General features: G+C 40.7%; 8 protein-coding genes and 1 non-coding gene across 14 annotated transcripts; 6 read left to right on the forward strand and 3 right to left on the reverse strand.

The window, feature by feature from the left end:
- Positions 1-28309: 28309 nt before the first annotated feature.
- trnaa-ugc lies at positions 28310-28381 on the forward strand. The gene has a single exon. It is a non-coding gene; the product is annotated as a tRNA-Ala (tRNA).
- Positions 28382-29109: 728 nt separating this feature from the next.
- On the reverse strand, positions 29110-147518 carry tarbp1 (TAR (HIV-1) RNA binding protein 1). Its single transcript, XM_007898385.2, has 30 exons — positions 146450-147518; positions 142468-142565; positions 141880-141943; positions 140798-140946; positions 139882-139934; positions 139664-139761; positions 136082-136217; positions 134801-134897; positions 133967-134056; positions 129902-130040; positions 129532-129628; positions 128458-128636; positions 118887-118981; positions 117417-117578; positions 113856-114049; positions 107148-107406; positions 106335-106517; positions 102219-102418; positions 101762-101833; positions 98880-99000; positions 96694-96804; positions 92300-92449; positions 90377-90463; positions 89042-89244; positions 86644-86725; positions 84873-85047; positions 63205-63405; positions 58009-58133; positions 45693-45829; positions 29110-29773 (listed from the first exon to the last, which is right to left on the reverse strand). Exons 1-30 carry the CDS (start codon positions 147516-147518, stop codon positions 29608-29610), a joined length of 4992 nt encoding a protein of 1663 aa, XP_007896576.2. The 3' UTR covers positions 29110-29607.
- Positions 147519-149023: 1505 nt separating this feature from the next.
- Positions 149024-164269, forward strand: LOC103181728. Its single transcript, XM_007898386.1, has 10 exons — positions 149024-149216; positions 155624-155705; positions 156509-156622; positions 157678-158456; positions 158629-158708; positions 159945-160052; positions 160770-160990; positions 161245-161313; positions 162245-162340; positions 163053-164269. Exons 1-10 carry the CDS (start codon positions 149045-149047, stop codon positions 163195-163197), a joined length of 1866 nt encoding a protein of 621 aa, XP_007896577.1. The 5' UTR covers positions 149024-149044; the 3' UTR covers positions 163198-164269.
- A 4641-nt stretch (positions 164270-168910) lies between these two features.
- Positions 168911-180091, forward strand: cunh1orf198 (chromosome unknown C1orf198 homolog). Its single transcript, XM_007898387.2, has 4 exons — positions 168911-169309; positions 175973-176023; positions 177870-178493; positions 179760-180091. The coding sequence occupies exons 1-4, from the start codon at positions 168992-168994 to the stop codon at positions 179814-179816; spliced, it is 1050 nt and encodes a 349-aa protein (XP_007896578.1). The 5' UTR covers positions 168911-168991; the 3' UTR covers positions 179817-180091.
- Positions 180092-183765: 3674 nt separating this feature from the next.
- ttc13 (tetratricopeptide repeat domain 13) lies at positions 183766-212857 on the reverse strand. Of its 3 annotated transcripts, none has more exons than XM_007898391.2 (23): positions 212671-212857; positions 211261-211355; positions 209273-209348; positions 207070-207140; positions 205953-206018; positions 204680-204772; positions 204419-204535; positions 203816-203926; positions 202729-202811; positions 201084-201225; positions 200197-200371; positions 199679-199835; positions 199287-199417; positions 198001-198133; positions 197575-197667; positions 196441-196524; positions 194059-194143; positions 192247-192353; positions 190547-190682; positions 188285-188364; positions 187723-187801; positions 186619-186698; positions 183766-184752 (listed from the first exon to the last, which is right to left on the reverse strand). In XM_007898391.2, the coding sequence occupies exons 1-23, from the start codon at positions 212849-212851 to the stop codon at positions 184638-184640; spliced, it is 2490 nt and encodes an 829-aa protein (XP_007896582.1). In that variant the 5' UTR covers positions 212852-212857; the 3' UTR covers positions 183766-184637. The 3 variants fall into 3 exon arrangements, with proteins under 3 accessions (XP_007896582.1, XP_007896581.1, XP_042189688.1); XM_007898390.2 differs by having other exon boundaries at positions 192247-192356; XM_042333754.1 differs by lacking the exon at positions 186619-186698 and having other exon boundaries at positions 192247-192356.
- A 288-nt stretch (positions 212858-213145) lies between these two features.
- Positions 213146-218567, forward strand: arv1 (ARV1 homolog, fatty acid homeostasis modulator). Its single transcript, XM_007898388.2, has 5 exons — positions 213146-213275; positions 215125-215244; positions 215733-215886; positions 216871-217095; positions 218249-218567. The coding sequence occupies exons 1-5, from the start codon at positions 213183-213185 to the stop codon at positions 218353-218355; spliced, it is 699 nt and encodes a 232-aa protein (XP_007896579.1). The 5' UTR covers positions 213146-213182; the 3' UTR covers positions 218356-218567.
- A 2721-nt stretch (positions 218568-221288) lies between these two features.
- On the forward strand, positions 221289-226381 carry LOC103181785 (synaptojanin 2 binding protein). Its single transcript, XM_042333116.1, has 3 exons — positions 221289-221374; positions 224663-224799; positions 226211-226381. Exons 1-3 carry the CDS (start codon positions 221320-221322, stop codon positions 226379-226381), a joined length of 363 nt encoding a protein of 120 aa, XP_042189050.1. The 5' UTR covers positions 221289-221319.
- Positions 226382-232858: 6477 nt separating this feature from the next.
- LOC103181732 (deubiquitinase DESI2) lies at positions 232859-259157 on the forward strand. 2 transcript variants are annotated; one of them, XM_007898393.2, is made up of 6 exons: positions 232859-233032; positions 243335-243474; positions 254086-254158; positions 255310-255403; positions 256602-256743; positions 258444-259157. In XM_007898393.2, exons 2-6 carry the CDS (start codon positions 243472-243474, stop codon positions 258678-258680), a joined length of 549 nt encoding a protein of 182 aa, XP_007896584.1. In that variant the 5' UTR covers positions 232859-233032; positions 243335-243471; the 3' UTR covers positions 258681-259157. The 2 variants fall into 2 exon arrangements, with proteins under 2 accessions (XP_007896584.1, XP_007896583.1); XM_007898392.2 differs by lacking the exon at positions 243335-243474.
- An 11179-nt stretch (positions 259158-270336) lies between these two features.
- Positions 270337-287228, reverse strand: tspan33b (tetraspanin 33b). Of its 3 annotated transcripts, XM_007898395.2 has the most exons (9): positions 287209-287228; positions 286892-287030; positions 277443-277500; positions 276963-277090; positions 275570-275644; positions 274323-274418; positions 272859-272987; positions 272033-272194; positions 270337-270891 (listed from the first exon to the last, which is right to left on the reverse strand). In XM_007898395.2, the coding sequence occupies exons 2-9, from the start codon at positions 286985-286987 to the stop codon at positions 270826-270828; spliced, it is 810 nt and encodes a 269-aa protein (XP_007896586.1). In that variant the 5' UTR covers positions 286988-287030; positions 287209-287228; the 3' UTR covers positions 270337-270825. The 3 variants fall into 3 exon arrangements, with proteins under 3 accessions (XP_007896586.1, XP_007896585.1, XP_042189689.1); XM_007898394.2 differs by lacking the exon at positions 287209-287228 and having other exon boundaries at positions 286892-287170; XM_042333755.1 differs by lacking the exons at positions 277443-277500; positions 286892-287030; positions 287209-287228 and adding an exon at positions 277297-277307.
- Between the last annotated feature and the right edge of the window lie 1130 nt (positions 287229-288358).

Genomic DNA, 288358 nt, shown 5'->3' on the forward strand with positions numbered 1-288358 from the left:
GGGTAAAGGAAATAATAATACTTCACAATTTTATAATTAAAAAAGTACACATGATTGCAACCCCTAAACCACACTGGATCCACAATAGACCCTTCTTTCAAGAATTCCATCAGCAACGTTTGCACCCAATTAATACAAAGTTTTCAATCCTGTGTAATTCAAGTTTACAACAGCAAAGCAATAACTTCAATACTGTAGTAATAGGTAGTTGTCTCGTCACTAATGAAACACTGCAGTAAATGAAGTGCTGAATGTTGTAAACTGTTACATTGCAGCCTCACTGAAAACGTCCAGATGATTACTATAAGATTGGCATATGAAATAATACAAGTGATGGTGAATAGGTACAAGGTAGCACACATGACAGAATGATCCTCCATCGACTGTGATGTAGAGTACAAGGGAAATCCCAGCCCTAATCTCAGAGTGCAAGTAAGGTTGAACAGTGACTGACTCATTTACCACTGTTGGCCATAAATTATTCTATACAAAATATTATTTTCAACTGTTAAGGACGTAGAGCTGGTTGCAGAAATATTATTTTCCCTTTCCATTCATTTTACAAGGACAGAAGACAGCTGAGTGCTACAATATTCATAAAGATGTTTAGAGACAGAAATCTACATGCCATTAGGATTTGATCTTGTTCAAAGGTAAAGCTTTCAATTTTTGAGAAGGTCTAATATTTAATATATTTTAACCATTCAGTTTAGGCCATTACACTTGAACACAGTTATTTTCTTTTTAGCAAACAGCTTGGTGTTGCATTGATACAAACCACCCTTATCAGCTTAAATGCAGCACATACTTTTGAGCACTAGGCAAAAAGTATCCAGGCATCTTCACAGTGCAAAGCTGTTGTCTGTCAGCATTTTTCTGAAAAGGATATTAAGCAGATGGTGTAACTTCCTAATGGAGTCCTGTTGGAAACAACAGGGCCACAGGGTAGAGTGGCTATGAACTAGCTGGTCTCAGCATGTTTCTGAGCTAAAAGCCTGTTCAGGTGGAGTATTAAAGGAAATCAAGCATATGAATTATCCTTATTGGGATGGTTATGTACAGAGAGCATCAACAGGCACGTTTAGCACACAAGGTATCTAGAGGCAGAGGATAGAGAATAAATCATGTTTGGGTGTGTGCTGCAAGGTATTCCCACTTGCATTTTACCATCGGAAATTGTATCTTCTATTCCTGTTACTATCTGCCACAGAGATTTTCCAGTCTGCTGCTATATTGTGTGACAGGGGAGGAGAAACCTGCACAAGGACCTGCGTTGTTGGACTTCAACAGGAATGAAAAGAGATGGGGAGAAGGAAGGATGAATCATGGTATAGTGGTTAGGAGACAAGTTTGGCATTTAAAAACATTGCTGATTTCATGAGGAAGGGGAGACCGAGGGAGGTAAGGCGTTTCGATCTCCAGGTTCTGGGAAAGAACATTTTGGAGTAGAAGAATGATGAGGCTTCATTTCAGCATATGCAAGGAGAGAAAGGGGGTCTAAGGATGATGTATTTGAAGCTTTCAAGGACAAGAGAGCAAATTCACAGGAGCAACGCCATGCTAATATGGACAAATAAAGAGAAGGTCAAGGCCATTAAGCTAGACCAGGAGAATTTTGAAGTCAGTTGACCATAAATTAGGGTTTGAATGTGAAGTCATACCTTGCTTTATAGAGTAAAGCAGTCCTGTACATCAGCTACATTTATATAGAAGAAAGCTCATGCAGAAGAAAGCTCAGCTAAATAAATACCAAACTCTGTCTAAAGAGATGCTCTTCCATCCCTTGTCTCATATAAACATTGTAAGTTCTATTTAGCGTAAAAATGTATTTGTTCTACTCATTTACTATTGGTAATCTCAAAAATCCATTGCCATCAGGACTACTGATAGACAGGAGAACAAAACAGATTTCTGCATTGTAATTGTTTGAAGACATTGTAAAGATGTTTACTCCTAATGTGATATCATTCATTTTTTGTCTCCAGTGACCCTTTAATAAGATTACTTGTATCAAAACAACTTTGTCAGAACAAGGACAGTGTAACATTTAAGGATGTACTATTCTCCTCACTTTTACATCTCTCCCATAAAACTGTCGAAATATCAGCCATTCATTTAACACTGTTTTTAATTGCTTTTTCCCAATTTTCCTCTATACATTATGTATCCTGACAACTTTGAGACCTTATTGCAATATCATGCCTCTTATGTGGGCATCAACCATTCCCAGCTCAGATGCAGCATTGTTAGGAACAAGGTAAAGATCCCTCTACTCTGACCCAACCTCAGAAGAGTAAGCACCACAGTACGTCATTGCTGTGATATCTCTCATGTCTCACATCAATCATCCTGTAAGCTCTCTGCATGCAATTGCCAATGTACCACAACAGCATCTTGCACATATATAGTGCCTTTCACAAAGGAAGCATCTCAAAGTGCTTCACAGAGACAGAGTGGGAACCCGAGTTAGGTAGAAAACATGGGTGGGGAAGAGTAGGAGCTTGTTATTTGAAGGCACAATCAAAGAGATTGTGTTTTTAGAAGGGTTATGAAATTAGAGAGGGAGGGTGTGTGGTGGAGGGATATTGGGAGAGTTCCACACAGTGGGTCTAATTAGCTGAAAACTACGTCATCAGCGGTGGGCTGGAAGAAGCGGGAGGTATACAGCAGGCTTAAGAGGATGGAGTGGAAGCAGGAGAAGGCAGGAGAGAGGGGCTGGTGCGTATTACAGAGGCAAGAATTGGAGGGATTTGAAGATCAAAATGAAGATCTTGAGGTTGATCCTTTGCGAGTTAGGGAGCCAGTTGGCTTTAGCAAACATGGTGGTTAGATATAGAGTAGGGCGGGAAACAATATGGGCTTCTGAATTCTGCATGAGCTGGAGCTGAAATAAATAGTGTTTGTATGAGCTTATGCTAATATACATCTGTGGGGAGCTGATCGCATTGCATAATAATAATCCTTGCTTTTTATATAATAATAATAATCCTTGTATTTAATATAGCGCCTCATCACGTCTTCTAGACGCTCAAAGCGCTTCACAGAATATACTGAAAAGTGTATATTTTGTGGGCAAAAAGCAGCAGCCAATTGCGCACACCAGTGTCACACAAACAGTCATAGATTGAGTGACCAAATCATTATTTATAATTTTTCTGAAGAGATTATTACCCCCCAGAAAAACGATCCGCCAATCAACTAATAAGCAGGTTCCTACTTACTGCTAGGTGAATAGAGGCGTTTGGAGTAAGGAAACTTGCCTAACTTTTCGCCCTGCTGGGAAATTGAATTGTGAGGTGAATGCTCCAACCATTAAGCTACAGTACTCCATATATAGCTCCTTTCACATTGGGAGCATGCCTCAAAACGCTTCACAGGATAAATTGTAGAGTGTAGTGACTGGGTAACTTGCGGGTGATGACGTCACATGTACTGCAACATCATTCCGTTTGTACATTTGATGACTTCATCGGTTGCTGCTTGTGAATGCAGCTCTGGAAACCCAAGCAGATCTTAGCCAACGGCAATTTAAAGGTAGCGGTAATCAAATCAAGTGCCTCGGCATTTCTGCCACTCCCTGGTTTCCACCACCTCCTTAATATTCTTGTTGCCCTGTTAGAAGACGTGTGGGCCAGATAGTGTTACCACATAACGCACAAATTGACATCACAATATAAGCAATATCATCATGTATATTACATGATAATGTCACTGCCTCCACTGTCACCATCTGGTGTGAATGACCATGGCTCAAATCACACCAGGAGGTGGGTGCTCCCTCCATCATTACTCAGTAGGCTGCCATGTGTGCTTCACAAATATACCGCCCACAGCTGCAAGCAGGCGATATGCACTGGGCGTGATTGCTTCCATGTGGATCAAACATCACTCTGTGACGTCCATCGTTGGCTTCACAATTTATTCCATGATTTATAATTAATAAATAAAAATGTAATTAACTGCCTCTGACAATTAGCAAGCAACAACCACTGATTCCCAAAGAAGGCTTTCTCTCCAAGATACACAGCTGGGAACTGTTAAAGCCAGCACTGCAGGGACTATCACTAAACCCACATCGACTTCCAGCGGGAATTAAACTCAGTTATAATTGTGACATCTAGGAAGCACTACACATCTCTCTTTGTGTTGCACACTGGGAGACTTTCACACTCTCCGCTCTCTTTCAATGTGCAGTAAGTGCGAAAGAGGTTTTACAGGAAAAGAAAATGAATAACATACCCACAACAATGACACTTATATAATGTCCGTCGTTAGGCTAGCAAGGGACGCACGGCAGGCCCGAGCTTGCTGAGCGAACAAAAAATATACGTGTGAAGCAAAGTAGATAAAGAGCGCTGTAATAATTGTCAATAAAAAACTAAATTTATAATAATATTCCTTCCATTGGATCTTTGCCTATCCAGGGGTTGAGACTGCCTTGGTTTATGTTGCTCACTCACAGAAACAGGAATTCTTAAAAGCTCGAGCTTTTGCATCTGTTCTTTCAAGCTCTGTGGTGAATGTACCAGAGCCTCTCTGTAGTTGTACCCTACTGTTACACAGTAACATCTTGTTAAAAGCAACATCTAGCCTTTTATTGATTTATTTGAGAGCAGCTGCAATGCCTTCCAATACAGAGTGGATGCTAATAGAGGCTGCTTGTGCTTGGGACTGGTCAGGCTTCAGGAAGAAAGGACCCCTTCTTCTCCTGCCTACAGGGGAGAATACCATGGTGGCACTCCAGTTTCTCTTTGCTTGTCATCTTGTTGGTGCGCTGAACCTTTGCTGATTTCATAAAGGAATCTACAAATTCACATCCACCTGGGAACAGCCCCCAAATCACTGGCTGCTGGTGGAATATATCAGAAGGGCAATACGAAATCAAGCAACAACATGCATTTATATAGTGCCCTCCAAGTGGGGTAGCCTGATGTCGAGCCAGGGGGAGAGTGGAGGTGACTTTAAGCATGGTTAAAGAGGAAGGTCTTCAGGCGTGATATGAAAAAGCGGAAGGAGGGGACAAGGAGGAGGGATTGAGGGAGAGAGTTCCAGTTTCGGGGCTCAGTGGCTGAAAGTACGGTCGCTGATGGAGAAGGGGATGAGGGACAAGCAGGAGGCTGGAGATAGCCAAGCGGAGGCAACGGGTGGTGGAGTGGGGAGTAAGCAGGTCGGATTAGGCAGGAAAGTGCCAGGGCATGAAGGTGCCAATCCTACTGTCTTCCTACCGATCACATCAGGAGAGCTCATATAGGAGTAAAAAATGCAATGGTTCATAGAAGTAACATTCCTCGAAACTCCACTTAGTCTGCACTTGTAAGACTCTGTTGTCTTAAAGTGTAAGATCACGCAGAATCTTAAAAATTTCTAAATTCAACCTTAATGGTGGAAGCTGGTTTCTTTTTATGAACTGCAGAAAAACGGCTTCTAAATTAAGAGTGAATTTAAGAATTTTCCTCAAACCTAAATAATATTGATGCATTTTTAAAAATGCAATGGTCAAAATGCTCTTAAAGGCTAAGACTAGGTGGAAATCAATGTGGTCATGTCAAATCTGTTGTGAACGAATGGAATTTGATAATTATTGACTGGTTTTCCCCATTTCAATTCAAAGTTATTCAGCCACTACCTTGTCACTCTTACCAATAGCTGGACTTTTTATTCACCCCAGAAGTTATGCCTGAGTGCTGTTTCATAGCATATGAGTTGACTTAATGTAATCAGTTTGTTTCTGATGAAAATAACCATTCTCCGTCATTGGGAGCACAGAAATCCTTGAAACCAACCATGGTGCTGAAACCATCGGCTGGGTGTTCACACCCGAGATTAGGCAATCATTTTGACCGTAATTCTGTGGTTACATAACAGATTTGCTTTACTTGCATCTTCAGTCAGTTATGAACTATTGCACTGTTCACCACAAAGACTGTATAGGTATTCATAAATGTTATATATTCGCAAGCATTTACTGGTATTGAGCATTTGCTCAGATTCCTGGGGGATGGGGGAGGGTGGAAGGTCTTGAGACAGATCTTGAAGGAGGTGAGGGAAGGAGCAAGTCGGAGGGACTCAGGGATGCTTTTCCAAAGGATGGGGGCAGGTACACTGAAAACCTGACTGCCATTGGTGGGGTGGGTGGGATGGGAGATGTGAAGCAGGCTGGTTGAGCCTTAGGTGCCTGCTAGATGTTTAGGATCTATTAGATTGGAAAGAAGAAACATGCATTTCCATAGTGCCTTATCACCAGGGCTCATTGTTCTGTGTAAGGAGCGAAGTCAGGTCAAAGGGTAATCCAAAACACTGATTGTCCAGTGCCTTGGGACATCCTCCCGATGTGAAAGGCATTATACAAATATATTTGTGTTATTGTAATAGATAGACACAATGCTTCACCTTAGAAGTCAACTGAAGCCAACAACATGAGGGGAAGAGAGAATTTGATGAGCTTCTGGTGAGAAGGGAAGCCGACTGTGCGAAGGCGCGAACAGAGGAATGAGGGGGGTAAGCAGGTGGGGAGATGCCAGAGCATCAGTGATTTGGAAGTGTGTGGATCTTGAAATCAATCTGTTCTGCAATGGAGAGCCAGTGGAGCCTGCTAAGAGTTGGGGGATGATAGTGTGGAGTTTGGTACAGATAAGGCCGTTGGAGTTTTTAATTAATTGGATTTTGAATTAATTGGATTTCCAGGAGCTGGGGAGACTGGCGAGGAGAGCATTGGAAACTTGAGGCGGGAGGTGGGGAATGCATTGGATAAGGATTTCAGCTGTATGGGATGTGAGGTATTGTTGGAGGCGGACAATGTGGGCAAGACTCACTTATTGGATTTGGGGATGTTTATTTTGGTTTATAAACATCTGAAGGGTCTCCATTTGAAAATTAAACACAGCTCCATGGGTTTGAGCAGGTTTGCAATTGGTTTCCCTCTTTTTTATCCGAACCTCATTACGAACATCTTCAACAGCTCCACATTAACTTCACGGACCTTTGCATTCTAACTGAAGTCTCTCCAGATTCTCTGACACTCATCCAGAGCTTGTTCATGTTCAGTCCACTTAGGAACCATTGTGCATTGTTGTTGAACAGAATTGTAGCTGTGCGTGTTATTACAAGAGACAAAAAAATATCGCTGTGATATTGGTGGTGACATCATTTGGTCAAATGACTACCTAACAGTGGTTTCATTCATTGTGTAGAGGATTAGAAGCAGAGAGTGCTGAATTATTGGTGTTCGGTGCACTTACCGCAGTTTGTAAACAGACAATGCTCAAAGAAAAAAACGCAGGTCACTCATGGGTGACCTGTCTCTGGGATCAGGGAGGTTATAGCTAATAGCCAGTGATGCCAGCACAGGTTTTTAATTTGAGTGAATGTAATCTGGTTCACATTGAGCACATCCCTACAATTTCAACAGTCCATTCCTCATCCTACTGACCCAAAATGCTCTCAATTATTTGACCGTTGTTTCTCTTCGATTGAGACTGTGCTGTATTTTCTTATTTATTGTGATTTATTGCAACCAGCGCTCGCTCTGTTTGTGACATTAAGGCTGTAAATTCTTTCACCAGAAGCTGTGGAGTTATTATGTCAGAGTATTTAATGAGAATATAAGAAAAGATTGGAGGAGAAAAGGCCGATCTACCCTTCAAGCTATTCCCTCCATGGACCATGTGCAGCTTGCTCTGTAGCATGGACTACTCCTATTTTATCTCCTGATGAAAGGATCCATAACCAACATACAATCACTGGAATATCACTGTTCATAAATTATCAAGGACATGTTGAATATCAGCGCCTCCACACCTCAGGCGCTGACATTATCATCATCCATGTTGCAAACTCCACCTGGCTAAGCCAGTCCGGAAACTTGGCGTCTTGTTTGACCCTCAACTATCCTTTCTATCCCGCATCTGCGCCATGAACGCTCTGCCTTCCCCCACCTCTACAACATTGCCTGGCTCCACTATCGTCTCATACCACAGGCTGCCGAAAACCTCATACATGCTTTCATTATATAGAGGCTTGACTGTGTAAACTTATTGCTTGTCGGCCTCCACAGCTCCTCCCTCCATAGGCTGTAGATCATCCAGAACTCTGCAGCTCATGTCCTCTCCCGCACCAGGCTCCTCGACCCTATCACTCCCATCCTCCCCCGACTACACTGGCTTCCCATCACACAGAGGATACAGTTCAAGATCCTGGTCCTCACCTTCAGAGCCTTCCATGGCCTTGCTCCCCCCTATCTCTGCAACCTTTTAACCCCCTACCAACCTGCCTGCTCCCTCTGGTTAGCGGGCTCTGGCTTCCTTCATGTCCCCTGCCTCGCCCCCCCCACCATTGGCGGGCGGGCCATCTGCCACTCTGCCCCCACCCTCTGGAACTCCATCCCGCAGTCCCTCCGCCTCGCCCCCTCCCTTGCCTCCTTCAAGATGCATCTCATGACCCTCCTCTTTGACCGTGCTTTCAATCTCCCTGCTTCCCCCCCGCCCTCCACACCCTCCGACCCCGACCCCCAGCACGAGTCCAAAACTCTGTCTGTCCAGCGCATTGGGACGTCCTCCTGACATGAAAGGCGCTATACAAATGTAATTTTGTTGTTGTTGTTGCTCAGGGATGTGCTGCATTGTTGGAGGTGCCGTCGTTTGGATTAGACTTTAAATCAAAGTGCCATCTACCTGTTCAGGTGGACATTAAAAATCCTATGGCACTATCCAAAAAGAGTCCTGGTCGGCTCGGTGTCCTGCCACAATCCCCCAAATAAAATTGGTGATTAATTTTGTGGCTGTTTGTGGGATGTTGCTGTGTACAAATTGGCTGCTGTGTTTGCACACAAAACACACAGTCACTACATTTTACAGATTATCCTGTGAAGCTCTTTGAGAATTCTTCCCAATGTGAAAGGATTATTATAAGCCTTATTTCTGTGGGTGTAGATTGATACTTTTGATTTCTGTAATTTAAACTGCAATCGGTGGTTCTCACATGGAGGAGGGAGAGGATTTGAGGATCTGATATCACTACTGATAAATATCGTACGGTTCAAAATTATAATCAAAAGCAGTCAATAGTCATCACTAGCCTTGTATTGAACTCCTTGTATTTAAACGTTGGATAAGTTTCCTTACTCCACACACCTCTGTTTACCTAGCAGTAAATAGGAACCTGGTTGTTAGTTGATTGGTGGATCGCTTTTCTGGGGATAAAAATTCCTTCAAAAAAAATATTAATTTGGTCACTCAGTCCACGACTGTTTGTGGGTCACTGCTGTGTGCAATTGGCTGCCGCGTTTCACCCACAAAATATACAGTCAATTCACTTTATAGTATATTCTGTGAAGTACTTTGCTAGGTCTGGAAGATGTGAGAAGGCGCTATATCAAATGCAAGGATTATTATTAATATTATTTAAATGGAAAGAAAATAATTTGTACGAAAATGAAAAGGATCTAGGGGTCCTGATTGAAAATAAATTGAAGCAGTGAGTAAGGCAAACCAGATGCTGGGCTGTATTAAAAGGGCAATTTTGAGCCAAAATAGTGGGGTAATCCTGCCACTTTACAAATCACTGGTGCGACTGCACTTGGGATACTGTGTGCAGTTCTGACTATTAAAAGGATATTGCAGTGATTCAGAGGATACAGAGGAGGGCAACCAAAATGATTGAGGGGATGGAGGGACCGTACTATGAGGAGCAATTAGATAAACTGGACATGTCATGTTCACATTGGAGAAGAGAAGGTTAAGGAGTGATATAATTATGGTCTTTAAGATTCTGAAGGGACTCGATCATGTAGACTATGATAAGCTGTTTTATCTTGTACTGAACAGTAGAACGAGAGGACACGGCCTGCGATGGAAGCGGGGCAAATTCAGAACAAATCTTAGTGAGCAAGTAGTAAATGTATGGAACAACCTCCCTAGGGAGATGGTGGAAGCAGAAAGTGTTGCTTGTTTCAAGAACAAATTGGAAAGATTTCTGCGAGAAAATAATATTTTGGGATACAGTATATAGTTTGCGACATGACATATCAAGCAACTGTCAGGATGGTGGAAGGCAAACTAGATGGACCTTGGTCTTCTTTCACCTAGAAAATTCTTAATGTTCTTTTGTTGTAACAGAGGGATCCCTTTCTCGTATAGCTGAAGCATTGATTCACCATCATTTTCTTTAGGTTTTTGCAGTCTTATCAGTTATGGTTTCTCTCCAATTTTCTGGTGTCCCTTGGAATATTTATTTTCTCAGATCATTCTGCACCTACCTTATTACCTCCAATACTGTTCTCAATCCAATATAAACAGTTTCCTTTCAGAGTGTATTTCACACATCCACTATTCCGTGGAGGATAAAAACAATGGCAAGTTTTGGTCCAGCTTGAAGTTTTCATTTTAAACCTCCAAAGCTTCCTCCTTGAATTGAATCAATCTACTTTGTCTATATCAGCCATGCCTCCCAGTAATATGAGGCTACTGATAAAGTACCTTATGGTAACCAACAGTCTAACTTGTGGAGTGAAAGTTGTACCACAATAAACATGAACCTATTAACCCCTGCTAAAAGTGTATGCATATGGATATTGAGTGATGAGAGGATCAGGCTCACCTGACGTCCATAGATATTTGGTAATTATGACAATAAAGGGATGTGGGGAAATGTAGGAAAAGGGATTAAAACAACTGTCATAATATAATAAAATGATAGGACAGGCTGAATGGGCTGACTGACCAACTCCTGTCCACATGCTTTTCCTTAAGGATTCTGTGACCTTAACAGTTCTCAACCACCTATTAAAGATGCCGTGACACTGTTAGAAAAGGGAGTATCTTCTGGTGAACTGGCTAAAATCGTCCAGATAAAATTGGTCATTCATTTCATGACTGTTTCTGGGTCACTGCTGCACGCAAATTGGCTGCCAGGTTTGTCTACAAATATAAACTTTGGAGCAATTCCCTGTGAAGTGCTTTGAGACGTATCAACATTAAAAATCCTATATGAAATGCAAGAATGATTATTATGAGATTGTAAGCATAGATTTTGAAAAAGCCCTTCAAACAAAAGAAATGCCACACAAAAAATATAACACCATCATGTTAAAATATCACAAACAAGACACAATGAAGGTGAATGTCATTAGTCATTCTGAAAAGACAAGTTACAATAGTCGGTCATTGGGAATGACTGAGAGGGCAGAACAACCTGCTCTTCTCTTACCAGTCCATTTGCTCTGCCAACGTCAAAAGTATGTAAGCATGACCCTCCCTTCAATTTACTCCCCTGTAGGAAATTGCCTGAGCTGTGCTCAAACTCTCCACCCCTTCCTCACTGAGGCTGAGATCAGGAACCCATGTCCTAGTGGCACTTGATGCCAAAGATTGTCAGTCCAATATCCTACCCCAGCACATTACGGATGGTGAAAGCATGAGTGATACTGCACGCATTAATGACATTTGAAAAAGCATATATACAGATACGTAGTGTGTGTTTGAATCTGTGTGTGTGTGTGGGGGGGGGGGGGGGGTGGGGGGGTGGAGGGAAAGGGCGGGGAGGGAAAGAGAGAACGAGATCTAGAATGGCTGTCAGACATATCACCATGTCTTCATTAGTTGCTCTGATTGTTATGTTGAGGCTTGTTTTGTTGCACTGTCAGCTCCAAGCCCTTGCTTGCGTGAAGCTATTTGGGGAAAAGAGCACTTGGGACAAAACCAAGCAAAATCAATTAAGATTCAGAATTTCAGCTCTGGAAATAAATTAACATGCAACAGTCAAACAAGCCGAAGGATCTGCTTTCTAGCTACAGCCAGTGTTCAAGGAGAACATTAAAGCGTGGCAGTATTCATATAACAACGCTTGCAAAATCTCCCTTTATCATTCACAATATTGCTAGTGTGTATCATTGAGTCTGATTTGCGATAGTCACAAACCCAATTCAGCAACAGCAAGTTACTCAACTGACTGGTAGCCCGAGTTCAGGGGTTGGGGGTGAACAGAGATTGGGGAAGATCGTTGGTGGGGAAAAAGGTCTTCAGGAAGGTTTTGAAAGTGGGGAGTGAGGGGCAAATTCACTGTGTTAATTGCAACTTTCATTTTGCAATTTCTGGTTAGTAAGATTTGCGGCTGGTGAATTGTGAATCTCAAGTTGGCAAGTCCGAAAAAGCAGCCAAGCAAGTAAAATGTCCAGCCCACCTGCCAGCGTTTCCATGATTGTTCAGATACATTTTACAAACTAATCCATAAAAACTCTGATTAATTTGTTGTGCAAATATCTCAAATGGGACCCTATTGTTGTTGTTGACCCTATTCTCAGGGTTATTCTGCCTCTCCAAGTAAATGAAATAACAAACAGGCCCCTTTAAAAGCAGTGAACTCTTACAACAAGGATTAAACTAAACTATACAACACAATAAATATCTTCTTTCACTTCCTTCAGCCCCACATTTACATACAGTATGGGGTGTGATACAATAAAACAAAATTACATTTGTACAGCGCCTTTCACATCGAGAAGATATCCCAAGGCACTGGACAGTCAGTGTTTCGGACCCGAGCTGGGAGTTGGGATTGGGGAGGTGGGGGGGTGGCGCAGGGTGATCAAAAGCACGGTCAAAGAGGAGGGTCTTCAAAGGAGTCAAAGGAGGGGGCGAGGTGGAGGGACTGCGTGATAGAGTTCCAGAGGATGAGGGCAGAGTGGCAGATGGCTTGCTTCCCAATGGGAGGGCGGGCGAGGAGGGGGACGTGAAGCAGGCCGGAGCCCGCTGAGCAGAGGGAGCGAACAGGATGGTAGGGGGTTAGGAGGCCACAGAGGTAGGGGGCCATGGAGAGCTTTGAAGGTGAGGACCAGGATCTTGAACTGTATCCTCTGTGGGATGGGAAGTCACTGAAGTCGGGCGAGGATAGGGGTGATGGGGACACGGAGCCTGGTGCGTGAGAGGACACGGGCTGCAGAGTTCTGGATGATCTGCAGCGGATGGAGGGAGGAGTTGGGGAAGCTGACAAGCAGGGAGTTTGCCATAGTTAAGCCTCAATGTTATGAATGTATGAGGGTTTCGGCGGCCTGTGGTGTGAGACAGTGGTGGAAGTGGAGGAAGGCAGAGCGGGCCATGGCGCAGATGTGGGGTAGAAAGGATAGTTGAGACCCAAGGTTCCGGACTAGCAAGGTGGAGTGTGCATCCATGGATGGGGATGCTGTCAGCACCTGAGATTTGGAGGCACTGACAGAAGCCAATCAGGAGTCCTCAGTCTTGTTGATGTTCAATTGAAGAAAGTTAGCTCTCATCCAGGACTTGATATCTGACAGACATTCTGTCAGGACAGCAGTGGTCCTGAAGTCGAGAGTGGCGGCAGAGAGGTACAGTTGGGTGTCATCCACATATATGTGGAAGTTGATCCCATGTTGATGGATGATGTCACCTTGATCAAAGCTGTTTCTGTGCTGTGGGCAGCACGAAAATCCGATTGGAGGAGTTGGTGAAGGGAGTGGCGGGAGAAGAAGGAGCAAAGTTGGGAAGCAACAACTCGTTCCAGGACCTTGGAGAGGAAAGGGAGTTTGGAGATGGGGCTGTAGTTTGATAGCAGGGATGGGTCAAGGGAGAGTTTTTTAAGGCTAGGATTGATGACGGCCATTTTTAAAGTGGTCGGAACGGGGCCAGTGGACAAGGAGAGGTTTATGATGCTTGTGAGTAGGGGGCCAAGGAGATGGAGCTGAGAGGTAAGGAGAGGGGAAGGGATGGGTTTGAGGGAGCAGGTGATCAGTTTTATGTGGATTATAGTGATGGTAAGAAAGGAATGGGAGACAGGTTCAAAGGTGTGGAGGGAGGGATGGGTAGGGGCCAGAGTGTGAGAGGGAAATGGGGAGGGGTAGTAGTTGGAAGGGCAGAGGCAGCTGAGTGGATTCCCTCAAATTTGGTTTCGAGGAAGTCCAGCATTGCCTTGCAGTTGGTGCTGGAGGAGAGGCTGGGTGGAGGAGCCAGTTAGTAATGGAGATGAGGAGCCTGGGGTTGTCCTTGGCCTCCAAGATTGTCTTAGAGTAGAAGGACGATTTAGCAGAGGTGAGGGGCAGAGTTGTAAGTTTTGATAAGGTCCAACCAGATCTGCTGATGGACTGTTAAGTTAGATTTAAGCCAGGTGAGTTTGGCAGCACGCAGCTGTGGCTTGAGAGCACGGAGATGGCTGGAGTAGCTGGGTGATTTCCCTGAGTAGGAGGTGGTTCGGGAAGTGAGGAGAGCAAGGGCATCAAGAGGGGTGGAGAAGGAGTTTTGGAGGAGAGTGACCAAGGAGGATAGGTCATCGTGGGAGGAAGCCCAGAATGGGAGGAGTTCTGATACTGCAGTTTAGTAAAATGGGCAGTGTTTCTCAGATAATAATGTTAGAATTACAAAAACAATTATTTACTAGTCAGGTACCTGAAGTTGCTTCCTTCATGTTTTCAATCGTCGTGTGTAACACGTGTCTGCACCATATTTATAGCCCAAGGCTCTGCAGATTGTACCTCGGTCTCCCTGTGACGTGCCTGCACTTTCATTTGACAAGCTGTGTTAGAAGGTTAATGTAACAAGGATGATTGGCTGTCTTAACCTTGGCCAGGAGACTACCACTACCCAGCAGGGCCAATGTCTCCTAAATGAGAAGCTAACTCAGGCCACTGTTTGCTAATATAGGTGAAGGTTGACAGGGTGGAGAAATTAAACACTCTTCCTTCCTTGTTCAGTAACAGCTTCACGTTTCCAGCTCAGCTACAGTATGGATCAGCTGCAGCTCACGGCTCCATCTGTACGGCTCTGACAAGGCTGAACCCAATCATTAGGAAAATAGCTCCTGCTGTGTCTTTGTGACACTTTGATTTCCCACATCTTCTTTCCATAGGCTAACCTGTTTGAGAGTCCAATTAAAGCCACAGTATAGAAAGCTTTGTGTTGTTGTTTGCTATTTACTAGAAAATTGATTCCAACTATCTGAAAACTCTTAACAATACTAATACTTAATAATACATAAATAAATGATCATTGGATTTGATTTTGTGCCTTTTTAACGAGGAGGATGTCTCAAAGTTCTTCACAGGATTTATTGTAAAATGTAGTGAATGTGCAGGCGAACGTGACAGTCAATTTGTGCACAGCAATGTCTCACAAGTGAATGGTCAATTTTATATTGGGAGATTGTTAGCCAGGACACTGGGAGAAACTCCCTTATTCTTTTCAGATAGTGCCATGGGATCTTTAACATCCTCTCGAACAGGCAGATAGGACCTCAGTTTAACCTTCATCCAAAGAATGGCACCTTTGACAATGCAGGGCACCATTCCTCCAGCATTTTATGGGAATGTCAACCTAGACTGCGAGTTGCAAGTCCCAATGTGGGACTTACACCCACAAATTCTGAATCAGAGGCAAGAATGCTTCCAACTGAGCCAGGCTGCTATACTTACATTTAATATAGTATCATTATTTGGAGATGTCTTGAAGCACTTCACACAATGTGGTATAATTTATGTTATTTCTCTGAGGGATTCCATGATAATGATGAAACCCCTTAAGAAATACCAAAAATTAGAGCACAATGAGTTGTTTTCAAATGTAACCAGCTTCAATGGTCTAGTGGGTAAAGATACTGCCTGCGCCGTGCTGTGCCATGCAAACTGGATGGTTACAGGTTTGTATCCGGTTCTGTGCTGAGTTGGTTGATCTCAGCTGGAACTGCATTTGAGCTGCTACAATTGGCTGCTGAATACCTGGGTCAGGGAGATGAAAATCACCCATGGTTCCAGAGATCCTTGTTGGAAGGGAAAGTGCACATGAGTGCAGATATCAGAATTGGTAGTTGAATAACCTGCCAAGGCTTACACGTGAATAATGGTCATTTAGACAAGAGTGATTGTTGCTCTTGAATCTGTACCTCAGTGGAAGGTAAACATAAGGAGTCCAAAACCTCAACAGAAGAGGATGGAAAAACTGGTAGAGGGAGGGGAAATAGTATTTTAAGTGCTATGTAACAAAAAAACAAGTAGCTCAACACATTCAATCTCTGGTAGGATTCAAACACTAAAGTGAGTCAAAATGCTACCTGTTTCCATTTTTAGCATTCAATAAGTCTTTGAAAATACTGTTCCTAAAACTAATGTGTAATCTTACTTTGCAGTGCTCCTGGACAGATTATGAAACATAACATCTAAATATAGATTTTTGTGAATTTAAATTTTCCCAATAAATATCTTTAGCCAGGCCTTCAGGTGCTCTACTCCCTGATGGTATCTCCAACTGTGAGCTTAATTAATTTGTGCTGAAGGCTTCTGTCACAGCAGGTTTAAGCGTCTCTAACGTGGTTGGGGCTGCAATATTCAGCATTATCACCGATTACTTGCTGTTCAGAAGGGATTTGACTGAAGGTTTTTGCAGATTGATGTAATGAGCAAAATGAAAGGCACTGCAACAACCTTTATGCATTTATCCTCATCTCTGTGAATCTATCACATGTCATCGCACACTGTTTTTTAACGATAGATGCATCATATTTACCTTGTAAACTGGATTTTTTTTACTCCCTCCAGTTTCCTCCCCTCCCTCCTGACCATGCTGTCTCATTGTTGAATAATAGTTTCAAGGTAGAAAGGCAACCTCCAGGACCCAGCCCAAATCGTCAATGAGGCTATTCCACTATAGAAAGAAACGAGTTGAGTCTGGACCTGTTCTCTCCCAGGGACCACACACACATTTTCCAACAGCAATGACTAAATGCTTATCACTGGCAGCAATCCAGATAGATTCCCCCTCTTCCTTCCTCCTTCAGACAAGAGTACCCACTCCAATGCAGTGCTGAGGATACACTGTTTGGGACTCCACATTGTGAGAGTTGCTGTCTTTCAGATGAGATATTAAATTGTCTGCCTGTTCAGGTAGACAGTAATAATCCCATAGCACTGTTTGAAAAGAGTGGGAGTTTCTCCCAGTGTGTTGGCCAAGAAACCCCCAAATAAAATTAGTCACTCACTCACTCTAAATTAGTCCCACAATGTTTGTGAGACATTGCTGTATGCAAATTGGCTGCCTAGTTAAGCTATTAATATGCATATACTGCACTTCACAGTAAAATCCTTTGAATTGCTTTGAGACATCTCGATGATGTGATAAGGTACTGTATCAAATGCGAGGATTATTATTGTTATCAAATGCAGGATTATTTATTATTACATTATTACAACTAAAGCACTTCCTTTGCTGACTGGCCTAAGATTGATTCATTGTACACTGACGATGGAGCCCAGGATTTTAAATGCTAATCTAGTGATAAATATAAAAAAAACAGTAAATGATTTAACAATAAAGTTTCTGGGGAAATATGAGATCAACAATGACTGTACGACTTACCATGCTCAGGGATTTGTTTCAAATATAACTAAAAATAATATGAAATGATAATCACACGCTTCTGTTTACCTAGCAGTAAGTAGGAACTTGGTTGTTAGTCAATTGGCAGATCACTTTCTGGGGATAATAATTTGTTTAAAAAAAAAATGTTTGGTTGCTCAATCCACTACTATTTGTGAGATACTGCTGTATGCAATTGGCTGCCGCGTTTCACCCACAAAATACACAGTCATTACACTTTTCAATATATTCTGTGAAGCGCTTTGACATGTCTCGATGAGGTGATAAGGCGCTATATCAAATGCAAGGATTATTATTAAAATTATTTCATCTGAAGTGATCTTTAATTTATCTGAAAGTGGCGAGGCCAGATTAAAAGGTTTTGTTGCTTTCAGATCTGTGGGAATCATTGAAATAAAGGAAATTCCAACTGGACATTAATGGAAATCTTGGAATGGTGGAACCAACACTTGATGAGAAAGGCTGCATGTCTGAACTATGACAGGAAGACAGTGGCAATGCTCTCACACATTTCATGCTGAGCTATGTTGCCCACCAGGAAGCTCACAGGGAGTTCCTGACACCTACCATTCACCTGGTAAGGCTCAAACTCTTGCTTGGTGGATGTCAAATGACCAACCACTGGCTGTCCTTCTTCTGGGGGAGGTAAGTGGGTCTCCTTGTATCTGAATTGGCTGAACCGAGGACAGCACAGCTCATCGGTAGTACTTGGAAGGACAGACCAGTCACTGAAGGCAGGGATTCTTCCCACGCAGCTTCCGTTAACCCTGCAAGCCAAATGTTAGGTGGTCTTAGCTGAACAAGCAGAGGGAAAGCTTGCCAGACAGTTCTCTCAAAGGCAAACTATAGAATTTTAGCTGGTTAGACCAGCAGTACCCCAACATACACTGTGGGGTGCCCAAGCCTTAGCTATTGCCGAGCTGCACCTAATACTTTCCGAAATTAGGTAAGCAGGATGATTCCCTCCAGGGAGAGAGTACCCATTCCATTCCAATAAATATCTCTGGGATTTCCACGTATAGGTGGCATGGTCTAGTTTCTGAGAATTAAACTGAGAGTGACAAATCCATGAACATGACAAATCAATGATTGGGAATACAGCAGACAGCATTATGGCAAAATAGAAAAGTACAATGGACTTCAATTCAAATGTCATTTTAAAGTCGTCATGAAGTGGCATCTCGAACACTTTGCTGCTGCTTTGAACCTGTGGCGCAGCAACAACCTATATTTATATAGCGCCAGGAAAGAAGGCAAAGAGTTTACATTGCTGGACACCTCAAAGGAGAGAGCGAGAAAAGAACAAGATAAGTCAAGAAGCAGTGAAGTGATCCAAGGACTGGGAGGAAAGGAAGACTGGATGGGGACACTGTGAAGATCTGCACACAAATGAATCAGAAAATACCACATGGTGAGTGTGAATTTCAACACTTGAAAGAAAGCAGAAAAACATGTAGAATGGGAGGAAGCAGACAGTCATATTCAGAAGAGTAATGCCGATAGTGGTATTGATAGAATAAAGTGTACGCCCTCTGTGATCTAGTCTCTTATTCTGTGTATATTTTCAATGCAGAGAGAAAGCTTGAGGAGAGATGTGAGAGAAAGATGCTCATCCGTTGCAAGTCGTTTAACCTGCCCAGGATTTCAAGATCAGTGCACGTTTAACCAAGAGATCATTTTATGGCTATTGAACTGCTGTGTACCTAATCTGTACATTAAATTAATAATAATAATCCTTGCATTTGATATAGAGCTGTTCACGTCTTCCAGACGTCTCAAAGTGCTTCACGGAATATGCTGTAAAGTGAATTGACCGTATATTTGTGGGTGAAAGGCAGCAGCCAATTGCGCACAGCAGTGTTCCAATACAGTATTATGAAATTAAAACAAAATTCTTAAAACTAGTAGAATATAATTAACTATTTTCCTAACATGTACTTGGACAGACGGTTGCATTTACACTTGCTCTGTGAAATCCATCACAGTCACTACTGGTTAGAATGAACTGTTCTTGTTCTTTCCAATTTTTAGACCCACTTTCAAAGTATGCTTCAGATCACGTCTGAAGACCTTCCTCTTCACTCAGGCTTACGGTCATCTTCCCTAGCTCAGGGTCAGGCTCCACTACTGTTAAGCACTCCAAGACACTACCCTGCATCAAGGGCGCTATATAAATGCAAGTTGTTGTTGTAAAAAGAAAACATTGTTAAAAGCCTTTGAAGATTGAATCTAACCCTCATAATTTTTCAGTTCAATTATAACTTTTGCTCACAAAATGTAACTGACCCTTAACCAGCTCGGGGTGTTGCATTCATTTCATTCTTAAAAGCAGCTTAGGAGTTAATATTCCATGAGAAAATGATACTGTAGTAGGTAAATCACTGTTGCAACTCAGTGTATTGTGGTTAGGAGGAATCCTGGGGAATGTTGTTTTCTTTCCTTTTCTCTAGTCACCTCAACATTGTAGGTGACTGGTAAGAGGTACAACAGCAACAACAACTTGCATTTATATAGTGCCCTTCATGTAGGATAATGTCTTGGAGTGCTTCACAGTGGTGGAGTTGGACGCTACACTAGGAGGAAGGGGAGGGGAGGTGACCATAGATGCGGTCGAAGAGGTAGGTTTTAAGGTGGGATTTAACGATTGATGGAGGGGAGAGGCAGAGGGATGGAATGGAGGCCGTGTGGGGGGAGGGGGGGGTCGATGGGGGATGTACAACTGGCCTGCGATAGCTGAGAGGAGTGAGCACTTCACAGTTACAGCAAGGAACGCCAGTGTAGTGCATTCTCAGTCTTTGTTTTTCTCTGATAAACATTTTGAATCCAGTCTGCTCACGTTTTCTGTGAATTTCTGGAACTCAGAAATTGGGTGGGACGCACATGGCAGGAGCCAATGATCTGCCATTTTACACTTTGGAGCATTAATGCTCTGCACCATCATATAACCCAGAAATATTTGACACAGATACATACAATATTTCAATCGAGATCTAATTATGTTTTATAAATTGAAGTTGTGATGGTGTGCCGGGATGTATGTCAGCACTTGAATACCAGGTCCATCCCATTTAGTAATAGAGAGCATTTCTTAGGACTGTTTGCCTACATGATGTAAATACTGCAAGTAGAAGCCGAGCAGCTTAGAGCCTGACAGTTTCTTTAACATCTCTAACATCATAAAACCTAATTTACAGTCAGTGCCTTTTCCACAAGCTGCTATTGAATAAGGAAGTATTTCCCCTAGTAACATTTAATATCCTAACCAACAACCAAGAATAATTGCCCATTTACCTCACGCCTTATTGTGGGTCTTCCCTGACACAAAATTTCTCCCATGCTTGCCTAAAAATCAGTCACTATACTTGATTTTACTTTGAAATGTTTGGATGTAAAAGGAATTCTAAAAATGCAGGTTCTTCTTTCTTTAATTATTCAGAGACTAACAGTCTTTGCAAGTCATCCCATTTGCATATATACCATATGGTCGCATCTGCTGTGTTGCTTCACCTTAGTCAGAATAATGTCCAAAATGTGTCATTTTAAACAAAAAGCAAACCGTAAATGTTTCCCACAGCTACAAGCTATGGTGGTTTCTTTTCTCCACACCCCACCTCCCCCCCCCCCCCCACCATCACCCTGATAGGTAATAATAATAATAATTAATAAGGCTTGCATTTGATATAGAGTCTTATCACGTCGTTGAGGCGTCTCAAAGAACTTCACAAGATACTCTGTAAAGTGGGGTTTTTTGACTGTGTATTTTGTGGGCGAAAACATGACAACCAGTTTGCACACAGCAGTGTCCCACAAACAGCTGTGGAGTGAGTGACCAATTTTTATTTGGGGGATTGTTGGCCAGGATACTGGGAGAAACTCCCTTCTCTTTTCGAATTGTACCATGGGATCTTTAACATTCACCTGAACAGGCAGACAGGACCTTGGTTTAAGGTCTCATGCGAAGGATGGCACCTTCAACAATGCGACACCCCCCACCACTGCATTGGAGTGTCAGTTTAGACTATGTGATTCCAAATTCTGACTTGGGGCTTGAACCTGCAACGATCTGACTCATTGGCAAGAGTGCTACCACTGAGCAAACTGACACCTAATAGATATGTACTTCTTCCAGACAGATAAAACGTTAACCTACAGATACACAGTCACTATACCTTATAGTAAATTCCTGTGAAATGTTTTGAGACGTTTCAACAGTACGAAAAGACGTTGTATCAAATGCAATGATTATTATTCCCATTAGATTTGTAAGGTGTTATTGTTTTTGAGAGCATGAATGGGGAAATTTCCATATATATTTATTCTATTTATTTATGTAGCATTTTGGAGTGCCCAAAATATGGCGAATTCTTAAATACAACCTTAAGTTTGGAGTCTGATTTCTGTAAATTCCATAAAGAAGTTAGAAGTACAGTTCTATGCTGTGAATTTCTATGATTCTCGAATATCAACTTCAGATTTAAGGTAAGTTAAATCTGTAAGTTTCTGTGATAAGAAGTAATCCATGATACTGCTCCATTCATGCCCCGAGATTTGGCAAATCCCAGACTGGGAATAAGCAAAGATTTTATTTTCTGGACTGTAGCTTCCATTAATAAGTCAAAATCAGACATTCAGGTTGTGGGTATATTAGGATAGCCAGATTCAACATTAGCTACTTACATTTCCTCAGATATCCTTCATAGATCCATCAAGCAATAATATAATTAGGCTTGCCTTTGCTTCACAAATACATTTTTTTTCTCTTCTCCTCACTCCGCTCATTACTGTAGATTGATAGCCCGTGGGACATTGTTCAAACTGAAAAAGTGATCAACATAGTCCAGGTACCATTAACAGGCTACTAAGCACAGGGCTCCTTTCGTAAAATATCATGGTACTTTTTCATCAGACAAGACAGAAGCAAGCCGTGAAACCATTAAGTAACCGATTATAATCAGTTGATCCTGTGGATTAAAGATAGATCATGTGTTTGGACTTCCTCCCCATTTAACAAATACAACCATTTTATTGAATGGGATAAAACCATGTTCTTTTCTCTCCATTAATGACTTGTGTCATTACAGCAACAAACACAATTCAATAGCATCTGCACACCAGATGGGGAGGGAGAGGCACTTCGCTGCTCCATTCCCCCGCCCCCACACACACACATACACAGTGCTACTTTGTTTAACCTGGATTCAACAACAAACAANTTTTTTTGTTCTGAAGATCTTTTCCAAAAAGTCTGTTTTGCATTACATTCTGAGGCAAAACAGTGTTACACAGCAGAAGGCCCATGTGCCAATGTAGCTGGTTTGATTGTTTTATCTACAATTCTTGTGATGCATGGGTGGTTTTTTTCCTGCAATTTCTCTCCTCCAATTTTCTCCGCTCCTGAACCAGTGACTTTTTTCGCTTCCTTCCAGGGTACTGCATCACGGGCAGCATTAGCCCTCCGGTCCCTCGCCCAAGTGGCAATCATTCATGTGAGAACCATGATGGTGAGTGTTGTCAGGCTATTTGATCGTATGGATCACAGATGAGACTATTGCTGTTCTAATTCAACAGTCACAGAGGCATGTCTTCCAGCAGTCTCTGCATGGCCATCAGTAGCAGCAACTCTAGTTGATTTCTCCTTCCCTAATGTTGGAACTTTGAAACTATTGTTGTTGTTTGACAGAGGTATAAGTGCTACTAACTGATCCTTAATACTAAAGATTATGAGTCTAGAGCTTCTAGATATTGCATTTTAGTAATTCTTTGACCAGGCCTTTCACTTGCAGTGAACAATCCATCATTAGGTTGGGATTATTATCATGTTATTAGAGTGTCAAAATAAACTTGACTCTGGATTCACTAGTGAGTGTGTTTCTAAGTATTATAAAGAGTAAGAGGATAATACAAGGGAAGACTAAAGATACCAACAATAAGGACGCAAAAATATATTTCAACTGCAGTACAAAGTTAATAATAATGTTTGCATTTGATATGGCACCTTTCAAATTGGAAGGACATCTCAAAGTGCTTCACAGGATATACTCTAAAGTGTAGTGACTGTGTAATTAGTAGGCAAACACAATATGGTAAACACTTTGGGGACATTGAAAATAGCAAATGTTTTGAATTCTTCATTTTTTTTCAAATTTTACATCAATAAAACTGGCTTGGGAATCTAGAACAGGATGTCTATGATTCTAGTGAAAATTAACAGACTTCAAAGCAACTGGAGCTGGTGAGATAGACCATGTAATCAAAGTAAACTAGAGCGGCAATGAGAACATAGACTAATATTGGTTTGAGTTTAGGGAACATATTTTATGTAATCCCAGTATTCAACAAAAAAGTGAGACATGAATCAAAATTTATAGACCAGTTGATCGAACATCAATAGTGGCCAAAATAGCCAAGAGGATTATGTGGGATGGCATCAATGCTAATCTAAAGAGCAGATAAATCATCAGAAGTAGTCAGGGTGGTATTGGAAGAAATAGCTCATGCCTGACAAATCCACTGGAATGCTTCAGGGAAATAACTAAATTAGAAGGCAAGGGCTCTCCAGTATTTACTTGGCTTTTCAATAGGTGTTTGATGTTCTTTAGTTGTGGCTTTCAAAGGAGATTGAGGCTCATGGATTCAATAAATTAATTAGCTGGATAGGAAATTGTCTTGTCAAATGAAGGCAGGGAACGGAGATAAATATACAGAGCTCGGACCAGAGGGCATAACTAGTGGAGTGCCACCAGGGGTCTGTTCTGTGTCCCCTGCAGTTTATACTGCTGAAAATTGGTGTGATATTCATGAATATTATAAATAAAAGATACTGGTTGTACCAACCTAGACGGCCATGTGATAATTGTAAGAATATTGATAGCATTCAAAGGAAACTAAACAAATTGAGTATAGGGCTAAACATTATTTCAGTGAATATCCTCCTTGGGAGAGGGGATGTAAGCAGGGCTTTTTTTGAGGCTCAGATGGCTCTAAGGTCAGTGGCAATAGAATATTGAAATTGAGTAAATGTTCTTTGGCAGTCTTGGTAGTCCAATTCCTGAGCCAGGGAGGTCTACAGTATGCCAAGGTTTTGCCATGACACAGAAGCCAACAGAATTGTCAGTAGAATTCAGAGAAGCAGACCAGTCACTTGGAATCTTCCCACTCGGCTCCTGTTAATTCAGCAAGTCAAAGCCTTAACGGGTAGGCTTGTCCTAGACTTACTAGTTAATGTTTGCAATAGTTTTAGCTTTTACCATGCCTAACTCCGATACACCCTGGGTTCCCGAAGCCTTGGCAATTGCCGAACCTCAAAATACTCTCTGGAATCAAGTGATCATGGTGGTTCCTCCAGGGAGATAATATACACTGCATTCCAGATAAACAGAAATTTCCATGCCTATGTGTAACTCTCAAATAAGAGCTAAGTGAGAAGGATCCCTACCCCCTGCTCACTTTGCCTCTCTAAGTCCTGCAGAGGTGCTAGGCTGGCTAGTCTACCATCAACAGTGCTTTGTTTGTTTCAGATACTCTTTTAAGATTTTAAATGAAATTGAGAAAGTAAATCTAGAAAAGTAGTTTCAGATAGACCAAGATAGTAGAACAAGAGGACACAGGTTTAGAATTGCAAAGCGCAATTTCAGGACAGACACCAGAGGGTAATTCATAACTGCAATTGGTTACCAGGTAGGCTCATCGAGGCCTCAATACCCAATTTAAAAAACAACTTGATGCTAACGATGGGAGGATGGTCATTTTGGAAGGATGAGATCAAATCAGCAAAAGGGCCTTCTTCATCTGAACACCTCATGAACTATTGTTTGCAGCTTTAGGAATCCTCCCTTCAGAATTGCACTGATCTGTTGGAGAGGGTTCAGAGAAGAGTGACCAGGATAATTCCAGTAATTAGAGCTCTACATTCATAGGGCTCAATTTGCAATCATTGGAGGAAAGCTTAAGATAAGACATGTTTTAAAATGCTGAAAGGCTTGCATACATTTGAAACAGAATGCAGTTATTTAATTGTGACTACGATTGCAGACCTTGAAGCAGAGGATAAAATTAACAAGCCTCAAGGAAGGCGTGCGATTCGAAGAATTTTAATGCTACGCTGATTAACAAATTTGACAAATAGCTGCATAAATATCCAGTTACAGACACAATTGAAGATTGTAAAAATGCATTCAGATGAGAAATGATCAAATCCTCCATGAAATGTGAAGGTTTCCAAGTAGCTGAGACAATAGAAATACACCAAGGAAAACAATCAGTGATGGAAAGTTAGATATTCAGGATTTTCATTTGGGGAAATGTGGGGAGAACTCTTTCCTCAATAGAGTATATGGATTGTGTAAAGCTCCATATTTAGTGGTTAATACATATGTGGAAGAATAGTTTCTTCGTCCTATGCTTTGTGATCTTATCCACACACAACATTTTCAGCAGTAAACAAGTTCCACTAATAGTATTTGGAAGTCAGAAAATCTAAGCCTGGAAAGATTTGGGGGATATGGAAAGGTTACTAATGCAAAGGTTAAGAGAAGATCAACATAGCTGAGTCAACAACTTGCATTTATATGGAGTCCTGTAGCTTAGTGGTTAGAGCATTCGCCTCACAAGCGAGAGACCTGGCTTTGATTCCTGGCAGGATGAAATGATGGGCATGTTTGCTTACTCCACATGCCTCTGTTTACCTAGCAGTAAGTAAGAACTCGATTGTTAGTCGATTGGCAGATGGCTTTTCCGGGGGTAATAATTCCTTTAAAAAAAAGTTGGTCACTCAATCCACGACTGTTTGTGGGACACTGCTGTGTGCAATTGACTGCCGCGTTTCACCCACAAAATATACAGTCAATTCACTTTACAGTATATTCTTTTAAGCGGTTTGAGATGTCTCAAAGACATTGCAAGGATTATTATTATATAGCGCCCTTCACGCTGGACGGATGAAGAATAATGACTATCCTCCTTGGCGTGGGAGGTAAGCAGGGACTCCTTGGAGCTCGACTGGCTCTAAGGTGACACGGTTGACAATTGAATGATGGAATTGAGTCAATCCTCTGGGCTTTCTCCTGAGTAGTCTGGCTCCCGAGCCAGGGCACTGCTTATGAAAGACCAGCCAGCCTTGACTCTTGCCAACCTGAGTCTCATATTCTCCAGAATTAGGTAAGCAGGGTGCATCCTCCGGGGAGACAGTGCATTAATCTATTCCAGAAACAAGGACATTTTCATTTGCAGGTGCATGGAACTCTGTCTGGTTTGGATCCTCTTAGGCACAATGATGGGTTTTCGCATGTATCAGACACCTGGCGGATCAAAAAAATGTAATACCCAAACAACTTTAAAATGACTTTGGTGCCACAAAGCACTCTATAACGAATCAAACTGCAGGTGGAAAAAAAATTAATTACAAAAATAGAATGCTGAAAATCCACATCAGCTCTATCAGCATTAAGAGCAAGTTTCCTTACTCCACACGCCTCTGCTTACCTAGCTGTAAGCAGGAACCCAGTTGTTAGTCGATTGGTGGATCACTTTTCCGGGGATAATAATTCCTTCAACAACAAATAATAATTGTTCACTCAATCCATGACTGCTTTTGGGACAATGCTGTGCACAATTGACTGCTGCAATTATTATTATACATATATTTATTTTCAGCATTAGAGAGGAAAATAAGTTAATGTTTTGGGCTTAGCACTTCAACAGAATTTATTTTCATAAAACAGTAAAAGTACTCTCTATAACAACTCTCATAAACAAGTGGTGAAAATGTGAGGTTGGTGATGCCTGGTATTTTCATATTGGATTGATGACATGGGTGTTATACATACCCCACTTTAAACATGTGTGGTAGTAATGTCATTTTGAAAGATCTGCATTCTTTTAGTGAACAACTCATGGAACACACTCTCTCAGTGCAGTGCCAGCTTTCATTCCTTTTTCCTTTCTATAGTTGGATACAAATCAACTTCCTTGTAAAATGTAAGAATATCTATAATAAGAGCAAACTATAATACTTGTCCAGGTGCAAAAAACAGAAATATTCCATTCTCTAGCAATCAAGGTATTTGACTTTTCACAAAGAGTACTGTTTTAAACCTACCACATCATTACTGCCTGTATTTTCAAAGCAGCCTTTAATTGGGAACTCTTATTCATAACAGAAACTAAAACACCTCAAGTGTTAAAAAAATAAGAGGAACATGCCTATGCTCAAATGGAAGTTACATTTTAGATAAAATGCACTATAAGGTCATCATAGGATAATCATTTAAACACATTCAAAATCAGGGCATTAACCTTTGGCTGTTCTGTTGAGATCTGTATTGTGCATTCAAATAGATTTTCATTCGGATTATTTTGATAGAAATTCAATAAAAATATACAATCACTCAATATAATGCTTTGAAAGGTTTTGCAGTATTCAATACAGTGTTACATATTTGTCTGCATAAAGTCACTACACTTGATGAAAACAATTGTGTGAAGTACTTTAAGATGTTTCACCATGATAAGGGCTGGGTCAAATGTAGTTTTATTATTCCATCACAAATCTGGTGTGTAATATATAGACTGTGAGAGCATACTTACCATGTATACTGCTCAGGATTGCTTTCATCCTCGGAACCCTGATTTTATCATTTCTAAAACTATCAGTTTGATAGAAAGGGAGAAACCATGACTATATATAAAAAATACTACCATTCACTAACATTAAGATTACCTACAGCATAAATTGAAAAATTCCAAAGACTTCAAGGATTTGTTAATCTAGTTATCCAGCATTTAAAACAAAATGTGTTAAGAGGAATTAGTAACAAGAATCCATCAACAAGGACACACATTATTCATGTGAATGGCCTGTCTTCAGCCAGAAGAGATACTCCAGTGGTGTACTCAATGTGCCTATCAGTAGGTGTGCCTCCAATCGGTATCCTCTAATGTGGAGTTCTGTAGCTCAGTGGTTAGAGCACTCGCCTTGCAAGCGAGAGACCTGGGTTCGATTCCCGGCAGGGCAAAATGTTGGGCAAGTTTCCTTACTCCATATGCCTCTGCTTATTTAGCAGTAAGTAGGAACCCAGTTGTTAGTCGATTGGAGGATCGTTTTTCCGGGTATAATAATCCCTCAAAAAAAAAAAATCGGTCATTCAATCCATGACTGTTTGTGGGACACTGCTGTGCACAATTGGATGCCACGTTTCACCCATAAATATACAGTCAATTGACTTTACAGTGTATTCTGTGAAGCGCTTTGAGATGTCTAGAAGACACAAAAAGTACTATGTCAAATGCAAGGATTATTATTATCCACCCTTGTCAAGGATGCCAAGAACTGTGTTGTTTGAAAGCTGAGCTTTTATTTGTCCCTGATCCTCACTCAAAAGAACAAGCTGTATTGACTGGCCCAACACATACCTATAAATTTGAGGATCACTCTGTGTATGTTGTGTGTGGGGCTAAAGTACCATAGAGATTATCTACAGGATTTTTGTACCCTCTGATTACAGCCTCAGAAATGCACCTCTTACCACACCCACTACAAGGTCTTCATTTACCACTGGTTCTCCTTGCAGATGCTCTCTGTGAGACTGCCAATTTGCGAGTAGTTTTGTTGAGTCTCGAATTCAGGAGAGTTGAGACTGGCCACAGATAGTCACTGAGAGGACTTATAGATGGTAGAACGTTTGTCCCATACATCCAGACTAAATTAAATCCCAGGACCCAAGAACAGGAAATAATGCTGGAAAGCAATTAAAATGCAATTCTTTATTGATAACTCTGTGAGAATACAGGCGTCATCCAATATTTTTATTATACATCAGACATCGCACATGTGTGACTAGAGAATCACATACTGAATCCAATGATACAAAGTATGCTTTGTTTGGTATAAATTTCAGCTCTGAAATTTTCAAGAAAATGTATAAAAAGCTATAATTAAAACATTTACCAAGATTTCTATCTAAATATTGTGGAATACACTTGTGGAATACGTCTGTATTCTTTTCTTGTATGTATTTGAAGCACAATGTCACCATACTTTTAGCACAATAATCTGAAATTGCATACTATACCCAAAACAGCTCAAGGTTAATCCAAGCACCAAACCTTATCACCAACAACAGCACTGTAGACTTTGTCAGTGGATACTTGTTTCTAGCAGCACAGTGCTATTGATTTCCAGGTGGCAAACACCTCTTAAAAAGAGATGAACTTTTAATTTTCACTCCGGTTCAGTACTGATTCATGGTCCTGAACTGTTTGTCATCATCTGCTGTCTTGTGTACTCCCACACAAGCAAAGCTCCACTCACGTGAACGTTGAGTGATCGGATAACACCATACTGAGGGATTTCCACACAAACATCAAGGTGCTGGATTAAATTGGCTGGAATTCCTTCTCGTTCATTCCTAGGTGGAAAAAAATATGAAAAAATAAAGAATTTGAGAAGAGAGTGACCTCATAAGACGTTTCATACCAATATTCATTGCAGAAAAGTCAGCAACAGATAAACAGATCCATTGTTTTAATATCTGCACAAGAACATCTACAGCAATACGAAATTCTGTACTTTAATTTTATTCCAGGAAATAAAATGAATAACACTTGATTGTTATGAAATCCTATACAATGCATAAATGTTATCTTATTGCTACATTCACAAATGCAGGTGTCATTTAACACTTTCTATCACATCCAGCAGATTTTCTGCATCTACCCAGTTTAAATGGGTTGTATTCCCGAAAATAAAATCCTTTACTCACAGATGGCAGCATTTTCATACTAGTTTTAAGATCCATTTTTGATGAAATGAATAAAGTGCATAAGCAAAGAAAATGTGTTGCTATAGAGATAAGAAGTACTGACAGATAAGCACAATGAAATAACAGTGCTACAGTTCCAGGTGCTGAATTTTTTAAGAGACGTGCAAATCAATGAACCGCATAGGGTAATTGTCATAATAGGAGGCAGGATCACTAAAGTGCCTGCCTGAGGGTCTCCTGAATTCTCTGAATGGAAGCATCCACTGACAAACACAAAGAGTATGTCCTGACTACCATGAGAGAGAATCAAAAGAAACAATGGCGTCTAATCAGTGGTTATAAACTTGGAACTTAAAAAAAATCATAATGCACTGATGAGGAATTACCTGGATAGGACAATAGCATGTACTCCATAGAATACAAACATGTGCATACCTTTCCAGATTTGCTTTATTTTGTGAGCGCAGAGAGCTAAAGCAGATATAGTATTCCTGCAGGGAGAGTGGCCAAGTTATAGTGGTGTTGGAAAGCAACAACCAGGATAACNAAAAACATTATGTAAAGGATGTCCCCATTACATGCAGGACAAGAAAGTATCATTTTAAAGGAGTTGGCTTTGTGATTTCTCCCCTTTGAGGACCTGTTATTGGTATGAATAACATACCAGCTTCTGTGAAGCGCTCGTGGAGTCCTGTAGCTCAGTGGTTAGAGCACTCGCTTTGCAAGTGAGAGACCGGAGTTCAATTCCAGGCAGAGGGCGAAACCTTGGGCAAGTTTCCTTACTCCACACAGAGCCTAATAATAATCCCTCCAAAACCAAAAACAATAATAAATTGGTCATTTACAATCTACGACTGTTTGTGCGACATTGCTGTGCGCAATTGGCTGCCGCGTTCGCCCTCAAAATATATACGGTCAATTCACTTTACAGTCTATTCTGTGAAGCGCTTTGAGACGTCGAGAAGACGTGAAAAGCGCTATATCAAATGCAAGGATTATTATTATCATCATACTTGCATTTTATATAGCACTTTATCATATCGTCAGTATGTTTCAAAGCACATCATAAGTTTGTACTGTAAAGTGCAGTGATTCCATATTTGTAGGCAAATGTGGCAGCCAATTTGCACAAAACAATGTCCCACAAACAAGAGAATGACCAATTTTATTGTTTTCTTAAATACAATTGGTTGCAACATTGATTTACAAATACACTTTACAGTAAATCTTGTGAAGCAGTTTGAGAAGTTCCATCGGCGTGATAAGGCGCTAGAGTCAGACATTTTTATGCAGTCAAAACAAACTTGTTGATAGTAATTTTTATTAAAAAATACAGGAGGTTATAATCTGAGATTGTAAATATTAGCTCCTTTAGGGAAATACCTCTCATCAGTAGTTGCTGAAAGTGTACAATTTTGTAATCAATTTTTCTCATGGAATGAGATTCCGACTGTGACAGAATCTCAGATCTAAAGCTGGTTTGCAATTAAAGATTTTTTTTAAACAAGTATTTATTAAAAAAAACATTTTATAGTAAGAATTTTCCTTCCTTTTATTGATTTAATGTATATTATAATCTAATAATTTAGAAGAGTATAAGGGAAAGTTATTATTCAGAGAAGCCAAGGTTTTTGATCCCTGGTCACTGCTGAGTTAGATGATCTCTGCTGGGGTAGCTGCAGAGATATTACTATTGGTCTCAGCTTCCACAAGTTAGACAGGCAAGGGAACAATTGGCCTGCGGTACACTAATGATTAATTTTTGTTGACCCCTGTTGGCAGAAAGTATGAGCGTGTGAACATTAAATGAGGTCAGAATTGGACTTGGGCTCAGCTGTGCTGCCTCGCACTGTGAGATAGCCTATTGAAAAATCACTGCCCAGGCTCAATCATGAAAAATTGTTGCTCAGCTTATGTATCTAATCCACAGCCATCCTCATAATAATCCTTGCATTTGATATAGCGCCTTATCACATCTTTGAGACATCTCAAAGTGCTTCACAGAATATGCTGTAATGTGTAGCGACTGTATTTTGTAGGCGAAACGCGGCAGACAATTGCGCACAGCATCATAGTATCTACAATAGAAATTTACTTTTATATAGCACCTTTCACACCTGGAAGAAGTCCCAAGGCACTAAACAATGCTGGCTTGGCATCCAAGCTTGTGGTGGAAGTCAAGAGGGGTGGATAGGGACCCCAGTATTTACTTACCAAAAAAATTCAAAATGTGAGCGCCAGCCAGCATTTTTATGGTGCGAACATGAATAATGAACACAAAAGCGATGACTGGTAATTTCGCTTCATTATAGTACTGGCTGGGATTTTATATGTATGGCTAAAGACAGGATTGGGCTTCCCAAGATACCTTATCATGGACAAATGGCCTGTCAGCACTTGCTGTCTCTGTTCATACACAAAAAATGGCCACTTGGGCAAGGTATTGCAGATCTGAACATAAAAGGTAAGAGGTACCATATTAAGGTGCTGTTATTCATCGAAACCCATATAGATTTATTATGGTCAAGTTCGTCAAAGACAATCATGATCAGACATAATTCTCAATGCTCATCTACGTGCCAAATGACTTGCTGCTGGTCTTAAATCCAACGTCCCTGAGTTCTGCAACCCATCTTGGAAAGAAAATCATGATCACCATGGTCACACATGACAGTGAAGCTTATAATGCTAATTTGTTTAGCATATTTTAAGACACTAGCTGTTTGTCAGTGATCTTTGCATCTTGAAGAATAAAAAGTGACTCATTGAAGGTTTAGTTACACCAGCCTTCTGAAGAGATTTTTCATTTGAAGCGACAAAGGTGGTTGCCACCATAATTCTGAGACTGAATCATGCCCCCTCTGTGAGAGCGAAGCATTCAAGTTTCAAAGTCCTGAAATGGTGATGAAACTATGCTCAAACTAATTTGGAAGCAAGAGCTGTACCTCTGAAAGGAAGAGTATAGCACAGTTAACAAGATTTCTCTTAAATGATGTGGAACTCTAGATTTCCCAAATGCAAAATATCTTCCAGGATTATAACAGCAAGAGGTTGGTCAGGAAGGAAGATAGAACCCTTAGGGACACGTTGGAGTTCACAATGAGGACACAAGGAATACAGTGAGCATATACAATGACTACTACTTGGAGGATACTTCACAATATGTAGTCCATTATCGAGTGGGCTCTGGGATTTCAGCATTTGGCAGAGAATATAGATAGGCTCAAGGGGGTAAAAAAAAATCCCACAGGACAGATCAACTAGACTGAAAGAAGTATTGTGAAGCACTGACTATCATTTTGCAGAAATCAATGAACACAAGGAGACAGTTTAGAAACAAGTAAATGCGGTTCCTTGTTTAAAAAGATGACACAGAGCTACCACAGGCAAAAATAGACCTATCAGCCCGACTTCAACTATTGGAAAACTACTGGTATTGATAATCAGAAGCACACAGGGTGGATGTTGTGCAACCAACCTCAGAGACGTTTTAAGGTGACATTCAAGGGGTATTATATTTTAAATGGGATTGAGAAAGTAAACAGAACAATACTTTTACCAAGGCAGCTAAACAAGAGGGACAGGATCAATGTTGTGAAGGGCAATTTCAAGCAGAAAAAAAAAAGAATTTCTTTACTCAGAGACCAATTAAAGACTGAAACAGGTTACAAGCAAGGATGTTTGAGGCAGAATGCTGAACTCATTTAAGAAACTGCTTGATGCTGCAATGAGAGGGTACAATCCATATTATTATGGAAGGATATTGTAAACAGACATTGTAAAAAGCCATTTTGACGTGTATAAAACAGTCATTTAGAATTAATAATGTAACCATTCTTGAATTTGATATTGCGTCTTTCACGTCAGGAAGATGCCTCAAAGCACTTCATAGGATTTACTTGTGAAGAGCAGCGGCTGTATTTCTAGGCAAATTCGGCAATATTCCATAAACAGCCATGAAGTGAATGTTTACACTTTTAATTTAACTATTGAAGTACTTTTCTAGAATATAGCAACATTATATAGTACAACATACAACAGGTGAAGAACTGAAATGTAATATCGGAATTAATTCAGGAAGGGTTAGTGCTCAGTGATGTCCCCCTACCCCTTTCATTTTGTATCTATGGCCCATTCATTTGTATCTAAGGGTGAACAAGAACAATAGTGTGGTGTGAGTGAACACATTGTACTGAGGAAATTGGTATGATGGTTTTAAAATGCAACATAGTTAGCCCTTTCCAGGTATAACAGTTTTTATTTTTAAGTAATTGATTTACATTTTTCCTGACCATTTCAACCTTGAATTTGTATGGGAAAGGGAATAGAATGTCTATAAGACTTAAAACACAAGTGCTAGAGCTGCGCTAGTGGCACCACAAATAATAGTCACACACTTCATTGATGAAAATATTAGGTCAGGCCATGTCTTTGATCCGCTATGGGTAGAGAGTGCAAATCTTTGAATCCTCAACACAACATGAATCCCCTCTGCCTTGTCACAGAAAATTTATGTCCAAGTCAATCCCAATTATCCCTCAACAGCGAGTCTGACAGATCTATGTATTATACATGGATGAAGCCAAGCCATATAATGTTTTTAAACTGTACCGATTGATGTGGTAGCAGCAGCATTTTAATAGGGAGCTATGGTTGTATCTCTGCATTGAAGTACATATACAGAGTCTCACCAAGCAGTCTTTAAAGAGTCAAGTTTCCACCAAGTGAAAATGAGCTCATTGACAGTCAGCAAAAGTTGAAAACACCTACTGAGCCACCAAAAGTTTATATTTTATTTAAAAACAAATCATTTAAACACAGGATATGTTTTGTAGTAGTAAAGCAAAATAAAGCAAAACCACATATTAGTTGGTGCCCTCTCTCACTCTGATAATCTGCACCAGCACCTTAAGTTCACTTTTCTGGAAAACCGAATGCACCATCAATGAGTTCAAGATGAAAAATGAACATCAGTTTCATAATTATATTGCATCATGAAATCAAAAGCATTAATTTGTGTAATATTTATGTGTTAGCATGGCTTAGTTGATAGTACTTCTTCTACCAGTCCTGTAGCTCAGTGGTTAGAGTAATCGCCTTGCAAGCAAGAAACCTGGGTTCAATTCCAGGCAGGGCGGAACCTCAGGCAAGTTTCCTTACTCCACACGCCTTATAATAATCCCTCCAAAAAAAACAATTGGTCATTTTCAATCCACGACTGTTTGTGGGACACTGCTGTGCGCAATTGACTGCCGTGTACAAATATACAACATATTAAAGCATATTCTGTGAAGCGCTTTGAGATGTCTAGAAAACGTGAAAAGCGCTATATCAAATGTAAGGATTATTATTATTATTTTTGCTTTTGAGTCAGAAAGTTGTGGGTTCAAGACCCACTTCTCAATTTTGAACTCACAAGAGTGGCCAGAGGACTAACTGTACCAAAACCTGATAATACATCAACAAAAGAATTTTGCTCACATTGTCCGCTCAGACCAAAGCTGAGTTTCATGGATTAGCCAGGAGGGATCAAGAGTTCAATCATACAATTATGTTTATGTTACATCTGTATAATGGGTAATGCTATTGCTATTATTTGTGATTTTTGTATGATAGACTCACATGTCAAGGTTTGAGTGGAGTAGAAACTCCAAGTTAGCTCCAGAATTTGGGGAAAAGCAGACCGATACAAAGCCATTCAGAGTTAGCATTCTCACTTCTACAACACTGCATGCCTCCACTACTACCTCTCCCTGCAGGCTGCCGACACCCCGCTCACACCTTCATTACATTCAGGCTGGACAATTCAAACACTGGATTCCCCAGCTCCTCCCTGCAAAAGCTGCAGACCATATAGAATTCTGTAGCTCTTGCCCTCTTCTGCACTAGGCTCTGTGAGCCTATCACCTCCATCTTTGCATTAATCCTCTCCAGTACTTGAAAGAATAGCAATTACTCAATCCAGGTAAAATTAGCTCAGAACATTGATCTTGGTCTGTGTGCCTAATGGCATTTCCTTATGGAATCCTCAGAAAATCAAATTACTCCATTCATTTCTAAAGTCCTCATTGGGTGAAAAACTATATATATGGAGCAAAGGAAGGGAAACGATTAAACAAACCTAATCAAAACCTCTCTACCACATACTAGCCTGAAATAATTTTTCCCTAACATAAAAAAAAAGAAATATATGAACCCATACCTAGTGACATGGAACGATTAAGATAACATTTTTAAAATGTGATCTTTCATTCAATTCTATGAATTGGTACAGAACTAGAGACATTATTATCTCGGAATTAGAGTAAGAGGGTGGGGTTTCCCAAGGGAAGCCTAATTCACAAACTACCAGCCACTGTGAAAACACATTATAAACCACAGCACCCTCATGACTTTCCCCCATTGATGATTTGAGCTATTCATTAGTATGTAGAGAATAATGAACAAATAGAAATATTATGAATGAAATTTCAAGACAAAGAAATAAAATCATGAGTTAGATTAGAGATGAAAATGTAACATTAAGATATCAAAGATTTCGATACTACAAAGATTGTACAGCATTGAAACGGGTCACTTGACCCAAACAGTCTGTATCAGTATTTACACTCCACACAAGTCTTCACCCATTCTTTTCTCCTTGCCATACTTCCCCTTCCCCTCTCATGTGAAGAGCTAGATTCCTCTTGAACATATTTACATTATCTGATTCAACCACCATTTCAGGCAGCAAGTTTCACAATCTCACTACCCTCTCTGTTAAGTAGTTTCTTAAATTGGCTTTTTGATTCCCTCGTCACCATCTTATGTTTGTGTCCCTTAATTCCGGACTCGCCAACCAGTCGAAACAGCCGATTTATGTTAATCTTATCAAACCCTTTTATAATTTTAAACACCTGTTTCATATTTCAGAAATCTCATACTATCAGTAGGTTCAGCTGCAGTTTTACACCAGACTTGTATTTAATGTATCAAGGCAACTTGTAGTTCAACATGCTTTCAATTTCTCCATATTTAATTTCAGCACCAAATGTGATGAATCATAAGAATGCTGTATTAATTGACTGCTCACACTCATTTTCTGTTGTCTGACAAGAAGTTATTCGCTCAAAATTCCACTTCAATAAACATTTCCCTATTGCACGAATGCATAGTTTGAAGCATATACCATATGTTTCTCTCCCATCAGATGGTAGAAATATATTAAGTATTCACTTATTTATAACCGGATTAATCTGCTATCCACAATTGTTCATCTTCATGACTTTCAGCAAAATCCTTTGTAGGAGTCAAACCAACATTTAGAACCATAGAAATTTATGGCACCAAAAAGGCCATTCCACCCATCATGCCTGTGCTGGCTCATTTAAGATAAATCGTTTTAGTTCCATTTATCTGTCCTTTTCTCATACCCCTATAGCTTACTCCTTTTTAAGTATTTATCTAGTCCCCTTTTGAAGGCTAAAATGTATTATGTCTCAACCACCTTTGTGAATGAAAGGCACCTAACCTCTTTTTTCATGGAATCATAGAAACTTATCGTACATTCGGCACATTGTGCCTGCATTGGCATTGTTCCATGTGAAAATCCCCAAACTAGTCCTATTGAGTATTAGAAAAGGCTTTCCCTATGAATTTTGTGTTCTTAAGAGCTCGGATGGGTCTGAATTTAGTCTGCTCAACTGAAAAGTATTTGTTAAGAGTGTTTGGCACCATTGTTTTCCATTTTTGCTCCCAAACTTAGTAATAATAATAATAATCCTTGCATTTGATATAGCGCTTTTCACGTCTTCTAGACGTCCCAAAGCTCTTCACAGAATATACTGTAAAATGAATTTGACTGTATATTTATGGGTGAACGCGGCAGCCAATTGTGCATAGCAATGTCCCACATACAGTCATGGATTGAAAATGACCAATTTATTATCGTATTTTTTTGGAGGGATTATTATGAGGCGTGTGGAGTAAGGAAACTTGCCCAAGGTTTTGCCCTGCCTGGAATTGAACTCAGGTCTCTCGCTTGCAAAGCGAGTGCTCTAACCACTGAGCTACAAGACTCCATATTAAAACTTGGAGGGTATCTAGCAATGATTGTGATGAGTGGCTGGATAGATTTGGGTTATATTCCTTAGATCTGAGGAAGTTAAGGGCTAAACTGATTGAAGTGTCAATTCCTTTCATTTAAAATAATGAAGGGAATTTCTCTACCAGAGGGAAGCGTCCGTTATCTAGCTCATCAATTCTCTTCATTATATTAAATGAAAGGAATTGATGAGCTGGATAACAGACAACTCTTCCCTCTGGTAGAGAAATCACAAACAATGGGATGCAATATTTTAGCTAGGACAGTTAGACCTTAAAATATTTCTTCACACAAGTGTTGTGAAAATATAGAACACACTGTCATCAAATGACTTTACAGGCAGAATCAATTGTGATGTTTCAATATATAGATGAATATCTGGGAAATACGTATATTAAGAGGTTTGGAGAAGAGGCAGGGAATTTGTCTTAAAAAGATCTGCCATGGTTTAATAAACTGAATTGATTAAGCATCAGTGATCTAAAGACTCTAGAGGATGTCAATTATGAGAGCGAGATGTGCAGTGTTTATAACTATATTCTGAATTGCAGATATTGCCACTACCATTAAATCATTTCAAAATTAATATTTTCTAAAAATGTATATTCAACATGAAGTCCATTGAGTTCGATTTTGGGACCTTTTTGTTTGCACCATTATACAGCTGCTGGTCAGTGCAATCGACACTGTGAAGGATTAACTGATTGCGGTGCAATCAATGCAGGTTTTTCTAGTAATAACCAACAGAAGATTACTGGGAATTATGGCCAGTGTGCATTATATGAAACAGCTCTATAAACTGTTGTTGAAGAGTGAATGCAGATAGAAAGAAGATATTGGTAAAAAAAAAACAACTTTGTAATGCAGACATATCTGAGACAGTCCCAGGAAACCTTCCTTTAAAAAACTTTCTCAACATTTAAGAAGGATGTTTTGCTAACTTTCAACAATTTCAACTTGTGAAAAATACTTATTTTAAAAATGATCTTGTTTGTTTCTCCCATACACACTTACAGCCACACATTATCTTACTGAACAATCAAAATATATTTTTCTAGAACACTAAGTATACATCAGCAAGGAGAATGAACTACTAAACTACTTGAAACCAACAGAAACACAGAGAGCCAGGGATTGTAGCATATTACACAAGGTTCAGCAATACACACTTTCATGCTTGTAGAGTAGCCTGGCATAGCAACTTTTGTGGGCAAGATAAATTTACTCACCATTTGCACTAAACAGGTGTAACCATGGTCTCCAATCCAAAACATTTTCCATTTAGCATTATTTCAGCCTATCCAAAGAACCCGTTTGTCATTACATTGATTTATGTGGGAAAGGGAAAAAAAACTATAATGCCGCTAGAAGAGCACCGGAGTGGCGGCAGATCTGTGAGAGACTAGGCTGGGCGGCATCGCCAAGTACTTTTCCATGAAGCTCAATGTCCAAGTGTGGGGCAGCGGGCCTGCAAGAGACTAGGCCGGGCAGCACTGCCAAGTAATCATTATACAGGCAAGGATTATTATTTTAAGAATTAATTATAAATGCCTAGGTTTAATTTATAAATGCAAGGAATATTTCTAGTCATTGTCGAGTTTATTTAAGGTGTTCAAATATTGGAACAGGTTTAGTTCTGCCAACTGTCTCCTCCGTATCATCCTACAAAATGTCCGCTCCCTCTCCAACAAAGCCCTCACAGTCCACAACCTCATCGTTGATGGAAATATCGACATCCTCGCCCTCATAGAAACTTGGTTCACTCCAGGCGACACCTTCAGCCTGACTGAGACCACACCACCCGGCCATACTGTCCACCATACCCTACACCTAACCGCCGTGGTGGTGGTAGTATGGCTCTCATCTCCAGGTCCTCACTTAGCTTATCTCCTTACTGCTCCGGAACCTTCCTTCAAACACCTTACCCTCTACCATCCCTTCAGGGGAAGGAGAGGGCGCTTTTTAAAAAAAATGTGCACTGCTTATGGAGGGAAAACAAATACAACTCCTAGCATTTACCACTGAACTAATGTTCCACTGTAAGATTTCAACTACTTTTTGTTAGCTACATTTTATGAAAGAAGTGGTGATTAGCATGTTGCCGTTTTCTCTAACATTACCTAGGCTCTAATTTAGTAATCACAAATCTTTTAATAGCTTCAGTATTAACTTCATTCGCTTCCTCCACAAAGGGAATGAGAAGGTGATGGGTTTTATTTCTGGCTTCCTCAAAGAACTGATCAACAAGAAGAAATGGCATCACAGTGCCAAACAGAAGGCATTTCTGGGGTTATTTCCTTTAACAGAGACGACTCCACCAGTTTACATTGCATGTGCACAGATATCATGATGCAATGCTGATATCCATTATGATAAGAAAAAATCCTTGCATTCGATATACAACAATAACAACAAAATTACATTTATAGAGCGCCTTTCACGTCGGGAGGACGTCCCAAAGTGCTGAACAGTCAGATGTCGGGGCCCGAGCATGGGGCAGGGGTGGTGTAGGAGTGAGGGAAGGCAGAGAGGTGGGAGGGAGACCAAAGGCACGGTTGAAGAGAACGGTTTTTGAGACCGGTGTTGAAGGATGCAAGGGAGGAAGCGAGGCGAAGGGACCGTGGGATGGAGTTCCAGAGTGTGGGGGCAGAGAGGCTGAAAGTCCGGCCATCGATGGTAGATATGGGAGACATGGAGCAAGCCAGAGCCTGATGAACGGAGGGAGCGGGCATCTTTTAATGTCTTGACAAAGTCTCAAAGTGACATCTCAATTATATGGTAAGGCACTGTATCAAATGCAAGGATTATTATTATTATTACAGGATATAGTGAAAGGGTGTAGTGACTAATTTTGTAGGCAAACGTGAAAATGAAGCGACAGGAGATTGAAATGAAAGTATCTTACACGGTCATGTCATAATAATTAATACGATTAAGGTTAAGATTAAGGTAATTATCACTTGAAAGCATATATTTTGTGAGAGATTTCATTGCAGAATGCCTCGTGTCTTAATTATTGTGGGGCCATTAGTCGAGCAGGATGGATAAACTGAATGTTGTACTGCTCTTTGTACTATTGCAGAATATTGATGAAAATAGTATAAGTTCACAGGTTGTTTATCGCACGGCCAGACAAGTTGCAGCAAATGTTACCTAAACGTTGAACCACAATTAACTCAATTAAACCTGTGAAATGAATTAGCTAGGCAATTATAACAAAAACTTATTTTTAAAAAAGGCTAACCTTTTGAGTATTGAAACACTTAGGTTTGAAACATACAATATTTTTAAAGCAGCATTTGTAAAATAAAATACATTTGGTGTAAATTTGAAAAATAAATGTCACAGTCGTTTGAAAACTATCCAGATACACATATTCTTAAAATAACCATTTTGAACCTTGCTTTATTTTCGTTTGAAAATATTACTGAAGAACTCAGAGGATAAAGAGATTGTGTATCCACAGAGAAGCCTTTTATCAAAGGTTGTTACCTCTCAAGATGGTTAATTTGCTTATAGCAAAGATTGTCGAGTAAATGAAGCAACATCTCATTTCCCAAATCACACTATTGCCATCAAAAACTATAATTCTAAACCCAGTACTGACAAATTGCTCCAAATGAAGGCATGCTTTCAACACTGTGATAGTTGATAAACCATAGACTACTCAAGAACACCCATTATGCATACAAGCTAATTGCACTACTACAACAAAATACACACACTACACATCTAAGTGAACATTTTCTTGTTGAGATAGATTGTTATCTCAGCAAAGCCGTATTAAAAGCAAACTCTTCGAGGCAGTAATGTTTACTTTTCCATGAAGCTCAATGTCCAAGTCTGAAATCTTAATGCATGGTCCCACCTATAATCTTACCCATTAGTTTATATAGAGGCATTGATGTTTGAGACATCTGTTTAAATACAGTTTCTCAATGACAATCCCTAATGCAACTCATGCATTTATACATCTTAAAATTTAGTCCAGACATGTATCCTGCTAGCACAGTTAATGCAACATTTGTTCAAAACTCCATCATTTACAGTGAGTTTAGAGATGGCACACGCCCAAACGAGCCTATGAACTAATGTACATTGAGATTTATCAATTATTGTTCCATTGTATTTATCCCTTTCCCACAAAATACAGTCACTCCACTTTACAGTATATCCTGTGAAGACATTTTGATGACGTACTAAGGCGCTATATCAAATACAAGGATGAACATTATTATTCCCCTCCACCAGGCAGAATCATTGCCTTGAGTGTAAATTCTTTCATGGCTGTGATGGCAAGGGGAAAGAAAAACTATCATTATCATTGTATATATGGTGTTGAATGGGCCACTCTGAGATCCAGAAATCTCTCTTCATACAAGACAAACAAAATATCTAATAAAAAAACCCTTACATTTGATATAACGCTTTTCACGTCTTCTAGACTTCTCAAAGCGCCTCACAGAATATACTATAAAGTGAATTGACTGTATATTTGTGGGTGGAACGCGGCAGCCAATCGCCCACAGCGGTGTCCCACAAACAATCGTAGATTGAAGTGACCAATTTATTATTGGGTTTTTTTCTTGAGGGATTATTATCAGGTGTGTGGAGTAAGGAAACTTGCCCAAGGTTTCACCCTACTGGGAATTGAACCTATGTATCTCGCTTGCGAGGCGAGTGCTCTGACCACTGAGCTACAGGATTCCTGTGAATCTTGTAGCTCAGGCTACAGGGTCCTATACATCAGACAAATCAACAGAAATCCAGCAATATAATCTATCTGTGGTATAAATGATTTCTATTTTAAGAGTACACAAAGCCAGTTTAATCGTTTTCTAACAGTATCGAGTCGCAAAAAGTGAGGGCATCACACATGTCCTGGTGTGTTACCCTACTCAACAACAAATGGACTTGACTACATAATAGATGAGTGCTGAAGTTGGGAGTTAACTGCATTTTGCCGGATTATTACTCTTTGCCTCATTTGGTGAGATTGGATCAATTTATTTGTTTGTGATAACCCACAATGGATTTGGGAATCAAGATTGTTTCCTCAAGATAGTTTTCCAGGTAAAATCTGCACAAGTTGTTGACTCACAACACTGCAAATCAATAGCACTGTGCATCAGTTACTTTAGATAGTAGGAAATTCAAAAGGCATTTCTGTGTAGCAATTCCCTGAAAAAGATCAATTTCTCTACTCCCCAATTTTTCAGGAAGCAATTGCCACTGTTGTCGGAATAGATTTAGTTTGCAGCGTTTGAAAGTCCATGCATGCTGGTGACACTTGCAACTCAAAGACAAAGTTTCAGCTTATCTGATCCAGGAGCTGGTTAGAATCTGAAATGATGCAAATAAAAACAATTTAAAAAATTGATAATTCCACAATGTATAGAATAGCAGGACCTTTACAGGAATTTGTGATGTGCCAGCCACCTTAATATGGCATTGGCAGGGCTTAGAGCGGCAGACACACTGGGAGAAGGGAATTTTCCCACTCAGCTCCCGTTAACTCTGCAAGCCAAAGCAGGTCCAAGCTGGACAAACAACGAGAAACTTGCCAGTGTTTCAATAGTAAGCTATGCAGTTTTAGCTGGTTAAATTCCATCAGTACTTCAACACACACTCTGGAGTCCTCAACCCTTGGCTCTTGCCAATCTGCACCTAATACTCTTTGGGATTTGGTAAGCAGGGTCCGTCCCTCTGGTGAGAGTGTATTTCATTCCAGATATGGGAATTTCCATATGTAATAATAATCCTTGCATTTAGTATAGTGTCATATCACATTTTCAAGCTGTCACAAAGCACTTCACAGGATGTCCTGCAAAGTGGATTGACTGTATTTTGTGGACGACAGGTATGTAGGTGGCATGCATGAAACTCAATTTGGTTTGCACATACTTAAGCATAATAATAATCCTTGCGTCTCAAAGCGCTTCACAGAATATGCTGTAAAGTGAATTGACTGTATATTTGTGGATGAAACACGGCAGCCAATTGCGCACAGCAGTGTCCCACAAACATTGGACACCCGACTGACCAAAAACAACTAGAATAGTAGGCAGCTGGTTGGTTGTGAGTTACAAGACTGTAAATCAAGAGTTTCTTAAAATTTCATTAACAATCTTAAATTTTATATCAATTATGTATCAACATACAAGATTTCTTTTTAAGGAGTTTTGTATTTTTCTGCATGATGCATGGCAGATGCATGCAGTGACACAAATGAAAGTCAATTAACCTCAGCATTATGATGTGGATATCAAAATATTATGAAGTACTTTGGGAAGAAGACCACGAGCAACAATACTTGAAATGTATAATTATACAACACAGAGGTGAACAGTTAATACTGTGCTAAAAATGCAATGGTATGTTTCATAAGACTAAAATATTTTCAAACATACTGCTCATTTAAATAAGTGATTAGAGGTGCATTTTCAAGGTTAACTTCAAGGGTAAGATGATTCAACTTTAAGTACAAGTTACCAGCAAAAACCTCCTGCATCAGCATAGGATATTGTCCTGTACCAGCAACATTTAATCCAATTACCTGGAAGATGAATAATCAAAGTCTCTCTTCTCACACCAGCATACTTCTAAATATAGCTTTTCAAACAAAATACCATCAACCTATGTTTATCTTTGCACTAATAATTTCCCTCATGCAATCAACATTTCACTCTATGAATTATAGCATAAATGTAGTTTTGAGGTTCGATCCAATAAAAAAAAATTTGCTGGAATATAGAATAGGACTAAAAAGGTCCTTCAAGCCACAGCACAAAATCAATCATAATATCTCCTATTGAAAGCATTTCAGTAAAAACAATGTTATGCCTGTTAATGGGGTTAATGGCTCGCTTGAAAAAAAATCACAAGTGGGTGAAAGCTACAAATAAATTTGCACTGAAAGCTGAAGATTATCTTTTTAAAAACAACTTAATCCTTTGCTCCACTCATTTTACTGCATGCAATTACTTCATGACCCCCTACAAATTGAAGGCCATTTTCTATGCTGGGAGAGAAATAGTCTCAGAGAATTACAAAACCTTTACTGTCGAGAAGTATGGATCTTTTGTTAAGTAGGTAGGTGGAGGGAGGGAGATGCATAATGAGCAAACAGATTGAACATTCCATTTGTTTTTACCGGCTAGGTTTACTTGCTGGATCCAATGGAAAAATAGAAATGCCATTTAGTTGAAATAAACACAAAGATTATGATCGATGAGGTGTACTGTGCTCAGCTTTTACACATTTCATACTGCTTTACCTGAAAAAAACTGTTTTGCATCAAGATGTGTAAAAAAATCTTGCAACCCAAGCAGGTTTTTTTTGCTATAAAATCACAAGGATGTGAAAAGGGGTCACGTTCAGTAACTTCTCTGTTAAATTCAGCTGGTTATCGGTTCAAAAACATAGCTCTTGAAGCATGCTTGAGGGACCTGATGCCAAGATTATTTTTAGCAAGCAACTCACCCTAGCAACAGCAGTGTTTTTTCTGGGAACCTGTATTGTGTAAGATCCTGGCTGTTGGCTGTCTGTTCCACTCCAATAATTGTGTACCCTTCGGTTTTCTTTTGTTGCAAATATTCAACCAACTGCGCAGGTTTCACCTGCAAATGAAGAAATTAAATGCAATGAGAACACAAACAACACAAGTACAGTAGTTACAATGCAGTATAATTTGCTTTCTCCCTCACCCCCCACTGTGAAAGCAACATTCTCCATTTTATGTTAATTCTCCCATTTCCTCAAACTATGTTGTCTGTTCTTCCGGGGTCTCCCAATGCTGCTCTTAAGCCAGCTCTTGTAAAGTGCATAGAGTATTTCAAACTCTTAGCAAGAGAGATTAGGATGAAGAATTTGATCAATTTGATCTCGTCCTTCCAGAATACCAGCCTACTGTCCTCCCATCATAGAATCAAGCTAATTTTTTAAATTAGTCCAACATTCTGACACCAAACACCTTTCCGAGTAACCTATTCCAGTCTGCAAAGGTGACATTGTAATTTGAAATATGCACTACTGGGAATGCATGTTGCTTGAGATTTTGTTTTTAAAAAAAACTGCTGATGAAAATAGAGCTTACCTGTTTGCTATACAATTAGTGAGGCCAAGCAAAATGACTGAACATCCACTGGAAGTCTGACAAGGAACTGGCAGGTTTGAACTTTATAAATCATCTCAAGATGAGTAATTAAAGACTATAGGGGAGTGGACTTTAAAACATTTACTGATAAAAATCAATCAGAATTACATTGATTTTTTCTCTCCTATTCATCACCATAAGGTCTTATGTCTTTGCCACCTTCATTTGTAATCCTAGAATACTGCACTATGTACTATGGTTCTGTTAGAGTAGGAATTCTTAGAGTACACTATTTGCGTTTATAAGGTTACATTCTGTATTTAGAAAGCAACCGACCGGCTGATCATTAAAGACTGATTTACAAATTGCATTTTGGTACCTTTTTTATGAGTTCTACTATAAAACTGATTTATGTTGGCTGAAAACATTAAGATAAACAAAAGCAAAATTATAATAACCATCCTTGCCTTTGATATAGCACCTATTCACGTCATTGAGACTTCTCAAAGCTGTCAAAGCATTTCATTGTTAAGTGCAGTGACTATGAATTTGTAGGCGAAATCTACAGCCAATTTGCATACAACAATGTCCTACAAACATGAAGGGATTGTTGGCCAGGGGCCCAGGAGAAAGTCCCATGGGAAAAAAATCATATGGCAAAGAAATCTAAACTCAAAGTTTTTCAGTTGTGCTGTACATTTAAATTCACTTGGAATAGGGTGTATTTCACCCCATTTGCTGGCTTAGTTTATGTTTTCCAGAGTATTTTGCTGAAATTAAATTCAAGGTGTCAATCCAGCATAGTTCAAATCACTCTTGCCTTAGACAGAAGATTGTAGATTCAAGCCCCATGCCAGAACATTGAACTCACAGTCTCGGCTGACACTCCAACACAATGCTGGGGGGAAAGTGCTGCATTATGGAGGTGCGATCTTTCAATGACATGCTAAATCAAGGATTCAGTCACGACAGCTTACAATACATCTTGTGAAGTGCTTTGAGTTGTTTCTATGACATAAGGTATTATTTCAGATGCAAGTATTAACTTATTTAGAATTTATCTTTCCCTCTCTCTTCTTCAGGTACAAAACAAGGCAAAAGAACATGTCCCTGATTGAATGTGCCTCCTCACAAGAACACAAACTGCTTGCTGAAAACAAACCAAGTTCATTGTGTTGTATGTTCTTTGGAGTTTTCATGAAAATTCACTTCTAAAGCAATAAGTCCTCTTTTTCTTCCAGATGTTGAGAACACATTTACATTTTATTTCCAGGATTCATGTTTTTTTGTTTTTATAAGTTTGGTATCAGGAAGTTTGCCACTCAGCATTTTCCTGTACAATGTCAAACAATTGGATCAAAACATCTTATTTGTTCAAACCTTATAAAGTTTTACATAAAGTGATTTCTGAAGTTAAAATAAATCCAGAAAAGTGTATAATGACAAAGAAGGAAGAGAGGAAGAGGGAGAAAGAGGAAAGAAACTGAATATGTCTTCTGCCTTCCAATGGTACACAATATTCCTCTTGTAAGACTAAATTTTTTGTTGAACATCTGAATTTTGCAATGTGGTCTTAGATGTCAGAATACATGTTTAACCTGTCCAGATAATGAGTATATTTCACCATCTACTTTTCTTCTTTGGCAACGAATCAAAGGCTACATTTGCATTGCCATCTTGGGCCTGTGGTGTAAATACAAAGGTGGCAAAATAGGAATGCTCCATCTTCCATCAAATTTTTGGGGATATACAGGTCAATTTTAAACATGAAAAGCTGAAAGGGGACTAAGAACATGAGTTAATCTTCTCCCTTCATAAAAGTAATTTAGCAATAAATTGAGCTCTTTAAGATGGTGACACAAAAATCATAGAATTATACAACACAGAAGGAGGCCTCTCGACCCATCGTGTCTGTGCTGGCTCTCTGAAAAGAGCTATCCAAATCAATCCCACTGCCCCTCGCTCTCGCCCCATAGACCTGCAAACTGCCCTCCCCAAATAATTATCTACTTCTCTCTAAAAAGTTATCGAATTGGCATCCACCATCATTTCAGGCAATGCATTCCAGATCCAAACAACTCGTTATGTGGAAAAAATTCTCACCTCCCCTCTGTTTCTTTTAACAACTATTTTAAATTGGTGTCCTCGGGTTACTGACCCACGTGCCAGTGGAAATAGTTTCTCCTTGTTCACCTTATCGAATCCCCTCATAATTTTGAACACCTCTATTAAATCTCCCCTTAACCTTCTCTGCTACAAGGAGAATAATCCCAGCTTCTCTAGCCTCCTCTGATAACTCAAGTCCCTCATTCCTGGTACCATCCTGGGAAATCTTCTTTGCACCCTGCCCAACGCCTTGACATCCTTCCTAAAGTGTGGTGCCCAGAATTGAACACAGTACTCTAGCTGAGGCCTAACCTTGTTTTATAACGGTACATCGTAACTCCCTGACTTTTGTATTCTATGCCCCTATTTATAAAGCCTGGTATCCAGTATGCTTTTTTCTAACAGCTTTATCTACCTGTCCTGCCACCTTCAAATATTCACTTATGTCTCTCTGTTCCTTCACCCCCTTTAAGATTGTACCATCATCTTATATTGCCTCTCCTCAGTCTTCCTCCCAAAATGCAGCACTTCACATTTTTCCACATTAAACTTCATCTGCCACATCTGACCAGTCGGTCTATGTCCCCTTGCAGTCTGCTCCTATCCTCCTCACAATTTACTACTTTTCCTAGCTTAGTATCATCTGCAAACTTTGAAATTGTACTCCCTATACTCAAGTCCAGGTCATTTACAGAGATCAAAAAGAGTAGTGGTCCCAATACCGACCCCTGGGAGACACCACTGCACACTTCCCTCCAGTCAGAAAAACAACCATTCACCACCACTCTCTGCTTTCTATCTCCCAGCCGGTTCTGTATCCATGCTGCCACTGTCCCTTTAAACACTGTGGGCTTCTATTTTGCTTACAAGTCTCTTATGTGGCACTTTATCAAATGCCTTTTGAAAATCCATATAAACTACATAAACTGCTCTACCTTCATCCACCATCTTCGTTGCTCCATCAAAAAACTCTATTAGGTTTGTTAGACTCAATTTCCCTTCAACAAATCCATGTCGGCTGTCCTTTATTAACCCATATTTTTCTAAGTGAAAATTTATTTTGTCCTGGATTATAGTCTCTAGAAGTTCTCCCCACTACTGATGTTAGGTTGACTGGCCTATAGTTCCCAGGTTTTTCCTTCTGCACCTTTTTGTACAGGGGAGTAACATTTGCAACCCTCCAGTCCTCCGGCACCATCCCGGCATCCAAGGAGGATTGAAAGATTGTGGCCAGAGCCTCCGCTACTTCCATCCTTACTTCCCTCAGTAACCTCATCAACCGGACCGGGTGACTTATCTACCTTGTGCACCGTCAACCTTTTTAGTACCTCCTCTCTATTTATTCTTATCCTATCCAATTTCTCTACCCTCTCCTCCGATACTGTGGCATTGGCTGCATCTGTCTTCACAAAAGAAGAGGATGCAAAATACTCATTCAGTACATTAACTATGCCCTCTGCCTCCACAAGAAGATTTCCTTGTTGGCCCAAATTGGCCCCAGCCTACCTTTGACTAACCTTTTTTTCTTTGTATGCTTATAAAATACCTTAGCGTTTCCTTTTGTGAAGGGATTTTTACATAGTACCATTAATTTTTTAGAAGATGATTAAGTTTGTCATTATTCCCTTTTTACATTTGGTATTTATATATTTCCATGGAACAGATTATTACATTAATGGGGCTAATAGATAGAAGCCTAATTATTTCCATATGCAACTTTTATTGTTTAGGCGCTAAATGGGACAATGGCACTTCACTGGAGAACCAATCCATAAAACCCAACTCTATTTGCATAGTGTACATGTAGGACTGGCAAACCAAAAAACATTATTGTATTTGCAAAAAAAGTACTATTTTGATTTCTGAATCTCTAAAATGCTTGTTTGCTTTTGTTGTAAAATGGTGTACAGGGTTATCCTCCTTCCAGAGTATAAGTAAAGTCTAAAAGATTCCAAAGATATGAAGCTACATAGAGTACTTAGGACGATTCTGTCCATACATTATCTTAGTTCACACAAATGGATACAAGAAACAAACCCAAACAGACACAAGGAAAACATATTAAAACCAGGGAAAATTTGATCAGGAAAAAATAGTTCAATGTCGTGAAATAATTTTCCTTTTTTTAATATCGCAATCATTACTCACATTGTAATTTCATTTGAAAACATGTTTCCAGAGAATATTCAAAGAATATACATTCTAAATCTATATTGTAGAGCAATCGCCTAATGAACACAAGTCGCCCTTACTGCACAGGAACATATCCACAAAGGAATACAGTGCACCATTAAACACATCTTTTTATCTTTATCTAATATTCATTGTAAGGAATGAACAGAATACATTATTTAGGCTTGAGGGATGCGATTTAAAATGTTTCTATTGTGTTCGGGGCAATGATCATAACTCACTTGTGACTGTTGTGAGTTAATAGATCAGTTAACTCTCATCATATAAATCATATCTGATGGATATTCTTCTATTGACACAATGCCAACAGACTCATTGGGTATTTTAAATAAACTAGCTAATGGGTTTATGCAGAGGAAGCTAATGCAATTACTGTCGCTCTCAACAGCAACTGAGTTTCAAACAAATTACATTTCTAGAAAATAGTGTTACTCATTTAAGCCTGAATCTGTATTAACATTCATAATAACCTACAGGCTATTTGTGGATACATTATACAAATATTCTAATATTAATGATTAATTTACAATTATATTAGAGTAACAATTCACATTCTTGGACATCTCAGCTTTAAAACCATAGAAATTTACAACATAGGAAGAGACACTTCAGCATATCATGCCTGCGCTGACTCTGAAAGATCCATCCATTTAATACCATTCCTCACACCCTGTCATATTTGTTTCATTTCAGATATTGACCTAATTTCCTTTTAAAAGCTAATATGAATTGACATGGATTCTGTCTCCATAATAGTTTAGGGTAGGCCATTCCATATCTATGTAAAAAAAATTCTCTCATTACATAGAAAACAGGAACAGGAGAGGGTCCTTGCTGTATCAGTTTAGATTTTTTAATCCAATGCATTGCCCTTTCACCCTTTATAAGCCTACTGCATAAATTTCTGTCCATTTCTCTTTTAAACAAACATATTGATTCCACATCTACAGCATTCTTGAGCAGAACAATCCAGATCTTCAAAAAGCTGAAGGTGAAGAAATGCTTTCTGACTTCAGTTCTAACCAGTTGGGCTCTGATTTTAATGATATGCCCTGTACAATGTATCCCTCTACCAAGGGGAAGAGTTAGCCATTATCTAACCATGTAAATTTCTTTCATTATTTTAAATACATCAATCAAACCATTCCTCATCATTCCTCTACCTTTTTGGCTCCAAGGATTGCTACCCCAGTCTGTCGAGCCTTTATTTGATCCCTTTCACAAAGCTGCTTTCTACTGGTGAACACTTTCCTATTCACCCCACAGAAAAAAGGTAAACATAGATTTACTCTACTCAATCCATTGACCCATCAGCAGAAAGCAAACCTACTTTACATGATGGGTACTATATTATCCATCCATACATTTCCAAGTAATACTAGTACTGGAACTGCAAAATAGCAACCATCCCCTATGACTGCCTGTGTACTCTCATTCATCTGGCAGAGGTTACCAAAAAGACAAAGATAAGTTTTCTGACACAAAAGGTACATGTGATCAGTGTTTAGAGATGGTTAACAGACAAAAGCTTTATTCAAATACATTTGGCTGCAATTTTGAGATCCATTACAAGGAAGCATAGTTACAAAATTGAGGAAAAACTATTCAAACAAGATCTTCATCTGTTTGATAGCTTATGTAGCTCCAAGCACTGTTCATGTGTGCTTTTTAGTCAATAATAATTGCCAAATAATTTTGAGCACATGGTCAGTCATAAGGGGTAGTTACTATTGTGCTATATAAAGAATAATACTTTGAATTTAATCTTAAATAACTACATTTTGCCCAGGTGAAGATTTTTTGTCCCTTTAAACCTTAGAGAAACACAACATGTTTTGCCTGCTATGACATGGATAAAACATCAGTTAACTTTTGTATTTTTGCAGTCTCTCATACAGTGGTGGCAGATCTTGAACTTTAGATTTAATTTACTAAATTCATGGGCCCTCAAGTCAAATGAAAAACTAAGGAACAATGAAGTACAAGTTCAGAGGAGTGATAGTAGTCTCACAATTAGCTCTTTAATAACATTACAGAACTAACATTGAGGAACTTCAACTGAATGCAACAGCCCCTGACTAATGCAATAAGAAACAGGAAGTTTAAATGAATTTTTCCACTTCACACTGTCCTACTACTGGAAGCAATATTACTTTCCTTCAGGCAGGATTAAAAGAAGCATGTTTGATACATGAACAAGGGGACATAGAATTTATACTCCATGTTGAATGTAACGACCTGCAGTGATTTTCCAATTTAGAATAAGGAAAGTGAATGGACCGTTTAAATTTAATTACTTTATAAAGAGTGTGGTGAATATCTGAGATAGACAATCAAGGCAGGCAGATTGTACCAACCAATTTCAAGAGGGAATTAGGTAGTTATTTTGGTGGCAAAAACAATTGAGAGCTATGAGACAGAGTCGAGTGGGATTATTTATTTAATTTAGGACTGGCCAGATGGTGCTTTCTGGTCCTGTTCATTCCAAAGCAACTCTGGGCTGGATCAGATTAAATATAAAAATGTAGTTGCTGAATCAGTTGCTGAACATTGCTAATTAGGGTAAGTTTGTACCAAGCAGTGAATATTTTGGAGTCCAATTCCTGAGCTAGGCGAACCGCAGTACTCCAGGGCACTGCTGATGGCAGATTCAGCCAACTTGGTTCATCGGTAGGAATTGGGAGGAGCAGACTGGACACTGGAGGCAGGGATTTTTCCCTCAGCTCCTGGGTAAAGGCAGTGGGAAGCTTGCCAGGTGGTGCTTTCAATGGCTTTCAAAATTTATTAAAAATTTTGCTGGTTAAACTGCTGGAGTCCCCAACACACACTGTGGGATCCCCAAGCCTTTTTTTGTTGGAAAACTGCGCCTAATACTCTCTGGAATTAGATAATCAGGTTGAGTCCCTCTGGGGAAAAATGCCCGTTCCATTCAAGACATGGAAATTTCCAAGTGCAACTGGAACTCTGTTTGGATACTTGGAAGCCTGGTGATGGGTTTCTGCATGTGCCACATCCGGCTGATCAAAGTAAAAATAGAGCACTACATAATGACTTACGTTACAGACTAGGGTGAAATCATTCAATGGATTGATTCAAATTTCCCAAAGGATGTTGACATCAAAACTTTAACTGGCATTGAGAGTGGAAGCTTCATCCACTTGTAAATTATTGATTGAAATCAGTTGGTAATAGAGAAAGTTGATGATAAAAACTATCTTTATATTTTTAATTGATAAATGAAATTGTGGTCTAGATATGATCCACATTTATGTCTCAATACTGTATAATGTTCCTTGCCCTTCCCTATCTCCAACAAACACATTTAGAAAAGGTTTCAGGATGATAACCAATGCTAACAGCAAAACACAGCCAATGATTGTTATCATCCATTCCGCAGAACTGGTCTAATTTCAAATTTTAGAATTGGAAAAAAAACATAAACCAGACTTATCATCTGAAGTCTTTAGCAGCTGCAGATCAATGAACACACCCACAACATCAAAATGAACCATTAGCCCACTCACACTAATAAACATGGCCAAGCAGCTGTTCAGCATTCATGTCAGTTCAACACCTGATTAAACTGTCAAAGCTGGAATCTTAGAAAATTAGCCAAATTTGAAACTGAACCAATAACATGTACTCTATAATCATATAACAAGTTAGGGTACCTGGTTTATTTGCAATCCCGTATCATTACATGTATAAAAAATGAGTTTACCTCCACTTTAATTATGAGTGGATCAAGTGATTCTCATGTTGATCAAGGAATCTGGCAAAGTATGATTTATAACGTACAGTATTCAATGCATTACTATCTCTGTGAGTTCTGTTAGGCTTAATGAAATGTATGAAGATTTTAAAAAATAGAGCTGTGCAAACTTAATGTACCATGTAAAATGGGTTTAAGGAGGGATTACCTGTGGAACTGCAGAGCTGACTCTCAGTGTGTGATGTTTCATGTGCCATTACCACAGAAGGAATACTATGTATACCTCAGAGAGCTATCTTGAAAGAGCCTCCAGAGTCTAAGGATGTGCTGCGAAGAACTGAATTCAGTACAAAATCTGAGCTTAAAGATCACAGATAAAGTAAGGTGTACAAGCAGCATCTCCATGCCTAGAAACATAAATACTCACTATAAGCATCTAAATATCGCAGTGAATTTCTATAGCACATGACTAAGAACTTTGCACTTCAATTCTATAATCTCTCAATCAAGATGAAGGACTGAATTTTATTTCAGCTAGTTTGGGTTAATATTTTGATTAGTTTTTATATAATTATAGCCTATTCCTTACCATGTAAAAAGTGGATTATTTTAAGGCAGGGTTATCCAATACATCAGCCACTAGCCAAATGTGACTAATTAAGAATCTGGATGTGGCTAAATTGTATTTTTGATTAATAAATAAAAAATGGGAAATAGACACATACAGTCATTGGCCACATGATCTTAATACTCATATTCGCAAAATATAAAAAAATTGTGTATTTTGACCTTTTTTTGTTTGTTGGTAAAATGGTGAGATGAAAAAAAGTGAGTATTTTTGGATTGTTAAGTGTGCTTTACTTCCATGGTTACTGCTTATTGGTTATCTGCTAAAATTATGTGTAGCACAGCTGGATCCGGCGCATCCAGCGAAAGAAAAATAAAGAAGACCCGTCCCTGCTCTCCATCCAGAATGTGGTTGGATGCTGCTTCCCCTTTGCCATGACGTGCCCTGTTGGAGCTGCTTATTATTAGCTGAGCTTGCTTTCTTTTACAGGCCTGGAGCAGTTATTCCAATGGAATAACTCCCCTCTCCATACAATTTTGCTGCTGAAATCTGGCATTTTCACCCTAGGTACACGTGAAAAGAAAAACATCAATTTGATGAAAGAGAAGGCTGCAAAGTTTTGAACTGAATGGTGGTAGATATTTGTTAAAGCAGATGCTTCTTAGGTAAATATACCTGTGAAGTACATTTACCTGTATTGTGTGAGTATATGTAAAGTGTTTTCTCCTAAAATTTGTGCATGTGGTTAAATAGGTGTCGCAGTAGCCATACCTGTGGCTAGTCAACGATTTCCATTGGACAACACTGCTTTAAGGTAGCAGAATTTATACAACATAGTCTGCAGCCATGCGTCTTGTGGGTGAGTTTATGTTTCATATTAAAATCTTTTTTGAACTTATTTTACTGATAACTACCCATTTTTGATGAATGTCAATCAGTAAAAAACTATTTTCTCCTGAATTTAATTTAAAGAAAATGAATTAAGCAAGTTTTTTCAGGGTCTGTGATGGTGCATTTACATCAGCTTCTGACTGCATTGTGAATCCAGTTGTGCACATGCACCTACGTAGGTGTGTGCAATAGGTCTTCGGTGTCTATTTTAACCTTGCACGAAGGATCCAGTTAGAGCTAGAAAGAGGCAGAAACTCAGACACAAAAGAAACCTAGACAGAGAAAGGCTGGCACAATATGGTACAACAATCACAGACCTCCTGATGGAATTTTTTTAGATACACTGTAGCAAATTTGTATCCATCATGATTGGTATGCAGAGGTAAGCGGGTGGTACTCCAGCTCCTGCACCTCCAAATGGTGCAACTATCACTCAACAGCAAGGGATGTATACGCAAGCTGTGGGCAGGTTGACAGTGGCAATGCTATCACATATTTCATGCTGAGCTGCTCTGTATTGGGAAAGGCATTTATATAATTACTAAAGAAATCTTAATTACTAAAAATCTTAATGCCATTTACATATCAGTTCTTGTTACAGATAGTAAAAGAAATGGCAGCCAATAGATTTTTTCATTTATTTCAACATTTCTCTTTTATTTTAAGTGGAAGGAGTTATATAAGTAAGTGCAAGGGTTATTGTTATATTTCTATATGTAAACTGTCTGCTTGTTCAGGTGGACGTTAAAGATCCCATGGCACTATTCTGGCCAACAATCCTCCAAATGAAATTGGTCATTCACCCATGTTGGTTTATTTGCTTTGTGCAAGCTGGCTGTTGCTATCGCCTACAAAACACACAGTGCTTTGGGATGACTTCCTGACACGAAAAGTGCTTTGCCAAATGCAATAATTATTATTATTATTGTTGTCATGTTTGCCAACTTCCTGGTCCAGACCTAGCAGGTATCCTGCCAGATTTCATCAGTAAATGTAGTATTTCAATTGCCACAAGGTCACTGAAAATGATAAATAATAAATTGCTAAATATCTATTTTATAGGGGTGTGCATTTATAAATAAAAATGTTAAAAATGAAACATAATCAAACATTTTCTGATTTACACACTTAAAACAGATTGCTGACCACAATCATAAATTGCTCCAACAATTCATTTTATGTTCACGTATTTTTCATTCTGAATTAAAAATAAAATTCAAGTAAAGTGGTATAAGACAGCAGTATATTAATGTATTTCAGATAGAATTGCGATTGCTGAGAATTATAATCATAATTTTTTAATAAGGTTTTAATGCCCAGGTTTTACAATTCATCTAAAAAGAGACCGTGTGCTGTTCTTTTTTTGAAAAGCTACAACAGTAAACAGAAAATTAGACATTTGGAAGGCTATTAGTTTTGTTACATTTTTACTGCAATTAGTTCAATCACTCGACTGCTAGAACCACTATTATCTGTTTATTTGTGGACTGCAGCAATTTTGCAGATTACTTTCTCTGTCCATCGTTCAAATGCATTTTCTGTTCTTTAAAAAGTAGTCATCGCAAGCAAAAACTCTAATAGAGATATATTCCCACATCTGTCAGATGATATAGCTTATTGTATTGGTCTCTGTTTTACTATGTACGTTTTTAAGAAACCAAGAATAGAATCAAAACCAATTATGGCTACACAAAAATACGGCCTGAAAGGTCAGAATTGCACACAGGGAAATTATGTAATTAAAACACTAGTCATAATACAATTGAAAGGATTAAGCCAGTTCTTAAAACATCTCCTGAGGAGTACTGCAGAGAATACAGAATGTAAATTAGCATCACTGATTATTGTCATTACCATTCACCATTAGCCCCCCACCATTGCAAGGCCCAGCTCCAGATCCAGAGCAATGTGACCCATTCCTTTCAGATCACACTTTGCTTGTCCACTAAAGAGCCTCTATGGAGTAAGCTTAAGACAGCTCCAAGTTGGGGCTGTCTTAACCGATGAGAGAAGGATTTAAAGGACATCTTTAAATGTTAGATGACAGCTTCATTAGAGCCCATGAATCACCTCACAGGTAATTCCACCTTGAACAGGTAAGCAATACTGTGAGTAATAGTGCTTCCAGTTTAAGCTAGTTTATATGGCTGAAGCTAGGTGATTAAATCCACCTGCTAACTCTTTGCATTTTGATTTGGGGTCCAAACAGACAAGAAAAGAACTAAGTACCTACCTCAATGACTGGCATCCACTGTTCTGCAGACACACTAAGAGCCTGAAACTGTTTATCATTCACACAGTGCATGTTGTTCACAACTAATACGGATGCGCCAAATATTTCACTTGTCCGACATAAACCTGGAAATAAACAATAAGTAATTATTGTCTTGTTATAAAATATCAATGACTGAAATTAATGAGCATCGTTAGCATGGGGGAAAATCTATCAATTATGAGAGTTACTGAACAGTTGCCCAAAAATAGAAAAAAAAGCATTGGTAGTTTCACTCAAAACAAATAGTATGTTTTAAGAAATTAAGTGTGAAACTTACATCAAGTTGTGTATATCAATTCTGGAGTATTTAAATTTCAAAGTGGTTTTGCAAATTTTCATAACCAATTGCATTCCTACTAAGTCTGAAATATTTCTATGACAAAGGTGGCATGAGATATTGAAGCACCAATATATGACAATGCCGAATGAAAAACATTTCAATCACCTACTCCATTGAGTTCCTGATCACATCCATGCTGCATAGTCCAAAGAAACTGAAAGGTAGTGGACTGGAAAGAAAGTTACGACCACTCTTACTCACCTTCTAGTGACCATCGCAAGGATATCAGTGACAGAGCCCTGGTAATAATAATAAAAAAGGTCTTGTCTTTTGCATTTCATTTCAGGCAGATGTCTCAAAGTGCTTTAGAGGATATATTGCAAAGTGAAGCAACTGTATTTTGCAGGCGACCATGACAGGTAATTTGCACACAGCAATGTCCCACCAATTTTTTTGTGTGCCTGACTGCATTAAGCATGCAGCCTGGGAAATAATCCTGAAAACAAATTCTTCTTTCTCAATGTTCAATAAAAAAAATTATGTTCCATAGAAACAGATAGTAGAGATAAAATGACACAATGCATGTTGCAGTAAATCAAAGCAAAAAATGCCGGAAGAGCAAAAGTCGATCGGCATCTGAAATAGAAAAAACAGATCAACGCTTCAGATATGATCCTTCATCAGATACCTAGTTCTGCTGAAAGTTCAGACCGAAAACTCTCACCTTTCTTTTCAGATACCGATTGAAAATATCAAAACAATTTGGGTTTTCATTTGAGATTTTTTGATACGGTAATTGTGTTTTAGAATTGCTAGTTTCACACAACTTTATTAATAAATAATTACTGATAAAGATGGAAGACAGCTGGTGGAGGACGTGGAGAATGCAAACTTGTACAATTCATGATGCTCTAGTGGTTGGCTTAGAGTTGAGGGAATTTCAGTATTAATCCAACTCATGCAGTAGAAACTTGGAAATGCTAAAACTACTTTTAGTGCCTAAAAAAAATGTTCCATTCACTAACTGGCAAATGCTAAGCACAAAAACTGTCAATTCTTTAACTCCAAATGGAATTATTGTCCCAGATGTGTTTCAACTGACCCTCTGGAATTCCCCTCAGAAACCAAATTCACAAAATCAAACCTGAGATCTGTATCCAAACTTACTTTGAGAAGTTCAGCTGCAGCACATCCAACATTTGTTATTTACAAATTCTTTTGCAAATCCCGCAAATTATTTTGACTGCATTTTCAGTCATCTTTCATCAACAACAATATTACATTTGTAAACCGCCTTTCACATCGGGAAGACGTCCCAAGGCGCTGAACATTAAAGATAAGATAGCATACTGTGTGTATCTGAAGACCCCCGCCCCCCCCCAGTTGAAGAAAAAGATCTATGAATACCGACTGTTGGAAATATAACCATTCATAAAGTAAATCTGGAAGCAATCTCCTTTAATTTTGATCCTTGTTGCTGGAACCCGCTCCAGTTTCATGAAAGAGGATTTGCTGGATAATTGTCTTGACAGTATCTGGTTGCAGTACTCAAATTAAGCTAATTATTAGGAATGTGCACGTTGGGTTATGAGTAGCAATACTTTATTAAAGGTGCCAAAAGAAATCTAAAGCGCAGAATTCTATACTGGCTTTTCTTGGCTTGGAAAGGGAACCTCAAACATTCAATTATCTTGGCTGATACAGAAAGGTCTGCCAGCCATCATCTCAAGCATATTATTTATTTATGACAACATGATCAAGAATATCATAACTGGGAGGTTCAGAATGAAGATTAGGAGGAACTTTTTTTTGACACAGGGAGTGGTGGGAGTCTGGCCACAGACAGTTGATGGGGTGGCAACCGTGTACACATTCAAAAAGAGACTGGACACATGGTTGAGGGAAAATAAAGTTGGGAGGATACGTGAAAGGACGAGAATATGAAACTGGGGATAAGAATCTAGGATGGGCATCTGTGTGGAGTAAAAGTCAACCGGCTGGACTAGATGGGTTGAATAGCCCGTTTCTGACCTGTACCATCTATGAATCTCAAAAATATGTCCTTAGAACTCTCTGACGACAAGACTTCTGTTCTTTTTTTTTTGAAGGAAAATATAACAGATAATTTGCATACAACAGTATCCCACAGTCATGAAGAGATTAACTAATTTTATCTGGGGAATTATTGGCCAGAGCAACAGGTGAAATTCCTTTCCCTTCTTAAATATTGCCATAGAATCTTTAATGCCCAACTGAACAGGCAGATGGGACTTAATTTTAATGTCTCATCAAAGGATGACATCTCCAACGATGGGGTACTCACCTCGCACTATATTAGAGTGTCAGACAAGACTGTGTATCCAAAGTCCTTTAGTTGCCATTTACTGCACCTTCCTATTGCTAGAATATCCTTATTATAAAATAGCAATCAGAATTGTAAGTAGTACTCTAAATAGGAGTCAGATCAGTGCCCTATATAAATTCAGTTTCATTTCTGTGGCTTGTGCTCTATCCCTTCAATTTTATATCCCAAGGTCTCTCTACTGCCACCTCTTATTGTTCTGATGGTTTCAGGATCCATGGTAAAAGCAAAGCTATCTTTTGTAGACTCATACCACTTAGTTTATACTCCAGTTTCACTAATTCAGCCAGTCACTGGTCTGTAATTCCTGGGTAATCTTTGTGCTCCTTAGAAAGAGTTACTTACAAAAAAGGGTTAATAGTCTGCTGTAAGTTTAAAGTGGGATATAAGAAAAACTGTTCTCTCGGTGTAGTGAAGCACTATGTTAACATGTAATTGGGAGAGGGAATTAAAACTAAATATTCTGAGCTTTTCTATGTATACTTATTCTCTCCTGCTTGACAAGAATGCTCACAGTGCCTAAGCAAGTGTTTGTGAACACCTTTGCAATACAATATCACTGCTCTGAGCATCTTCCCGAAACATCTCCCTGGGGAATTCTTCCTGGCAATATCAGAGATATTTTATGTAGAAACCCATATAATAACTTGAGGTATTTATACTTGCTACTGGTATCTCCTGCATAATTCCCATCAAGTAGGGTATTGAACTAAAAATACATCTCTACTTGGAAATGAAAATTCATTGGAAAGATTTCCATTATTAGGTTTGGGATCTTTATTTTTAAACATAAACAAGCAAGCACTTTTGCACACAATCCGAAAGCAATCCTGACTCAAATTAGTGAGGCAGGCAGTAGTTATATATTTTGCCATTATAAATTCAGAACCTGGAGTTCATAAATGTCACAAGCAATAAAAAGATGAAGGCCTTTTACCCTCATTTGAACTCATCCCTGCAATTGTTCAATTCTAACCTTTTTCCATTCCTTCAATGAGTCTAGTGTCTTGGCCTTAACCAGCAAGGGAGGAATTCCATGTTCATTCATTTAGAATAAACAGAACTCACTAAGAATGTGAATTTCACTTGTTCCAAATAGACTACATTTGATGTGTTTATAGTTGCCAATTAGAGCTGAATTGCCCAAGAATCTGCTTGGCTGCTTCAGCTCTCATTTGAGTATAAACAAGGTAAAAACTCACTTGCAATATTGGTCAACACTCTGTCTATATTCATTTAAATAATTTCCCTCAGCACCAAAATATTTTAACTGCAACCAATGTCATATTGACCTTTATTTAATAGGCTAACTTACGTCAGATTAATGCTGTTGTCACTGCAAGTGTTATGTACCGTATTTCATTGAACCCTAATGCTTGAAAAAAAAGTGGATATCATAGTTTCTCTCAAGTAGTCATAATGAACCTTGATGAATCATTTGCAAGTTATGTATTTAATAAAGCTGTGTGCTGGCAGGAAACAATACAAGCACCAGTTGTTTGTACAAGTCTTCAATTCAGCCACCAGTACTGACCAATGAAAAGAAACTGGCACCTACCCAGTTATGAACCAAAGATTGTAAGGTTAAACAATAAATAAGACTACAAAAACCAAAGGAATCTTAAGGAAATATACACTAAACTTTGTAAAAGCTTGAAGGTTGTGCAAAAAGACAATACTGAAACATAGATTAACCAAGGATAAAACTGAATTGTTATTCCTGAGTGCAGCAGTCAAAATAATTAGTACCAGTGAAGGGAGAAAAATAAGTGAAGTCTGATACAAGGAGACCTTATATATAGTGGGAGATGGAGCGGAGGAAATCATGGTTTATAATCTGTAATGCCAACCTCATCATCCCAGTGATTCATTATCCCTCATTATCACAGTGATTCTTCTCCCCTTCCCCTCAAATTTGGAAGACAATCTAGTCAATTGATGAGGTTGAATGAATGAAAACGAACATCATTTGTTTGTACTCTGGAGATTAGCCAAAATCTCAGTAAAAACACTTTTTTTAAAAATATCTACAGGTCAACAGGGAGGAAGAGAAAACATTTAAAACCAGACACATCACAACAGTAAGATTACTAATCACTCTTTTCACATTGATGTCTCAAAACATTCAACACTGCTGGCTGGGCAACTGAGCTGTGGGTGAGAGCCAAAAGGTGGGGAGGGAAAAAGATCACTGAAAGCACAGTCAAAGGGGTACCCAAGTCCAGATAAAAGGCAAAATCAGCAGACAGAGCATTCTGATGTGGTTTTACCTAGAAATCACATTTGGTAATTGTTTCATGATACCAATGAAAGCACACTGAGATGTAGTTAAGCTAAAGCGTGATGAAGGATAGGCTATTAATATTCAATCTGAGCAGGATCTATCAGTACAAATGGTGCCTCTTGAACAATTAAGAAATGGACTAACAAAGATTCAAGTGCAGAATCCACCAATTACCAGTATAAACATTATGTTGCTATCTTAAAAAATGTGGCTTTGCTGTCTCCTTACCTCCCAGATTAGTTGGTTTATCAATAAGTGAAGCCACTACAATCAGGCTACTACTGCTATTGGAGGATTTTCCAAGTTTTGTGGCTCTTTCCTGGTAGATCAGTTCCAGATCTTGGTCTGGTATGCTGTTCTTCCATGGTATTATCTTCTTTTGTACATCTGTCCACTCAGCATCTAGATCTGCTTCAGACAGACTATAACCTGTAAACCACAATGAAGTCAGATATATGCAGACAAATACAGTCCACCACAAGATTAGATGTCCAAAACTAGGCAAAGAGCTTACCTGTTTATTTGTTCTCAGGATCAGTTATTAAGTGCAGAAAATCTAGTATATATTTATTTTTGATTTAACGCTACATAAACATTTTTTTCTTGAACCAATTGCTGGCAGTTGATGGCAACAAATAATTGAAGAACTGCCAGAGATAGCAGTATTTATTTGGTACAGTAATTATGGTGGTCCAAATATTGCAACTTTCCCAGTTAAACTGTATGAAATCCATAGTACGTGAATAAAAAGCAAATGAGAAAGAAAATGTACATTTGAAATCACAAGATTACTTAAGTTTCTTTAACTAATGATTGCACTTTGGATATTAATGGAATTCTTCACACTATCAGATTGAATAACTTTTTTGACTAGACACCTTGAGTAGATTATTATTATTCTCTTTCAAGCAAAGATCTTTAAAAAAAACATAGCATTTGGAAGATGGAATGACATTATTGGTTTCCCTTTTTTTTGTACTTTTTAAAAAAAACTACCAAGTAATCCTTAAGTTAAGTCCAATTAATTTTAATCGATTGATGATGCTGAGACTCACATTAAAATTAGCTAGAATTATTTCCAGCCATGACAGATTTAACAAGGGGCCATTGATGGTGAGATTTTTTACTTAAAATGAGATCAATGGATTATGGATAGCCAGGAGAGATTGAGGCTTTAATCAAAATCTTCAGGTGGCAACATTACCTACAGTAGCAGCCATCAAATCTCTTGGTAATATTTCCTGATCTGAAATCCTTTTGCATATTTTTTAAAAAAACATTCATTGGAGTAGGTTGGGAAGTTTGATTGAGTTTGGTTAGTCGCTAATTGCACTGAAAGATGTCCCGCTGGAACCGAACAGCTAAGACACTCTGTAATTATTGAGCAATCATGTCCTCACTTGAGGATTAATGTTTGTGATGCAATCATTAAGTTTGAGTGACAATCTGCAGTTCTTTATTAGAAATCAAGTCCCTATTTATACTAGGATAGAAATGCTAATTTTATAAACCACACATAGCTTCAACTACAACGGGTCAGACATGCAATTTGAAAGAGATGAGGAGAATGTGATATCTTCATTTACTCTATAAATTGAAAAGCTGCTTTATTTAATAGATGAGAAAGGCAGTTTAATTATTTTGGTACGGTCTTACTGGAATGGCTAACTAGGAGACTAGTAGTTGCATATAGAGCACTACATTCAATTCACTTTACAGTATACTCTGAAGCGCTTTGAGACGTCTCGAAGATGGGATATGGCTCTATATCAAAATGCAAGGATTATTATTACACACAGGACTGTATTGAAACCGTTTAACTCAGAGTAGATGAAGGTGGTCAATGTTAACAAACTTTATAATTAGGCTTGTTTGGATTCAATAAAAAAAATCAAACATCGATAGTCACTGTTATTAGTGATGTTCCGCAAACGGAACAAATACATTTTCATTGATACAAGTTCTAATATTTATATCATTGGAATTGAGAGAAAAATGAATTGAAATATAGCTGGTGCATTAGAAACGGCATGTAATAGGGTCAAAGATCAACAAAGAAGACTGTCCTAAAAACAGTAGTGACAAACAGGTGTCTGAAACACTTGCTTTTTTGAGGCATCTGCAGAGACCCAGGTGCCTGCGACAAGTGTTGATTTCTCAGTTTTATATCCTCCAATTGTGAAAACAGTTGTCGAAATAAATCTGTAAAAGTGTTTGAAAATGATCGACCAAATTCAGGAAAAAAAAGATTTCCACCAATCCTTTTTATAATACAGATGGAGTTAGTGGGGATGGATTTATTCCATCTCCCACACAAGTTACAGTGAAACAGTAAAGCTTTGCTTTTCAAATCATGTAACTTGAATTAAAGTTCTATTGAATCCCCAAAGTGCAAATGTCCTGTCCAAGCTGGATTATTTTGGGAATGAGGGGCAACTGGCTAGAGAAGTACAACCACCAATCTTTCTTTTCACTTCCCCTCCCCCAAACCAGATACTTGAGAATAGTGTAAATAGTAGGCTCCAAATTAGGAGAGGGGAAAGGAAGGAGTACATATAGAGGAAAACTGCCATACAGAATATCTGTGTATTCTCACCATTACCGTGGATATTAAGGGTGCAGTTTAGAGTTCAGGCCCTTGACCAACTGTAAAATTGCCATTTCTTTTCAACCTCAACCATGCTCAATTAAATCAACAGGATACTGTACAAACCTAATCTCCCAAGACTTACTATTATGCTCCAGTGACTCAACACTCCTAAGAACAGACTCAGCTGGAATTCTGCATTAATGTGTTTCAACTATTCACTTATGGTATCTGTGCTATTACATTTGGGAATTTAAGAGTTTATTTAGGTCATTCAGTAAACATAATAATCTTGTGTAGTTCACAACGGAAGGTGAAGATGAAAACTTACTCTAAGGATTCTTGCTACCTATCTGTTGCTTTTACAAAATCTATTTTTAGCTCAATGGTTTTTTTTTAATTAAACTTCAGTTGAAAGCCCCAGTTAAGGTTTTGAATCTTTCTAACAATTGCAGCCTACTTTATGGAAAAAAATTAAATTTTTCCTTAAAAATATGATCCTTAAATGATTTAGTGAAAGTAACAGTTTTGATGGAATTACAGAACATGGTACAGAATAGATTGGCAACAACAAAGTTCTTGAGGTAGAGGAAGGTTGAACTGAGATGGTATTTCCCTGGAAAATACCTAATTTATTCTACGCAATAATAATCCTTACATTTGATATAACGATTTTCAAATCAGAAGGATGTCTCAAAGCACGCCAGAGGATTTACTGTAAAGTGCATTAACTATTTTGTAGGTGTAGGATTTAATGAGGTTTCATTTTCCTCCATCAACACAACACTCCCAGCTGAGAACAGACAAGTATCCCAATACATAAGACCAAGTGTATTTAAGTCACAATATACAGTCTTTTAAAACACTCATATTGGGCATAATAATTTCAGTGGAATGCAAACCTGATTGATTGACTGATTACACGTGATGCAATTTTCAGTATTTGTAAAAGAAAACCTTTAAAATATCTCTCCATTTAGATGTAAAGGATCATAAAGATATTCAACTGTCAAGTCACTCTCAAGATAATATAAAATAATTCTTGCATTTGATACAGTACCTTATCACATTGTTGAGACGTCTCAAAGCCCTTCACAGGATTTTACTCCAAAGTGTAGTGACTGTATATTTTGTCAGTGAACACAGTAGCTGATTTGCGCACAGCAATATTCCACAAATAGCCATAAAATTAATGACCAATTTTAAGCGCTCCAAGATGCTACCCCACGTGATGGGTTCTATACAAATACAAGTTGTTGTTGAGGGATGCCCCTTGCTTATGTAATCTTAGAGAATGCAACAACAAAATAATATTTGTACTCTAATACAGTCGAGTATTAGGCTAAAGTTGAGCCTAGAGTGTGCATTGCAGTACTGCTGGAATTTAAGCAGTTAAAACTGTTCAGCTTGCTATCGAGTCCTGTAGCTTAGTGGTTAGAGCTCTCACCTTGCAAGCAAGAGGACCTAGGTTTGATTTCCGGCAAGACGAAATACTGGGCAAGTTTCCTTACTCCACACGCCTTTGTTTATCTAGCAGTAAGTAGGAACCCGGCTGTTAGTCGAATGGCGGAACGCTTTTCCGGGTATAATAACTCCTCCCAAAAAATAATAATCAATAAATTTTTAAAAATCCATGATTTTTGTGTGACACTGCTGTGCGTAAATGGCTGTACGATTTACCCACAAAACAGTCAATTCACTTTACAGTATATTCTGTGAAGTGCTTTGAGACGTCTCGAAGACTTGATAAGGTACGACAACAAAATTACATTTGTATAGCACCTTTCATATCGGGAGGAAGTCCCAAGGCGCTGGACAATCAGTGTTTCGAACCTGGGGGTTGGGATCGGGGAGGTAGAGGGCAGGGGTAGGGAAGGAGAGTGACTGAAGGCACGGTCAAAGAGGAGGGTCTTGAAGGAGGTAAAGGAAGAGGCAAGGCGGATGAACTGCGGGATGGAGTTCCAGAGGGTGGGGGCAGAATGGCTGAAGGCCCGTCCATCAGTGGTGGGGTGGGCGAGGCAGGGGACGTGAAGGAGGTGGGAACCCGCTGACCGGAGAGAGCGGGCAGGTTGGTAGAGGGTTAAAAGGTTACCTGCCCGTACCCTCCGTTCCTCTGGCTCCGGTCTGCTCCACATCCCCTGCCTCAACCGCCCTACCATCAGTGGCCGGGCCTTCAGCCTCTCAGCCCCTAGGCTCTGGAACTCTATGCCCCAGTGCCTTCGCCGCCTCCTCCCTTTCTTCCTTCAAGGCCGGTCTCAAGACCTTTCCCTTTGACCGTGCCTTCAGCTCCCCTCTCGACTCTCTACCCCCTCCTCGCTCCCTCCCTTCCCTCCCCTCACCCTGACCATTTCCCCCCGATGCTCGGGTCCTGACCCAACTGTCCAGCACCTTGGGACGTCCTCCTGACGTGAAAGGTGCTCTATAAATGGAATCTTGTTGTTGTTGTTATAGTGGTAGGGAGGAACAAGGCCATGGGAGGCTCTGAAGGTGAGGACCAGGATCTTGAATTGTATCCTCTGTGTGATGGGAAGCCAGTGGAGTCGGGGGAGGATGGGAGTGATAGGGTCGCGGAGTCTGGTGCAGGAGAGGACACGGGCTGCAGAGTTCCGGATGATCTGCAGCCTATGGAAGGAGGAGTTGGGGAGGCCGACAAGCAGGGAGTTTGCGTAGTCAAGCCTGGATGTTATGAATGCATGTGTGAGGGTCCCGGCGGCCTGCGGTGTGAGACAGTGGTGGAGCCGGGCGATGTTGCAGAGTCGGGGAAGGCAGAGCGGGTCATGGCACGGATGTGGGGTAGAAAAGATAGTTGAGGGTCAAACAAGAAACGAAGGTTCCGGACTGGCTTAGTAAAGTGGAGGGTGCAACATGGACGGTGATGCTGTCAGCGCCTGAGGTGAGGAGGCACTGACAGGAGCCAATCAGGAGAGCCTCGGTCTTGTTGACATTCAACTGTAGAAAGTTAGTTCTCATCCAGGACTTGATGTCTGACAGACATTCTGTCAGGACAGAATGGTCCTGGAGTTGAGGGTAGAGGCAGAGAGATAGAGTTGTGTGTCATCCACATATATGTGGAAATTGACCCCATGTCTGCGGATGATGTCACCAAGAGAGTGCATATAGATATTGAAAAGGTGAGAGCCAAGGACAGAGCCCTGAAGAACTCAGCACAAGACAGTGCGGGGGCTAGAGCAGAAGCCGTTTGTGGAGATGAAGTAGAGACGCTATATCAAGTGAAGGATTATTATTATTATTAATAAAACATTGTCAGCAAGATTCCTACTGTTTGTCCAGCTAGGATCACCCTACCCATTAGGACTTTGGCTTGCAGGGTTAATATAAACTGAGTGGGAAGAATCCATGCCTTACCAAGTCCTGCTGATGAGCCAAACTGGCAAGTCTCTTACCAACAGTGTCCCGGAGTACTGCAGACCGACTTGGATCAGAAAATGAAACAGTCAATACACTTGACTGACTCCACTACAGAGGCTTGACTTGATTCTGACATTTTGTTGCCAAACATGTCACCTTGAACACAGCTCAGCTCCAATGGGACCCCACTAACTTCCTCTCCAAGGAGGACGGTCACTAGTTGGTCATTTGCTCTGAAGATGAAATTTGTATGTGTGTGTGTGTGTCTGTGTGTGTGCGTTCGGGGGGGCGGGTTAAGAAGAGAGGAAGTAAGATCTGGAGGTGGAAAATGAGAATTCGAAGAAGGAACTTTGCAGCTTATACTGTGACTGCAGTTTAAAAAACAGATTACAAGCTAGATCTAAGTTGTGAATTTCACTAAATCCCTCAACTCTTTAAACATAAAACAAACTTCCACGTTTATAGTACCTTATACATCAAAATATCTCAAGATCCTTTAAAGTAATCATAATTTAGGGCAGTTAATTTTTAGTAGGCATAATGATAGGGTAAAATCATTCTTTTGCACAATTCCTTCCAAATCATGTCAGTTGCCCTGCCAAAATAACCTGCTCCACAGGGTTATTAAACGCCAATCCATTTTTCTATTTTACAGCTGGTCTGTTTTTGCAAAATCTGAGTTACTCTGCTACTCACATCACATCATTTCCTACATTCCTGAGGATTATTAAAGCAGGTCTTGGATCTCCATTTAGCGTTTTGAATGTTGCAGCTTTGTGATTATATCTATGGAAATGAAAATGGCATACATACGCCTGGTGGTTGATTAGTGAATCAGGAAAAGCAAAATCACAATTTATGAAGTCCTCTAAAGCATTCAATTCTGAAAAAGCGATGTTGAGTATGTAAGCACAGAGATTAAGCTCAACCTCCAAGTTACACAAAGAAGTTTAAGATAAAGCTGAGATATGTATTTAAATTTTAAATAGTGACAATCATTTCATAAGGAAAGAGCGGAGAATGTATTTAAGATGAACAATTTTCAGACATTTAAATCACAAGAGACACTTCAGAATCTTTCACATTCAAGACTTGCGATCACAAGTGAAGCAGACCAGCAAGAAATTGGCTTTGATATTAAAGCTTCACTGTCAGTTGTCATATAATTATTTTTTGTTCTCTGAATTCTATGTGGAACTCAGAAATACTGTATGTATATATTTTCCAACCATTTAACACAAAGATTCTCTAAGTATTTGTGTTAAATGGTTGGATAGCTGTTGTCCACTTCTAGTTTGATGCCATTGGTCCCTGCATTTTACTGACAAGACCTAGAAGTGAAGACGAGAGGTTCAGGGAGCAAGCCCCAAAAAGTCAGCTGCTAAAATAAGATATAGTGCTACAAAAGTTTTTTCCACATAAAGAGATGGGCTTCCTTAGTTCCTACCTAACAATATCCCCTTTATAATACCCATTCTGGAATGTGGAAATGCAAAGCATTCCTTGTTGAGGCATTTCTCCAGACCTCAGTAAACAGATGGTGCCGAATAGCTGGCTGCCTCTGGAGTGGTGTTTTTTCTTTCACCAAGTGCTCCAGCACAAATAGCAAATGCAACACTGGGCTGGACCTTGTCTAATTCATAGTCAGGCAGACTATCCATTGTATATTGCTAGTTGCCTCTGCAATTGAATATAGTGATATAAAAGTGGTATAAAGTATTCAGATAATAATAGTAGGTGGTAAACTAAAAGCTAACTGGAATTCAAATGCCTGTCAACACTACACAACGATATATTTTACTTTTGATACAATAGTTAAAGATGAATGAATCTAAAGATTAAAAAAAAGACAAATGGTGGACTTTACCAACCTGTCCGCTTGGTGGGCACTGACCTGCTCCACCCTCAGAGGTCGGGCCTGCAGCCTTTTTGCCCCCCTCCGCAGAACTCTAACCCGGAGCCCCTCCGCCTCACATTCTCCCTTGCCTCCTTCAAGGCCTGTCTCAAGATCTTCCTCTTCGACCATGCCTTTGATCATTTTCCCGATCCATCCCCCTTGCCCTCCACCCCCAGCTCAAATGCAACCGTTGACTGTCCAATGCCTTGGATGTCTTTCCAACTTAAAGGATTCTATGTAAATGCAATTTGTTGTTGAATCTGAAAGAACTGCAGCAAATACTGGACATAAAGAGCAAATTATTCTGCACATAAAAGCAGAGTTAAGGTTTCCAGAGACTCTCTAAAGAGAATTTGCACAATTATAATCCTTTATAAGATTAACAATTTAAGGCATGATGAAGAAAGCAAGGGTAGAATAGCAGCAGAAATAAATCAAGAATTTAAATCTACAAGTTAAATGAAATAGTATGAAAAGTTCTCATGGGATAGGAAGGAATTAGAAATCTACATTTGGTTGAAACGCCAACAGGAAATGAGAACTCTGGAGCCAATCTGAACCTAAACCAATAATTGCACTGTGCAAAACCACTAAACAGAATTGCTTGGAGGCCGATAACAATGCTATTCTTAACTAGCCACAGTGGTGTTCTGTAACTAGCTACTAAAAAATACACTGACCCAAAGTGATCCTCCTGATTAAAGTGATGATTTGTTTAAGTGCAAAGAGAGTTTCAGTCAACAAGCCTTTGCTTATATTGACTTGATCATGTCATGTTGCAGCTCACAAAAAAAAATGAGAATCCTGGAGCCTGTTGCTTCCCACATCAACTCTCCCTCCCTTCGCACTCGAACTGCTCCATCCGTAGTCTCCTACTCTGTTCTAATAAAGCCTAGCGCAAGCTCAAGGAACAACAACAACAATAATAACTTGGATTTATATACCGCCCTCCACGCCAGATGGCATCTCAGAGTGCTTTACAGTAACGGATCCTGGGGCCGAGCCAGGGGGAGGGGGAAGAAGGTGACCAAAGGCTCGGTCGAAAACAAAGGTCTTCAGCAGAGACCTGAAAATGGGAAGGGAGGGAGCGAGACAAAGGGAGTGAGGAAGGCAGTTCCAGAGCCTCGGGGCATAGAGGCTGAAGGCACGGTCTCCGAGGGTGGAGCGGAGGACTTGGGAGACGAGAAGGAGGCCAGACCGGGAGGAACAAAGGCAATGGCTACTGTTTTGAGGAGAGACGTCAGAGAGGTAGAGGGATGCAGAGGAGTGCAGGGACTTGAATACAAGCGTGAGGATCTTGAAATCAATCCTCTCTGGGTTTTACAGTCAGTGCAGTCTGGCAAGGACTGGGGTGATCGGGGAGCAAAGTTTTGTGCGGGTGAGAATGCGGACGGCAGAGTTTTGAATGATCTGAATTTTATGGATGGTAGTGGATGGGAGACCGGAGGGTGTTGGAGTAGTCCAGCCGAGAGGTGACAAAGGCATGGACCAGGATTTCAGCGGCTTTTGGGGAGAGGTATTGACGGATAGTCCTTAAAATCTCTCCCTCCCAACATCTTAACACTACCTCATCTACCTGCTAGGGACCTTACAGCACCCTGGCTTCAATATTGAGTTCAACCACTTCAGACCATAAGAACAGCTCCCATCTTCTCATTACAGCTTACCTTCCCCTTCTTCGGTGACCATTAGCACATCATCTGGGTCCGAGACATACGTTTTCTCTCTCTGGTCTGCTTCTGCTGCCCTCCCTTTGTTTTGCATCATTATCACCTCTTTAACCCATCACCCCTGTCCTCCACGCCATTTTCTCCTTTGTCTTTCTTGCCCCACCTGTCCTCTCCGGTAGTCCTTAAAATCACTCCCTCCCAACATCTCCCAGTTCTAACGAAGGGTCATGAACCGAAAATGTTGATCCACTTTCCTTTCTGCATAGATGCTGCCTGACCTGCTGAGTGTTCCCGTACAATATGTACCATTACTATACCATAAAGTTGTTACTGCAAGCATTATCGTGCGTTTTGCTTATTTCTAGTCATCGATACATGCTTTAAAAAAAAGTTCAAACCAATTGTCCAATTTCTTTTGAAAATAAAGTGAAAATAATAGTATCAATGTCATTGACTTTCCTACATAACAATAATTGCAACACTTAAACATAACTCATTGTGAAAAGTATATTGAGGTGTGATACTGATAAAGCAGTATGAAATGTAAGTATTATTTTTCCACACATAAATCTGACACAATAACTAAGCTGTGTCAGTCTGTCTCAGTTGGTAGCATAGTGACTGTAAACACGGCTATTGTTGGAGGGATCGAGGAACATGCAGCAAGATTTTTCCAAATTGTAGTGTACAGTGGAATACGGTTAAGCTGGACACATCGGGTATGGCCATTTTGTTTGGCTTAAGGGGTGTCCGAGGTTACCCGAAATACCAATCCCGTCAAGCAGACTATTCAAAAAGAGAAAGGAGTTTTGCCAGGTGTCGTGGCTAATAATCCCCTTAGGTAAAATTGGTCATTCACTTCATGGCTGTTACTGGGACATAGCTGTACGCAAATTGGCTACCTCTTCCATCTACAACGTGAAAGACACTCTATAAATGTAATTTTGTTGTTTTTGTTACAAATACACAGTCATTATACTTTAGAGTAAAATCCTGTGAAGCACTTTATGATGTGTCAATGACGTGTTAAGGCGCCATATCAAAATGTAAGAATCAGTATGATCAGAGACATCTCTACTGGTTAAATGGTGGATTTTTGATAAGGTTCAAGATATTATTGAAACAATATAAAGGGTAACCAAACCACCATCAGTGAGTAGCCTCAACCTGGTGAGTAAGAGCAGAGAAAACAAAATTGCTTATAATTTGATAGAACACAAGGTGAGTAAATAGGAAAAGAAAATGTCATACTACTGCAGTTAGAGTGCTCTCCTCAGGCTGGCATATTAGTGAGCTGAATACAGGGAGCTTTACTTTGCATTTAACTCAGGACTGNTTTTTTTCTAATCGGGGACTTAAAACTATTATCTATTAATATAACTATTAATGAACAGAACAGTCACCTTCATCAGCACAAAAATCTACTGAAAAATTAGAATTTGATTTTACACACATGCTATATCACTTAGAACAACATAAGTCATCAATACATATAATACTAATTAATGGATATTTACAACCTCACTCATTTCAGCAGAGGGAAAGGGAAGGAAAGCAGGAAAGGAAATGGGGGCATCTCAAATTTAAGATTAAGATAAAATTAGGGTACACATCTATTTTGTTTTGGAATGCACTGAGCTAAACAAAAATCAGCTACTGATATGTCCATCAATAGCTTGGGTGCTACAATCATAAAGTTGGATATGTAGTACAATTTAGTATGTTCTATAAATAGGAGGATTCAAATTCTGGTTCATATATGTATCTGAGTGCCACCTTTTTAATGGCTTATCAAACAACTATAGTCAGACAACCCTATTTCATGAAGCCATTTAGATGTCAAGTAAGCTTAATGAGCAAATTGAGCTATTATATATATATATATATATATACGCCAAATAAATATTGGGCAGTAATATCGGCAATTGCCGGTCTTCGTAATTTTGAAACATCTATGTCAAAAAAAAATGGCATCAGGTATTCCAAGATTTCAGCAATCATTGAAAATATTATATGCACAACATCAGCACATTTTTCAAATAGTGTAATTTCCATGTGCGATAGGTAAGCTAATGTACAAATGGGTGGGTGGAGTGAGGTAAAAAAAACTAGCTTGCTGTGCCTTTAAAACTTCAGTAGCTTGCATGTATATGGTCTTCTTCTGAAGCACATAACCTAAGAAATTCCATGTTGGTCTAGATTTACTCTAATTTATGTTATATTTCATTCACACATTTTGGTAAATTTTTAAGTAGTCTTAATTTCTGTAAGCTCTTTGCAGAAAGCCAGCTTTAAAGTAAAGACTGAAGTGAACAATTTCACAAATTCTGGACACTCTGAAATGTTACGTAAAAAAGAGTGAACTTAGGCCTAAGTGGAATTCCTTCCTAATAATGCCTTATTCCAATAATGTACTTCAGAATTCTTGTAAGAAAATAGGAGCAGAAGAAAAGGTCAATACAATGAGAAAGTAAAAACACTCTTAGAAATAGGAGTTGTTAAATACTTAAAGTCAAAATGAATTGAGAGTAGACAGGGAAAGACTGAACTACTTTCAGATTTAAAACTTGCTGCAGGTAATCTAAGATTCTCGTGCTTCAGTTTAACCACAAATGATTTATGCTAAAAAAACAGATGCGGGAATTGCAGTAATGGAATTTACAGGCCAGCTTGGAAGAATACAGCACCAAGCACTTCTTGGGCTTGGCTGTCAAATGAAAACAAGAATGCTTCATAAAGCACCAATCTAGTCAATACACCTGCCTTTCAGACAATGTCAAGAGAACCATTCCTCCTTTAAAGATCTGAGCTCCTGGGGATGCAGCAGAGAGGCTTCCTCCGACCCATCTGCAAAGTCTAGGATCAAGCAGTGAGGTTGGGTGGGTGGGGGAAGATAAGAAAATTAAGTTGGTGTACCTTTAAGACTTCAGTGGCTTGCACGTATATGGTCTTCCTCTGAAGTACATAAGCTAAGTGGCAAACACGGGAGGCGGCTACAGGGAGGGAGGGTCTTTGGTCTACACTGACCCATTTGCCAAGCGAGGTCTCCTTGGACCTGAATTGGCTCCAAGGTGACAGGCCTGGCAATGGAATGTTGGAATCGAGCCAGATCTCGGTGGCTGTCTCGGTAGACCGGTTCCGAGCCAGGCGGGTCCACAGTATTCCAGGGCACTGCTGATGACAGCACAGCTGGCCTGGCTCAACGGCAGGACTTGGAAGGGTAGACCAGTCATTAGGGGCCGGGAGTCATCCCGTTAAACCTGCAAGCCAAAGCCCGAACCTGTAGGTTGGTCCTAGATAGACAATCAGCGGGAAAGCTTGCCAGACAGCAATATCAATGGCAAGCTATGCGGTTTTAGCTGGTTAGACTCCAGCAGTACCCCAGCGCACACTCTGGGGTCCCCAAGCCTTGACTCTTGTCTACCTGCGCCTAATACTTTCCAGAATTAAATAAGCAGGATACATCCCTCCAGGTAGAGAGTGTGCATTCCATTTCAACAATCTATCTTTGGGATTTCCATGTGTAGGTGCATGAAAATCTCAGCTTGTTTGGAAATCTAATTCAATTCAAATCCCACCTAAAGACTCTTTTTTTTTTTTTGATCGTGCTTACAGTCATCTCCCCCCTCCCTCTCTCCTGGTTCATCATCAGACTCCGCCACTGCAAAGCACTCCAGGACTCTACCCCGTATGAAGGACGCCATATAAATGCATGTTTTTGTTGAATATTTTCTAAGCATGGTGATGGGCTTCCGCAATGTGATCTGAACCAATCCAGAACTGGGCATCTTGTTTGACTCTCAACTGTCCTTTCTACCCCACATCCGTACCATGACCTACTCTGCCTTCCCCCACCTCCGCAACATTGCCTGGCTCTGCCATTGCCTCTCCCCTCAGGCTGCTGAAATCATTACCCAGACATTTATTACATCCAGGCTCGACTACCCCAACTCCCTGCTTATCAGCCTTCCCAACTCTTCCCTCCACAAGCTGAGGTTACCCAGAACTCTGCAGCTCGTGTGTTCTCCTGCACCAGGCTCGGTGAAACTATTACCTCACCCTGGTCCGGCTCCCCCAGAAGATAGAGTTCAACCTCCTCGTCCTCGCCTTCAAGGCTCTCCATGGCCTTGCTCCATACAACAACAACAACTTGCATTTATATAGCAGCGTGTCAGAGCGCTTAGGTACAAGGCCTTACCTCTGTGACCTGCTAATCCTGTCTGTTCTCTGCTCAGTAGGCTCTGGCTTGCTCCATGTCCCCCTTCATCCTCTCTGCCCCCACCCTTTGGAAGTCCATCCCATAGTCTCTTCACCTTGCTCCTTCCCAGGTACGACTCAAAACCCTCCTTTTCGACCGTGCCTTCGGCCACCCTCCTACCCGTATCATCCCTGCCCTCCATCCCACCCTGATCTAACCCCCAGCTCGGGTCCAAATCCCTGACTGTCCAGCATCTCGGGACTTCCTCCCAATGTGAAAGGCGCTAAACAAATGCAATTTGTTGTTGTGTCAGACATCTAGCTGACCAAAAAAAAATCAAGAGAACAAATTGCATATTGGCCCATCACCTAGACATACCAGTAGAACAAAATTCAACATTTTCCTTGTGGTTCAGGCCCAAAGTAAAGAATATAGCAGGATACATTCTACACATCAACAAGCCAAATATTGTTAAGTATAGAAATTGAATAATGTTTGTTAGCAGAAGGCCTCTGTTTTTTTCCGCTGTACAAGCAATATAATTTTATGGATGAACTTCAGATGTAATCTTTGGAATGCTGTAGTCAAATGCCAAATAATAAAGTGGATTGTCTTCCAGAGCATGAATCTCACCAGCTCTGCTTGCAGAAATAAGAGTAAGCAGTGAAACCATCTTAAAGTAAAAAAATTAGTCACAAAATTGCAGGTAGAAATTAGACAATTATAAGATTATGAAAAACAATATTTAATCCCAAGCAAGCCCTGAAATGGTTTACTTTTCCAAACACCTTTTCAACCAAATTAATCACGAGCGATGGATGATAATTTGCAACATGAAGCCTCAGTGACCCCAGCAAATTGCTACAGTACTGCGAAAATATTCCCTCAAGAAAGCTAGGCTATACTGGTCAACCACTATTTTCTTCAATATTAGCTCTCCAGCGAAGTTTGCTCCCGTAGTTGGTAGAGAGTAAAGAACAATGACTTTAAGTGGGGTAGGCTGTATGTCTATTTTTCACAATATCAAAAGTATCTGTGTGACTGAATTTTTATCAAAGCCTTTTACTTTACCTGGGTTTAAATCTTTTTATATTCACAAGAGATTTGGATAAAGATCTTCCATCTCATTCAATTATACTCTATTCTCTATTCTGCACAACCTGGAGTATTTAACAATACCTAAAAGTCAATCACTAGGTACAATTGAAATATTAAAGTTGCTTACGTGTTTATTACAAGTTGGACTCCATGACCATTCAGTAGTCTCAACATTTTTGTATTGAATTTGCTGAATAGGTTAAATGTTTTTGTGCTGCATTTTCTGTGAAGCGCTTTGGGACATCTGGAAGACGTGTTAAGGTGCTATAACAAATGCAAGGATTATTATTATTTTAAAACATACCACTGCTATTAATCTCACCCTCTACTAATTCTAAAACTTTTTTGTATACTCTTTCACTACCTCAAAGGACCTTTAAAATAGGTAGCTGGGATGTTCCAACATTTCAATATGACAGAGAAGTTACTTTGCTTTAATTATGCGTGGCAGTTTATTTAACTTCAAAAAATCCCACCCTCTAAAGGGAGACAAGTTCATTAATGTTTAATTATGTTTATGGCAGGAAGCAAACCCCTCAGATTTGCCGATTATGATTCCAGCAGCGACAGTGTGTAGCAGATTTTGGTTGTCAGTGCATGATGCCTCAAAGTGCACCACATTAGTTATGCCCCGAGTGCACAATCAGCTCCCCTGCCAATAGGGAAAGCATCTGTTACAAAAACAGATGAAGAGACATATACACTGGAGATTTCTCCCAAAATAATATCTGCTTGACAAAATTCTGACTTCCCAAACTTGCCCAAATGAAGACAAAAGCTCCACTTGTAAAAGTCTCAATGTGGACCTTGTACTTAGTACAATCAGATAAATAAATGAGATTTTCCAGAAAAGATAAGACTTGTCCAGTTAAAAGATGTGGCCTCTACATAACTATAATACATGAAGAGAGACACACTGAACAAAACTGAAGCAAATAAGACTTGAACCCTTGTGTAAAATCAGTGACATGGAAACAGTTGAGTTTTCACTGAGAAATTAGCTGGACCCATCAATCAAAATTCTAGAAGCACAGCAAGTAGTCTTTTGCTCTGAATATTTGAGACAGACCATTTCTGTACAGTGATTATGGCTGTTGTTAATAGAGGGAAGATTCACTCCTGTAGTTAAAAATATCAACCTCCATGACATTCACTCTTGCTACTAAAGATGTTATGCCCCGTGATATTCTGTATCCAAGCAAACTGTTCAATACAGCCAGAATCTCAGAGCATACATGCATGATGTTTAGAAGCAGAGCTCAATGATCAGTTTGTTTGTATGTTGTTGTTTGTACATATACCTTATTATACAGCTGTTGCCTATTCTCACTAATTTTTCCTTCAAATACAGCAGAGCTAGTCACCGTGCTGAAAATGTGACCTTCTTATAATAATAATAATAATAATCCTTGCATTTGATATAGCGCTTTTCACGTCGGGAGGACATCCCAAAGCGCTTCACAGAACACACTGTAAAGTGAATTGACTGTATATTTGTGGGCGAACGCGGCAGCCAATTGCGCACAGCAATGTCCCACAAGCAGTCGTAGATTGAAAATGGCCAATTTAATTATTGTTTTGGTTTTGGAGGGATTATTATTAGGCTCTGTGTGGAGTAAGGAAACTTGCCCAAGGTTTCGCCCTCTGCCTGGAATTGAACTCAGGTCTCTCACTTGCAAAGCGAGTGCTCTAACCACTGAGCTACAGGACTCCACAGGACTTCTTTACGTGCCATGAGCAAGACAGATGCTTGTACTGTCAGATATTTATACTCAAAGACAAGCATCATTTATATGAGGAACTGAGGAATCAGTCACCACAATAAAACCAACACAAAGCCTGCGAACACAATCTTCTCAGAATTTTTGTTGAATGTTTCATGTTTGATCTCGACATTCTAGGATAACAGTGCAAGGAGGTTTTGTTGGATTGGAATGGTCTCAAAGACTTTTGCATCTGATATTAAACCCATGATCAGTAAATTCTACTGACCTTCATTCCTGCTGCATCATAGAAGCAGTGTTTGAGTTGTACAAATCAAAGCAGTCTAGGGCAAGCTGTCAGGTCTGCTGACCCACCAACATAGGAATACAGTAGGGGAAATTTAGTTTTTTTGGTCAGCTGGTGTCTGACACATACTTTAGACAATGCAAATCAGACAGAGTTCCAGAAATGTATACCACCTACAGATGGAAATTTCCCTGTGGTCTGAAATGGAAAGTGCACTCTCTCCCCAGAGCGACAACAAAAACTAATTGCATTTATATAGCACCTTTCACGTCAGGAGGTCGACCAAGGTGCCTGATTGCCAAGGGTTCGCATCTAAGTTGAGGGTTGGATTTGAGAGGAGTGGGAAGATGACCGAAGGCATGGTCAAGAGGAAGGGCTTGAGACGGAACTTGAAAGAGTTGAGGGAATTCCAGGATGGAGCTCGAGAGAGTGGAGGCAGACCAGCAGGGGGGAGCAAGTGGAGCCCGGGTAGGATGGGGGTGATGGGCTCACCCCCATCCTAGCCTGGTGCGGGAGAGGATACGGAAGCAGACTTCTGAGTGGTCTGCAGCTTGTGGAATGAAGAGTTGGGAAGTTCGGCGAGCAGCAAGTTTGTGTAGTCAAGCCTGAACATGATGAAAGCATGGACAAGGATCACGGTAGCCAAAGAGGAGAGGTATTGGCGGAGGCGACAATGTTGCCGAAGTGGGGAAAAGCTGAATGGGTCAAGGTACAGATGTGAGGTTTAAAGGACAGTTGAAGTCGAACAAGACACCAAGGTTCTACACTGGCAAGGTGAGGTGAAGTGTGCATCTATGTAGATTGATGCTGTCAGCACCTGACACACATTGCTTACCTAATTCTAGAGAATATTAGGCACAGGTTGACAAGAGCCAAGGCGTTGAAACCCCACAATGTACTGCTGAAATGTAACCAGCTGAAACTACATAGCTTGTCACTGTTTGGCAAGCTTTCCCGCTGCTTGTCTAGTTAGGACCACCCTACCCATTAGTTTTGGCTTGCAGGGTTAACAAGAGCTGAGTGGGAAAAATCCCTGCTTGCAAAATGGGAAATTTAGGACCAATATGCCAAATGTGCTTTATTGGTAAAGGGCGGGAAGGGGTGTGTGGATACAGTTGATATTTCCCACTCACAAAGGAATTTATTGTAAAAGAGTGAGGTAAGAAAGAAAGAAGAAGAAATCTTATCATGTTTATGTACCATATCCACTTTTTCCCATATGCCTCAGAAATAAATCTTTCTGGGTGCGAACATTTGGAGATTAACCTGGTTGATTTCCCCAGTTTAATACCTGGGGGAAATCAACACAATTATAAAGCCTAAGATTCTATTTTGTGTTTTCATTACAATTCCTGTCCTCAAATGGGATCAGGTTTGCATGCCTACAGACTACATGTTGGCTGCAGCATTTAATGTCTCAATCGCAACACAGAGACTGGTTCAAAAACTCAGCTGTTCGATACTCTTTGGTTTTAGACTGAAGGGAAAAAAACATTAATTTGCACTAGTAGTAGTATCGACCCATTTTATACTGTTTTATTCCCCAGCAGATTTGATCACAAATCTGGTAGTGTCACTAGGACAAACTTCAAGCAGTCCAAATCTTGATCATTTATTCTGACAATTTTGTTATTTTAAATATAAATTATAATCACACAATACAAAATTACTCACAAGGAATTTATTACATTTGTATAGCGCCTTTAACGTTGGGAGGATGTCCCAAGGTGCTGAACAGTCAGGGATTAGGACCCGAGCAGAGGGGTGTTGGGATCAGGAAGGTTGTAGGGCAGAGAGGGTAGGAAGGTGGCCAAATGCACAATCGAAGAGGAGGGTCTTGAGTCTTGCCTTGAAGGAGGTAAGGGAGGGAGCGAGGGAATGTGGGATGGAGTTCCAGAGGGTGGGAGCAGAGAGGCTGAAGACCTGATTGCCGATGGTGGGTCGCGCCGTGCGGGAGACATAGAGCAGGCCGGAGCCTGCTGAGCGGAGGTCGAGAGGGCAAGGCCATGGAGGGCCTTGAAGGTGAGGACGAGGATTTTGAACTTGATCCTCTGAGGGATGGGGAGCCAGTGGAGCTGAGCGAGGGTGAGTGTGATGGGGTCACGGAGCCTGGTGCAGTAGAGGACAGAAGCTGCAGAATTCTGGATGAACTGCAGCGTGTGAAGGGAAGAGTTGGGAAGGCTGACAAGCAGGGCATTGGCATAGTCGAGCCTAGATGTAATGAAGGCATGTATGAGGGTTTCATGGCCTGAGGAATGAGGCAGTGGCAGAATTGGGAAATGTTGTGGAGATGGTGGAAGGCAAAGCGGGTCATGGCACTAATGTGGGGGAGAAAGGACAGTTAAGGGTCGAACAAGACACCCAGGTTCCTAACTGGCTTGGTGAGATAGAACGTGCATCCATGGATGCTGATGATGCCAGTGTCTGGAGTGCAGAGGCTCTGGCCCAAGCCAATCAGGAGGGCCTCGGTCTTGCTGACATTCAGCTGTAGAAAGTTGCCTCTCATCCAGGACTTGATGGCTGACAGTGTGAGAGATAGGATCTGAACCATTCAAGGACAGAACCTTGAAGGATGAGGTGAGAGGCAAGGTGGTGGAGGAGGATAGAGTGGTCCAGTGTCAAAGGCAGCAGAGGAGTCAAGGAGACAAAGAGAGCCCTAGTCACAGATGGACAGAATGTCATTTGTCACCTTGACCAGGGCTGTTTCTGTGCTGTGGGCGGCACGGAAACCCGATTGGAGGGGTTCGTAAAGGGAGTGGCAGGAGAGGAAGGAGTGACACTGGGAAGAACTCTTTTAAGGACCTTGGAAAGGGAGATTGGAGATAGGGCATTTGTTAGTGAGCAGGGATGTGTCCAGGGAAAGTTTTTTTTTTAGGATAGGGGTGATGACAGCTGTTTTTAGGGGGGTGGGAAAGGTACCAGTTGACAGGGAGAGGTTGATGAGATCTGAGAGTAAAGGGGCGAAGAATTTCTAGAAGAATTAGAAAGTTCTAGATTTTAGAACCAGACAATTTTGAGTTGAAGAGCATCTAAACAAAATAAAATGCACAGTTCTATATTCCATTAGTTGGCTTGCGCTTACGACTCGTACATATTGAACTGCATTAACAAATAGCAACATTCCATGAACCAAAGCTACGGTCAGAGAGCAGCTAGTTCCCGAACACCCAATTAAATAGCAGTACTCTTTTCAACGTGGAATTGGATGTTATTTCATGCATTAAATTAGCATTTTAGCATTTGTATCTGACTACAAATACTACATTATCAACTATTCTGAACACACACCAAACAGGAGGGCTATAAATAAAACACTGTTGCAACCTTTAAAGCAAAAGTAAATAAACTGGGATTCAGAGCAACCCTGTCAAAAAGCAGTGCAAATACAATTAAAAAAATTAGACCCAGACTTGAAAATGTCTGGAAATTTAAGGACAAGACAGGAAGCAAACACACACGCATGCAACAGCTTGTTTTTAATTTTGTTGCTTTAAAAAGTTTTTTTAAACTGTAAACATTTCAAAGCATATTGAATCTAAAGAGAATGACATGTCTGGCTCAGCTGTTTGCTTCTCTGTTACAACATCCACTCAATAAAAACTCACTGCTAAGAGGTAATTAGAATGGAATTTATTGAGTGATTTTATGTGCGAGAAACAATTTTTAAATTTTCTCTCCTCCCTCTCCTACCTGCATTTGACATTTCTTCCTTAGAATGTAGTGCATGAGTTCAACAGGCACTGGTTACTCTTTGATATTTCACCCAAGTGACGTTTTTTATTTGCAAGCAGTAACAATAAATATTGGCAAGGCAATGGACAGCACAAAATAATCAGGACAAAAGTGGCTTAATGTTCTTTATATTTCAGAAATGCAATAGATCCCCATTGTAATGTATTGTTTTAGACCATGAAATCCCTACCTGTATTATAGGCAATTTGACTGCACATTCGAACAGTTGGCTAGCGCTTCCTGTCCATCATAACAAAACTGCACTATATTAGCATTGTGCTTCTTTGAATCAACATCTTAAAACAAAGTTAAAAGATAAAGGGTAGAAAAAGTGTTTTGGGGGGCAAATTTGAGATAGCTCATGCACTATGGCCACTTTGTAATTCATTGAAGCTTTTCTTGAGTCAAGAAATATATGGTGTGTTGCATAAATAAATGCTGTGTTGAATAAAAAAATAGAATGCCAATGAATGAAGATTTATAATGAGCAAAACACTCATTGAACTCTTTCTTCCTGTAAAGTTTCTAAACTTAACCTATGGCATATCCTCCCTCTAGCTTCAATAGTTCAGAAAATTTGTCATGTATACTCGCTTTGCAAGTGAGAGACCTGAGTTCAATTCCAGGCAGAGGGCGAAACCTTGGGCAAGTTTCCTTACTCCACACAGAGCCTAATAATAATCCCTCCAAAACAAAACAATAATAAATTGTTCATTTTTAATCTACGACTGTTTGTGGGACATTGCTGTGCGCAATTGGCTGCCGCGTTCGCCCACGAATGTACAGTCAATTCACTTTACAGTGTGTTCTGTGAAGCGCTTTGGGACGTCCTCCCGACGTGAAAAGCGCTATATCAAATGCAAGGATTATTATTATTATTATTATATACATTCAGTTACCCTACAAATTGCCCCTTCTTATGTTATCTTGGAGGTTAGCTCACTAACTTTTCTCATATGCTTTTAACAGTTCAGCCCTGAAGCATTTGAAAATTGAACATACTCTGTAACCATTACAGTACGCAACAATTATTTCATTAGCCAACCACAAAAGTGACTTTCTAGTGATAAACACTGTAAAACAAATTGAGAAAAAGACAAACCAAGACCATAAAAATGTATTTTTGCACTGCTAGAGAAACACGATCAAATTGTGGGAAGTTCAAGATAACGGAACCGCAGCAGTTGTGGGATACAGAACAGTCTCCATTACCACTTTCACTTAGTACCTCAGACATGCAGAAATGGCCTATTCTCTCAACTACAGGTGGTACATGGCCCTTAAGAGTAGGACACAGAGAATTTCAAACCGACAAATTTCAGAGTGTCTTTTTACCTTTGTCTCGTTGAACCCAGTCAGTAGATTTCAATTCCGAAAGCTTGTTTCTAGAGTTAAACAAGTTAACTACAGAAGTGGAGGAGGAGAGGTCCATGACTCTTTTAAACTTCCAAACAGGAATCCATTCATCTTCTATCACATCTGACAGGCTAGGAAAGGTGTAAAAAAATGTCTGGAATAGAAAGAGGACAACCATTAGCACTGATGAAAGAGTCAGATTTTTATTTGAAAATAAATCTTTAAATTAAATAGGACACCAAAATAAAACTGCTGGTGTTGGAAATAACCAAAGCTGTTAATGTTTAAAACTTCCCCTTTAATATTTTTGGTTACATTCCAGTTCAATATTGATTGCCAATTACTGATGTGGACCAGACCGTCTCAGCTAGCAGCCAAAAGCATTTAATTATGTTGAATATTTATTGCTTGGCTTTTATAGCTTTTTGATTTTCTACTAAGTAGGGATGGCTTTCCTATTTAAAAATATAATTTGCATTGTAACTTTTTATGCTCATATGTCTGCATAGCATTGAACATTTGGTTTTTACACTGGGCATTGGGCTTTTACCGATAGATTAGAATATTCAAGACGTTTTTGTTAAATTTAGTAAACATTTCATTTTTCATTTTTGCAAGTGCATTAGCATGCATTTCATTACCCTCTTCTTTCAAAGAGGACCTGAAAAGAACAATGAACTTTCCCAACAGGTAGAACACTACATTCAGAATCCACTGGACTCAGCAAGCTCCATCACAAACCAATATCCTTATCCATAACTGCACTTCCTCTGCCTGCATGCTCATTTCATCCCTATAATTTTTGTGGGACATTGCTGCGCAAAATTAGCTGCCACATTTGGTACTGGCATTGTAATTGAATCCCGCAAGCAGAAGATAGCGGATAAGCAAACAATTTGAGTCATAGTTGATATCCCTGGCCACTGTGAATAACAACAATAATAATCCTTGCATTTGATATAGTGACTTATGTTGAAATGTTTCAAACCGCTTCACAAGGATATAAAGTGAATTGACTGTATATTTTGTTGGCAAAGCGTAGGAACAGCAATGACCCACAAATAATGGAGTCAGTGATCAATTTTATTTGGGGAATGGTTGGCCAGGACACTGGGAGAAATTCCCTTTTCTTTTCTAATAGTGCCATGGGATCTTTAACGTTCACCTGTACAGGCAGACGGGACCTCGGTTTAACATCTCATCCAAAGGACAGCACCTCTGACAATGCAGCACCCCCACCCCCAGCACTGCATTGGAGTGTCAGCTTAGACTATGTGATTCCAAGTTCCGACGTGGGGCTTGAACATACTGACTCAGAGGCGAGAGTACTACCGCTGCACCAGGTTGACATACAAAAAGGCCAGCAAGCACAGTGAGGCTGCTCAGCACAGCGTTGTCGCACTAAGATAGTTGGGAGTCTACACACGACCCAAGGAAATTTTTGTTCCTGTAAAAAAAAATGTTAAGGTTTCAGGCCCAGTCCGGATAGCTTCAAATTCAAGATACCCAGAGTCCAGTAAGCTGGGGGTTACTGTACATCTAATGCAAGGATTATGACTAAGTTGAACGAAAAAAATGTGCACTTCTGTTTACAAATTACTGTAACGTATGATTACATTGTAATGAAGATACAACAGTTTCTCAGGCCAAGTTAGATATCCTCAAAACTGCATTTCCATTATGACACATCATACTGGTAAGTTACTTTTTGTATAAAACATTCAGAATATCTTTAGCACCTTTTTTATACCTCTAAACTGTAGTCTTCCAGTGGCTGAAATGTTTCAAAAAAGAAGTGCTCTTGAATTCTCTGCCAGTTCTTTCCAGCATTTCTAAACACAAGGGAAATTCAGGTTTTAGTTTTTAAAATAACAGAAAGCAATTATATAATACCCTTCACGCTGAGTAACAGATAGGAGAGCTTTACGGAAACATTGCAAGGCACCAAGCAGGGAGAGGAAGGATGTGACCTTGGACATAGTCAAAGTAGTCGGGTTTTAGATTTTTTTTTGAAGATAGATAGATAAGCAGAGACAGAGCTAAGGTAGACAGGTAAAAAGAGAGGGGAGGGCGGGAGGGGCATAGTTCCAAAGGGTAGGAATATAGTGGCTGAAAACTGTCGTCAATAGTGTAGAGGAGGCAGGGAACTTGTAATAGACTTGAATTGGAAGAGCAGAGGGGGCAAGCATAAGAGTTAGGCTGGAGAAGATCAGAGTACGGAGGTGTGAGGACATATAGATGAGGACAAGGATCTTGAAGTGAATCGCCTGGGAGATAGGTAAACCTGACAAGGATGGAGATGATGGACAAGCCAGTCAAGATGCGGGCAGCAGACATGTGGATAAAGAAGCTTGTGGATGGTAAAGCTGTGGAGGCCAGGAAGGAGAACATTTGAGAAGTCAAGTCTGGAGGTGACGGAGGCATGAACGAGAATTTCGGCAGCATTCAAGGCGACATTGGGATGGAGATGGCAATTTGACGCAGGCGCAGAAAAGTGGTGGTCAGGATATAGACGTGAGGGAGGAAGTAGAGTTGAGGATCAAACTAAATAACTAAATTGCACACTGGTTAATCAATTGAAAAGATAGCTTAGGATGATTGAGAAAGTTGAAGCCAGAAGCAAGGAGAATTGCCCACCTCCGTCCGTAACTCACAACCAAACCAGCTGAAACCCTTGTCCATGCCTTTGTCACTTCCCGGCTGGACTATTCCAATGTCCTCCTCGCTGGTCTCCCCAGCTCCACCATACTCAAAAATCAACTAATTCAAACCTCCACCGCCTGCACAAAACTCCGTACTCCCATCACACCATTCCTTGCCAGGCTCCACAGGCTCCCAATCACCAAATGGATCAACTTCAAGATTCTCTTACTTATTTTCAAATCACTTCATGCCTCGCACCTCCCTATCTATACAAATTGCTTACTCCCAACTCCACCACCCGTTACCTCCACTCGGCTGGCTCCGGCCTCCTATTTGTCCCTTGTCCCCTCCACCATCAGACGGCATTAGCCATTAAGTCCCGAAACACTGGAACTCTCTTCCTCAACCCCTTCGCCTTTTCCCCTCCCTCCCCACTTTCAAATCCCGCCTAAAGTCGATGTTAGACTCCGCCATTGTCAAGCGCTCTGGGACGTTACCCCACGTGAAGGGTGCTATATAAATGGAAGTTGTTGTTGACATTGACAGGTGCCAAGAAGGATTGCTTGAATCTTGGTCATGCTAAACTGAAGAAAGTTTAAGCTCATCTGGAACTTAATGTCTGACAGGCAGATGGTCAAAACATCAGTGCAATCAAAATCAAGGGGAGAAGTAGAGGTAGATTTAGGTTTCACCTGAGTACACTTAGAAACTAACTCCATTCACTTGAAAATAATCAACCAAATGAAAAGTGCAAATATTACAGATGTAATAATTATGACTTTTTAAAAAAACAAATAAGAAATGCAGTTTAATTTTGTTAATTAATTAGTATAAAACCTTGAGTGGCCACTCATAACTAAGGCTTTACATTAATGGATTTTGATATTCTCCTAGCTATCAGACAGTACTGGCTGCCAACTGAAGTGCTTGCAACAGCTAACCTTCAGGGAGGGATCCTTTTCCTTCGCATTTCTGTGCATCCTAAAAAAAACTCCCGATAACTGCTCAATTATATCATCCGATCTTCTGCTCTCCCAATGGTAAACTGTACTACAACACTGCTCTCACATCAATAATTAGAGAAAGCTATTGGAAGCCCAAACTTTCCCATCCTCTCCAGCATCTTTACCACTAAGAAATAGACTAGTTTCATACCCAGGGTCGTTTCCCATTGTTTGAATAGTAAAAATAACTCATTTGGAAACCAAGAGGAAAAGGGTAAGTGGGCAACATAAATGCCTTGGAAGTGGAACCTAATATCCCCCACCCCTTCAAAAAAAACATTTGTGTAATATTAAGGAAGAGATCAGATGGGAAAAGGGGCCTTCTTCATTCAAACTGATTTTTTGTTCTTTAGTGCTGGTCATTAACTGTGACTCACTGCCCCCCAACCCACTTCAAATTATTCTTACACAAAGTGTAATTATGAATGGTCCCTTAAAGTCTTTACATAGGTAATACAATTTTAGAAAAATAAAAGAATAGTGTATGGAATTCATGCTGACCCTGTGCTTTGCTTATGACCGGCTTGCTCCAGACTGGATTCAACTATTGGTTCCAAAAATTGCAAATCGTCACCCTCCATCTTCGCCAGTTGACAAGCCTCCCAGACTTTTTGTAATGCAAGCAAGGCATACAGTCGCACACTGAAATTGTGATTTAGACACCATGGCAGTATTACACTCAGTGCTTTCTTCAAATAATGGTTCTAATTAATGAAACAAAATATTGGCAAACAATGTATTAAACAATCTTACCATGAAATAAGAATACATCATGACTATCAGCCTTTAATGTGCAATATGAACACTATATTGGACATGCTGCTGGATAACTCACTTGAAACACTTGTTGCCCAGATCTTCTTTGGCAGTCTACAACCATCAGGGTGAAAACATTCGCAAGGACGATCATGTATTCGCTCAGCTGATCCACTTAAGATTACCAGATACACCAATAAGGCTCATTGTGCAAATTTGTCAACTAACATTGCACAGAATGGAATGACTTGGTGTCATTGCTTTTCCGAGTTGATTTAGAAAAATTTTCATATATTTGGATACCAAAAAATAGAACCCTTTCCTTCAGCAAGCATAATTATTTGCATTTCATACAAGTTTAAATTACAATTCACATTTATATACATTTCATATTGAGAGATCTCTAAGCGCACGCTTCACACAGCTGACTGGGAGCCCGAGGTGAGGGGGAGGGGTAGAGCGAGAAAGGTGGCCAACTGTGTTGTCAAAATATAGGGTTTAAGATGGGTTTTAAAGGCAGGGAAGAAGACAAGGTGGAGGAGCCCCTGGATGGAGTTCCAGAGAGTGAGGGCAGAAAAAGCTAAAAGCTCACCCACCAATTATGGGCTGATCAGGCAGGAGACATGAAGCTGGTTGACATTTGCTGAGTGGAAGGGAGCAGCCAGGCTGTAGTTTGCAGGAAATCGCAAACCATAGGGTAGCATGAGGCCATGAGGTCATTTGAAAGTGAGGTTATAGATCTTGAATTTGATCCAGCAGGCGATAGAGAGCCAGTGGAGTTGAGTAAGAATAGATATGATAAGCTTGCGGGGCCTGGTGTGGGACCAGACATGGACTGTAAAGTTATGGATGATCTGCAGATTGTACAAAGAGGAGCTCCGGAGTCCAGTGAGCAGGGCATTGGAATAATTGAGTCTGGGATGCGTAGACGATGGTCTCAGCGGCCTGGGGAGAGAAGTAGTGGGGGACACAGGCAAGGGAGGTAAGGGACAGCCAAAAGGGTGCGAGGCCAGATGTAGGATGTCTATAAATAGCCATTACTTATATTTAACCTGAAAGGTTTTCTGCACATATATTTACCTTCTCCTCAACATTCTTAAGGATCACATCAATGTGAACTAATATTGCCAAGAAGGTGCAAATACTGCTTTTAGTATTTTCTTGTTTCTGTAGATAAATGAACAAGAGAAAGCATAAGACAACTTAACAATTGAGCTATAAGTCCACATTTTTCAATCCAATCTATACAAGAAATATTTCAGACCAAACTGAAGAAAATGGTTATTTTAAGACTCTAAAGGTAATGTGTTTTCGTAAATTGCTCTGAAGTATAAGTTGCAACAGACCGTTTATTTCAAATTCTACAGACAAATTTGTACCTTTAGAAGTCATAATACATTGCAATTACAGCCTTTAATTTAAACAGGAAGTAATGCTAATTCTTTTGCTATGGTGAAATAGTCACGCAAATTATGCTAGGATTCAATTACCAACAAAGGATTTTTATTTCGAGCCATAATTACAACTCTGGAGATTCCTTTTCACATTCCACTTGGAAGACAACTCTCCACATAATGGTTGCGTTCTAATTAAAAATAATAATGAAACTGTCCTTCCCTTCATGTAATCACCAATTTACCGTTACTCATCTTATTCTGCAATTTCATTTTTTCACTGCATGATACTCCAGCGTTTAGTTTTGCTAAAATGCAACAGCCACAATAATAATTAATATTAATGAGGGCTAAAGGATCGTGTACATTTTAGGCTGACGTTTGGGAAGAAGCTTAGGTGTGTGGATCAAGGCAAAGGAAAGATAATGAAGACTGAAATGTTAGGATAGTTAGGACAATGAATACACATTGCTCAATTATTATCTATTTTAAAACTATAAATCTGCAGAATTATTAAAGGATCCAACTTTCCTCCTTGGCTAAAGTTAAGGTAATTTTTTTACCTCCAGTCGTGGCTGAAAAGAACTATCTTCCTCACTTCAAAAACAAATCAATCCTGACTTAATAGGTTACTTCTTTGCTAGTTTGACTGACACAGCCATTAAGGAAATTACCTAGGAAACCAGTGAACACTGCACATGGAGCATTCTTTAACAGGTGAGGAATGATATTAATGAAAAGGCTTTAAAGTGAACGTACACATATCTAATTGTCTGACCAAAGCAGAGCCAAATAGGATGTTGTATTCCAAGCTACTTGACATCAAGCAAATCTTAAACTAGCTCCCAAAATAGGATTTGGCAGACTGCCACAGAGAGTTAATTCAATTCCGACATTCCGTGGCTAAGGACAATCTCGAAGCAAGCTCAGTTCCAAGGAGATCCCACTTACCTCCCCCCACCCCACACTCCAAGGAGGATAGTCACTAGTTGTTCATTGACCAGTGCAAATTTGAGCAATAGATTGTAGGTACAAACAACAACCGGCAAGCCTTCCTGGTGAGCAGTATAGCTTAGCATGAAATGCTCATTGATAACAATGTCATCTCTTGCAGCACTGGGCCAGATTCAAGCCTAAGTTCCAACTACAGTTGAGCCCAACCTAATGGGTAATTGAATAATGAGGACACTTTGCTCTTCAAGACATTTTTCCAGTCTAGCTTCTCATTTGAAACTGATGGTGACTCAAATTGCAAACTCACTAATGAGGGCATCATTAATAAGGGAAAAATAGGCCAGTCTATTGACTCTGTAAGAATTCACTGTACCCAAGCCTCAGATTATCCTGAGGGTCGAATTGTATGTATTATATTTGGTTTTGAGACCATATGTATAAAATGACCCTAATATGAGGTAATGCAGCTAATGTTTGCTAAAGAGAGGGGGAAATGCAGCCCAATAGACACAACCTTCTATTTTAATTAGTAAATTCAAACAGAATTGTGATACCCTTCCTTTTCAGCTAGTATTAGACTTCTGGAATAGTTGATGCCTGGGGAAAAGGGCAAAACAAAAAGAGGAATACAGATATAATCAGCACTTTTACTTACAAAACGAAAGCATCTCCAGAACGAATCCAGAAATTCAGGCCACTTATGGAGTATCAAAATGATGAACCATTCGATTAGGTACTTTACAGATGCCTGATTATCACTGAAGCCAGAAAGATAAACAGTTTCAAGGATTTTTCTTACAAAATTCTGTGGGAGAGATGAATGCAATTTTAGTGCAAGTAATTTGGAAATATGTCAATTAAATGGAACAAACTATTCTACTACCACTATCATCCACAGACATTGGGTCAATTTGCACATATATGCAGAATGACATCCAAATCTATTTTTTCTCCTCTGGCCGAGACTCCAGGACCATTGATGTTCTGTCTGCCTGGATAAGTGATGGCTTACTGCAGCTGAACACGAACAAGACAGAAGCCATCATACTTGGTTCCAATCAACGTCTTGTCACCTCCAACTTCCTTAACCTTCCCAGCCTTTCTCTCAGACTCACTGTGTGCAATCTATTTTTTTCTGATCCCCAGTTGTCCTTTCACGCACATTTAGTCCCCGACTATTTTTCCTGACTGGAGGACTGTTTTCTTCCACATTTGCCACATTGCCCGTCTCTAACGATATCTCACACCCAACGCTGTTCATCCATACTTTTATCACCTCTCGCCTATATTACTCAAATGCATTCTTCACCAGTCCCTGCAGCTCCACCATTCACAAAATCCATCTGATTCAAAAGGACACCACTAATATCCTCACCTGAACCAATCTGCTCCTCCATCACCCGTCCTCGCCAGGCTCCAATGGCTCCCAGTCACAGAACGGATTAATTCCATGACCCTCACACTTACTTACAAATTACATCATGCCCTAGCACGTTCCTCACGCTCCAACTTGCTTATGCCCCTCTCCTCGACTACAACAACATTACATTTGTATAGCGCCTTTCACGTCGGGAGGACATCCCAAGGCACTGAACAATCAGTGTTTTGGACCCGAGCTGGGGGTCAGGATCGGGGAGGTTGGGGGCTGTGGGGGAAAGGAGGATGATCGAAGGCATGGTCAAAGAGGAGGGTCTTGAGATGGGTCTTGAAGGAGGCAAGGGAGGGGGCAAGACAGAGAGACTGTGGGATAGAGTTCCAGAGGGTGGGGGGCAGAGCGGCTGAAAGCCTGCCCGCCAATGGTGGGGCGGGTAAGGCAGGGGACGTGAAGCAGGTCGGAGCTCTCCGAGTGAAGGGAGCGGGCAGGTTGGTTGGGGGTTAGGAGATGGCAGAGGTAGGGCGGAGCAAAGCCATGGAGGGCTTTGAAGGTGAGGATCAGGATCTTAAACTGTATCCTTTTTGTGATGGGAAGCCAGTGGAGTCGGGCGAGGATGGCGGTAATAGGGTCACGGAGTCTGATGCGGAGAGGACACAGGCTGCAGAGTTCTGGATGATCTGCAGTCTATGGAGGAAGGAATTGGGGAGGCCAACAAGCAGGGAGTCATGAATGCGTGTATGCCCCCTTTGCTCCGCTGACTCGGGCCTTCTGCGCATCCCCTGACCCCTCCACTCCACTGTTGGCAGCTGTACTTTACAAACGTCTGGAACTCACTGGCTCAATCACTCTGCCCTGCCTCTTCTTTGCCTGTCTTCAGATCTTCATCCATACCTATAGTAAACCTATCCTTTCTGCCCGCTCGGTATCAAAACCCACCATTGTTCAGTGCTCCAAGACACTATCCTGCGAGAAGGTTTTGCAAGTTATTGTTTCTGAATAATGGTTATTCAAAGAAACATTTCACCACTAATACATCTTTTAAAAAATCTGTTGTTTGTTTAAACAACTGATCACATTGAGTGAAGGTGTTTACTCAGCCCTAAAGTATGAGGGAACTGAATTAACACAAGACAAATTGCTGAAGCACCGATTTTAATGACTACGGACAGAGTTGACCTGTTAGTAACTATATTGACCACTTAGGACCTTACAGAAAATGGTACTTTAAGCAAAAAACACACACAAAATGAGAGAGAGAAAAAAAAAAGCATAGAGAACAAAAAAAGCATGAGTCCTGTAGCTCAGTGGTTAGATCATTCGCCTTGCAAGAGAGACAACTGGGTTAGATTCCCGGTAGGTCGAAACCTTGGGCAAGTTTCCTTACTCCATATGCCTGATAATAATCCCTCAAGAAACAAAACCAATAATAAATTGGTCACTTCAATCCACGATTGTTTGTTGGACACTGCTGTGCGCAATTGGCTGCCGCGTTTCGCCCACAAATATACAGTCAATTCACTTTACAGTATATTTTGTGAAGTACTTTGAGCCGTCTAGAAGACGTGAAAAGTTCTATATCAAATGCAAGGATTATTCATTTTAACAAAGAGTTGGCACAATGTGTTATTACAGTGAAGGTATAACAGTCAGAAGAATTATCTTCAGTTAACACTTGAAGCCAATTTGTATTTTGCAGGATGTCCAATTATCCACATGGTTTGTTTATCCACAATGGGGTCCCAATTAATGTGAATAATTTGCTCTCTACTGTATCGCTAGAGTCTAGTTTGCAATATTCATAAAAAGGGTGGGAAGTTCCTTCACAACTTCCTTTCTATTGTCTAATGTGTTATACGATATTGGTAAATCATTGAATTATGGGCAGATTCTGCATTATACATTGGGCTTCAGTATGTCTAGCACTAGAGGTGTACAATCTCAAATGTTAAGGATCTAGAGCTACATTTCTTCACCAGGGTAGAACTTGACACTTCTTTGCAGTCATTCCAAAATGAAGGGTTCTTCCAAAATCTATAACTCAGCCTCGGTCAACTTGATTAGCCTGTCAACCTTTGACTGTCTTTCAAAATCCCATTTCAGTGGAAGACAACATAAACACTCCCTATAGGCATCAATCACTAGGATGTATCCACAACTACATTTGCAGACCTTTGAAACTAAATGCTGATGCTGAATTGATAATGAGTAAGGAATTGATGAGAGCAATGAAAGCCTTAGCTTGCTCACTTAGCATAAAAACAAAACACATTCCAAAACCAATGGTACTGACCACTTTGCTTACTTTATTCACTATTACCCAACTTAAACATTAATTTAACAGGGTACTTCCCCCTCCCTATCCTAATATATTTGAAGCTGACAAAGGATTTATTCATTATTTATACACAAGGCAGGGCAACCTATTTCCAAATGTACCATCCAGAAAATTAAGAATTGTACTGACATATGGGTCAAGTTAAACTAGAACACGCCTATCAACTGAAATCATGTTGGATTGCAATGACTTTTCAGCTCAAAGCCAAGTAAGATGCTCAAAGCTGGACGTGATGAAAATGGCTGCCAGCTGGATACTTGAAATCAAATTACAGAAAGGTAAAATACTTTCCAACCTCTAAAAATATGAAAAACACTGCCAAGACTTAATGTTCCCATCAGTTCATCTATTACACAGTGGATTGGAAAGTCAATGTCAAAATGTGTTGTTTTATGGATTTTTTTTTATTTGTTATAGAAAACTAACCACCAGGTGTAGCCCAATTCAACAACTATCTTACATTGTGAAGTAAACTTAGGGTAAAATGATGGATTCCATTATGTAATTATGGCTATTATGAATACCACTGTTTAATTCAATTTTTTAAAAATCCCTGCATTTGCCTCAACAGCACAATTTGTATCTGTATAGCACCTTCATGAAGAGTAACATCTCATAGCTCTTTACAGAGGCAGTGCCCAAGCAGGCAAAAGGTGACCATAAGCACGGTCGAAGAGGTAGGCTTTTAAGCAGGCTTTTTGAAAACAGATAGGCACGATGGTTGAGGGAAGGAGTTCCTGCGGGTAATAGAAGCTGAAAACTCAGCAGGTATAGCGGCTGAAGGTGGTAGGGCTCACGGGGCTGGGAGCACACTGTAGACCTAGCGTGCTGAGTGAATCCAGGTGTAGGTACGGATCTGGGTGGTGGAATATTGGATGGAGGCAATAGGACAAAAATTTAAAAAGAAAATATGAAAGGATATGGGATATGGGCCGAGAAGTTGGGGGGAAATGAACAGCTTTCAGAGAACTGTCTCAGACAAGATGGGCCAAATGGACTCCTTATATACTGTAAAATTCTAATGAATGAATCAAAAGTTAAGGTAATATTCACACTCTAAAAGTAACGTTTCAGTGAAGCACTCACTGTGCATTATAATTCTCTCTTGTATTTTAAATAAATATTAAGCAACAATCAATGGCATTACCTCTCAAAATCAAAACTTAACGGTTGCAGTCAAGAATTCCCTTCAATTGTTTAAGAGGTGAAAGAGAAATCCTGAGAAAATTTCCAGATCAAATTTTGATATCATTAAGTAATCTTAAAATTAACAAATACTCTAAATGGCTTCTTGATTACAAAATACACAGATCTCAATATCAAATGTAGATCATTTTACCTGATCCAGATGATGAAGGAGCACAAGTAAAGTCTGCCATATTCTGGTCTTCACTCGATGATACATTGAGTTCACATAATAACGGCCTTTCTTATTCCTCAGCTCATTATCCTGCAAAGTAAGTGAAATGGCCAATAGCGACAAATGTCGACAATGTAGAGAGCAGGAATTACAAAAAGGCATTAGCATATTGAACAACGTATCATTTTGTTCAAATTTTACTAAGTGATGGAAGAACTAACACCATCCACTCCCCAAATCAGATCATTTTGAAAAACAAGCTATTGTGATATATATCATTTTGAAAAATGAGGTTAAAAAGGATTTGCACTTCAGTCAATTTTTAAAAATATATAATTTTAGATGCCCAATTATTTTTCTAACTTTTCCCTCCATTGACATATGCCTCTACTGGTCACTAGCCTGTTCATGCAGGTTAGTGACCAGGTGGTTCCATGGGTGCTGGTTGGCACCTGACAACATGCCCAAATGGCATTGTTCAGGTATGAGCCTTGGCATCTATCATCTCTCCTCAGTCAATTGCCACAAATGCACACTACCAGAAGTTGCTGTACAGGGTCCAAGAAATTTTGTCTGGCTGGTTTCCCTAACCCTGGAAAGGCCTGGACCAAGCCCCAACTAAGACAAGCAAACTCAGGATGGATCGGATTTGAATCAGCAAGTTCCCAATCCACAAGCTGAAGTTCTATCCACAAAACTATGAGAGCTCAAAAAAAAATCTTGCTCCAAACATTTTTGGAAAATGTTTGGCTCAGCCGGCTCCACATCCCCTGACCCACTCACCCCACCATTGGTGGGAGAGCCTTCAGCCACTCTGTCCCCAACCTCTGGAATTCCATCCTCCAGTCACTCCGCCTCGCCCCCTTCTTAGCCTCCTTTAAGTCCCGCCTCAAGACTCTCCTTTTCGACCATGCCATCGGTCACCCCCTTTCCCCTCCCCTCCCTTCTCCCCCCCTGACCCTAGCTCGGGTCTGAAATGCTGTACTCTGTCCAGCGCCTTGGGAAGTCCTCCCGACGTGAAAGGCGCTATACAAATGTAATCTTGTTGCTGTTGTTTTCCAGTGCATCAGGTCTGAAAATACATGTATTACATGAAAAATGCAGAAACATAAAACAAGAACTTTGTATTATGCCAGTGACAGTCTCTATTAAAAGTATTATTTCAATTTTAATTGATACTTTTGATCATTTAAAACAAAAATGCCATTCAATTATCACTGTGCGGAATTTTAACTACGGTGGAATCTTATTCTAACCCTATATTCAAACAGCACAGAAGGAGGCTATTCGCCCCATCGTGTCTGTGCTGACTCTTTGAAAGAATTGTCCAAATTAATCCCACTTCCCCGCTCCCTCTCCCATAGCCCTGCAAATTTGTCTTCCCAAAACATCTATCCATTTCTTGCTTGAAAGTTGTTATCAAATCTGCTTCCACCACCCTTTCAGGCAATGCATTGCAGATCCGAACAACTATGTTTGGAATCTATAAAAAATATACAACANTTTTTTTTAAATAATAATTTGGGCACTCGATTCAGGACTGTCTGTGGGACACTGCTGTGCACAATTGGCTGCTGCATTTCGCCCACAATATATACAATCAATCCACTTTATAATATATTCTGTGAAGCTATTTGAGACGTCTCAACGATGTGATAAGGCGCGATATTAAATCAAGGATTATTATTAACCACAACCCATCTTATAACAATTGCCACTTTCACTGCACGTACGTACAACCAGCCCGCTCAGTTTCTGCAGGCCAGCCATTTCCTGCAATAAAAAGAAATCCAACATCTGGGTGATCAGGAGGTCATTGCTGACATCACTGCTTATGTGCTGGCATGTGCAGGGCATAAGAAATGACATTAGCATTGACCTAAAGACTCATATATCAGCTACTTTTAGGGCAGGAACGAGCCAGCACGGGGGAACCCATTCGGTTGGCTACACACATGCTCAGTGAATAGGGCTGACATGCCATCCTTGTTACAAACAAATGAGCATTATCATGTACAGTATTGTCACAGGACTGCACTGTATAATAACATAAGCTAAAATATACTGATCAAAAATACCAGAATTCTTCTCACTTGTTCAGGAAAGAGCGTATGAATATATATGTAAAAAAAAAATTGTGAGCAGAAAACAGGACAGGCGCTTACCCTTTCAAGTAGTTTGTTAACAAGCTTCTCAATGAAATTCTTATGCAAAGAATCTGATCCATCCAAATGGCATAAGAAGCTAATGGCCCATATTCGCACAAATTGATCATCTTTGTTTTCACTGTAAAATGGTAAATTGGCAAAAGAATCATCTATGTTATAAATTAACTTGTATGTAGATAATTGTCTAATCAAATACTAGGCTTTAAAGTATGTAATTTTGCCAAAATAATCTGGGGTGTTTTTTGACATTATTCTCCAATTTAGTAGATATTAAGAGAAGAGGGTAAAGGAATACTGCACATGACGGTGTGGGGGTGGGAGGAGAAGTAATTGGCAGACACAAGGTGGAGATGTTAGGATAGGTAAGACAAAACCAGGAAAGCACAGAACGGTGAAGGTGGAACCGAGAGGAAAGGCGCTGAAGGAGGATAGAATGGTCAACAGTGACGAAAGTAACAGAGAGGTCAAGAAGAACAAGGAGGCAGAAAGCGCCCTGGTTACAGATAGAGAGAATGTCACTGTTGACATTCACCAGTACAGTCTCGGTACTGTGGAAATCGGATTGGAGGGCTTTGTGCAGGGAGCGTCTTCAGAACAGTTAATAAGAACAGTTAGAAAGAGGAGTAAAAGTTAAAAGATGGTTTATGAATGATTGTTAAAAATTAAAACAAATAAAAATGATCACCTTTAAATGATCTTTGCAAAATTAATGTAATCTTAACCATTATTATACAGCTTTCAGGCATTGGGCAATCTCAGTTGGAAGGTCAATGGAGCATGACTTTTAAATGTTTCACACCTCCATCCTCAAAAAATCATCCAATCGGAATTCTGTGCTGCCCACAGCACGGAAACACTCCTGGTCAAAGTCACTAACAACGTTCTGAACACCTGCGACAAGGGCCGTCTCTGCCTCCTTGTCCTCCTCTCCCACCATCTCCACTTTATCGCCACAAACGGCTTCTTCTCCAGCCCCCACTCCGTCATGTGTGGCGTCCCTCAGGGCTTTATCCTTGGCCCTCTCCTTTTCAATATCTATATGTTCCCCCTTGGTGGCATCATCCACCGACTTCCACATGTATGCGGATGACACCAACTCTACCTCTCTACCTCCACCCTCGATTCCAGGACCACTGCTGTCCTCACTGCCTGTCAGACAACAAGTTCTGGATGAGAGCTAACTTCCTGCAGTTGAATGTCAATAAGACTGAGGCCCTCCTGCTTGGCTCCTGTCAGTGCCTCCATACCTCAGGCATTGACAAAATCTCCCTCCATGGATGCACTCTACATCTCATGGAGCCAATACGGAACCTCAGTATCCTGTTCGATCCTCAACAGTCTTTCATACCTCACATCCGTGGCATGACCCGCTTTGACTCTCCCCACCTCCGCAACATCGCCCGGCTCCACCACTGTCTCACACGGCAGGCTGCCAAAACCCTCATACACACATTCACAACATCCAGGCTTGACTATGCAAACTCCCTGCTTGTCGGCCTCCCTGACTCATCTCTCTAGGTTGCAGATCATCCAGAACTCTGCAATCCGTGTCCTCTCACGCACCAGGCTCCACGACCCTATCACCCCCACCCTCTCCCGACTCTACTGGTTTCCCATCACACAGAGGATACAGTTCAAAATCCTGACCCTCACTTTCAAAGTCCTCCATGGCCTTGTTCTCCCCTACCTCTGCAACCTCCTAACCCCCTACGAACCTGCCTGCTCCATCCGCTCAGCGTGTCTGGCCTGCTTCACGTTCCCCCATCTTGCCCACACCACCATTGGTGGGTGGACCTTTAGCCACTCTGCCCCCAGCATTTGGAACTCCATACCGCAGTCCCTCCGCCTTACCTCCTTTCAAGATCTGTCTCAAGATCCTCCTATTCAACCGTGCCTCAGTCACCCTTCTTCCCCCCTTGCCCCCCACCCTTCCCGATCCCGACCTCCAGCTCAGGTCCGAAACACTGATTGCCCAGGGCCTTGGGACATTCTCCCGATGTGAAAGGCGGTATACAAATGTAAATTTGTTGTTACACATTATATTTTACAATATTATAGAAAATCATTACATTTGTCATGTACAATGCCTACCACATTCAACTGAAATCTATTTTTACATACTAAAGTCTTAAATGCATGCAAAGGTGCAAAGGGTTTAATTAAGCTTTAATAGGTATGTTGGTTTTAAAAAAAACTAGCATTGAGGCATAACGTGAGGCCATTACGAAATGAGCATTCATTCATGGTGTGTTCTCCTCGAACCTAAAACGTAATGAATGTGACCAATGAGCAAGCAATTGCTCGAGTGCGTAAGATGAAAGTTATCTTGTCTGTTTCTAATGAAACCCCTGCATGTATACAATTTTATTCTTTGACAAGATTAAAATAAGATCTACTTATCCTATCTACTCCTACTCTTCAGTTCAACATGTCTTTCAGTATATTATACAAACTGGCACAATTTCAGCAAATCTATAGTCAAGATACATTCAAGCCCATTAAAACCCAAGTCTATAAGCAGCAGACACGAAGGGATAAAACTAAGTTCTTTGAATGCAATGAAAATATCCACGAATAAACTGTGTAGGTGGATAAACATTAAAAAATTGCCTTATGTTTAAATAACAATACCTAAGCACACATGATGCGGTTTCAAATACGTTTAAAGTTATGTTACTATTCTGCACTGAGAAAACAGTGAAATAAAAAGTTAGAATCGTACAAAATAGCATTACTTTCACCTGCCATTTTATGCAGTTAAGACATTCGCATAGATAACCCATCATATCAGGATCTTGTATGTCTGTGCCCTGGCATACTGTGTCATTTCAATATCAGTGAACTCTCACCGATTTAGAAATAGTTATATGCTTTTTTACCTTTCAGTAGTTACATTTGCTGCACAGTCGTCTCCTTGTAGTTCTATGAAGATATGTACATCTTGAATTAATCTGGTCAAAAAAAAATACAAAATGTTGCTCTTCAAACCCTTTGAAAAAACCATTACAGGAATAATGCACATTAAAATCATAACCACCTTGCAATATGATGCAGCCAATTAACAGAAAAAAAATCAAATAGATCTATGAAATGGATAACTAAAGCAGTGATATCCAACATCATCTCTTCACACTTCAAATTTTACAAAGTACATACTAATACCTACTGGATTACCTTTGATCAGCTGTATTTCTGTTTCAATGGTTTACTTCATGATCAAGTGAATATTTTGGTTATTGAAAGATAATAATTTGAGGATGAAATATGCTAATCTGAAGATTAGTTTTTTTTAAATAATTTGGACTAAATTGTTTCACAGAGCTTCCTTATTCTTACCTTTGATCTTTCCTAAACACAGGTCCAAACAGGCAAGCCTCAACAAAAAGGTCGATATGGTTTTGAGCAATTGCGAAAGAATCCTGCAGGCAAGTGTTACTAGCAGAAACAGCTGGCAACCACGTTTGGCAGCAGTGAGCGATCAACACATTGAAGACTCCAATTTTGGTTTGTGAAATTTCAAACAATTGATTCAGAATCTGGGAAAAGAAAGGTTTGAGTGAATGAGAACTGTTAATGAAAATGGAGTGGTTTACCTTAGTTTTGTGATATTTTTTCCTTCTCATTTACTCCACTGGGTCATACACATTCAATAGCTAAGAGGAGTATGGACCCTCCCCATTCATATGGCAAGCTGTTTTATCTCAGAAGACATTAGAGTTAAGCTGATCTAGTTCTTATCTGACCTGCAAAACTGAGTAGTGATTCGGAGGAACTGCATGTCTCCCTTGCCCAGACACTTGACTGTCCACTAGAAACTGCAGGGCAATGGCCTGAAAAAGGCTTTTACCATTTCCTCCTTCCTGGAAAGCATTTGGAGTTCACTTGTGGTTTGGCTGATATCAGGAAGGTGTTGGGAAAATTGAAAAGGTCGAAAGGTTTGGCCCACAGTGATGTTGCTCTTAGAGGGGCCTTTCGGGTGGTGATAAAAAGCAGTTCAGAGAGTAGTCACCTCCGAGAATATGACAGTTATAATTGGGAATTGGAACAAAGGAGAACCGCAGTTCCCATTACTCTGATTTGGAGGTCAGCTTAAACTAGATCAGGATATTTCCCACAACAAAGTAACTCATCTACTATATGAATGACATTGATTAAAGAACAGGCTTTGTGATGGTAAGTGGCTTTGCCTTTTCCCAAATATTCTTGAGTTCTTATATTCCACATAGGAAAAATGCAGTGCTTACTTGATGATCATCAATTGGATTTCAGTCGCAACGATCATAAACATGTAGAACATATAAGTACTCTCATATCCATGTCAAGCCACTTAAAAAAGTTCTTGCCTACCCTTTTCAAAATCCCATTGAAGGGATTATAGGAGAAACTGAACAGGTATAGCTCCAATGAGCACACAGTTTAAAAAATTGCCAATTCTATATTTAAGGATTGTGATTGTTTACCAAAACAGTTATCATAATGAAGTAATTATAATATTATCTCCGCCAGCCTGTGGCTTCAAGGCAAACTGCAGATCACATAAAACAACTTCCCCCCACTTCATTCGATTTCCAGACCATCAATTTTAAAAGCACAGTAAATAGCTGATTAGCCACACTAATTGTGACCATGCCTTTTGAGGATCAGCAGACAGAATAATTGAACATCACATAAAATAACATCTCTCTCTTTCTCTCTGGGTCTCCCTAATTTTCTATATTTCCTTCTCATTATAGCTATGTCTAACCCTAAACTGGAGAAGTATAAATACCTATCTTCACTGCTGGCAAAAAAAAGTCTGGTTAAAAGAGATGATAGGGGATTACCAGTATGAACGGGATGTACCTGGAGTCAGGGCGTCCCTAAAAACTTCTAATAACTTCACACATATTCAAACAGTTTTTTTTTGCCAGTACCTTGCAGGTGTGCATTCAATGCCTGTACTGGAGTCCTAGGCTGATAAATCGACATGCGTATAATTGATTACCCGAAGCACGACTTTAATCGGTGAGATCAGGGGGGGGACAGACTTATGCATCTGTTCCAGGTCTTTCTGACATCGAGGGTATTGATTGGAAGTTCATCAGTATCAATTGTTGATTCTTATAGATACCTTGCCGTTGTGGTCAACACCAACTTTTGCCTGAACACTGTCCTGAAGAACTGTGTAGAGAAGGGGTGAAGGGCGTCCTGGTTATGCTCTTCTCTCTTAGGAAAGCATTCTAATACTGCAATGGAATACTAGCCTGGATAATCAGCTCAGACTCAAGTTAGGGTTTGAATCCACAACATCCTTACCCAGAGGTGAGAGCATTATCTTTTAACCTAGATGCAAGAGATGATAGCCCAGTCACCTCAATAAAGACCAATAGCTATAAGGAAAAGAAAATCTTACTTCTTTTCAGTGAGTTCAGAAAAAACAGGAAATTATATTCAATACATAAAGGAAAATAATATTAATGCTGAATCATATGAACATTAAGGATTGAATGATCATTTGTTTAAAAATAGTAGACATATAATGAAAATAAAATTACCATCTGATGAAGACATTAAAGCAGACTTCCTGTAGGAAGAGATATAAATCTAGGAGTGTGTGCATGAATAATTCACCATCAGTCGTTAGGAGAGAATTAGGTCATGCCCAACGCTAATTTGTACAGAAATTGATAAACATTCAAATATTCTCCAGTAATAACAGATGGTTATAATCTAGTTTTATGAACCTAAAAAGATAAGGTCTATCATACTAAAACAATAACTCAGATCACATTTTTGTGGTTATTTAAATCAAATGGCATCATTCCAACATATAATTTTAATCCTCTAGCAAAGATGACAGTTTTTCTTGAGATCAAATATATGCTGGGAGAGTAAGATCCCATAATTTAGTTACTGAACAGATGAATACACACAGTCCAACATAGCAGCAGAACTTCAATGACTGACATGCAATAAAAACGATGTGGTCCTCATCTCTTCTAATTATAATACGGCGAGTAATGCAAATGCACAGAGCTTTCCTATCTAAATCAAATTATTCTGGTAACCTGATTTCCAAAATGTAATTGCACATTCCCATGCAAGGAACCTGACTTAAAATGCAATAGGATAACTTATTACCCATAAACATTACGACTTTGAGAAGGGATGGGGTTTTCCTGCTATGTTCCACCTTATTTTCTCCCGTTATTCATACACTATAAACTAGTAAAATTAAGAAAATGGTAGTAAATCTGCTATACCAATGTATTTGTGAGGTTAAATTGAGATTAATGTGGTCCAGGGATTGTTCTCACTCCAGTTTTCACTGCATATTAAGTGTCTGGCTGCAAAAAACTATAGTATGCTTTCAGGAGGATCATAAAAGCATCTCCTCATAGTAACCTGCTCATCATCAGAAACTCATTAAAATGTGAAGCTAAATACGTGTTCCTCTACATGTATCAATAAGTATCATGGAACTTTTGGCTACCTACCATAAAGTAAGTTTTTCCTAAATCGCTGAATCTTCCTAAATTAATCTTTGCATACAAATCTTAATTCTCTTAAGGATTTGGTGCCATAATGCTCACATGGTCCTTCTTTAATTCCATTGTAAGCATGGTTTAATTCTTGTAGCCTCATTTCTTCTGAAAGAAGGCATTAGTGGAGTGGTCAAGATGTTACAAGAAAGATGCACAATATATAAGCAACTCCAAGTGTAGCAAGGTAAATAACAAATAAAATCACTCCTTTTTATGTGAAACTTGAAATACATGTAAACAGTGAGGAATGTTGTTTGAATTAATTTTACATTCTTCCTCATTCATCCAATCTTTATAATCATCCAGAATGATCCCACAGCATTGTAGGAAACAAAATGTGGGAATCTCCATTACTTAATTCTCAGGTCAGCTTGGAGCACTTCACAGCAACAATAGGTTTTGTGTTTGGTTACTAAATGAAGAGAGCAATTCTTTATAATACCATATAACAACAACAAAATTATATTTGTTTAGCGCCTTTCACATCGGGAGGACTTCATCTTGCAGGGTCAAGAGAAATATTTGCCTAGTGATCACAAATATAGCCATAGTACAACAACAACTTGTCCTTTATGTGGGGTAGTGTAAAGAATATACTTTCTTAGTCCACTCTTCCTAGCAGATCACATCCAACTCAGTAAAACATACCTGTATGAGTAGCAAAGCAGAAAGTGACATTGGCACAACCTTTGACCCTAAAATTGGTCAGAACGCAGAAACCTAGCGAGCAGGTTCTGCACATGCACTGTTCATTTTTTTTTCTATAGTCGGTATTCCTCAAATACAAGATAGTTTTGAAACAGCACAGGTAGATGATATGAAAATTCTGCACAATTAGAGCAGCATTATCAGGGGAACTAGTAGTAAATGACAATTTATACATAAGAAAACACTCACTAAATAGCAGCAGAAGTATAACATATCCTACCTCCTTTAGTTTTATTCCAATGTTGCATTCTGCTGACACTCCAAGAAGTTGATGGTGAAAGGCAATTTTTATAAAGGCATTTAGAGTAGGCCAGAAATATAACTGGTTGCTGTTCAGATCCAAAACCGCTTTCCATGCAAGATCCAAAGATTCTACACACAAAGGCTCTCTTGACCCAAGCACCTAAAAAATACAACCAGCTTTAACAAATCTAAACACATGTTAAAAGATGGTCCCCCACCACCTTGGATAGAAAACCAAGATACAAAATTGTTAAAGTACAAATATTTCTCACGTATAATGTTTAATAGACTGAACATTCACAGATCTCAAGCGGAAAAGCCACATAAGGTTACTTGTGTGCAGTTTTGCCATAATAACATTACTTTATTATGTGGAGTCCTGTAGCTCAATGGTTAGAGCACTCGCTTTGCAAGTGAGAGACCTGAGTTCAATTCCAGGCGAAACCTTGGGCAAGTTTCCTTACTCCACACGCCCAATAATAATCCCTCCAAAACAAAACAATAATAAAATTGGTCATTTTCAATCTACGACTGTTTGTGGGACACTGCTGTGCGCAATTGACTGCCGCGTTCGCCCACAAATATACAGTCAATTCACTTTACAGTATATTCTGTGAAGCGCTTTGAGACGTCTAGAAAACGTGAAAAGCGCTATATCAAATGCAAAGATTATTATTATTATCATTATATTTAAATTTGTAAAACAATTAGTGCAAATGTTTCTGCTAAGAGCGATAAAAAGAAAATCAGATTCTGTTCATCAAATATTATCAATTTAAATCTTGTTCACCTTAGGAATAAGAATCCTCATGCACTGCAGAATGGGAAGTACTTGATCAGATGGAACAATGCTAAGAGCTTCTGTACAGGCTTGGAGTGTGAGTGCAGGATTTTCTACAACGGGTAATGAGAGGTCTAGATTCTTGTCTGATGATGTAATAAACTGATCACATTTGTTAAAAGCAAAATGGATACAAATCCATTGATTGCAGACAAATTGTGCAGCTATCTTCCCCCAGCCTTGAATTGAAGACCCAGTCTCCAAAAATCTGAAAAATAAGACGTAAAATTATGAGGAGAATCATACCAAGTCACAATTTCACACCAATGTAAAATTATCAAGTATAGTGAAATTCAGAGTGTAATTTCTAGCTTTTTGAGCCCAACACCAATTTAGACAAGTGGTATGAATCACTTTGAAGAGGTCGAGTAACACCATTGGGGACTCAACTGGTTATAGTCTTTAACGCTTGGACAGTTTAATAGGCCAAGCTGAGAACAATATAGAACTAACAGCATCAATTATTCTGCCAGTATAAATGAGACATTAACAAAACAGACATCTCAATGTTATAGATGCAATATCAAACCCAAAGATTATTAGTGTAAACAAAATTACCACCAAAAGACCTTACTTGGCTACATTCACTCAGCCAAGAAATCAGGGCTGTTGGTCAACAGCATCCATTGAGCAGCTGGGTATGAGTCTTTGGATCATATAATGGTCGGAAATGGAATAAAATGAAACTTCAGATGCCATCATCTAGACCGGCTAAATTAAATTGCAACGAGCCAGTAAGATTTAAGATTTGAACTAATATGAAAATAGTGCTCCTCAAATTAGATTTACTATATTGGGTCAGTCCTAAACACGTTTTCTTTTTCCCCATCCCCAACCACACACTCATATTTACACCATTTTGTTCTTGTATTTAACCAATTAATAACACATTTTTATAAAGGTTTATCAGAATACCTATGGTAAAGGAGGCAAAATGAATTACGGTTTTGTCATGAAGTATCACATCCGTTTTCATAGACTAATGAAGCATCGAAAAGGAGGTGCAACGCAGGCAACTTCTTAACATTGATTTATTATACGGTTTGCAGCTGAATTTTGCTGAATATTCTGGCTTATATCCCTGTTTTTAAACTTTTTGAAAAAGTAATATAGAATATATCACTGTCACAACATAGATGGTTAAAGTGATGGCCCAATGCCATAGTAACAGCCTGACATTAGCACAGCTAGTCACGCTTTCTCTTCAGCAGGGACGGATGTGTAGTATGGTGGAATATAGCGAGATTGGGAAAATTATTGTGAGAAATTAGACAAAATTGTAAATGGAAATACTAAAGATTTCCATTTGGCTACACAGCGTCATTCATAGCTCCCATTCTGTAAAAAAAATATTTTTATGTAACCAGTTTTTCTGAGGGCATTAATTCTAAATCTGGATTGATCCAAAGCATAAAGTTACAATGGTATCCCAGGTCACAAATTCCCTGAAATTGCATTGCCTGAAATTGTATATATTATTATATATATATATATACACACATAATATAAAATATAAAGAGGACAGGTGTTTGAGAATATTTCTATATTGTCTTAATTCATATTAAGCTTCAAAATATAAACCTTTTACTAAAGTACATGAATAGAGAATTTAATCTCACAAAGAAAATGCATATACACTCTAAATTGTTTTCAACGATTTTCCTAATCTTATGCAAGTTTCCAAGCTTGTGTATTTGAGTAATCCTAGATGCAATGACATTTCAATTTAAAAGAAAAATGAAAACACCATCATACCAGCTAGGCTGGGTCTACGACTTCTGAGTTACCAGTCCTTTGTATCAAGCTTGGAAGAAGCCTACCAAATATTTATCCAGTCATCACATTTGCTGACAACTCAGGATACTAAAACATCCAGTTTGCAGATTGACAAAGCTTTAAAAAAAAGTAGAAGATGAATGTGTAGCAGATGGAGTAACACTTTAAAGTTCATTTGAAAGCTACAAGCTTCAATGATAAGAGCAGTCATTGTGTGATTACATTAATTGCAAACATGTTTGTGGTTTACAAATAAATCATGGTTTGTTATTTAACACAGTAATTAATTGAGGAGTGTGCTCACTGGTGAATTGACAACTTGGTCTTTTTATTTCTGTTAAGACAAAATTACCACTGTTGGCACAAATAGCGTTCACATAAAATTTAGATATTATTATAAACACAATTATTTTGTTCCAGGAAGATTTGATTAAAAAAACACTGTTTATTTCATATTAATGCATGGCTTTAGTGTAATCCAAAATTTTGATTAGCTGGCGAGTGGTCAATTCAACTAAAAACATCTGGTTTACAGAACAAATTGTAAGAAAGTCAACATAACAGCACAGAAAAAAAATTATTACATTTTAATCTACTTGTCAAGACATTGGGCAGGCAACCTGCTCTCAAGTCTCCCATTCTTCAGCTTGCTGCTGGCAGCAGGAGCAGGTCCCGGGTCGCCTCGCCCACCAAATGTCTCCAACTCCCTACAGGTACGTAAGTGTGTGTCTGGCATGCACTCAGTGCTATACCTCCCTTATGTCAAACAGCGCATTAGTTCTGCCAAAAGTCAATAGTTGGAAGATAAAATCCAAATTTCTTAAGTTAGCAGAGAGATACAGTAAATAACTATGGCACTAATTAAGCGGTAGGATTACTTTGCATAGGAGGCTTACTTATAATGTTATGTTGATTTTTGAAAAAGCAATACTCTTATCATGGTTTGTTTTCCTACTTTGCTTTTTTCATAACCACAGCCAGAAGAAATGCCATTCTGCACTGCATCCTATGGAGATGCCAACTTACACGTTGTCAAGTTTGGTGCCAGTTCAGTTAAAAGACACTAAATGCCAGTCTCCATGCATGTGGGAAAATTAAATTGCAATTAACCTTAAATGTAATATTTAATAATATTATTTAAAAAGTAAGGTAGATGGAGGGTAATTCACACTAAAAATAGTTTCCCCTCAATTTAACCTCTCCTATCACTGCAACTTTAATTTCACAATAGTAATCTATGTTGATCCAGGTGCTTACGTTAAAATTTTACAACAAATTACATTTGTATAGCTTCAGGAGGATGTCCCAAAGAGCTGGACAGTCAGGGTTTGGATCTGAGTTGGGGTTGTAATCAGGAGGGCAGGGAGGGTAGGGATAGGAGGATGACCAAAAGCATGGTCGAAGGAGGCAAGGGAGGAAGTGAGGCAAAGGGACTGTATGATGGAGTTCCAATGGGTGGGGGCAGAAATGCTGAAGGCCACAACAACAACAACAAGATTCCATTCATAGAGCGCCTTTCACGTCAGGAGGACGTCCCAAGGCGCTGTACAGTTGGGTCAGGACCCGAGCAGGGGGGAAACGGTCAGGGTGAGGGGAGGGAAGGGAAGGGAGGGAGCGAGGAGGGGGTAGAGAGTCGAGAGGGGAGCTGAAGGCTCGGTCAAAGAGAAAAGCAGAAAGGCTTCCAGAAAAATATTAAATGAAAACAGAAAAGGTTGGAAACGCACAGGTCAATTTATATCCAAACGAGAAAGATAAGGTAGTTATTTCATCAGAACTGGAACTACAGAAATCATTTTCACGGATGGAGTAAAAGCAGGACTAAACCAAGAAAACAAAGTTATGAGTGAATAAAAAATGTATAAAGAAATAGCTTTTTTCTGGTTGGCCAGATATCTGACACACTCAAAAACCCTCACTGCTTAAGAGTTTCTAAACCAAACTAATGAGCGTTCCACATACGTATTATTCCATTTATCTGGTAACAGAATGCACATTTTCTTTCCATCTCCCTCTCATGCATTTTATATAGCCAATTTCAAAGAATTTAAGTGCAGGTTTACAAGAGCCAAAGCTTGCGGACCCTAGAGAAGTGCAGTGGGATACTGCTTGAGTATTATCAACTAAATCGTGCAGCCTACTATTGTAGAGCACCGAGAAGCCTTTAATACTTGCCCACCCAAGATCACTTCTTTTTGGTCTGTTGGGTGTCCAATACAAACCATCAGTATGCTTTAGAGTATCTAAACCAAAGTTCCATCCATGCCACCTACGCGAGTTTGCCTACAGAAGCAGACCTGCGTTTGCCAGTAACCCACAATGAGAAACAACCAAAGTTTTGCAACATTGTCAAATGAAACCTTGGTCCCCAACATTGGGTTAACCTAAACTGTAACTCAATGTGGGCTTGAAGCTGCAATTCTGGAATTCAGATGAAAGTGCTATCAACTAATTAATAGAACAATAATAAATGTTACATTTGATATCACACCTTATCACATTGTCAAAATGCCTTACAGTGCTTCGTAGGATTTTACTGTAAAGTACAGTGAGCGTGTATTCGTAGGCAAAATGACAAATGCATTCATGGCACAATAACGTTGAATGAGTCACATACGAGCCTAAGCAGTACAATTATATTTCCTGATTGCTGCAACAAAAAAATAGCCACAAGCAAAGTGGCCCAATATTCCAAAACATCTCTTGATCAGTTAATTGTTGATGATTATCACAAAAATAAACTTCCAATGTCTTTGAACACGAGTGACACAAGGGGTGTCATCTCACCTTTTACAAAGAACATTGCAAATGCAGGGGTAGGAAGAGAGGTGCCAGACTATCAGCCCCTCCCCATTGGTGTTGCAGCTGCCACTGTAATAAAGTACAGTATTTCTGATCTCTGCAAATCAGATTCCAATCTGATCTTGCCATTAACAGTCCTTTAACACCTTTCACAAACTATTAATGAATCAATAACAGTCTCTTTATGTTTGTCACCAGTGATTTTTTTTTACTTCTTTCTTATGTCTTCAGTTGAGATCAATTACCACTTGGCAATCTCTACAATGAACTTTCCTCTGGGGGGGATAATGTATTTGTAGGTGAATAGATCCGCAAGTTTGAATGACAAAGTTTTCTTGTTCGTTTTAGTTTAAAATAAATCTTTGTAACATTTTCCAAATGTGTATAATTTTTTTTCAGTGTACAGGTCTTTTTAAAAAAAACTTGAGACTGAGTCGGATCTCATAGTGCCTCCACTCTTCATGCCATAAAGATGTAATAAAGCACTATATCAAATACAAGGATTATTATTATTATTATAAGCAGGCAATCTGACTCAGTGAAAGTATCCAAGAGTGTGGATCTCAACATCGCAATCATGTCAAGGCATCACACTGAACACCTTTATATACGTGATGCACAATTTCCTGGCAATAAATTATTTTTGTTTGGCAACTACTGATTTTTTTTTTATTTCTCCGATACTTAAGGTATGTGATGAGCTATTTTCTGACAACAAAGAATTTATCAGAAACCTTTTTTTTAAAAAAAACTGGATGCACTTTATATCCCTCTTGTTCCCCCTTTTTATCTCTTGTTGCATTACCACTTATAATGCAACAAGATTTTAATAAGTTTTATGAGTTCATATTATAAATCCCATTAGGCTAAAGTTTTAGCGCTAACATGAAAACAATTGTAAGGGACTCAAATAAATTCATGCACAAGTGTTGTTTCAAAATAGAATCAAGTTTAGTTACTTTATATGCATTTTTAGTAAAATATATCTGAGATATAAACAAACAAGAGCTCAAATATATGAAATGTGTGTGAAGCACATGCAGTAACACATAAAACCATTCCAGTACGTGAGGGGGGTGATACAGAAATGTAGCCCTAGTATTGGGAATTCTGGAAACCAAGCTCCCAGTACCATATGTCCTTCCCCAGCAGTGTCCTACAACCCACTCCATGCTTGACCTTCGTACCCCACCCCTCCCATAACTCAACATTCTCCTCCACCCTGAATACAATGAACTATACCGACAAACCCACACATCCAAAATAGGTATACTATACTTACCAAATATATCCCTCCAAAAAAACCAAAAAACAATAATAAAAAAAAAATTGGTCATTTTCAATCTACGACTGTTTGTGGGACATTGCTGTGCGCAATTGGCTGCCGCGTTCGCCCACAAATATACAGTCAATTCACTTTACAGTGTGTTCTGCGAAGCACTTTGGGACGTCCTCCCGACGTGAAAAGCGCTATATCAAATGCAAGGATTATTATTATTATTATTACCAAAACATTCTATTCTATATGGTGACCTGCTCCATGAACCAATGTGATCTATCAATTTACTGGAGTGAAAATCTGATTGCTGAGATATTCTGAGCAGAGCTTTTATATTCAGCAGTTCACCTCGGAGACTGCAACTTATATCCAACCGAGCGAGAGCTTGGAAATGTGTTGCTTTTATATTATACTTTGCCTCCAGAGAAGAGCTCAACTTAAAAGCAGCAGAAAACAATTAACATTTATAGAGCAACCTTTCACGTTGGGTGGACATCTCAAAGCGTAATGTAAATGCAGCATGAAAGACCGATACTGCTTTTACCTTGCGGTTCTGGAAATCTTGAAATCCGGCATAAAACACAAGTCTTTACTTTTACACAGCCTCCAGATCTCCAAAGACTGCCTGTAATAAATTCCTCTACCCAGACATCTTGATCTGATAAGTTAGCATTCTCATATTATAAATCCCATTTGGTTACAGCTTCAATATTTGTCTATTATCGCAACAATTTTTAATATCAAACACTTTTTAATGTTCAGCAATATTGGCAATTGACAATTAAGTTGTTCCCATTACTCACCCAGTGTCTTGCTCACTCCAGAGAGGTTTTTCGAGAGTTTGGTTGAAGGGAGCAGTTGAAATAAATCTGACTAGTGTCTTGACAGCATCAAGTGAATTGAGTTGCAGCTCTGGATACAGAGATGTGGTCTCACAAACCCAAGCTACAGAGGCCATAGCAACCGCCTTCTGGATCTGTCTGACTAGCTTCAGGTCCTGCAACATATAAAACAAATATGAAATCCTACTTCTTCTATAGCTATTCCATTTTTACTATTTACCTTCTAGTGTGTTTCATGCAAGATAAATTCAGACAAATCTTTTTTGTAGTGTAGAACATTGTCCAGAATAAATATATTCTGAACCATCGACTATAATGCTAGTCAAACAGTTGCTTGTCTGCAAGTGGGCAAATCAGGGAGGGGTGAGGTTGGAAAGAAAAACAAACAAAAGGGAATATTATCCCAGACAGGAATTGACTTTAAAGCTGTATTAGCTGAGAGTTGATAACCTGGTCCACCCTCTAGATCAGGGAGCTAGCTGTACATTGTACAGAAGAACAACCAGAATGGGAAACATTTTAAAAACTAAAGATTCACAAAGAATGTACAGCACGAAAATAGGTCACTCAGCCCAAACAAACCCTTACTTAAACAAAAACGGAAGTCGCTGGGAACGCTCAGCAGGTCAGACAGCATCTATGGAGAAAGGAAAGTGAGTCAACGTTTTGGGTCCACGACCCTTCGTCAGAACTCTTACTTAAATTTTCTTTATTAGTTTCCTTTGTGAAAAGCGCTGATGTCATTCAGACATGAATGGGAAGGTGACTCAAGGGAGGCAGAGCTCTGTCTTATACTGACCTGAACTCCCTCCAGGGACAGAGTGTGCATTGCATTCCAGACACAGGGACATTTCCATGATTAGGTTACATGCATACGTTGGACTCTCAGTTTGGTTAGGATACTCTTCAGCATGATGATGGATTTCTGCATGCGTCAGGCACCCAGCTGACCAAAAATAACTCATGAACAATTCGTATTTGGTCTAAACAATGCTCTACAGTCCAGGTGCGAATTACTGCTATTGAACACAACTTATATCATGATGTGTCAAAACAACAACAAAATTACATTTATAGAGCTCCTTTCACGTCGGGAGGATGTCCCAAAGCGCTGAAAAACACCCATTGAGTTTGATAAATCTTAAAACCTCACACAAAGCCCTTGTTCATGTGAAACTAAATCAATTCCCTTTTTCAAACTCAAATCTTCAACTGCCCGCCAAATCCATGATATTATCACTTTTAGGATCAGTTTGAACCCATGTTTACACATACATTCAGCAATTTGGCTAGTTTAGAGAGCCAAACCTCCTCCACCTTTCCTTCATCAGCCAGTCTCAAATCCAATGTTGAGGTTCCATTATTTAAAACTGCCTACACACTACAGGATCAGCAACTTTCACCATTTTGCTCATTGTTAGATAAAGCACTTCATTATACAGATGTTATTTATTTTGGGAGGTTGAATTAGAAAAGTGTTTTGCAGCACAATCCTATCCTTATCCACTAAGCACAATGTCATAGTCCTATATTATAAAGGTACCAATGGAGAAATCCAAAGACCAGTATAGCTGAGAATCATAGCTAAATGGGGGCACTGAAGGGGTGTGGGTTGCATGCAGTCAAAAGATAATAAAATACAGGTAAAAGTACATAAAAACTGCAGCTACTCAAAAATGCAGCGGCACATGATGTAAGTCTTGCTTTCAAAAAGCATTTAATATTTATAGATTAAATATCCAAAACATTATTTATTCTAGAGATTGGAACACAGATATGACAAGTTTATTTTTATACTCTTTAGAATACAATGGGGACTTCAAATTATAAAATGGGTGGATTGCCATTCTGACACTACCTCTCAAATATGTTCAAAATGTAGATACAAAATCTTAAACGCTGCAAAGCAAGTAAACATTTTCTATGCTAGTTTTAATGCAATAGTAACAATAATGTATATATTAATAATAATAATCCTTGCATTTGATATAGCGCTTTTCACCTTCTGGAAGTCTCAAATATACTGTAAAGTGAACTGGCTGTATATTTGTGGGCGAAATGCAGCAGCCAATTGCGCACAGCAGTGTCCCACAAACAGTCGTGGATTGAAGTGACCAATTTATTACTTTTTTTTGTTTTGGAGGGATTATTATCAGGTTTGTGGAGTAAGGAAACTTGCCCAAGGTTTCACCCTGCCGGGAATCGAACCTAAGTCTCTCGCTTGCAAAGCGAGTGCTCTAACCACTGAACTACAGGACTCCACATTATTGATATAATTTAAATACAGATTTTATACACATGATTGCGCTCTACATTTTGAAGCTAATTATGAGCAGACATTCAGCAGACAACTTGATTCTGCTTCTCTTTCCAAATCATATTTAGAAGTGCATTTCATAAGTCTTTCATTGCCACCATTTGCAGTAAAGAAATCCAATAGTCACAGAACCTAAAACTATAAACATTGATGGATTTCTGCATGTGTCAGACTCCTGCAAATTAAATTTTCAGCATATTACAAAACATTGCTATGGTCCTAAAGGATTCAAACACGATTCTCATTCAAACACCTTCCGTTTCAGTGCGTTCTATTCTGCTCTTTAAACACTGCACTAACAATGTAAACAAAAGAACTGTACGGAATTCTTGTACCATGTTAATGTTTTCCCCTCCCTCAGTAACTTATGAATCCAGTGATTCATAAAGGAAATGGCAGAAGGCATTTCAGTATATCTACAGATGCAGAGCCTGATAATGGTTAATGATGCTGGGTTAATCACAATCGCCTATGGAATCCTGCACATTCATCTACACTTACTTACATACATAGGGTGAAGTTGGAATAATAAGTTATAATTTTAATAACCTTTAGGAGGTTTTCCATTTGGATTTACTTTTTTTAAACAACAACAGCAAAATTACATTTAAAATTAAGGAAATCACAAAGCTTTCAGATGCCATATGTTTAGAGGGAGATAAAATTTAACTTCAAACAACAGCTGATATTTTTAAATTCACACAAGACCTAGCTTTGACGTGGTTAATTGCTTTGGTTAACCTTTCCACCTTAATTCCTTTCCACATAATTATTTTTTTTAATTTGCCTCCCCCATTTTGGTGAAAAATACATCAACATTTCTAGAGAATACCTTGAATGATCACAAGCTCACCCAACAGAACACAAAGAATAAAAATCAGTATTATCCAATGAGTTCCTTTAAATGTGTAGGGCAGCCAATTATACCGTCTCCAAGAATTTCATTTATGAACCTCGAAAACAGTTCACTAAGTTCAGTATGTCGTTGGCAAATGAACAAAAGCATATTTTTCTGTTACAAGGCATCACAGTTCAGTAACAGCCAACTGGTACTTTAGTAATATATCTTTGGGTGAGTTCAAATAGGTAACTATTTCACGATGTTACAATTATTATACCAGACCATAAGCAAGACAGCTTTTGCTCTCTATGAGTTCTTGTTCTATAGAGAATATAACAATACATCAAAGAGAAGGAAAGGGCACCTGATCATCACTGGCAGCTTGCAAATGCTGAAGAGAAGCTTGTGTCAGGGAAGAAATGTAACTCCAGATACAGGAGCCTTTCTTCCAGTCGATTGTTGAGAGGATCTTCACCATCATACTCATCACTGCAAGGTACAAGTGGCATCTGTCTAAATCTGAAACCTGAGCAATAAAACAAGGCAGGATTTAGAAAACCAAATACAAAAAATTGCATGTTCCACAAAAACGTTAACAACCAGTATTTAAAAATGAATAGAAATTAATTACTGTCGATGGCAAAATAAATGTTTTGGGTGTATCATAATAATAATCCTTGCATTTGATATAGCACCTTATCACTTCTCCAAGATGTCTCAAAGCGCTTCACAGAATATACTGTAAAGTGAAATGACTGTGGGCGAAACGCAGTAGCCAATTGCGCACAGCTTTGTCTCACAAACAATTGTGGATTGAGTGAACAGATTATTATTATTTTTTGAAGGGATTAATCCCCCTGGAAAAGTGATCTGCCAATCAACTAACAACCTGGTTTCTATTTACTGCTAGGTAAACAGAGGCATGTGGAGTACGGAAAATTGCCCAACGTTTCGCCTTGCCCGGGAATCGAACCCAGTTCCTCTCGTTTGCGAGGCAAGTGCTCTAACCACTAAGCTACAGAACTCCACAAAAGGGATGTAGTCAGTTAAATGGAAGATAAAAGTGGGGAAGGAGGATAGGGTGGGGTAGTAGAGGTGAATAAAACAGCTTGTTCTGAGTCCCGGTGCAGACTTGATGGGCCAACTGGCTTCCTTCTGCACTGTACATTCCAATGATCCTATGAAAGCACTGCTGTTTCTCCAATGAGGAATAGCAAATCTTGCATGGGCAAATCTTGGCACCACCTAGTGGCTGGCGACAAGAAGCATTGGCCATGTCAAGGTGTCGGCCATTCTGGAAGACAGGCCAGGTAAATAAATAAGGGGAATTTAAAAAAAATCTAAATAACCCACCCACCCACATATAAAACAATGAAGTGAAACACAAATAACCCCAATAATATGATCCTTCTTTACTTTACCAACTATTTCAAGCCTTTCATCCTTTGCGAAAGGTGATGTACAAGTGCAAATTGTGGTACCCATTTAGTTTTCCCAAACTGTCTTAATGTCTGATAACAAAAGGCAGTATTTTGCCTTTTGCCTCAATGTCTACTTTGTTGATGAAAACTCTTTAGATTAGGGGCATTCCATTATCCACTCATTTTACTCCGCCCAACCAAATCAACTGATAACACGCACAATGTTTCTTATGCAAGAAGCCTCACAAAGACAATAGCAATAAATTTTTATTACAATAAACACAAATCTTGAAAAGGATTCATTTACCAAATTTTATTTATTTACCAAACATTTACATTTGTATAACCAGAAATCCACAAGACCATAAGAGGAATTGAGCGGAAATAATGGAAGTTGAATTAGTCATACTTACAGATTGTAATTCACTTGTTAACCTCCTAAATGTGTATTCCAAGACTTGCTCCACAGAAGACATTACGGATTTCTGTAATACATTCAGTACTCTGTCTATGGAAAGATAACACATCAATTCAGTGAATTAATCTAGTTCCAACAATGCTTTGTTGTAATCCTCCATTGGAGTCAGTGGTTAGAGCGCTCGCCTCGCAAGCAAGAGACCTGGGTTCTGTTCCCGGCATGGTGAAAAGTTGGGCAAGTTTGCTTACTCCACTTGTCTCTGTTTACCTAGCAGTAAGTAGGAACCTGGTTGTTAGTCAATTAGCGGATTGCTTTTCTGATGGTAAGAATACCTTAAAAAAAAATCGATTACTTCAATCAACGACTGTTTATTTTGCCCACAAAATATACAGTCAATTCACTTTCCAGTATATTCTGTAAAGCTCTTTGAGACGTTTCATAAGGGACTATATCACGTGGAGTCCTGTAGCTGTGGTTAGAGCACTCACTTTGCAAGCGGGAGACCTGGGTTTGATTCCCGGCAGGATGAAACCTTGGGCAAGTTTCCTTACTCCACAAGCCTGATAATAATCCCTCAAAAAATAATAAATTGGTCATTTCAATCCATGACTGTTTGTGGGATATTGCTGTGCGCATTTAGCTGCCGAATTTCGCCCACTTTACAGTCTATTCTGTGAAGCGCTATATCAAATGCAAATGCAAGGGTTATTATTATTATATCAAACGCAAGGATTATTATTATTATTGACCCTCCAGCAATAAAATGATCTTTAAGAAAAAGTATATAAATTAGCACTGATAATCGGACAATTTTAACTAAATTGTTAAACGCTTACTGTGCCCTGTATTTAAAGCAGTGTCAACCTGATCTTCCAAAACGCTGGACAATGACCAATTAATGTCAGACCAAGAATGCACTCTCTTCCAAAGACAGATAGTTGAACTATTGTTAAAGAAGTAATATTTTTAAATTACGTTAGAAGTTCACGCATCCAGCACCTAGAATCCACCATGATTGGCTTACAAAAATGTAAACAGCTGCTGCTTTAGCTCCACACCTCCAACTGGTGGAACCATCCTTCAATGAGAAGGGACATGGGCCCGCAAGGTAGTGGCAGTGCTCTCACGCATTTCATACTGAGCTGTGTTACCCACTAGGAAGCTCCTGCTACCTTACCATCCACCTAGTGATGGCTTAAACCAGTTGTTGATGTTAAAATGACCAACTAGGTGACTATCATCATGGGGGGCAGGAGGGTTAGAGATAAGCAGGGTCTCCTAAGACCTGAACATGCTTCAGGGTGACATGTGTGACAATGGAATGTCAGTATCGAGCCAACCCTCTGTGCTTGTCTTGGTATCCAGTTCCTGAACCATACAGGTCTACGGTATTCCAGCGCACTGCTGATGACAGCACGGCCAGGATGGCTCATTGGTAGGACTTGGAAGGGCAGACCCGTTACTGAGGGCAGGGAGTCATCCCTCTCACCTCCTGTTAACCCTGCAAGCCAAAGCCCAAACAAGTAGTGTGGTCCTAGCTGGATAAGCAGCGGGAAAGTTTGAGTCAATGCTCGAAATGACAAGCTATGGAGTTTTAGCTTGTTGGACTCCAGCATTATCCCATGCCTTGGCTCTTGACAACCTGCGCCTAATACTTTCCAGATTTAGGTATGCAGGATGCATCCTTCCAGGGAGAGAGTACACATTCCATTACAACAATCAAGAAGCAATCCATTGGACCACCTAACTTTCTTAATGGGTTTAAATATATAGGAATTTCTTAATGGTTTTAAATATATTCTGCACTCCCAGCTCTTTAAAATCATTACAAATGTACTTGGATTTGGCACTGGTTAGTGGAACTGCTTGCTTCCTCTCTTCAGTCCTCATCAAGTGCAATTGGAAGTGGGAAGACTACCAACGATTGAGGAGCCCACAGGGATTTATTGTTACAGACCAGGTAGAGATGTCCAGCAAAGATAAACTTATTTTTCTCTAGCACATGTTGATAGACCGATTATAAATTTATAATGATCCAAGATTTAGTTTTGTTTTTTATTGATTCAACAAATGCTCTTGGCAGCAAACGCTCTCTGCAGAAAAAGGCCAGACCTTCATGGGGTCGAAGGGTGATAAAAAGATTCCCCGATTGCTGAAATATAATTTCTCTTTAAAATTACTTCTCCTCAGTTAATAATTTTTTAAAAACTTGTTAAAGTAAATACAACGGTCTCATTCAGGATTTGCACTTGCCTCCAATCAGCTCAGTCTTCATGTTCCACCCAAATATTAGGGCAGTCAGCATTAGTGCACAGCAATCGATATTGTTAATGAATACCACGCCCCTGTGGTACTCATCAATAGTATATCTCTGATGCTATGCTTAACAAGCAAGATGTTTATTCTAACCGTTGAAGGGAATGGAAGAATTTTCAGTGTCCTTTAATAAAAAGGTCCTTTCCTATTTTGTGAACAGTTATGCGCAACCTTTTGGACTGAAGCAAATCAATTTCACAGAATTTGCTTACGTGTTGAACTGNTTTTTTTTAACAACCCAGGTTACAATTTCTAGGAACTCCACTTTACTCACTGCTTTTGTTTGCTGAGCAAAGGTAGCTTTGGACCGGAACAAATCAATTTCCCAAAGCCTGAAAAAGATCTGATTATGTTTTAAACTGGAAAAACTCAGTAGGACATTTTTACCAATTTCTTGGAATTGTGTTCCCTGACATCTGCTTGTGTGTAAACGATAGTGGGAGTTGTTCTTTTACTCTTAATGCGGGTGAATCAGAGAATCTTGCAACACAGGAGGCTATTCAGCCCATTGTGCCTGTGCCAACTCTCTGAAAGAGCTACCAACTCGTCTCACTCCCCCGCTCTTACTCCACAGCCCTGAAATGTTTTCCTTTTCAAGAACAACAAAATTACATTTGCAAAGTACCTTTCACACCGGGAGAACATCCCAAGGCACCGAACAATCGGGGATCAGGACCCAAGCGTGCGGGGGCAGGGTTGGGATGAGGGAGAGGCAGGCGGGCAGCTGAAGGCATGGTTGAAAAGCAGGTTCTTGAGTCGTGCCTTGAAGGAGGCAAGGGAGACAGCAAGGCGCAGGGATTGTGGGATAAAGTTCCAAAGGGTGGGGGCAGAGAGGCTGAAGGGCGGGTCGGGTGGGAGACATGGAGCAGGCCGGAGCCTGCAGAACGGAGGGAGTGAACAGATTGATAGGGGGTCAGCAGGTCAAAGTGGTGGGGGGGGGCAAGGCCATGGAGAGCCTTGAACATGAGGACGAGGAGTTTGAATTCTATCCTCTGAGGGATGGGGAGCCAGTGGAGTCGGGCGAGGGTGGGGTGACGAGGTTATGGAACCTGGTGTGGGAGAGGACACCAGCTGCAGAGTTCTAGATGATCTTGTTCTGGCACAGTTAGGAAGGCCGACAAGCAGAGAATCTGGCATAGTCGAGCCTGGATGTAATGAAGGCATGTATGTGGGTTTCGGCGGCCTGATGGGTGAGGCAGTGGCGGAGTCAGGCAATGTTGTGGAGGTGGGGGAAGGCAGAGCATGTCATGGGATGGATATCGACCAGAAAAGGACAGTTGAGGGTGGAACAAGACGCCCAGGTTCCTGACTGGCTTGGTGAGGTGGACTGTGCATCTGTGGATGCTGTTGCTGCCAGTGCTTGAGGTGTTGAGGCACTGGCACGAGCCCATCAGGAAGACCTACTCACCTACTCAAGGTGAGATTGTTCACAAGTTACAAACAGGGTTCACCAATACTGTGAAACATAGATATCTATCACCATCATTTGGCATTAATGACTGATTACTCTGTAGGACAGGTGAAACTGCTTTAAAAAGGCTTGTATAGTCATACCATTCTTTGCTAAGAAAAAACAGCTTCCAGTTTCATTACCAAGGTGTTTGCTACAGTTAGGAATACACAATTATGGATCACTATGGTGATCAAAATAGTTGCAAACTTGAACCTGGATGTTTTTTTAAATGGCATAATTTTCAGGAAAATGTGCTTAGCAAATCTTCTCAGCGGTTTACTACTACAAGGCGCAAAGATGTAAAATGTGACTGAAGCGTGTCATTGTGTTATCTGGGCACAACAAATAAAATACATGGCTTATTTGGCACTTCTTTCTCCCCCAAGCAAAGGCTTGCCAGGCAGTTTTTCATATGCATTTTCCAGAAATACTGTGCTTTTATACGTCATAATTAAATGACTGGTTGCTGCCATTCCCCGACTTGCATTCTGTTAAAAATAATCCTTACATTTGGCACAGAATCTTTCACAACAGGAGGATGTTTCAAAGTGGATGTTTCACCTACTGTAAAGTGGAACTTGTATGTGAAACATGGCTGATTTGCATATAGCAAAATCCCACAAACAGACATTAAGTGAGTGACTTTTTTTGTAGGTTGGGGGTGGGGCGGGGGGGGGTGAATGACACAATCAGAAACTCCCTTCTCTTTTCAAATAATAGTGCCATGGGACCTTTTATGTCCACTCGAACAGGCAAACGGGACTTTGGTTTCCTACCACATCTGAAAGATGGCACCTCCAACAATGCCACACAGCCAGCATTGCATTGGAGTGTTAGCCTAAATTGTATGTTCATGAACAAACAGCAGTGGCTTTCACCCTGAATCAAGGAGAATCAATATTGTAATGATTATAGATTATACTGATCGTTGCAATTTAAATAAAGATTAATAGTGTGTTTTAAAATCAATACACAAAACAATCTAAAATCTGGGCTGAAAAAGGACCACAACAACACTAAGATGGTCATTTTAGTCACATCAGTCTGTCAAATCCACATAATAAGCAAGCAAGATTGCAGCATTTTGCGGCAATATCTGGATTTCTGCATATTAAGTTGTTATACAAGTTCTGCATAGGTAAAGTTAGTCCACCTCAATTTACTGCTTCGTTAGCCTCATCTTTATAGCCTCAATTCTCAGTCCAACTCTTATTCATTCTTTACACATTACATTCGCAGATTCCTAATCTTTCTCAGTGACAGCTCATCAATGTTGAGCTACCTGCTTAATGGGAAGTACAAACAATTCCTCTGAAGGTCACACAATTGTGTAATAGCAAATGTACTTTCTCGACTATAATTTTGGAAAGTCCTAACCATAATCGTGAAGTTTAGGTAGGAGTATGGATGATTAATAATGAAAAATGCCTGAAATTTATATTGATTTATTGACCTTTTTGAGCAAGCAGTCATATCAGTATCCTAATTTATTGCATATATAGAATATTCATGCTAAAGAATGTTACTCGAGTTAAATTAAAACATGGCATGCACCGCCATAATTATATGGCACACAAGCTTCCTAAACAGATCAATAGTTCTACATTCAGAAATGAAAATCAGCATAATTAAAACTCCTTCCAATACCTCCCATGTATGCTGGGACACATTAAATGAATAAGGACAATCACATTTCAATGGACTCAAAAATAGCACAACAGCTGCATCCTCTATAAATTTTGTAATTCAAATAGTCTAAGGAATATTTCCTGTATTTTGTAACCTTCTAAAACTTTGGAATTCTTTGAAAAACATTCTTGATATATCGTATATAGCTGTTACCATTTAGAGTAGGAAGCACCAAATGAATCTGTTTGCAAATTAGTCTCCAACAACTCGAATATAGAAACTAACAATTAGTCTCCTTAAAATAAAAAGCATAACTTTTTATTCTCCCCTAGTTCATTAACACGTTGACCTCTCCTGAAATCTCAATGTAAAAGTGAGTAATTCACTGACAAAATTGTGTCTTGCATCAACAGTAACAATGTAATATATATATATATATAACAATGTTAAATAAAGCAATATGGTGTTCTGTCATCCCAATTATTCCACATTGTCTTATGCTCACACATTTATGGAGAATTAACATGAAAAAATTCAACTTATTTGTAAATTATTTATACTGAATACTAAAATAACATGAGAATCAGTACACTTCACAGAATGTCCTGTGAAGCGCCTTAAGATATCCTCCTGACTTGAAAGGCACTATACAAATGTAAAACGACTTTTTATTATTTGACTTCTCTGCTGTTGTTACTGTTGACCACTCAATCCCCCTTCACCACCTTTCCTCCCTGACACATCTTCATGGCTCTGCACTTTCCTTGTTCTCTTACATGTCCCAGCAGCTTCACTATATCTCTTTTAATGGCTTCTTCTCCTACCCCATATAATCTTGTGCATCATTCCACAGGGCTCTATTCTGGAACTTCTCATTTTTCCTCTGCTCTGCAAAACCCAGCTACTTCATGTACCCGCCCACTCCACGCCCACCAACTTTCAAACATTCTGCGCTCACTCTCCTCCAGCCCAGATTCCCTCCACCTTGTCCCCTCCCTCCCCACCTTCAATCTCACCTAGACCCATCTCTTCAACTGCACTTTTGGTTGTTTGTTCTCCCAGCTTCCAGCAGCAACCAAATAACCCAGAAGTCGGCCTTTTTTTTTGCACATAAGCAGGCCAGCTATGATTTAAAGAGGGCTGCAATTGCATTATATAACAAGCCACTGTAAGACAAACGCACGATATACATACGTTAAAAAAACAAGTGTTTTATGAGAATATAGTATCAGCAATCTTATCCTTTATACATGTCTGCATCTGCATAGCTAATATACAGCGACAAAGGCTGAAAGTATTGGTCCACCGATAAATATAGTGGAAACTAGAATTTAACAACACAGATTTATTAGTAACTTTATATCTATCGCTATCTATCTCTAGGAAGCAGAGAAAGCTGCTCAAGTGAGATATCAGATTTCCAAGAACAGCACAAAAGGAGGTAGATGGTACGCGTACAATTATAGTCCGGAACCATCAATATCCTCTATAACAAAAGCCCCTCTTCTGTTGATCATTGAAACTGGCGAACAATGAAGTTCCCAAATCAATGGGTTTTTTAGTGTCTGTGTGGCAATTTAGTCATTCTCAGGTTATGGTACAATAGGAACAGATGTATTTATTACTACTAATAAATTATTACCCTCGGAAAGGCGATCCTTTTCATGGTAATAATCCTTTCAAAAAAGATAATAATAATAATTTGTTCACCCACTCAATGGACAACTATTTGCGGGACAGTGCTGTACGGAATTGACTGCCGCGTTTCGCCCGCAAAATACAGTCGATTCACTTTACAGTGTATCCTGTGAAGCACTTTGAGATGTCTCAAAGATGTGATAAGGCGCTATATCAAATGCAAGGATTATTATTACTATTGACAGTCACCTAAGAACTACTGTTGTTGGTTATTAAAATACCTGTCCCTTGCACATGNAAAAACACAAAAATTGTTACAGACTCTTTACAATACAAAAATCGTTTGCACATAAAATCAAGGCACCACTGCAAACTAAGGTTAATTACTCAAAATAGATAACATTTTAAAAAACTTTAATGAGTCTAAAAGGAGTCTAAGCAATTAGTGAAACTTACATTTTTAGGAGCTTGCTAAATTGAGGAGTGACTCAGTTGATTGGGAAAAAAAAATCTTTTTTAAAAAAGACTTATCTTCTGGTTCCAGTGTTTAATACATCAGTTGCAGTTTTTTTTAAACAAACGCAAGTTATTTCCCAAATTGCACAGAGGAACACATCTCAGAAATACCAATTTGCTGTGGGACAATCAACATCAATTCATGAAAAGAAAGGGAGGAAGGGGTCATGTTTAATTATTCTCCAGAAAGTGTCTGAGGATATTACGAACACAGTGGACAGCGGAAATTGGATTTTATAGTGGGATTCCAGAAATCTTTTTAACAATGTTCCATTACATAGTTTTTACCAACGTTCCAATTCAAAAATTAACATTGAGGAATAGAACATAAAATATCATTCTCAATAAATAATTGTCTTAACAACATGAAACAGAAATCTCTTTCCAGACTAGAAAGAGGTTGCATGCATGTAATTATATTGGTGTATTGAGGTACATCCACCTCTTAAGTATAACATCATCATGACTTTTTTTGAGAATTTCTGTTACTGAAATAACAGCCGTTAAGGCCAGGAGTTGCACTTGAAAATCAGGCCGTTTTGCTCTGCCAGTTACTGTAATTCTGCTTCTGTTAATTGTCCAGCAAAAAATATTCAAATGTCTTATAATCACAATACTTGTATGATGTCCTTGTTGTGAAACATAACCTGATTCACTCAATCTCCCATTTTTCAATAATGAGCTGGATCTCCTGTACATGGAGATAACGCAGGATGTGACTCAAGAGTTAGGTCTTCCCAGTCCAGAGTATATTAGTTGATTCCAGAGACAAACTAGTAGTATAAAAATTGTATTAGGTGCCTGACCCAAACGATAACAGATATGACTCAATGTAAATAAACCAAAAATAAGTTTGGTTGGAACAAGGAACCAAAAAGAGAGAACATCAATGGTTCCACCGCAAACTGATCATCAATGAAATCTAAATTATGATCAGTCCACTAAAGTTTAAAAAAAAGCAAAGAACAAAATCTTGCACTTATATAGCATCATTCAAATAAAGTGCAGTTTAGTTTAACATAAAGCCTCAAAGTGCTTGATAAATATAGTGGACACCACCAACAACAAATTACACTTGTACAGCGCCCTTCACATCGGAAAGACGTCCCAGGGCGCTGGACAGTCGGGGGTTTTTGGACCTGAGCTCGGAGTTGGGTTCAGGATGGGTGGAGGGCAGGGGTGGGAGGGTGGCTGAAGGCACAGTCTAAGAGGAAGATCTTTAGGCTGATATGGGGTTAGGTCAGAAAGGTAAGGGGAGCCAGGCCGTGGAGTGCTTTGAAGGTGAGAACGAGGGGTTTGTAGGAAGGAAACTAAGAAATTTAAAACTGTTAACCAAAGCATGTTAGATAGTTACTGAGTTTCATTAACAGAGTATTACTTAGACCATATGAAGTTCTGGTGAGTTAAACTTGGACAAAATATTATTCCTGTTGTGAAGGTACATCAGCAAGCAACAAAGATAATTCTAGATATTACAAATTTGATTCATGAGCAGGAGAGGAGAAATACAGTCAGCAGAACATGTTGAAAATATTAACTGGGAAGCCCAATGAAGCAAATTATATAAATGGGTTCAGATATTCTTCTGGACAGAAAAACAATTGAAAAATATAGTGAACAGGGTGCCTTGTGGGACAGACACAACAAAAGGTTTGCTTGTCCAATGTTTTTTTCCGTTCCTAAAATGTCTTAGGTTCTGAAATGTTCAGTAAAACTATAGCTGATGATTTCTTTTAAAATTCTACACTGGTAACCCTTACAGTAATTTATCCTCTGGATGCTTCATTATCATTACTATATAAAGCAGCACTTACCAGAGCATTCAAAAAAATTAATAAAACCACACGATTAAGAACAATATACAATTGGATGCTTGACAAAGGACAAATAAACATAAAACCATGAGAGAATGATTTCAAAAGTGTCAATTAACCTTGGTCTTTGGGTTATGGTTATGAACTACCCCAACTCATTTGAAGCCTGTGGACTGTAGCAATATTAATACTTAACTGACCTTCGGTTTTATCCATTAGACATTTTGAGGAACACGTCTCCAACAACTTTAATAGCAACTGTAAGCTCTTGTCTGCTTTTACTACAGGTAAGTAGGCGTGTGTATTCAGCTTCCGTAAGGAATCCAGAAGGGGATACAAAAATTGGCCCAAGAGGTTCTCATCTCCACTGCTAGAATCACTATTGAAAAAATATAGAAACATAAGTCAATAAAAGCATCTACAGAATTCTATAAAACATTTACAACAACAGTTGTTACGGTACGGTGTCCATTTGATCCATCCAATCTGTTTTACACAGAGCAAACATGTTATAATGCAGTTGGCTAGGTCCTACTTCCAGGTCATCAGGTCACGGTTGGCTGATGTCTAACGGCACGTTGTGTGCAGGAAGTCTGCTGACATCACTTCCATTGTGGCAGTGGTGTTATTGGCTCTTCCCATCATTTTGCGAATGGATAACAAATAACATTAGCAACAATCAGACAACCTTTTTTTTAAGCATAATAAGCTAGATGTAAAAGAGTAGACCCACACACAAAGATTTCAAGGCAAAAAAAACAAAATGTTTTAATGCTCAATTTAGTGAATTCAACCTCTCATTTACTTTTGTTAATCGTTCGGCATATCAAACTTCACTTTAAATGTACATTTTAAATTTACAAAACCATAGAGCGCCACACCTCCTCGTTTTACTCCTTTTGTTTGTATAATTGTTCAGTTGATAATCAAACCCACACCATGCCCCTCATTTTATCCCCCAAATAACATGACATTTAATCCCATAAATACCATAGTAAACTACCGCACCACTCTGGTATAACACAGTGTGATCCAAAAATTTAGATAAAAAATGGGTCAGTTGAAGAAAAAGGCCTTCAATCCTACTTCTGGGTCATCACATCTTTGTTGACATGATGCCACTTCCTGCACATACTGCCATGTGTGCAATCTGCCGGAAGTGATGTCAGCGCAACTTGGTAGGTGTCCNTTTTTTTTAGTGCCAGAAGCCTGGTGTACCACATTAAGTAAACTAAGGCTTGTTCTAACAAGGTCATAGGAATTAACATCAATACCCTTCAGTGTTGTATTTTTCTTCCACATCAGCAACAAGAACAGTCATCTGCGCTACAAGCTGGGCCTCAAACCAATCTGGCATGTAATTGCTTTCTCCTAATTAACAAAAAAAAGTAATAGTATTCATTGTAATATCTGAAGTAAGAGTTTGGATACTTCTAAGCATGATGATGCATTTCAGCAGGTGTCGAATGTTGGTTGACCAAAAGAAAAACAAAGAAAAATTTGCAAATATTTTGCACTTAAGTTGCTTAATTGTAGTATCCCCATTAGGTGGTCAGTATGGTCTGAATTTTGCAATGTAAGATTAAGAAAGTATTAAAGCCAAGAAAATTAAGTTCTTAAACACAATGGAAAACAACGATTTACCTTCAGTCAGTGAAACCTTCATGTACCTCTCCACCAGATTCTGAACGTACGCACTTAATGCACGTTTGTCTAGACTTACAGGAGCTGAATCTTTATCACGTCTAAAATTTCTGTCATTCCTGTGTAGCCATTCACAGAGCTGAAAAAATCAAATGCATACACAGATCACACTAATCATATAAACAAGTACAATATTCACAATCCCACCAACTGCAGATTCAGTGCCCCACCAAACATTATTTTCTTTACCTGAATCAGAAATTAATAATCTGATTAATAATCTCTTGCCATTAATAAACAATACCATGACTAAGACTTTGATCCCTTCATCAATAAAATAGTACATGTACAAAAAAACATTTTCAGATTCCCAAATTGGTATTTACAAAAGTATTCCCTCACATGAGACACATCAATCTGCCTCAGTTTTAACTTTAGAAAGAGCGAGGAGAATTCTATCAGTTGGCCTTTCGTGATTACCAATTAATGATTTCCACATCCACAACCCCCTGTATTTCTTAGGGTTAGCCAGGTGTCTAGAAAATGTGGAAATCCACCAGAATGCTGAAGCATATCCAAACCAAACTGAGTTCCACATATGTATGCCACCCACACATGGAAATTTCCCTGCACCTGGAACGACGCACCCTCTTTACCTAATTCCAGAGAGTATTTGGCGCAGGTTATCGAAAGCAGAGGCTTGGGGACCCCAGTGTCTGCAGGACAGACAACTGTAGTTTAACCAGCCAAAATCACATTGCTTGCCATTGAGAGCACTGTTTGGCAAGCTTCCCGTTGGTTGACTAGCTAGGACCACCTTACCCATTAGGGTGTTGAGGGTTAAGGGGAAACTGAATAGAAAGGATTGCTGCTTCCAGTGACCAGTCTGCCCCTCCAAGTCCTGCTGATGAGCCAGGCTGGCTGATTTGCTAACAACAGTGCCCTGAAATACTGCAGACTGTCCGAGCTCACAAACTGGATGACAAAGAACCCCACAAGGGGTTAACATTCCGTTGCTATTCCCTTGCCAAGCAAATCAAATTGGAATCAGCTCAGCTCCAAGGAGCTCCCCGCGCCCTAAGGAAGGTATTCACTACTTGATCATTTGACAAGCCCAGGTTTGCACCCTCACTCGGTGAATAGCGGGGACCAGGAACTCCCAGTAAGTTTCCTGATGAGCAGCACAGCTCAGCATAAAATGCACGATGGCAGTGTCACATCCTACTGCCGAGTTTGGAACAAATCTCTCTCCACTGAGTAATGATTCCACCAGAGTGCAACAGCTATTTACCTCTCTGTGCATACCAATCAGGAATACCAAGATCTAAGTGCAGGAATATGTGTTCATACAACAACTCATACTTATATAGTGCCCTCCATGCAGGGTAGCGTCTCAGAGCATTTAAAATTTGGTGGAGCAAGGTTTTCGGGCGGGTCTTGAAAAAGGGGAGAGTGGGCAAGGCGGAGGGATTGAGATGAGAGCGTTCAAGTTTCGGGTGTAGTGGCTGAAAACACAACCTCTTATGGTGGGGCGAACGGTGCGAGGGACGAGCGGGAGATCGGTGCCAGTCGAGCGGAGGCGTCAGGTGGTGGATTGGGGAGTGAGGAGGTCAGAGAGGTACGGAGGTGCCAGAGAGTGAAGGGATTTTAACACGAGTGTGAGGATCTTGAAGTCGATCTGTTCGATGATTGGGGGCCAGTGGAGCCTGGCCACAACTGGTGATATGGATATGGAGTTTGGTCTGGGTAAGTATGCGGGCAGCAGAGTTCTGAAAGGGCTGGATCGATTCAATAGTGGGGCTAGGGAGAGGAGTGCATTTGAGTAATCCAGGCGGGAGGTGACAAATGTATGCATGAGGGTTTCGGCTGGATTTGGGAGTAGGTATGGTCAGTGGTGGGCAATGTGATGAAGGTAGTCCTGGTCAGGAACAGGATGTGGGGGGAGGAAGGACAGCTGAGGGACGAAGAGGACGCCTAGATTGCACATTGGTTCGGTGAGTGTGAGGGAGAGCCCAGGGAGGTTGAGGAGGTCAGATCTACAGAAGAAGACATTGACGGGAGCCAAGGAGTATGGCTTCCATCGTGTCCACATTCAGCTGCAGGAAGTTTGCACTCATACAGGCGCTGATGTCTGTCAGACAAGCTGATAGAACATTAGCGGACCTGGAGTTGGTACTGGAAGAGGCAAAGTACATTTGTGTGTCATCAGCATACATGTGGAAGTTTACCCTGTGACTCTGGATGACCCCAAACTCCAGTTAACACCTTCCAGTAGTTCTCATCTCAAACTACAGAGTCCTCCTTAGATATTCAATGGACATCTGCCTTCAACATGGTGGGAAGACATTTATACAACTGCTTGTGATGTGCCAGTCACCTTGCCATTCTAGAGGTACAAGTCCAATGCCGCGTACAAAGACTTACTCGGCACCAAATGCAGGTCGTTATGCAAGAGACTTTGGCAAGTAGATAGAAGCTGGATCTGCATCCAAGGTGCTCAGTGACAGGTCATCATTCCCTCACTCCATTTAAGTGCTTACTCGTTTTGCCACTAATCTACTCTACTGCTCGATTCTGGTCTTCATTACAACAAAATTACATTTGTAAAGTGCCTTTCATGTCAGGAGGACATCCCAAGACACAGAACAGTCAGGGATCAGGACCTGAGGTGGGGAGCAGGGTTAGGATGAGGGAGGGCAGAGGGGATAGGAGGGCGGCTGAAGCCACAGTCAAAAAGGAGTGGGGGGTAAAGAGGCTGAAAGCCCAGCCACCAATGATAGGGTGGGTCGGGCGACAGACCTGGAGCAGGCCTGAACCTGCTAAGTGGAGGGAGTGGACAGGTTGATAGAGGGTCAGCAGGTCAGAGATGTAGGAGGGGGCAAGGCCATGGAGGGCCTTGAAAGTGAGGACGAGGATTTTGAATTCTATCATCTGAGGGATGAGGAGCCAGTGGAGTCGGGCGAGGGTGGGGGTGATGGGTTCACAGAGTCTGATGCGGGAGAGGTCACAAGCTGCAGAGTTCTGGATGATCTGCAGCTTGTGGAGGGAAGAGTTGGGGAGGCCAACAAAGAGGGAGTTTCCATAGAGCTGAGGATCAAACAAGACGCCCAGTTTCCTGACTGACTTGGTGAGGTGGAGCGTGCAATCGTGGATGCTGATGCTGCCAGTGCCTGAGGTGCTGAGGCTCTGGGTCGAGCCAATCAGGAGGGCTTCAGTCTTGCTGACATTCAGCTGTAGAAAGTTGGCTCTTATCCAGCACTTGATGTCAGACAGACAGCCTGTCAGGACGTCAGTTATCCTGGAATCGAGGGTGGAGGCAGAGAGATAGAGTTGGGTGTCATCCGTGTACATGTGGACGTTGACCCCATGTCTGCGGTACTATTCATTTCTGCTGTTGGTGCAGTTCAGTAAAATAACAGACTAGTAGTGTCACCAGCAGGTAACTAGTGGTACTGCTTCATAAAGTACAGGTAGAAGAAGTAGAGAGAACACACGGGAGTCCTGGGGGACAAATTCCACAATATGGCCAGTTCCTGATCTTAGCCTGGCCATTTACAGAAACTCTTTTCTCACACGTTTAGAGTTTGCACTTAAATAATTGGCATTTGACACCATATATACTTGATGGCTTTGCTTTCTTTGTAATCTGAAAATTGCATTTTCAAAATATGTACAATTAATATTGCACAAACAAAAATAACTAATCAATGTTATAAACTACAGGGCAATGCTGTTATAATTGTCTTGGGTGAATAAAATTAGACCCGCATTGTAATTTGCAGGAAAAAGGCTACTTCCAGATTGTCAAGATTATTGCGGACGTCACTTCTTTCGCAGACTAGCTTGCTCCCTGTGCAGTCAACATTTCTTGCACTAGAAACACCTGCGAAAGCCATCCTTAAAGCTCCAATTTGCTTAGAACATGCAGCCAACTTCACCCTTGCTTTAAGTAAGCCAGAGGTCTAAGGAGCACAGTGTCACCCTGAATGTGAAAAGCAGCATCTTATTAATACATTTTATTGGTTTCTACTTTTAAATACACATTTGACTTTTTATTTCTCCCACCTCATTCCACAGTTTTGTACCCCTGGACAAAGACTCCTCTGCACGAACAAACGTCAGGAAGTTGGAAATCTCAGACAGCGACACCTTTTCCTATTGTAGAAGAATTTTTTTTTATTAACCAACACATAATATGGTTTACTTCAATACACTTTGGTTTGGTTGTTCAAAACAAACGTTGAATATACAATATTTGTTGCCAGAAAATAAATTTCAATCCTGTTTAGCTTGGCATTGGAAGCAATACATAATCCTAACTGCCTCAAAAGAAAGCCTTTTGAGTGGCCTCAGATTCTCCAGAACAATATTTACATAGCAGCCCTCACACAAGGTAGAGTCCCAGAGCACTTGAATTACAGTAGCAGCAGAATTACCTTTGTTTCCCCACAACCGGATTGCTGCTGTTCCCAATAAGCAGTTTTTACTTTGAAGTACTTTGCAGAAGAAAAGTAGCTGCATTACTTGACTTGCTTCACTTCAATCATAATACAATAATCCTGCATTTCATATAGCGCCTATAACTTTGTTGAGATGTCTCAAAGCACTTCACAGGATTTTATCGTGAAGTGACTGTGTATTTGTAGGAGAACACAGCAGCCAATTTGCCCCAAAACAGCCAAGAAACAAAAAAAACAATTTTACATGGAGCATTGATGGGCTAGGATACTAGAAGAAATTCCCTTCATGCCTTCTGCCTTCTAAAGGGCAACTTTAACAGTTTTGGTAAGGAACTGATTGTAAAGAAAAGGCGTCTTATCTTTTCAAATAAAGTCAGATTGGAACAGAGGAGATATATTGGCAAGTATAAGTATAACGTAAGATTAACAATTCCCATACCACATCTGTCAGGTTCATAGTTGTTTGCAGAAGGTAACACTGAGCTGCACCACGTAACAGCACTTGATGTGTGATCATCGTGCAACGTAGTACTTCTCTGTAACATATCAGATGTAAATAAAATAAAAACAAGCAATTGTTAATACATCCATTACAATTACAGGTTTTTAGACAAGTACTGTTCTTCATGCAAGTGGAAAAATGGTCCGCTAACGGTTTCATAAATGTGTTAAACTGAATTAGAATAGATCCTATCATTAGGTTACATTAAGCCAAACTACACAAGTATCACATAAAAGAGCTTTTTTTTTTGCAGTGAAACTCTCCCTTCGTGTAACATGCTACTTACATCTCAACGTTGTCAATCTTGCCATTGCCAATCTCATTCTAACAGTACTATGACAATTCTTAGGTTAATTTAGATTAGTCTCAAAAATATTTTGTATAATGCATTCAATAATCGGCTCGCTTTCTGTACGGAATATATTTACACAGGACAAAAAGTTTAATAGATTACTTTTCCACAATGCCGATACTCTTAAATTAATTATATCATCAATCAAAAAAATCTACCAGTAGGCATTCTCAGCACAAAGGTGGAGAGAATAAATTGAAACAATGTCATTCCAGAATAAAATCCTTGTTTAGTTGAAACACTGTCATTTACAGACAACAAGAGTAATTTCAAGGAAGTAACCTAATCACTGAATGGAGGTGTCAATTATACATTGCTCAAGCTTTTATCCTATATAATCTCTGTACATCAAAAAAATGTGTTAAGATCGACAGTTGCTATTCAACCTTTACTTGCAATCACATGATTACCCAGTGTCTTCTTTGTACGATACATACAGCAGCTTTATCTCTATAAAATGAGCCACTATTATAGCAGTCATCCAACTCCAATTTTATTGCTAAATATAAAAAAAAACAATTATGTGACACAATAAAACACACAAGACTCCGGGAATTTTTACATTATAAATAAAAATGGCTTGGTGTGCATTTAATAGTAGAATACACTCAAGGTTTAGAAAACTGGCTAAAATAATCAAAGATGTATAATCTTACAGGATTTTACAAGCTTATCATTTGTTATTCTTCATATAATCTAAATATTAGAGAATGAATTTTCTGGCAAACTGAAAATTCACGGTAAAATCAAAGTTCTATTACATCCTCTGTGTTATAATCACGTAAAGCTAATTTAATCAAAATAGGATTGGAAATATCCCAAGCAGAATAAAATAAGTAGCCACAATTTCCTGTGGTTATCTTTACCGGAGAGCATGCAGGCCTTCTACTCCCCAAGCTTTGCATGATGGGATTTGCGCTAGAGCTCGAGAGATGAAAAGGATGGGAATAGCACACCAGTACTTGCTACCCATGCTCTTAATCAACTGCAATAGAAAGTCACCTAATCAAAAAGAAACAAGCCAATAGTTTAGTGTCTTTCCAGACTACCCTGTTCACAATATTATATTATCTTCAACTCACTGCACCTTCCTTCCATGGCATTTAGATTATCTTAAACATCAGAATCTATTATAAAAAGAAATATTAGGTAGTTCAAGTGCAATATTTTTGTAATATTATACATATATATTCAAATCCTTGCATATGATTTACAACAACAAAATGACATTTATAGAGCGCTTTTCACACCGGAAGGACGTCCCAAGGCGCTGGACAGTCAGGGGTCAGGGCCCAAGCATGGGGGAGGGGTGGGGTTGGGGTGAGGGAAGGCAGAGAGATGGGAGGGCGATCGAAGGCACAATCGAAGAGGAGGGTCTTGAGACCGGCCTTGAAGGAGGCAAGAGAGGAAGCGAGGGGAAGGGATTATGGGATGGAGTTCCAATGTGTGGAGGCAGAGTGGCTGAAAGCCCGGCCACCGCTGGTAGGGCGGGAGACATGGAGAAGGCGGAGCCCGTTGAACGGACGGAGCGGGCAGGTTGGTAGGGAGTCAGCAGGTCAGAGAGGTAGGAGAGGGCAAGGCCATGGATGGCTTTGAAAGTGAGGACAAGGATCTTGAATTTGGGTGAGGCGAGGGTGGGAGTGATGGGGTCACGGAGCCTGGGGCGGGAGAGTACATGAGCTGCAGTTTTGGATGATCTGCAGCTTGTGAAGGGAAGAGTTGGGAAGGCCGATGAGGAGGGAATTTCCATAATCGAGCGAATTATGTGATGAATGCGTGGGTGAGGGTTTCGGCAGCCTGAGGGGTGAGGCAGTGGCAGAGTCTGGCAATGTTGTGTAGGTGATGGTAGGCAGTACCAGTCATAATGCAGACGTGGGGGAGAAAGAACAGATCAGGGTCAAACAAGACACCCAGGTTCCTGAATGACTTAATGAGGTTGAATGAGGCTGATGCTGCCAGTGTCCGAGGTGCGGAGGCGCTAGCGCGAGCCAATCAGGAGGGCCTCGGTCTTGGTGATGTTCAGCTGGCGAAAGTTATCCTTTGTCCAGGACTTGATGTCGGAAAGGCCAGGACGCCAGTAATCCGGTAGTTGAAGATGGAGGCAGAGAGATAGAGTTGGGTGTCATCCGCATATATGTGGAAATTTACCCCATGTCTGCGGATGATGTCACCAAGGGGGGAGCATGTAGAGGGTGAGGTCAGAGCCCTGAGGAACACAGCATGAGACAGTGCAGTGGAGGAGAAGCCGTTTGCAGAGACGACGTGGAGGCCGTGTGAAAGGTAGGACCTGAACCAATCAAGGACAGAACCTTGAAGGTTGAGGTGGGAGGAGAGGCGGTGGAGGTGGATTGAGTGGTCCACAGTATCAAAGGCGTCGGAGAGGTCGAGGAGGATGAGGAGGCAGAGGGAGCCTTGGTCGCACATGACCAAGATGTCATTTGTGACCTTGACCAGAGGTCTGTGGGCAGCACGGAAATCCAATTGGAGGGGCTCATGGAGGGAGTGGGAGGAGAGGAAAGAGCGAACCTGGGAGGCAACGGCTCTCTTGGACAGAAAGGAGAGGTGGGCCAGTAGCTGGATAGCTGTGATGGGTCAAGGGAAGGTTTCTTCAAGGTGAGGGTGATAGTGGCTGTTTTGAGGGGGGTAGGAACAGTGCCAGATGACAGGGAAGAGTTGATGATGTCAGCGAGTAGTGGGGCAAGGAGATAGAGCTGGGATTTAAGGAAAGGGGTGGGGTCCAGAGAACAGGTGGTGGGCTTCATGGAGGATATGGTGGTGATGATAGAGGAGCAGCTGACAGGTTCAAAGTTGTGGAAGGAGGGAATGGGTAGTGGTCAGAGTGTGGGGGTGTGGTGGTGAGGGGGTGGAAGCTGGGAGGGCAGTGGCAGCTGAGCATATTCCCTTGATTTTGGACTTGAGGAAGTCCAGCATTTCCTCGCGTGATATAGCTCCGTATCATGTTGAGACTTCTCAAAGTACTTCACAAGAAATACTGTAAAGTGGTGTGACCACTTTACATACATACATACATACCACATACATACATATTTTGTATGCAGCAGCAATCTGCACACTGCAATATCCCACAAACAGCTATGGAGTGAGTCACCAATAATTTTATAATCTTTTGGCACAAATCATAGTATAAAAAGCTTTTTTTGGGTGGGAGGGGAGTAAGGGGAAAGGAGCAGAAAAATTAATCTTGGCTGAAAAACTTTTAAACCTTTTGTAAATATTGTAGTGGACTTGTATGGACGCTATCACATATGACCCCACTTCACTTGGTCCCTCTAGAAAATCCTAATAACAGCAGAAGTGCAGCTGATAATAATGCTGACTATTTACAGGCAAATGACAACTCCCTCACAGTGGAGTAATCTTAAGATTTTAAGATTATTATTATTGATGAAATCCTGAGAATTATGCTTTGTGTCCTAAAATATTATGTGAATTTTTCAGTCATTCTACAAATATAATGAAAAATAATTTGGAAGAATCTTTGTAATTAATGAGCAATATCTATATGCTAGAAAGGTTAACAGGCTAGGTTAGAAAAAGCAGAAACTGAGGGATATTCAACATGAAACTTGATCTTATATTGAGTAAAGTAGGATGGAGACAGCTGAGATTCAGAGGGATAAATATTTTTCTTACGCTTGATTTTCCTAAAATCTTAACAGGCAAATGATAACTCCCTCACAGTGGAGCAATTTTAAAATTTGTGAGGAAGTTATCATTTGCCTGTACATAGTCAGCATTATTATCAGCTGCATTTCTGCTGTTATTAGGATTTTCTGGAGCGATGAAGTGAAGTAGGGTCATATGTGACAGAGGCCACACAAGTTCACTACAATATTTACCAAAAGGCACAGAATTATTTCAAAGAGATAATGCTTGTTTCATTCATTTCTTTTAGAGTTTTTGTATAACAGATGTCAGTTAAAAAAGGTTAGTTAGCTTAGTTAAAATGTTCTTAATTAAAGCCACAAGTTCTGTTATTAATTGGACACTGCTATGCACAATTGGCTGCCCACAAAACACAGTCAACCCACTTTACAATTTTTTCTGTGACGAACTTTGAGACGTCTCAACGACCTGATAAGGCACTATATCAAATGCAAGGATTATTATTACAGTATTATTATTTCAGATTTTAAGGTACATGATTAACCCTTAAGCTATATTAAAAAAAACAAGCTACTTTCTGCAGTAGATCAATAGTTGCTGCTGGAAGCTGAAGGCTTAATTAATTAATTAATTAAAGTAGCTGATTTATTTTCTCCTGCAGACCTGGCTCCTTAATGAATTTCCTGAATCAAACCAATATAACACTGAGCTGAGCTGTCAAGATCTCATAAAGTTGCAGAATAGTAGGCCTAATAGCCTAATCCTATTCCCATCTAGGATGCTCCGTTAAAGGACACATTTTATAAGCAACAGGAACCTACCTTTGGATTGTTCAGGCACACTTTCTACAAAAGTAATCAAAAGCACTTGCAACTTCACACCCAGAAGGGGACAGCTGCCTACGGTTTGCTCTGGAGATCTGAGAAGCAGAAATACACATTGTACATCAGAACTACATATTGTACATCAAAGCACAAAGATAGGGTCATATCAGGAAACACAAATAACAAGATGACAAATTAAATAACAAAACTATTACCTGCTATAGAGAGTACTTTCTGAAAGAGCATCCATCAGTGGGCCACAGATAAACTTAAAAATAAGAAATGATTAGTAAATTAGTATGAATTCAGTTAGCAATAAAGAAACATTTAACTGAAAAGAACAGGGCACTTAAAGGAAAATAAAATTTACATACTAATATGAACTATAACTTCAATAACTTTTTAATGCAGGACAAAGAGCTGGCTTCAAATTCAATGGATTGTCCTCGTTCTCAATAGGGAGAATCTGAAGCATGTTACTGCCTTAAAGAGAAGTGTCATTACATCAGTTTGGTTCCCTTCATGTGCAGTTCAATGCATGCACCCCAACAGTTCTTTGTCCAAAATGAGCATAATACCTGAAGGAATGCAAACTGTGTAAGGCACATCTTTCTGGAACAAACCCTTGTGCCCATTAATTATTTTTAAATTAAATTAGATGGTTGAAAAAGAAGCAGGTTAAAGGATGTGGGTAGCAAACAGAAAAATGGGAGTAGATTAGGTGACTCGGAGAAAATTACTAATGCAGAATTGATGGGTCGATTGACCTGTTAACATGCTGTAACATTCTACATTTCTACAAGAGAGGAACAGAGAGGTTGATTTATAAGATCTTGGTATGTGACAGCTGATTCCATGTGAATAATTAAGTCCTTGTAAAATATTAGATACGAAAAATACTAAATGGATTTTAAGAGAACGTTTCATCAAACTGAGATGACAACTTCAGCGTGAGAAAATTGCATTAGATTTGTGCAGAATCAGCTCATACCAAAATAGCTTTTAATCACAATTCAATAATATTTAGCAATTCCCTGAGAACAAAACATGTTCTTAGGGAATTGCTAAATACTATTGAATATGCATGAAAGGATTTTTGCTTATCAGCTGTACCAAGCTTTAAAAGCTTACCTCAGACAACATCCGAGTGATGAAAGGGTATTTTGTGACATTAACATCCAGAAAATGGAACAGACCTTCTTTTATTATTGTCTTGTTTTCACTGGCAAACATTCGCTTGTAAGCACAAAGGACCCAAGATGTGTGGAAAAGGGATATGCCTAAATATAACAGAAACAGGTCAGTCCAATGTACATTAATGGCTTTCCCACTTTTCTGTCAAACATCTTAATATCTCCCTGAATAGGCAGGTAGGATCTTGATTAATGTCTCATTTGAAAGATTGTATCCCAATAATGAACTGCTCCCCCAGTGCTGCACTGAAATAAATGTCAGACTAGACCACTGTGAGGCTTGAAGCCACAGATGAGTGTTCCCAACTGAGCCAAGCTCATAAAAGAGATTACCTTAAATAATTGAGAAAAGTAGGGAAAAACCTGGTAAGAATAGGATAACCGATTGATTCACTGACCACTTCACTAGCTGAAATACTGACATACTGAAATAAGCTTATTACATTTAAGCTTTACAAAGATCACTTTCTTCTATTGCTCTGCAAGACCACACAAAAGGTTCTGGTATAATCAAATCTACTATTTTAAAATCAAACACAAAATAGAAAAGTAAACATTTATTTCAGTAACAAATAACCACTGAGTGGTAACATGTTTGTCATCAGGGTTACTATGCTTTTAAAAAAATGGGATATGAAATTTTACACATAACCATCTCAAAATAATAATAACTCTTGCATTTGACATATTGCCTTTCACGGTGGGAAGTCGCCTCAAAGTACTTCACAAGATTTAATGTAAAATGTAGCGACTGTGTATTTTGTACGAGAATGCAGCAGCCAATTTACGCACAGCAATGTGCCACAAACAGCCATGGTGTGAGAAACCAATTTTATTTGAGGGACTGTTGGCCAGGACACCAGGAGACACTCCTTTCTCTTTTCAAATAGTGCCATGGGATCATTAATATCCACCAGAACAGGGAGTTGGGATGGGCCTGTAGTTTAACATCTTATCTGAGAGAAGGCAACTCCAACAATGCAGTGGAAAAGAGAAGTGAAATAAATTAATCATAATCACCTTTGGAAACTGTGGCATCTAGAAGACTACATAATCTTGGCAAAACAGGTCTTATAACATGAACCTAAAACATAGAATAAAATAATATTAATCCTGTATTCTTCTTGTAGATCAAGCCCTTATTCAACAAAACCTCAATCAGAAATCTACTCTGTGTAGGTAGAGATGGAGGACTGTGGACTTGGTCTACAGCTTTTTTTTAAAAAAGTCTCCATCAAGCCCAATCGGTCCCTAAAAGTTGAGTATCAATTCAAACAGAGTAACATTTTCCTGCATATGATGAAAAAAAGACAAAATTGTCATTGGGGCAATCCAGGATTACATTCCACTGGAGAACCAACATGGACAAATACTCCTTCCTGGGTGTGATTAAACTTCTGAAAGGTGGTTCAGTATAGGAAGGAGGAGGAAAGGCTAACAAAAGCTGGTCTCAAAAAGACATTTATTTATTGAGGTTTGTAAGATGCTAAATGGAAAAGTGAGGCTGAATTCTGGAGATGTTATTAAAGATTTAGTCGCTGTTGCGAGCAAAAGATAATCACATTACCAATTCCCAAGAATACATACGCTCGGAATTATGTTACTTACCTGATTTTCTTCCAATGTCTCCATTATTAAAATATAATTTTCCCACAGCTGTACAAGCAATTTATTTTTTTCAGCCAACCACCAGAAGAGACATGGATCTAAAACAAGAAAGTTAAAATTAGGTACAAGTAAATAACATTTGTATTTTGATTTCCTCCGTTTGATGTAGCACCATATATATATCACTTTGTTGAAATACATCAAAAGAGCTTCACAAATTTTGCCACAAAGTCTAAACAATTTTTTAGGGAAACTCAGCTGCCAAATGATGCCGAACAATGCCCCACAAATAGCCATTAAGTGAAAGACTAATTTTATCCGGGAGATTGTCGGTCCGGGAGAAACTCGGTTCTCTTTTCAAATAGCCCCATGGGATCTTCCAACATCCACCTGAACAGGTAGCCAGAAAAAAAAGGCAGACGGGACCTTGGTTTCACATCCCATTTGCAGGATGGCACCTCTGACATTGCAGTGCTCCCCTGGCACTGCATTAGAATGTTAGCCAATCATGAAATCAAAATCCCAACAGTTTTGAACCCACAATCTTTTACTCAAGGGCGAGAATGCTACAAATTGAGCAAGGCTGGCACGGTTAGGATTAAAGGGCTTTTTTTATTTGTAATTCTGTTATTGTTGGTAAACAATTTGTCAGAAGAAATTCAAATTCAGTGGTTAGAGCACTCGCTTTGCAAGCGAGACACCTGAGTTCAATTCCAGGCAGAGGGCGAAACCTTGGGCAAGTTTCCTTACTCCACACAGAGCCTAATAATCCCTCCAAAAAAAAACAATAATAAATTGGTCATTTTCAATTCACGACTGTTTGTGGGACATTGCTGTGCGCAATTGGCTGCCACGTTCGCCCACAAATATACAGTCAATTCACTTTACAGTATATTCTGTGAAGCGCTTTGGGACGTCTAGAAGACATGAGAAGCGCTATATCAAATGCAAGGATTATTATTATTATTACTAAATCATGTGACTCCCACATGGCCTAGTTTGGTTGTGTTGCCCTCTATGGTCAAAAAGCAGCAATTTCTATCTGGATTCACACATGAAAATGAACGTGTGTGTGAGTTCGTGGAAACACCTTTGAAACCAAACTTCAAAAGAATGTGCAACTCTCTTTAGTCCTCTACTGATAAAAAAAATCTATTTTTGCTATAGTTATCAGAACTTCTAGAAAGTGCAATGCTATGTTTCACTATCTGGTTTGGTGTAGCAGTTTCAAAACTGGGAACATTCTACTTTGTTTAAATTTTATTTAGAGGGGAATGTGGACTCGCTGACACTCTAGTGCAGTGCTGTGGGTCCATTGCGTCATTGGAGATGCCATCCAACTCTTCCCTCCACAATATACAAATGATTCAGAACTCTGCAGCTCGTGTCCTCTCCCGCACTAAGCTTTGTGAGCCATCATCCACTGCCTTGCCTGGCTTCACTTAGTTCCCATCCCCCAGAAGATCGAGTTCAAGATCCGTGTTCTCACTTTTAAAGCCCTCCACGTACTTGATCCTCTCTACCTCTGCAACTATTAACAGATTACCAACCTGTCTGTTCCCTCTGCTTTGTAGGCACTGGCCTCTCCACGTCCCCAGCCCTGCCTGCTCCACTATCAGCAATTGGGTCTTCAGCCTTTCTGCCCCCACCTTCTGGAACTCATCCCAGAGACCCCCCACTCCCTTGCCTCCTTCAAGGCTCATCTCAAGACCTTCCTTTACAACCATCATCATCCCACTTCCACCCCCCTTGCCCTCTACCCCTCCCTAATCCCAAACCACAGCTCAGATGCATCACTTTATTATCCAGTACCATGGGACATTCTCCTGAAACGAAAGCCGCTTTATTATTGCAATTCGTTGTTTTTGGTTTACAAAATCAATGCAGAGCCCAGTACAATAATAATAATAATAATAATCCTTGCATTTGATATAGCGCTTTTCACGTCGGGAGGACGTCCCAAAGCGCTTCACAGAACACACTGTAAAGTGAATTGACTGTATATTTGTGGGCGAACGCGGCAGCCAATTGCGCACAACAATGTCCCACAAACAGTCGTAGATTGAAAAATGACCAATTTAATTATTGTTTTTGGTTTTTTTTTGGGGGGATTATTATTAGGCTCTGTGTGGAGTAAGGAAACTTGCCCAAGGTTTCGCCCTCTGCCTGGAATTGAACCCAGGTCTCTCACTTGCAAAGCGAGTGCTCTAACCACTGAGCTACAGGACTCCACTGAGCTACAAATACAAAGGCAAAGGCAGAACAATTTTAATAAACAAAGCCTCCAAAGTTCAATTTAGAAACAGCACAACACTCAGAGAGTATAGTAAAAACATACGGCTAACTTATACCTTATCACATAGTATCTAGAAAATGTAATGCACACACTCTTCCTGGAGGGACAAACCGTTTTATTCTGGAGTAATAGATGCAAGTTGGCCCGGGATCCCAGAGAGCATGCTAGAGTACTGCTGGCGTTCAAACAACTAAAAATGGATAGCTTGAGAGCACTATCCACAAGCTTCATCTGCTTATCTTAGTAAGACCACCATAAGCTTTAGGACTTTTGTTTGCAGTCAACAGGATTTGAGTGGTAAGAATATCTGATCTCAGTGACTGAACTGCACCTTCAAATCCTGCAGATACACCAGTCTATCATCAGCAGTGCCCTGGAATACTGCCAACCCCTGGCTGGCTCAGCAACCAGACTACCGAGACTACATGAGGGGTAACTTAATTTGGACATTCTGTTCCCTAGCATGTCAACTTGGAACAGGCTCAGCTCCATGAAGCCCCCACATCCATTTCCAAGAAGTATACTCGCTAGTTGGTCATTTGAGTCTCATGGACAGAGTGCACATATGAAAAATATGAAGACTGTCATTATATATTAAGTGTAATAATGCAGAATATTTGTACAAATACATCTGGTGGAAATGAACTAGTATGTTTTATAAATGGAAGTTATTAAGTTACTGCACTGTTTGTTTTCCATTTGGCTAATAATTGATTATTAGTTTTTAAGAATTGAAATTAACCAGGACATTTTTCACTGGACTGAATGAAAATGTATTTGTAATATTTGAGGACATGTTTGTTTATTCAATTGTAATAAAAACAAACAGGTCGTACAAGCGATTGTGTATTTTGCACTAGATCTGTTTTCTTCTCCAGATCCTGCTGATGGCACATCAACCAACCTGGTTTATCAGCAGACCAGTCACTGGGAGCAGGGATTATTCACACTTGTTAATCTTGCAAACCAAACTTCTATTGGTCGTAGTGGAATAAGCAGCGGGAAGCTTCCCACATAGTGTACTCAATAATAATAATACTTGCATTTGATATAGCGCTTTTCATGTCGGGAGGATGTCCCAAAGCACTTCACAGAACACACTGTAAAGTGAATTGACTGTATTTTTGTGGGCGAACGCGGCAGCCAATTGCGCACAGCAATGTCCCACAGACAGTCGTAGATTGAAAATGACCAATTTATTATTGTTTTTGGTTTTGGAGGGATTATTATTAGGCTCTGTGTGGAGTAAGGAAACTTGCCCAAGGTTTCGCCCTCTGCCTGGAATTGAACTCAGGTCTCTCACTTGCAAAGCGAGTGCTCTAACCACTGAGCTACAAGACTCCAATTGCAAACTATGGAGTATTATTTGGTTAAACTCCAATTGTACCCCAATGCAAACCCCAAGCCTCAGCTCTCACCTAATACTCCTTAGAATTAGGTAAGCGGGGTGGGTGCATCCCTCCAGGGAGAGCGCATATTCCATTCTAGACACATGAATGTGTAAGTGATATGCACTGTATGTATATATATATATATATACACACACACACATATGTATCCTGTATAAACTGTTCAATGATGTGTGATTTGGACACTGGGTTGCCACGCGGGACAGTCACTCAGCTGAGCAAAGAAAACCTAAGCCCCCACCCGCCCCCAAAAAAAAAAACTGCTACGAAAACGTACCAGATCCGCTCTCGTTCTCGGGGCAAACGTTACCCCTCAGCGTGCGGGAAACATCCACGGCTCTTTTCAGGAGGTACACTGCTCTCTTGCGCGACACGTTGTCGCGGTGCACGAGCCCCCGCTGCAGCACTCGCCAGAACTCGGGGCAGCGCCGCAGGTCCGGGGCCTCCCGCCCGTCCCGGTGGGGGGGGAACAAGTGGTCTGAGAGCGAGCTCAGCAGCAGCAGCCGCCGACACCCGGCGCCGGGGCCCCCCGTCGGCCCCTCACAGCTCTTCACCTCGTCCCAGAGCCTCTCCAGCGGGACCCCCGTGGCCAGCAGAGCCGGGATGACTCTGGCCGCTGCCCTCGAGGCCAGGCCCTCGTCTCCCGCTCTCACGGCGGTCAGGACGGCCGACAGCACCCGGTCTCTCAGCTCGAGCCCCTCCGGCAGGCGGGGCAGCAGGGGCGCCACGCTGGCCAGCACCTCCACGGCGACGTGGACGTCCGAGTAGACGGGGGCCCGCGGCCCGGCCCCGCTCTCGCCGGCCGCCCCCGCGCTGCGCTCCTCGCTGTGAGCTCGCACATCCCCCAGGGCGAGGCGGGCGATGTCCCCCGTCAGGCTCGGGGCGGCCTCTCGGCAGCAGCCGCTCAGCAGAGCGCACAGCGAGTGGACGAGCCGACCCCGGCCCCGCTCCTCGGGCCCCCCGCGCTCCGAGTCCCGTAAGGCGTCGCCGCTTCCCCCGGAGCCGGACACTCGCAGCCTCTGCAGCAAAGGCAAACACCGACCGCTCGCCACCTCGCGCAACGCGCCCGTTATGCCCTCCTCCTCCTCCTCCTCCTCCGCCGCCGCCGCCCCGGAGGCCGTGCTCTTCTCCCTGCCCGAGGCAGGGCACCAGGGTTCGCCGCCCCGGGCCTGCTCGACCCGACGCTCCACCTCCGCCCGTAGCCCGTCCACGCAGAGCCGCAGAGTCTCCACCCGGTCGGCCTCGGGCAGCTCCCCGCTCTCGGGGTCCCAGCACAGCTCCCGCAGCAAGAGCCAGGGCGGCCCGGGAGCGGAGCGCAGCAACAGCTCGGCCACCAGCGGCTTCATCCTCTCTCACCCACCGGACTGAGACCGTCACCCGGCCCGCGAGCCCCAGCAACACACCGTCACCCGGCCCGCGAGCCCCAGCAACACACCGTCACCCGGCCCGCGAGCCCCAGCAACACACCGCCACCCGGCCCGCGAGCCCCAGCAACAAACCGTCACCCGGCCCGCGAGCCCCAGCAACAAACCGCCACCCGGCCCGCGAGCCCCAGCAACAAACCGCCACCCGGCCCGCGAGCCCCAGCAACACACCGCCACCCGGCCCGCGAGCCCCAGCAACAAACCGCCACCCGGCCCGCGAGCCCCAGCAACACCCACGTGCGACCGCTTCCGGGGAGCCACGCTCTCAAACTTCCCGCAGTAAACAATGACGCGGTCCGCCCCGCCCACCGGGCAGAGAGCGGAGCCGAGAGGGTGAGGTCATGTACACCACTGCACCGCGGACAGTGGCATCGGCCGTGGCACTGCCTCTGATGGAAGAGTGTGCGCAGACTCGGTGTCACACAAGAAGGTTTCCGGCACTGTGGGCGGGTCCGGGGATCCCATATGTTGCTCGGGTCGCGCTCGGGGTCTTACCAGAGATGGCAAAGTTCCACCAAACACGAGCCCAATGTTAATGCATCGCCTCTTATGGGTAGCAGAGTGACCAATTTTGGTCAGTGTTTTTTTTTAAACTAAAAATTCCGCCAAAGCCGTTTTTGTCACACACAGCACAGGACAACAACAAAAAAACCCTACTAATTGAGCGTGAACCCACCCAGTGCGGCAACATTGACTGCAGGCTGTGAAACCATTACATTTGTATTCAAGGAGGCAGTTAAAAAAAAACAAAGCTCATGCAATGGATTTATTTGACTGTAAATTATTTATCGGCCAATTATGTATTCCACGATTGTGTACAACAAAGCCGATGTTAGAAACGACACCTGTTCGAGCTCCACCGGGATTTCCAACTGGTAGTTTAGTAGGTTTGGCGATGGCTCGTTTCTCGTGTTTTATTAATAATAATAATAATCCTTGCATTTGATATAGCGCTTTTCACGTCGGGAGGACGTCCCAAAGCGCTTCACAGAATATACCATAAAGTGAATTGCCTGTAGATTTGTGGGCGAAACAGGGCAGCCAATTGTGCACAGCAGTGTCCCACAAACAGTCATGGATTGAAATGACCAATTTATTATTGTTTTGGTTTTTTGGAGGGATTATTATTATTATTACAAGTCTTACTCCATTGACAAGTGTATTGAGTTGATTAATTTATTTATCAATGTATTTATTAAGTTTAAATACATTAAGACGTCTAGAAGACGTGAAAAGCGCTATATCAAAATGCAAGGATCACTATTATTATTATTATTCAGTTGAGTTCGGGACTCGCTCCTCTCCTGACTCACGTCGGGTGTGTAAACAGCCCGTGCGTGCGTCGTGACGTAATGAGAAGGCGGGAGACGTAACGTCGCCGGACAGTGCCGCGCGCGCACTCGCTCGCTCGCTCGAGCCCCGCGGGTCGGTTATATCGGTTACAGAAGATGGCGACCGTCGGGGAAGGGCTTTCTCTGAGCCAGAGCGTCCCCGAGTCGGGGCCGTTAACCGGCCGGCCCGAAGCCGAGGTCAACAAGCGGAGAGGCCGCGGGAGACCGACGCTGTCCCCCGACACAAGGAAGAAGCGGCGGCTGGAGCACACCCGGCACACCAACAAAAGTAAAGTTTACTTGGGCCAAGCGTACGAGCGCTGGGACCAGCTCCGGCTCCTGCTGAGCCTGAGCCACGCCGAGCTCGCCAACCTCCTGATGAACCTTTACCAGAGCTGCTCGTGCGGCGCGGCCGCTCTGAGCCCGGAGCCTGGGCCCACTCTGCCGAGCGGCGGACGCCGTGAGCCGCGGGGAGAGAGCGGAACACGCGCGGCGGCCCCGACCACCTCCACTGGCAGCGGCGCGCGCCGCCCCCCAGCAGTAAGCGGCCCTCAGCCCTGCTCACAGGTTCACCTCGTGCTGAACGCTCTCAAGGGCGCGGGAACTGTCGCACCCTCTAGTTGGTACAGTACATCTCGCACGAATTACTGCACTGGCACATTTAAGTGCTTTGGAACAAAACTAACAGTGATTAATTTGGGTTTAGTTTTGATAACTCGACTTTTCTTTTTTACCTGGACAGAGTGCACACCAGCGTATGCGTGTCTGTGTGTGTGTGTGTGTTTTGATTGAATCGATATTGCATTTCTTATTGATAATCAAAAGTAGAGTCGACTCCCGTGGAGCACAGTGGGATTTTGAAACAAAGCTGAAAATGCACAGACGCTCAATCTGCATCTGATGGAGAAAAATAGTTCAACAACAACAACAAAATTACATTTGTAAAGCGCCTTTCACTTCAGGAGGACGTCCCAAGGCGCTGAACAGTCGGGGATCAGGACCCGACCGTGGTGGGGGGGGAGGCCAGGGTTGGGATGAGGGAGGGCAGAGAGGTAGAAGGGCGGCTGAATGCACGGTTGAAAAAGAGGGTCTTGAGTCATGTCTTGAAGGAGGCATGGGAGGGAGCAAGGCAAAGGGATTGTGGGATGGAGTTCCAAAGAGTGGGGGCAGAAAGGCAAGAGGTAGGAGGGGGCAAGGCTGTGGAGGGCCTTGAAAGTGAGGATGTGACCCTATCTCCCCCATTTTCCCCTGACTCCATTGGCTCCCTATCCTTCAAAGGATCCAGTTCAAGATCCTGGTCCTCGCCTACAAAGCCCTCCATGGCCTCACCCCACCCTACCTCTGCGACCTCCTAACCCCCTACCAACCCGCCCGCTCAGCCGGCTCTGGCCTGCTACACGTCCCCCAACCCACCTAACCCACCATTGGCAGGAGAGCCTTCAGCCACTCTGCCCCCAACCTCGGGAATTCCAATCCCCAATCACTCCACCTCGCCCCCTCCTTAGCCTCCTTCAAGTCCCGCCTCAAGACCCTCCTTTTCAACCATGCTATCGGCCACCCCCCTTCCCCTCCCCTCCCTTCTCTCCCGCTTCCCCTGACCCCAGCTCGGGTCTGAAATGCTGTACACTGTCCAGTGCCTTGGGACGTCCTCCCAACGTGAAAGGCACTATACAAATGTGATCTTGTTGTTGAATTCTATCCTTTGAGGGATGGGGAGCCGGGTGAGGGTGATGGGGTCACGGAGCCTGGTGTGGGAGAGATTTTGAAACAAAGCTGAAAATGCACGGACGTGTAACTTTATTTATTTATGTAACTCAATGTAACTGTTTCAGGCACAACCCTTCATCGGAAACCAACAAATGAGCTAATGGATGTTTTTTGAGATCAGAGGAATAAATGTTTTCTCACTGTTTTGAAGAATCTTTATGGTTTATGATTCTAGTGGTAGTATACCTCCCTCTCCGATTGCTATATAGTCCTTGGATAAACTGATCAGCTGTTTGTTCACTTCCGACAGTTCCTTTATTGAAAACATTATTTAATACAGAATTGATAAGAATGAGCTCATTTTCGTATCTGCTTTGTAGTTGAACCTGAAAACAAGGCATTTTCTACTATTCTCCTCACTGGCTTTCTGAGCTTTGGATCACCTTGCCATGACCGCACTTATTTCCCCCCACCCTTTCAAATGATCTGAGCCTAAAGGCGTAGAGAAGGTTTCAAGCAGAACTTGGATGGATGGGTGGGGGGGGGGTGGTAGTATAGCTGTGTAGTTCCTGGTATCTTTGTGAGGTTATCCTAGGAAACGGGTAGGAAGAGAGATCTTTCAGCACCCTGGTTCAAGTGTTTGCTCAATAGTCCTACTGGAATAAGAAGGAATTTGCTTGAGCTGCTGTCCTGTTTTATTGTTTTTTAAATATATCTTTGTTTTGAAAATGGCAGTATGTTTGGTGGATATTGGCATGCATAGTCCATTGCAATTACAGAATTTGGTGACATTTTGAATGATTGACATATTTACTGCAGGTTTACCAAATGATAATTTGCAACTGAATATAAAAATATCCTTTTATATAACCTTTATGTAAATTTGTTGTACATGTTTTGGTGAGAGATTAAACTGAGATCTCACCTACTTACTCAGGTGGTGTTAAAGTTCACAGGCATTATTCAAAAGAAATGATTTTCCTGTGTCCTGGCCAACCTCATCCTTCAGATTGTTTTTGCACTCAAGTCATTACACTTAAGCAATTATGCTGTAAAAGCTTTGAGACATTTTGATGCTAAATGTGCCATATGAAATGATTTGATATTATTAGAAAATAATTCCATTATTCGAAATCATAGAATCATACAGCACAGAAAGAGGCCATTCAGCCCATCGAGTCTGCGCCAGCTCCTAAAAGAGCAGTCCCACTGGCCCGCTTTCTCTCCATAGCCCTGCAATCCTGTCCTCCCCAAATATCCATCTACTTCTCTCTTAAAAGTTGTTATTGAATTAAATGTCTTAATTCAACTATTCAACTAGTATTCAACTAAATACTGCAAGTTCCCTTTGCCTTGCTCATAGGTGTTAAGTTTCTTGGTAGAGATGACTCATAATAGAAATATACAGACTTCTCATAATTGATATTTGCAGTTGGTTTATATTTTTTTATATTCAGCTGCAAATTATCCTTTGGTGTTTAATACAGGAGTTTAATATCATATTGTATGGAAATCTGATGCAGTAGTATATTTTCCTATGTGCTTCATTTTGACACCATATAAACCTATATATTTATAGTGTAATGTATAATTGTTAATACCCCCCTTTTGGTTTATTATAGCCATAAAGGTTCTTCGGAAACTAGAATATCTTCCCAAGCCAACTTGACTGCCAAATGGACTCCATGTACGTCTTCTCCCTTTCTATATACAGTATTACTGTGTTATTATGTGATTAAACATATTGCTTGCCATCAAGACTGTTGTTTGAAATTACATTTTAGTTGTAATTTTAACGTATCAGAAGGTTCAGTTGGTTTTAAACTGAATGTGGTGATGTGACATTTGGATTGAGCGTATTTGCACTTGGAAACAATTATTTAAGCCTTTTCAAAAAAACAATTTACAGCATTGTAAAACCCTCATATTTGCTAAGAATGTTGCTCATTATTCATCTGCATTTATTTGTAAAGGTACAGTTAGGAACTGATGGTCATGTGATGAAATTTCAACTCTTTAAAGGTGAATTGTTTAGAAAACATTTGAGATTAGAAACTATATAGACAAAGAAAGAATACCAGGAATGTTATTCCGTTAATAACTTAACCATGCTTGCAGCAAATGTTTGGAGTTTTTCTCTATATATACAGTATTAAAGCTTCATTGCCACATCTTCAACTTTGTTTTCTGCTGTTGCCAGCAGTTTGAATCTGTATAGAACCAAAGTTCGTCTCATTCCACAGTGTTGTTTCTGTTCCATAATGATTTAACAGGTCTTCTTAATTGTCTTAGCATTGGGATAATAATAATAATAATCCTTGCATTTGATATAGCGCTTTTTCACGTCTTCTCGACTCTAGACAACATGTCAACATCGTAGGGGTAGGCCGATGTCTTAAAGAATTGGGTATTTGAAAATGTTAATTGTATGTCTGGCACATTGGATTCATCTCAACCATAGTTCTTAAGACTGAATTCACCACCAAATCCAGTGATACTGTAGTTATCCTTTCAAATAAACGAGTATTTCTTATCAGGGAATTTACTGTCCAGACAAATAGAAAAAAAAATCCTTCTACCAGCTGGGACCTCCAGTCACTTAAGACTTAACACTGCTCATTGCTTAGCAGAAAGTAGAAGACTGTGGAAGAAGACTAATGCCTTGATTTTGGAGGTTGATCGGATGTGATCTAAGGAACGCATGATGTGAAGTAGTTGTCTTAGATCACAGAAATTCAAGATTTTTCTCTTGATGCCCTAAAAACTACAAGATGGACGAGTCAATACTGGGTCGAAGGCTTAACACTTTATTGAAGGAAACTTTCAAGATGGGAGTGCTACTAAAGATAATTCAGTGCACTGTGCTCATTGCTTCATGGAATAAGAATGGGATATTCAGCCCACTGAGCCTCTTCTTCAATATTTTTAGATAATAGGCAGATTTTTAAATTCCATTTCTCACAGATTTGGCATAATTGAAGCTTGTTATCTAGTTCATACAGAAGTTTCTTTGTGCTGAAATGTCTATAACGTGATTTTTATCCCATATTACCAGAAGGGGATTTGGTTGGAGAACACCCAATGGGCTTTTTTGTTCATGTGAGGCACATGAAAAAGTAAAACAAATAACAGTCAATCCTGCCTGGTATCTACAGTAGAACCCTATTATATTGTGCTTCATTGTAACATGGGTTTCACTTATAACTAACTCAGCTGCTCTGTGGACCAGCAGCCAACTTCTCACACCCGACTTCTGAGTCATCAGGTTACCACCAATGTTTTCTGTGGCCATGTGATTGGCGATGACATAATGTGGAAACACTAACTATCAATCTGTCAACTCTGCTATAATGCTGGTTGGGATGTTATGGACGCCAACTACTGTGTGTAATGGGACCCCACCTTGTTTTGAGGAAGTTTAATGCTAAGCATTTAAACCTTGCTTTTTTAAGACTAATTAACTTAATCTGAAGATTGTTACCTACCAGCGTTTAATTCTGAATGTAGAAATAATTAACCACATTTTTTTGGCAGGAACCTTGACCTGAGTTTTGTCTTGGGTAAATCTGGTGCTTTTATTTACCATTGTCTGTTCAGAGAAGTATCAGTTTAGTGTGCATGTGCTAATTTCACTTTCTTTGGTGGACTTTGATATGTCTAATAATTCAGAAATTGATGCAGAGTATCAAATTACCTATTTTTATAATGTAAATATGGTATTTGTATCCAACTTCACTTTATTTTGCTCTTCCATTCTCTTAGATCTGCTGCTGCTTGGAGCTATTTTATTTCCCCTCTTCTAAAGGTCTGAATTCATGCTGGTATATAGTTTCACTGGTGATAAGTTGCAGTACCTCACCAAAGTGATGAATTCAGATCAATTGGTCAATCACCTCAGGGCAGTTTGTGGAATAATAATAATCCATGCATTTGATATACAGCTTTTCACATCTTCTAGACATCTCAAAGCGCTTCACAGAATAGTGAATTGACTTTATTTGTGGGCGAAACGCTACAGCCAATTGTGCACAGCAGTGTCGCACAAACAGTTGTGGATTGAAGTGACCAATTTTATTATTGTCAAAGTCTAGTGGAAACAGAATCAGAATCTTCCTGATGTAAATGGCTGACACATTTCCCTACAAATACAGTTGCTACACTTGACAGTAATTATCAGGGAAGTGCTTTGAGATGTTTCTCCATCATAAAGTACTGCAAAAATGCCTGTGCTTTATTTAATTCTCTAGGATTGTAATTCCTGCAAAACTTCACTGTCTATAACAGCTTACATTTATATAGTGCACTTCATGTGGGTAATGTCTGGGAGCACTTAACAGTAGTGTGGTATGATACCGAGCTGGGAGGGGAGGTGACCGAATGAACGGTCAAAGAGGAAAGTCGTCAGGTGTGATTTGAAGATTGGCAAAGAGAGGGCAATACAGAGGGATTGAAGCAAGGAGTTACAGAGATTTGAGGCAATGTGGCTGAAACCACGGTCTCTAATTATAGAGTGGAAGGGATGAGGCTCTGCCCAGCATTTTTATGACTGGAATAGGCTAATGCATGATAAACTGGGGATCAAATCTGGGACCTTGTCTGTATAGTTCAGTTCCAACGTCTAGGGCTTTTATGAACTAACTGGAATAGCTGCAGCTGTTTTTTAATTTGTTCTTTCATGTCTATGTTTCATACTGTAATCTCTTTGCTACCTCTGCTGGACAAACAGTCCATTTTACAATGGAGCCTTATTCAGAGATGAGGACAGCATGTGATGATGCAAATGTAATCACCTTCTTAACTGGATAATGTTTTATTTGTATGTGAAATCAAACTGCAAATTACAAAATACTCAGTTTTGTAACAAAATATCTAGTGCACACCTGTGACTTATTTATACAGTTATGGTACTACACATTACTTGTTCAAAATCTGTTATCTCAAGGAAGATGCTATTCTATATAAGTAACTGCATTATTATTTCATTTACAGTTATGTCTGCACTTATGAGTGCTTCATCCAAACATCAGACAACTGCCAATGCCTCATTAATGCAGAAAACCGAAACGCACTTGTAAGTGTGTCAACCTTAATAAACCTTATAATAGAAATCTTTTATTGGCAATAATATGTTCGATTAATTGTATCTGGAAGAAAAAGCAGATCTGTACTGCATTATTTTGTAATACAAATAACTGAATTTATTGTTGGTGATTCAGGGCCTCAGTGATTTTAGCTAAGTCTTCAGAGCAATTGTGTATTGTATTCTACATATATCCCTAGGTTACACTGATTTTCATGCAATCTATGGTAGGAATGTTTTAAGTGTTTAGTCTCATGTAATTGTATCCTGGCAGCCCATATTTAGTGCCTGTCATGGTCCATTGAGCTTCTTCAGAAAAGTTGTTTACCTGGGCTACCTGAATAAGACCTAATTCATTTGAATAATTTATTGCATATAACATTAATAATCCTTGCATTTGATATAGCGCCTTATCACGTTGTTGAGACATCTCAAAAGGCTTCACAGGATATACTGTAAAGTGAATTGACTATATTTTGTGGGTGAAATAATAATAATAACATTGATGATTTTAACTCCATATTTTCCTTTTCAGTACTAATCAATTATTTACTGTATTCTTTACGGCGCTTCTACTAATTTCTGGATGTTGATTTTTTTTAGAAAAACAACTTAATTGAACTGAAGTCTTCTGCAGACCTTTGGGAATTGAGTTGTCTGATTATAGATTCTTGACAAATTCTACTTAGAAAAGGTTTAAATATTTGGCAAAAAAGGATATTCGCATTTATTTCCAGAAAATTCTAAGTTATTTGGATTGGAGTGTTAACCTATTGCTGTGTTACATTTTATAGATCTAAAACCAACGAATCCTTAAAAGCAACAGAAGATTGTGAAAGTGAAGCATCTTCATCCCAAGCATCTTCTGTGGCTGAAGACGATGATGACTTTGAAGATGAAACTTTGAGGTATAATTTTCTATTGCTAACTTCATTTTTGAAGCTGGTAGATTGGAGCTAAACATTTTACAAATATTTTGTAAATGTACACAGCAACATGCTTAGTTTTGAATTAGGAATTCTACTTTTCACTTTGCTGATTTATTTTCTTTCAGAGCCTTTTCACTTTTCCATTCTACTTGATTTGTTTCCAGTCTTGTTTCCTTTAATATTGTATTATTTTAACTTTTCCTTAATGCATCATTTTATCCATTCTTAAGAATTTACATTTTGCTTACTATTTTCATAGTTTTATTTTGTTTTTCTGTACTATTTAATTCTGTCTCTGCATTATTTCAATTGGTGCTGTTCAGTTCTTTCCTCCCCCACCCCCCTTTTTATCACAGCTCATTTTAAGTGTAATCAAAAGAACCAGGCAACCTGCTCTCCAGTCCTAGAATTATGGTGCAGGAAGACACCAAGCTTAAAATGGTACTAGCTCTTTAGTTGGACTAACTACTCTGATCCAAATTTCTTGCTATCTTTCCCCCCTCCCCCCTGTATTTTCATACTCTGATTTCTCTTGAAATATTTATGTAATTCCCTTCAAAGTATTATATGATCTCAGCCTCCGTAGCTACTTATAGAGAAGCATTCTATATTCTCATAATCCACTGAGTGAAAGTTTCTTCGAACCTCTCCCATAACTTTTCCAGTGACAATTGTTCCCTCTTATTACCAATTTTCCGACCAATGGGAATAATCCTATATTGTTTCTCTCAAAATCTTCCAGAAGTTTGAAGACTTCCGTTTGATCCTTTCTAATCTTCTGCATTCCAGTGAAAACAGACCCAGTTTTCTACTAATGCTACTCTGGAGAGTGATGTCAAGTGATGATACTCTCTTTCAATTAATGTTTTGCTTTCCAGCTAGGGAACCATCTACTCAGTCCTTGTCACCAATAGCATACCCAAGTCCAAATCAAGAATTTGTGTGCAAAAGCATTACAGACAACTCAATTGTACTTAAAAATGACTTATTGGGAATTATATCATAACTTGTTAAATGTAATACTTTTTTGGCAGTAATATCACAGCAGAAGATGACGTTTTCTGTGCAGATCTCAGTGACACTGTGACAACAGAGAGCATTGAAGAAGAAAGCATCAGCTTTGAGGATAACACAATGCCAGGAATGGATATACTTGAAAGGAAAAAATGCATTGCAGATATTGACATTATAATGGATCTTTTGAAAATGATCCACGGAAATGACTGCAAGTCAAAAGGATGCACCAAAAAACTTACCTACCATTGTCGTATGATTGGAACTGCCCTTGTGGCTCACTGGACTTGTTCAAATCGCCACATAGGAGGCAAATTTTGTACAGCACCATGCTTCAAGGGTTGCATTTCCAGCAATCTGCAATTGGCTGCTTCAGTTTTGATATCCGGTAACAACTATCGTAAGACAGCTCTCCTATTCAAGTTCATGAGGCTGGGCTGCATCTCATCTAGTAATTTTTATAAGATTCAGCGTCTCTACGGAGCTCCAGCAGTAGTTCAACACTGGAAAACCATGCAGGAAAAACTATTCAAAAAGTGTGATGGAGAAAACGTTGTCCTATGTGGTGATGGCACGAATGACACTGCAGGCCGTTCTGCTCAATATTGTACATACACATTTAGACATCACACAAGAAAACACATTCTAAATGTGGATGTTGTGGATGTAAGTGAAGTTGGTGGCAAAAGTACCAACATGGAGAAACTAGGATTTCAACGTTCACTCGACTATCTAAGAACAAAATTGAATGTAATTGAAGTAACTACAGACAGCAATCCACAAATTGCCACATTAATGAGTAAGTGTACACTGTGCTTTTTAATCTTCTGTAACTGGTCAAATCTAGACTGCAAGTATGTATTGTTTGAACTTTGTTCCTGAATGATCATAATTGTACAAAGGGCATTCATGGAAATGCATCCTTTCCAGTGATGATTTTTGCCTATATTGTGTTTATATGTTCTCTACAGAAAAGGAAAAATATTCAGGTATCTTCCACTCACATGACATCTGGCTTGGTGGTAAGCACATTCAGAAAAAGGTGATAAAGGTACATATCTTTTGCTTTGATTTTCATTACACATTGCCTTTTCTAAATGTCTAGTCTTTTTTAAAATAATCAAAGTTACATTAGTTTTCATGTGCATTGCTTTTTCAACCACATTTTTGGATGTGAAAAGCTCATCTCAATTAGTAATTTTGAGTATATTGATACCATGTTAAATAAATAATAATCCTTTCATTTGATACACTGATTTTTCACATCTGGAGGACGTATCAAAGCATTATATAAGGATTTATATTTAAAGTGGAGTGATTATGTACAGCAACTGTGACAGCCAATTTGTGCACAGCAGTGCCCCACGAAAAATTGAATACCCACCCAATTTTTTTATCCCTGAGGGATCGTTAACCAGGAAACGGGAAGGAACTCACTTCGGTTTTCAAATTGTGCCATGGGACCTTTAACAGAATCGACCTCAGTTTAATGTCTCATTTAAAAGATGCCACTTCATAGAAAGCATACCTCCAGCAATGTATTGGAGTTCAAAATCCCGACAGGGGCTTGAACCCACAACCTTCTGAGTGAGGCGAGAATGCTACAAAGAAGGCTGTAGATGCTCAGTCCTTGAACATCTTCAAGGCTGAGACTGATAGATTTTTTAAAAATACAGGGATTAGGGGATATGAGGATAGGGCAGGTAATTAGAGTTAGGTCTGAAGATCAGCCATGATCTTATCGAATGGCGGGGCAGCTCGAGGGCCGAATGGCCTACTCCCTAATTCTTATGTTCTTATGTAAAATTCTGGAACACTCTCCCTCAATCCCTCCGGCTTGCCCCCTCCCCTCTTTCAAGTCCTGCTTGAAAACTTTCGTGTTCGACCATGCTTACGGCCACCTCCCCCCAGCTCGGAGTCAGGCTCCGCCACTGTTAAGCACTCTGAGATGCTACCTGCGTGGAGGGTGCTTTATACGTGCAAGTTGTTGTTGTAGCCAATTGTGCACAGCAGTGTCCCACAAACAATCGTGAAACGAGTGACCAAATTATTACAATGATAGTGGGTATAAATAGACCAGTAGTTTTCCTTCCTTTATTTTGACTTTTGGGTAAATTAATGTCTGAATCACGGTGAGGAATGGAAAATATAATACAAGTTCGTTAATCATTCTCTGAATCAAATGCTCATAGATCAGATAATAGCACTAGTCAGATGAAGAACAAATTGCATTGTTTCAAGTTCATCTGCAACCTTTGATATTGATGTTCCATTTTGTTTTCCTCAGGCAGCACAGAAGAAAGGCAATGATGTTCTAATGATGTGGGCTGAACCAATGCGGAATCATTTCTGGTATTGTGCAAAGAGTTGCAATGGCAATGAAGTCTTATTAGCGGTAATAATAATTACATGATATGAAAGGTGTTATATATAAATGCAATTTGTTGTTGTTTGTGGTGGTGGTGGTAACTATTTTTTAAATAGTCTTTCATTTAACTTGTATATCAATGGATGTAGACATTTCAAGAGTTTTCCAATTGATTTACAGCATATTACTTTATACAAGTGCTTGTTTTTTTGGTCATCTGTGTGTGCTGAAAATCCATCACAATATTTAAGAGTATCCAAACCAAACAGAGTTTCCATGTGGAATATAATAGAATACAGTGCACACACTCTCAGGAAACGCCCAGTAATTTCCATGTGAGATCTAATACATTGGTGAAACAAGCTTGATGGGCTGAATGGCCTTTCCTGTTTCAAATATTTCTACGTTAGGCTTTAAACCACCTTATAAAGAGATCCTAATGTGGAGTTGCACATGCTGTTAAGAATCTACTTTTTTGGCATTAAAATTTTTGATTTTCATAAAATTACACATCATAGCTATTAATTCAATTAAAATTAAATGTGCACTGCCATATTATGAATCTTCACAGTGTAAAAGCAATTGTCAGTTGTATTTGCAACATTTGAAAAAGTCACCAAACAGCTCATTTTTGGTGGCTTAGAACTACAAATGATTTTACATATGCACATAACCAATTTTGTCATATATAAAATTGATTGTGTTATTACTGAATGTGATGTTTTGCTCTTCTTTGCATCCAAGGAGAGGTGGGCCAGTCTTTTGCATCATGTTGTAAACGAGCATGAATGGGTTGTCCCCAACAGTGCAGGAGAGACAACGTGTAACCATGAACCAATACAAGAGGAAGAGCACAACCAGGCCAAGTCATGGATACAACACAGTAGTCCTCCACTTAAGATCCTACGTCAGATTATTTTGGACAGAAATTTCCTTCGAAACATTAGTCGATTTAAATATTTTAGGTAAGTTTTTAAAATCCTTTTGGTGTTTAGCCTTACTAATGGTAAGACTTAAGCTGGTGACTCCATAAAAGCTACAAAACTGAGATGTGTTATATATTGCTCCTATAAAATTATGCGGCTCACAGAATCACCCGCACCAAAGTGGAGGAATGTATAATGTACCCTCAGAAATCAAATGGACATCTTTTTAAAGGGGAAATTTTAAAGCTAAAACAATGACTTCAATCATGCAGGAAAATGTTTTACTGTTTCAGACATAACAATCATATGGAGTCCTTTCACAATTACTTACAGATGTATGCTTCAGGAAGACATAGCTATGAGTAAGTACAATATAAATGGGTATTTAAAAAACAAACTTTTTGGTATTCTGTTGGAGAGATGATAACTAAGAGGAAACTCAATGCATGCATGAGGAAGAAGAGTAGAATAATTATTATTCCTTTTACTTAATATCAATCACATGGAAAAAATGTCTTTATAAATTCCTTGTCCATACCAGATAAGCTAACACATTAATTGTTTTCCTCATTATTGCCAGCTCCGAATTAACTGTACTGCTGTCTCTATAGGTAGCAATTTTTTCTGTCCTAGAAAATCTTACCAATATTATATAATCTTAGAATATCTGAGACTTTGAGCACTGTATTGTCATGACCCGCAGAAGCTGTCTTCCCACCACCATATGCCTTCAATTCAGTTTGCTTTGGATTCTCAGCACAGACCAGTTAAGGAACTTGGAAGCAATTTTTCAGAACTGCCTGTGCCTTCAGAACTGTGCTGGTGGATATTGGAGGATCAGAGTTAGATTGCTGCACACCTGAAACATTTGAGCCTGGATCTGCACAGTGCTGTATTGGCTTATTAGACTCTGACTCACTTACTCTACCAAATTAAGGCTTGTGCAAGGGCACAACAGCACCTGGTTGTGCTCAAAGATCTTAAAAGTTGAGACTAAATTTATTTTGTACTCTGCTCAGCATCCCATTTGATTTCATTGAGGCTAATCTGACAACATCCCTTCAAAGCCCTCTCTCCTGTAGCTTTGTTGTCTGCACTCACTTCCTCAACAGTAGTTGGTGTTGAGATAAAGAACGCTTCCTGACTCAATATATAGAGGACGACTCCCACCCCCCCATTGAGAATCTGTGTTAGTTCAAGTGTCACTAAAACATCCTGATGCCACAAGGTTCTTCAGAAATAAACATTTTGCTCACTGTATTTATAACCTTTATGCATTTTTGTTTATAACAGTTACTTGAGTTACAAATTAAGGAATTATATAGCAGCTATTGACTACAACCATCATTTGCACCGTCCACAAGCAAAGAACATGGATGGCACACCAATGTAAGTATTAATGTTTAGTGTTACAGTACTGATTTACTATAGCTCATAACATAAATCTATTTTTTGAACCAGACAAATGGTAAAGGTGGGTTTAGCCCTTGATGGTCCTTTTTTAATTCTGTTGTGTAATTTGTCATTTGAACCAAATCAAACAACTGCTATTACTATTTAATTGAGAAAAATGGTTTGTGTTTTTCTATAAAGATCTGTGATAGGGCAAAGGTTTGCTGTGTGTAGGGTTTTGAGGTGGGCGGGATAGAGAGAGAAAGAGGAGACACTGAACACTTGATTGTCCGGATGAACAAGGAACTGGTGAACAAAACAAGGAACTGTGGGTTTTATTTAAATGTATAGCCTTTGGGCTGCCATAGTTTATTATTTGTTTTTGGAATTATGTTCAGCATGCAAATAAAATGCTTGTTGACTTTAATCTGGTGACGAAACTGGCTTTATTTGGCCCAAGGACTGTACTTTAACGAGACCTCCTATGCAAAGTGAGTAAGCATGTTCCACTCTACTGGTGCAGTGAAAGGCCAAGCTTTTTATCAGTTTGGATGATTATTTTAATAAGTGTATAAACTCTACTGCTCATTGTGAAATATGAATATCTGCCAGACAAATCTGTCATCAAATATCTCATCAAAATAATTTGTTTGTTTAAAGAATGATATTGGAGTAGAAATAAAAGCAGTTGATGTATCTTCTTCACCAGGTTTCGTGCCAGGTACAGCAAGAGAACTAAGAGTTGGCATACTGAAGCTGTCAAAGAAGACAAGAAATATGACTATGTCCCAAATCTCATGGAAAACATATTATTTAATAAACTGCAAAGTGAAAGATACATGTCACAGATCTGAAGTGCAGGGAACAGCAATGTTCACGACATGGGGGTTGAATCTCAATCATGGGAGTGTATATATATATATTATATATAAATTAGTCATTAGGTACTTATTTCCCCATCAACTGAAGATGGTGCAATACTACTTCAGTAAGGCAACCCAAAGGCTATATATTTAAATATTTTTTAAAAAACATTGCACAATTATGTACCTTTGAATGGTTGGTCCTTGCAACACTAAATTTATCCTGATTCAAATACAGTGATAGGCATGGACCTGAGTCTTGGGGATTACACAGCTGTTCAGCGCTGCTGCATGTATCGAAAATGAGGAAGAAACAGGAGCGCTCATTACTTTTGTGTGTTTTTCTTAACAAATGTTGGCAGCGAATTGCTGTATTAGTCATTGTGCGGCTAGCAACTAAAGTTTAGGAGGAAACCCATAACCTGTATTTATAAGTGCCTTTCAAGTAAACCAATGTCTCAAAAGCTTTTGACAAATGTAGCATTTGTTGCACACCTGGTAGGGGAATGACAGATTTAAGGATCTTGGTCAAAGAGATATATTAGGCCATTTTTGAAGGCAAGGAGAGAGGTAATTGGGCAGAATAGTTTTGAAACAGAACTGCAAATGATAAGGTGGCCGAAGGCTGAGCCACTTAAGGAGCATTGGGAGTGAAGAGCTGGAATGCTGGGCTAGAGATTGAGTAGAATGAGGCAAGAACATGGAGGAATTTGATGACTGACAATGGTCTTGAACTTAATCCTTTCAGATAGTGGGAATTAACTGAGCCTGGTAAGTATGAGGCCTCCCAATGTGAAAGTCGCTATTCAAATGTAATTTTGTATTTTTTTGTGTTTTGAATGAGAGTATTAGTTACGCAGAGCTTTCGGTAGGAGAGCATTCATCGCAAAATATTTGGTCAGAATTTCTGGATAGTGGAGGGCAGAGAAGCTAATAAGGAAAGCTAATGAGAACATCTAGTCTTGCGGTGACAATGTTGTGCATGAAGATTCTGGCAGCAGCGAGTGTGAGGTAAGGGCATAAGGTGAGATAAAGCCACACGACTGATAATAATCCCTCAAGAGAAAAAATAATAATAATTTGGACATATGGTTTTCATGCCCTTCCCAGGTAGGCAGACAACCATTCTTAATGTAAAGCAAAGATACTGCGCCTTCAAAATTTTTGTTTTTTGAGATTAATTCTTCCAATAGGCTAAGCCAAATTACATGGCAGCTGCCTAGTCAATTCCACAATTCAGTATGCTGCTCTGTGTCTGTCAGTACTAAATCTACATTGTTTGCCTCTGGATAGTGGTCTGCTTCAGTACTGAAACTTCAGTGGAGCTTTTGGGTTTGGTACCTAATGGGAGAGAGGGGGGCTAGAACAATACTAGCACATAATAGTTATTAATATTTGCATTCGAAAACAATATTAGTGTATGCACCAGTGGTTGTTTAATCAATAGCAGCTGTTCATAACTGTGGTTTCTTTGTCAAGTATTTTTGCATAGTACCATTGTTTGACTGGAATTCATTGGCAACGAACTGAGCGATGGTTTTCAATGCAATAAAATACCACACGCCCCATGTTTATGTCAGAATGTAGCTTACTCTCAACTTCCAATAGATGTGAGCCTGAGTTTGGGGAAATTCCTTGTTTTTAAATCAACTTAAACCAATGTATTGCCAAGGTAGCAAAGATATTTTAGTTCAACCATCTGAAATCTTTTTAAGAAGTTAGGGGGAGTATTTTGAATAGGAATAATAATGCTTATAGCGTCATATCACGTTGTTGGGATTCTCAAAGCATTTCACATGAAATACTGCATTTGCGCATGAACCCCGCAACCAATTTGCACATGAACCCCGGGTCCTGTAGCTCAGTGGTTAGAGCACTCGCAAGCGAGAGACCTGGGTTCGATTCCAGGCAAAGGGTGAAACCTTGGGAAAGTTTCCTTACTCCACAAACCGGATAATAATCCCTCAAGAAAAACAATAATAAATTGGTCATTTTCAATCCATGACTGTTTGTGGGATACTGCTGTGCGCAATTGGCTGCCGCGTTTCGTCCATAAATATACAGTCAATTCACTTTAAAGCATATTCTGTGAAGCGCTTTGAGACGTTTGTAAGACGTGAAAAGTGCTATATCAAATGCAAGGATTATTATGTGGAGTCCTGTAGTTCAGTGGTTAGAGCACTCGCTTTACAAGCGAGAGACCTGAGTTCAATTCCAGGCAGAGGGCGAAACCTTGGGCAAGTTTCCTTACTCCACACAGAGCCTAATAATAATCACTCCAAAAAAAACAAAAAAAATAATTTAAAAAAATTGGTCATTTTCAATCTACGACTGTTTGTGGGACATTGCTGTGCGCAATTGGCTGCCGCATTCGCCCACAAATATACAGTCGATTCACTTTACAGTATGTTCTGTGAAGCGCTTTGGGACGTCCTCCCGACGTGAAAAGCGCTATTTCAAATGCAAGGATTATTATTATGTGTGGAGTAAGGAAACTTGCCAAGGTTTCGCCCTCTGCCTGGAATCGAACCCAGGTCTCTCGCTTGCAAGGCGAGTGCTCTAACCACTGAGCTACAGGACTATTATTATTATCCCCGCAACCAATTTGTGCATGAACCCCGCAGCCAATTTGCGCACAGCACCACAAACATCCACAAAGTGAATGACCAATTTTATTTGGGGGATTTGTTGGCCAGGGTGACAGGAGAAATTCCCTTTTTTCAAATAATACTATGAGATCTTTAATGTTCACCTGAACATGAACAGGCAGATGGGATCTCGGTTTAACATCTCATCTGAGGATGTTCTACTCTAAATCTTTCCATTTGCTTTAATTTGCTGGGACCAGAATTGTGAAATTGGGCATGGAAATTTGTGAATTGGCTAACCTAAAAGAAATTTGGTTAGCTTTCTATGCTGCACAAATTAAAGTGAAACATCTGATCTTATTGCAATAGATTTGTGATGAACCCAATTTTTTATGTTAGTGAGAATATGAAACAAAAACTCACTGAAGGTTGCAAAGAGTGTCTAATAAGAGTTCAATATTTCAGCATGAATCGCCCAAGTATAAAGATGGGAATAAAATTTCAGTTAGCTGAAATTCTTCTCATCCAATTTAATGATGATAATCAAATTATAATGGAAGGCAGTTACAAGTGGAGTAAATAAAATGAGTAGCCTGTTCATATGTTGGAGAAATAAAAATATATTGATTAACATTGAAACTCAAACTATTGTTTTTTCTATGTTACACGTGCAACATTAACAAATCATTTATTCGCTAGTTGTGAACATTCCAGGAAATGTCTGGAATAACAATGATCAACAAGTGTTGTAGACCCATATAACAACAAAATTACATTTGTGTAGCACCTTCCACACAGGGAGGATATCCCAAGGCGCTGTACAATCTGTTTCGGACCTGACATAGGGGTTGGGATCAGGGAGGCTGGAGAGCAGGGGGAAGGGAAGGAGGATGATTGAAGGCACACTCAAAGAGGAGGGGCTTGAGACAGGTTTTGAAGGAGGCAAGGGAGGGGGTGAGGCAAAGGGTCTGCGGGATGGATTTCCAGAGGGTGGGGGCAAAATGGCTGAAAACCGGCCCGTCAATGGTGGGGTGATGGGTGGGGGACATGAAGCAGGCCAGAGCTCGCTGAGCTGGGGAAGCGGGTAGGTTGGTAGAGGTTAGGAGGTCACAGAGGTAGGGGGGAGCAAGGCCATGGAGGGCTTTGAAGGTGAGGTTCGGGATCTTGAACTATCCTCTGTGTGATGGGAAGCCAGTGGAGTCGGGTGGGGGTGATAGCGTCATGGAGCCTGGTTCGGGAGGACACGGGTTGCAGAGTTCTGGATGATTTGCAGCCTATGGAGGGAGGAGTTGGGGTGGCTGACAAGTAAGGAGTTTGCATAGTCAAGCCTGGATGTTATGAATAATAATAATCCTTTCATTTGATACAGCGCTTTTCACGTCTTCTAGACGTCTCAAAGCGCTTCATAGAATATGCTGTGAAGTGAATTGACTGTATATGTGGGTGAAACACGGCAGTCAATTGCGCACAGCAGTGTCCCACAGACAGTCGTGGATTGAGTGACCAAATATTGTTTTTTTCTTGAGGGATTATTATCAGGCGTGTGGAGTAAGGAAACTTGCCCAAAGTTTCACCTTGCCGGGAATCGAACCCAGGTCTCTCGCTTGCAAGGCGAGTGCTCTAACCACTGAGCTACAGGACTCCACTGTGTGTGTGTATGTGAGGGTTTCGGTGGCCAGCAGTGTGAGACAGTGGCAGAGCCTCGCGATATTGCGGAGGTGGGGGAAGGCAGAGTAGGTCATGGCAGAGATGTGAGGTGTAAAGGATAGTTGAGGGTCAAACAAAACGCCAAGGTTCTGGACTGGCTTAGTTAGGTGCAGTGTGCATCCGTGGATGATGATGCTGTCAGCGCCTGAGATGTGGAGGCACTGAATGTCTTGTTGACATTCAATACATAATGTACTTATACTTGTTTTATTCTTCCGAGTGGCAATAGTTAAAATGGGTTGCTAACTAAATGAAAATAAATTGTCATCCATTACATTTGCTGGTCAAATCTCAAAGTGCTTTTAAAAATATGACCAAACTTTGATTGAAGTCAATTGTAAAAAGCAAAAAACACTTATTTTGTGTTTTGCGATCCATTGACCTTTTTTGCATTTGATTATAAAATGTCAATAGATGTCCCTTGTACAACATTCTGTGCTGTAAACGTTCTACACTTATTCCTTGCTTCATCCTTATTCACGGGGCTTTCACCATTTGTGATCTGTGAGTGCTTTCCAGCCATGTTACTAGCCATGTAGTTAAACTCTGGCATGGAGCAGTAAGTACCACAGTGAACACTCTGGGATCTCCAAGTCTGGGCTTATGTTAAACTACATCCAATACTCTGGAACAAAGTACATCCCTCCGTGGAGAGAGAATGTGCATTTTTATCCCAGACAGGGAAATGCAATGCTTAATAATAATAATAATGGAGTCCGTGGAGTCCTGTAGCTCAGTGGTTAGAGCACTTGCTTTGCAAGCGAGAGACCTGAGTTCAATTCCAGGCAGAGGGTGAAACCTTGGGCAAGTTTCCTTACTCCACACAGAGCCTAATAATAATCCCTCCAAAAACAATAATAAATTGGTCATTTGCAATCCACGACTGTTTGTGGGACATTGCTGTGCGCAATTGGCTGCCGCGTTCGCCCACAAATATACAGTCAATTCACTTTACAGTGTGTTCTGTGAAGCGCTTTGGGACATCCTCCCGACATGAAAAGCGCTATATCAAATGCAAGGATTATTATTATTATTATTATAAGCCTTGCATTTGACCTGGTGCCCTCCCACATCTTCCAGGCTTCACAGAATACCCCCTAAAGTGAATGCACTGTATATTTTGTGGGCGGATGTGAAGGCAGGCAGACAGATGTGGGACTGTGGTGGAGCTGCCCTGGAGCACGGTGATGGGTTTCAGCACGTGTCAGACAGACGACCCCCCCCCCCCTCCCTCCCGGTCGGGTGAGAGCGTGGACCCCCCGGGGAGCCATTGCGGGGCCTCTCGTCTCGCAAGTGACTGGCAGTCGCGCGTGCGCGCGCGTGCGTGAAGTGAGCGCGCTTGAGAGCGTGGGCGCGCCTGGTTGGTTTGGTGACGTACGCGGGGCGGTCCGGCTCGCGCGGTGACGGTTGAGGGGTTGGGCTCGAGCTCGCTCGGAGGAGGGCGAGCGAGCGAGCGGCGGTTATTTTCTCGGCGGCGGCGGGGGAGGGGGATGATGATGGCGTCCGTCGTGCTGGCGGGCCGCGAGTCGGTCGCGAACGGGCTGGAGCAGAAGAAATTCGAGTACTTCTCGTCCATCAGCCCCATGGCGAGGAAGATCATGCTGGAGAGGCAGAAAATCAAGGAGCGGTACGGGCCACAGTGGGAGAGGCTGGAGCCCAAAGAGCAGGAGGAGATCATCGACAACTGGCTGGTGGACCCGCAGATCCGCACCAGATACGCCCTCCACCGGATCCAGCGCGAGGACACCGTCTGCTTCCCGACGCTGCAGCTCCAGACAGGCCAGAAGGTCGTGCATTTCGGGGATGAGGTGAGCGAGTTGTCAGCGGCGTGTCTGCCTTCCGCGAGCCAAGCACAGCACTGCGATACCAAGCGCGAGAAAGAGAGAGAGAGGAAAAAAAAGAGGCGTCTGCCGGGGTTCGTGTGCCCCGCGCCTCAAGTCAGTCACCAGATGGACGACTTGTGGTCAACACGAGCTGCCCCCGCCCTGCCCTGCTCTCCCTGCCCTGCCCCGCCCCAGACCTGCCCTGCCCCCCCCTGCCCTGCTCTCCCTGCCCTGCCCCAGCCCTGCTCTCCCCTCCCTGCCCTGCCCCAGCCCTGCTCTCCCTGCCCTGCCCCAGCCCGGCCCTGCCCCAGCCCTGCTCTCCCTGCCCTGCCCCGCCCTGCCTCCCCTCCCTGCCCCCCCAGCCCTGCTCTCCCCTCCCTGCCCTGCCCCAGCCCTGCTCTCCCCTCCCTGCCCTGCCCCAGCCCTGCTCTCCCCTCCCTGCCCTGCCCTGCCCCAGCCCTGCTCTCCCCTCCCTGCCCTGCCCTGCCCCAGCCCTGCCTCTCCCCTCCCTGCCCCTGCCCTGCCCCAGCCCTGCTCTCCCCTCCCTGCCCTGCCCAGCCCTGCTCTCCCCTCCCTGCCCTGCCCTGCCCCAGCCCTGCTCTCCCCTCCCTGCCCTGCCCCAGCCCTGCTCTCCCTCCCTGCCCTGCCCTGCCCCAGCCCTGCTCTCCCCTCCCTGCCCTGCCCCAGCCCTGCTCTCCCCTCCCTGCCCCAGCCCTGCTCTCCCCTCCCTGCCCTGCCCCAGCCCTGCTCTCCCCTCCCTGCCCTGCCCCAGCCCTGCTCTCCCCTCCCTGCCCTGCCCTGCCCAGCCCTGCTCTCCCCTCCCTGCCCTGCCCCAGCCCTGCTCTCCCCTCCCTGCCCTGCCCCAGCCCTGCTCTCCCCTCCCTGCCCTGCCCCAGCCCTGCTCTCCCCTCCCTGCCCTGCCCCAGCCCTGCTCTCCCCTCCCTGCCCCTGCCCTGCCCTGCTCTCCCCTCCCTGCCCTGCCCCAGCCCTGCTCTCCCCTCCCTGCCCTGCCCCAGCCCTGCTCTCCCCTCCCTCCCTGCCCCAGCCCTGCTCTCCCTCCTGCCCTGCCCTGCCCCAGCCCTGCTCTCCCCTCCCTGCCCTGCCCTGCCCCAGCCCTGCTCTCCCCTCCCTGCCCTGCCCCAGCCCTGCTCTCCCCTCCCCAGTATGTCAGGAATGTGTCCTCTCTGAGCTATAGCTAAACAACATTTTTTTGATGGGGGGAGGTGGGGTGGGAAATGCTCCACAGACTCGCCTCTCCCAGTTAAGCGAGCATAGGGTTTCCCAATTTTCCTACAGTTGTTTGGGGGAAAGCTCAATCTCGCTTTAGACGTCCTCTTTGTGTTCGCTCACTCTTTTTATACCATAAAAGAAAACGACAGATGAATCGGCGACCGGCCTTGGGGCGCGTCGATACTTTTGAATGTTTGGGTGGGGTGGATGAGGCAAGAGTTTCTTACAGCACCGGTTTTCCTCCCGGTGATGCGAGCAATTGGTTAACTCGGGTTTGAAATTTTGAAATATTGTGTGGATTTTCAGCTCGTCTCTTTGTTCTTCTTCGGGCTTCACGTTTTTTTTGATCTTGTTGCATTCATTCGGGTTTTCGTGAAGAGGCAAATCAATCCTGTTCCGAATTTTTTTTGAAAAAAAAGTGTTCAGGTTTCACATGGGGTCGTGGAGCTCATGGTTCACTCTTTTGTTCTGTGTCTGTCTGTCTGGTGGGGAGGTACTGGGCTGTCCAGAGTTAAAGGCTTTCCAATGAGATATTAAACTGAAGCCCCAGACTCCTGCAGGTGCACTAGAAAGATTGTGTGATATTTGAGGAGGCAGTTTCTTTCAATCTGCTGGCAAACAATTCTCCACATTAATTGGTAGTTCACCTTATAACTAATTGTAGGTCTTGATGACGCAGATGGCTGTGCCAGTTGTCAAAAGTAAAGGTACTAAAGTTTGAAGGAATTAACTTGTGAGATGCTTTGAGACATTATGACATAAGAGATTTATAAAAGGGCACATTTTTTTCTATATGCAAATGTTTGCTATTGTTAGGGACTGTATGTGCATGGCATGATTTATAGGCAATGGGTGGTAATGACTACATGTATTGTAGGAAACCTTGGGCAAATTTCCTTACTCCATATGCCTGATAATAATCCCTCAACAAAAAAAAGAATTTGGTCACTTCAATCCATAACTGTTTGTTGGACACTGCTGTGCACAATTGGCTGCTGCATTTTGCCCATAAAATATACAGTCAATTCACTTTACAGTATATTCTGTGAAGCACTTTAAGAAGACGTGAAAAGCACTATATCAAATGCAAGGATTATTATTATGATGTACAGACAGCCTTTACTATTGGGTGCATGCACACAAAATGATGTATGAAAAAGTGGTGTGTTAGCTTATACATGATATGTTGTGTACACAAGGAATATTTACCAGGTTAAAGTGCATTGGTGTATATGGTATGTGTGTAGATGTGCAGTGTTTTTACAAGGTTATAGAGGAAATAAGCTGTTCACATGACATCCATTAGAGCAAAATGCCAGCAGTTAAATGGTCGTCATTTGAATCAAATTAGGTTAACTTAGTTATTATTTATGCTGGCAGTTATGTGTTAAGTATCTGCAGTTCTCCTATTGGAAAATGTTTTGCTTCTCTGATAATTAAGGAAAGGACTGATGGGAATATGTTTTTAATATAGACATAAATATAGGTCTGCAGTTCATTACATTTCATAGAGATAAACCATATAAGCTTGGAATGATTATAACCTTATATCACTTTGTTTAATTAATCTCATAAACTGTTTTATGTCTTTCATGTGAGCCCAAGGATTAGGTACACTCTTGAGATCTTTCCAAGCCATTGATTATTTTATGTATCCTGTTTTGACTTATTATGGGTGATTTTTTTCTTAGTTTTGATTAGCTTTTCTGAAGTGAGAGGTTGCCCTTCTAGCCCATATATCTGTATGCTTTGTGTCCTTGACTTACACAAGAGGAAAATGTGACATCATTACTCAACATTTATTGATTGGAAAAAAGGTCACAAGATATTGCATTTAATCACAAAACAGTCACTCCATTTTATAATATATCCTGTGAAACACTTTGGGACATCCTCCTGATGCGAAATGTGCTAAACCAAATGCAAGGATTATTATATTCTATAACCAAATAATCATTGAAAGTCCCAGTTTTAGATTAAAAAGGTGTGGAAAATGGTGTTGGAAAATTGTTGGTGCTGCTGTTCTTGATTTTCCACAGTAGCTTGTGTGTGTGGGGGGGTGTGGGGGTGGGGTTGGAAGAGAGTGAAGTTGACAGAATTAGTTTATTTGAATTCCTCTTTGGTGCTGGACTGATCCCTTGGGGCATCAGTGCATACCTGGGGCCAACATTTAGGTTTCTCATTTTCCATGCATAAATGAGTAGTTGTCCAGGAATTCTGACCACAGCCTTTGGTTTTAATGTTTCAAGAGTCTATAACTCATCTTAATCCTGAGATGAGATTACATCTTTGAATCTATTTCACATATCTGTTATTTTGGGAGAAGATTTCTACAGACTGATTTTGATGCTGTTAGATACTTATTGACCACTAGGCTCTTTTTAACCCATCTTCGCCAATAATTAATTATCTGTGTTTTGGGTGAAAGTCACTTGTCAAAAGCAGATTTTTTACCCAAATGTCCTTTTTTTGTGACTAGAACTACACACATGCATTTCCGGAAGCAAAATTGCAGCTAGGCAAATTTCAGGATGGAGCCATTGAAGGAATATTCTAAAATAGATTTTAGTTTTCACCAAATGTACGTTTTTTTAATTAAATTTACTCCCTGATTTTTTTCTTCACTTTTTGACAAAATGTGCTGATAAGATGCCTTAAAAATACCCAGAAGGGGGTATTTTATGATTTTTTAAAAAATGATTTGATAGATACTACATCATTGGGTTGATGAACTATTTTTAAAAAAACAAGTTAACAGTTCATGTTACTATTGCCTGTGAACTTAAATCACTCAGATAAAGCATTCAGTTTTATTATACAACCATGTGAATTAAGACAACCTGCCATGAAGAATGACATAATGAAGAACAAAGAAAGGGACTTAAATCTATGCCGAGATATGGTGTTAGGTAACAATAAAATAGATCTACACTGGGGATGAAAAATTGCACTGTTTGGTATACTTTCTGCTTTATGGATTGGACTGTGTAACCATGAGTGGTTTCATAGGATTTAACAACAACAACATTACATTTGTATAGTGCCTTTCAGGTCGGGAGGATGTCCCAAGGCGCTGAAATAACCATGAGCCATTCATCTTTTAAATAGAAGTAGAGCTAACAAAAATGTACTGTATTCTGAGGTCCCAGGGGCCATATTTCTTTGTGCCCCCATTATAATAAGGTCTATTTTCTTATACATCTGAAACGCCACATTATAAAAGAGTAGCCTTGTAAGTAACAATATTTTTTTCTCTCGTTTAAATATGCAGAGATCCTCATTTCTTTACACGTGTGAAAGTTGAATAAATGGTTGTAATCAATTGGAACTTTTTTCAGAGTTGATGAGGGTACCTAGTACCCTGGTGGAGTTGTTAATTGGTCGTGAGCAGAAATCAATGTCTGTGCCAGTTGGCACCATGCCCTACATGGCTGTCTATGCTGATGGTCCAAGCTAGGACAAGCTGGCTAAAGCAGTTTGTCAATCTGGCTCCAGCCTTCTGCATGTCCCTTGTGGCAATGCTTTCAGCCACTATACCCCGAAACTTTGGATATATCCTCTATCCCTCTGCCTTGCCACTTTCTTCGTCATCTTTAGGTTACGCTTGAAGACCTTCCTATTTGACCGTGCCTATGGTCATCTCCCCCACCCGGCTCGCGGTCGTGCTCTGCGACACTACCCTGCGTGAGGGGCGCTATATAAATGAAAGTTGTTGTTGAATGTGGAGGATCGAAAACAAGTTGATCAATTTGCTCACAGGCTATATTTGGCCAGGTTTGTGGTTACTCTGGGCAGTTGCAAAAGGGAATTGAATTGATTTTTAATGGCTTGAGGTTTTCAGATGTGAGATGGAAAGCAATGCTATTTGAAAATGATACTGGACAGATGAAGTGTAATGGTCTTTCCGATTCTACATATTCCAATTTTTCTTGTCCACTACATGGAGGCTGATATCTTGGAAAAAGATTGTATGCCAGAACAGCTGCAGGACTACAATTGTAATTACAGGAAAACAGCTGCAGCTCAGTAGGAGTTACAGTAGTTCTTTTTTTAGTGTGGGGAGAGCATTTAGTGCAAAAATGCCACAAAGTAACATTTTATAAAGCAAATACTGTACCTGGATTGTTCCCAGTATTGTAATTTTGTTGATTTTGTCTGCAGATTTGTTTTGTTGTCTGAAATTAGTAAAATATTCATCATTCACTCATCTGTAATGCATATTTTATATTGGAGTGAGGGAAGAGGGAGATTTGAAGCTGCTCTATTCATTGCTACAGAATAATAATATTCCTTGCATTTGATATCAAAGCACTTCATACTGTAGTGTAGTGATTGAGTATTTTGTGAGTGAAACAGGGCAGCCAGGTTTCACACAGCAATAACCAACAAACCACCATGGAGTGAGTAACAATTTTATTTGGGAGATTTGTTGGCCAGGACACCGGGAGAAATTCCCTTCTCTTTTGAAGTGTCATGGGATCTTTAATGTCCACCTGAACCTCGGTTTAACATCTTACCTGAAAGATGAATTTCTCCTTTTAAAAATCAGTCTCCACAAAGAAAAGCACTGAGAGCCAGGATGATAAATACAATAGCTGGCAAAATTCACACCAGAATTAATTTCAATTATTAGAAGGATTGGCAAATGCAGATATTTCCTCAACTATTGTCATGGGATACAAGCTGATGAGTGCACTGATTCGAGACAATAAACCACTTCAGGCTGATTAGTTTTAACTAAATTGATGAAATTGAAACTAATACAACAAGATTTCGTTTATAGAGCGCCTTTCACATCAGGAGGACGTCCCAAGGCGCTGGACAGTTGGGTCAGATAATATGTGATGGAAGAGAATCTTAAATAATGATGGTCATGTAATGGTATAAACATGTGTAAAGAAATGTGAATCTACCTATTTAAATAAGAGAGAAAAAAAGTAGTTCCTTACAATTCTACTTATATAATATGGTGTTTTGGATCCCCAAAAAAGAGACAGCGTGTTATAACGGACACACAAAGAAGAATGCCCCTTGGTTCCTCCTCCTCTTTGTCGGGTTACCGCTGATGTTGCTGCCAGCTGGTCAGCTGTGACAACTTTTGGGAGTGTTTCTAGCACTGTGCAATGCACATAAAGCCATCTTGTCAAAGCCAGAAGCACTCATATTGTTGGTGAACTCATAGTCTATTGAAACACTTAATGATGGTTGCCATGTATGAGGTAGGATTTTTTTTTAAAAAGTCTTAATGCAATAGAATAAAAAGGTTAATTGAAAAATACAAAGCAAAAATGAGAAATGGGGGGAAAAAATACAAGGTTGTCTGCTAACATCTGGTTTGCACCTGTAAACTTGATAATGGATGTTATCATACCTCTCTTATGTTAAGAGGACTAAGTCTACTTCTGTTTTCTACTTTAGGATATTACATGGCAGGATGAACATTCGGCTCCATTCTCGTGGGAAACAAAGGTAAACTGTTCTTAGCATTTTCATATTCGCTTCTGGTCATCTGCTCTAAATGTTTCCATGTTTTGTAACTTCAAAGTTGTTCTGTCTTGAAGGTCCAAAATAATTGCTATCAAATTATAATTGTGTATGTTGACCTAACGTGTCCTTACTGCATGAAAATGTGCAATGTTGCCTTTTTCTTAACCAATTTGGAATAGTAGTATGAGAAAAGTAATACTTTGAAGGGCTTTGAGATGTCCTGCTTGTGAATGTAAATTGTATTGTATAATAAAGTACAATGTAAATGCTTGAGCTGTGCCTAGGGAAAGGGGGATTTTTAAATTAAACGGTGAAGAGAAATGCAAAAAAACTTAAATAAAGAGATCCAACTTAAAGCTCTGACAAAATCAAGAGTTTTGAGTTGGATGAACACTGTAGCAGTTGTACAACAAAGTCTGCTGCTCTTCACTTAGTTAAATTTTCCCTTCCGCTGCTACCCAATCACCTGCAACATACCCCAAGGCTCCATCCTTGGCCCCCTTCTTTTCCTTATTTACATGCTCCCTCTCGGCGATGTCATCCGCAGACTCTGGGTCAACTTCCACATGTATGCAGATGACACCCAAAGCTATTTCTCTCCCTCCAGCTTTGATTCTGTGTCTGCTGATGTTCTGTCAGCTTGCTTGACAGGCGTCAAGGCCTGGATGAGCACAAACTCCCTGTAGTTAAATGTTGACAAGGCAGAAGCCATATTCCTTGGCTCCCGTTAACGTCTTCTCTCCTGAAGCTCTGAACTCCTGGATCTCCCTGGCCTATTCCTCAGACTTGCCAAGTCTTTGCATAACCTAGGTGTTGGGTTCAATCCTAGCTGTCTTTCCTCCTCCACATACGTGACCAGGAACTCTTCCCTCCAGCTCCATCATATTGCCCACCTCCAACCATACCACAAACCCAACACAGTAAAAACCCTCATCCACACTTTAATCACCTCCCGCCTCAATTATTCCAATGCTCTTCCCACTATCCACAAAATCCAATTCATTCAAAACTCTGCTACCTGTATACTTGCATACACTAAACTCTGTACTCCCATCATACCAGTCCTTGCCAGACTCTACTGGCTCCATAATCACAGAATTGATCAACTTCAAGATACTTGCACTCAGCTACAAATCCCTTCGTGCCCTGACATCTCCCTACCTCTCTGACTTGTTTATTCCCTACTACATTACCCGCTGCCTCCACTGGGCTGGTTCCAGCGTTCTGCTTGTCCCTCATCCCCCTCCACCATCGGTGGCTGTGCTTTCAGCCACCACGCCCCAAACTCTCTCCCTCGATCCTTTTGCCTTGCCACCTCCATCCCCATTTGCAGATCATGCCTGAAGACTTGCCCTTTCAACCATGCCTGAGGTCATCTCCCCATTGACTTGGCATTAGGCTCCACCACTATTAAGCACTCAGATGCTAACCTGCATGAAAGGTGCTATATAAATTTAAAAAGTTACGTGGCTGTTAAGCCAACCCTGAAGAGGCGCATAACAGCACCTTTCATGTAGAATGAACATCTTGAAACTCTTGGACAAATTTCGTGCTCTTGGAGCACGAAAGTAGCTTTTGGTGATTCACTCCATTATGTTTTTATTTGTCATCACGTTTGAGATTCTTGTTGATACTGATAGAATTGCAATGAAGGGAGATTTGTTACTTTCAATTAAGCTTATTTTTGTAGTTTGAATGAAACATTATAGTTAATACAATGCAGTTTAAAACCCAGGAAACAGTTAATATAGTTAACTTCCTTGCTGTATTGTACTTCAAAACATCTAATGTGAATGTTATATAAATGTCTCATTCATTTTTTTTAAAGAGTCAGATGGAATTTAGCCTCATGTCTGCTACTACTTCAGAACAAGGAATTTTTCCTCCTCAGAATGAACACCGGCAGCCAGGAAAAATATCCCAAGGAGGCCATCCCCTCAAAACATCTCAGGGAAATCACTCAGTAAAAACATCCCAGGGAATCCAACCAGTCAAAATATCACAAAATGGCAAAGCACCAAGTGTAGACACCCTTGTGCCAGTCAAAAAAGAAGAGGAGTCGTCTTTCTGGAAATTGAGTACAGAGAGATCCAGGCTGGAGGGTGATCAATCTGAATTCCAGTCCTTGACTCCGAGTCAAATCAAATCAATGGAGAAAGGAGAAAAATCTATTCCCTCTTACTTAAGACAAGATTCTGCATCAAAGGACAAGGATGAAAATAAATGTGAAAAACCTAAGACTAAGAAGCAGGAGAGAATAATCAACACCAGCGTCTCATCTGTGTTCATTGACTGGGAGAGATCTCGACCCCACCAGTCTTCTGTTAGCGTACCTGATGAGATTTTCATTCCTGACCAGTCTGAGAAATCTCCAGAGAAACAAACTTATGCAAAAGAATCTGAAGATGAGAGGGATGACTCATGTGCATCTGACACACCATTTTTCTCCCAGGTAAATGATTCTTCATCTTCAAAGTTTACCATATATTCAGACTACTGTGAGCTAAACAGTCATACTAAAATACTTGATTTGTGTAAAGCAACCATTTGATTTTTTTGATTGTTACGTTTCATTATTGAACATAATCCTCATTCTTTGATAGCACCTTTCACATCTGGAGGATGTTTTAAAATGCTTCACTGAAACTTAGTGTCTGTATTTTTGTAGGCTAACACTGCAGTCAATTTGTACACAGCAATGTCCCACAAACAACCATAAAATGAATGATCAGATTTTATTTGGATGATTATTATCCAGGATACTGGAAGAAACTCCTTTCTCTTTTTTTAATAGTAACACAATTACGAGTCCTGTAGCTCAGTAGTTGGAGTACTCGCCTCACAAGCAAGAGACCTGGGTTTGATTCCCAGTAGTGGAAAACCTTCCTTACTCCACACGCCTCTTTACCTAGCAGTAAGTAGGAATTTGGTTGTTAGTCGATTGGTGGATTGCTTTTCTGGGGGTAATAATTCCTTTTTTTTAAAAAAATTAATCACTGCATCCACAACTGTTTGTGGGACACTGCTGTGCGCAATTGGCTGCCACGTTTTGCCCACAAAATATAGTCACTTTACAGTATATTCTGTGAAATACTTTGAGACGTCTCGAAGACATGATGAGGCGCTATATCAAATACAAGGATTATTATTATAGCACTTTTCACGTCTTCAAGACGTCTCAAAGCACTTCACAGAATATGCTGTAAAGTGAATTGACCGTGTATTTGTGGGTGAAACGCGGCAGCCGATTGCGCACAGCAATGTCCCATAAACAATCGTGGATTGAAAATGACCAATTTATTATTGTTTTGTTTTGGAGGGATTATTATTAGGCGTGTGGAGTAAGAAAACTTTGCCCAAGTTTTCGCCCTGAACTGCCTGGAATTGAACTCAGGTCTCGCGCTTGCGAGGCGAGTGCTCTAACCACTAAACTACAGGATTCCAACCCTAACCCAAATTGTAATCTAAAAGGATTAAATGGAGAAACTGTAAATTATTTGAAATTAAATGAAAATAAGCAAAAGATATTAAGATAAAGGAAATAATTTGAGTTTCCAAATATTAGCCAATAATTCATTTACTTGATTCCATTGAAGATGTATTTTACAAGTGCTGAGTTGTGGTGATGGTAGCAATGCCGTAGCAAGACTGGTTGTGTACACCTGTGCATCACATTTCGTGTATTGCTTATTCATATCCCTTTCTTTTCTACTTGCAGATTAATACAAGCAACAACATCTTAAAGACAGGCTTTGATTTTTTGGACAATTGGTAATACCTTCAGCTTCCATCACAATTGCTTTCAAACCAAAAGAAAATTGCAAATGCCCTTTTGGCCTATGAGACTATCTAACACTTCTGTTACCAGTTCTGATGGTGAAAATACTGGTCAGTTGCAAGCCCTGTAGTTTTTCAACCAAACAAAGAAAAAGTTTACAATTTGTGGACCTTCATTGCACTTTGCCATGTTACAAAACGCTTTGATGGGTTACGTATGTCTTTTCCATTTTTTTTTCTTCAAAAGAATTATAACTCGGTGTGTGTATATATATATATATATACACACACACACATTTAAGTTTATAGATTTGGTGCTCCACATTTTTCTGAATTAGTACTTTAGGGACAACTTCTTAAAGCTCTGTCAGTCAAGCAGACTTATTGATGATATCCATGAAAAAGGGATAACGTGGAACGGGTTAAATCAGTTTTCCACCTTTTGAAGGTGTTAACTCAATAGATATGCTTACATGAGACTCCGTGAGTTCACCCAAGTGACCACCTTTCTAAACCTACAGTGAATGTTCACATGTTTGTTGAATACAGTGTACATCGCCTGAGTTTCTTCTGTTTCTCTTATATCCACATTCATTCACTTTCTAGGAGGGGGTTCACTGAACAATAATCAGAAGTGGAAACCAAAATGATTTTCTTCCACTCCCTCCCTTTCCAAACCTAAAGTGATTAAAATAAATGTATTCTTTCAGCCTTCAAGGAAGATCCCTCAAAATACTGATTTCAAAGCAAATCCACCAGAAGACACTGGGTCAAGTGTTTATGTTCAATGTATTCCTCCACAGAGTTAATTAATCTATCAGATGGTAAAGCCAATATTTGCATGATAATTTAAATGCAGAAGGCATGCTGATATATAGTAATATGTTTACTGTACCAGACTAAAAACTAGAAATAATTATCTTCAGTGAACTGGGTGATGAGCTGTGTTAAAACATGGCTCGCATGCTAATTAAAAATAGAAAACTACCCCGCCTGCCTTTTTTTGTAATTTTTGTAGAAAATGTCCCAAGAATTTCATAATTAATCTTTTGGGTAGAGTACTTGTAACAAATTGTGGTACATTATTTAGATGCATAGTAGTGAAAGCTCTGCATACATTAATTTATTATTAAATAGTTTGATGAACTGGTAGAATTTTTCAGCAAAATTTACTATGGAGCACTCTTGCTTTGAAATAATGAGAATTAAAATGAATAGAACTTTAGGGTTTAAGTAAAAAATAGCTCACTAATGTATAGTGCTACATAGCAGAGATAAATGGGAATTGAGCAGAGCAAATTTTGAACCTCCCAAGATGAGATCGAGCAAAGGTATCAGGCTGCTGGGGGAGGAGAGAACGGGAGTTGCGCACATCTCCTGACAAGGTCATTGGTGTCAACCCAGACAATTAAAAAAGGGAGAGAAAGCATAACCCATACTACCCCCAATTAATTCCATCTTCCTATTAAATGAGTTATTCTCTCTGATGCTGATGTTACAAAGATTATTGTTTAGAATAATCTCAAGAGTGCAGAGGGAAAAAAAGTTGTAAAATGCAGCGGATACTATTTGCCTGAAACACCTATGAGCAATGTGGGGGAGATGTTCATTCTTGTTTAATTAATCTGTGAATAGAACAGATTATTGGTAACTCATGTTGACCTGGATAAATCAACACAATTTTTTAAACATTTGCCTAAATGATTTTTGTATTGCATCTACTGTTAAAGCCTTGTTGATTTGCAAACCAAAGGATGCAAATTTCAATTATATGCAGTCGGTGTTACATAAGGATGAACTTAGGAATCTCAAGGCTAACTTCATCTGTTGTACAACACTTTCATCTTAACTATATGTTCCTTGTTATACAACCAATAACCTCAATTATAATAGTTAACTAGTGATTAACAATATAATTTAAGCAGCCGTTCCACGTCTATGTTCCGTGCAACTAGTGAAGTAGGTGGAGCAGTTACTTACTTTGTTCCAATGCCCCTGAAAAGTGTTACAAACTGTAAATTGGATGTCCGGCATGTATAGTATTAAATCTGATTCTTCCACAGCATTATTTTTAGTATGTTGGTGGGTAAAATGGGCATGCAAAATCCTATTTTACATATTTTGTGTAATCATTACAGCTAACATATTTATACTGTTAGGTTAGATGAAATGCAATATGTATTTTAAAGCAATGTTGTTGCAAATAAATAAGAATTTTAAAATAAAATAGCTGAACCATTAATATCATTGGTTTGTAGTGTATTATACCCAACTAGGCATTCAGCATTCTGTTTTTCAATGAATTCTAACTTATTTTTTCAGTAATCCTCCAGTATTTCACCTGAGTAGCCATTCTTTATGAGACCAAATAAAACTTTCAGGATATTCAACTCTGGAAGGTATCAAAAGAGTATTATGCTGCTTTTGCCTGGTGCACCCTTTTCAGAAAAGATCACTGTTCAGGATTTGAACCACTAGGGAGTGGGCCAAGAGTTTGATAGCCTCAGTTGGGGGGAGGGGCGGGGGGGGATTAAATTGGGTTCAATCAGATGAGGTTCTTTAATTTCTTCAGCAACATCTAGTGTCGGTGCACATGTGGCAGCTGGGTTAGTCTTACCTGTGACACCCTCAAGTGGCCTCTGACTTTCACTGCCAGCTTGAATATGAACCACTTGGGTAGGATACTAGAGGGCAATCATTGTGGTGCTGCAGAATGGCTATCTGAAGAATCTTAAATTTTATATAATTGAACTTACACAACCACATGGCCTGCAACCATCTTACATTGATGATGAGCTTTATTTTATACAGTTCAACTAATTATTACTAGCTCTTGGAGATATGTAGAGACATAAGATCAATTCAGCTTGATTGACTCTTTAATAAGACAAAATTGATTCCCTTACAAAATAAATTTTGAGCATGAATTTAAGTAAACAAATCAGGCACAAACATGTTATTGAAAATGCTAATGTGTAAGTAAAGCACATTTGTAATTACATTTCTGTGAAATGCAGTTTAAGAAAATATAGTGCAAATTTAAAACTGAATCACAGTGGTAATCTGAAAAGTACCATATACAAACGTTAGGTCAACAAAAGACTAAATGACAGCAGCTAGCTGCACCCGCTGAAAATGTTTAGTCTGAATTAGAGGAAATGTTCCCCTTCATCTAAATGCAAAAGACTCGAGATGAGAAAGCCAACACGAGACAAGGAAAAAAAATGGGCAGGCAACCAAAACAATCTTAAACTTCAGAACACTTTTCATTTTAAAACTATATTTGGTAAGTGTATGCTCTACCAGCGAACTGCTACTCCCAATGGAGACTTATAATTCACATACCCTCGTTTCTAGGCCCTTGTCCTGTGTACACTTCTAAAATATTCGGTGGTATTCAGACCTATGCCCCATGGCATTCACCAATAATGTCCAAATTTAGAATATGTTTGGCACTGATTTCCGCTTTCCAACATACTACAATAGAACAGAGCCTAAAACAAAGTTTAGAGCAGCAATGTTTGATAAATGGAGAAAAGATTTGATTCAGTTTCCAAGCAAATGGGCAAAGAGCTTTGGACTCCAAATAAATCTTGCAAATGTTTGCAGGGATGACAATGGATCCACATGGTTAGAGGCCCTTTGTCTGCTGTTGCTTCTCCTCGGGCTTTACTGCCTCTCTCCACTACTAAGGTCTACTCACCAAAGAACTACTTTACTGTAAATAGGGCCTCAAAGATTTGTTTGGAAAAACAAAGAATAAAAGCAATCTGAGGCACAAGTCAAGCATTTATATTTTGAATGGCACCTGCGCACTTGTTATAATTTTGGTCGTCTGCTGAAAATGGTCCAAATTAGCAATAAAATACATTTTAAAAAGTCATGCAAAATGTATTAGGTGGTAAAAGAACTGCAGGTACTTTACACGGTCTCTTATGACTATACTCATTAGAATGATGGTGGGGAAGGTAAGCAGGCACCAAGGTGATGTACTTGGCAATGGAACATCAAAATTGACTCTTATCTATGTCGGAGTTACTGAGGTCTGATTCCTGGTGGGGGCCGCAGCACTCCAGGGCAATCCTGAACATGGAGCTGCCAGCATTGCTAATTGGCAGAACTTGGAAGGGCAGACCAGTCAGTGGAAGTGGATTATTCCTGCAAGCCAATGCCCTGGATGTGCAGTTGGAACCTTGCCAGACAGTGCTCTCATTTTAAAGCTATGCAATTTTAGCTGGTTAAACCGAGCAGTACCCAAACATATCCTCTGGGGTCCCGAAGCCAACCTGCATCTATTGATCTCTGGTATTATGTAAACAAGCGCTATCCCTGTGTGGCGAGAGTACACATTCCATACACAGAAATTACCATTTATGGGCGGCATACATATGTAAAATTCTGGTTTGGATGGGTTTTATCGTGTCAAGACATCCAGCCTCTATCTAGGGGCAAAGTGCACTGTATTTATCAATTCTGTTGTAGGAGTCCCAGAAACTTAAATTTGCATAGGTGGAGAAAATCTTATCCAAAATAAAATAAACGTGTGCCTTTTTGGTCATTAATACCATTACTTGCATATCATATGCAGTCAGGTATTATAATTCTTTTAATTACAGTACTTATCAATATCCTGAAGAATAATTAAGACCTATTCCTTATAAATATAATGCAAAACCAGGTCAAAAGGCTAAAAGTTTTTTCCTCCCAAGTATTAAATTAAGCAGTATCAAAAAGTCATAAGCACCTCACATTTCTTTAATTATAAAAATAACTTAATATGTAACAATCAAGAAAGTCGGTCTTCACTTTTCTGAAGGTCCTATGAGTTTCTGGGACAATGGGAAGACGAGTCTGTATTGAGCACTTCTATCATTGTTCTTATCGTTGGAAAAGTTTCTGATACTGATGGAAGAGTGGAGTAAGATGCTGGCAGACTAAAGAGAAAACATGAAATAATAAAATTATATAAACCAGTGAAGTTTTAGTGGTTATGAGAATGTCGCATTCTTACACAGCTTACGTTAATTTAGAATTAGAGCAGTTCTCTAAACTTTTAATGAAGCCTAGTTTTGCTGCTCCTTCGGCAGCATTTTCTTCAAAATGAGTATTTAACGTGGAGCTGTACCATTCATCTCCATTTCTAACAAAGTCATGTTGGACGTTATGGTGGAAACGGCAAATTTAGCAGTCCATTACGATGTTCAGAATTTTCTACTTTGTAAGGGGATCTAACTATTGTGCAATAGTGAAAAGAGATGCACCGATGCTTAGTAATGAAGACAAGTTTACAAACTGCTTTTACAGATAATCCTAAATCAATCTATTGCCACATACTGCAGAGTATCTGACAAAATTATAGGCATAAGTTTGGAGAAATCCTGCAATTGAACATTACTTCAACCTGAAAGATGTAGTAGAATATAGCTTGATGTAACTTGTTCCATCCTAATGCTGCCAGCAAGGAAGGAAAAAAATACCAAAAAATATTACAGCCAATAACTGATTGAGAGATGCATCTTTAGCCTCCCCACATACCCATAAATATACAAAGGGTAAATAAAACAGCACATCAATTACTTAATAGTACAGCACAGGTAAATAACTCTTAGGTTTATTTCTAGGAACGAGAGGTGGTCATTTCGGCTGAATCTGCTTTGTCAGCAAGTCTATAACAATCCTGTGAATTCCATTCTCTTCTTTTTCCACATTCCTTAAGATCCATCCCTATCAATACTGTCTCTCTCTCTCTCGATTACCGCAAGTACACAATTTCCAGCACAATGTTTTCATTGTAGTTTTGTCAACAGGTGTTTTTCTATACACAGACTACCACTGATACCAATATATTAAACCTTTGTTTCATGATAGAGACAATTAGACCTTTAACGCTTTTCTGTAGGTCACAATCTGAACCTATTAAATGTCTTTACACGTGAGGTAGATTAATTTGCTCATTTAAGTTATATTCTTCCATGTCTTGTTTTCTTAGTCAGCTCCAGCCCAAACATGCAAAGTATCACACCTGACATTTTTATTTATTTTCTCTCAGCACATTTAAAAATAATTTACAGTGCAAATATGGGATTCAAAAGTTTTTTTTTTTTTTTTTTAAAAGACTTATTATGCTTCATCAACTGTCAAAACATTTTCATTCAATTTCTCTTCTGCTGAGTACTTTGGCAAAATGAGCATTATTTATGTCAAAGCTTCAACACTATCAACTTTAAGGACATCACAGCTGAACAAGATCCTTTCCTCACCCAACCTTCACACACCCACAGTAAGAAACATTGAGTAACAATCAAGAACTGGTTGACCTCCTCCCTAACTTGGGACACAAACATCAATTGTGTTGCTCTGTCCTAAATCAGCACTGACTGCTGATCAAACCTGGGACTTCCCCAGACTATGGCTCAGCTGCTCACTGGTTAAAAGTACTGGGGTGGGGAGGGGGGAAGTAATGAAATATTTGTTTTACTTTTTTTAAAAAAAAACAATAGCATTTGAGAGTTGAAATCTTCAGAGGGAAGTACAGCCCCCCCCACCCAAGATTAAACTGGCTCAGATGAGGTGGTGTCTGCTGAGGCAGGTAGGTCCACAGTTATCCAAAATTATTAATGGGTTGTTTGAATCACAAGATTGTCTGGCTCTTTAATGAAACAGAGGTGTTGATAAGGGCTCATCTTGTGAGCTAGCCACGATAATACCATAACAAGTAACCAGTGCTGAGTAGATACCCTTATTTCACAAGCTGAGCTGCCTGCAAGTGGTTGATGCCACCACTGAACACAATTTCTTACCTTTTCAAGTTCATCCAGAGTTTTCCTATTTTACTGAAAACCTCTGGACTTGGTGTGGTCATTGCTTCAAAATCTACCAGCTGAAATGAATCATAGAACTGTCATTCAAATAATATTCAAAGATAGCTAGCAAATGCCTTTTTGTTTCTATTTATACTTATCATACTAATATTTTAAAATATATATATTTTTGTTAAGAAGGATATGCTCATGACATCTGGGTGAGAAGACTGTTGAACTTATTACCGTAGTTCCTGGATCTTGCCTCTAATACCCAATGTTTTCCAAGTAGCACTAATGTGGAAAAGCTCCTACAATTTACTAAATTATTTCAGTACAGTGGTTGCATGCATGTATTTTGGTTTTGACACAATTATCTCCTGTAAGGATTCACATTATTTGTTTGTGTTCTTTCTCCCCTCTCTCTTCCACACCGACCTTTCACATCTCAGATCCAACCCAAGTCTTTGAATAGGTGCTAACTATTTGTTAAACATTAACATCCCAACACCCTGTTTACTAGTTAACAGGTCATTCAAATTTGTAATTCTAATAAAATAATCCTTGCATTTTGTACAGCGCCTTTTACGTTGGGAGAATGTCCCAAAGTGCTATTTGTGTGACTAGACCTAGAGTGACTATTTGTTGGCAAACATGGCAGGCAATTTGCTCATAGCAATGTCCCACAAACAGCCCTGAAATGAATGACCAAGTTATGAATGACTAATTAGTTACGAATGACTAATTCTGTATTATATGGAAAGAGGGAATGAAAAAAAATCTGACAGGTTGTTTTAACTTCATCGCAAAGATGTCAAAGTGGAGCTGTACTACTACCAAAAATCACTGCTTGAATTAATTTATTTAAATCATTGAATCTCATCTGTTTATTAAATTAGGATGATAAATGAATTGTTGTATGGAAACATGACTTTACAAGTTTATTTTAAAAAGACACCAACAGTAAACAAAGTGGAAAAAAATGTAATGACAGACAAGTAACTTGTCTATGTTCCTGCCCTCCAACCCATGTGGATTATATGCCGGTGACAATGTCATTATCATTGAAAGGCTTTAGTTTACTCATTCCAACACCAAACTCACCTTTCCTTTGGGGATTTTTCCTGTGACCTCCTTCCCACTTGCCATTAGTGCTCCCATGATTACTGAATACGCTACCACACTGGAAAGTGAAGCACATGACCATTAGATCACAGCAGCATTCAATACATTTTAAAAGGAAATGTAATAAGAACAACAAATTACATTTCTATAGCGCCATTCATGTCGGGTGGACGTCACAAAGCTCTTGTAGTGAACAGTAATTCTACGAAGCAATATTTTGAACGTGAAGAATTTGCCCCAAATGTGATTATTATTATTATCTTAACATCCTCTTAACTAACCAATCCTTGAATTAATTATATTGGCTGGCAGAAGACCTCTGGCTGCCATCACCAGAGAACACCCATTCAAACTCTTAGGGATAAAATGAACATCCAGCAGAAAAGTCTTCAAGGATTGATTTCTTGAGGAATACCAAAAAAGGAATTCAAAATACTCCTTAGATGCACATCACAGGCAGGTACTTCCCATTCAGTGTATTCTATCCACATAGTTACTTTCTCCTTAAATACATTTAAAAATACAGCACATCTGTACTAACCTGGATCCTCTTGAGAGAGGCATTAGGTTGTAAAAGTAATACACCAAAGAAAGGATTAGATTGCACACTGCATCCACTTCCTGATTGAAAGATAAAACAAAAACATTATTCCAAAAACAGCATAGTTCAGCTTGAGCAATTACATCATGACAGACTGAATTCCTGGCCAGCAAAATGTCTATTCCAGAACAGCAACACTCCCCCAGCACTCCTGAACTGTGACCTGAACCGGAAAGCTGGAGTAATAATCACTTTTAATTAAATAGATCATTCAACAAGTTTTGGTTGATACTACTGAAACTTTTCAATGTCACTACTACTATTCCCTCCCCATCTCCCTTCCACACTCTGACCCCAACCCATCTCTCCCTTCACATCTCGAACCTGTCGCCCCCTCCTCTCTCATACCACCATATCCAGTATGAAACACACCACCTGCTCCCTTGACCCCATTCCCACCCCTCTCCTCACTTCCCAGCTCCACCTCCTCACCCCTCTAACTCCATCAATCTCTCCCTATCATCTGGAACCGTTCCCATCCCCCTAAAAATAGCTATAATTACCCCCATCCTGCAAAAATCTTCCCTCCCCGGAACCATCCCTGTTTTCTAATAACTGGCCCATCTCCAACCTCCCTTTTCTTTCCAAGGTCCTTGCTTCCCAGCTTCGCTCATTCCTCTCCTACCACTTGCTTCACAAGCCCCTCCAATCGGATTTCCATGCTGCTACAGCACGGAAACTGCTCTGGTTAAGGTCACAAACAACATCCTGTCCATCTGTGACTAGGGCTCCCTCTGCTTCCTCATCCTCCTCGACCTCTCTACTGCATTCAATACCGTGGACCACTCCATCCTCCTCCACTGCCTCTCCTCTCACCTCAACCTTCAAGGTTCTGGTCTCCAATTTATCTCTGCCAACGTTTCTCTTCCAACCCCCGCATAGTCTCACGTGGTGTTCCTCAGGCTCTGTCCTCGGTCCCCTCCTCTTCAACCTGTACATTGGAACCTCCCCCTTGGTGGCATCATCCGCAGATATGGGGTTAACTTCCATATGTACGTGGATGACACCCAACTCTTATCTCTCTGCCTCCACCCTCGATTCCAGGAGAACTGACATCCCGACAGGCTGTCTGTCTGACATCAAGTCCTGGATGAGAGCCAACTTTCTACAGCTGAATGTCAGCAAGACTGAAGCCCTCCTGATTGGCTCGACCCAGAGCCTCAGGCACTGGCAGCATCAGCATCCACGATTGCACGCTCCACCTCACCAAGTCAGTCAGGAACCTGGGCGTCTCATTCAACCCTCAACTGTCCTTTCTCCCCCACATTCATGCCATGACACGCTGTGCTTTCCCCCATCTCCGTAACATTGCCCAATTCTTCCACTGCCTCACCCCTCAGGCCACCGAAACTCTCATATATGCATTCGTCACCTCAAGGCTCAATTACAGAAACTCCCTCCTTGTCGACCTCCCCAACTCTTCCCTCCACAAGCTGCAGATCATCCAGAACTCTGCAGCTCATGTCCTTTCCCGTCCCAGGCTCTGTGACCCCATCTCCCCCAACCTTGCCCAGCTCCACTGGCTTTCCATCCCTCAGAGGATCGAATTAAAAATCCTCGTCCTCACTTTCAAGGCCCTCCACGGCCTTGCCCACTTCTACCTCTCTGACCTGCTGACTCCCTACCAACCTGCCACTCCCTCCGTTCCAGCCTGCTCCATGTCTCCCGCCCGATCCACCCTACTATTGCTGGCTTGGGTTTCAGTTTCTTTGCCCCGACCCTTTGGAACTCCATCCCACAATCCCTCCGCCTTGCTCCTTCCCTTGCCTCCTTCAAGGCATGACTCAAGACCCTCCCTTTCGACCATGCCTTCATCCGCCCTCATTCCTCTCCACCCTCCCTCATCCCAACACTGCCCCACCCAGCTCAAGTCCTGTTCCCCGACTGTTCAATGCCTTGGGACGTCCTCCCAACGTGAAAGGCGTTTTACGAATGTAATTTTGTGGTTGTACTAGATTTCCCTATTCCAAAATACTGTTAGTTTTATTTCGTCACAAACCTTTTTAAACCTATGGTTTAAAATGACCATTTAGAACGCAAATAGGAACAGTTATCATTGCTGGTCGATAGCAAAAAATGAAAGCAGTCAGTTCCAGGTTGAAAGTATAACAACTACCTTCAATGCAATGTAGAGAATATCTTAAAAATCTTCACATAATTAACTGGTTGCATAAATAATGGGGGAAAAAAAACTGTTCTTACTCCAAGTTCAGTGGAAAGCATCAGCGCTTTTCCTTTACTGTTCAGGTCTTTGTACAGAGCATCAATTTCATCGTGATATTGCTGGGTCCTTTCCTCTGTTGTTTGGGTTTCCACAGAAAACAACATGTTTCCAACTCTTGATAATCACATCGCATGTAGAAAACATTGAAAAGAAAATGATCAAAAACAATCTTGCAACAATATTTCTCAGCACAAACCAGTTAAAAAGCAAACCTTTGTCCCTAAAGTGAGAGTAATAGTATACAGTAATAGACTAAAAGCACCTAGTGTCACAATTAATCACTCCTAGACCAGTTATACCATAATGCTGAATACAGTTCCTTATATTCTACTCTAATACTCCTTGAACCTATCCTCAAAACAAAACAAAAATTACACACCTATATTTTCATTTCCCACTCCAATGATCTTTGTGGCATGAGTGTAATTGTCAATTTAAAATTAAATGACAATGAATTAAGGGCATTGATCCACTAGGGCTTGAATTGAGATTCCCCAATAACACTTTCAGTAGAGACCAGATTTATCCATCCCCTTAGACAGATACTTGGAAAGTAAATGTGTTTAAAGGTAAGGAAATAAGTCGGATTAACAACAACAACAAGATTTCATTTATAGAGCGAGGACGTCCCAAGGCGCTTGGGTAGACAGTTGGGTCCGAGCAGGGGGGAAATGGTCAGGGTGAGGGGAGGGAGTGAGGAGGGGGTAGAGTCGAGAGGGGAGCTGAAGGCACGGTCGAAGAGAAAGATCTTGAGACCGGCCTTGAAGGAGGAAAGGGAGGAAGCAAGGCGAAGGCACTGGGGGATGGAGTTCCAGAGCCTAGGGGCTGAGAGGCTGAATGAATGGCCTTGTAGGTGAGGGTGAGGATCTTGAATTCGATCCTCTGGGGGATGGGGAGCCAGTGGAGGTGAGCGAGGGTGGGAGTGATGTGGTCCCGAAGCCTGGTGCGGGACAGTACACGAGCTGCAGAGTTCTGAATGACCTGCAGCTTGTGGAGGGAGGTGCCAGGAAGGCCGGCGAAGAAAGAGTTCCCATATTCCAGCCTTGAGGTGATAAAGGCGTGGATCAATGTTTCAGCAGCGTGAGGTAGTGCTGTAGTCTGGCGATGTTCCGGAGGCATTAGAAGGCGAAGCCAGTTGTGGCGCGGATATGAGGAAGAAAGGACAGCTCAGGGTCGAACAGAACCCCGAGGTTCCTGACTGGCTTTGAGAGGTGGAGAGTGCAGCCTTGGATGCTGATGCTGTCAGCGCCTGAGGTGCGGAGGCGCTGACGTGAGCCAATCAGGAGGGCCTCAGTTTTGCGCACGTTGAGCTGGAGAAAGTTATCTCTCGTCCAGGACTCGATGTCGGACAGGCAGGCTGTCAGGACATCGGTGGTCGTGGAGTTGAGGGTAGAGGAGGAAAGGTAGAGTTGGGTGTCATCCGCATACATGTGGAAGTTAACCCCATGTCTGCGGATGATGTCACCAAATCGAATGCGGCCGATAAATGGGAATAAAAGATCTGCCATGATCTAATAAAATGGTGGAACAAACTTAAAGGACTGAATGGCTTTCTCATATTCCTATATTTCTCTCAGTCAAGGTTGGATTTGAACCTCAGTCTCATCCACTCCCCAAATAGGTTTCTCCATCCTAACTAAGTTACTCCTCCAGTCTATTTATGAAGCTGTCAACTTACCGGTCACCTGTGATGGTTATGGTAAATCCATCATATTCCTTTCCTTCATTTTTCACACTGGGCACCTTTGTGTTTACCGTGAAACCATCTCTAGTTTTGCTGTTAAACTGCTTCCAAAAAGGGAAAAATATGATAGACGACCATTCATAATTAGAAACCTACAGACTTTTAAAAATGTGTGAAAACTTAAATTTTGCCAGAAGTTTATTTGAACGTGTTTTTCTGAAACCTAAAAATAAATATGTTCTGAAGCAGCCTTTTTCGCTAGAACTGCCTTTAATTAATTTTGTCTGGGTAAATAAGTAAATTATGTACACTACTTAACTATGAGTCACACTTTAGAAGTATATCATAAACAACACGCCCCAATTGCCCTGCCCTGGTAACTTATACAAGGAGTGTAAATAGAGAATCAAATAAAGTCTAAATAAATGCTTACTACTGTATAGTCTGCAATATTAGATTATGCAAAAAAGTTAAAAATGCAAACCATAGAACTTTAAAGCATAGAAGATTATTCGAGCCACCAAATTTTTGCTGGCTCTTTGAAAGAGGAATCCATTCAGTCTATCTGCCTTTCCATCATACTTCTACATAATACTCCTTTTTTCAAGATATCTACATCTCCCTCTTGAAAGCTAATGTGGGTGCTGCTCGATCATCGCTCCCACCAGGACACTCCACATGCTAAAGGCACTCCACATGCTAACAACCTCTGGGTAAAAGGAAAAAAAATGTCTACTTTAGTAATTATCTTCGAATGACGTCCACTGACTCAACAATCAGTGGAAAAAAAAATTCCACATCAACTATCAAAACCCCTCAGAATTTTAAGATCTTTATTAGGTCTCCCCTTAACTTCTCTATTCCAGATTCAATACAGTTTCAGTTCCTGCTGTCTTCTCGCAGGTCAAACTACCTAACTCTAGTATCATCTTAATAAATCTTCTCTGCAAACTTTCTAGGCTCCTGACATCCTTCCTAAAATAGGGTAACCAAAACTGGACACAATATCTAACTGCGGTCTGACTAATGATTTCACAGGTAAGCGTCACCTCTTTGGTTTTATAGTCTTTGTCCCTTTTTTATAAAAGCGAGGAATCATTTAGCTTTCTTTACAGCTCTCTCCACCGGCTTCACCACCTTTAAAGGTTTATGTATTGTGACCCTGATCTTCAACTCCTTTTAAAATGTTACCATTTAGCACACATTTCTTCTCATGATTCGATCTCCCAAAATGTGTAACCTCGTACTTTTCTACATTAATTTTCAGTTGTCATCTCTCATCAATCTAAGTACTTAGTTGCTTACACTTTTCACGGTTAGTTACACTACCCTTCTATCATCCTCATGTTGCAGAGTAATCCTCCCCCCTCTTGATTTATTCTCAGTTCACTCCCTGATCCCCTCTTTTATGTTTCCAACAATATCCTTCTGTTAGCAAGTTGTCTGTCCATCTTGTTTAGTCATACCTGCCATAGAACTGCCCCAGGAATACTGAGATCACTCCCACTAAATCTCTTTATTCAAGTGGTTAGAATCATTAAAAAATGTCAAGATTGTAACAACTACTTAATTTGTGCAGTGAGAGGCCCAAATTTCAAACAAGTCTTTTTTAAATAAACCAACTAAAATAGACACTGATGTAGCACTCTGCTGCTGAAGTGTCATACTGGATTCCCATTGAAGAAAAGCAATCTAATTTCTATTTTAGAATTCTATCCCTTTAAAATAATTAGTCTCATCAGTAATTTTTCAAAAAAGTCTATAAAAAAAATTGATATTATGAAGCATTTCACATAAAATATTTACTTTCATTATTGGAAGAAGGTCTTCAACTTTTTTCACTTTCTCCACAGCCTCCTTCACTTCTGAAAGGCCTTTGGGATTATTAGTACTGGAAGAGTGGAGAGAAAAAATGTGTTGTTAAAGGACCCTCCACACAATATGCAACACATCCCTAGAATTTCCCTTATATACCTGAAATACAACCTACTCAGGAATCACAGTCAATGAAGGATTCTAAAACTAGGGAACTAACTTACTTAAACTCTCATGTCCAACACTGAAATTTTCAACCAGTGAAAGTAGAGTAACAATTGTGAATGTAAAATACAACACATGGTTCGATGCTCTCACAAATATCAACCACATTTCATAAATATTCCATAGTATTCTGCTTTTCATAATTCGCAACACAAACAGCTTGAATTAATTTCCTCAAAAGATCTCTATTCTGCCCCCCCATTTCTTTCTGACTCCCACTCTTTTCCTTGCGCTATTAGAGGACATAAGTTGCATTCACCAGAACGCTCTACAATTATTTATTTGCTCTTACTGCATGTGTCATTTAATTTTTTCTAAATGTATTTTCTTGTTTAATCTGATTGTTTCTTCCCGTTCTATTGTTCAAGTTTGATACAACCAAAATGTTCTATACAGATTTTTTGGGTCAACCAGATGTCTGACACATGCAAAACCAATCATGCTGAAGAATATCCAACCCAGACAAGGGTATTCCACCTACACATGGAAATTTTCCTGTGTTTGAAATGTTATGCACACTCTCTCTCTCCCTGGAGCAATGTACCTTTTTTTTAATCTAACTCCAGAGAGCATTACGCATAGATTGACGAGAGCCAAGGCATGGGAACCCCAGAGTGTTTGTTAGAATATTCCTGGCATTTAGCTAGTTAAAACCACGTAGCTTACCATTGAAAGCATTCTCTAGCAAGCTTTCCACTGCTCATCCAGCTAAAACTACCCTGCTATTAGCGTTTTGGCTTGCAGGGTTACCAGGAGCTGATTGGGAAGAACCCCTGCTCCCAATAACTGTTTTATACTGTGTACAAAAAAAGCTTCTAAAGTCTGTGGCCAATAGCCAGTACATTGCTTTGTTGTTAATCAATTTTTAAGTCGCCTCAGGTTTCAACATCCATCTTTCAGAATCAATGTTCTGCTTTCCACAAACATTCATGAGTCAGAACCACGATTAGTTGTTTGAACACTATGCACGCAAAGCAGTGCCCTCAAGAGACCTTGTCATAATCCAGCAATCATTCTACATAAAACCTTTTTTAAATAAAACAAACCCTTTGATAAATAAGGATTATACAAATAATTAAAACACACACGCAACCCTGGAGGCTTCTACAGGCCAATTGTATTTTCATCTGCTCTACATAATGTGTTGAGACAAAAATCGAGCCACAGGGACAATAACTACTTTCCAACAGCCATGCACATCATTCTTGAACAGAGAGAACAAAGACTTTAAACTTTATGATCATTTCTTTCCATCATTTCTATCATGCCTAATTTGCATTAAATTGGTTCAGATGATCTTTGTAGACTTTCACCAAATCCAAAATTACAAGATTTTCAACAAGCATTTACTGATCACGAATAAGCAATTCTTGAAGTGGTCAAATTGAATTTTTTTATACCATCTCCAGAACCTGAAAACTACAGCAATCCTTATGTCCCTTTTTCCCTAAATCAAGCTTTTAAAACTCAAGCAAAGCATCACTACGCCACGAGTCACTTCATTTTCCAATTCGTTCATTTTCTTCCTCAAGGCCAAGCCCACTCCTGTCCTCATCCAATGTTCATGCTCCGGATAATAATCAGGAGCAGGATCTCTGACTAATCTTCCTCCTCTCATTAAGGTCAATTGTAGGATTCATTTCTGATTAACATCAGGTAACTTAGGCCATTGGGGGGGTTCTCTTCCTCTTTAATTTAACACATCTGCTGCCTTACATTTCTGAACTTAGTTTCAATTCTTCACAATAACCATGTTCTCTCGATACGTTTTTTTAAAAAAACATACTTAAAAGCTCAGCCTTCTTGGTGATAGACTGAGGAAATTATTCCAGTTCACTACAACCACAAGGAAGACTCACACAGTTCAATTACCTCTGCACACTTAAATTCATCCAAAACAAAAATGTTCTGTAACTACAAAATTGTCTTCAGGAGCAGCTCCATAACGTTCCCCACACCCAGATACTAGTACAACTGCAGCTCAGGCCACTGGCTGCCCAGCATTCTGGAAATGGATCAAAATAGTTGAAGACTAGTAGTTGCATATCCATTACCTGAGAATTTTTTAACCTTAAGTTTCTTTGATTTCAAACACATTATAAAAATGTTACAATTTTTTCAGTTATGAACAAAATAAAACTGAATTACCGATGATAAACCAGAATTCTGTCTTTTATAAAATTAAGTATCTTGTCGAAGTACGCCAGGTACCGCATGTTAATAACTTGACCCCTGAAAAGGAAAACAAAAAATTATTGCTGTCATGTGCACTATAGAGGAATCATAAATACAGTAGAATAATACTGTAGAATAGCGACTTATATTGTGCACACCTAGATATCCCCGGAAATGATCCTTGTCCATAAGCTTTAGGGTATTTTCAGTTTAAAATTAAAACCATGAGCACATCTAAATTAATTTTTACCCTTCAATTTATATCCCATATGCAATAGACCACAATACAAGTGATAATGTAGGCATGTGATCGCTTCCAATATTCTGCAATACAATTCTAATACGTTGTACAAGAGCTTGGCTCATCTCGACTCTCCCACCCTTTCTGTCATTTTGAAAGCAGGAAGTGACTAAACTTACATAGAGTGATGCAGCTCGGAAACATGCCATTCAGACCACTTAGTCCGTACTGATGTTTATATTCCCCACAAGTCCTCACCTCTCTATTCTGACCAACTTTAACTGGAGGACTGTTGGCCAGAAGCTCTCTTCCTTTTTCGAATTGTGGCATTGGCCACTATTTTGTCCCTCCCTTATATTTTCAGTGAACTTGCTCAATGGTTAGAACAGTCTATTTTTTTGTTCAGTAGACAGACCTGTTCTGTCTCAATAAAATGTGGCTAACCCCAAGCTCTTAAATGTGATTACCCTTATTGCATTACATTTCCATTGCTTGACCCAAAAGTGGCCAATTTTAAATTCATCCATTTACTGACAATGTCACTTCCTCCTTCGCACATGTGTAGGAAACCATGAAGTGACATTGACATTGACCCGATGAAGCAGAAGTCAGCCATTTTTCTTTTAGAGCAGGAAGAGCCAGCATGCAGGAAGTGCCAGCATGCAGGAAGTGAGTCAGCTAGCTGTGCACATTAAAATCCCCTATTGCACCTCTCTAACACAGGATGGTACGGAAAACACATTATAAGGGGACTCCACTGCAGCTGACAAAAATCAAGACATGATTAGACATTTCCATGTTCTGAAACACCACATATCTGTACAATTACAAAGACACTGAAGCTATTCCACAAAACAAAGCTGTACCTGATGAGGTTTATGTGATTGTTGAAGCCTCGGCTGAGACTTCGAGCTGGCATCTGGTCTAACCACAGAACTGGTTGATCGGGGTCTGCTATCCTGTGGAGTGAAAGTCAAACGCAAAGAGAGGTCTCATTGAGAGCAGTGACATATCAGACTCCAACACCATTTTGTTACTAATAGTCTGACCATAAAAGGCTCCCATTGTAGACTATGGATTTAGACATTTAGACATTTTCTATGTATAGAGCATGCAAAATTCACCTGAATCAGCAGGCTAAACATAGCTATAGTATATCTTAAGCTTTCTCAAAAGTTTATAGGTTTATAACTACCATTATTTAATTTTGAAAAATGTAATAGGGACTGGAGAGGTTAGAGGTTCATGAGAATGAACTTCACCAGTAGCTAGATCACCCTTGATGCCATTACCTCCTCCACTTTACAGCAATATCAAACATGTCCCTCCACTGCATCAATCTGGTTTTGCCACCCACACGAATCTTTGAATTGGCCCATGTTCGCTGCACGGCCTGCATGATTTCTAGTGCTGCAAGTCCCATAGCTGTAGGGAGACAGAAAAAGGGTGTTTAATGGAAGAAAAAGCTGCACACAAAATACACAGATTTGTCTTTTTGTATTTTTTTTAAATCTTCCCTTACACTCAATCCCTATCCCACACAAACCTTTTCCATTGCCACTTGGATACCCTTTTGGGGGAAGATTTTCTTTAACAATAATAAACAGATTATTATAAACAATGCACACAACATGCACCTGTTTTGTAATGTTCAGGAGTCAGGCTGGTTATACATTTGAGTTAATTCAGGATATGGTCATTGTAAATCACTGAGAGGTATCCTTTCTATACTGGTTGACTGCTGAAGAATCAATTCAATTGAATCAATTCAATTCACTTCCGCTGTTTTCAGATGTGTTAAGTTTGGCTTATTTCCAGTGAAAATAATTGCTTTATGAAAATGTTTAGGGCAATTTCCATGTTTACCTAAAACACATCTGAAAATACCAGAAATAAATGATTCTACTCTCAAGAAACAGTCCTCATCACAGGTACCAGGAAATAAAAGAATCAAAAATGGTCCCAGCAAAAAAGTTTTGCAAGAGATTCATTGTTAAACCTTATAAACAGGTAAACCAATGTGATATATAATCTCATCAGCACCATAAACTGTTTTATTAAAATTAAATATTTAAAAATAATAAACATCACAATTTAACACCGATGAGTTGTCCCATACAGCCCTGCGACATGGCAGCAGTTTGTGAAGCAGCAGAAGGACAGAACACACATGAATGCTGCTCATGACCCAACTTCCAGTGACCGATTTTCAAGAATGGAAAAGATCCAACTACTGTATCTCATTAGTCCCTTTGTAAGTCCAGAACAGCAGAAAATTGGGCCATCCAATTTATTTTTAAACTTTAATTTTTGAAGTTTAAAAAAAGAACTGTACTATAAATGGAGTTGTTGCTAACAGCACAGAAATCCCTCCTACACACAAAAGCTCCAAACTATACAGTAATCCTATTGATCAGAATTGAACCTCTCTGGTTGGTGCAGAGTTCAGCATTGTACCAACACCAGGTGCATTTCAAGTCGTCATTAAATGTTGCATCATTTAGAGCTCACCACGTGCAACCAAACCAAAATATTCAAAAACATTTTACTTTCTCAGACTAAATATATCACACCTAACCTCTATGGATCCTTTTATTTGGTAGAAAGCCAGGTGTGTTGTATTGCATAAGAGCACCCAAGCGATCTGCTGTGCAGAGTAGCCCTTGTACCTCCAGACTGTAACTTTCAAATTTCTGATGTAGAACGTCCCTATTAAGAAAGGGTCAAACTCAGTACATATAAGATATAATAATAATCCTTGCATTTGATAAAGCGCTTTTCATGTCTTCTAGACGTCCCAAAGCGCTTCACAGAATAGACTGTAAAGTGAATTGACTGTATATTTGTGGTTTTTCCATATCAATGCCAAAATATCCATTTGTGGTAGACATTCACATCTAATTGAAAGTAGAAGAGTTCCACAAGTATGAATACGTTGCGAAATGTTTGTGACAGCATGTTGTTACTCACTTTATGTGAGGCTGTAATCCTGGTTGTTCTTCATAATCTTCAATAAGGAAAGGAAGGTTTTTGGCCCATTGATCCTTGAAGTTACCAGGAAGATCAAGGTCCATGTTGTACTCTGTGGTAGGCAGATCAAGGTGTGCATGCAAGTATCGGGAGTATTCTGCAAAGAGTTAAATAGTGAACGACAGTTGCATGAAAGGAACAAGCAAATCCGAAATAACACACAAGGTTTGCACAATGTAGCCACTTGAATTACAGAATTTGTATCAAAGCATCTTATTGAAATGTAGGAACAAGAAGATGTTTAATGTTGTTTGTTCAAATATGTTGTAATAAAACACCAGATCAAACTAACAACTGAGTAATTTAAACAGTATAATGCAATACAATTATAAAATTCAGTGCCCCCAATTAATCAGTGAGGGATAAAACATCTACAGCAGCATTCTATAAGCCTGTGCACTGAACATGTTTTTCTTCATCGATAATAGCAAGGTTGAACTCAATATAATACAACTCACCTCGGAGGTATTTCACTTTAAGATACTCTGAGCTTGTCTTCTGACCTGGTAATGGGTCATTTAACATCACTTTAGTCTGAGCTTTAATCCCCTCATAAAACTGGCCCATAGCAACATGGCTCAGACCCTTCATGTACTGGCAAACTTCATTGTACGGCTCCAATTGCAGGCATCCCTAGGTTGTAAAACACAGAGCACACATCGTGCAAGTTAATGCAGCCTCCAATAGTATTAAAGCAGATAAAACATATTGGAGGAATCAAGAAATTATGGATGGAAAGACAATTGTAGACAGTAGTTTTGATATACTGTACTTTAAATCTATCCTAAATATAAATGGGGTAAGATCCATTAGCAACCCCAAGAACGTTTAGAAGCAATTTGTTTAAGTGATGACCAGTTCATATTTTCTAGAACGAACATGGAAGAATAAACAAATCAGCATCCTCAAGTGATCATGTACACAGCAACACTTGGCACTGTCCTTGCAGCAGGTCATCAGCCAGTCTGCTGTGTCAGCCAAGAATAGTGCATGACATGTCAAAAATAAAGAATAACAGATTACACGAGGGAAATGTTAATAGTGAACAGTCCTGCTGGCTGATCATTGTTACTGGAAGAATTAAGGTTTTTTTTTCACATTAACAAATATCAGAATAAGGAATACTTTGCCACAAAAAGCTATTAAAACTGAGGCTGTAACATTTTTTAAAAAGATAAGGATAAGTTTTTGAAGAAAAAATATGAGGTTGCAGGAAAAAGCAGGGAATTGAGACGAGGCTTTATAGGTTGTGTTAGTACCAGTTTCAATTCAATAAGTCAAAAGGCCTCCTTCAATGCTGTAATGTCTGTAAATTCAAGTAAGAGGGGGTTTTAAATAGCTCTACCTTAAAGTCTTTTAAAGCTTCCTGGAGACTACCATGATTGTAAAGCATCATTCCTCTGAGCTGAAGGGACTGAATGTGGTTCTGATTCAACAATAAGGCTTTTTGGAAACTGTCCATAGCTGCTTCAAAGTCGCCCAGCTCTCTATGGAAAGAATGCAATAAGATCACAACAGATTTTTAGGTAAACCTTTCCAGCATAAACAATTATTTTTAAAACCCACAAACTATAAAAAGCTTCAGTCACGCCAAAAAACTCCTTTTAAAGTTGAAAATGCTTTACAAATGCAGAAGAGCAAGAAGAGCAAGACGAGAACTAGGTGTACAGCTCACTTTTCCTTAATAAAAGAAAATTGTAACCGTGATCCCAGCTTATATATTTTTAAAAGATAAACATATAAGCAATAAGAGCTAATACTAGACTGTTATAATACAATTTTTATTTAAGCATGCAGTCTGAGAATAAACACCGTTCACCAGCAGTACAACTGAAAATAAATATCAGGAACATCTCAATTCGGACTTAGCTCAAATAAACAAGCAACTCCAGTGCATGAACAGACTGACCATCAAATATTCTTTCATGCCTTTCCCAAGGAATCATTTTTCTTACATATAACACAACTATGTGCCAGGGCAGACAAGCTGCACCATTTACTTTATTTGGAGGGAACACTGGCTCAGTAGGTTGGTACATTAAACAACAAGAGTTCCATAAATTCAGGAAGTTATCGAGCTAATCCAACATCAGCATGAAACGTGGCACCAGGGTAACCAGTGGTATGTACCAGTCTCAAAAAGGGGCCAACATGTTGTACTGTATAGGTAACCAGGAAGCTGCATTTAAGCGTAAGATTTTCCAAGCCTACTACTTTTAAAGCACACATTTGTGGTAGGTGTTGGATTTGGCTTACCAAGTAACTGAATCCATTATCAGTTATAAGTCAGACTAAGTTCGCTCATGCAGAAATTTACCGGAGGAAGATGCACAACAGTATACCTTGGTCAGCTGACCCATATTCAGTCAGAGTGGTGTCCCAAGAGGACTGAATCCCGAGGGCCTGTCAGAGGCCATGCAGTAATGTCCCCTCACTCTTCACTAAACTCTTTATGGTCCATGTGCCACTTCTTGATTATGTAAGTTCGGGACTCGATTTAAATAAAAATACCCAAACAACCCAAACAAAAATGATACTATCACAATTAACCATAATATCTTCATTTTACAAGAGGGATTGATGGTAGAATTCCCTGAGGTATTAAAGGGAACTCTGTTTTTTGTATTTCTACCTTACAGGGAAACCACATTGCTAAATTAGGCAATAAATTAACACGAAAGTTCTCGACATTTCTGGGTTAAGGGGGGGGAACTTGGTGTTCTGATTTTGCTTATTACAACAAAATTCATTTATCCAGCACCTTTCATGTCAGCAGAACATCTCAAGCTGTTGAATACATGTCAGAGCTGCAGACAGAACATGAGGAAGAGAAGGTACTGGGTCACGGGGAAGAACTGTCGATCTGAGGTGTCGGTGTCAACCCAGAACACAGCGCAAACTTCCAAAGAGCTGGAGAGAATGGGAAGGGGCCCAGCAACATATCTCTTTCCCTCCGCTAAACCACACAAACTGCTAAAAACAAGACCCACCTGTATGCTTGCCCTAGACTTCTGTAAGCATCTGTAAAATCACTTTTAAGTTTAAGAGCATCTTTGAATGCATCAATGGCTTCCTGAAACAAAGAAATCAGACAACCAAATAAAACACTCTAATGCCAGGGTTTCCTTATGCACTTCCTTGTATGATCACCTGAAACAGCTAAAATTACAAAAGTGAACACGATTTTCTCTCTGTGTGTGTGTATATATATATATACACACACACACACTCAACTATAAATTCTCAGCGTTCACAGCATCTATCCAGGTCACTCGTCTCTATTATGATCTTTGACTGCTGCCAAATACAGAGTTTAATAGCAATACCAGTGAGATGGAAAATTCACTGCTCACGTAAGGGCAGTTCTGTGCTACAAGCTCACATTCACTGGAACCTAGAGCAAAATGGATTTCAAATTCTTTACACACAGGACCCTTGCAGCCAGAAGATACTTCTACATCAGGCTAGACTGGATTTAAATCCAGGTATTGAAAGTGGAAGACTGAGATGACTTCAAGACATGCTAGAGTTTCTGCTCCCCTTTATTTTATTTTTAAAATAGTTACTGAATCATGCACAATTCCCCAAACCCAAGCATTTTAAAATGATTCTGGGTAAGGGATTTGATAATTATCTGATAATAATTTGGTCACTCAATCCACAACTGTTTGTGGGACACTGCAATGCCCAACTAGTTGCCGTGATTCGACCACAAAATGTAGTCAATTCACTTTATTCTGTGAAGTGCTTTGAGATGTATAGAAGACGTGATAATAATAATAATCCTTGCATTTGATATAACGCCTTATCACGTCTTCGAGAAGTCTCAAAGCGCTTCACAGAATATACTGTTAAGTATAAGGCATTATATCAAATGGAAGATAAAGCACTATATCAAATGCAAGTCTTATTATTATTAATGAAGTTTGTATACAATTGAAGGCTTTAATTCAAGATCAGGCTTCTAACAATGGAATCCAATGTATAGTTTAAATTTAGAAATTGTAACTTACCAACAATACAAACCACAGGCGTCACCTCCCACACCATTTTCAGTGTCAACATCCATGCACTTACTTTCAGCATTCCTCTGTGATAGAAGGTTAGGCCTTTATACAACATTGCAATCGGTTGACTTTTCTTCATTTCTAGGGACTGGTGGAAGTCTTCATGGGCTGTTGCATAATCCTGGAGGACACAATTAACACAGAACTCAAAATGTTATCCAATTGTTTCCCAATTCCTTAGGGCAACTAACTAGTAATATCTAGGAATAGGACAGCACTTTCCAAATGCAGAAAGTATTTCAAGTCAAAAGTGGTAACTAATGTTTATTACAAGTTTATGAAAACTAAACATTTATAAATTATAAATTTATAAACTAAACACACACCTGATAATAATCCTTCAAGAAAAAAAACAATAATAAATTGTTCACTTCAATCCATGACTGTTTGTGGGACACTGCTCTGAGCAATTGGCTGCCGCGTTTCGCTCACAAATATACAGTGAATTCACTTTACAGTATATTCTGTGAAACGCTTTGAGACATCTAGAAAACGTGAATAGCGCTATATCAAATGCAAGGATTATATATATGTATAACTGTTATATAAAAGTAAATATATATTATATATGAACTGATAATTAATCCTTATTTGTAACTAAAATTCTACTTACCTCGGATATAAAGTGAAGGGTTCCTCGGTGTCTGTACAATCGGGCCAATGGCCGCAGCTGAATGGCTCTGCTGAGATCATTTAAAGCTTCACTGATTCGACCCAATGGGGATAGGATCTGTCAAGTGAAAAAAAGCCATGGCTAAAAGGTACCAACAGCATACTGTTAAACACCATTAAAAATAAATGTCTCTTAAACACCATTAAAACTAAATATAATTCTGTAATACTATGCTAATGGCTCCAGTATTTTTGAGCTTACCTCTGCTCGCTGTTCAAATACCTCTGGTGCATTAGGTTCGATTGTTATAACTCGGTTCAGCTCAAAGAGAGCAAGTTCAGCATTCTTGATATCCTGCAGACAGAAATTGCCCTCGTCATGCCAGCACACTTCAGATGTGATTAATTTCATTCAGAATAGACTGATTACATAAAACAAGCAACTATTATGATACGGCCATCATACAATAGCACCCATGTATGGATGGTGATCAGTGATAAGGAACACAGTGGTTGATGTAAATAATTTGACTTATTTCTGCACAGATTATTTTCTTATTCTTGAAAATATACAGAAATCATTCTCAATGTAAAATAAATCTTGTGTTGTGGGATTATCTGAAAATATTCCTGTAATGAGCTCAAAGAAAAATATATTTTTCAGTATCATCTCCTGTCATGGAATGTAACATATTGCCCTATGATAACTTGACAGAGATTTTAAAGATTTTTCTAAAATTCATATTCAGACCGTTCTTCACTGAGGAAAGTGTGGATCTTCCCCTCAGTGCATAGACTGAATCATTATCACACCCAAGATGAGAGCTCCTTAAGGAATGCAGGGGCACATAACAAGATAACACAAGGTCAAGACATATCCCTGACCATTCCATAGCTCATACTCAGGGGATTGAATTCATGGGATACATAAAAGAATAAAATTGGCAACAGGCTGTTGCTGAACCCAGAACATAATTTCAATGTATTGTGATGTTGTGTGGTCAGTAGAGTGGAAAGAGGGGGAAGAAACTGCTGTTAGTTTGACAGCAGGAAACCTAGTCTTATAGAAAACACAAAAACAACCTTCTGTTTAAGAGTTTGGCCGCAGAACTCTTGGTAGTTACAAGTTTTAACTGCTGAACTCACAAAGGATTATGTGTGTCTCTGCACTTGTGGGTTTATTGTGTTCTTGTTTACCTTAGTTAGGAGGTTAATAAACCAAAATCTAGTTTAATTTATATTTGTATATGCATTTGCCTGTGTGATACTAATTGAGTCCATATAGAAGGAAGTTTGCCTAGCTAAAAGATACATTGCCAAAGTCATAGCCTTGGTTATTAAGTGACTGGTGGCAGTACCCTCTCAGCTCCCAGGCTCAGTTCCTGTAGCCAGGCAGAATTCTTGAGTGCTATGGGATGTCCTCCGAGAAAGGTGCTCTATAAATATAAATTGCAGTGTCCTGGTGCAGAGCAGACAGTGACAGGACACTTCTGTCACACAACTAGGATTTCAATTCAAACTGAAGATATACTAACCTGTAAACCTTTCTTTCCATAAGCTATTCCTCTTCCATAGATAGCACTCACTAGTTCTGGATCCCTCTACTCACAGCCATGCATTTATATACAGAGGAAAAAACAAAAAATACGATTATAAATATTAAAGTTAAATCTAAATGTATGATCACAACTCACAATCCTATTATAAACAATAAATTCACTACCCTTACACCAACATGTTTCATTCCACACCTGCAAAGGTCAGAAATCTGCATTCAAACTGGACAGCTATATTCTGTACAAGTTATTTATTTAAAGTTAAGGTACAGTTGGAGTCTAAACAGCTAAAACCACATAGCTTTCTGCTACTTGTTAACAGGAGCTAAGTGTAAAGAATCCCAGCCTCTGACCAACCTGCCCCTCCAAATTGTGCCATTGCATCAGATTGCCTTGGCTGCCATCAGTGGAAACATTCCTTTACTCAAAGACAGTAAATAAAAATTGGAACGGATTTTACCAAGGAGGCTAGAGGCTAAGGCTCAACCAATTTATCTTGTAACTGGAATTCTGAATACCTGACAGTTGATTTCTATCTAGCCAATATCTCAAATGCATAATGTTTCAGATGAATCAGTCTGAAATGAAGGAGCTGTAACCTGGATTCATCCAGAAATGACTCTTGAATATGCTTGAATGGAGATCACACAATCAGTAATCAGCTTGAAGAGGAGAAATATTAAAGAGCATTAGGAGCAAGAAGAGTTAGCACATATGGGACTCGATTGGCACATATGGAGAGAAATACCAGAGCAAACACAACGGCATATTTCTGCACTTTTAACAATCTCAAAATCCTTCATGAGTCCAGGTTGCAACTTTCAAGTTTTAGAATTCCAAAATGATACTTTCTGTGGAGGGAAACCGAGGATTAAACAAATGAGACGTGGGATGACTCTGGTGGTAATGCTTGATTACTACTGAAAATCAGGAAGCATCTATGCAAAACTTTCCCTTAGTAGAGTAAGTGGGTGAGGTTCATGATGAGGAGGCTCTGTGGAGGAAGTGGAGCTGATGGTCCGAATGTCTGTCATTTTCTTATTCTGTCTTTTATTAAGTTCTTAATTAGAGTTGAATTTCAGTAAGACACACTTACCTGTAACAGCGACGAAAAGTGTTTTACTGCTTCATCGTACAAGCCATTCCCAATCAAGGCATAACCAAATGCTGGTCCATTTGGGGAAAAAATAAAAATGTCATGCATCAATCAGCAGTATTTGAACAACATCTTAATTGTTAAGTAATTATAGTTTTCTTGTAAAAGATTATAAATCAATCGCTCAATGTCTTGGGATAATGAAATTGAAAATGCCTATGTTGGGAAAACAATTTTGGATGTGTTGTTTAACACATCTGAGTGAGTGATTTGGATTAACTTACACAATTACTCTGGATGTATGATGATGGGATCAAATTTACATCATTTCTTAACAGGATTCCTTCCATTGGAATTCCCAACAAACCACGGAAACTCCAATCCCAAACGAATCCTTCGGAGCATATTCAGAATCAGCACAATAATAATCCTTGCATTTGATATAGCACCATATCATGTTATTAAGATATCTCAAACCCCTACACAGGATTTTACCATAAAGTGTACTGATTATGTATTTACAGCGGCAGCCAATTTGGGCAATGTCCCACAAACAGCTATGAAGTGAGCAACCAATTTCATTTGGGAGATTGTTGACCAGGGCACCAGGAGAAATTCCCTTCTGTTTTTAAATAGTGCCATGGGATCTTAACATCCACCTGAACAGGCATATTGGTCTATCATTTCAACTGAAAAACAGCACATCTGACAATGCAGCACTCGCCCAGGATTGCATTGGAATGTTGGGTTTAGACTACAGCTCAAAGTCCTGGCGTAAGACTTCAACTTTCTAACTCAAGAGGCATGAATGACAACAACTGATCCAGGCTGACACCTAATTTCCAATTACCAAAGAAGCTCCTGATTGTGCAACTTTGATTCTCTATTAAATGACCAAAATAGGCCCCAATAATTCAGGGAAGGTACCATTATACAGAGGTCCTGTTTGCCTATTTAGATGATGTTAAAGATCCTATGGCACTATTTAAAAAGAGAAAGGAGTTCCTTCCTATGTCCTGACCAAAAATCTCCATGATGAATATATATATAATATATAATATATATTATATATTTGGTTAAAAAACAGGACATTGTGCATAATAATTGTGCATTTGATGTAGCGCTTTTCACGTTGGGAGGACGTCCCAAAGCGCTTCACAGAACACACTGTAAAGTGAATTGACTGTATATTTGTGGGCGAACGCGGCAGCCAATTGTGCACAGCAATGTCCCACAAACAGTCGTAGATTGAAAATGACCAATTTACTATTGTTTTTGGTTTTGGAGGGATTATTATTAGGCTCTGTGTGGAGTAAGGAAACTTGCCCAAGGTTTCGCCCTCTGCCTGGAATTGAACTCAGGTCTCTCGCTTGCAAAGCGAGTGCTCTAACCACTGAGCTACAGGACTCCACAAATCGGCATAAATCGGCTGCCGCATTCACCTACAAATACATAGTCACTACACTTTACAGCAAAATTCTGAAGCAACTGAGACATTTCAACATGATCAAATGCAATCATTAAAAAAAAAATTAACTTGTGTGATTCACTCAGCACTTCCCACAGTAAGGGAGCCTTCTATCAATAGCCTCTTATTATTATGTTACATTATATCGGCAGAGGCTTCGGAGCAAGTTATCTGAATGACTTCAGCCATAGGGCAGTGCAATAAATACTTTTCACAAGAATGACCAACATCCAGGTCATCAGGTGACTGCTAATATCACTTTGCACATGCTCCATGCGTGCACCATGCACAGAAACAACACAACATGCACTTATATAATGCCCTTCACACGGGGTAAGAGTCCCAAAGCACCTCAAACACAGACTCAGAGGACTGTGCTAGAACAAGGGTCCCCTGTCGGTCGCACAGGGCTTTCTGAGGCTTCTCAATAAAGAAACCAAGAGGGACTCTTTCCGATCACCAGAAGCACATCATGATATTCCTCTCTGAAAATAAATCATGTTTCCACAACCACCTCCCCCAGAGTCAGTCACTCGTAAAACAGATCATCTTTTTTCAAACATTTCCTCCCTTCTCTATCTGTTCTTTTCCCTCTTACCCCCAGCTGAAAGCTGTTGCGGTTGCCAGTGGCAACAAATATTGGGATAGAGGTAGAGAAAACCAATGCAACTTTTTCAATTTAGGTGACTGCACATTTTAAAATTCGGCAAAAATATTGAAATCGAAAATACTCACCTAATTCCTCATTTGTATTTGCATTATCAATGGAAAAGGGAAAGCGCTTTTGTTCAGCCAATACTTTTGCTTGAGCCTGAAACAAAGAAACACAATGAATTGGTCCAAAAACAGCAGGCAAGGAATATGCGGGCTTCAAGTCAATCTACTAATTGGAAACTAACTTCAAGAAATGACTTAAAAACAGAATGTTTAGCAATACAATAAAAACAATAAATTACATTTGTATAGCGCCTTTCAGTCTGGAGGACATCCCAAGGTGTTGGACAGTCAAGGGTTTGCACCCAAACTAGGGGTTGGAATCAGGAAGGGAAGAGAGTGGAGGTTGAAGGGTGATCGAAAGCACGGTCGAAGAGGAGGATCTTGAGACAGGCTTTGAAGGAGACATCGGAGGGGGCGAGGCAAAGGGGCTGTGGGATGGAGTTCCAAAGAGTGGGGAAGAAAGGCTGAAGACTCAGCTATCGATGATGGGACATGGAGCAGGCCGGAGGCCGCTGAGTGGAGGAAGCAGACAGGTCGGTATGGATACAATACAATAAATTTACATTTTAACCCTTTAGTCCCCAAAATAACTCTCCCCCTGGGCAGCACGTGGAACTTTTGGCCCAAGCTTCCTTGGGTTAGGGGAAAAAAGGCAGCCTGGGTTCTTGCTCCTGGTCAAGTAGTGAGCGTGTTTGACCACTGGCCGAAGAGAGATCATGCTCGACAGTGACCACCTTTACAGTCGAGTAGGCTGCCAACACTAACTGCCAAATCTCACATAACATGGCCACTTGGACAGTTTACCAGAGGGCAACAAACATCCATGGAACCACACCCCAACATGAGGCGACTGAGGTCCAGGAGAGAACATATTGAAAAATTATGATGCAAAAATGATACTACAAAAGAGACTCTTCTGTGAGCTACCAGATGCTGTTTATTTTGAGCACCATGGTGGAAGTTAACATAACTCAGCTGTGCCCACTTAGCATTTGGGCACATTTTACTATTTAGAATCCCTTCGCTACGCCCAGTGATATACAATGTCCTGGGTGGAGATCAATACTACATCAATTCCTGCTTCTTCCAGAGCCTGTGTGGCAACTACGCGTTTTGTGCAACCCTCTTCTCCCCTTTAAGCAGGATTTGACCGAGTCTGCTTTCCTCTAACTCTGCAACATCGCCCACCTCTCACTCCCATTGCAGTCAAAACTTTCCTCCGTGCCTTTGTCAACTATAGACTAAAATTTCCAAAAACCCACTTGCCAACCTCCACATCATTCAGAACTCTACAGCACACATCGTCTCCCAGGCTCCATGAGCCCAACACCCCCATTTTGTTCAGCTCCACTGGCTCCCTGTCCCCCAGTGTATTGACTTTAAGATCCTCAGATTCAAATGCCCCTCACGTTCAAATGCAAATTATTGTTACTACATTTTAATCTAGTTAGGATGAAATTCCCTAGTGGCCTTTGCCATACTAAAATAGCTTAATAAAAACAATGTGTGCTATTTCCCACAGAGATCTCATGTGCGGTCAACTGCTGATAGGAATAAACCCAACCTCATGAGCTGACTGTGATTCTAACCATTTTCTGCCCTCTTTGACAGGAAGGATGCTTTGCTTGGTATAGAATAGCCCAAATAATAATTTTTTATATATATTAAAAAAACTTACTTTTAGAACAGAATCTTTAGACCAAAAGCCAGTCTTTAGCATAGACTGTTGGATATACAGTTGCAATCACTGGGCAGCAATCAGGACTCATGTAACTTTCCACTTATGTACATAGAACAGTATTGACTTTAAGATCCTTTAAATAATTAGATAACACTAATTATGTGTTTATACTGTACTGCTCTTTTACCAGTATACTACACGGTCAATATTTTCTCACCCTTAAGAATCAGGCATTATATAAAAAATCACATTTTCCTAAAGCAGTACAAACTACAGTACACACAATTACAAGCTAAAATATTAATAGCTTTTAGGAACAACATACCAGAATTTTCTCTGTATCGAGAGAGAGTAGTGGTTCACAAGGTGGAGCCCCCCTCGGCACACAGTCAGTGTCATCAGGATCCAGAAATGAAGACTCTATAAAGAAGCAAAACTTTCAATTAGTTGTTTCTTCCAAATACTGTTCTCAATAAGTGGTTGACAAGTAAAGGTTTCTACAACCGGCAGATTACAACTATCATGCCCCTCTAAAAAGTATGACCACAGATATACAGGTAGTATTATAAGAAAAATACTATCAAACAATGCAATGATGTTTGAACTGCAGTAATCAGTCTTTTTACTCCATGAAAATTAGTGAATTATAAAACAAATTTGCATAGACTACAACATTTTGAAGTTTAATCCTGCCCTACCCTGAAATAGCAATTATCTGCCCACATAGTTAAAGCGTATAAATCATCCCCAAAAGTTCTCTGGAACACTATTGCATTTTTTTTCATGTTTCCTCTCCCTTTAACATTTAAACACTCCTGGAATGACATATGCTAAGTCAACATCCTTTGATAACTTTTTAAAGCTCTCCATTAGAGATGTTATGTCAATGAGACGTTAATCTTATCTGAGGAGAGCCAAGCTGTTGTGGTATTTAAAATTGGGAGTGTCAAAATAACATCAGAAAAGTGCTGGGTAGGTGGAAGACAAGCAGACTCGAGATAGCATTAAAAGTGCCAGGAAGCACCATCCAGCGGTCTTAAAGTGGCAACTTTAATTAATGAAAATTCAAAATTGTCGTCAACTCTTTACTCGTAAAAAGGGAGGAAGCTGCAAGTGCTGGCAGGGTGACGCTTGATCAAACTTCAATTTGTACCACTGCGTCGAGCAACTCGAATGTGGCTCCTGTTCGTGAAGACAGTCATTTTAAAAGGCGAGAGAGGGGCAAATTACCATTTACATCGGGATGCAAGTGCCCCGACAGCGCTTCAGACACAGACTGCATTTCAGGTTAGTGAGCAATGCAGCTATTAATTACAATAAATAATCCAGGGGAGGCTATCGGGAAGAGCAACGACTGTGTGTTCGCGGGGAAGGAGTGGGGGGGCAATGCAAAAGGGTTCGTTCAAAGTACCCCAGCAAATCGCTGGCATCAACGATATGCGACTGCGAGAAACGGGAAGGAACTCATTTTATTTGTTAACAGCAGAGGTTCTGCGTGAACTGAGTGCCCGAGTCCCGGCGGTGGCTTTTGTCGGGGGCCAATCCCACCTCAGAGGCGCCGACGGTGAAAAACGCGGGCACTCGAGAGCCCGAGCGCCGGGAGCCCCGGGAACGCCGGGAGCCCGGGAGCGGAGAGCCCTCCCGGGCCCGAGCTGCAGCCCCTCGCTCGGGCCCGGGCCCGGGAGCGGGCGCCGCACCCGCCAGCCACAGGCCGCTGCCCAGAGCGCAGCCTCACCGCACTCCACCAGCTCCTCCCCGGCCGGCGCACAGCCCTGCCCCGGCAAGGGCGGCCCGTGGTGGCTGTGGCTGTTACTGCTGAGCACGAGGAGCGACGACAGGTACTCGGCGCGGACCGAACCGCACAGGACCAACAACACGACCGGCAGCGCCGCCGCTCCATCACCGGCACCGGCCATCTTGTGCCCAACAGCCACATCCGGGCACTCGGCCCGTCCGCGGCGCGCGCTGGGAGTTGTAGTGCTTTTCCCGCGGTGTGTCCGCGGGCGCTGGGGCGTGGGGTGCCGCGGTGTGCGCTGGGGGGTTGTGGCGCTTTCCCGCGGTGTGTCCGCGGGCGCTGGGGTGTGAGGTGCCGCGATGTGCGCTGGGAGTTGTAGTTGTGCCCGCGGTGAAGAGTCGGGTTTTTGTCCCCCCCTCCCCGCGGAGACTACAGCCCCCAGAATGCCCCGCTGGGCCGGGCGGAGCCGCGGGGTGCGCTGGGAGAAGCCGGGCTTGGCCCTGATCCCAACAATGGAGGGAGCCTACAGGTGTGTGGAGTGTAACCAGGAGGCCCGGGAGCTGTACCGGGATTACAGCCGCGGCGTCATCAAGATAACCATATGTGTGAGTATGAGAGCGACACCGAGTCTCTCTCTCACTTCACTCCACTCTTTTCCTCATCGCGACAACGGCGGCTGCTTCGTTGGTGCTATCGGCGAACTCTGCCCCTCACACATCCCAAACCCGACCCCCCCCCCCCCTCCGCCCCCCCGCCTCCGTCTCTCCCGCCCTCCGGGCCTCTGAGCTTCACCCCTCCCGCCCTCACTGTGGGTTTCAAAAGGGAAGCGGATGCCCTACACACACTGGACACGAAAGCTGGAGACTAACTTGGAGGGACGTGGGAGTAGACTGGAGCAGTGGGATTATAATAATAATAATAATAATAATCCTTGCATTTGATATAGCGCTTTTCACGTCGGGAGGACGTCCCAAAGCGCTTCACAGAACACACTGTAAAGTGAATTGACTGTATATTTGTGGGCGAACGCGGCAGCCAATTGCGCACAGCAATGTCCCACAAACAGTCATGGATTGAAAATGACCAATTTATTATTGTTTTTAGTTTTTGAGGGATTATTATTAGGCTCTGTGTGGAGTAAGGAAACTTGCCCAAGGTTTCGCCCTCTGCCTGGAATTGAACTCCGGTCTCTCGCTTGCAAAGCGAGTGCTCAACCACTGAGCTACAGGACTCCACAAATTGAGTGGAGGACTTGCTCTGAGAGCCAGTGCAGACTTGATGGCCCGAATAGCTTCTTGTGCTGTACGTTACTATGATTAATAATCCTTGCATTTGATGTAGAGCCTTATTACATCTTCGAGACGTCTCAAAGCGCTTCACGGAAGGTGCTGTGAAGTGAATTGACTGTATATTTTGGGGGCGAATCTATGATTCGATAACTCCAGGGTCTATGATGAACAAGGGTGCCCACAGCTTGCAAAGCTACATGCTTTGTATGCAAAATAATCCTGTTTATCGAACAAAGTTTTCCTCATGAGCACTGCTTGATAGGTCTGTACAAATCCTACTTCAAGGATTTCTCTAGAGTGATGCTTCTAGATTATGTGAATAGTGATATTTTTGCTCAGTGCTGCATAGTGGGTGCACTAAGTGTAATATACACCAGGCGGTGTTTGAGGTATGGTGTTGAATTTGAAATGGCTCTGCATCTGAATTTTAAAAAAAACTTATCATAGCTGCAGCTTAACAAATCAGAATCAACAACAACAATAATTTGCATTTATATACCTTAAATCCCCATCTAGAGGATTTTCAGTATGACACAACAAGTCATTTTGAAAATATGCTCATCTGTAATGAGAATGAAAATGATTTTGTGCCTGTTGTTGAATGTTTGGACAACTTTTGTTTTGCTTGTTGGACAGCTCCAAATATTTGCTCTTACTTAAATGTTTATGTAAAAAAAATTGTGACTTTTGCCAGCTGAGTGTGTGTATGTGTAGGCAAGCATTCTTGAAGATACTTCATCAGTTTTAACTTTGGCCTTTTTAATGATATTTATGAATCTTTATCACAAATGAATATCAAATACAGAACTAGTTGTCAGTGTGCTTTTGGTCGTACAGGGAATTAGTCTTAAACTAAAGAGACCTGCACAGGGTTCCTAAATCATCGTTTAATACTGCTGAATAAAATCTGAAGCTCTCCCCTGGTATTTGTGGTCTATTAATCGGAATAATTATCCTTCTTTTGATATTGTACCTTTTTGCATTGTTGGAACATATCACAAGATTTTACTGTAAAGTTTAGTAACTGTATTTTATTAAGCAAACTAATTCCATATTTGGAACTTTACAATGGACATAAACAATTAAAATTGATAAGTCTTGTTAATAGTAGTTAGGAATTAATACAGTTAGTTGTAGTGACAGATATGTTTGTTTTCTCTTCCAGAAATCGTGTCAGAAACCAGTTGACAAGTACATTGAATACGATCCAGTTATCATTCTGATTGATGCAATCTTATGCAAAGTACAAGCTTATAGGCATATAATCCTAAATATCAAGGTTAATGTAAGTATTGTTAAATTGTGACATGTTATTGTGAAATCCCTGTTATTACCGTTCAATGCAATCTAGTGTGCTCCTTAACAAATTCATTCATATGTTGTGTGACAGTATAGATGATTACTAATAATTATTGCATTTATATAGTGCCTTTTGAATCAGGAGAACATCTCAAACACTTCATAGGTTAAAGTATAGTCACTGTGTATTTTATAACCTTCAGGTGACTTTAATTAACATGATGTTATCCTTGTCAGTTAATTGATGTGTGTAAATTAATTCACAGTCACTATATATACAAAGAACAGTTAGGTGAAGTCTCTCAAGTGCTACAGAAGGAAGGACGTTAGACACAAACTTAATTGACTTAATTGTCTGAGCAGCAGATATCTTACTGCTAGCAGAATTTACAGAGTGCTGAGACATAGCAGTAAAGTGTTGCCATTGATAGTTCAGGCATAATTAATGTAATGAATATTTGTTTCTTCTTCCAGATCCATTGGAAGTTGTGCACATTCTGTTTGTTGTGTGAAGCATACCTGAGATGGTCACGATTGCAGGATTCACATCAAACTCTTGATCCCACGGATATTATTCGTTATGCCAAAGAGTGGGACTTCTATCAAATGTTTGGATTAGCTAGTTTGGGTAACAGGATTTTGTTTCCTTTTAATCAAGTTTATCAAAGACTGGATAGTCCAAACAGCTTTTTAAAACCATACTGTACAATTCAAATTTAAGATCCTCACTTTCAATTTCCTCCACAGCTAAAGCTGCACACAACCTCTATTATCTCCTGCGCCCCTATTGTCCCAGCTGCTCCCTCCATTCAGAAACACCAGACTGCTTCATGTCTTCTGCCCAAACCACCCCACCATCAGTGTACAAACTTTCAACCATTCTGCCCCCGTATTCTGGAATTCCATCTTGGAGTTCCTCTGCCATGTCCCCTCTTTCCACTCCTTCAAAACTCACCTAAGACAACAACAACAAATTAATTTGTATAACACCTTTCATGTCAGGTGGACGTCCCAAAGCGCTGGACAATCAGGGATCCGCACCCAAGCTGGTGGTTGAGATTAGGAGTGGAGGGCGGGGAGGGGTAGAACGGTGACCAAAGACAAGTTTGAAGAGGAGGTCTTCAAGGAGACAAGGGAGGGGCGAGATGGAGGGACTTTGTGATGGAGTTCCAGAGGGTGGGGGCAGAGAGACTGAAGGTGTGCCCACCAATGGTGGGGAGGGCAAGGTGAAGACCTTTTCAACTGTGATTTCAACCACTTTCCTCCTTCCTCGGTGCCCCAGTGGCTCTTGATCTCATTAAGCTGTAGGAAGTGTTTTGAGACATTCCCCAACATGAAAGGCACTATATAACTGTAAGTTGTTTAATAACACTAACATGCACCCTCAGAGTTTTGAGTTTTGCACTAAGCAGCAAATGCACCAATTCTAAACCTGGTGTTGGATCTTTTCAGCATTTCAGATGTTTTCACATAACAAAAACGTTTTTTTATTAAAGTGATTCAGACAAACCCAAAGTTCAATAACATTTAGTAAATGGAAGTGTTAAGAAATATGCTTGTTATACAATGTGGAGATACAATATATACTCTTACTATTATTTTCTTTTTCTAGAACTAGCAGCATTCCTTAGTGGGGTGTTTTTCTTCCTGTGGTTAACGAAAAAAGATTTAATCCGGAAAAAGACAAACCTCCACACAATGCTGACAGCCTTACTGCTGTCTGGCTATGGGAAACTACTTGTGATCCCAGCTGTGATCTGGGAACATGACTACTCCCCTCTGTACATCAACCTCATTGAATTCTTTGTGCTTATTTCAAACTCTCAAGCTGTCAGAGGTAACGTTCTTACCATATCAGATTGACTTTGCGTGAACATGAAAACAAAATCTGGCCTTTGTCAATCCTGTTCTGTGAATGAAATGTGGTGACTTTGTAATGGTAAAAATAACTTGATATTATGCAGTCAAAATTCATTAAGCTTTTGTTAACCAAATCATGACTATCCACCTCCTGGGGGGGAGGGGAAGTGAAAGACGTAAATGAGTCTCCCTGGAGCTGTGCTTGCAGAATGTATAAATTGAGTTAATCCTCTTTGGTGGTCTCAATAGTCCGGTTCCTGAGCCAAGCAGGTCCGTAGTACTCCAGGGCACTGATGATGACAGACCAGAAAGCCTGGCTTGCCACCAGGTCTTGGGGGGCACACTGGGAGTGGAGATTCTTCGCACTCAGCTTAGTAGTTTGTCTCTGAACCTCCAGGAAAAGTAATGATTAAGTTTCCTTACTCCACACAGAGCCTAATAATAATCCCTCCAAAACAAAACAATAATAAATTGGTCATTTTCAATCTACGACTGTTTGTGGGACATTGCTGTGCGCAATTGGCTGCCGCGTTCGCCCACAAATATACAGTCAATTCACTTTACAGTGTGTTCTGTGAAGCGCTTTGGGACGTCCTCCCGACGTGAAAAGCGCTATATCAAATGCAAGGATTATTATTATAATTATGATGCGACTGTATTTCTGTCCATTTTTTTTTGTTCTGCCAATTTTTCTCTTCTCATCCTAAAGTGGCTGCTTCTTTTTTGCTGTCTACTGGCATACTGTCCCACAAGCACCAGACACCCTCCAGGACCTTGCCAAGTCGTCAGTATTCTTTATGCATGAGAAGTGTCAGCAGGCTCCTTTCCCACAGGGGTATCACTGCCAAGCTCAATCTTGCCCTTATTCGACTACTCATATGTAGCTTTTAGTAAGGGTTGCAGCAGCAAGAACTTTGGTTGATTTTGCTTTCCCTAAGTGCAGGGCCACTGAAGGCAATTGTAACACCTCAACTGGGATCAGTTTACTCAGAATAAACCTGAGACTTTACAGCCTGTGGCTTAATGCTGGAACTAGTGCTTTTACTCACAAGCCCATTGGGTGATCTTTTGTTTCTTTGTTGAAGTCCTTACACCTGACAATATCTAATGCTGTCTATGTTCTCTTACAGTTGTTCTGAACAGTAGCAGGAAGTTTGCATTATCTGCCATTCTCACTGGATGGATGGTGCAATGGTGTGCTGCGTTCTTCTTCCAAAGCCTTGAATGGCAAACCTAAGCAGGAAGGGGATTTACATAAGGAAACATGGGATGAAATACGGGTCATTTGGCTCATTAATCCTGTTCCATCCAATGGACCTTGTACTATTATAGACTCTTCCCAGTGTATAGAAGATCCTGAGAGAAGATAATGTGTAAAGTATTCAGGAAGACGAGGGATTGTGAAATGTATCTCGGAGGTAATAAAGCAATGACAGGATTTCAAGTCTACATCACACCAAGTGACTCCTTTGAGATAGTATCACTGGAATGTAGTTTATGGTTGTAAATTTAGAGTCACTCCTGTGGGTGCTGTGCCATATGACAATCAAATTGGCATAATGAAGAAAAGTAAATTGCCTGCACAATATATTTCATATGGATTTCCTACGGATTTCCTACTCTCACAGTATCTCTATTGGTGTTGGGAAAAATGCCAGTTTTGCAAATTATTATTCATTTAAAAAATAATATTAAAGAATAACCTTTACTAATAAAGACATGTCTGTCTTATGTATCCGTCAATCATTCAATAACTGATTGACATAGAGACATGATTTATACCTTGTCAGAAAGGTCTTGCATCTGGCAGTCTCATCGGCATTTTTTTTTTGGGGGGGATCTCCTATCGTTGATGAGCTATATTAAAAATTAAGCCCCAAAATATGAGGTATGCATCATATTCTGCACTACGTAGCGATAGAGGAAAGCACACACCATTCAGAGACATACGTCTATATTCTGCAACAAATGTATGGCATTTTTTTATGGATGTCATGGGAGTTAGAGTCCTCCCATGTGGGATAGACAGAGAGAGAGAGACTGAGATAATGAGAAAGACAGAGAGAGAGAGAGACTGAGCAAGAGAATGAGAGACTGGGAGAGAATATATTATAAAGTGAAATGAGTGTTTTGTGGGAGAGACAGAAACACAGACACAGGGAGCGAATGATTGAGCGAGAGAGATTGGGAGAGAGAGACTAAAAGACTTGAGAGACTGAAAGAAAATATATTAAAGTAGTCCTCCCAGCTAAGTATAGATAAAGACGAAATGTCTGTTTGTGTGTCAATCTACATTCCATAATGGTTGCAAGCGAAGCTGCACGTGTACAATTAGTATTGAATAAGTTGTAATTTTGAATTTATATTTCTTGCATAGTGGTTTCCATAAGAAAGTTTCTCTCATTCAGTAACAAGTGACAATTATGCAACATCCTGTCTTGTGGTGTCTGCAGTTCAGGAAACATGAATCGCTTTCTAAGAAGGGAAGTGGAGTTCTCCAAGTGTACTGGCTGATGTTCCTGCACATCATTAAATGGGCATCAATTTGACAGTAAATGAGCAAATGGGGACATTGGGAGAATTTTTTCTTGTACAGAATAGTTAGGAAATGGAAATCTCCACAAGGGCAGTGGTATTTGAGGTAAAATCCTTATTGGCCTTCAAGAGCGAACAAGACAGATGTCTTATAAAGAGTCAGCTATCGGAGTATGGAGAAATGGGAGTGAAAGGATTGCTTATGAGGGACCTGGCACCTCTTCTAGCTGTGGATTTCTATGGTTCTATGGAATTGGAATAAATACTTGAGGAAAAAGTAATATTAAAAGTTACAAGAATGAACAGCGGAATGGAATTGGAGGAGGTAGCTCAGTGAGGCAGTTAGCACCAACACAAACCTCAGCCCTAAACTTTCAATGATTCTAAAATAATCTTTGCATTTAATATAGAGTCTTTTACGTTGGGATGGTGTCACAAAGTGCTTCACAGAATTTACTGCAAAGTGTAGTGACTATTTTGTAAGCAAATGCAGCAGTCAGTTGGCATCCAGCAATGTCCCACAAACAGCTGTCTACCTTAATTTACCCAGACAGATTCAAATTAAAGAATGCATTTTATTTCAATTTCTCAACCTAACAAAATACATACAATCTAATTTAAAAGGATTATATGCACAAATTTTACATATTTTTAATAATAATAATCCTTGCATTTGATATAGCGCCTTATCACGTCTTCAAGATGTTTCAAAGTGCTTCTTTTTCTCTTGGACCGTGCCTTTAGCTCCCCTCTCGATTCTCTACCCCCTCCTCGCTCCTTCCCTCCCCTCACCCTGACCATTTCCCCCCCTGATGCTCGGGTCCCGACCCAATTGTCCAGCGCCTTGGGACGTCCTCCCAACGTGAAAGGCGCTCTATAAATGGAATCTTGTTGTTGTTCACAGAATATACTGTAAATATATTTATTTGAGATGTCTCAGAATATACTGTAAATACACACGGGTATATTTTGTGGGGGAAATTACAGAATTGAATTGTAAATTTGTTCCGATATAATATAAATATGCAACACGGATGACTGAATAATAAAGTTGAATTGGATAATAAACTTTTAATGTTTGTGGATGCGCAAAAAACACACTGAATATGAATGTATATATATATATCTGCCTGTGTATGCAAGTTGTTAAAGGACTCCTTTAACATATTTTATCTCACAGTTCCTATCAGTCTCTCTCTCCCAGTCTTTCTCTGTCTCTCTGCCTGTCCTACATGGGAGGAATTCAGCTCCTATGACAGAACAACCCAAGCGAGAGCTTCATGAACCTTAAGCTAAATAAAGCAAAGTCACCCTCTGATTGAAGAGTGATTCTCTGGGAATCCACAAAGTCAGCTCAGGTCAGTCTGGCAATTCCAGCCCCAAACTCCAAATAGGATCTGAAACTCTTTCAAGTTTATTTTTGACAGTTTCCCCCCCACCCAAAAAAAAAAAAACCCTTCTGTTCTTGTGAAAGACTTCCCAGGCTCTGGGGTGAGTGACTTGTGCTGCTGTGTTGTGTGTGTGTTGTGTGTGTAGTCTGGTATCAGATAAGAAGAGACGTAACAATGTGTGTGGTGTGTGGTGGTGTGTGTGAGCAGCCCCAGCCCCAGCCCCAGCCCAGGGCTGAGTGCAGTCACAGGGATCTGGGGAGGGACACTCAAAAGACATGTCCAGTCCAGCAACTCAACACCACACCATCACATTGAAACGAGGAGGGACAGGTCAGTGCCACCGTCCATGTAGATGGAGCTCGAGCAGCGATGACAGAAGAAGTTTCCCTGATCAGGTCCAACCCATAACATGGAGAACGTGTGATAATACTCGCAGTTTAAACAAAACGCGTTTAATAACTGAGCGATTAAGTCAATCCCACTGTTTTGACACCTTGAAGTACAATGTATGGAAGCCTAATTCATCTAGAAAGCTTAATAAGAGCTAAGCAATTAAGAATGAAATCAGAAAGCTTTTTTTTCATATAAAAGATTGGGAAATGTGGAGTTCACAACCCCCCCCAAAAAAGCTTGTAGATTTCACGTGAATTGATATATATATATAAGGAGCTATATGAATATTGGTAGGCAGTGATGCTATGTGATATGGTGAAAGGGCAGAAAAATTGTATTAAATTGCAGATTAGTCATAATCTGATAACATGGTGGAACTGGCTCAACAAGATGAATTGTCTAATAATAATAATAATCCTTGCTTTTTGATATAGCGCCTTACCACTTCTTCAAGACAACAACAACAACAACAACAAGATTCCATTTATAGAGCGCCTTTCACGTCGGGAGGACGTCCCAAGGCGTTGTACAGTTGGGTCAGGACCCGAGCGGGGGGGAAATGGTCAGGGTGAGGGGAGGGAAGGGAGGGAGCGAGGAGGGGGTAGAGAGTCGAGAGGGGAGCTGAAGGCTCGGTCAAAGAGAAAGGTTTTGAGACCGGCCTTGAAGGAGGAAAGGGAGGAGGCGGCGAAGGCACTGGGGGATAGAGTTCCAGAGCCTCGGGCTGAGAGGCTGAAGGCCCGGCCACCGATGGTAGGGCGGTTGGGGCGGGGGATGTAGAGCAGACCGGAGCCAGAGGAACGGAGGGTACGGGCAGGTAGGGGGATAGTAGGTCAGAGAGGTAGGAGGGAGCAAGGCCGTGAATGGCCTTGTAGGTGAGGATGAGGATCTTGAATTCGATCCTCTGGGGGATGGGGAGCCAGTGGAGGCGAGCGAGGGTGGGAGTGATGTGGTCACGAAGCCTCAAAGCACTTCACAGAATATACTGTAAAGTGAATTGACTACATTTTATCGTCAAAAGTACTCATGTCCATATACTCTTATGTTCTTATAACGTACCAGCTGTACCCGTTGCAGCTTCGCTTGCAATCAAAGGATTCAATGTGGAATGTAGAATGACACATAGACAGACAGACATTTCATCTTCATCTATACTCAACTGGGAGGACTCAGTGAGAGCACTCCTTTAATATAATTTATCTCACAGTTCCTATCAGTCTCACTCTTCCAGTCTTTCTCTGTCTCTCTCATTATCTCATCCTCTCTATCTGTCTCTCTCAGTCTCTCTCACTATCTCAGTTTGTCTCTCTCAGTCTCTCTCTCTCTGTCTGTCCTACATGGGAGGAATCTAGCTCCTATGACAAACAGAAAAAAGTGCCATACATTTGTTGCAGAACATAGATGTATCTCTGAACGGTGTGTGCTTTCCTCTGTCACTACATAGTTGCAGAGTACGATGCATACCTCATATTTTGGGGCTTCATTAAAGCATTTTTTAATATAGCTCATCAACAATAGCCAATGACACTGCCAGATGCAAGACCTTTCCGATGAGGTAAAAATCATGTGTCTGCGTTAATTGCTTATTGCGTGATTGTCGGATACACAGATACATAGACAGACATTTTGTCTTTATTAGTATAGAAGATAGGAGGAAATGACTAACATAATAATAGTCTCCTCTGCAACAAGGCAGTTACATACCGTAATAAAGAACCTTCAGGCCATTTGATCTCATCCCTCCAGATTACTCGCCCTTCTGCATTCCCATCACTGTGCCTAGTGTCTGTCTTAATATTGCCCTTCGCAACCCCACATAAGGCCTCTTATCCTGCTGTGTGACATATCTTAAAGAGACATATCAATGGCGGAGCCGGGTGATGTTGCGGGGGTGGGGGAAGGCAGAGTGGGTCATGGCACAGGTGTGGGGTAGAAAGGATAGTTGAGAGTCAAACAAGATGCAAAAGTTCCGGACTGGCTCAGTGAGGTGGAGTGTGCAACCACGGATGGTGATGCTGTCAGTGCCTGAGGTGTGTAGGCGCTGATGGGAGCTAATCAGGAAAGCCTCGGTCTTGTTGATGTTCAACTGTAGAAAGCTAGCTCTCATCCAGGACTTGATGTCTGACAGGTAGACAGGTAGACATCTGAGAGGTAGAGAGGTACAGTTGACCCCATGTCTGCAGATGATTTCACCAAGAGGGAGCATATAGATATTGAAGAGGAGGGCACTAAGGACAGAGCCCTGAGGAACTCCACACGAGACGGTGCAGGGGCTAGAAGAAAAACTGTTTGTGGAGATGATTTGGAGACAGTGTGAGAGGTAGGATCTGAACCATTCAAGGAAAAACAATAAAGATTGAGGTGAGAGGCGAGGCAGTGGAAGAGGATAGAGTGGTCAATGATATCAAAGGCAGCAGAGAGGTCAAGGAGGATAAGGAGGCAGAGGGAACCCTCGTCCCAGATGGGCAAAATGTCATTTGTCACTTTGACCAAAGCTGTTTTTATGTGCTGTGGATGGCACGGAAACCAGGTTGACGGGGTTTGTGAAGGGAGTAGCGGGAGAGAAAGGAGCACAGCTGAGAAGCAACAACTCATTCCAGAACCTTGGAGAGGAAAGTGAGGTTGGAGATGGGGCAGTAATTTGAGAGCAGGGATAGGTCCAGGGAGAGTTTTTAGAGGATAGGAGTTAGGAGTGATGACGGCCATTTTTTAAAGGTGTGTGAGTGGTGCCAGTGGACAGGGAGAAGTTTATAATGTTTGAGAGTAGGGGTGTAAGGAGGTGGAGGTGAAAGATAAGGAGAGGGTAGGGATGGGGTTGAGGTAGCAGGTGGTTGATTTCATGTGGGTTTTAGTGGTGGTGAGAGAGGAGGGGGAGACAGGCTCGAGGGATGGATGGGTAGGGGCCAGGATGTGAAGGGGAGATGGGGAAGGGGAAGTAGTCGGAAGGGCAGAGGCAGCTGAGCGGATCCCCATGGCTTTGGTTTTGAGGAAGTCCAGCATCTCCTCGCAGTTAGTGTTGGAGGAGAGGATGGGAGAGGCTTGAGATGTTGGGTGGAGGAGCCGGTTGGTGATGAAGAAAAGCCTGGGGTTGTCCTTGGCCTCTAAGATTGTCTTGGAGTAGAAAGACGATTTAGCGGAAACAATATTTGGTAATACAAAATGGTACTAAATGTTACTATAGTATTCAGTTTCATTTGATTTCCTTTATGATTTGATATTAATTCACAGGGTTTGGATTTAACATCTTGGGAGGAGTAGACAATCCTTGTTATCCTGGAGACAATGCAATCTATGTGGCTAAAATAAGAGAAAAAGAATCTGCAGCTATTGATGGAAGACTGAAAGAGGGTGACAAGATCTTACAAGTAAGGACGACTGTTCTGAAAAAAATATTTAGGAACTGTACTTCACTTCATGGAGGTCCTGTAGCTTAGTGGTTAGAGCACTCACCTTGCAAGCGAGAGGACCTGGCTTTGATTCCCGGCAGGGTGAAACATTGGGCAAGTTTCCTTACTCCACATGCCTCTATTCACCTAGCAATAAGTAGGAACCCAGTTGTTAGTCGATTGGCAGATCGCTTTTCCGGGGAAAATAATCCCCTAAAAACAATTTGGTCACTCATTTCATGACTGTTTGTGAGACACTGCTGTGCACAATTGGCTGCCACATTTTACTCACAAAATATATAGCCAACTCACATTACAATATATTCTGTGAAGTGTTTTGAGACGTCTCGAAGACGTGATAAGTCGTTATATCAAATGCAAGGATAATTATAATTCACAAAAAAGGTTCAGAATGAAGAAGTCCTTCAGTCCATTTGATCTCATCCTTCCAGATTACCCACCCTACTGTCTTCCCAGTATACAGTGAAGTTGTTTCTTAAATGAGTTCAGCATCCTGGCCTCAACCACGCTTCCTTATTGATTATCCTCTGTGCAAGGAAATATTGTCACACCCTGAATCTGTCATCTCTGGAATTGCTTTCTCTTCCTCTCTCTTTCAAGATGTTTTTATTGTTTTAATTTCAAGCTCAGGCTATTCTCTGCAAACACCCTCTGGGGATTTTCTTCTGTGACTCATGAGCAAAATAACCAAAGAGGGAGTTTACACTGACCTGGAAAAGATACTCTGGGCTCCTCTACTGACTGTAATTGCAAAGGACGCTCTTTGTTCCTCCAGTAAAGTAGGACTCTCTTGTGTCTTGCACTGATGGCGGACACCACTAAATCAGCTCCTCCACTAAATCACTTGCACACCCATTCCTGATCCTCTGAATTAACACAAGCTCATATTTTTATTGGACCATCATGGCTCTATCACCTGGCTCAATGGCTCACCCTTCATGGGATCCTTCTCAGAATCAGCAATCTTAGTATACGTTTTTGTTGGGACATCGTTGGTCTTGTAAGCCAAAATTCACTCACAGTCACTCAATCACCACTGCCTCAGTAAGAGCACACATTTCAGATGCCCGTGAGTCACTCACTACAAGCACATGCTTTTAGTCCCATATTCCCTTTACTCACCTTTGATCTCACTATACTCCGTTTCTAATGCTCCAGCCACATTTCCATTCTTTTTTTTTCTCAATTCTTCACCTGACGACATTGTAAAAAAAATGATTTTCTATCGATGAAAATGTAATTTGGATCGGATTACGGAACATCAGGAAAAATATGGACTATCAATATCAATGATTTTTTATCAAATCGAGGCAAGCTTACTTTTAAACAGTGCTACCCAATAGTATCTATTTTGATTTCCTGTCTTTAGGCTGGTGGAGTTTCACTTGTTAATATACAGCATGACAAGGCAGCACAGGTGTTCAAGAACATTAAGAATGATGTGCTTATATTACAAATTGAGAGGAAGGTAAGGAACTGTTCAACATACTTTTACAATCAGCAAAGCACCTATGGAACAAATGCCAGTCAGAGCGAGTAAGCCTAAAGCTTACTAAAACAAATAAATAAACTCATAAAAAGTAAGTCTAAAGCAAAAGTAGCAGGTAATTTAGGATGTCCTTCCTGAAGCTGGGGCAAAGTCCTTTCCCATTGGCAAAAAGGAAAAAATGCAGATCATGTCACTGAGAGCTACATTTGTGCACAAATTGTCTGCCACGTTTGCCCACAAAAATTCAGATACTCAACTTTACAGTTTATTCTGTGAAGCGTTTTCGGACATCCTCCCAACATGAAAGGCACTATACCAAATGTAAGGATTATTATTATTATTATTTGTCGCTTTACAACTTGCATTGACTGAGGCAAAGTATGGTATATGAAAAGGGCCGAAGGTGAGGAAGAGAAAGCAAATTATGAAGTGTAAAATGATTCTATTGCCTCCTTTGTACTGTGCATCCATATTCTGTGTGATATTTTTGCAAAAATGTTTTGATATTTTTCAGATTGGTGGTAATGCACCTTCCACGACATTGAGTCCAGCAACCGGATTACATCAGTGCGTTCTAAATCTTCGAAGGTCATTGGATTTTGTTCTTTATGTTTTGAACCAATGTGGCCCACATCTTATTGTCATCTTTTGTTCTCATAAACTGTCATGGAAGCAGATGTATGCTCAGCTGTGATGTACTGCAGAGCTCTATGTTTGAACTACTCCTATTTATTACATATAGATTTCCACCAAGTGACAGCAAACTCTACCTTCAGCTTCCATCCTTGATTCCGGAACCATTGATGTTCTGACCAGCTTGTCAATTTTTTTTTTGATGACAATTTTGGCACACAGAGCAAACCTTATTTATTGTTTCCATCCTCAATTTTCCAATACAATCTAGTTAATTTCCCTTCAAAGGGAGGGCTACGCCTACCTGAAACTGTTAACTGCATTGACGTTCTACATTAATGTTTAATAGGTTTATGTGTGTAACCATTGATCTATGAATTACACTTGTGTTTGTTCAAGACAGAAACATACAAAGAAATCTCAACTATTACCTCCCTAGGCAAGGACATTTTGCAGCAGAAGATTCCCATGGATCATTCTAGGAACCTCTGTGGTGACCATGGTAATGGTGGTAGGAGCACTGAAATACCATGGTGGAGTAAAGGAACCATCTATACCATTCATAAACAAATAAATAAATCTGCATTTATGTACATGATACCTCCATGATTACTGGCATGTTCATTTTTTGATTGTAGAATCAAAGTGCTGTCAGCCAGGGAAGGCCATATGATCATTCAAGGGCTTGAATGGGCTGGAAAGGAAGAATGAGACCCTCAACAACAACAGCTTATGCATTTATACAGCGCTCTCCATGTGGGGTACTGTCTTGGAGCACTCTTTTTCTGCTGATCATGCTATTCCATGACACAAGTTAGTAAGTGTGTAATCATCTCATGACCATCTCATGAGGAAAGGATCACATCTGACTGTCATGTCAGTATCCTGTTTACATTCACTGTCTAGGCTCACACATGAAAAGTACCGGGAGCACCAGTCCTGTTAATTGTTTCTCAGCATGAGTAAAAAAGGGTGTGGGGGGAGGGAGCAGTGACAAATTATACTAACTTATACAATCTTAGTAGAAGAACTGAAAAAAATGATAATTTATGTTGAGAAGATAAAAGCATTAATAAGAAGGAAACAATAAGTACTGTTTCCCTACTACTTTTGTAAGCATTTGTTAATGTATTGACTTTAATGAAAAGTCAGCTACAGGAGTAACTGGAAAGGACAGGTAAATGGGACTGAAAGGATTGCTCTTGAGGGAAAACATAAAAAAATCTACAAACTGCCTTGAATAAGGTGAAGCACGCTGAGAACAATGGATACAAAAGAATTATAAGAATAATAAATTAGTCACTCAATTCACAACTGTTTAAGGGACACTACGGTGCACAATTGGCTACGACGTTTCGCCCACAAAATATACAGTCAATTCACTTTACAGTATATTCTGTGAAGTGCTTTGAGACATCTCGAAGATGTGATAAGGCACTATATCAAATGCAAGGATTATTCGTGTTATTATTATACCTTCATGATAGCCTTCATGATAAAAAAATTACATAGTTACAGATAATGACAATTGTTATAGTTAGCAAGAGATAAGAGTTCTGCATAAACATAATTAATGCTATCATCTGTGAACACACTGAAGAGGGAGCATTTTAATAATAATAATCCTTGAATTATCCTTGAACGTCTTCTAGATGTCTCAAAGCGCTTCATAGAATATGCTATACAGTGAATTGACTGCATTTTTGTGGGCGAAACGCAGCAGTCAATTGTGCACAGCAATGTCCCACAAACAGTCATGGATTGAAGTGACCAAATTATTATTGTTTTTCTTGAGGGATTATTATCAGACGCGTGGAGTAAGGAAACTGGCCCAAGGTTTTGCCCTTCCGGGAATCGAACCCAGGTCTCTTGCTTGTGAGGCGAGTGCTCTAACCACTGAGCTACAGGACTCCACATTTTAGGTCATTTTGCCCTTTGGTCACAGCCTGGAGACTGCTCATGAAACCACATTATTTTTCTACCTGAGCCCTACCAATACAATATAATTTATGTCACACCTTTCACATCAGATGGAATTCTGAAACTACTTTCCCAACATTTGGTATTGACATGCCACATAATGACCAGCAGAGGACCTCAGCATGTAGACACATCTTCTGGTTTGCCCGAACAAAATCAATAGTTTTCAATCACTAAATAAGAAAGCGTAGCTTTCCAGATGACCCTGTGGCTAAGGTTTTAGGTAGTACTCGGCCATATGGACCAGATAGAGTTACAGGTTTAAATCTCATTCTATTTTGTTAGCTGCACTTGATGCTACAATTAGGCTGTAATTGGGGCCCCTACGTTAAGAAGGAAAACTCAGAGAGGATTCCCAGTCCTGATCAACCTTTTCCATTTTGAGTTTTAACGTATTCAAGAGAAAGATAGTATTCATTGGTGAAAAAAATTTAATTATTCAAACTAAGCCTTGCTTTTTGATAGCAATTTTTTTAACATAAAATATGTGGAGCATAAAATAGGAGATGTAATAATACAACTAACCAGTAGAAGAGCAGAGGTTTGTCAATGTTTTAAATGCAAGGACAACAGAATGTCAGAATCAAGTCAATCTACTGTATCAGTCTTGGTAGTCCAGTTTCTGAGGTAAGCGAGACCGCAGTACACCAGGGCACAGCTGATGACTCCAAAGCCAGCCTGGCTCACCAGCAGGACTGGAAGGCAGACCAGTCATCTCAATCAGCTCCTGTTAACTCTGCAAGCCAAAGCCCCAACAGGAAGGGTGCTCCTAGCTGAAGAAGCAGCAGGAAACTTGCCAGACATTGCTATCAATGGCAAGCTATGCAGTTTTAGCTGGTTAGACTTCAGTAGTTCCCCAACATATGCTCGGGAGTCCTCAAGCCTTGGTTTTTGCCAGTCATGGCCTTTGCCAGCCATGGCTTTTGCCAGGCTTAGTTTTTGCTAACCTTGCTTAATATTGTGGAGTCCTGTAGCTCAGTGGTTAGAGCACTCGCTTTGCAAGCGAGAGACCCGAGTTCAATTCCAGGCAGAGGGCGAAACCTTGGGCAAGTTTCCTTACTCCACACAGAGCCTAATAATAATCCCTCCAAAACAAAAACAATAATAAATTGGTCATTTTCAATCTACGACTGTTTGTGGGACATTGCTGTGCGCAATTGGCTGCCGCGTTCGCCCACAAATATACAGTCAATTTACTTTACAGTATATTCTGTGAAGCGCTTTGGGACGTCCTCCCGATGTGAAAAGCGCTATATCAAAATGCAAGGATTATTATTATTATTTATTATTATTACTCCCTGAAATTAGATAAGCAGGGTACATCCCTCTAGAGAGTGTGCATTCCATTCCAGACATACGAATTTCCATGTATGGGTGGCATACATGGAATTCTTAGTATGGTCTGATTCTCATAAATATGGTGATGAGTTTCTGCATGTGACAGACACTTGGCTAACCAAAATAAAAGTAGCATAATCACTGATATGGGCTAAACTGATTTCTGTACCATTCAATAAATTTTGCAAATTTGTCCCCAAGAACTTAGAAATGACTGAAACATAATTGTATAAATCATTTAATTTTATATTTATGACATAATGCTGTAAATTGATTTTGCAGTATAGAGATTTATAAACAACATAAAATTACATTACATTTGAATAGCACCTTTCATGTCAGGAGCAAATCCCAAAGCCTGTAAACGTACAGGAACAAACTCAGTAATTTTACTGAAAAGAGGAGAATAGCGCAGCAGTGAATTTGCTGCATGGAGCAGAATAACTGCTCCAATGAGTAACATCAGAGTGCATGATGCAAAAGAGCTTTGATATATAGAAGATACCACAACATCATGAGATCAATTTGGATAAAGATGGCCCTTTGGTCCATTTAATCTCATTCTTTCAGAACACCCATCCTATCACCCTCCCATCATAGAATCAAGCTGCTTTTTAAATAAGTTCTATCTCCATGAACCACCCTTCCTAGCAACCTGTACTAGTCGTTAATTGCCCTTTGGGTAAAGACAAACTTCCTGGTGTGTATGCTAAAATTGCCCTTTGTGACTCCAAACCTTTGTTCTCTTGTTCAACCTATGTCTTGACGCATCCTAACGTATTGTTCTTGATTTACTTTTTCAATCACATTCAAAATGTTATACACCTCTATAAGATCCCCCGCTGATACATCTTCTCATACCCTTGCTCATACCCTAGGCCAATAGAAAAATGTGGCAAATATTTCCGTTCTTTTCTATTGGCCCAGCTCACAGCTCACTTCCTCTAACATTGGGGAATCATCTAATTGTTCTCCTCTGCATTGACTCTACTTTCTGCCTGAGCAGTCCCCTTATGACACAGCAAGCAGAACCACACATTTACCAGTGTAGCACCACCTTGAAAGAATGTACTGTGCCCATATAATATACATGAGGCCTGAGGTCCACACTTCTATTCAGTTCACAAGGTATACTTAAATGAGATATCAGACTGGTACCTGTCTATTGTTTGGTTTATACAATGGGTACATCTCATTTGTCTATACATCTTTGTATGTATTTGTTGTACTGTGACTTAATGTCCTCCCGACATGAAAGGCACTATACAAATGTAATGTCTTGTTGTTGACAGTGTGCATTTGGATGTAGCTGGTGCAGGGAACGCTGTGTCTTGAGTGTGCCTTGTCAACAATGCCTCTCTCTCAAGCCCAACAAAACTATTCCGAAAGGAGATCAAATGGGCCAAACCACCTTCTTCATCTGAACCTCTCTTGTGATCACTTCTATCCAAAACTGACATGTTCAGGACAGACACCAGGAAGTTTTACTTTAACCAGGTAGTAATTAATGACCAGGACAGGTTGCCAGGAAGGGTCGGTGGGGCCAGGAGTCTGGACTCTTTTTTTAAACAAAGCAGCTTGAAGGGAGGATGGGTAATGATAATACTTGCATTTTACATAGCAACTTATCACACCATTGAAACGTTTCAAAGCGCTTCACAGAATATACTGTAAAGTGCAGTGACTGTGTATTTTCTGGGCAAAACGTGGCAGTCAATTGCGCGCAACAGTGTCCCACAAACAGTCGTGGATTGAGTGACCCCCTTCANTTTTTTGAAGGGATTATTACCGCTGGAAAAATGACGCACCAATTGACTAACAACTGGGTTCCTACTTACTGGTCGGTAAACAGAGGAGTGCGGGGTAAGGAAACTTGCTCAATGTTTCACCCTACCTGGGAATCAAACCCAGGTCCTCCCGCTTGCGAGGCGAGTGCTCTAACCACTAGGCTACGACACTCACTCGCCGGGCAACTCTTCCCACTCCCCCTGACCCACCCAAAACACACACACCCTCACTCAAAATGCTTCTGGGGGGATGAGATCAGGTGGAGCTTCTTCTTCCTGACCACCCCTGGGATCTTGAGCTTGAGCTCCCAGTGTGGGTCCTGGGTGGCGTGGAGGGTGTAATTGCAGGGAGCGGGGCTGTAGGTGGCGCTGCGAATGGAGGAGGACGAGGAGGAGGAGGAGAAGAGTGACAGGCGTGACCCCGCCCCCCGCCGCCTTTTGTCCGCGCGGCCGGTGAGGTGGGCGCCGCCGGGTCTCGTGCCTGAGCGCGCGGCAGTTAGAGCGGCGGCGGTTGGTGGGGGCGGCGCGTGGAGAGGAGAAAGAGAGCGGCTGTGAGGGGAGGACGGAGACGCCGGGGAGAGGGAGCGGGGCCGGGGGGGAAGACAGCGGGGCCGGGGGGGGAAGAAAGAACGAGAGAGAAAGACTAAGGCCCGGGAGAGAAAGAGAGAGGGGGAGAGAGAGAGAGAAGGCGCGGGGTCGGGTCGAGGGGGGGAGAGAGAGGAGCAGAGCCCGGGGAGAGACGGAGGGCGCGCGGGGCTCGGGGGAGAGAGGGAGAAAAGAAAGAGCAGGGCCGGGGGTGGGGGGGAGAGAGAGAGAGAGGGCGCCGCGGCCAGAGTGAGGGGAGCCCGATAATAAAGCTGGATAACCGGAGGAGCGGGGAAACGCCGAGCCCAGCCTGTGCCGAGCGGGGAGAGAGAGAGAGAGAATGGCCAACGAGCCGGTCATCCTGAATGTCTATGATATGGTGAGTGAGGGAGAGGGAGGGAGAGGGAGGGAGGGAGCTGCCGCAGCCTCAAAACTTCCTCAGGGTCTCAGCTCGGAGCTGTTTATCTTATCGCACACACAGGTACTCGAGGACACGGTCATTAATGCTCCGATTTCACTTGGACATTGTCACTTGGCAATCGTGTTGTTACGGAGCCTGCGATCTTCACCGGAAGCGCCCCCCGCCGCCAGCGGTGGGAAAAAGTGACTTAATTTAATCCGTACCTTCATTCAAAACTCGGGTCGTTTTGATTTTAGCATTTCGCGAGCTGCTCCCCCCGCACCCATGTCACTTTTGTGCCTTGTAAACACCGCGCAATGCTGAATGTTTAGAGAAGATGGGAGGTTTTTCTGTGTGGAAACAATACCCCCTTTTCTCCCTCTTCCCGAAAAGAATTGCCTGTTTTTAAATAAAATTTGCGACCACCGCATATTTTCTACAATGAGTCTGTTGACCTTAATAAGCTAACAGCTAATTTTGTGACCGGAGTAAATACTTTTTATCCTTCTTTACTTTTTGTGGAGTTGTAGTTCAAACTTTCTCAATAGGAATTTAGTTGAATACCTGTATGAGCTAAACATCCATCTAATCCCATGTCTGACACATCAATTGTGTGCTTAGTTTATTTAGTACATTAGTTTAACTACTTAATTGATCTGTTTGCTCTCTAAAGCCAATATTATAAATTAGCCTTTGTTTTAGTTTTATAGTCTTTCCATTTAGATTAGGGATTTAACTACTTATTATTTAAAGCTGTTTTATTTTGTGCTATTATTTGTGGAACGAACGTCTGTGTGATAGAGCATTTTCAAATGCCCTGTCAATCTGTTGCTGTCTAATATTAATATAGGTGAAACCTATAATAAAAAGTTGATAGCCGTTGATGGCACATTAATGTTGAAATTTTGCATGTGAGAAACAAGGTTGAACTCTTCAAATACCTTTTTTATTGGTGAACCAAGGTGAGCAGCCAAGGTGCTTTGTGCAAAAACAACACAAAATGACATTTATAGAGTGCCTTTCATGTCGGGAGGACGTCTCAAGGCGCTGGACAGTCAGGGGTCAGGATCCGAGCATGGGGGAGGGTGGGTTAGGGGTGAGGGAAGGCAGAGAGGTGGGAGGACGACCGAAGGCACAATCGAAGAGGAGGGTCTTGAGACCGGCCTTAAAGGGGGCAAGAGAGGAAGTGAGGTGAAGGGACTGTGGGATGGAGTTCCAGAGTGTGGGGGCAGAGAAGCTGAAAGCTCAGCCACTGATGATTGGGCGGGAGACATGGAGCAGGCGGAGCCCGCTGAGTGGAGGGAGCGGGCAGGTTGGTAGGGAGTCAGCAGGTCAGAGAGGTAGGAGGGGGCAAGGCCATGGATAGCCTTGAAAATAAGGATGAGGATCTTGAATTCGATCCTCTGAGGGATGGGGAGCCAGTGGAGTCGGGCGAAGGTGGGCGTGATGGGGTCACAGAGCCTGGTGCGTGAGAGTACATGAGCTGCAGAGTTTTGGATGATCTGCAGCTTGTGAAGGGAAGAGTTGGGAAGGCCGATGAGGAGGGAATTTCCATAATCGAGCCTTGATGTGATGAATGTATAGGTAAGGGTTTCGGCAGCCTGAGGGGTGAGGCAGTGCCGGAGCCTGGCAATGTTGCGGAGGTGGTGGTAGGCAGTACCGGTCAAGGCACGGATGTAGGGGAGAAAGGACAGTTCAGGGTCAAACAAGGCACCCGGGTTCCTGACTGGCTTAGTGAGGTTGAGTGGGCAGCCGTGGATGCTGATGCTGCCAGCGCCCGAGGTGTGGAGACCAGTGCCTGGAGGTGCATTCTTAAACAATAATAATACTTGAATTTTTTATAGCACCTTATCATGTCTTCGAGACTTCTCAAAGCGCTTTTCAGAATATACCTTAAAGTGAATTGATTGTATATTTTGTGGGATTATATATAACTTGTATATTCTTGAGTTGTTACTAACTCAAGAATATACAAATTATATATATTGTGAATCATATAGATCCCAGTGTGAATAATTTCCCTTGGATTGGGCTCTTTTGGCCTGGGTTCCTCTGGATACAGAGGAAAAGAGCTGGGATGCTCATCGCCTTGATCTACCAATTTGGCGTTTGTTATGGAACTTCTACATTGTCTTTGGTCGTGATGTGGATCCTTAAGCCAATTGAAGTCTCCCAACTGCTGCTCTGATTGAGATTGATGTAACTCCTTCTGTGTGGCTCATTGACACCACTAAGTGGTCGGTGCCTTGATTTGCTCAATTAAAAACAATTGTGTTCTAGTAATGCATTGCATTAATTTTACTAAAATGGTTCGGCAGGATCTGTTTTCTAGCTGATTGTTTTTTTTAATAAAGTTAATGGCCACAATTGCAACTCCAAAATCGAGGATTTATTTATTGTTCAAACAGTACTTTTGCGGAAACCAATCCATCTTTTGGTATATGGTCATGGACCAGCTTGTCCAGGAGAATATTGTAAATAATATCTTTAATAGTCCTTACATTTGATTATAGCATCTTTTTTGTCAGCCAGGAAGTTGGAGGCGGTGGTGAAAGCACGTTATGTTGAAAAGTCTCATAGCGCTTCACAGGATATATTGTAGGTTTCAATGATGGTAATTTGAATGCAAATTTGGAACCAAATATGCACACAGCAGTGTCCCACAAACAGCCAAGAAGTGAATTATCAATTTCACCTTATTGGCCAGAAGGAAGAAGCTCCCTTCTCGTTTGAGTTGTGCTTTGGGATCTGTAATATTCAACAACAGTAACTACTACTTGCATTTATACAGTGCTTTTCATGTTGGGAGGACACCTGGAAAGTAGAGGGGATCTTGGTTTTAACATCTCATCCAAAGAATAGCAACTCCAAAAATGGACCCCTCCCCTCCCACCCCAGTGCACTGGAATATCGGCCTTGACTATGACCTAAAAGTCCAAACATCTGGCTTGAATCCACAACCTTCCAACTCAGAGGCAATAGTGCTACTGACTGAACCATGCTGATATTTTAGAAGAGGTTCTAAGCTATTGTGTTATCCTCAATTTCAAATCTGCTTGCAATGGTTATTTTTATTTTGCCTTGTCAGTCATTCTTACGTGGTGCTGTTTTGTACATTTTTGTGTAGGAAATTGATAAGCGTAGCTTGACAAATGGCTCACAGATCCGTAGAAATGCATTTGTTAATTGTTATTTTATTATCCTTCCTTGCAGACATTGAGACCTGCTGTGGCATGTATTGACAGGAAGAGTATTTCCATAAGTGAGCATGACTTAATAACTCCCACTTGAAAAATGTTATGAGTGGAGAGTTTTATGATTTCTCACTTCTGCTCGTGTTGTAGTCTGTTAATGCTGCACATTTAAGTTTAATGTGGTAACAATTCTGACTTATTATATAAGACCGAAGTTTTGAAAGAATATCTTCTTGTTTCATACACCTATACATATGTGTGGTGGAATGAGCTCCCCCCCCCCCCCCCCACATTGCTTTCAGTAAATAGGTATTGAGGATGCTATGATATAGATAATGTAGGTAATTTACAACGGAAATTCATTATTGAGACTCAGTAATACCCAGAATTGTATTGTAATTGTGGAAGAAACAACAATGCCAGTCATAGTTGCTATCAAAACAAGCGGACTTCATTAGGATCCAATGCCACCAACGGTTTGATTGACCTCCAAATTGCACCGCCCAAGTGTGTTAATATATTATTCCTTTTACTCCTATCCTGTTATTACCAAATTTGTCACTGGTGAGTTGAAGATACCCATAACAATTGTTTATTGTTCCCTCATGCTCTTAGCTCATTTGGAAATTGTTTCATATCTGTTGCTTCTTTTGTACTATAGTGTGAACCTGAGGTTATTATAGTGGAACACTCCTGAGGCTCGTATAACAAAATGGATTGGGAGCTCAAGGCAATATTTTATTATTACTTGTTGCCAGATGTCTCACCTGGAATATATTGCCACTCAACTGATTACTAACTAATGTTGATGGTGGGAGATACTGAAGACAGTTTTTATGCCCATTAGTTGGTTACCCTTATTTACTTTTGAAGCAGAACTTTGTAAAATTGCACCATGGTTCAGTGAAAACTGCGGTTTTCTATCTATGAAAGGGTTTGTAGGAGTACTGATTTTTCTGTGCATGAAATTTAGTCAGCAAAATGTAGTACATTTTACAACATCTTGGAATTCAGCAGCCCAAAGGACCTAAATCATTTTTACTGTATTTGAGTATGCCTATATCAGAGGAAACGTTGCTCGTTCAGTGATTATAATCAGGCAAGTTATAAAATTACAGGCAAATGAGCAGGAGAGAGTTGTCTATTAATAAGCTAGTAACAGAAACTAGCACATTTACAGGGTGCGGGAAACGATCAACAACAGCAGCAAAATTAAATTTGTATAGCGCCCGCCTTTCACGTCGGGAGGACGTTCCAAGGCGCTGGACAGACAGAGTTACGGACCCAAGCTGAGGGTTGTGGGGGGGGGGGGGGCGGAAGCAGGGAGATCGAAAGTACGGTCGAAGAGGAGGGTCTTGAGGTGGGTCTTGAAGGTGGCGAGGCAGGGGGCAAGCCAGAGGGACTGCGGGATGGAGTTCTAGAGGGTGGGTGTAGAGTGGCAGAAGGCCCGCCTGCTGATAGTGGGGCGAGCAGGGCGGGGTGCATGGAGCAGGCCGGAGCCCGCTGAGCAGAGGGAGCGAACAGGGTAGTAAGGGTTTAGGTGATCAGAGAGGTAGGGGGGAGCAAGACCGTGGAGGGCTTTGAAGGTGAGGACCAGGATCTTGAACTGTGTCCTCTATGTGATTGGAAGCCAGTGGAGTTGGGCGAGGATGGGTGTGATGAGGGTTGCGGAGCCTAGTGTGGGAGAGGACACGGGCTGCAGAGTTCTGGATGATCTGCAGCCTGTGGAGGGAGGAGTTGGGGAGGCTGACAAGCAGTGAGTTTGCATAGTCGAGCCTCGATGTAATGAAGACGTGCATGAGGGTTTCGGCCTGCGGTGTGAGACAGTGTCGGAGCTGGGTGACGTTGAGGAGGTGGGAGAAGGCAGAGTGAGTGATGGTGCAGATGTGGGGTAATTGAGGGTCAAACAAGACCCCAAGGTTCCGGACTGGCTTAGTGAGGTGGAGTGTGCAACCACGGATGGTGATGCTGTCAGTGCCTGAGGTGAGGAGGGCCTGACAGGAGCCAATCAGGAGAGCATCGGTCTTGCTGACATTCAATTGAAGAAGGTTAGCTCTCATCCAGAACCTGATATCTGACAGACATTCTGTTAGTATAGCAGTGGTCCTGGAGTCGAGGGTGGAGGCAGAAAGTTAGAGTTGGATGTCATCTGCATACATGTGGAAGTTGACTCCATGTTTGCAGATGATGTCATCAAGGGGAGCATATTGTTATTGAAAAGGAGGGGACCAAAGACTGAGCCCTGAGGAATGCGGCACGCGACGGTGCAGGGGCTAGAGGAGAAGCCGTTTGAGGAGTTGAAGTGCAAGCGGTGTGAGAGGTACGATCTGAACCAATTGAGGGCAGCACCATGGAAGTTGAGGTGAGAAGAGAGGCGGTGGATGAGGATAGAGTGGTCGATGGTGTCGAAAGCAGCAGAGAGGTCAAGGAGGACGAGGAGGCAGAGGGAGCCCTGGCCAGAATGTCATTTGTCACTTTGACCAGGGCTGTTTTTGTGCAGTGGGCGGCACGGCACGGAAACCCGAGTGGAGGGGTTTGAGAAGGGAGTGGTGGGAGAGGAAGGAGCGAAGCTGAGAAGTAACAACTCGTTCCAGGACCTTGGAGAGGAAGGGGAGGTTGGAAGTGGGCGTAGTTAGGGAGTAGAGAAGGGTCCAGGGAGAGTTTTGTAAGGATAGAACTGATGACAGTGGTTTTTAAAGGGGTGGGAACAGTACCAGAGGACAGGGAGAGGTTAACAATGTTAGTGAGTAGAGGGGCAAGGAGGTGGAGCTGGTCGGTAATAAGGGGATAGGGATGGGGTCGAGGGAGCAGGTGGTGGGTTTCATGCGGATTATGGTAGTAATGAGAAAGGAGGGGGAGACGGGTTCAAAGGTGTGCAGGGAGGGGTGGATAGGGGCTGGGGTGGGAGGAGGAGGAGATGGGGTGGGGGCAGCTGTTGCAGTAGCAGAGGCAGCTGAGTGGATTCCCTTGACTTTGGATTTGAGGAAGTCCAGCATTGCCTCGCAGTTTGCATTTGAGGTGAGGATGGGTGTGAGGCGTGAGAGGGTGGGCAGAGGAGTTGGTTTGTGATGGTCAGACAGGATACAGTGTTTGCATAATCCGCAACTTATTCTTTTTTCACCAAACTGGAAATTTTTAACACAGTTCTCCTGATGGTTCTGTAGAGTCCTGGGTTCAATTCCAGGCAGGGCGAAACCTTGGGCAAGTTTCCTTACTCCACACGCCTAATAATAATACCTACAAAACAAAAGTAAATTGGTCATTTTCAATCCACGACTGTTTGTGGGACACTGCTGTGCGCAATTGGCTGCGGCATTTCGCCCACAAATATACAGTCAATATTCAGCATTTTCTGTGAAACGCTTTGAGAAATCTAGAAGACGTGAAAAGCGCTATATCAAATGCAAGGATTATTATATTATAAATCCATTATCTCCTGTGAAACGTGTGTGAAAGCATGTGTTATGCAGAAATGTTATGGATTAAATGTCAACAAGGCACTTGGGCCAGGTGGTATATCTCCTAGAATCTTTAAGGAATTGGAAGAGGAAATTAATGATGCCTGATTATTTATAGAAGTATTGCACCACGTGTGGTGAATAGTCCTGGAATGTCCAATATTCAAAAACTGAGTTGGATATAAATTACCGTGTAATTTATCTAGTAATTACTGGTCAGTTAGTCTCAATTCCATAGTCTAAAATGTAATATTTGAGAAGTTCCCAGTGATTATTTACAGAACGCTGACTTCAGGAACTGTCAGCTAAGTTTTGGAAGCAATGCAATGTAAAATTGGAGTCCTGCAGCTTAGTGGTTGCAGCACTGTCCTCTCAAGCGAGAAGACCTGAGTTCAGTTCCCAGGCAGGGTGAAACATTGGGCAAGTTTCCTTACTCCACACACCTGTTTACCTAAGCAGTGAGTATGAATCCGATTGTTAGTCGATTGGTGGATCTCTTTTCCGGGGGTAATAATCCCTTACAAATAAATAAGTTAATATTATGAATAATGATTTGGTCACTCAATCCACAACTGTTTGTGGGACACTGCTGTGCACAATTAGCTGCCGTGTTTCACTCACAAAATATACAACAACAGGATTACATTTGTATAGCGCCTTTCATATCAGGAGGACTTCCCAAGGCACTGAACAGTGTACAACATTTCAGACCTGAGCTGGGGTCAGGGAGGGGAGGGGAAGGGGGGTGCCTGATGGCATGGTCGAAGAGAAGGGTTTTGAGGCGGAACTTGAAGGAGGCTAAGGAGGGGCGAGGGGGAGTGATTAGGGGATGGAATTCCAGAGGTTGGGGCAGAGTGGCTGAAGGCTCTCCCGCCAATGGTGGGGCGGTTGGGTTGCGGTATCTGGAGCTGGCTGAGCGGAGGGAACAGGCGGGTTGGTAGGGGGTTAGGAGGTCGCAGAGGTAGGGTGGGGCGAGGCCATGGAGGGCTTTGTAGGTGAGGACCTGGATCTTGAACTGGATCCTCTGAAGGATAGGGAGCCAATGGAGTGGGCGAGAATAATAATAATAATAATCCTTGCATTTGATATAGCGCTTTTCACGTCGGGAGGACATCCCAAAGCGCTTCACAGAACACACTGTAAAGTGAATTAACTGTATATTTGTGGGCGAACGCGGCAGCCAATTGCGCGCAGCAATGTCCCACATACAGTCGTAGATTGAAAATGACCAATTTATTATTGTTTTGGGTTTTGGAGGGATTATTATTAGGCTCTGTGTGGAGTAAGGAAACTTGCCCAAGGTTTCGCCCTCTGCCTGGAATTGAACTCAGGTCTCTCACTTGCAAAGTGAGTGCTCTAACCACTGAGCTACAGGAATCCACAAGAATGGAGGAGATAGGGTCAAGGAGTTTGGTGCGGGAAAGGACATGGGCTGCAGAGTTCTGGATTATCTGCAGCCTGTGGAGGGAGGAGTTGGGAAGGCCGACAAGCAGGGCCTGGAGATGATGAAGGCATGAACAAGAGTTTCAGCGGCGTGGGGGGTGAGGTAGTGGCGGAGTCGGGCGATGTTACGGAGGTGAGGGAAGGCAGAGTGGGTCATGGCTTGGATGTGGGGAAGAAAAGACAGTTGAGGGTCAAACAAGACACCAAAGTTCCTGACTGGCTTGGTGAGTTGAAGTGTGCAACATGGTGGTTGATGCTGACAGAGCCTGAGGTGCTGAGGCGCTGGCGCGAGCCAATCAGGAGGGCCTCGGTCTTGTTCACATTGAACTGTAGGAAATTTACTCTAATCCAGAACTTGATGTCCGACAGGCATTCTGTCAGGACAGCAGTGGTCCTGGAGTTGAGGGTGGAGGCAGAGAGTTAGAGTTGGGTGTCATCTGCATACATACGGAAGTTGACCCCATGTCTGCGGATGCTGTCACGAGGGGGAACATATAGGTATTGAAGAGGAGGGTAGGACCAAGAGGACCAAACACTATATTGTATACAAGAATTATTATGTTTTAATCAAGTGGTATTTTACAAAAAGAAAATGGATGGGAGCCACTGGGTTGTTAACTGAATTTTCAGAAGGTTTTGAGAAGTTCATCATGTAAGGCTTTTAAAGCCAGTTATTCATGCAGGAGATGACGGATTGAAAATTTCCTTTTCAAAAGGAGATGGAGAGAAAGGCTCAGAGGGCAAAAGACTGCCTTAGAGTTTTGGGTCCTCTAGTATTTATTTCATTTGACTTATTGTCTTATCAAATAGATACATTTTATAGNTTTTTTGAAAATTGTAGTAATGATTGCATTTGTAGGCTTGTGGTATTATAACATTACAGCTGATGCCCAGAGAAGCAATCTTATTACAAATGGAAAAGGGATTGATAATAATCGGACGGAATTGGACCAAGTAAGTGAATAAACTGGGAAATATCGACTATCTGAAATATCAGATAATAATGTTTGCATTTGATATAGTGCATTCACATCTGGAGGAAGTCTGGAAGCGCTTCACAAGATTTATTAAATTTAAGTTCATGCATATAGGCAACAATGCTGCATTTATATAGCGCCTTTCATGTCAGTAAGACATCTCAAAGTGCTTTCCAGAACTGTATGAGGAAAGAATTGGCGAAAAACGATTTGGGTGTGATCACAGATTGTAGCCTGGGGCAGTTGTCAATGGGTAAATAAATCAAGTACTGGGAAATAACTGGAGATGTTAGTCTACAAGTCGGAACATGTTTATAATAATCTATAGAATGTTACTGGTGAAGCGAGATCACAACTGTGATGTGCAGTGAGTGTAGCAGAAGACTGGAGATCAAAAATGGAAAAAGCTTAGCAGCTTTTTCAGTGGTATAAGTAGGTGGAACACATTCTCAGGAAAAGTAGTTGATTCTGTTTCAATTGACACCTTTTTAAAACTGAATTGGATCAGTAATGTTGAAGAGAATTAAGAATAATGGTGGTTATCATATGAATAAAAAGTGAATGCAGGATTCGTAAAATTCAGGGATTAATGGAGGGAAGAAGGAAATGGCTCATGAGCAAAATACTATTTCCTGGACTTTACTAGTTTGGCATTTGTAATTTGCTGTTTTCTGAATCTTGCTATCCAATGTTAGCAAACTGTTAGTCCCAATGAATGCAAAGAAATTCACTTTAGTCTCTAGTGTCTATTATTCGATTTTTTTTTTACCCCCCCCCTTTTCTGGCTGAATTCATGAAAGATTTAGAAAATGTATGTTTTGTATCTGTGATCCTGAGAGTTATGTGCTCTTGAGTTTCAATAAAGCCGAATATATCTGTAAGTCTTGTGTAAAGCAGTTGAAGTGATCTTATTTCACAATGCCCTACAATACGTTTCTAAACCACAACTTGAATTGACTTGACATGCCACGTCAGGAATAAATTGCGTTGATAATCTTTTCATGGACATATTGCAAATCTAAAAATGGTGAAAGACTACTTCATTAGCCTGAACTGCGTCACTGGGTAATTTTCTGTGATTACCTCAACTGTTTTGCAATATTTTGCCAGTTTCCACAAATGATTGAAATTGTCAATTCAGATTAAGCACTCTCTCAACAATTAATTCAGATGGCTGCTTGATTTTTTTCTTTTTCCCCTCTTTCCAAGTTTTGTCCTTAATCTCGCCTCCTGTAGGCAAGGTCCCAAGATGCATGGTGACTCAACAGTACCTTGGCCAGGATGGCCATTTTTCATAATGAGTGCTCAACTAGAAACCAACTGAATCATCGGGGATCCTGTAATAAATGGTACAGTATTTTTGTAACTATCTGAGCAGTCCTGTCATGTTTGAGGTTCTTTCTCTACCTTAGTCCAGTGGCGACTAACTTGTGGCCCGCTGGGCCATCAAGAAGTGGCCCACTGAACATTCACACTAGTCTAGATGAGTCTGTTTTAAATCAATGTTTTGTTTCCCGTTGCTTCTGTGTAGCAAAGTTTATGGTGCAGCCATAAATTAAGAAATATTCAAACAAAAAATAATTAAAAACAACTGATGTTTGTATACTGCCAATCTTAGAAATTCATTCAGTTTGGGAATGGGTGGATTAGTCAATTGATAAAGGAATATGCGTGAAACCACCCGTTTGTTATTGGGCGTTGGTACAAGCTGGCACGTGGAATGAAAATGTTGCTGCTCTCATCTTGTTGCCAACTTGCTTCCCTGTACAGTTTTTCACTTATCTGCAGTATGCTTTTGGCAACCAAACAATGAAACAATAATTAAAATAAAGATGCATCAAATATTTAAGACTAAGTGGCTCTTTTTTTAATAGCGGGTAGATGGGTAGAGCGTGACTTTTTTTTTAAAAAAAAGACAAACCACTGGCCGCTACCAGTACATTGAACGTTTATCAAAACTCTGAACTTTCTAATTTCTAATTTTCCTTCCACCTACCTGCGTGTGTCTATAACACAAACTTTTCTTTTTATTTTTACTGATCACAGTAATTACATCAATGCGGTGTGCATATAGACTAAGGTTATTGGGAGAAGTATCCCACTTATGTACTTCTCCCCATTTTATTGTAGAATTCTGTAACGATTTGAGGGAATCTTGCAGAGACTCTCACTTTAGCCTCATCTGTGCAGTAATTCAACTGGAAATGGATTGTGTAATACTATAAATTGCTGATTTTTAATACTTCATTACTCTTTGATTTAGTAAACAAATACTACCTGCGGTATGTTTTTCAACAAACAAACAAAACGTTTTTTTGTCAAATTCAGTAAGTTCTCATGCTGATCTAAATTTGACTCGATCATTCATCACCCCCCTCCTCTGCTCCTCACCCCCCTCCTGCTTGTGCCTGTGCTGGCTCTTTGGAAGAGCTACCCAATCAGTCCCACTGCTTCACTCTTTCCCCATATCCTTGCCAATTCTTCCTGTTTCAAAATTGTAAATAAAAGATCGGGATTAAAAGATCTGGCACTCCAGCTCATGAGCCAATACAAAATCTCTGCTCTTCGGTATTGACCTCTCCTTTAAGCCTTCATCTGATCTCTGACCGCAGCATGGAAACATTCGGCCAAAGTAGTCATGCTGGACTAATTCTGCCACCATCTCTACCTCAACACCATTGTTGTTGAAATGCACATCCAAGTGATTTTTGTTTTGGCCAACAACAAGATTGCTCTATTACTGTTAAAACTTTACTTCCAATGTAGTTTATATTCTCGAACAATAAAACCAGTGAGTGCATTACAAATCAATAAGTCCATCTTGGCATTCAGATGCAGGTTATAAACTACGTTACTCAATTATTGTTCTGTGATTTGACTTCATGGACCATTCTGGAATTATGATCCATTAACGACAGTGAAATAATGAATAAAATTGTTCTATCAAGATTGTTTAGTTTATATTTTGAAGGTAAAATTAATGGGACAGGTTAAAAATCTCAAGCATTTGGGCACCATATGTAGAAGTACATATTTTTCTCTGACTTCTGTCTCTGAAGTTCTTGAAATCTGTACTTAAAACTTGGAAGATTTCAACATCAGAACGTCTTTAGATCAATAATTACATATTCCAAGATGTAGCATTTATATAGAAATCAAAATGGTCGGTAACTGTAGAGTGATTTTGGTACACATGGTTTATACTCGAAATTGAACCTGGAATTTGATTAAATATGGCCTCACTGTAGACTAAATCCTGCATTCAGAATTTGTCTAAACTTGTCACTGGATGAATTACACATCTGCCCTATTGTGTCTCATTATGTAGGAAATATGATTAAATGGGAGGGCAAGAAAGGTGAATTAGGTGGCATAGTAACGCTAAAATATTGCCTCTTCCTCTTTGGGTCATTGATTTGTAATAATCCTTGCATTTGATGTATTGCCTTATGTCATTGATACGTCTCAAAGTGCTTCACAGAATATATTGTGAAATGGGTTGACTGTGTATAGATGGAACCATGCAACAAATAATGTTTTAATACAGTAAAGTCGCATAAATCTTATTATAAATCATCATTGCCTAAGTTGTACACTTACACACTTTTTTTGTAGTACTCATATTATTCATCTAATTTGTAACGTCGCTCTTCTACCCTCCATTTACCAGCTACTTTGAATCCCGGGAAATAATAATAATAATCTTTGCATTTGGTATAGCGCCTTATCACATTTCGAGGTGTCTCAAAAGCACTCCACAGAATATACTGCAAAGTGTATTGACTGTATGTGCCGTCCTGAGCCATACACAGGCCAGCTGCATTATGTCATGGGAAACTTAGTCTCGATCCGTCGATGCACATGCAGAAGAACTTCATTTCCTGCGATTCCAACGCTTGCTGGTAATAATAATAATCCTTGCATTTGATATAGCGCTTTTCACGTCGGGAGGACGTCCCAAAGTGCTTCACAGAACACACTGTAAAGTGAATTGACTGTATATTTGTGGGCGAACGCGGCAGCAATGTCCCACAAACAGTCGTAGATTGAAAATGACCAATTTATTATTGTTTTTGGTTTTGGAGGGATTATTATTAGGCGTGTGGAGTAAGGAAACTTGCCCAAGGTTTCGCCCTGCATAGAATTGAACTCGGGTCTCTCGCTTGCAAAGCGAGTGCTCTAACCACTGAGCTACAGGACTCCACATGTAAGTGCACATGCAGGGATGGATCAAGACTCATTGAATCGCGGGAAATGTAGCCTTGATTCATCATTGCATGTCCATTTACAGGCTGCAATAAATAACGCATGTGCAGCATAGATTATTGATTAAATTGGATTTTATGATTTATACAGTTTGCCTGTAACTCAGACTTCCCACAAGTTGTATCAAATATTATGGTCCCGACTGATGCAACTTGTGTGATTTTACTGTATTTATGATATCATAGCAGAATTTGTAAATAGCAAGTCCTACAAATAGTTTTAATTCTTACATTCTTTTCACGTTGAAAGGACATCCATTCAGTCTGACCTGACGACAATCAAAGTCCCAAAGAGGAAGAGGCAATATTTTAGCATTACTATGCCACCTTATTCACCTTTCTTGCCCTCCTGTTTAATCATATTTCCTACATAATGAGAAACGATAGGATTTTAGTAGAAAGGGTAGTGACTATATGTGTTATGGGTGAGTGAGGCAACATTCTTCGCAGAGGAATGCACCACAAATGGCCATGAAGTGAATAACCAATTTTATTCAAGGGATTGTTAGCCTAGACACCAGAAGAAACTCTGTTTTCTTTTTGAATAGTGCCATGGGATATTTAATGTCCACCTGAACTGGTTGATGGGTCATTGTTTAACATCTTCTGAAGGATGACACCTCCAGTAATGCAGCATGCCCCCACACTGTATTGAAGTGTCATTTTATGGAGTCCTGTAGCTCAGTGGTTAGAGCACTTGCTACACAGGCAAGAGACCTGGATTCGATTTCCGTCAGGGTGAAACCTTGGGTAAGTTTCCTTACTCCATACGCCTGATAATAATTCCTCAAGAAAAATAAAATAATAATTTGGTCACTCAATCCACGACTGTTTGTGGGACACTGCTGTGCGCAATTGGCTGCCGCGTTTCACCCACAAATATACAGGCAATTCACTTTACAGTATATCCTGTGAAGTGCTTTGAGACATCTAGAAGATGTGAACAAGTGCTATATCAAATGCAAGGATTATTATTGTGTGTGTATGTATGTGTGTGCATATATATATATATACACACATATATATATATAAAAAATACTATTTTAGACTATATGAGTTCCAAGTGCTGATGTGGGGCTTGAACCCACAACCTTTCAGCTCTGAGGTGAGGAGTGCTACCAATTGAGCCAAGCTGATACACCAGGATTGGCCAAGGTATTATAATAATTATTCTTGCATTTGATATAGCGCCTTATCACATCTTTGAGTCGTCTCAAAGCGCTTCACAGAATACTGTAAAGGGAATTGACTGTATATTTTGTGGGCGAAACGCGGCAGCCAATTGCACACAGCAGTGTCCCACAAGCAGTCATGGATTGAGTTTCCAATTTATTATTATAATTTTTTTTGAAGGAGTAATTACCCCCAGAAAAGTGATCCGCCAATCGCCTGACAACCGGGTTCCTGCTTACTGCTAGGTAAACAGAGGTATGTGGAGTAAGGAAACTTGCCAAACATTTCACCCTGACGGGAATCGAGCCCAGGTCTGTCGCTTGCGAGGCGACTGCTCCGACCACTATGATAATATCTCTGGGTGACCCAATGGAACTCCGTTGCCTTGGGCTTGAATTTCCTATTGCGTGTCGAGCCTCCTTTGACTGCAATCATTTAGTTTTTATTTTTGGAATTTTAAACTACAATTCGTATCTTGAGTGAAGTTCCAAAGACTCGGCCTGAGGCGCGTTTGATTCACTGCAGCATCTGCTATTTAGAAATCTTTTACAAATCTGAAAAATTACACCCTGACATCTGAATTTGTATATGGTTTGAAAGGAGTGGGTGAATCGATTACAACTTGTCATTTTTTCTAACTGGCTACAAAGGTTTATACATTTATCTTTATTCTGGTTGAAAGCTGCACCAATGATCTGTGGAACTAGTTACTCTAAATCTCATCTTCATCCCTTTGGTTTGTTGACATCCAGAAATAAAAAAGGCTAACTTGCATTTACAGCTGTTAGTCTAGTCTGAGTAGTCATCAGGCTTGAAAAGAGTTGTCTCAAAGGGGATCTTATAGAGATATAAGATGATAAATGGAATAAAGAAGAAACTCAGAATAATGTTTTCAGACTGCAGATAGCACAAGATGGTCCAAGTTCAGGGATGTGAATATTATGGAGTCCTGTAGCTTAGTGGTTAGAGCACTCGCCTCGAAACTGAGAGGACCTTGTTTCAATTCCCAGGCAGGGCCAATTGCACACAATTTCTTTTGAAGGGATTATTACGCCCGGAAAAGCGATCCACCAATCAACTAATAAGCATGTGTGCTGGGTAAGAAAACTTGCTCAACGTTTCACCCTGACCCGGCTGGGAATCGAACCCAGGTCCTCTCGTTTCTGAGGCGAGGGCTCTAACCGCGACGCTACAGGACTCCACAATTGATTCTTCATAAATCAGCTCCCATTAACCTGTTCACCTACCCTGAGCCTTGGCTCTTGCCAATCCACACAATAATTAGGTAAGCAGGTTGCGTCTGTCCTCCAGGGATAGAGAGAAGGAGCCATGCTAGACAACCAGTATGTTGGTAACCAATGCGCAGTACTAAGATTTACTGCATAGCTATGCAAATTCTTTTGGTGCCATCTTAAATGCTCGTAATTTGTGTTTTGTGATTAAATGGCTCAGTGAGTTGCCTAATCCAGTGGTTATTATTTGGGAGATAGCTAAGTAGAGTTAAGAGACGAGTAGTGAAGATTAGTTTCTGAAGCGCTTTGAGCCGTCTTGAAGAATGTAATAAGGCGCTACATCAAATGCAATATTAATATTGTTATATGAATGCACCTGGTTCCTACAGACTTCCTGTCTGGTTTAATTATGGGAAAACAACAAGACAACAACAACAAGATTCCATTCATAGCGCGCTTTTCACGTCAGGAGGACGTCCCAAGGTGCTGGACAGTTGGGTCAGGATCCGAGCATCGGGGGGAAATAGTCAGGGTGAGGGAAGGGAGGAAGCGAGGAGGGGGTAGAGAGTCGAGAGGGAAGCTGAAGGCACGGTCAAAGAGAAAGGTTTTGAGACCGGCCTTGAAGGAGGAAAGGGAGGAGGCGGCGAAGGCACTGGGGGATAGAGTTCCAGAGCCTCGGGGCTGAGAGGCTGAAGGCCCGGCCACCGATGGTGGGGCGGTTGGTGCGGGGGTTGTGGAGCAGACCGGAGCCAGAGGAGCGGAGGGTACGGGCAGGTAGGGGGATAGTAGGTCGGAGAGGTAGGAGGGAGCAAGGCCGTGAATGGCTTTGTAGGTGAGGATGAGGATCTTGAATTCGATCCTCTGGGGGATGGGGAGCCAGTGGAGGCGAGGTTCTTAGTAAATATAGTGTAGTTTTCACAACAGTCTGCTGCTATAGAAACCATGCATGATTACCCTTGTAGTCATTTTACTTTGTATTATATCAAACCCGCATCAATTATTTCTTGGACTAAATCTGGAGTTGTCCATTACTAGACTGGATTGATTGGGAGCAGTCTGGATATAGATAGCTATAGGTAGCTATTGCCAGAGTCCGAAGCACTGACTGTCCAGCGCCTTGGGGCATCCTCCCGATGTGAAAGGCGCTTTACAAATGTAGTGTTGTTGTTGTATTTAGGAATGGAGGCTTCTTTGTTACGCGTGTGTCTGGTCTAGCTTTTCTCTGCACTGTAAAATATTGTACATTCCAGCCTAATTGACATGGAATGCGTCTCAGTTTACACATGTTATTTAACATCTCCTTAGGCTAATTCCATCTCTTTTACTGTAGGACTTTAGAGAGTGAATGTCTCACATGAACTGTTATTATACTGATCTGGAACTGTTGACTAACCTGAAATCTCAACAAAAAAAAGCACAGCAGTATCCAGGTAATGGAGAGACTTCTAGAGGATCACTGAAGTGAATAGAACTGCAGTGAGAAGCTTTCCAAACGTACATGTGCAGTCCTGTAGCTTAATAATAATAATCATCCTTGCATTTGATATAGCGCTTCACAGACTATATTGTAAAGTGAACTGACTGTATATTTGTGGGTGAAATGCGGCAGCCAATTGCGCAAGCAGTGTCCCACAAACAGTTGTGGATTGAGTAAACAATTTTTTTTAAAGGAATTATTACCCCCGGAAAAGAGATCTGCAATTGACTCGACTAACAACCGGGTTCCTACTTACTGCTAGGTAAACATAGACGTGTTGAGTAAGGAAGCTTGCCAAAAATTTCACCCTACCGGGAATCAAACCCAGGTCTCTCACTTGCGAGGCGAGTGCTCCAACCACTGAGCTACAGGACTCCTTAATAGCTTAGTGGTTAGAGCACTGGTCTCGCAAGTGAGAGGACCTGGGTTCGATTCCTGGGCAAAGCAAAACGTTGGGCAAGTTTCCTTACTCCACTCTCCTCTATTCACCAAGCAGCAAGTAGGAACCCGGTTGTTATTTGATTGGGAGATCGCTTTTCCAGGGATAAGAATCCATTCAAAACAAATAATAGTAATAATTTGGTCACTCAGTCCATGACTGTTTGTGAGACATTGCAGTGTGCTGTGTTTTGCCTACAAAATGTACAGTCAATTCACTTAACAGTATATTCTGTGAAGCCCTTTTGGCGCTGATAAGGCGCTATATCAAATGCAAGGTTTGTTATCATAGACTATCACCAGGGCAATTGATGCAAGGAGAACTTGAAGGGGCAGCTCTCTGAGATAACTTATGTAGTAATGTTTTCTATCAGAGACAGTGAAATTTGTTTAATATCAGATAATTAAATAGTTTGGTTAATTGAAACATTAAGTGGAGACTACACCCAGACTCTTTCAAGAGTAGCTTTGTCTTTCAGGAATACATTGAAATTGTGCCAGGTTTCTCATTTTAAACAAGTACTGTAAAGTTCATAAGTCATTTAATGAATTTTTTTATTTCACACAAAATAGTCAAATCACATTACAGTATCCTATGAAGCATTTTGAGTAATCTCAATAACGTGATAAGGCTCTATATCAAATTCAAGGACTTTGATTTTATTTTTCAACGCCATCCATGATTGATGCAAATTGCCAGAGTGTTCTGTCAGTGATGTAAAAAAATCCTTTCATTTGATATAACTCCTATAATAACATCAAATGTCTTAAAGCACTTCATAAGCAATTGCTGTAAAGTGTTCTGACTGTATTTGTAGGAAAATGTGGCAGACAATTTATTTACAGCACGGTTCCACAAACAGTCACGAAATGTGGTTTATTTGGAGAATTGATTTCCAGCACACTGGAAAAACACTTCTCTCTTCTGTCTGAGATCTTTAAGGGTACCTGGACGGGTTTAACATTATCTGAAAGATGGCACCTCTGAGAATGTAACTGCAATGAAATATCAGCCTAGACTGTAAGATCAACTCCAAAATTCATTTTGAATGAACAGACTTCCAATCTCACAGTGAAACCTGCTAACAACTGTAAAAAATAAAGTAAACAACTGTCTTGTTTTTCCCCCAAATTGACTTTCAAAACGTGCATATCTTGTGGGCTCAGCTTTCTCTCACTTACGCAATATTGCAGGTCTCAGCCATTACCTCTTCCCTGGGCTGAGTGGAGAGAGTGAAAAACTGGGATTTGCAGAAAACCTAGGAATTGTAGCTTGACTAATTTACTGCCACTTTATTTAATTCACTAATGTGGATATTCGCAGATTTGTCTTATAGTAGAATTCATTGAAAATTCACAAGAATAGTGCCTGTTGATCTGATAATGCTTCAAATACTGATACAGAATACTGATAATCTTAAATATAAACCCTAGCTGCTAAGCATTGTCAATCTTATCAAGACAATTTTGCATAAAATTAATAAAAACTGCATAAAATTAAAAGGAGAGTACACACATGGATGCTGTCAGTTTTATTTTCTGTATAGCATCAATCACCAGTGTATTTTCTTTTACAATGAATGGGCTTTTTTCTGCTAGTTTTGTTTCCAGTTTCAGAATTGTTATGTACTTCCCTTCGGAGTCAAAGTTTGAACTTTTATATACTATATATATATCCTTGCATTTGATATAGCACTTTTCACGTCTTCTGGACGTCTCAAAACGCTTTACAGAATATGCTGTAAAGTGAATTGACTGTATATTTGTGGGCGAAACACGGTAGCCAATTGCGCACAGCTGTGTCCCACCAAAAGTTGTGGATTGAAATAACTTATTTATTTATTTGGAAGGATTATTATTAGGCGTGTGGAGTAAGGAAATTTGCCCACGGTTTCGCCCTCTGCCTGGAATTGAACCAGGTGTCTCGCTGGGTTCCAATTGTGGAAAAATCAAAAATCCAAGCTGAATTTGGAAACCGGTTGTTTTTAAGCAAAGTACGGGGAACGAGCACTACTACAGACACGCACGATGGGGACAGAGCAGGGAATGGTGTTAGAGTAGAGCTTCAGAGGGAAAGCCAAGTACCAGCACAGGCACAAAGGGCACGTCCGTGCCTTATTCTTTCCGTTGGGCAAACAGACAATGCGCAGTTTTCTTTATATCTGTTGTACAAAGTGATGCAAAGTCAACCAGCTTCATTCTGGGACAATAAAATTTTCAGCCCTTTTGGTGTACAGCCACCTGTTGAAGATCCCAAGTTGCGACTTCAATTCACATAGACGAAGCCAATGGTTCAAACTACTTTTGTCACTCAATTTGTCAGTTTAAAATGGGGATGTAGAGCTCGAACCCACAACCTTGTGACTGGGGCGCTACTGATTGAGGCAGACGGATGTGTGAATTGTATTTATTTGGAGCTTTGGAGAGTTGATCCTGGGTGCATGACCTTTTTGCACCCAGAATCAGAAACACCTCAATCAATTCTAAAGTAGGTTAAACTTGGGGCAAAGCTCCCTGTCCCATTCTAGGTGTGCTACTAACTGTGCTAGGCTGACGCCCAACACTGATAAAGCAACATGTTAAAAATCCAGCTGGTGGGGAAGTATAGCGCCTTGGGATGTCCTCCTGATGTAAAATGCGCTAAACAAATGCAAGTTGTTGTTGTTGTTGTCTACATACTGACATGTTAAGGTAGTCTGTCAGTCTAAAAAAAGTAAGAAGTGTTATCTCAGTCTGAGTAGTCTTCTCAATCTGAAGCAATCTTTGCAACAATTGTATCTAGTTTATTCAGGCCAGAAACTAGACCTATATAGCTTGCTGCCATAACATGGAAATACATTCATCTATATGAGTTTATCTGAAATAAACCTGCTAATAATTTCAGGCAGTCTCTTGTCATAATAAAAATTATCTATTGTTCTTACTTAATTCCAACCAAAGGTTCAGCAGGTACTTTTTCATAGAACCAATGACCCATTAACTGACTTTTTCTTAATTGCTAACTGCGTTAGTAATTATAACCATACCTACACTATACAGCAGTTTAATTTGAAGATTGTGTGATCAAACCTTGCTTAATGCTTCGTTAGCCATTTTAGATTGCATGGATCAGATGCTTTTGTTTTCTATAATCTCTTCTACTCCATCATGTTGTACACTTATTTAAAGATGACAATTTAATAGACACTAGTTTAGCATCTTAACAGCATAATTAACTAATTATAGTTGGGTGCATAGTAATGCAGATTTTAATGAAGTGCTCTAGGAAAACATGAATAATAATTTTGATCTTCCGAAAGTACTCTCGAGTTCAGCCATATATTAAGTTGCAAGTTGCTGATGCTGTCGCTAATCTAACTTCTGGTTTCTCTTTAGTACTGGATTAATGAATACACTTCATCGCTGGGAATTGGGGTCTTCCACTCAGGAATTGAGGTTTACGGCAGAGGTGAGATGTTTTTAGTTGTCTTAGTTTACTACTTGTTCTAATTGGCAGGAAGTTAAAGTGGGGTTTCTTGGTGTCCCAGCCTTTCCCACAATGTATAAATCAATTTGGATATAGGAATATGGGGAGTAGATCCATTTTTTGATAATTAAGCTAGGAGATGTAATAAATTGTTAAGAGCAAAAGTGTAAAAGGACAGACAAAACAAGCAGATGCCCTGCATTGTGGACACATTGTTCAACACAAAAATGTGGGGTAGAATGATGGATGATAATGTTTCGGGTAGGAAAGCATTGGTGGGAGAGTGATTATATGAACCAAAGGATTTAAAGAGAATCCAAGCAGGTAAATTGCAAAAGCTATGTGCAGAGAGCGGTCATAAATGGGATGCTGAGTGCAAGAGGTGCCCAGTATATAAAAAAGCAAGGAAATATTGATGCAGTGTTAAAAAAAATTGCAGGTAATTTGATATTTTATTGTTAATTTTAGAGTGGCATTGAACTGCAACTTATTAGCCAAGTGACTGTTTGACAATTACAATATTTTTCATAGCAAAATACTAGATGAAATATTTTTAGAATTTGTATATACATGGTGATGGCCAACAAGTTTAGATGTCTTATGGCAGGAAACTAAGCTTTCTTCAGAAAAGAAATGTCAAATCACAAAAACTGTCATGTAGGCTTCCACTCTTAAGCCACAGTTCTAGTCCAACCCAATTGTAAAAAGTTAACTCTTGACGGTTCCAGACAGATTTGACATTCACATCACCCCCAATCTGTCCCTTTCCTTTTTTTTCCTTTCACCTTTAATCTTTGTATGACATCCATTGTTCAGTAACACTACCGACCTTGTACTAAGGTGGCAGAAGAATCTGTAATATACGTCATCTATTTTTTTAAAAAATGATTTCCTCCCTTGTTATAGTGCAAAGACTGAAGAACCTGGTTTGTTAATATGAAATGTATGTATGTCAAAATTAGAAAACTGTCTGTTTATGTTTACATATAATTTAGATTTAATCTGTGCTGAAACTGGTTACTTGTATGTTACAACAAAGTAATTGTGATCAATCCAGCTTCATTAACTTTAGAGTAGAAACATGCTGCTAAGACCAATCATTCTGCTACAGCCTGTTTGTTAATTTTCTTTAGAGTTTGCCTATGGTGGCCATCCTTACCCATTTTCAGGAATATTTGAGATCACTCCTGGAGACTCAACAGAACTAGGAGAAACATTCAAATTTAAGTAAGTAGTATCCAAGATCATATTTTAATATGCTGAAAAATGCAATATTAATTTAACAATTGTTGGTCTTGTTTTATGCAAATTTAATGTTTGTGCCCTCAGTATAGCTACTCCATTATGTTTAGTTGTGTGCAAGCATTGGAGTCCCAGGTTAATATAGGGAAGCCCTGGATCCACTTTATCAGTAATATAATCAAACTGTGGAGAAAATGGCCATCTTCTAGGTTGTCGGATCGCTGCTTATCTTGCTTCCTGTACATTACAGATGTGTGCCATAAACGAGTAGTGCTCCTGACATACTTCCTTTATGCACAATGCACAGGATGTCAGTGGCAACCCAATGACCCAAAGATGATCATTTTTTTAATATGAAAATCTGGTTATTCAGCACTGGAAGTGGGGTGCAACTCCGTTTAATGCATGTCAACATGGCACAATTGCTATAAGCTAAACCAGGGGAGGGAGAAGGAGAGCTCCTCAGGAATGCCATCTAATGAACGCTTGTTGGACTTTGTGTTCATTTTTTGGTCTGCATCATAACCAAAGCTGACATGCATTAATTCATGCAGCTTTTAAGTGATTCAAATGAATGTCTGCATAAATGCACTTGCAGGTTTTCTGGCAAAGTACAATACTTGGTTGTCAGCCTGATTTAGTTGGTTTCAAGGCCCATGTTCTACCTTTGAACTAATAGTCTTCGATGACACTCAAATACAGTGCTGGGGGAGTGCTGCATTTAGTGCTGCATGTGGTGACTATTTGTAGTCTTAACAGGGCAGCCAATTTGTGCACAGCAATATCCCATAAATTGCCATGAACTGAATGACAAATTTTATTTGGGAGATTATTGGCAGGACACTGGGAAAAACTCCCTTCTCTCGTACCATGGGAATTTAGCATCCACCTGAATGGCCACGTGGGTTTTGGTTTAATGTTTCATCCAAAGGACAGCAACTCCAATAATACATCACATCCCCCAGCACTTCATTGGGGGTGACTTAGTCTGTTCTGTGCCATTATCCTAATAGTTTGCTTGTGCTTGGGCTTTAGCTATAGACGGTTGGGCAAAATTGAAGATTTAGCAACAATTGATAGTGTGTTGAAACTTTATTAAATTTATTAGAGAATATTAAGTGTTATTTCTGCTTTTTTAAAAAAAACTAGACTGTTAAATTCATTTTCCTGCTTTCGTCCTCAGGGAAGCAATAGTAATGGGTAGTACGGATTTTACAGAAGATGATGTAGAGCGCATTGTGGAGGAGCTTGGAAAGGAATACAAAGGAAATGCCTATCATCTAATGCATAAAAACTGCAACCACTTTTCTTCAGCAATTTCTGAGGCAAGAACATTTTGGTTCATGGGAAGAATTTCTCCAGAGTTTTGTTCTTTTACGATATTGTTTTATATTAAATGGCTGTTAAATATGGTGGTGTCATAAAGATGAAATAATTTAGGATGAATATTTTCAAGCCCACTTTCTCCTGTATCAATTAGAGGAAGATATTGATTATCCATTTGTATCTATGGTTTTCCTATGATTATACTTACCTAGTCAAAACCTGCATACTCTCCATTATCAATATAGGAACAAATAATTTCTAATTTTGGTTGAAGTTTCTGGTATGACATGAGTACATGTATTACAAAGATGAAGTAGAAACTTTAAAGCAATGCCTTCATAGATGATAGAATAAAAATTGTCAGACACTGAGTGCAGCAGACACTTGGCTGACCAAAGAAACCTTTTAATCATAACATATATAAAACAGCTCTGCATGCTTTGCAAAGCTATAATTTCTCTTAATAGTTTAATTATATTGCCCAGCAACCTTCTATAATCTGTCAGGGAAGCAATAAATATTATTTTGTGATAGACTTTTGTCAGCTCAGAGAATGGAAGATCGAAAAAACTAGATATTTAATGGAGTGAAGTCAATTTCTAACATAACGGCAATAATTACAGCTTTAATGGGATTAGTGCTCCCTCTTGTGCATTTATAGTATTGTGGCTTTTCCACACAGGAAGGTTCACTGAAACCTGGTTGATGGGGAAGGAACAATGCAGTAAATTTCACATTGTGATCTTGATGATGTTCACATTACTGATATTCTGCAAAAATTAAGATGAATGAGAAGATGTATGTTTGTTTTGAGACACTATTTAGTCAAGTCATTTCTACAGACCTTTCCTTCCTCCCAGCCAAACCGGATCTTCATTAATTATTGCTTAGTTTATAATAGTGCTTAACTTTTTCATTTTTATAATGCATGCGAGCGGATTAATCAGAAGCAAACCATAACTTCTGCCTTTTTTTAAAAAAAAAGTGCCTGAGGTTGTGAGGTCACATAGTGCATTAATTCTAAGTGTGATGCATCATTCAGTAGTATGTTGTTTAGGGTAGACGGTGAGTTCCCAATTTCATACTAATAAATTGAAGTACAAGTACATTCTGCATATTGAGGACAAATTGCCAGATTGTGCACAAACACCGCCTAGTGGCTGGTTGCATATAGGCAGTGAGCTGGTCAACCTGTTGGGTGGGGGAATGGTGGGCAAATGCAAAATGTGTAGTCATGATTATGCCGTTATTAAAGCAAACGTAGTGGTTTATAGAAAAAATATAACACCACAAAAAGTAGTTTGCAGTTTTTCTTTATGGAAGTTCCCACTTTTTAACCTTCCTGCTGATGTAAAGACATTTAAAAGGCAATTAGCAAACTTTTTGAAGGGGAAAGTGCAGGCAATTGAAAGGAGAGTAACAGCATGATTTTATCAGATAAATTGAGGGTCTCCCCATAGTGATCAACTGAAAGAAAAGTGAATTGGCTTCACAGGCCTTCAATTGCTTCTTTGATAGTACAAGACTTAAATCATCACTGATTTGTGTTTTTACATTAGCAGCACTACTACTGTATACTCAGTGCCTTGGCCAATTGTAAAGCAGTATTTCTCGCTTGAATGGATTTTTGTAACATTAAAACTGAACACTGCTTAATTTGGAACCTTTTTTCAAAGCATGTCTTTATATTTTACAATAGATCCTTTGTGGAAAGGAAATACCTCGCTGGGTGAACAGACTCGCCCACTTCAGTTCCTGCATTCCCTTTCTCCAGAGCTGCTTACCGAAGGAATGGCTCACGCCAGCCGCCCTGCAGTCCAGCATCAGCCAGGAGCTGCGTGAGGAGCAGGAGGAAGCTGAAGGTGCGGCAGCTTCCGCCTCTGCCTCAGCCTCCACATCTACTTTACCCAGACCGGGCCACCATACCAAACTATGATGCTAACGAGTGATCCTGAACTGACTTTCTACTTGTTGGACTGACTTTTTATNAAAAATAACTGTCACAATCAATCAAATTGCTCTATGGGGAAGTGCTGAACATTCCTTTTGTTGTTGAATTTTAGTTTGTGTTTTTGTAATGGAAATTCACCACCTCTTTCTAATAGCTTGGACGATCACTGTAAAGAATTTCAAGATATATTCAGTATTTCCAATAATTGTTTACAAATCCCATGTTGCAAATTAACTGGGATTAACACTAACAGCGTGTAACAGTGATACTGGTTTGTATCAATGGGTTGCTGTTGTAGACTGGTACAATTGTGACATTAGACATACACCAGTGAGTATTCTGTGGCAAGTAAACACTTTCATCTATCCCTTTTCCTCTTCTCCCCTCTAGTTAAGGTATAATACTGTTTCCATTTTCAAGATTAATGTTCAAAAGAAATATTCGTATTTTTCAGAGAATGTATCCTCAAATTATGAATTACTGAGGATCAATTCTGAAATATGCTGCCAAAAGGGTACCAGTCTATAACTGCTGAAGTTAAAATACTATTCTGCTATGTAGAGTGAGTACAAAAGTCACAGTGAGCAATAAGCCTTTCACCAGCAATCTAAGGGAGTCTAAATTTTGTTTCATTCAAATATTTATTGTGTGTTTTTTGAGGAAGGGAGAGGAGAAGAGACTGAGACGCACATCTTCTGCTGCATAGGCAGATATTGAAACAAACCATTCTAGTTTCATTACTGGTTAGAGTGCCTCATCGTATTAGTGCTAAATATGGTCCTTTTAAACTTTACAGTATCGAGAGTTACAGCCTCAGGAATTGTGAACTCTGTTGGAGCTCCTGCCTTATATTCATTTCTAAATTAGACTGTAGGTGGGATTAGCACTTTAAAACGTAAAGGTTAGACTACTGTGAATCATGAAATGCTAGGTAAAAAAATCATAATTTTTTAAAAAATAAACTCCTTTGTTGGTGCAAAGGTTATTATGAAAATTTTATTTTTCAAAAGTGATTTACAGTATTCTGACAAGAGACGGTGTTTTGATCATGTTTGCTGTACCAGCTGGCCTGGGATGAATGATGTAGCTGTCCCAAACCTGGTGCCGCCCTTCATTTAGTTTGTAAACTCAGTGTTCATTTCAGCAACCCTTAAAGCAGGCAATGCTCTGTACTGCCATGTGCCTTAGAAAGTTTGTAACAGGAAATTACAGGCTATCCTAGACATATATAAGGGGACCTAAAGGGACATTATTGTATTCCTATGCTTTGCAATCATTTGTACAAATCCTCCTTGGCCTTGCTTAATGTGACTGCATAAATATCTAAGCAAATTATTAATCGCTGTAATTACTTTGCAGAAAGATCAATCTTAAACCATTGAAGTTGAAATGTGCTTGATATAATCGCGTAAAAGAACGTAGGGTTGGAAAGATTACTTGCAGAAGTTGTCAAGTAAACAGGGAAGTCTAAATGAATTCTTGCGTGCTATGTGTAGAAGACCAAATAACCTTTGTCAGCTCTTGTTTTGTACAGTTCTGACTGAGATTAGTTTGATTCTGGAAATAATTCCATTTGTGGTTCAATTATCCTGCCATTCATTGTGATGCTGTGCAACAAATATCTCTGATACTGCCCAACGTTTATTGAGCACTGCAACAGGTAACCATTACCTAGCAGCGCAGCATGCTAGTGCACCAGGATATTGCTCCAGATACAGTGCTGAATCTAATCCTGTGATTATCCACACTCTGAATTTCCTAATTTAGCCATGGAGCAACTGAGAAAGAAAATCCAAGGACAAGTCATCCTCATCAGCCTCTTACTGACTAATCTGCCTCTTATTGACCAGTTCAGTAGCATAGATTTTCTGTTACCTTTGTGAAGGACCTCAAAAGGGTGATGTAAGGGAAAACTGAAAAAAAAGATGAGGCTTCTCTTTGGTAACAGAGTTACACTTGCACACTGAAACTCATTAATCATCTTCTCCAAAAACACTGTCCAAGATCCACACACTCCTTTTTGTTTTACATGGTTTAAAAATCTTGGTGATGAATACTCAAGGCCATAAATATCACATGCTTTATAATTGAATTTGTCTGATTCTCTAAATTGATAGATTTCAGGCTACAGTCTGATGTACTCCTGTATATTGTGAATGATCTTTTTTAAAAAAAATTCCCAGTTGAAGCCCATGTTTATTGTTATATTGTCTATAGAGCACAACATAGGGGCTAGACTCTATGTACTAAGGTAATGGAAGGCATGTGCATTTAATTGGAAGCAATAATGGACAATAGCATGTACTCATTCCCTTTTGTCTTCTCCATGGTGGGAGTAATTCTCTCTCCACACTGGTTCTGATTGCCCCTGCCCTCATTCCATGACTACTTTTCAGGTCTCCTGCATGCCGGATGTCCTTTATTCCTCAGTTTTCTTCCATTCCCTCATCAATGCAAATTTGGTTGCTCAACATAAAATCTCTGCATACTTCCCTGCTGCGAAATTAATGCAGGGAATGCCAATAGAAACTCCTCCATCCTGCACTCATTCTAAAATTGAGCGCTGGAGCTTCTGGGCCAGACTTGAGTATAGATGGTGCAAAAACAGAAGTCGCTGGGAACACTCAGCAGATTAGGCAGCATCTATGAAGAAAGGAAAGCGAGTCAACATTTTGGATCCCTGACCCTTCATCAGACCTGGGGCATGTTGGGAGGGAGAGAAAGTAACATGTCCCAGTTCTCCCTTTCTTCATAGATGCTGCATGCCTGCTGAGTGTTCCCAGCGATTTCTGTTTTTGTTTCAGATTTCCAGCATCTGCAGTATTTTGTGTTGAGTATAGATGAGGCTAGCATATACCAAAATCTTGTGTTCCTTGGATTTGTCTCACGATGAAAGGAGTAGTGATATTTCACTGATGTTGGGAAGTTGAAAAAATAGGGGAGGGGAACTGCCTTATTCTTCAGGCAAGTGAGTAAAATATTTCAGTTGGGGCAGGGGCAAGTAACCATCATAAATCTAGATTCCTGCTTTACATTAATTGTTGGAGTGGATAGGGCATTGGTAAAAAGCCACTTGTCCGATCAACTTTAGGTTGGGATTATCTGCAGCGGATAAGGATTCTTGTGGCATTATATTAAAGTACAGTAAAATGGCCTTCAACATGAACTTGGACTAAGCGCTAAATTGTACTTAGACTCTTGCAACAATATAGTGTTGCATTCAGATTCTTTCTGTTTGTGAGGTCTGCTGGTGCTGTATATAGCCCGAGGTAAACACTGCATGTCCACACAAAACTGCCTCTTAATTGGTGCAGAAAAAAATAAGTACTCAATTGTCAGCTTGGCAATAGGTATTTCTGTGAGGTGCCTTTTAATTGTGACATAGAGCCTAATGATAACACAGGCCAGTTTATTCATAAATAACTCTAGTCACATTTTCCACTCCTGTAGCTGGACATAAGATGAATGCATTTGATATCTATTTAATTAAAAAAGGCGACAGTCCGTTTATCCAAGATCTTGCAAACTTCAAACTTAGTTCTTGTATTTTATTTTTGAACAAAATGATGTGATGGCAGCATTAAAAACTTGTTTGAAATAATCTGCTTGGTTTTCATCTTGCTATAACGTCATACACCAACTAACTGCAGCCTACATATTTGTTTACTAAAATGGTTGTCAAGAAAGACTATTCGGATTTTGTTAACTTCAATATATTGGTGACGATCAATTGAGTATTTGGGGTTGGTTTCTCATTCTAACCTCTCTGGATTCCTGTCAGATTTCTAAGAATTCTCTGGATTGATATTTGGACATTATCAAAACCAGGTTAGATCATACCGATTATCAGTCATTGTATCACCTATAAACCCCCAGTACCTCTGTGACCTTCTCCAGTGTCAAACTAAGGTGTGCCGTGCGTTCTTCAATGAGTCGCACATCATTGGCAGCCAAGCCATCAGCCATTATGCCCCTACCTTCTGGAATATTCCTTGCCTAAATCTTTCCACTTCACGTATTCTTTTATAGTCTTTAAAAGACAGTTGAGAACCTACCACTTCCACTGTGCTACTGTCATCTGTTTCTTCCTTCTTCCAGCTCGGACTCTGGTACCAACTCTGTAAAGCTCTACTGGCTTCCCATCATACAGAGGATACAGTTCAAGATCCTGGTCCTCACCTTCAAAGCCCTCCATGGTCTTGCTCCCCACTACCTCTCAGACTTCCTAACCCCCTACCATCCTGTTCGCTCCCTCCGCTCAACGGGCTCAGGGCTGCTTCACATCCCCCGCCTTGCTCACCCCATGATCAATGTATAAGGCACAGCCTATCTTCCAGACACTGCGCTGAGGATCCTTATTGGCTTCTATACTCTCTCAATCAACAGTAATGCCCTGTAAACTCAAGCATCTCCCCCAAACTATTAGAGTAGTGTATAATTCTCCTTTTTGAATATTGGGAATGCATTATCCTCACATTCGTAACTCACTTCCTGGCAGGTTGTGGGACATTGCACAAATTAACTTGTGCTTTTGCTCACAAAATACACGGCATTTTACAATATATCCTGCGAAGTACTTCGTAGACAAATGCGGCTGCTATTTGTAACCATGTTCATCTCAAGCTGCTGATGTGTAAGTACTCAAGGTACGACAGGAGATGAAGTCTGTTCTGATTTCAGGTTGGTAAGGTTGAATGGTAAGAGCATTGCAAAGGAGTGCAATTTTAAACATCCTTTCTTGATAAATTGTTTATCCACAATGATCCAGCTATTTGACAAGAAACCAGTCAAGGTTTCTATAGGTAACATTAACTCAAGTGAAGGGCATTCTGTTAAATAACATTGTAGTAATCTCTAGTTAATACTTTCAATTGTTATTAACTAAATTGGATTTATATTATCTCCTCAATTCTGAAATCCAGTCTTTGATTGGATATATTTTTCTTAATTTAAATTGAGTGATTAACAGAAAATGAAAGAATTGACCTTTTATTCCAACCAAAACATTTGATTGCATTCCTCAATTTACACAAAAGAAAGTTGCGTTGATGGCAGACCTGCAGTTTTCAAATAACCTGCCCTCCATCAATGTTCTTTTCTGTAGCCGCAGAATTGTACTGTCATACAACATCCCCTGAGATCTCACTCTTGGCTGTTTTCATGTGAGCTTTGACCATGAATACAGATAAACAGATTGGTGTAGAGCTGCCTGGATTATAAGGTACTGTACGAGTAGCAACGTTAACATAAATACAAATTGACTTGCATTGTTAATAGAAGAAAATTAAAATGTTTCAGTTCCAAATTGAATAATGGCTTAATCCTAAATTTCACCGACAGCTGTCTGAACCCAAAGTGGTACATACCATGGTTCTGGTCTGCAACCCAACTTGTGCTTTGTTTAATTTTGAGCGGAAGTTAAACTGTGCTCCTTGAGGATTCTTAATGTGAATTATACGTGTGCAGTCAAGAATTTAGAAAGAACTTGTATTTTTATCATGCCTTATCATGTCAAAATGTCTCAAAGGGCTTCACAAGTAATTATCAGGTTTAGTGATGTTTTTATCAGGATTTTGAACTCTGTGTGATGGGAAGCCAGTGGAGTTGGGCGAGGATGGGGTTGATAGGGTCACAGAGCCTGGTGCAGGAGAGGACACAGGCTGCAGAGTTCTGGATGATCTGGAGCCTATGGAGAGAGGTGTTAGGAGGCCGGCAAGCAATGAGTTTACATAGTCAAGCCTTGATGTAATGAATGTGTGTATGAGGGTTTTGGCGGCCTGTGGTGTGAGACCGTGGCAGAGCCGGGCGATGTTGTGGAAGTGGGGGAAGGCAGAGTGGGTCATGGCACAGATGTGGGGTAGAAAGGATAGTTGAGGGTCAAACAAGACGCCAAGGTTCCGGACTGGCTTAGTGAGGTGGAGTGTGCAACCACAGATGGAGATGCTGTCAGCGCCCGAGGTGTGGAGGCACTGACGGGAGCCAGTCAGGAGAGCCTCGGTTTTGTTGACCTTTAACTGAAGAAAGTTAGCTCTCATCCAGGACTTGATGTCCGACAGATATTCAGTCAGGACAGCAGTGGTCCTGGAGTCTAGGGTGGAGGTAGAGAGGTACAGTTGGGTATCATCTGCATACATGTGGAAGTTGACCCCATGTTTGCGGATGATGTCATCAAGAGGGAGCATACAGATATTGAAAAGGAGGGACCAAGGACAGAGCCCTGAGGAACTCTGCACGAAACTGTGTGGGGGTTGGAGGAGAATCCGTTTGTGAAGATGAAGTGGAGGCGGTGTGAGAGGTACAATCTGAACCAGTCAAGGACAGAACTGTGAAGGTTGAGGTGCGAGGAAAGGCAGTGGATGAGGATAGAGTGGTCAACAGTGTCAAAGGCAGCAGAAATGTCAAGGAGGACGAGGAGGCAGAGGGAGCCCTGGTCACAGATGGACAGAACGTCATTTGTCACTTTGACCAGGGTTGTTTCTGTGTTGTGGGCAGCACGGAAACCCGATTGGAGGGGTTTGTGAAGAGAGTGGCGGGAGAGGAAGGAGCGATGCTGGGAAGCAACAACTCATTCCAGGATCCTGGAGAGGAAAGGGAGGTTGGAGATGAGGCAGTAGTTTGAGAGCAGAGATGGGTCCAGGGAGGGTTTTTTAAGGATAGGAGTGATGATGGCTATTTTTAATGGGGTGGGATCAGTACCAGTGGACAGGGAGAGGTTTATGAAGACATTGAGGCTTGGAGAGACCCTGATGAAATTCTTTGTTTTCTTACCTGTCATTTTCTTTCCAAACAACAAGTTGCATTTATACAGGGCCTTCAACCAGGATGACAGTTCAGAGCACTATTTTAAAGTATTGTGTTTTAATAGAAAATCAGCGTTTAGTAAAAAATTCTTAAAATTAAACCATTTGTTATGCAATTTCTTTTTGCATTTTGTGCAAAATTCATGATTTGAATTGGTTGCAGTACTAGAAATTACAATACTTTGAGAGTACTGAGAGGCAGATGATCAAAGGATGGGATGAGATTGTGAAGTGTATGAGATGCAGTTACTTAGTATTATCCTGAGAGACATAAGCTTTTTATTGATGTTTTTGCATACTATTCGCATATTGGAATATGCCCTTCAAGTGTATGAGAAAGACTGAGTGGGGGAACTCAGAACTTGCACTAACGTAAGTAACGTGAGTTACCGTTTGTTAGTACCACCAACATTTTTAAGCAACAATAAAACAAAAAGTACAGTATTTAAATAGAAAACAGACAGATAAGTTTTTAAAACAAGATTTTAACACTAACTTTTTGTATTTTGCAAATATTTAGAATTTGATGGGAAATTCAAAATACCTAATATTAGGTTGAAACAGCGGTGTGTTTTAATTTAAAAGGAACACTGTTTTCATGAAAGGTAATTAGATTTTTTTTCCCTTAGTGAGACGAGACATTTCTATTCGTTTAATAATCCTTGGATTTCTTGCATTTGATACAACACTTTATCACATCGCAAAGCTCTTCACAGAGTATATTATAAAGGGATTGATTGTATTATCTGAGCATTATATCATTGGGATGAAAATGATTTCTTCCTCCAAAACCCTCTAAAGGTTTCCAGGCAAAGAACGCTCCTTTAAATAGATATTCCAACTAAGATATAAATGTTATACATTTTATCTGCTTGAAGTTTTATAGACTGCATAGTTACATCTTGCAGCACGTTTCCAAAGTCTATCGATTTCTTCTGAAATATATGGTTGTGCACAATGTTTATTGCATTAAGAAAGCTGTGAGGGCTATACAAATGCAAGCTATTGTTGTGTGAAGCAACACTCTGTATTCTAATTTTCCTCCCTCTTCTAAAAGTGTTGACATAGTGGAGTCCTGTAGCTCAGTGGTTAGAGCACTCGCTTTGCAAGCGAGAGACCTGGTTCAATTCCAGGCAGAGGGCGAAACCTTGGGCAAGTTTCCTTACTCCATATACCTAATAATAATCCCTCCAAAACAATAATAAATTGGTCATTTTCAATCCACGACTGTTTGTGGGACATTGCTGTGCACAATTGGCTGCGCGTTCGCCCACAAATATACAGTCAATTCACTTTACAGTATATTCTAAGAAGCGCTTTGGGACGTCTAGAAGACGTGAAAAGCGCTATATCAAATGCAAGGATTATTATTATCCTGGAATACTGTAGCACTGGATCTCAAGTAGTCATTTGACATGTGTGAGCCCAGACTGATAACAGTTGGACATATTAAAGATGTTCAGACTGCAATCAAGATTATAACACACAAATCTTCCCTTGTATTAAATTCTTTCTCTGATGCACTATTCTTTTTTTAATTGTGCTTAATGAATAGAAATATATATATTTTTTAAAAGGCATAAGATGAAAGGTAAATAGGAAAGTGCCTTGCTTCTGCTGCTTAGCAGAAACCAGTGCAAGATCAAGTTGGTCGAGGCAGGAGGCACACAGTTCAAAAGTGATTTTTCACAAAGCACTTGTCGGAACCATTTTAATGCATCTCCCATACCCTCGGGAATTACAGTATTTTGGAAATGCCATGAATAGTATTAACTCAACTGCCTAAACCTGAAAATGTTGGCTTTCCATAATTGCCTAGATCAGGGTTCCTCAACCCATAGGTTACAACAACAACTTGCATTTATATAGCACGCCTCAAGCAGAGAAGCGACCCAGAGCACCTGACAATGGCAGAGCACGACCCCGAGCCGGGGGTTGGGGAAAGGGAGACCAAAATTGGGTCACCAAAGTGTGTCAAAGGGTGGCAAACAGATGTGAAAAATTAATACGTATGTGTTTTTATTTTAGTAACTGAATGCCACTGGAGTGCCACACCCCATGTTAACAATACACATGAGCTTCTGCTACAAGAAACACTGGCTCTAAACGTTCCGACGTTCCATAACAACTGCCGGTCAAGCACATCTCGGCCAGGTGATAATTATAAAGGCCGTTCATTGAATTAACACAAACAGCCGTAACTGTTGTTGTGGAACGTCAAGAATTTAGAACAGTTCCTGTGACCGAAACTCTGTAATAAACTTATTTAAACAGCCGCAGGAGCCAGTGAACAGCCAATCAAATGCAACAATCCAGTGGTTCAGTACTACATACTGGTGTGAGACTGAATTTTCAGCCTTGAGTCAACCGAAACATAAAAGCAGGAGCAGACTGGATGTGGAACATGACCTTCGGATTGTTCTGGCTAAAATTACACCGAACTTTGATAAGCTCAAGCAAGCTCAGGTTTCTTATTAAGTGGAACCTACGATTTATACAACAAATGCTTAAGTGCTATATTTTAATATTTGGTGCATTTGGTACGTGTTATGTTAATGTGTATATAATATATCATGGGTAAGAAATATTTAATAAGTCAGATATGTTTTGCACTAAAACTATTTACTGTGTTGCAACATGCCATCTGGGTCCTGAACCACTGGTGTAGATGGCTGTGAGCACCCTCTGCTGGTCACTTTTGTTTTTTTTTAAATATATATATTTATTTATAAATATAATATTTGGTACAACAGAAATCCAAAACAAACACAACATCTTCGGTTACGATTTTTACCTTTTCTCCCGATAGAAAAAAAACATTCTGTTGTCTGCAGTACATTCCTTCACCGCACACAAGTTGAGCACATTTTAACAAGGTCGGGAGTAGCCCCCGTGTACAACACATCCATGTGCGCCCCCGCACACACCCTGATAAGGTACACTTGGCACTTTCGGAAGGAGCTTCGATGCGCAACGTACGTGCACATGTTTACCGTACATACATTTGCAAGAGGCTCTTTGGTTACATCTCAGGCTCCTTCTGTTCCCTTACTTCAGTCAGTTTTGGGTGCGCTTGTGGGCTACCCAGTGGGTGCGTCCTGAGCGGGTTGTACTGGAGCAGCTCCTGCCGAGGTCAGGTCCATCTGGCCTTTGCCTTGGTTGAGCTGAACTTTAGCTTGTCCCTCAGTATACAGGCCCTGAGCCTAGCCCTCACCGTCCCCGCGTTATGCCAGAATAACACCTGGTTTTGGAAGTGGCAAAGGGCCTCCTTTACCGAGTTTATGATCCTCCAGGCACACTCGCTGTGGGTTTTTTGCCATGACTGCCCGGGAACAGGCCGTACAGCACCAAGTGCCGTGACAGCAGGTCCCTAGGGTTGAACCACAAGAGAATCCATTCCATCTTTTTTGCGAAACACTCCAGGAAGAGGTGGTCCACGGTCTCCTGGCTCTGCAGCCAGCCCGGGGGCAACGTGCTGACTGGCCCTGACCTTGAATGAAAGCCCTGAGGCGGAGGGCCCCTTTTATTGCCAGCACACAAAGCCTAGATTGTTAAGATGTGCAAGTCACAGGACTCCTTACAAGGCTCTGTGCAAGACATATTGGTACCAGGCGACAATCGAATGTGAATGAATCACGAAAGGAAAGAAAAATAAGCATTTATTAGATTAGATCATTACATAAAATCTCTTCCAATTCACTTTGATGATTAAATATAAACACTTGTACACTAGTGCAACAATAACACGAGATAATAACATAAAATATCACCACTTAACAAACAATATATTCCCAGTAATTCCAGAATGTCAAACTCACATTTAACCATTTGCAAGGCTGTATTATGTTTTTTACAGTTTATTTAGAGTAATTTGACGTTAATAAATGTCCTGAATATTTCTGTTTCTCAAGAAATGGACGTTTCCAGCAATTTATTCTTGCCAGGCTGTATAAGAAAATTTACATGACCACTTTTAATTAAAATCCCAAATGAATCTTACGAATTTAAAAGGAATTGTTTAGGAAAAAGTGTTTACATCACACTGTTTAAAGTTTTAGGAATATTTGAGCTGTATTTCACCTTTGCGTCTTTCTGTCTTTGATCCAAACTTACAACAATATTCAGATTTTTTGGGTGTATATGGTTTATGTTAAAGTAGTTAATTAAATATTTCTTATATTGAGTCTTCATATGATCGCATCTCTGTATTATATTGTAATATTATTCCTATAATTTCCAGCATATCCTTTCTTCCAGTGGGATTAAGAAAGCACTCCCAACCCAGATACTGAGAGAAGAACAAGACCTCAAGGTATCTGCTCCATGGCTTATGATAGTGTGGAAGCTGATTTTTCCCCTCCCCAGCTTTGCCTCTCGGCTTTGGGATCCTCAAACTTTACTTGTTGAATATTTCAATGTCGCAAAGTATTCAGAAAATGTCTCTTTCCTCTGTTTTTACTACAGTAGTCCAATACCTCAACCTAGAAATTCAAGGGAAATGCTGTATCTTGTACTGAACCTCTCTGAATTGAAAGCTGCCCTGTACACTGCCCGCTGCGTAACTGAATGACATAGATCAGGAAGGTCCCACATTCGATCCCCAGTCTATGCCATTGCTGATTTCAGCTGGGATGACAGTTGCACCATTAAAAATTAGGAGTAATGATCTGCTGCACCCTAGCTCTAAATTCGCTGTATTACATTCCAGTAGTACATGTCTTTGTGTGGCAAATGTGTTGCTATGCACAATTGAGCTGCCAAATTTGCCTACAAACACAGGTCACTTAATTTTACAGTAAAAAAAATCCTGCAAAACACTTTGGGACATGCTCTTGACGTGAAAAGCACTGTACCAAATTGTCAGGATTATTATTATTAATTTCACCCCTTTATAGCTACTTGATTTCTGAACTTTGTGAAGTGAAGTCATGATTGAAATGTCTAACCTCATTCTTAATTCCATGACTGCACATCCCCAGTTTCTGAAATCACTGATGATTTTTCTGTATTTACCTCTGGGAGTATAGATTGTGGTCCCAAAGGCGAAAGTTCAGAAGTGAGTCTAGCGATTCACTGACTCTGACTCCTGCACCGAATCCTCGAATACTTATACTTGGTTAACTGCAGCTTACACTTGGTTAACTGTAATTTAAACATACCCCTACAAATGAACTGCAGTGGGATCTGGTACGGACAGTATTAATATTTCAGAGGTAAAGTCAAACGTCTCTTCATTGTCATTTGTTTCTTTCTTGACCAAGATCCCCACTGCTCTTGTTTTGTTCCCAGGTGCCAAGATTACCACAGTTGTGAATATAATACTTTGGTAACTATATTGACTTAATCTCCTCTTTGATCTGCCCGATCAGGATTCGAGAAAGGACAATTCCTGCAATCTGCAATAAAAGGAAAGAGAGAGAAAAAGTTATGCCACTCCTGAAAGATCAGTAACACGTTTACCTATATAAATACTAATAATGATCTTTGCATTTGATATGTTGCTGCATTTGATGCTGCAGTACTCCAAGACAGTATCCTGTGTAAATAGCGCTATATAAATGTAAGGTGTTGTTGATATAGATTCTTATCACTTCGTCAAGACTTCTCAAAGCCCTCCACAGGATTTTACTGTGAAGTGTTATGACTGTATTTGTAAGCAAATGCAACAACCAATTTCCACGCAGCAATGTCTCACAAACAGTCGTAAAGTGAGTGACAAGCAACCCCAGTACTGCATTGGAGTGTCGGTCTTGACCACATTTTTAAGCATGATGTCCTTAAGGTGATTTGCTGTCATTTCCTTTGGTTTCCAAACACAAACATCCGTTATGGCAGATGTAAGTATTGATATCATCCCTGTCAATGTAATCTAAAACAGACATTTCCCTGTTTTCTATTTATGCATCTGATATCAATTGTGATCGGAGGTTGAAGGCGATCTCTTTGTGCCCAGAGTATAATCTCAGGACGTTTGTGCAACAGAACAACAAAATGGTCAAAAGGGTTTCCTCCGGCTGATTGTAAAATTAATATAATTTCTTTTTTCACACTGAGAATTACACAGTGATTAATGACAATCTAAATATAATAATCTACAGAGACTCTGCAGCAAAAGGGACTAGCATGCAATGTTCTCAGAAGAGCTGGGAAGTGCTTATTTCAGCTTCCTTGGTCGCCTGAGTGGTTGGACAGGAACATTGTCAGAAGCTATTGTTTGAGGGGAAAGAAATTTCAATCATGATTAAGAATGAGGTTAGACATTTCAATCAGAGGATGACATGCCATCACCCCATGGTTCTCCAACTCATTCACTTTCTAGACTTTTTTTTAATAAACTCATGGCATCAGGTCATTGCTTACCCTAATCCCTTCCAAGAGGCTGAAATCTTTGCTCACCATTCCTTTGTACACTCCTGTATTGCAAATTTGCTGCATAGTCTCTTTGTGGATTGTTTTGGAGTCTATTTAGGATGCGATGCATTCTCGGAGAGCCAGGTGATCATGTGTGAATTGATAACCCCCCAGTGAGCTGCCTACCTGTGGCAGTGCCAGGCCGAGAACAATGCCTCCCACCAGGAACAGATGACCCTCAATCCAGATCACTGCTTTATCAGCACATCCAACGGGATGTAGGAACTTGGAGGCCTCCATCTGGTTTAGTCTTTGCTTCTCAAAGCCACACATTGTGTTGATCACTGACTGGGGGGAGGAGAGGAAAGTCGAACACAAATGTTCAATGGGGGTTAGAGACCAGGAGGTTCCACATCTGAGCTGAACAGACTCCCTAGGAGGAATGGCCTATTTTTCTTCCAATGTTACTGTGTTGTGAGAAAGTGTGACACTCAGCTGCAGAACTCCATTCATAGAACCTCAACCGTCAGGTTTCTAGTTTAAAAACTGTTTTAAGTTAGCTATCTCTGAACAAGTTTGTCCTGCAAGTCTTGTTTAGTACATCAACAATAAGAGGTTAGTAGACTTTCCCTCAGTAGAACGTGAAGCACATCACCATGAGCAGGTTAGGCCCCCTTTAATAGCTTTTCCCAAGTCATGAATCACCATTTCTGTAATACGAAAATGTTATTATAATAATAATCCCTGCATTTGATATAGCGTGTTATCATGTCTTTGAGACAAGATAAACTGTAAAGTGAATTGACTGTATATTTTGTGGGCGAAATGCGTCAGCCAATTCTGCTCAGCAGTGTATGAGAACTGTGCCCTGGAAATGTTCTCTTTTTGGTTTAAAATGTTCTGTTTTGGGTTCAAAAATTGATAAATAAAAAAGCTACAAAAATGTGTGATAATAATGGCTCACCCCTGCCCCACCCAATTGGCTTGAGCTCTGTTTTCATCAGCAGCTTACCTCTCCAGGAACCGGTATACAGCAGGAATATGGCACACCACAGCGCTCTGGGCTGGGGTTCTGAGGCGTGCAGTTAAAATACATGTTCTTCGACCAATCTGTGTATGTGGTCCAACCACAGCACTGAAACTGGGGGGAGGGAGAACAAGTCCCTGGTTACTGAGAAGAAGCTGTAATTTTATAGCACCTGTTCACAAAATGTCTCAAAGTACTTCACTGCAATTGCTGTTGTGCAAGGGCTTTTGTAGGCAAACACAGTTGCCGTTTTAGCACACAGCAAAGTACCGCAAAAACTATGAAGTGAATGGCCAACTTATATTAAGGATTCATGGCCAGACACTGGGAGGAATGCACAAAGAACCTTACATTGAAATTGTTCAGCCGAAAGGTCACACTTTCAGCCACTAGGCCCCGAAACTCTGGAACAATCTCCCTCAATCCCTCTGCCTTGTCCCCTCTCTCCCCTTTTTTCCACCTGAAAACCTTCCTCTTCGACCATGCTTACGGCTACCTTCCCAACCCCAGCTTGGAATCAGGCTCCACCGCTGTTAAGCACTCTGAGACACTACCTTGCATGGAGGGCACTATATAAGAGCAAGTTGTTGTTTAATGAGGTTGTTTCATGAAGGTGAAGTGCCACCGCTGATATCTATAGCTTTGCAGTGGAATCTAGCCTCGTGGATCCAAATTGTTCCGTTATCCAAAACATTCACTGAACTTGGGAATCAGACAGGGAAAGACCCGAGATCACTGAAGCAGCTCAGGTCCCAATTTTAATTGGAGATAAAGGAGCGGGAAAATTAGTTTTCAGCTGTTACAACTTCCCTTACATTGAGGAGTGCACACAGTTCACGTGAGCAATTAGAACTGTGTCCTTTTTGGGAATCGATGCCTTTGATATTGTGTGAGGAACACGATCAGGAGGTTACACAGTCGCTACAGGACAGTATTCTTCATCCTACTTTTTTTAAAGAGATTTTCCCCCTTGTTGAATTGCACTGCTCGAAGCCATAGCAGTCGACCTCCTGTGGTTCCCACTGCAGTTGTGCGTCTTTCCTCTGAGCACACACATACCGGCAGGGGATGTCTCGCTTTTCAGATTTCCCATAATATAAGATGTCATGGTCTTCGAGATTTAACTAGATCTCAGATTATCTACGTGAACATATTTGATCAGTGCCCGATGCACATTGGTTCAGATGTTGCCTTCACAATGTAAACACTCCAAGTCTTGCAAACATTCTGTGACATTGAGTTCTGGTAATTCATACACTGATGAGCCGATTTCTAAGTGCTGTGGGTGAGGCTACTTTAGTGAAAAACTAACTTCTGTTTTCACCTTGCGTCCTCCACTTTCCATAAGTATTCAATGAACGCCAAATGGTTTAGACAATACAATGAACGGAGAGAATTTGCAAAGACCCATGAAAAGCACAGGATATGGGCAAACATGATTGTCTTTACCTCATTCTGGATATAGTCGATCAGGTTCTGCAGGTCAATATCATCTCGATAATGAATAATAGCTTTTTTGATGAATTTACGAACTGCGTTTTGAGCCTAGAAAGAGAGAACAAGGCTGAAGAATAAAAGAAAGGAGGTCAAATGTTTAAACACTGCACAAAGGCACATACATGCCTTCATTACAACCAGGCTCAACTATTATTCCAATGAGCTTGTTGACTTTCCCAACTTTTCCCTCCACAAATCATCTAGTACTCTGCAGCTCGTGTCCTCTCCCACACCAGGCCCCGTGACCCCATCACCTCCACCCTCACCCGGCTCCCCTGTCTCCCTCAGAGGATCAAGTTCACGATCCTCGTCCTCACCTTCAAGGCCCTCCATGGCCTTGCCCCCTCCTACCGCTGCAACCTGCTAACCCTTATCAACCTGTCCACTCCCTCCACTCAGCAGGCTCCAGCCTGCTCCATGTTCCCCGCCCAGCCTGCCCCACCCTTGGCGGTCAGACCTTCAATCTCTCTGCCCATGTATATTCCCTTCACCTCACTCCCTCCCTTGCCTTCTTCAAGGCACAACTAAGATCCTCCTCTTCGACCATACCTCCTATCCTTCCTTTTACCTTGAGGTGACCAGTTATTTGGAGTTTACTGTTCTTGCAATGCCTTTATGATTGTTCTTTTCGAAACTACAATTGAAAGTTCAGTATTCTCACATTAGGACTGGAGGCAAAGGGAAAGCTTGACAAAGACAGGAAGTGGCCAGTTTATATGATAGACAGAAAAACTGATATTCTTATCTGTCAATCATATTGCAGCAGTGATGTCAGTCTGACATAGCTCATAGGACTGATCTTTGGGTCTGAAGATTGCTTGCTAAGACTAGAGCTCACGATTAAGACTATTATTCCAATGAGATATTGAAGGAGAACCTTTGAGTGGTCATCGCGATGAGATGTTCAACTGAAGTCTTGTCTGCCTGATTAGAGGGAAGTTAAAGACCTCACCCACACTATTTTGAAGTGAAGGAGGTACTCCCAATGTCTAATCATTAGTACTCCCTCAACCAAATTCTCCCATGAAATCATATTGGACTTGCTCATTTATCTCGTTGGTATTTGTGGAATTTGCTCATGTGGGTTAGCTGCCACATTTCCCTAAATAACAACAGCCGTGATCAGTCAAAGTAACTGAAGATTAGGAGGAGGGAGGGAAGCCTGAAGCCAGTTCTATGTGACCATCCCTAGTTACTACCTTATCTGAGTAGACGAATCCCAGGATTGCAACGACCAACTGCACCAGGAAGAGGAACATCAGGCTGAATGAGAACTGTGAAGGAAAAATTTACAAAAACATCCATAAACTGGTTTGTAACCGGCTGGTTTACTAACTATTGGACTTGTTCTGGGATTCCTAGTGGAGTCCTGTAGCTCAGTGGTTAGAGCACTCGCCTTGCAAGCGAGACACCTGGGTTCAATTCCAGGCAGGGCAAAACCTTGGGCAAGTTTCCTTACTCCACACGCTTAATACTAATCCCTCCAAAACAATGATAAATTGGTCATTTTCAATCCGCGACTGTTTGTGGGACACATTGGCTGCCGCTTTTCACCCACACATATATGGTCAATTCACTTTACAGTCTATTCTGTGAAGCGCTTTGAGACATCTAGAAGATATGAAAAGCACTATATCAAATGCAAGGATTATTATTATTATTCATAAAATTTTGCCTACAAAATACACAGTCACTACACTTTCCAATAAATCCTGTGAAGCGCTTTGAGCTTCCCTCCCGATGAGAAAGGCATATATCAAATGCAAGGATTATTATTCCTGACATTCTGTACATAATGATATCTAAAATGCAGTTGAGGCAACTTTTCTAAGTAAATGAGGCTTCCACCGCTGGGAACAGCAAAGTTTGGTTTCTTCACCAGATATTGATTTTAAAACTATTTTGATAGTTAACATTAAAAGTTAAAAGGGCACCAAGAATAAACTCCTCTGGCCCCTCATTAAGTTAAAATAAAAATTATAGCCACTGATTGGAAGTTGAAAAGCCTGAAGAAGAAACCATTGTCCAGGACCAAATATGTCTTTAAGGACGAGTTACATTTCTTATTTTCCCCACAGTTTCTGTTCATTTGATAACTTGTTACTAATATCTCTGGTTAGGAAAACCTGAAGTTTGGGACCCCTCCCACCGGCATAGAAATAACATATTTGAATATCTAACTTCAAATGGGACAATGCTACTACTGCCTCCCCCCACACCCCCCTCCACACACACACACACACACTTACCCATGCTACTTCTCATGTAATATATGGAAGAATGACAAGACCACAAAATAAGCATGGAGTCTCGTTTCACCTGATTTCAGACACACGGCAGAACGAGGAGAAGCTGCTTGGCAGAGGGTGTACTAAGTAGTATAATAAAAGATTAACAATGGGTTCAGGAAGGACTCTCAATGCTGGGAGATAGCAATGGGTTTGGGAAGACTTTGCAGTAACAGTGGGATCAGGAAGGATGAGGGAGGGCTGTTGGGTTTCACATGGTGTTATTTTGGAATGATGGCAGTGACCCAACAGTCATTTTGTTGCTGGGAAGACTTGAAACATACCCCGATGGTTCCACACTCACCACGTGCAGCAACATGATGTTTTCTCTCAGAGCCCCCACACAGCCACAGAAGGTGATTAAAAACATGACGGCTCCGACTGCAATCATGATTATTGCAGGGTCGATTAGAAATGTGTCCCGCACAGCATCTGAAAGGAAATCAAAGCCGTGGTCACCAGGTGCACCTGTCTTCAGATCAAACCAGAACGTAGAGAGCAAGAAAAAACATCCGCATCCTTAAAATGTAAACAACAGCTGCATTTGACTATTGCTGTTGCAAGTTAAGATTCTTGGGTTTCCTATAAGAACGTAAGAATTTGTTAGACGAAAGAAGACCAAACTCTGTCCAGTTCACCTTCCACCATCCTGGCAATCACATGGACATGTCATGTCCCAAACCATATACTGAATCCCGAGATATTATTTGAGGGTTATTTGGAACTGATGACGTCAATAGGCATTGCAACTTGGCAAACAGAGCTGGGGTTGTCTTTCACATACCTGTGGCTTTCTGAATTTTGGCATAAACCCCAATGGCAACAATCACCAGAGAGATGGTCTACAAGAAAAAAAACACAAAATTATCAGGAACATTGACAGCAATAAATCAGAGACGTCCTGAACTTTAGGGATCTCAGTCAGGAGAATGGTAGAATCATACAGCACAGAAGGAGGCCATTTGGCCTATCGTGACTGTGCCAGCTTTTTGAAAAGAGCTATCCAAATCAATCCCACTCCCCCGCTCTCTCCCCATAGCCCTGCAAACTTATTTATCTACTTCTCTCTTAAAAGTTGTTATCAAATCGGCTTCCACCACCCTTTAAGGCAATGTATTCCAAACAACTCACTGTGTGAAAAAAATGAATCTCACCTCCTCTCTGTTTCTTTTAACCTATTTTAAATCTGTGTCCTCGGGTTAACGACCCACCCACCAGTGGAAATAGTTTTGTTCACCGTATCGAATCCCCTCATACTTTTGAAAACTTCTGTTAAGTTTCCTCTTAACCTTCTCTGCTCCAAGGAGAATAATCCTAGCTTCTCTAGCCTCTCCTCATAACTGAAGTCCCTCATTTCTGGCACATTCCTGGAAAATCTTCTTTGCACCCTCTCCAATGCCTTGACATCTTCCTAAAGTGTGGTGCCCAGAACTGAACACAGTACTCTCGCCGAGGCATAACCTTGTTTTATGAAGGTTCATCATAACTTCCTGACTTTTGTATTCTATGCCCCTATTTATAAAGCCTAGTAGCCCGTATGCTTTTTTAACAGCTTTATCTATCTGTCCTGCCACCTTCAAAGATTTACTTAATGATCCCCAGATCTCTCTGTTCCTTCACCCCTTTTAAGAGATCCTAGACTTCTTCGCCTCAAAAATTGAAAACATCTGGTTGGCTGCATCATCCTCCCCACCCCACCCCTCCCCCCCATGTCCCCTTCCACCCCACCCAGACCATCCATACCACCTTCTCCCGTGACCACGGCTCCTGCCATTCCCCCCTCCTTAGCCCCCATTTCTCCCTCCTCCCTCTCAACCACAATCACCCGGATGAAGTTCACCACCTGTTGCCTCGACTCCCTCCCCATCCAGCTGCTGGTCACTCAACTCCCCCTCCTCTCCCCCCTGCTGGCCAACATGGTCAACCAGTCTCTCTCTCTTCAGGCTCTGTTCCACAACCCCTAAAAACGCTGTCAACACACCTCTCCTCAAAGAAACCACCCTCGATCCCTCTCATCTCTCACGCTACCATCCCATCGGTATACGGTCACAAATATATGGTCAATTCACTTTGCAGCATATTCTGTGACGCGCTTTGAGACGACTAGAAGACATGAAAAGCGCTATATCAAATGCAAGGATTATTATTATTATTATTATCTTCAACCTACCCTTCCTTGCCAAAGTTCTGGATTGCATTGTTGCAGATCAACTTTGGTCACACCTCTCCCTCCTCAAGCCCCTGCAGTCTGGTTTTCGCCCTGCCCACAGCACAGAGACAGCGCTTGTCGAAGTCACAAACGACATTCTCTCTATCTATGACCAGGGCTCCCTCTGCCTCCTCGACCTCCTGGACCTCTCTGCCACATTCAACACAGTCGACCACGCCATCCGCCTCCATCGGCTCTCCTCTCTCATCTACCTTAGTGGGACCGCACTCGCATGTTTCGAGTCCTGCTTAACCAACCGCCTCCATTTCATCTCAGCAAATGGTTTCTCCTCCCTCCCCCGGTAACCCAGGCTCCATGCATTTCTTTGTATTTGATATAGCGCTTTTCACATCTTCTAGACATCTCAAAGCGCTTCACAGAATAGATTGTAAAATGAATCGACTGTATATATTTGTGGGCGAAACGCAATGACACACAAATCTACTTTGCCTCTTCCAGTACCAACACCAGGTCCACCGATGTTCTATCAGCTTGTCTGGCAGACATCAATGCCTGGATGAATGTAAACTTCCTGCAGCTGAATATGGACAATACAGAAGCTATACTCCTTGGCTCCTGGCAAAGCCTTCATTCCTGCGGATCTAAACTCCTAAACTCTCTGGGCTCTCCCTCAGACTCACCGAACCAGTGCGCAACCTCGGCGTCCAGTTCGACCCCCAGCTATCCTTCCTCCCCCACATCCGGTCCCTTACTAGGACCGCTTTCTTCCACCACCGCCACATTGCCCGCCTCTGACCGTACCTTACCCCAAATGCAGTCAAAACCCTTGTGCATGAGTTTGTCTCCTCCTGCTTGGATTACTCCAACGCACGTCACGATGATGTCCCCAGTTCCACCATTCACAAGATCCAGCTCATTCAAAACTCTGTCGCCCACATACTGACCTGACCTGACTCCATATCCACATCTCACTAGTTCTGGCCAGGCTCCACTGGCTCCCCATCACTGAACAGATCAACTTCAAGATCCCTTCACTCTCTGGCACCTCTCCAACCTCCTCATTCCCCATTCCACCACCCGGTGCATCCACTCGACTGGCACCGGCCTCCTTCTCGTCCCTCGCACTCTCCGCCACACCATTGGAAGACACGATTTCAGCCACTACGCCCCAAAACTCTGGAAACTCTCCTTCAATCCCTCCACCTTACCCCCTCTCTCCCCTCTATCAAGTCTCGCCTGAAAACTTTCCTCTTTGACCGTGTTTATGGCCATCTCCCCCCAGCTTAGAGTCAGGCTCCACCACTGTGGAGATGCTACCCTGCATAGAGGGCACTATATAAGTGCAAGTTGCCATTGTTGTTGTTTAGCACCTTTTGTCCCTTGTTCACACTCCTTAATACTTAACACCTACATTATACCTACTTCCCGAGGAATGTCTATGAGGAAAAAATGTTCTCACCTGCACCTCTTTCCCCCTCTGCACCAAATTCCTACTCTCACCTAATCCCCTAACAGAATTCTCACTTTGTTTCACCTCACTCAGTTCCTTCGTCGCATTGCTGGGCTCTCTGCTCAAGTGAGGCTTTCGCAAGACTTCCCCTTTATATAGGACTCAAACAAAAGCACCCAGTTTCGACTGGGCAACAAATTTATTAATCCCTGGCCTATGATTAACCGCTAATTGATTTGTTTGCCTATTTACTTATAAGGTTGCCTCTACTTCAAGAAAGATTTTCCACTCTTCTGCTGAATGAAAGAGTTCTCTCTTGTTCTCTGGTATCTCTCTTGCTGAAGAATTCCCACTCTCACCTACTTCCTTGACTGAATTCTCACTCTGTTCCACCTCACTCAGTTCCCTCCTCATGCTGCTGGGCTCGCTGCTCAAATGATAAACACTACATTTCATAAACCCTTTTTTTGTAAAGTAATCCTAGACCTTAACCTACGTAAAGGGCACTATCTAAATACATGTGGTTGTCAAAATAAAAGGTGAATAAAATTTGTCTTCATCAAAGTGAGAGATGCAATGTTATTATTGAGAAATGGAACACTTCCCCACAATGTCAGTATCAAGCACTCCCCTAGTCTTACAGATAATCAGTAGATGAGGTGAAGCTGCCTCTAACTCTGTTCATTATAAAAACTGAGCAAAATAATTTTTATTTTGGTGAAAGATCGACTACATGTTCAATTTGGGAAGAGCACCCTCTTGTACACCAGTATCACATTTTCAATTTACCACACATACCATCCCTTGGGCTCTTTGAATAATATTATGGTAATATATAATCCTTGTATTTGATTTGGAGCTTTATCACATCAAAATGATTCAAAACACTTCACAGAGTTTTCTGGAAGGTGTAGTGATTGTGTATTAGTATATGAATGTAGCAGACAATTTGAACACAACAATGCTCCACAAACTACCAAGAAGATTTTTTTAATCTGGGGAAATTGTTGGTCAAGACATTGGGAGAAACTCCCATCTGTTTTAAAACAGTGCAAGATTACTACCGACCAAGTAATAGATATCTGGTGATATCAGATCGTCAATTTATAGTTGAATTAACAGTAGTTTTGTACTGTGAATACACTAGGAAATTTCTTCACTGTTTCTTTTTCCTTTCATTCGCCATTTACTCCACTTTGCTTCCTTAAAACTGAAAAATTATATACCACAAATGGCCAGGCCAGGAACTCAGTGGCAGAACAGGATATTCCTTATCAGCTGTTGCCTCGGCTTCTATGATGCTGAACAACCCAGAGGGAGACCACTTGTTACTGTCCTTCTATGCTTTGTATAGGGGAATTATCGTCTACCATAATTGGCATCAGAAGATTACTGGGAGGAATGATCGTTTTTACACACAAACAAGGAGCTTTGGGAAAGCATAGCTGACAGTTTGATCTGCCATGTGAGGCATTGGAAAGAAACGGTAACTTAGTTATAGAGGCTCCCATTAAAGTGAAATTAGAAACAGACTGATACCAAGCGCTCAAGGGACACTATCTCGTGTGAAGGATGATATATAAATGCAAATTGATGTTTTTGTTGTTGGTACCAGAAAGCTGGTCAACTGGGTGAAGTATTGAGCGTACAGCTCTTTAAGATATTCTCCTCATGTGATAGACAATTTATACAACTCTAAGGAACAATAACCCAGGGTCAGTCAGGGCTTTCAGGAGGAGTAGGGAGAAAATTAAAAATATGGAAGAAAAAAAACTTACAGATACTGTACCAGGAACTGTTAGGTTCTTTCTTCATCATTACAATCCTTGATATAGGGCTTGTCATTTCAAAACATTTCAAAGTGCTTCACTGGTAATTGGTACCAAGCCTGGACTATCACATCTTTCTGACCCAGGTGATCATGGGATACAACAGCAACAACTTTCATTTATATGGTGCCCTTCACGCAGCATAGCATCTCAGAGCAGGGTGGTCCTGATTCTGACGCAGGGAGCACCTTTTTTCTCTGATGAAGAAGGTAACAGGTCAGCAGCTGGCAAAGGAGGCCTCAAAAAATAAGAGGAATGGAGGACTGTGGTGTATCCATTGTTTAACAACAAAGAGGTGCAGTTCTCATGGGGTTGAAAGTCTGCCCTAGAATAATGGGATTGCAATATCATTGATGTGGCTGGTTGTATAAATTGGGAATATTTAAAAGCGTTTAAAAGTGTGAAACTGGCATTCACCAAACTGGCGCTGAGCTGCTAGGATTGCCGCCACCGCTGGATCAGACACTTCAGTAGCTGCACGCAGCAGCTTTTGAGCAAAACCATTTGAAATGAGTTGGTGGGAGGGGTGAAGTGTTCCCATGTATCAATAGTTCCCCTGTATCAATCCTCCATGAGTATTCTGTCCTACTGTGTGAAAGGTATCACTGGTGATGATTGTCACATTATATACTGTATTTTTCACCTTAGGTGGCACATCCCACTCCAATCCAGAGCAAAGTCATTCAAAATGAATCTTGAAACTAAGTTGGTAGAAATCGCTTACATCAATGACAACAATAAATTGCATTCCCAAGGCATTGGACAGTGAAGGGTTTGTACCCGAGCTGGAGGTTGGAATCAAGATGGGGATGGGGTCGTTAAACTGCTTAACTTATTCAATAACATTTTATAATATCATTGGACAATTTGTTGAGAGATTGGATGGTAACAACACCACATGGCTCTTGATAGAATGGTACTCATTGGCACAGATCATGGAATTTAGTTTTGATATAAGGTGTTACTGAATGCAGATAGGAAATATTAAAATTATTTTAAATATAATCAACTCATTCTCCACCTTTGCCCCACAACTAAAAGCTTTCCCCATAAGAGGGTTACAAGCTTGTATCCTTGACTACGTTGTATTAGCTGATTTGAGATAGAGAAGTACAACAACAACAACTTGCATTCATATAGTGCCCTTCACACATGGTAGGGTCCCGGAGGTATTCAGGCCATTACAATTGGTCTCAGTACACCCAGGCTTTGTAGAGAGATAGAAAGTCTGTTAGAGTTTCCACTCTGGATTGCTGTCAAGTGGATAATGCCGGCTTGGAATTTGTGCGAGGACAAGATCGGGCTTGAGTGTGATGACTGACCCACACTGTGAAAGAGCCTGGCAACACTCAGTGTCTATGTTCACTAATTGAGTTACTCCTTGGGTGGATACAAAATGGTAACCGGTATCTGTGGAAATCCACACGAATATAAATCTTTTTATTTGGTCAGTCAGCTGTCTGACATGTGCAGAAACCCATCACTTAAGAATATCCAAGACCAGACTGCTGAGACTTCAACATATGCTTGGGAATTTCCATTTGTCTGGAATGGAGTGCATGCTTTCTCGTACCTTGCACCATGGTAATTGGGGAGAAAAGTGGAGGGAAAAAATTAATATCACGCTAATTATGGAATATGCAGCTTAATTATGGGTAGGCAGAATACATGATTTATAAAGCGCTGCATAAGCTCGAGTGAACAGTGTGGCCAGTGTTTGCAAACTCATCACTCAGTCGTAATGACTCAGATCGGAATGCACACCGCCACAATCATCCACAAAGAGAATGTGATTAACTCAGATGAAAAACTTTCACAGTCTAATTAACAAAGCACAAAGAGTAGTTAGGGACCACCGTCATCAACAATGCTCAACCTTAAAGATCCGATTTCTACTGAGAAAATTACTGTTGCAATTTGCCACTCGTGAATACTTCTTGAGGGAAGAAAAGACCAAATCTGCCTAGTTTAGACACCATGGGTTTGAAGGAGGCTGATAAACCTGGTGGGACTATCCTGTCATTTTATTGGATCATGATAGATCTTTTCCTCATTTCCTCATCTTTTCTTCATACCCCTAATATCACCACTTCCCAAATATCTATTGTCTATCACGTATCTAAGTATCTGGGTTGGTCTGCTGTGCATTATGAGACAAAAATAGAGAAATTAGCTTTTAGACAGTGATGCTAAGGATCACCTGTTGAAAGATAAAGGCATACTCTATCGCTTTTTAAAAAAGAGCTGGAAAACCACCTGGGATTGGGATGAAGGTTATAGACATACGATACAATAAAAAATTACATTTATAAGGTGTCTTTCATGTCGGGAGGACATCTCAAGGCGCTGAACAATAAGGGATTAGGACCTGAGCTGGGGGGTGGGTGGGGTTGGGATCAGGGAGAGTGGAGGGCAGAGGGGGTAGGAGGGTGGCCGAAGGCCAGTAGAAGAGGAGGGTCTTGAGGCATGATTTGAAGAAGGCAAAGGAGGGAGTGAGGTGAGGGAATGGGGGATGGAGTTCCAGAGGGTGGGGGCAGAGAGGCTGAAGGCCCGATCGCTGATGGTGAGGCGGGCTGGGCGGGGGACATAGAATAGGTCGGAGAGGTAGGAGAGGGCAAGGCCATGGAGGGCCTTGAAGGTGAGGATGTGGATTTTGAACTCTGAGGGATGGGGAGCCAGTGGAGGCCAGGTGAGGGTGAGTGTGATGGGGGTCACGGAGCCTGGTGCGGGAAAGGACACGAGCTGGAGTGTTCTGGATGATCTGCAGCTTGTGGAGGGAAAAGTTGGGGAGGCCGACAAGAAGGGAGTTTCTGTAGTTGAGCCTTGAGGTGACGAATGCATGTGTGAGAGTTTTGGGGGCCTGAGGGGTGAGGCAATAGCGGCGTCGGGCAATGTTGCGGAGGTGGGGTAAGGCAGAGCGGATCACAGCATAGACGTGGGGGAGAAAGGACAGTTGAGGGTCGAACAAGATGCCTAGGTTCCTGAGTGGCTTGGTGAGGTGGAGGGTGCATCCATGGATGCTGATGCTGCCAGTGCCTGAGGTGCGGAGGCACTTGTGCAAGCCAATCAGAAGATCCTCGGATAAATAATAGAGAAAAGCAAAATGCAGTAGTTCCTGTGCAATTGTGGAAAGCAATGAGCCACGATCAGCTGTGAACATGTGAGGATGGAATAATCATTCTGGAGAGTTGCACTTGAAGAATTTATGCAGAACTCGTACACAAGATGTGGGATGGAGCTGCTGCTAAAGTAGTTCTGTAAATGATCTGTGAAAGCATTTGGGTTTGATGGTCTGAATAGCCTTTTTTCATTCCATGCCTTCTGCGATACTCATGAATACAGCTCACGTTTCCTTTGATGACCGACGATCAGAATACGTTAGTACATTATGGAGTAATAGGATGCAACTTCATTGCTATTATTATTAATATATTATGTGAAGTCCTGTAGTTCAGTGATTAGAGCACTCGCCTCGCAAGCAAGAGATCTGGGTTCAATTCCCGGCAGGGCGAAATCTTGGGCAAGGTTTATTCCTCCTTATTTTACACGCCTGATAATAATCCATCAAGAAAAAAAAATAATAAGACGGTCACTTCAATCCATGACTGTTTGTGAGACACTGCTGTACACAATTGGCTGCAGCGTTTCACCCACATATATACAGTCAATTCACTTTACAGTATATTCTGTGAAGCGCTTTGAGACGTTTAGAAGACATGAAAAGCACTATATCAAATGCAAGGATTATTATTATTATTATTCCCTTCAGGGAGAGTTCTCAATTCCATTTGTATATTACAGAATACAGCAAGAAAGGTGAGATACTTCCCCAGAGGGAAGAATCATTACGTTTGATAAGAGCGCCTTTCACATCAGGAGGACGTCTCAAAGCACTTTACAGGATATACTGTAAAGTGGAGTGACTGTATTTTGTGGGAGAATGAGGGAGGCCCTCTGCTCCTCCTCTATCTCTCCTCAAGGCGAGTTACAGGTCAGGACTGGCAGTATGAACGTAGGAACAGCATTCAGCCCATCGAGCCTGTTCTGCCATTCTATTGGATCATGACTGATCTGTACCTGAACTCCAATTATGATAATAATTATAGTAATAAGTATGCTCAACAGAGCCAACTCCCAGCTCGGGTCCAAAGCCCCTGATTGTCCAGCGCCCTGGGACGTCTTTCCGACGTGAAGGGCGCTATACAAGTGTAATTTGTTGTTGTCTGCCTCCTCTCTCAGCCAAAAAACATCTACCATCTGCACTGCACACTGCATACAAACACAGCACATCATTTGAAAATGACTATAAAACTACATAATATTTTCCAAAGGAAATAAACATTATTAACAGCAATGATAGAAGTGTCACAAATTGCCCTGACTGAAATGATATTGGCTAAAGCCTTGTTCCCTTTAGCTCCATCAGTCTGGAGTAACTAGCCCGATAACCCAACAGCAGTCTAAATAATGTTATTAGCCAGACAGCAGGTGGCAAACACAGAACTTCCATCTGCTCCGAGAAATATTTATTTGTAAGGCAATCTCAGCGTGGAGCACGTAAAATAGAAGCAATGAGCAATAGAAACCTAAGCAAATGTCTGAGAAGCAACACACAAGGAGTAAACAAAGGGAAAGCCAGGCTCAATTTTACGCAGCAATCCCAGCTCGGCAATGAAGAGATTACAGTGAGCACTGCCAAAAAAAATGACGCTGTAAATTAAATTAAGACTGAATGGGCTTCCAGGCAGAATGCAGTCTTAAGTGTCAGCTCAGCACAGGCTTACCCAGAAGAGGAAACTGAAGAAGAAGAGACAGTATTTTATCCAGGGGTTGATAAACGTGAAATTCTCCACTCTGTTCAATCTTCTCCCAATATCCATACTGGAAACTGACAACTGATAGATTCACGACAGAAAAGAAAACCTACCCGAGCGAGGAGAGAAAGAGAAAATGTCGCAGAGTTCTGCTTTGATGTGTTTTTTTTTTGCACACTGTGTGGGAGCCTGTGTGACTGCTCGCCTGCTACTCAACACTGCAACTCCCTCTCGCTCTCTATCAATCTGCAGTTGGTTCTGTTCCATAAAAAGACTTGTTCCCTTACCAGTCAGATGCAGGCAACTCAGCCATGGTCTGGCTTGGAATACTGACTCAGCACCAGGGCATACAATAGTTCTGGTCCTGATTTATAATGTGCTAATTACTGAGACCAGAGACACAAAGCTTTAAAGCTCAGAGCTGTAACTATGCCTTTGGCCACCTCTTTTATTGTGTCCTTTCCAGCAAGATTTAAGAATATTTCATCTCTCTCTGTCTGTTATTTATTGTTCGTTTCACCCTTTAGCCACAGTGAGTGGTTAGTACATGATGTTTTGGCTAGTAATTTAGAAACGGAAATTTCTAGCTTTGAATGTCCTCACTGCGCCCACCTCCGCAACATTGCCCGACTCCGCTACTGCCTCACCCCTCAGGCCCCCGAAACCCTCACACATGCATTCGTCACCTCAAGGCTCAACTACAGAAACTCCCTTCTTGTCGGGCTCCCCACCTCTTCCCTCCACAGGCTGCAGATCATCCAGAACTCTACAGCTTGTGTCCTCTCCCGCACCAGGCTCCGTGACCCCCATCACACCCACTCTCACCAGGGCTCCACTGGCTCCCCATCCCTCAGAGTTCAAAATCCTCGTCCTCACCTTCAAGGCCTTCCATGGCCTTGCCCTCTCCTACCTCTCCGACCTACTCCATGTCCCCCGCCCAGCTCGCCTCACCATCGGCGGTCGGGCCTTCAGCCTCTCTGCCCCCACCTTCTGGAACTGATCACAGCCAGAGCAGTGAGCGAGGGGTGAGAGGGTACATTTGTCAACTACAAATAAATTTTGGGAGGGGAAAAACCCTTGACAGCATTCCCAATTCTGGATAACTACTTCAAGTGTACCAAGGCACTGTCCGGAATGAAGGGCGCTATATAAATGCAAGTTGTTGTTGTTGCTGCGTACGAGCATTGGGTGACTGCAGCATTGAGCCGGGCTGTGACGTCCCTCACAGTTGAGTTACCGGCTGACGCTCATTGTATAGGCTCCCACATGGAAAATGCCCACAGGCAGAGGAGCCCACAATAGAGGAGTGTTGGCAGAGACCACTTCAGCATTCAGGGGCATTCAGGAGAGAAACAAAGAGAATGGAATAAGAACAGAATATTGTTATCCATTGAGGTTTGGGGGTCATTTTAAAGGCTCTCTTCTGAAGATTGACAG

Source organism: Callorhinchus milii, unplaced genomic scaffold, assembly GCF_018977255.1.
Source record: "Callorhinchus milii isolate IMCB2004 unplaced genomic scaffold, IMCB_Cmil_1.0 Scaffold3, whole genome shotgun sequence".
NCBI lineage: Eukaryota > Metazoa > Chordata > Chondrichthyes > Chimaeriformes > Callorhinchidae > Callorhinchus > Callorhinchus milii.

Excerpts from the sequence above, each read along its gene's own strand:
- tarbp1 (XM_007898385.2), bottom strand. The coding sequence starts at position 147,518 with ATGAAGCCGCTGGTGGCCGAGCTGTTGCTGCGCTCCGCTCCCGGGCCG. Across the intron at positions 106,518-107,147 it reads TGAGGATTCTTATTCCTAAG|GTGCTTGGGTCAAGAGAGCC; the intron begins GTGAACAAGATT and ends TGTATTTTTTAG. Across the intron at positions 85,048-86,643 it reads TGGAAGACTACAGTTTAGAG|ACATTTTTTTACACCTTTCC; the intron begins GTATAAAAAAGG and ends TTTCTATTCCAG.
- LOC103181728 (XM_007898386.1), top strand. The coding sequence starts at position 149,045 with ATGGCGACCGTCGGGGAAGGGCTTTCTCTGAGCCAGAGCGTCCCCGAG. Across the intron at positions 149,217-155,623 it reads CACCCGGCACACCAACAAAA|TTATGTCTGCACTTATGAGT; the intron begins GTAAAGTTTACT and ends TTTCATTTACAG. Across the intron at positions 161,314-162,244 it reads TCAGGAAGACATAGCTATGA|TTACTTGAGTTACAAATTAA; the intron begins GTAAGTACAATA and ends TGTTTATAACAG.
- cunh1orf198 (XM_007898387.2), top strand. The coding sequence starts at position 168,992 with ATGATGATGGCGTCCGTCGTGCTGGCGGGCCGCGAGTCGGTCGCGAAC. Across the intron at positions 169,310-175,972 it reads TCGTGCATTTCGGGGATGAG|GATATTACATGGCAGGATGA; the intron begins GTGAGCGAGTTG and ends TTTCTACTTTAG. Across the intron at positions 178,494-179,759 it reads ACACACCATTTTTCTCCCAG|ATTAATACAAGCAACAACAT; the intron begins GTAAATGATTCT and ends TTCTACTTGCAG.
- ttc13 (XM_007898390.2), bottom strand. The coding sequence starts at position 212,851 with ATGGCCGGTGCCGGTGATGGAGCGGCGGCGCTGCCGGTCGTGTTGTTG. Across the intron at positions 190,683-192,246 it reads ATAACCATCACAGGTGACCG|AGTTGGAAACATGTTGTTTT; the intron begins GTAAGTTGACAG and ends GTGATTATCAAG. Across the intron at positions 187,802-188,284 it reads CCTCTCTCAAGAGGATCCAG|TGTGGTAGCGTATTCAGTAA; the intron begins GTTAGTACAGAT and ends TTCACTTTCCAG.
- arv1 (XM_007898388.2), top strand. The coding sequence starts at position 213,183 with ATGGAGGGAGCCTACAGGTGTGTGGAGTGTAACCAGGAGGCCCGGGAG. Across the intron at positions 213,276-215,124 it reads TCATCAAGATAACCATATGT|AAATCGTGTCAGAAACCAGT; the intron begins GTGAGTATGAGA and ends TTTCTCTTCCAG. Across the intron at positions 217,096-218,248 it reads AAACTCTCAAGCTGTCAGAG|TTGTTCTGAACAGTAGCAGG; the intron begins GTAACGTTCTTA and ends GTTCTCTTACAG.
- LOC103181785 (XM_042333116.1), top strand. The coding sequence starts at position 221,320 with ATGTCCAGTCCAGCAACTCAACACCACACCATCACATTGAAACGAGGA. Across the intron at positions 221,375-224,662 it reads ATTGAAACGAGGAGGGACAG|GGTTTGGATTTAACATCTTG; the intron begins GTCAGTGCCACC and ends ATTAATTCACAG. Across the intron at positions 224,800-226,210 it reads AGGGTGACAAGATCTTACAA|GCTGGTGGAGTTTCACTTGT; the intron begins GTAAGGACGACT and ends TCCTGTCTTTAG.
- LOC103181732 (XM_007898392.2), top strand. The coding sequence starts at position 232,994 with ATGGCCAACGAGCCGGTCATCCTGAATGTCTATGATATG. Across the intron at positions 254,159-255,309 it reads AATTGAGGTTTACGGCAGAG|AGTTTGCCTATGGTGGCCAT; the intron begins GTGAGATGTTTT and ends AATTTTCTTTAG. Across the intron at positions 256,744-258,443 it reads TTTCTTCAGCAATTTCTGAG|ATCCTTTGTGGAAAGGAAAT; the intron begins GCAAGAACATTT and ends ATTTTACAATAG.
- tspan33b (XM_007898395.2), bottom strand. The coding sequence starts at position 286,987 with ATGGATATTGGGAGAAGATTGAACAGAGTGGAGAATTTCACGTTTATC. Across the intron at positions 275,645-276,962 it reads ACATCATGTTGCTGCACGTG|TTCTCATTCAGCCTGATGTT; the intron begins GTGAGTGTGGAA and ends TTTCCTTCACAG. Across the intron at positions 272,988-274,322 it reads TCGACTATATCCAGAATGAG|TTTCAGTGCTGTGGTTGGAC; the intron begins GTAAAGACAATC and ends CCCTCCCCCCAG.